The sequence below is a fragment of the Sparus aurata genome, chromosome 11, assembly GCF_900880675.1.
Source record: "Sparus aurata chromosome 11, fSpaAur1.1, whole genome shotgun sequence".
Taxonomy (NCBI): domain Eukaryota; kingdom Metazoa; phylum Chordata; class Actinopteri; order Spariformes; family Sparidae; genus Sparus; species Sparus aurata.
Genome location: NC_044197.1, coordinates 27021106 through 27275820, shown reverse-complemented (window position 1 = coordinate 27275820; position 254715 = coordinate 27021106). Strand labels below are relative to the sequence as shown.

Genomic DNA, 254715 nt, shown 5'->3' with positions numbered 1-254715 from the left:
CATAATGTTCGGCTTGAATGTGTCACAATAAGAAAGACAGTGTTGCTCTCAGATAAAAAATGGATTTATCATCTGTGCTGTGGCCATGTTAAGGCAACTAAGCCTGAGCTTATCGAGCACATTTGTAGATTTGGTTCAACTTTAAATCTAACACAAAAGAAGCACACAAATCAAATAGCAGCTTTTAAAGACTCCTGGTCAATAGCACCTACGGATTGAATGGGTGTGAAAAGTCAACTTGGCAGTCAAGGTAATTACAAAAAAATTTAGTAACTGCAATGTTCAGTCTATCTTTCATTTAGAGCAACACATATTCAAAGCAGACTTCATCTTTGCACGGCTGACGGGAAAAATAAAACCAGCATACAAAGTAAAAGAACCCAAGGCTTCTTCCATCCCTCTCAGGTTCAAGACTGGCAACACCTTCAAATGGCATGCGCGCGCACACACACACACACACACACACACCATTTATTGAACACTGGTATGCTCACTCTAAAACACTACCAACACACAGCCCAACTGCCTGAATACGTGTTGGCTGAGTACATTTCTTCAGAACCACAGATAAGTTAAAACTGAAGGTTTCTTTATGCTGTAACTTTGGTATTTCTCTCGTCACAACACTTTGCTTATGCTCTGAGGCACAAAAACACACTTGGTTATGGTTAGAAAAAAAATCATGGTTCAGTTTAAATTACCTGTTTTGTTTGCCACGGTCACAGATGGAGATGGTCGGACTTCCCGTTAGAAATACTTGTTATACTTTGTTTGCCACAAAAGTAGCCAGAAATATCGCCAGGTGTCCCTTAAAATATCCAGCGGTGTGACTTGAACTTGCGGTTGAACGTTTGTCAGCCTTGTCAGCTGTAATTTGGAGGATAAAATAAAAAACATGCAGCTGTGGTGTAGTTGTTTTTTTTTAAAGCCTAACTTTAGCTTTTTAATTCAGGAGTTTCTGCATTTACTCTTCAAATCATAAAAGTTACAAAACATGTAAGTGTCATCAAACTTCTGTTTGCCTTTTTTCTGCAAGAATCCAGAATCCCATTAATAAATCCTTGCAGGTTTGTGGCGGATATAATCATGATGACGCCAACTCTCTCTCTCTTCAGCTGGCTTGTAGGAAGTTCAGCTTCAGACAGTTAATAAATGAGACAGAGTAGCTCTACTGGCCGGTGGGAGAGCAAGATGTGAGCGCTCTAATATGCTGAACCAATGCAATCAGGGGAATACCTTTGTTCCAAGTTGCATTGGCGCAAGGTGAAGCCTAAACTCAGAAATCAGAAAGTAGTTTGTAGGCTTTATGGCAGTTTCAAAAGTATGCAATCAGCTCTCATGGGGGCTCATTATGTGCATGTGATGGTGCATCTGTGCGTCTATTTTTGAGTTTGTTATTACATGTCCTGCAGGTGTCTCTATGGACATTTAGTAGGACGCTTTCTGATGTAGATTGCCCAGTTTCGGCCCTGTCAGTGTGCTGCTGAAAATAATGCTTGTTCTGGCTCTGCCTGGACGGAGGGCCTATTAGGACTGATCGCCTGCAACATCAGCATGTTGGAAGCAGATGGCGGGTGGCGCCTGCAGTCGTATCGCTCTCCCACACCAGGCTCTCTGGGTAGATTCGACATAAGCTTAATTAATGATTTGATAACTGCAGAGGCGTTAAAAAGGAGCATGGAGACAGGCGTGAATTCCAAATGTAAGAGCTAAACTGGCTCGTAATGCGATGTGAAGGGATTTCTTACCACATGCTTTACCAAATGCTCCCCCTTTTCTCCCTCTGTCTCTCACAGTTACTCAGATCGGCCCAGCGTGAGCTCTACAGCATGCTGAGAGCAAGTGAGAAGTTGCCGATCTAAAAACTAAACAAAGCACATGTTTATTGAAGGCTGTGCTTACCGTGGTCCGTCACACAGGGGGGAGCCATCAACTGTCCTTAAACGTGGATGCAGGTAACCATCTGTTAGATATGCAACTCGAGTTGGATTAGTGAATCGAGGCTCGTAGATCTCAGTAGGAGTTTGTTAGTCCAGAACGCCACAGATGGATTATTGAACAGACTGATCAGAACACAGGTCCAAAGGGTCACCTGTGCTGCAAAACGTCTCCTAAACAGCTTTTTTAGCAGGCAGTGGCGTGCGCAGACTTTTTGAAGGGCAGGGGCGGAAAGAAGGGTACTTTAGCGTGCGTTTTGGCTCCCAAGAGGATACTTTAGCATGCGTTTTGGCTCCCAAGAGGGCACTTTAGCGCGTGTTTTGGCTCCCAAGAGGGCACTTTACCGCGTGTTTTGGCTCCCAAGAGGGCACTTTACCGCGTGTTTTGGCTCCCAAGAGGGCACTTTACCGCGTGTTTTGGCTCCCAAGAGGACACTTTACCGCGTGTTTTGGCTCCCAAGAGGGCACTTTATCATGTTTTAACCAGCCAAGGGGGCAGTTTAGTGTGTTTTGCCAACCAAGAGGGCACTTTGGCAAGCTTTTTTGGCTCTCAGGAGGGCACTTTAGTGCACGTTTTTCAACAATTGGGCCACGCCCCCCTCTTGTGCACATCACTGTCAGCAGGTATCAGTGGGGATAGAGTGATGTAAAGTAGTCCCGTGCACCAGTTAGAGTTGAACATTTCAATCATAATGTGAAGACAGGTGTGGGGTTGTTCTCCCATGGTGTAAACACTCGATTACACACAGTCTTGATAAAGCAGGTTAACCTACACCTACCAACCTTGAGATGTCAAAAATTGATTCTGGTGACATTTAAAGAATGAAAAAAATATAAATAGCAAGTATAATACAACAGCATTCTTATGTCAAATAAAGCGTGACCTTAAGTAAATCTTTAGCACTGCCTTTTACAGTCTGTATCTGTGTTCTCCAAATCCCTGTTTGTCAGCTTCTCAGTAGGGATTGACGCGGTGCAGAAAACAAAGATTTTCATGGCAGATTTTACAGCCTCTTTTTTATTAAAACCGTACGTATGAAACAGGAATTCTTCCCTCTAGGGCGGCTGAAAATTGTCGAAACAGTATTTTTCCTCTCCACTTCTCCATCAGTCTCTTACTCAATGAGATGGATAAAGTGCAGCAGTACGGTAGACCACATGCTCTACAGTGCCAGAAACATTACTAAAAAGGGAAAAAGTGTAGAAAAAAACAACTCATAAATCAGTCATACAGGATCAGAAATACAGGAGAATTTTCACCCTGAGAGGAAACCAGGGGAAAACAGCAGGTTTGGAGTGTGGATTAACCTTGACTAAACTGTCAAGTGTTAGTATTACAAGTAAGGATATCTTATCTCCCAATTTGATTTATTATTTTGCTTATTTAGCCATTAATACTTGATGTTATGTACAACCAAGAGGAGGCGGCAGGAAAGCAGGAAAGGATGGCATCGGAATGATCTACACCTGAGCCAGTCGAGTGGGGAACATCACCGGGGTTACAGCAGCGTTAGCCCTGGGGTGACAGGACTCAAACCCTAACCCAGCAAGAGGACTGGACCGGGGCAGAGTTGACACTACCATTACTCACTATTGCCTCTTGAGGTACAAAGTGTTTTTTTACGAGACAGGGTGGGCCAGGGCAATGTGTGCAGATATAGGTATCTAAGATATCTCTGCAACACAATATAAAGACATCTTTGACTTATTGCTGTCACAGCCACAACAAAACAACACTTGGCTCAAACTTTTGACCAGCAACATACAAAGAGGACGCCGTAACAAACCACGCCTCCATTCTTAAAAGAAATGAAACACAAACTGAGCAACGAAAGGTGCTCAGAGCTGATGAGAGAAGGAGATAATAACAATTATCACAATAATTGTCACATTATGTTGATAATGTTGGTTTACTTTTTAACTTTTGATCTGCTAGATCGGGATTTAAATTTATTTAGATCTGTGTCACATTGGGCTCACTCACAGATACCAGCCACTTATAAAAGGGCTGTTTTATTTCATCAAGATCTGTGCATCATTACATGAGAAAAGAAGGAAATCAAAAATAAAGCCCTATCTCGTATTGTTAAAGAAAGCAAGGAAAAAATCCATCCCTTTTACCAGATCTGCACAGAAGGTCAGCCGGGTCCACTCTGGGCTGAGACACATCCTCCATCCAAGTTTTGCGGAAATCTGTTGAGTAGTGTTTTTTGTAATCCTGCTGACAAACCAACCAACAAACAAACACAACCAGCAGTGTAACAAAATCAGGAGATTTACAAGATGACAGTTGTGATAAACCACCAACATTATTCAAACAGTAGGTGGAGTGCTGCATTGCAGGACAAAACACTTCAACAAACAACAAGTTCTCAGCGTCAGGGTAAGCCACCACTTGGGAAAACCATAATGATGGTGATGAGGATGATTCACTTCCATACAACTTTTTACTACTACTGCTGCCAAAAAAAGTGCTTGTCTACTCACCTTTCTGCACTACAGAGGAAGAAAAGGTTCTGTTTCCGCCGGTCAGGCTGGAAAGGAGACAGACTTGTGCACTTGTTGTTTCTATAGTAACAGAGCAGGTTCGATGTCAGGGGACAGCATGTGTGATCTCTGCAGCTCTCACGCTGAATACATAAACCCTGAGACACACCGCACATTGATTCTGTGCTCTCCCATGAGAACAAAAGCAGGGGCCACCTGTCTGCAAAATAAAAAAAATCCCCTCAGGCCAGATATGAGTCTGGCTGGTCGACAGGTAAAAACCACACACCGACAGTTAGCAGTAAAATGCATCGTGCATTCAGAAGCGTAATCATGCTAATACCACAAGTACCTGTCTGGATGCTGGAGGCTTTGGCCTGAATCCGTTCCTCCACTCAGTCGTTCCTCTGTGCTGCTCAGGTTGCAGATTACGTGAGAGCCATCTGTTGTCAAGCATTACGCACCATCATCTCCTCAGTTTGACACGCTCCTCATCCCTTATTATTAAAATAGATGCAAAACAAATAAAGTCACAGATTGTGTTCAGAACGTTCACACTTTTGCTAAAAGTATGCAGACACATACATTTTCAGTTATGTGAAGTAACTAAGTACAGTATTTTTACTCAAGAACTGTACTTAACTGTAAAATATGAACATCCTTGCAAGTGAGTATAAACTTTTGTGTTAATTTATACTACATGAGTTATTCTTATACATCTATATGACAGATATAATTAGTGATTACTTAACAGATCAACAGATCTTTTAAAGATTTTACATTAAAAGAAATGATGAGCATATAAAATGTTGTTGAGATCTCAACAGTCTCTCAAAGAGTGAGTCGTTACATATAATATAAGATGTTAGGTTGCACCAACAATAGATTTCCACTTCCACTTTTCAGATGGTTTAATTCAACTAACTCACATCTAGGTTGAGACCAAAAGTGAGTGTCCGCATAATATTGGCCACAGTGCCACCTTGTCACCTTGTTCACATGGAGTGCTCCGATTGACTGGGGGACGATTGCAGATCACATGAGAGCAGAATGTTAATTTTCTCCCCCCAGAAGAAATGTCAGCCAGACTCTGTGGCTGTTAAGCAGATCAGCGGGGGCACACTTGAACCAGCGTAATTAAAAGATTTAATTTTAGATAAAGACAAGAGCAGTACTTGTAGCAACAAACAGTTACACATACAGTGGAGAGATTAAGTTTTATTTCTCTCCTCTACAGTAGTTGGTGCCAGATCATTACTGTGCGACTGAAACTTAAAGTATTGATTGAAGCGCTCCTCCCGTCAGGATTTAATTCTTCAACAAAAAGGACAGGGCGAAGTGGCTGTCTGGGGAATTTGAAGTCCAGCTGGAATTTCAAAGCTTGTTTTGGTCTTGTTCTGTTTCACAGCCAGCTGGACACCTTGTCTACAATAAGACAGTTCAAATGGAGTTTAGCCAAGGACATCTATGTGCTCTGACATTTCTATTCTCAGTAGTCGACTCTCCCGGTGACAAAAGAAAAAACTAAAAAACAGAGAAAAACACCTCTTGTGTGTTGTTGTGATTGAATGACTTTGGGTTTGTTTGTTGCCGTCAAACTCTGAAACAATGTGCTGGTGAATCTGGGGACTTTGATTCTGAGGACTTAAGAAGTTTTTTCAGCCACATTCAACAACAGCAGATTAAGACTCCCAGGAGAGCTGAGCATCCACTGCTGTCAGATGTCCTGTTTGTCTGCCTTTCTACTGAAAGGCTACAAATAGCGCATATTGTTCAGCCAGTGTAAAACACAGTGGCTTCATTAGCACCTATCAGTTCTTACACATTAGGTGTTTAATAGGCAATTATTTTAAGGCTCTGAATGGACCTTTATATCCACCGAACTCCCCTCCAATTTCAGCCAGTTTCTCTGGAAATGGTCACTCTGTTTTGGGTCGCCGACAACCTTTCTGCCCACCTTAAAAGTAATTATGAATTCATTGTTGTGAGCAGCCAAAAGTCACAATGTCATAAATCATTTCTGTCCTCCACGTTAAGCCTGGTCAAACAGAATGGAAACTATTTAGCGGAGAGGATTTGCAGTATTAAAAAGGATTGGGTGAACAATGAGCTGGCGAAGTGACGATACAGCTGATTTAGTTGGACTGCGTGGATGGCAGAGCGGCCTTTTGGTCAGAGAGACTGTCACATAAATGGTTTAACTCGTAGATTGCATGTCCATCAACACCTGTGTATCTCCGAGTAGCACGCTGACCCCCGACCACCTCATTTTAAATAGCTGAGGATATTAAATCAGCCTCAACTCGACAGGCAATCCCTGCGGCACGAGTCCTCAACATGACACAAACTTTTGATTTCAGTTTCAAAAGTTGTGAACACATTTCATCGGAAATTCAATGTGACCATACGTGTCTTCTCCGTCACTGTTTTGCCTTGGCGTCACTCCCAGTTCTGACATCCCAGTAACTGTCTGTGATGATCCTGGAGCTGTTCTTTAAATATCACTAAAATACTGTCATTCTGTCTTCCAGGCCTACTGTTGTACAGCCCGACACCCACTATGACATCCACAAAGTTCAGGGAGAGTCAGCTGAAAGTTCTCATCAACCACCTGTCAGTTGTCTAGACTCTCTAGACTCTGTCTTAGCTCCTGTTGCAACATGGGCCTATGATAAAATGTTTCTGTGATTGCCTCTCATTCAAGTCTTTGCTCTGTAAATACTGCTATAAATATCTTTGAAGAAGGAGTCAAATTGCCTTGCAAAAAAAAAAAAACCTAAGTAATGATATTAAAGGTCCCATATTAAACAGTTTTTCATCAATTTCACACAGCTGTCAGAGGTCCAACAACTCTGTATTCGATATGCATTGCCCCAAACCTATCCATGGTCCTGAATTTCAGCTGTATAAAAGTCACTCTACTGAGCTGTATTCAGTGCACTCTGTTTCTGTGCCTGCACCATTAAATGTTAATGAGCTCCATCTGTCAACGCCTACTTGAAGAGCCTTGCCTGCTACACGTCACTCTCAGGAAGATGATACCTCTTGCACTAGCGGTAGCATGCGCTAATTTTTACGGTGGATTTATCGCTATGGCTCGCAGAGTTGCTTTCATTCAACCATACCAGTTTCGGAATGGGACTCAGAAGGAGAGGCTCCTGAAGAAATACAGACTCTGCGTCTGCAGTCGGACGTTTCTGAATGGTAAGTGTGTCTGAATAATGGTAGTTTGTTCTGTGTGTTACTACCGTGTAGCTAATGGCTAACAGCTAACGAAAGCTGTGTTTGTCTCCAACACAGTCTCCAAACGCTTGGACACTGTTCGCATCATCTCTGTCTCCAGTCTGCATATGTTTCCAGACTTTTTACTGCGACAACCCAGCTCCATCGCAATATTATTAACATTAAACTCGCTTCAAACGCCATTGCATAGCGGACCGAAGCGGAGCTAACTAGTTCGCCAATTTCCAGCTGACTTCACCATAACGTTACTCGTAGGCAACTGTAAATAATATCAAAACGTGGCGAAGGAGGAGAGGAGGCCGCCCTATGAAAATGACTCTGAGCTGAATCTGAACAGCCTGTAGGAGCGCCTTGTTACCAGTGGGTGGGCTGCAGAGACCATGCAGGACTCGCTTGTTTTCCTCATCCTGGGAGTTGGCAGACTCAGCGACGACCAGCTTAGATATGTAGAGACCAGAGAAAACATGTTTTTCATAATATGGGACATTTCAGAATGTCTCTAAATGACAAAAGCCCTCACTTGTTATGACTCCTCTGTTGTGCAGCCTATTGGCCAGAATACAATGTTTTAATTGCACAGTTCTGCAAACTAGACAATACTTGGAAACCACTGTCCGCTTCCTTTTTCAGCTGACAAAATTTAATTGTAGTGACTGTTGGGACATTTTACAGCCATCTTTATGGCAGCAAAATATATTCTAAGCCAAAACACAAACTTTTCCTAATCACAACAGAGTAGTTCTGATTATGACTAGAGCTTCAGCACAGCACAGTGAAGAAGAAGTGAACTCGCGCGAGTCAGACAGAGCTAGCATCATGATATTTATTTGGCAATATCTGACTCCAATTCACCCTGCCAGTGAAATTTGGACGTGTGGGGTGAGTGTTGCCCACCTCAACACCAGCAACCTTATAATTTGAAGACGCATCATGCAAAAGAGCATGACGACTTCACCAAGGCAAAGATGGAAAAGGGCGAACCGCAGCAGCAAACTTTGGAAACTGCATTCCAACAACACAAGAAATTCCCCAAAGACAGCCGAAAAGCAACAAAGATAACCGATAAAGCTGCTGAGTTTGTTTTCCATTTTATTTTACTAAATTGTGGCTGCACTCAGTTTTAAAGAAATCATTTATTAAAAGTGAAACTCTCGCCAAAATGCAACCAAGGCTTTATTTGTGATTGAATATGAGTCAAACCTTCGGGTAAATGCATAATTATGACGAAAGAGGCACTTTTAAGATTTACCGTATTTTCGTTTTTGGGCACGTTAATTTTGAATGGGAGTGCTAGGGGCAGGATACGATGGCATCAAAATCGCCATTTTTAAAACACTAAGAAGCCTCGACACAACATGAAACTTTGCTCGTAGCATCACCAGGGTCTCTACTCATGAACACGAGCATTGAGAACATAGTGTACACAGAGTTTATGAAAAAGAAGGTTTTTGCACGCGGCCGTCATGGCAGGCAAAAAGTGTCGATCCATGAGTGCGACCATCAGGAAGGAGAGTAATGGTGGGACGCTCCTCAAGCTTAGTTCCATATGAATGCACGGATAATTCGTTGTTTTGTCGTTAGCGAAAAGCAACATTGACGTCCACGTTGAAAAGGGAGCCTCATATTACAAGCAATACTACAATCAGCAGCTGGAAAAGTCACGTGACATGTCGCGTGGATAGTTGTTGCCGGAAGCCAGTATGCTACCGGTGACCTGAGTAAATGTTATTTATTTCTTGATTTTTTTATTTGTTCTTTTTCAGTTATGACATATGTTGTACGGTAATCATTCTCTGCATGTGTTTGTCCATATTTAACAATCGCTTTAACCTGAACCAGGACAAACAACAAAGATTGCAATTGCATAGTAGTACAGCTGTTATAAATAATAAAAATCTTCTAACACACACTTGTATCAGATTGGTAGTCGGTATCGGCCTATACCCACAGGCCAGTTATTGGAATTTGTATTCGGAAGGCAAAGTTATTGTAACATCTATATTTCCTTCATTCAGTAGATTTCCATTGCATGACCACAATCTTTCTAAATAACCAAATCATGAGCACATATAATTTACACTCCTTTCAATGATTTTATACACCTTGTGAATGTGTTTCAATCTTAGATTCACAGTCAACTTGCAGTGACTTGAAAGTGCTTATGTGATCATTACTTGTATAATGCAGACATAACTGGACATTGATTTGACAGTTGCAGTGGATCATCACACAGCACTGATCAATTAAAAAAATAAACACATGATGTTCACTGTGATGGTTCACAGTCATTTATTATGTTAAATGTATGTTATCTGTAGAGTTTGGGCTAGAATGTAATAAAACAGTGATATAAGAACAAATTATTTTTTATTAATTCATTCCTCTGACTCAGTTTAAAGTATTTTGCAGCTGAGACAAAGAGACAGTACAGAGAAATACACACAGTATTGCTTCACTCAACCGAAGTTTCTGGTTGAGTGGCTCCTAAAAGAAACCAGTGGAGACTGGGGTCATTCTCAGTTTATCAGAGACAAACAGCAACTAAATCTTCAGTGTGCATTGGGAAAATGTTAAAATTAATTGACCGGCTTTCACTCATGTATAAACTGACCTGAACTTAACCTGACTCCAATAAAGACACAAACCATTCTAAGCCAAGGCAAACACTTAAATCCTTTAACTGTTCAATTTAATGATGACAACCAGCTTTTTACAGTATTTTTATGGATGGTTAATAGCCATGGAGGACCCATTTGGGAAAAAGGAGGAAAAAGTTTTTGGTTGGCAGCAAAGCAAAGCTCAAATTAGTGTAGGATATTAAGTGTTTGATTCTCAAAACCTCCAGACATCCCACTTATGTGTCCCGCCATTGTTGGAATAAAATACTGAAGAAACAACAGAAAGTGTTTAAATCTCCTGAATGATTTGTGGTTAAGAAGCCATTCTGATAGAGTTATAGACACTTCGAAATTACAGCCTTCTCCAGTTGTCCTTGGTTGATCCCCGAAGGCTCTTTTTCTTTCATCAACAAGCTCTCTTCCTTTTTACTAAAGTTGCCCTTGAATCAATAAAATCCAAATTGAGGATTGTGGGGAATAACAGAGAAGTTAATTTGATCACCCAACTCTCAGTTCTTCCCTGGGCAAACTAAAATGGCTCTTGATTAGGTTTTAGTTCCTGGTTATCAGATGCAGTTCTTGACTTACAATAGAGCAGATTTGTTGCCGAGCAGTCCCACATTACATCGTATCAAGCTGGTCACAGTACACATTTTTAATGTCTTGCAAAATGAAAGTAATTGAAATGATAAAAAATATGGCATCCCCTCATCTGAGCTATGTAACCTGTTGAGGAAGACCGGTCCCCCCAATCCCTGTGCCTGTTGGGAAGACTGTTGGCTGGAATTGTCCTTCCAAGGTAAAACAGTGGATTTCACAGGTGAAATAAACCAAACTTTGATGTTTGACCATCTTTCAAAATTCAGCCAATTAAGTGCTCTGAAGTTAACAGGGGAATTTCTTCCGCCAATCAGATGTCAGCTGGGACAGATGCCCCTTTGGCCCAACCCAGGAAGTCCATGCACAAAAGCTGAAGAAGTCTGAGTTATTTCTGTCATGTGTCGGTCCAGTGTTGTATGGTTTCAGTGTATCGATCCGACTAATTGTGGGAAAATGTCAGTGATTTCAATGGACTCTCTGGATTGCTCTCATTAACTCAGTAACACACCCATCTGCTGTCACTCACCAAGCCAGAATATCAGGCAAAATTGGCACCTTTGCCCTGAATGCAGCGAGAATTAAAATGAGCTGATCAAACATTTAGAGACCAGACCCTTTTTTTTCCATTGTAATTTGAAGCAGGAATTTGCTATTCACAGAGTGTTCGCCTCAACGTGGCTCAATCCCCGAGGCTGAGAATCACCTCTTCATTTAAAAAAAACAAAAAAAAAAACAAAACAAAACAGGAGGGGTGACAATATTCAGATCACATTCTTTAATTAGATGTACTAGATGGAGCATTTTAATCATCAGAAGATCCCTGTCAAATTGATGCTGATACCTGGCTATAATTACCATAAACAAATGAGACCGTTGTCAAGATAGTAGCTTCTTCCTCACACGGTTTGATCGCTGATGTTAGTGTGCTAAATTAAAAAAAAAAATAAAAAAATAAAAGTTTCAGATGTTACTTGGTGTAACAAACTTAAAAAAAGTTCACTGAAAATGATACAAATTCTGAAATATTTTTCTACAATGTAGTTTTTCTCCACATAATTCTGTGCTCATAGTTTGTGAAAAATATGTTTATAAATGCCAACAATTTTATGAAAATAATAAAAAATACATATTACTTACATGTAAAAATATTGAAAGTCTTAAAAGAATTAATAAGGGAAAAGGGGGACTTGACTGACATGACCCCACTTTCCTGTTTTCCAATTTAACTGCAACTTTTGGGAACAACTTAATGAAGCTCCAGCTTGCCACCGCCACCCTTGCCTCCACCTTTTTTTCCTAGTCTTTCCTAGAGTAGAGGGAACATCAGACCGGCACCATCAGTGCCAAGCATAACTGTATTTCATTTATTGCATCAAATGAAATTGGAACATTTATTGGAACAACTCTCTGTGATGAAAGGTGTTCCTGACTAAACTAGACTTAACCTACTTAGTGACTCACTACAGATGAAGACCAAGCGTCAAACCACTGTAACATCACATGTTGGTTTGAGGAATACAGTTTAAAGCTGCAAATGTCGTTTTGGCAGTCAACCACATGCTGGCACCATAATTCATAAAATGAACATCATACTGTATTGAAGAAGACTTGAAACTACTGATTGAGACCATCAACTCATTAGGAAACAATTTACAGAGGTCATAAATCAAGTGAGAAGTGGGGTTATTTTCTCATAAGCCTAAATAAAATTGGACCTCTTTTTAAGCAAGTGGAGCCGCCCTCTGCTGGCCATCAGAAAGAATGCAGGTTTAAAGGCACCTAACCCTAACCCTTTTTAGACCAACAAGCTCCATTCAGAATTTAAACAGGTTGGTTGGGACCGACTTTGTTTGTATTAGTTCTGTCTTCATTCTGCACTTGATCACCCGATTTGTTAGCTGGACATACAGTCTTTAAAAAAAAAAAGGCTTAAAGGGGCAAAAGAAACTTGTTTTTTATAACAACAAAAGCTCTATCTCATACTCTTACCTTTAAGCTTCTAACTAAAAGTAGCCCTGTTGACAGAAGGCGGAGGTGCGGTTATGTATGAAGGTAACCCGTGTTGACATGAACTAAAGGCCTGTCTCTTCTGTGCCCATCTCCTCAGTGTAATGAACCCTCTGGTGGACTTAACTGCATGTCAACGCGTTCAGCCCATCTGGCTACTGCTATTCCCTCTGGTTTCAGAGCAGCGAGGTGTGCCGGTAAGAGTCACATAAATCACACACACATGCACACACATTCATCTGACTACTCCTATTTTTTATCTATTGATGCTCTTCCTATTCTTCACTGTGCTGTATATTATAAAGCTGTTTAATGAAACATAAATGGATGTGGTGGAATTACAATAACATGCCTCTCTGACTTTGTCTCTGATGGCTGACGGCGAGTCCTGAAGGTTTAAGGGCCAAGCTGCTGCAGCTGAATGGACGGTAATAACTTATTACCAATATAACACAATATCTGTCAGAGATCTCCAAAAGCCTCTTTAGCACCAAAGATATTAAGATGTGAATCATTTATTTTCCCCCAGTATGAAAACCTAATTGAGACTCCTTTAGGACTTCCATTATTCATGTTCCTGCGAGCGGTGGTCAGACACCAGATAGGCTGGGAATCCAAAGATCGGTGTAATTACAGTATGAGGAATGGCCAACCGATGCATCAGACAGAAGTGATTTTCTCCCAAGGTCCTGCGTATTATTTTGCTCTTTCATTCTTCAGCCTCCCCGCCGCACCAGGTAGCTCGTAGATCACACAGCTACAGTATTACTCTGCTATTACCGAGCCTTACCTTCAATAGCTTTCATTTTCAGAATAACAATGGACTCGTGGCTGGAATCCACTTTCCAGAGTGAATGCTGTGTTTATGAGCAGGAAATGTGGAGTAGTAGATATTAGTCTGCTCTTATCAGTGGACAGTACAAAGAGGGGCACAGGGCTGAGGGCGAGAGCAGACATGAGGGAGGCAACATGTGACCCTTCCTGTCCTGACGATGATTATATTGATAATTAATTCAAGTAAAAGTCTGGAAATAAAATCAGAAACATGTCTTTAAATATGTTAAATGCAGGATAAGAATTGGCCACCTGTTGAATTTATGCTCCAAACTAATGGGGGGCAACATATCACCAGAGTCGCTGATAACTCTTCCTAACTGTAGCTGCTGTTAGCTGAATAGCTAATTTAGCCGTGCAGGTAGCACTACTTTTAATTGATTAATTAATTAGCAAAACAGGTGGAATGTAATGGGGAAGTGTTGATTTTCCACGATACAGGGCGACAAATGTGCAAGTTAATTTCAATGCTGAATTTTAATGGACTGAATCAGATTTATGCAGCAGCATGGCAGACACACAACAGCTGAGACCCTCGGGACTGAGAGCTTGGAGTACTGGGGGAGTTTTGTCGTTTACAATGCTGGCACAGGAAGTTTGAACACCTTGGAGGAGGAGGTTTTAGGAGGTTTTGAGGACCGAACAGGTAATGCTGGAGCATGGAATGGGTACAAAGACCAGAGCTGTGTGAACTGGCTCTGGAGAGGCCTGAAGCGTGAAAGAGGCGAGAGGAAGTGCACTAGTAAGTTGCGACCTATAGAGGCCTGAGCTATAGTATTTGATTGTCGCCTCTGAGGGGGACATCCAGTTGATAACTATTGTTAACTGTTATTTTTTCGATGTTTTAAACTGAAATTCTCAAGTAGTGCACCTTAGAAGTATTATAGATAAAGGCAATTAATTCAGGAAAATGTCTCCTGCAAGTGTTCGACTATTATATATCATAATCAATCAAGTATTTGTTGCCGTGCTTTTTCTGTTTTTTATTATTCTGAAAAAAGAGCAAAATGTCATTAGAATTATTTTGTCCAACCATCAGTCGAGTCCTCAAAAAGACTAACAATATTATTATTATTATATATTTTTTTAAAACAACATATCCTCAAATTTGTGAAGCTTTTATGTTTTCAATTTTTTGATAATTTACACGATTTTACTATTTAATGACACTTGGAACAATTATTGACCTTGTCTTTATTTCCATTCAGAGAATAACATTTTCTTGCGAACCGGGTAACGGACTGCAACGGACTTCACAACTTCCTATGTTGATTTAAGGATTTAGTCCCTCGTGAAGAATTTTTTGGTCTTTATGAGGTTTCTTTGACAACAGGAGAAAACCTAGCAAAAGTAGTAATGGATGGTTTCCAACGCCTAAACTTGCCCATCACCAAGCATATAATGGGGCCACAAATAAGGCTGGCAAATACAATGGAGCACATGCCACTGTAAGAAAAATACAATCTCTGGCTCCCTATGTTCATTGTGCTGCCCACTGTGTTAACCTAATTACATAGAAGTCCTGTACTGCCGCAATATTTATCCGGAATTCTCTGGATTGGGTCAATGAGTTGGGAGTGTTGTTTGGGCAGTCAGAGAAACTGAAGGACATATTTAAGGGAATTGCAAGGTCTAAGGCGGTTGAAGGTCCAAGTCACACTATAAGACCTCTGTGTCCAACAAGGTGGACGGTCCGCACCAGTGCCATCCGTGCTGTGCTAAACCAGTACGAGTGCATAATCAAGGGTTTGGCTGAGATGGCAGTGAGTGAGTCTGATGCGGCTAGTAAGGCACAGAGGCTGTATGAGACATTTCAGCAGGGAAATGTTGTCCTTGGTCTTGTGTGTGCTTTGGCGATCACAGGGGAGTTGGAAGTCTTGAATATGTCCCTCCAGAGCAGAACACAAACCCTAGATGGTATGCTTTCAGCTATTGCCTGTGTTAAGGAAAGTTTCAGCAAAAAGAGAAAGTTTTCAGGCACTTTACTCCAAAGCAACAAGGATGTGTGAGACACTCCATCTCACTCCTATTTCCTCTCCTCGTGTCCGTATCCCAGGCAGTGCTCCTGCACATGTACATGCGTCCCCTACTGACTACTACTGGACGGAATTCTACAGAGTTCTGGATGTTGTTGACATGCAGTTTAGAGAAAGATTTGAGCAGGAGGGAACGCAAATGTTGAGGCATCTGGAACAAGTTCTCTTAACTGGAGAGATACATGGAGTTGTCCAACAGTACCCAGAAATCAACCCAGACATCCTCAAAGTTCAGCTTGCATTGTTCAGTATGAACTACAGCTTCCAGTCTAGTACTGACATTGTTGCTGTTATTCAAGGGATGACCCCAGAGGTCTGTTGTCTCTTTGACCGAGTCAAAACAGTTTCCCAACTCCTCCTACTTATGCCTGTATCATCAGCAGAGTCAGAAAGGAGCTTCAGCAGCGTCCGGAGGCTGAAAACATGGCGATGGGTAAACAGAAAAAAGGCTGCTGAACAGTTTGTCTCCTGTAAGGAAGGCAGAAAGAGCACTTTTGGTTCTTTTAAATGAGAGGTAGTTGGTTATATGTTCATTGGTCAGTTTGTTTGTATCACATTCATCAACCATTGTATGTAATTGTAACCAACTGTAACCAATCTTTTGAGCATTCTGAGTTGGCAAAGTGTCATGACTGTAGATTCATGTCCTTTTGTTATGTTCAGATTTTGGTTTTGTGTCTTGTATTCTCCTGCATTTGATTTCCATGACTTTTGTCTTGTGTCTCATGCTTTGTTTTTCCATGTCTCATATGTATCATGTGTCCTTTAAGTTCCCCTGTGTATTTCCTTTGTTGAATTTCCATGCCCCTCTTATGTCTCTGGTCCTGATAGTGTCTTAGGTTTTTTCCTCTGTCTCCCTCTGTCTGTAGTTTTGTTTCCCTCCATGTTTCTTCTCTGTGCTCCTCCCCCGCTCATTACCACACCTGGCCTCCTCCCTCTCCTCACCTGTTACTTGTCTGATCGTTAGTGTCTATGTTTTAAGTCTCTGCTTTCCGTCTTGTCTTTGTCCGGTCATTGTATGTATTTGTCATCCCCTGTCTGTTCCTGCTAATGCGTCTGTTCCAGTCTGCTCCTGTCTGTTCCCAGTTCCCCTTGGTATGTGCTTTTGGATTTTTGCATTTTGATTTGAACTTTGGTTTTGATTTGTACTTTGCCCTTTTTCCTTTGCACTTTGTTTTGCTGTTTCTTTGTTACTTTGTTTCGTGGTCCTTGGAGATTCATGCTTCTTGTTTTTTTTTTTTTTTTTTTGTACTCCTGGTTTTTTGTGGATTTCGGCTTTTGTTTAATAAAACTTGCTTTTTTTTCTCTCAATCCTGCCTCTTGTTCCATCAGTAAGTGCGTTTGGGTCCTCCTCCTACCTATTTAGTTTTCCCCTTTAACCAAACCTGACACAAAGTTGATGAGTTTGTGTAAATTAATTCAAATAAAAACATGTAAGAAGATTCTCAATTTGTATGTGATCCCCTCCCTCCCAACATGAAAGTCAGTTCATGAGCATGTCATATGAATGTGATTTGACATGCAGAAATGTCAATATGATATGTACAAACTTTAACATATAAGTGCTTTGCGATTCTGGAGACTTGGACAACTAGATCCAGTGGACAAGGTAAGACTGTCATGGCAATGTTACAACCTCAGGCTAAATCAACCCTTTTGTCAAGTGAACAAACATCCAGTGCTGTGTTTTGTTTTGTTTTTGTTTTTTTTTTTTACCATACTGCAGACCATTAAAAGCTATCTGACAACCAAGACAGTTCCATCATTGCAAATGTTCTGTGTGTTCAAATTGATCAGAAACTGCAAAAAAGCACCTTTTTCTGAGACTTCTCTTTGCTCAGTGACTGTCCATTCATCATAATTACTGTACTCCTGCACAAAGGCACAGAGAGATGGAAATATTGTCAACGTCATCCAAAAAAATCTCCCGGGTTTCGGTGTCTTTCTGATGAACGAGCCTGTTTGATGATTCGCTTGCATATCAGTTTGGCTGCTGTGTGTTTACATGTGTGTTCCTCTTTCTGTCAATCTGCCTGACTGTCGTCGTGGTTTCCTGCCTGTCTTGCACTCTTTCTGTTGATCTTCATGTGTGCAGATCCACCCATGGGTTTCCCCAAAGAATAAGATTGCATGTCAAAGGAAATCAAGCTGACAGACGGCTCTGAAATCCTCCTACCGTCCCTCGTCTGCTCCTCCGTACTGCTGACCTTTCACATCAACAGTATCAGCATTTATTCTGTCGGAGCAGCGTTTTTTTACCCTGCATCCTGTTTGGTCTCGTGTCAGAAAGTAGAGACAAAGGCGTTGGAGACACTGGAGACAAAAGCACTTTGACTGCTGCAGCCCTCAAACAGGATTCGCGCCTGCTGTTGTTTGATTAAAGTGAGATGAGCCTCAACTTGAGGACACAGGATAAAGCTGACCTCGGGGAGGGGGGGTCTTCATTATAATACCCGTGCTTTGTCCTGCTAATCTGTGTCTGAAACAAGACAGCTTTCACAGAATGTCAAACTAAACTAGCCAGGATGTCCACAGACACTCGGCAGGTTGCCACATCGTCAGCATCACAGGTCCCGCCTGAGTGCTCTGAGCGACAGTTTCTTCTGCGTGAACTAACCTGATCCGAGTGTCTTATTTCATTCGTGTCCCGCAGCTTGAGCGCTCTAATAGGAGATGCCACACCTGTCCTACACCTGAAGTGGTCAGTCGTTTCTGCTTGAAGCAGATAACCATCATTCAGCAGTTCAAAACCTCAAAACTGATCTCCACGTGGGCATTTTCTCAGCCCCCTAAATGTGTCTGCACGAAAAATGAGAGCCATTAAAAATAGAATTTAGGTGCAAACGTTGAGAGGTGGATATGTTTTGTGCCACAAATCTTTCACACAAGGGTAGTCAAGTGGATTGACACGGGAGCTTGAAAAACAGACGAGAGAAAAGTCTCTGCGGAGAAGTTTTTAATCAGACACTTTAAAATCCTTCCACTGAAACGTTTAATAACTTCACTGTCCTGAACCGTCTCAACAACAGTCAGTTAATGAACCTTCTGGGTTTAGTGACTTAATATCCAGTACATTCAGCTGTCTGTGGTCATTTCATTCACACCTCAGGTGATATAAGAGAGTGAAAATACTATATTATCTCCAAAAGATGGTCAATGTCTAAAGCTCATGCTTCTGTTGCACTTTTTTCTTTCCTTTTGCTCCTTTTCTTATTTAATTAGAAATGTATTTCATTTGCACTTAAAACAACATTCAAACTCGTGTAAACGCACCCGATTTAGCTAGAAGTTTAATTGGCAGTCCGTTTGGCTGATGTTACTTTGTATTATTCCCAGACTCCAAAAAACACAGTAACGCTAGTTAAAACATGCCACATGTGGTAAAACGAATACACCATCCAGGTAAACATTTAATATATAACATTTCTCCATTTAAAGGTCTAAACATGACTTGACCTTTGTTGCATATTTTGATGAGTTGTGTACTTACACTATCCTGAATGTTTCAAATGATGTTCCAACCCTGAAAAATCCAAGTTTTTGTCAAAGTAGTCATCATTCATTTTAATTGCTCACCTGTCCCTGTAACTTGTGGGATAGAAAAGTGTGAGGAAGGAAGTCCGCGAATGTAATTAAACAAAACGTGTTGTAATAAAACTTAAACATTACTTTGTCCGTGAACATTTGTGTCTAATGCACAACAGATGGATTAATAGTGAGCGTTTCATTGTACGTTCACCACCAGTGGAACAAGTTTGGCCGCATTATCATTTGTGTTCATTAGTGTTACTCCACCATTGTTCATCCACCAGGTTACTTTACTGTACATTAGCTGTAAGCTAGCGAGCAACGGCAAGAACAGCCTGTCACTAAACTCGGAAATCATCAGAAATTCTCTTACCAGAACATAAACTCCTAACAGTCAGCGGATCACTGCTGCAGTCAGGTTAATGAAAGGGAGTGAAGACAAATCCTGAACTCTAAAAAGTAATCTCTGAGCCCTCACCCCATTGGGAAATGGCGTCGGATCGGAGAAGAATCCCCTGTGACACTGGGTGTTTATTCTTCCCAAAGGTCTGGCTCTGCACCTGCAAAATCTTTTGTTTTGTTTTGATGGAAATACCTCAGATGTCATAACATATTGTGCTTTCAAATGACATAGCAGGCATATTCAATAACAGTTGATACAGGTTACAGCATGACTACAGTCGTGTTAAGGGTGAATGAAAACAGCGTATCGACATTGTTTGTTCTTAACGAGTCATTTCTTAATATTTTATTGCAGTCATATGATGGGCAGTCTTTCACTGATTGTGGGACTGAATTCCACTATTGTGACACTCTGATGCATAACCTTTTAAACTAGACAGACACTTTTGTATTTGATGAAATGTTCCTGGCTAAGCTGTTTATTCTTATTTAGAATAAAGTTATGATGAAAGTGGCTTCTTGTCAAAAGCACTGATAAGGGAAGGAGTGATTACATCAGGATATATCCGCTTTTGCTGCCGACAGCAGTCATTATTCAACCATATGTCTCGTAAAGAGATTTCATTCTTCAACGAATGAATATTTCAGTTTTTCTTGATCAGCATGTCATTATATAGGCAAGAATAGGTTGCGTCCTGTCTGTTTGATCACTATGTTTCTGTGCCGTGCAATCAAAGCTAGAGAAATATTTTTTTTAAAGCAGCAAACATTTAATCACAAGTACGACCTCACATTCTGAGGCTGCACAGAATCTCTCTGGGGAAGGATAGGAGGTTTCCAATAGCATAATGTATGCTGTATCTGCATTCAGCCCATATACTTATACTATATTTCACTGTTGGTCAAGAGGAAAGTCAGGGGTGGTCTCAGAAGGATTAATTATAAACCCTGTAACACAACAATCTAATGGAAACCTGTCAATCTGTCAGCTCGTCTTTCGGATTCAGCTGCCGGCCTCTCCTCCTCGTTACAACACCACAAGATCACACAAAAGAGTTGAACTCACTGTCATGCTAAATCCATATTTTAGTCTTGTTCAGAGGCATTTACTGCATTATTGACCGTGGTCAGATATATTGATGCGTGTGAATGTGTGCCTGTGTCTGTAGGAGCCGCAGCTCAGGGAGAAGCCACAGTTGTATCTGTGATTCTGTGGACTGTAATGATATTCTGTACATCCGGAAAACACGTTCCGTCTGCCGTCCCACAGCCGTCCTCTGCAGCCTCGAGCGTTCTTGCAGCTACCACTTCATAACACTTTCTCATTGACATTCATTGGAAACGTTTGAGGTGGCAAACTTTTGCTCGATGGTTTCACAGCAACAAGCTAATGAATTCAACATCGGTTATGTAGGACGACTCAAACACTGTTATTTCGTCTGGAGAGTGTTTGGTGTGCTGTTTGGAGGAACCAGACATTAAGTCAGCTACAGGAATATTGATGTCAAAAAAACAGTGTCTGGTACATCTCCATTTACTCTGCGTGTCCTAAACGCGTCTGTCCAGCCAGCAACACTCGTCCTCCAAACTTCCTCTGCTTATATTACACTTCCATGCCAGGAAGCACCCCAAGGCATCCTAATTGCTCAGGGTGCCTTCATTGCCGTGCTTTTCCTGGCTTCTGGCAAAAATTTGATCAAATACAGCGTGTACGTACAAGGAAGTCAAAAGGTTGGTTCTTGGAAATGCAACATGAATTATGTGGAGCAGAAGAGGTGCAGAGAATGTGAGAGGCTGCAGGTTTGACGGCCAGTCACGGCTTTGCAATTTCCTGTCAGGATAGGTTCCCAGGGAATTTATCACAATTTATGCAACATTTTCTCAGCCCTGTAATTGTACAGGAGGGTTATGTGGGAAAATGTCTAGCAATTGTCATGCTCTCGTTTTAAAAGCAGGTCAAGGGTATTGCTGGACTACTTAAAAAATCATTTGTTAAGTTCAAGTTGTCAAATGTGAATCAGGTTTGATTCAGTTGCGAGAGTCCTTCGACTGAGTGTTAAACACATCAAAATATAGTTTAATGATAAAGACTACTATTGTTGTGGTTCTTCCTGATATGTTCCATTCTGTTGAGTAAATCTATTCATATCTTTTCTTTTACAATTACACAACTATGTGTTAGCGTGTATATACCTTTTTGTTTCATCGATCACTGGACCAACGGTATGAGCTCTGCTTCCTCCAGTATTAAAGATGTCTAGATGTCAGTTGTTCTTGAAGCCAGTCGAAGAAATATTTAACCATTTTTCTGTTTTAAACTCAGCTGTTTACAGGATGGACCCTGATGAGGTTATGTATATATTTGCAGCTATGTAGGATTAGCATCTGTGAAATGATGATGACGGGGTGCCCCCCCCCCAATAGATTTTTGTGATTTTAATATGCAAATGACACATTTCTGAGCGTGACTTAACAAAAATCAGCATACTTCATCAAAAATCAATGTCAAAACATCCTTGAGGCTTAAAGAGGATGACACATTTAATATTTAAAAAATTATTTTATTTACAACTCATGGAAACGCCTGGAACTCAAGGAAGTGTTGGGCGTCCTACCAGGACGCATGACACTGAAATAAAAAATAACAAAAGAACAAAAGACACACATGAACATTTTTTACTTTTTTTTGTCTCTTAGCCTGGACTAGTGTTTCGCAAGCTCTCTTGCATAGTTTGGCTGCATGCCGCTTTCTGGTCAGCACCTCCTCTTCTGCCTTCGCTCTTCTTGCTGCGGCAGCACTTGAGGATGGCTAGCAGTCAAACTCCCTCCTTCATTCCATCTCCTTTAGGGTTGCCTGCTTCCTCAGAGCTTTGTCCTTGGTTCTGGCCGACATGATGTTGTGGCACATCCTTTGGTCCACTGGCCAACGCCGTTGTTTAACAACTGGGCTACATCCAGCCTCTCTCGGTTCACGTGACATGAATGACTGCCTAACGCGCGAGCGCGCACGACAGCCTCCGTAATGAATATTCAGGGTAGCTCAGAATTCGAGTAGTAGCCGTTATCTCATAACTCAGGGCAGAGCATCCAGCTAACGTTAGGGGCTAATGATAAGCCTAGCTAACATTACTAACGTTAAGGTTACAACCTCCTATAACGGGAGCTGCTAGTTAAGCTAGCTAGCTGAAAGACTAACATTAGCTGGCTAGTAAGTTTTCCATCATGCTAATGGAAATTCCAGCATCAGGTCCGCTCGTCTTGCTAGCTAACATTAGCCATTTTGCTCGAAGCATAGGCTAACTTTATGCAAGGTCTATGTTCGTGCAGTACCTGGCGTTGACTCGGTCCTAAAAATAAAATATTATTGTAATTTATATCACATCATAAAAGCGGTAGCTAACGTTAATTGAATCAAGCAAACAAATAGCTGTTGTTTTTTCTCCAAAAAGCTTGACTTACCTCGAATTTAACACAAGATGGTTCCTTCAAATTGTTAAGAGTTTCCATCAGACTCGCGCGGTAGCCAGGCGTCTCATCCAAAGGCGAGCTCAGTTGGCGCTGTGGGTTTCAAGATTCTGAAGCAAGTGCTGAGATTCCGGTTGGCCCAGAGAAATGTCAATCATAAGAATAATCCAATAATGTTTCGCAGTTCTAGCCTGCAGGGTCTTTAAGGAGGAATCTCACAAATTTTCAATGCCGATGGACTCATTTTTGTACATCCATACACTTTGCATCCGTATTTACTTTAAATTAAAAGTTTGGGTCAAAAGTTGCCTATTGCCAGTTTAATATATGGTACTTCTGGAATAATTAATAATTATTATATAATTAAACTTACACATGACTTCTGTAATGTTTGCCAAATGTACAGATAAATGGTATAGTTTAAATATTTCTTAAGATGCTGTATTTTTGAGTATTCATTCATACAATTTTTATGAGATTCATATATACTGTTTACCATGGCTAACAGGAAACACATTGTTAACATTGTTCACATTAATGTGCAGAAGAATCACTTGACAAGCCACAGGTCATTATGAGCAGTATTAAAGGGAAAACTACTCACCCTCAGTAGAGGGTAGATGCATTCATTTTTAATTAGTGAGGAAGTAACATGCCCAGAATCCCTTGTTTTCTGTCACTATATCTGTAACATGCAGATGCAAGGTTTCAGATGCATAAGTTCTTTTTTGAGAAATGTTAGGAAAAACTTCAATATTTCTTATTATTGTAAGGTTTAACTACACAACACACATCAAGCATTGGGACTTTTCCGTAAGATAGTACAACTTACAACTTAATTAGTTGTTTTATCCTACTTCAGAATGCATATACTTACATTACAAGTGCAGTTTGTCCTAGTCTTTTGGGTAGAACAATTTATATGAATTTAAATTGTTTAATGTCAGGTGTCAGATTTAGACTCAAGGCTATTCGTCAGTTTTTGTCTGTGTTTGTGGAGAAAGGCTCCTCCGCTTGTAGCTGTGCCTTTTGTCTTCTAACAAAACCCCTATTTCTACCCTGTCATACTGAAACCAGTTTCAATATAACATGGTAAAGAAGGCTCCTGTCAGAGGAGAGACAGTGGCATTGTGTTAAAAGCAACATCTGCAGGCAAGATCTGGGAGATCCGACTGGAGCTGTGAGGACAGATTGAAAGAGAGGAACGGAGAAACTTGTATTTCCTTTCTTTTTCGGTCCCAGCTGCTCCAGGCAATGTAAGGACAAAGGAAACAAACAGGACCCTACAGGAGCAGGTCAATAAGGAGCAGACATTTAATTTATTTCTGTCTCTTCCACACAAGTGTGGTCAGAAAAGTTATCGGGATGACAGGAAGTAATAATTGGATGATAGTGAAGCTGATCACCTATTGACTGTTGAGTCTCTTAAAATAGTGTAATATGTGTGCTGTTTTCCTACAAATGTCAAAGATGGGAAGTCATTAAGACCATAACAGCTTTATATGGATCATATGGATCAATATTTGCATGTTATGTCAATAAACCTTGAGGTTGAAAGATGTGTTTACAGAGATACCAGGTACTGCATGTTATCGGCAACATTTTCTTTAATTGCAATAACAGGATTACATCTGCCGTAAGTGTCATTTTCTTATCAAAATAATGTTGAATAGCTCTACATTACAGCAGTGATCACTGTTATTGTGTCCTCCAAGGAGGTTATGTTTTCGTTTTACGGTTGGTTGATTGGTTTGTAGGCAGGATGACATTAAAAACTACTCAATGGGTTTCTACTAAACTTTGACTGAGGATGGGTCTTGGCCCAGGACAGACCCCACTAACTATCTATCTTTCATAGGCTCTGATGGCCAGATCGATGTATTCTAGTGATAATTCCTCAAAGCCTGTGCAGTCACACACACATACGGTTGGGTCACGGGAGTGCGACTGGCTAATGAGGTCAGCTCTTTCTCCCACAGGACCAAAAAAAATTATTTTTGAATGAAGACAGATGTGTCCCAGCGGAGGGAATTTAATGACCTTTTGTTTCTCCAGGGGTTTTTTCCCTTTTTTTCACATCACATCTTTGGCGCTCCTCCTCTACAGCAGAATAATGAATATCAGAGCTCATCCTGAGCCAGTATAAAGTTTTTTCTCCCTGTCCACGATCCCTCATTTCCCTCCCCGGGCTCTGTGCTGCTGAGGAGAACTGGAGGGAGCTTGACCTTTTTTTGAGGACTGGGAAAAATGGAGCTGTCTTGGAGTGTGAGCTGACCTTTTATCCCGAGATCTTCTGTTTGGATCTTAAGCCGCTGAGTTCCCCCCTTAAAATATTTTGGTGACTCATTCAGGAGCAGTCGAGAGCTGGGCTGTCTGTTGCTGCTGAGTGGGTGTGTGCAGTTGGGAGTGGCGAGGCAGCTCCCAGATGGACCGGGCAAACTTCTAATTACTCCCTAGGAGGAATTAAACCAAACTCCTGTGTGTGTAGGTGTGTGTGCTGGATTAAATGAGTGTCTGGGGAAAAGGTAGTTGTACATTCTCTTTCTCTCTGAAGACTGGAAGGTTTTCTGACTTTCCAAAACAGGCTGGATGGCACTGCACAAAGATGAAAATAATAGCAGAATTTCCAGGGAACCCAGCCTGTGTCACTGGCAGCATGTTAGGAATTTTGGTACTTTGTGCACCCAAAGATGGAGTGTTGAAACATTGCTCTTGTTAATTTTTCTCCCTTCTCTTTTAAACACAGTAACTGTGTAACTGTTCTCTGTACATCCAGAAGACGTCCTCAGATTAGCCAGAATGAAAGTTTTTGTTACGTCTTTTCTGGATGTTGGATAGACATTTTTATTTTTGGATGTTATATAGACGTCATTAAAATACGCTGTCAAGACATAATTATTGAACATCCAGAAGACGTCATTCAAGGAGCCAGAATGAACGTTATTAATACGTCAGTCCATCGCAGGGCCCTTACTGATGGCAGAGGCCGCCACACAAGGTGCCAACTGTACATCAGGAGCAATTCTGGGGTTCAGTATTTGCTCAAGGATACTTCGACATGTAGTTCAGTTCCGCTCCAGAAGAGCCGGGATACGAACCAGCGACCTTCTGCTCACTAGTCAACCAGCTCTACCCACTGAGCTACAGCTGCCCCAACTATGCAACATACTACCTGGATTTCCCATGACAGATGATTTTAGACACGACAAGCAGTGCTCATTTTTTTTTTTATCATAGCTAAAACAGACAATCAAGGACAACAGAATGGCAACCCCCACTCTTACGAACATATTCTCTCTCACACACACACACTACCTACTACTAATGTGTATGTGCGTGTGTTTGTGTGTGTCACTATTATATTCATTTACATTTAAAAGTTGCAAATGACATAAAACTAGAGCTTCTGATCACAATCACATGAAATACGTACATTTTTGTTATTCAGTCAGTCAGTTACAAAAGTAATCATGATAAAAAAGTTTTGGAATCTTGTATGATCATCATGATCATCATCAGCTTATCACATGCTGATGCAACGGCTGACAGGACAATTTCATCACCTAATTCTGGCTGTGATATGGACGTCCAGATCGTGGCCTAGCAGAATGTCTATTTGCAACTCAGTTTTGTTGTCTATAGACATCCAGAACCGGGTCAGACTGGACTATATCCGCAATGTCATTTATCAACTAATTCTGGCTGTGATATGGATGTCCAGATCATTGCCTGGACCGACCAACGTGATATCAACTTGTCTTGGACGTCCATAGATGTTGCTTGCTCAGTGGGATTTGACACTCCTGTAATAAAATGTCTAAAGATGACAAGATATTTGTTATATATATTGTTGAGTTCTTTATCAACATTATCCCAAATGTTTCCAACAATCAGTAAACTCTGGGTTTACAGGATCCACCAGTGTAAACTAGTTCCCAAAAGAAGTGTGGTACGTCATTCCAAATTATGTTATGCATGAATAACAGAAGACTACATTTAGCCACGATCATATTTTACCTGATACCTGCTGGGCTCTGTGCTGTACTGTCACAGTGCAGTCATTTGTCTTGACAAGCATCAACCTTACTGAAGTGTCCTTGAGCCAAACCCTGATTTGCTTCCAGTCCTCGTGCTGATGCTAATGTATATCTGACCCTGACCTTGGATGCTATAGATAATTAAAAGAACTCGTATGCATAATGTCGGTACTACTCAGGAAACAAAGCATAATGATGAGATGACTAAGTAACATCATGATTATACTGTTTTAGCCAGTGTTTCTGTAATTGAGGTTTTTTTTTTCTTTTTTTAGGGTAAATTAAATAAAGTCTTAACCAGCAATGAAAAGCCAGTAAAACGCCAAAGAAGTCAAACAAATCCATGTCGAGAAGTCAAAGGAATTGTTGTCCGAATATGATAAAATATGAATTTCTAATCGTTCCGCGTCCGTGTGTTCAGATGACCGTTCTGAGACTCAACTGTTTTCATGCTTATCAGAGCCTCCCGGGGAAAGTGCTGATTAATTTGCCTGCCCACAGTGAGAGTTTATCTGCTTTTTTGGGGGTCATTTCTTATCTTGTATGATGGTGCTCTGAATCACAAGGACATACAGAGGAAAAGCGGACACTACAATAAGTCATGTCCAGTAACACTGACATCCTTGCCTTTTTTGAAGTTTGGATCAAACCCTCCAACACTTTTTATTTATGGCTCTTTTTCTGCTTCTCTGATGTTTTCAATCAGGATACGGACCATATGGACATATTAAAGACTTTTAATTTGATGACTATGTGGGTTTAAATCTACTTAGATCTCAGAGATTAAAAATGTAATCACGTTTTAGTTTTAGTTTGAAACTATCAGGAGAATATGAGATAAACTTCATATCTTAGCTCTGTTTAAGTGTCAGTCAATCAACCAACCAACTGTCCACCCTGAGGAGTCTTTAGACCAATTTGTAAATGTAAATGTACTTTATTTATACAGCCCTTTACAACAATCCTTTCGGTGTACCAAAGTGCTTTACAGCAGGTAATAAGTAAAAAGAATAAATAAAAACAATAAAAACAATAAAAACAGTGAAAGCAATAAAATACAGCAAAATCAAATGAGATAAAAATAAGATAAAATAGGATAAAAAAATGTCATCACACTACTGGGTATTAAAAGCCATCCTAAATAAATAGGTTTTTAGCCTAGATTCGAAGAGGCCCAGGTCAGAAATAATACGCATCTCGGCGGGGAGCTTATTCCAGAGCCTGGGAGCAGCAACAGAAAATGCTCGGTCACCCCAGTGTTTATATTTTGACCTGCGCACTTCCAGCAATGGTTGGTTAGTTGACCTCAGAGCTCTACCAGGATTACGGACAGTTAAAAGCTCAGATAAATACGATGGGGCGAGGCAGTTAAGAGCTTTAAAAACAAACATTAAAAGTTTAAAATCAATTCTATAAAGGACAGGAAGCCAATGAAGGGAGTTAAGAACAGGAGTTATGTGCACACGTCTGTTAGTGTTGGTTAAAAGACGGGCAGCAGCATTTTGCACAAGTTGAAGGCGACTAAGAGAAGACTGGGAGACGCCAACATAAAGTGCATTGCAGTAGTCTAGCCTTGAACTTATTAGAGCATGGATGGCTTTCTTGGGGTCGTGACGGCTTAAAAACATTTTAACTTTGGCCAGAAGACGTAACTGGAAGAAACCGGTCCTGACAACAGTCCCGATTTGTTTGTCAAACCTCAGTTGACTGTCAAAGGTCACTCCCAGATTTCTGATGGTTGAGCTGAGCTTTGAAGACAAGGTGACAAAACCAGCTGTCACAGTATCCCCAAACACAATACATTCAGATTTATCATCATTTAAATGAAGAACATTTTGGGCCAACCTCTGCTTAACATCGGAAATACAATCAAACAAAGAACACTGTGCACTGTTACTATTTGGCTTCACTGGCAGATAGATTTGTAGGTCATCTGCATAACAGCGAAAAGAGAGGTTGTGCCTGGCTATAACTGACCCAAGTGGTAACATGTACAATGAAAAGAGGATAGGGCCAAGAATAGATCCTTGTGGGACTCCACAGGAGAGAGGAGCACTGGAAGAGGACAGGTCACCAACCATGACGGAGAAGGTTCTACTGGACAAGTAGGATGTAAACCACTTCAATGCAGTGCCGTGGATGCCAACATAATTATTTAGACGTGACAGGAGGACTGAATGGTCCACCGTGTCAAAGGCTGCTGTGAGATCAAGCAGCACTAAGACAACGGGGCACTTGGCATCCACAGACAGGGCAATATTGTTGTGAACCTTTAACAGTGCAGACTCGGTGCTGTGACGAGACCTAAACCCAGATTGGAATTTTTCAAGAACAGAGTTGTCTTCCAGAAAGGACTGTAATTGTATAAAAACAACTTTTTCTAAAACCTTAGAAAGGAAGGTCAGATTAGAAACAGGTCTAAAATTTGATAACACTGAGGGGTCAAGATTAGGCTTTTTAAGAAGGGGCCTGACCACAGCATGTTTAAAGGCAGCTGTGACAGTTCCTAATCTGAGGCAGGATTTAATAAAAACCAGGAGACTGGGCCCCACAGTATTAAAAACCATTTTCAGCACCTTAGCAGGGACGTTATCCAATGGGCAATTTGTAGGTTTCAGAGATTTCACTACTTCACCGCGAGAATTGAGGGAGACCAACTCAAACTGGTCAAACACAGCAGAATGAGCTGTGGCAGCAAGCAGATCCTTATTAATATTCGTAATGACACTCTTACTGGTGTCTTTTCTGACAGAATCCACTTTGTCAACAAAATGATGAAGAAAATTCTCACAAGTGGCTATTGAAACATCAGTCACGGCAGAAGTGCATGGGTTAACAACGGCATTAATTGTATCAAATAACACCTTGGGACAGTGACTGCTGCTAGAAATAATATTAGAGAGGTACTGAGATTTTGCTTCACGTACAGCTCTCTGATAATCAGTGAGGCAGTCCCTTAACATTTCCAGAGACACATGCAGTTTGTCTTTCTTCCATCTGCGTTCCGCCTGCCTGCAACAATGCCTGATGACACGGGTGGTGTCATTCAACCAGGGGTCCATTCTTGGTTTGGCAGATTTTTGCCTAAAAGGGGCAATGGTGTCCAGGATCCCAGAACAGGTGGAATAGAAGGAGGAGAAAAAATGATCAGGACAGAGAGGGGAAGCCAAGCCGTTCAAGGCAAGAAACTGTGAGTCATTGAAAGCAGCAGAAAATTCATCAGCCGTGGAGGGAGTGATGATACGCCGCTGACAGGATGGAGCAAGAGGTTTGCTGACTGATTGGGGCGCTATCAATTCAAAACAATAGGGAGATGATCTGAGATTGCAGTCTCAGAAATCTCTTTGAGGGAAACTGAGAGCCCGAATGAAGTAACAGGGTCCAATGTGTGCCCAAGATGGTTGCAAGTTTTAAACTAGGATGCATCAGACAGTTAATTCTAAAGCTGATTCAGAACATCAATACAAACATTGAGGAAGAAAATGCTCATAAATCCTCACCAAGTGGAAGTAAAAGCTGGTAAAAATTAAAAGGGGGCTTTTATATGGAATAATATTCTCTATAAATAATCTCTGTTGATAAATTACTAATGCAGTGCCCATTTAAAACATGCTGCTTGGTACAGATTATCAAGTAAGGGGTTTACAGAGTCCAGTCTACAGTCTCTTAAAATACTCACAGACTCATCAGGGCCGCGTCTTTATTATCAAACATGTCATCTACGATTTAAAATCTGGGTCATTACATTGGTTCAGGGCTTGAAGACCTCCGGCATGGTGCCGGAAATCCGGCATAGCAATATTTTGGTTACACCCCGCCTTTCTGAAACCCCGCTGTTCCGAACATAGACTTCAATTCATTGTAATGGCGGGGTTTCCCTTTTTTTCAAAGACCCCACTATAAAGGAAACGGAGGCTGAGCATTTATCCTTTTTTCCTTTGTGGGTTCAAACGGATCATGTGGCTGATAAACCGCAAAACAAGCCTACTTCATATTAATGACATAACGCTCATTATGCTTCAGCTGGACAAATGGCTATGTTGAATTGAAATTACTTTATCATGCTAAATGGATTTATCAATCCAAAATTGTATGAAAATTGCTCCAATGCGTTATACCGATCTTCGTGCATATTCAGACACAGCCTGATATGGGTTCTGAGCAAAGGAATGTCTGTTTTCTCCCCCGGTCTGTTGTCACAGCAGGAGCGGGGGCTACAGGCTCGCGCCTGGGTGAAGTGGGCTCAAGCCAGAGTTCAGCCGCGCTCGAGCCGAGCGGGGAGAGAAAAAATGTGAATTTCTTTTGCTCTGTGGGAGATCTCCCACAACAGAGTGGATGAGAAAGCAAAGGGGATAGATCTGCCCTGCAAACAACAGCAGAGTGCAGCCTACTTTGTCTGTCACCTGGGACAGCACCCTGGACAGCTGCCTGCGTAACTGGATGTGGGAATTTGATGCATTTGAAGCCGCGACATTTGGTCAGAAACGTCATATATAATAACACTGTTTCAAGTCGTAAACAGTTCTGTAAGTGGAAGAAATAAGAATCAATTAGGCTATCAGTGTTAGTCCTTCTTCATATAATGTTGTGTTACAGTCAAGATTGTGTGATATGACAGCTGTCACATCTACTGCACACACGCGCCTGTAGTTGACACACAGTTGACGCATCTTGACACACTAATGTCAAGAGTCGATTTCGCTGTTCACTGGATTTTAATTTTGTGTTGATGACGTAGCTTACACACCCACAACCCTAACCCTAACGTTTAAATGTGTTTGCTGCAAGCAAAAATATACTACATAATAAATGAAGATAGTGACATAGGCCTATTAGCAATAAATAACAATGAGTTGTGTGAGTGCAGCCGGTGAGCGGACGGCAGTGTTTGATGTAGGAAGTAATGTAAACTTGAAAATCCATTTTGGAACAGCGGAGTTTAATTTCGGAACAGTGGTGTTTTGGGGGGAAGGTCAGAACAGCGGTGTTTCGGAGTGGGGGTGTTTCGGAATGGTGGGGTTTCGCAATGGAGGTGTGTCGGAATGGAAGGCTGTCCCCCAATATTTTGGTGAAGTGTTTTTTTTTAGTTTTTTTTTTTTAATCATGTTGCCACAGCAACATGATTAAAAAAAAAAAAACTGTAACCAGTCGTTTAAAGTGATAGTTCCAACTACCAATGGTACTCAAGGTAACCAGGGGTTCTAGCCAATCAGAGCAGAGCAAGGCAGGCCTTAAGTTTTCAGGCACCTCGGACAACATAGCCAGGGCGATTGATGTAACATTAGCCCAGAGGCAGCCCTGCGCACACTTCATTCAGACAAACTAATGTGACTGCCACAGTTGTTTGATTTCATCAATGAGAACAATATTAATCTCCAAAAAAGAATTTAACCAGCCAGTGGTAAACCTCTAAAAGCGTGCGGATAAGTTACTTGGCTTGTTTTCTCCCCCGGGATGACGACGGAGGTTGGCCCGGGCGATCAGATCAGTAGACCGGCGCTGCTGCCGCTGTGACGGACGTTGCCCTGGTCCCCGGTTGCGGCTCCCACAGACTCTGCACTGGATTAAACTGTGACTTTCTCGCATGAAAAAATATTAAAACTGTGACGTGTTAACAGCGCTAAAGCCAGAATTAAAACAGCTTTTAGCAGCTTTACTGCTATCGCTGTCGATTGCCGCGAACTGGCGATAGCGATGCTAATTTCTGTTAGCCCGTCTATGAGGTTTTACATTATACATTAGCATTAAGCTAGCGGACTTTATGCTTAGTGATAGGTCCTGCCTGGAGTCATATTCAACATATCGGCTGCACCTGAAAAGGAATAAAGAGAGGGAAGAAGCACTAAAGAAGAGAAAGCTAACAGATGCAGCAAAGGTTCTGTCGTCTGTGAGGGCAAGCAAACTAGTGCACCAGGCCAGGAATACTACTAGACCACTTAAAGCTTCCTCTCAGTCCTCTGCTGGACTCAAAGCCTCCTCTCAGTCCTCTGTCTCTGCCGGGTTCCAAGTCTCCTCTCAGTCCTCTGTCTCTGCCGAACTATCAAATGCCTCCACCTAGAAAAGGAGTGGCTTTGACATGTTGCAGGACTTTGTTTTTGAACCAAAAAGAATGAGAAAATAGGACATAAGTGTAACTGTTTTTATGGAAAAAAGATTTTATTTTGTATTTAATTTAATTTATTTAATTTTGTATTGTATTTAATTTATTTAATTTTGTATTGTATTTTATTTATCTTTATTTATTTCATTTTGTAGGGGCTGGGCTGCCTAAACGGCCAGGACCCTAGTTTTCCTGCGCGTTATTTCTTGTGCATCAAGATGTTTGAACATTTTTTGAATTCTTGAATTTTGATCTCATGTTAGAAGGATAGTTCAACATTTTGGCAAATTCGCCCATTGCCATAATTTCTATACTATAGGGATTATGGCAATGGGCGAACTTGCCAAAATGTCAATGCAAGAATGTTAGTTTTTCAGATGCTCATATTTCATTATTAAAAACTTTGAAATTGTTATTCCAACTTCTTGATGTGATACGTGATTGATACACTCAAAGTGCACGGACCACAACAAACCAATGAGAGATGCATCCCAGAGCATCTGACAATTCTGCCAAGTAGTATTGTAACGGGACAGTCCGACATTCCGACACACCTCCATTGAGAAACCCCACCATTCCAAAACACCCCCACTCCGAAACACCGCTGTTCCGACCCTACCCCCAAAACACAGCTGTTCCGAAATTAAACACCGCTGTTCCGAAATTGATTTTCAAGTTTACATTACTTCCTACATCAAACACTGCCGTCCGCTCACTGGCCGCACTCACACAACTCATTGTTATTTATTGCTAATAGGCCTATGTCACTATCTTCATTTATTATGTAGTATATTTTTGCTTGCAGCAAACACATTTAAACGTTAGGGTTAGGGTTGTGGGTGTGTAAGCTACGTCATCATCGCAAAAATAAAAATCCAGTCAACAGCGAAATCGACTCTTGACATTAGTGTGTCAAGATGCGTCAACTGTGTGTCAACTACAGGCGCGTGTGTACTGTAGGTGTGACAGCTGTCATATCACACAATCTCGACTGTAACACAACATTATATGAAGAAGGACTAACACTATTAGCCTAATTGATTCTTATTTCTTCCACTTACAGAACTGTTTATGACTCGAAACAATGTTATTATATATGACGTTTCTAACCAAATGTCGCGGCTTCAATTGCATCAAATTCCCACATCCAGTTACGCAGGCAGCTGTCCAGGGTGCTGAACCAGGTGACAAACAAAGTAGGCTGCACTCTGCGTTCTGATGTTTGCTGGGCAGATCTATCCCCTTTGCTTTCTCATCCACTCTGTTGTGGGAGATCTCCCGCAGAGCAAAAGAAATTCACATTTTTTCTCTCCCCGCTCGGCTCGAGCGCGGCTGAACTCTGGCCTGAGCCCACTTCACCCAGGCGCGAGCCTGCAGCCCCCGCTCCTGCTGACAACAGACCGTGGGAGAAAACAGACATTCCTTTGCTCAGAACCCATATCAGGCTGTGCCTGAATTTGGAGCAATTTTCATACAATTTTGGATATTTAGCATGATAAAGTAATTTCAATTCAACATAGCCATTTGTCCAACTAAAGCATAATGAGCGTGATGTCATTAATATGAAGTAGGCTTGTTTTGTGGTTAATCAGCCACATGATCCGTTTGAACCCACAAAGGAAAAAAGGATAAATGCGCAGCCTCCGTTTCCTTTCTGATTGTGTCCGTTCGGAGTGGGGGGGTTTCGGAATGGAGGGGTTTCCCCAAAAGACTTTTCAACATTTAAGGCACAAAATTTTATGAAAAAATAAATGTAACAATGCATGTGTATTTTGTGAAAAGAACAACAGCATCTAAGTTAATTTACTCTCCTTTACTAGGAGATGGGGCACTGGCACCACAATAAATCAGCATATAAACATTTTCAAATATTCAGTGTCAGTACACTGGCCAGGGCAGCTGACCTGTTTCACTCTAGTCTATGCAAGTACTTCTACTGGTTCCACTGCATTGCGTATCTACTCTGTTGCAGCTCCAGCAATCTGGACGTTTCCGCAGCAGATACGCGAGGCTTCTGTTACCCCCAACTCCACTGGATATGTCTCTGCTGCGTGGCGTCTCCACCACGCCGGCGGAGCAGATACGTTTCACTTTGGTCAATGTGTCAATCCCCACCAGGTCCGCTGCGCTGCGTATCTGCTCCATCCCAGCTCCGGCAGTCCGGAGCCCTCCGGCACAGATACGCAGGACTTCTATTTCTGGTGGATGCCGGAGCACGATGCAGCAATTCAGCTGAATTTAGCATGGAGCAGACAGGAAGTCAGTTTTAAAAATAAAACACTCCGTGTTGACACCTATAACTGTGGTCGTGAGTGATCATGTGATTATCGCAGGAACTCCTCGGCCTCGTGATGCCAGCTGTCTACCGTACCGCGCCGGAATCAAACCGCAACCGGTGGGGATTGCTGGACGGCGAAGCAAAACCAGATCGGAGCCACAACGCAGCGGACCCCTATCCAGTGGAAATTGGGGGTTACTGCCGGATGCTGGAGCACAGTGCAATCACTTCAGACAAATTCAGCAGAAGGCAGACAAGAAGTCAGACAACATCAGAACATCATGGGAACTCCTCTGCCTCCCCACTCCTGCTGTCCAGCAGTGGTGTGCTGTGCTGCACTCAAAATGTAGCTTTTGGGTGTGACGGACGAGAGACGTAGTATCACCAGGATCTCTACACATGAACACGAGCATTGAGAACATTGTTTGTGTACACAGAGTTTACTAAAAAGAGAGTTTTTGGACAACTCACGTTAGCACATTTTTCTTCCGCTCGCCACCATCCTGCCAGTGAGAAGTGTAATCTACGAATTTGACGTAATATGGAGGAGAGTTAAGGTGAACCGCTCCTAAAGCTTAGTTTCATATAAATGCACGGATATTTCATTGTTTTGTCGTTAGCAAAAAACAGTATTGACCTTGAAGTTGAAAAAGGGAGCCTCATAAGAAACAATACTAAAATAAAAGGCCGGAGAAGTCACGTGAGATATCGCGTGGATATAGTTGTTGCTGGAAGACAGTAGCTGTCCACCATAACTCTCCTCCATGTTACATTGCATTCTGTGATCTATACTTCTTGGCTGCCATGACTAATGGAACAAGCATCTGCTAAGGTGAGTTGTTCAAAAACGTTATTTTTAGCAAACTCTGTGTACACAAACAATGTTCTCAATGCTCGTGTTCATGTGTACAGACCCTGGTGATACTACATGCAAAGTTTGATGTTGTTTCGAGCCTTCTTAGTGTTTTAAAACTAGCGATTACGCTGCTATCGCTAATTTGCCCCAAGCACTCCAATTGAAAATGAGTTTGACCAGAAAACAAAAATATGGTAAATCTTAAAAGTGCCTCTTTCATCGTAATTATGCTTTTACATGAAAGTTTGACTAATATACATTCACAAAAAAAGCCTAGGTTGCATTTTGGCGAGAGTATCACTTCAAGACTGTTTTTAGTGTGCGAGGTTATAGAATAGTCTGATCGTAACGCTAGTTTAGAAGTAAGCGCTGTGTTTACGGTACGTACGTGTTATGATAATAGTAGACTTCACATTATCCAAAAAGGCTAAAGTTATGATATATCATTTCAAGGGGTGAATGATTAAGTCTATGAGACAGAAGAGTTTGCTAGATCCTTAGATTAACGTGGGAAACGATGTTGAAAGGGTAACGTAATGACTGAGATAACGTTAACCTTAGCCCCATACGTTATGATGACTGCTGTTGTGAGCTTTTGTAATTAAACACATTCGTATTGTACTACGACATTTATTTGTGTAAGGTTAATTATTTTCAGTATAGACAAGATGTAAACCGTTTTTAGGTAGGGTAATGTAAGCTAGCCATTTTTTTGTTTGTTTGGTCTGTTAATGTTGTCATCGTTTCAGAGATTTTCTACGATAAGTGGTGGTCATCTTAAGCTATGTTTTGTGACATTGACCTGAGGTGAAAACCATTAACGCCTGAAGTGATTTTGGGTGCTTTTAAAATAATCGAGTGACATCAGCACGATGACCCTGCGTGACCTATGAATGAACTTTCTGACAATAAGAAATTGTGAAATGAATGACTGTTACCAATCAACACATTTGTCATTTGACAGGGTAGGCTATACTGTTCATTTGGTACACATATATTGCTGAAATACTGAGAAATAAAGCCTTGCTTGTGGTGATCAGTAGTTGATGAGGTATTTCCATCTGTTACGGTTCATTTTTGTTGTTTTCCATATCTTGTCCCTAATATCTGCACAAATGAAAAAGACTGGGAAATCAGATGCCGACTGGGCAGGTGTGATGTCCCTGTATTTTTCAGAGGATTGCAGATTGTCATCTGAAAGGTCAAACTACTGTCCCCAAACAAGACATATATGGGAAAAGGATCCCCTGCATGTGCGGATACCACCAGTTAAGCGATGCCATTGAATCATAAACCTGTGATGTGATGCATAATGGAAAATGTAATGGAAAATGGTTTCTCCTCAGTTCTATTGTTTGTTTGTTTTTCCGGTTTAACAGTGTGAATATGTAATTAATTGGGTGCAGAGTATTGTTATGCTTAGGGGAAATCTACTTTAAATGTAAACCCCAGTTTTGTTTTTCCCAGTCAGCAGAGAAGGCAGGGACAGCAGCATCCAGTGCAGGTCGGCTGAGTGCTCCACAGGCCAGTGCAGCAGCTGAAACAAATTATTGTTAACAGGTCAGTGCAGGCGCAGTAGCTACAGGTTCTCAGGCCAGTGCAGCAGCTGTGAAAGTTGTTAAAGTTCCAGGACCACAGACAGGTGTAGGTCAGAAAGCTCCGGCTCTGTGCAAGATGAGTGAGGGGAAGTCTGTCACATGCTCGCTGTGTAGTCGGGAGGTGATGTGTGAGGACTATTCGCAGCAACTGTCAGACTATATCAAGTCCAGGAGCAGTGTGAGCAGCGTGCTGCAAAGGCCAAGGGGGCTGTTGGATTGTTACAGCACCTAGCGGAATTTCATCTTTTGAGCTGTCCAACAGACCTCCCAGGTGTTGCTGCTCCTACCACTCCTATAGCCCAAGAGATGACACCGGTGACACAGAAACACAGTGGCCCACCCGATGTTCCTGCCCCTGTTCCTGCTCCTCCCACAGCCCATGAGACGTCTCCGGCACCACCATGACACACACTCACTCTGCAGCCTCCTGAGGTAAACTGGGTGAGTTTTCTACCGAAGCAGTTCACCAGAGTCATCCAGCCAGCTGACCTGGAGTGGATCACCCACATTTTATATGACAGTACTGGACAACTGAAACAAAACCTGTCTCAGAACTGATTTCATCCCCTGAGCCCCACCATATCCATCTCACCCCCTGATCCACATAATCATTTCCGGCACCGGATGTTCCTTTGGGCTCCAATGTGGATGTGGGGCATCCCTCTGAAATGCACCCAGTGCAATAGGAAGATGCACCATTCTGGCATTTACACTAAAGTCGGTGAGGTAATTGACATTGATTCAAAGTATTACCTGGTGGGTGGAGACTATCCAAGGTGCAGCAAATGCATGATTCCCGTCTGCCCTTGGTGCATTGACATTTTAAAACAGCTTGATCCCTCCCACCTTTACAAATTCCCAGCTGTCCTCACAACCCATTTGGCACTGGACAGGAGGTGTGTTGCGATGTTGCATCCAAGAACATCAGGGAACAGCTCCAGCTATTTACAGCAAGCCTTGCAGGAGTTACATAGTGAGGAGTGGGCGAGGCTGACCATGGACTGCCTCACTGATTGTTATGGGACGCTCACACCAAAAGCGACTTGAGTGACCGCGGCGACCAGCTGCCATTCATTTTCAATGTACGCTGGCGTCGAGGAGCGACCGGCGGCGTGAGCGACGCGATTTCAGCGACGCAATGCGAGTGACGAAAGTTGACAGATGCTGCTTTATGTAAATGAGCAGCGGTGCTACAGCAGCGACAGCCAATTGGGGGCTGATCTGGATTCTGAAGGCGGAAAAGGGCAGAAAAAGGCGGAATATCAAATCAAAGAGAGGAAAACAATGAATGAGAAACTTATAATTGCGGTCTCCGGTTTCCCGGAACTATATGACACAAGCCTGTTTGTCTATAGAGACAACAGAAAAAAAATGAGGCTTGGAGGAAGGTTGCAGACGTTGTGGGACTGTCTGGTGAGTTGTAGGTTACTGTAGGAAGGCTAAATGTAAATAAATGCAGACCACAGGTGACATGCTGTGTCTATATGCAGAAAGAGAGATAGGGATGTTGTGTATGTTTACAGTTGATGATTGGTTGCTTCAGTCGCTGCCACACAGGCACTGGTGTAGTCCAGGGTATACGGCGTATACCCACTTATTTTTCAGTCAGCATTGCGTATACCCACTTCAAAATCACCCCTGATGCGCATCATTCACTAGTATCTGCGAGCCAAATTGCCGATTTTTTCCTAGGACAGTGAAGCTATGACCCCCGCTACTCTGCATCTAATTGGCTAGTAGGCCTACTCGCTGCCTTTACTGATTGGTTAACTTCAGAGCCATAGGTATCTATCACTATGGTTATCGTTTGGCATGACAACCGATGAGCCAATCGGAGGCAAAGAAGGGCGGGTCATGCCGAGGTAAATATTGCTAGCCGGCAAATTTACTTATAGGAGTTTCATTAACTGATTTGCCTTTAGGATTTATAATGAACGGGTAAGATGAAGCGAGCTATTCAAACGAAAATGTCATAACTGCAAACGTCCTCGTGAATCAACATCAGCCAGCAGCTCAGCTACTGTTAGCGATGCCACACCGGCAGAGTTAAGGCCAACGTCAACACCCGCTCTGCCCCCCACCCCCGTCGGAGAGGATGCTGTCAGTGACGGAGATGCTGCCTCTTCGCCCACAGCCAAAGAAACCGGTACAACTTCGGATGAAGACCTCGACTACGGTAGGTGGGCGTGGGCCCTTTCTTTTTTATTGCTGAACCTTGTAAATGATGTTAATAACATGTCAGGGCTTGATAGTCATGGACATAGCTATAGATATATCATGTTTAATTTAAGGTTCTCTGGAGGTGACATATATGTGTTTTTTTTTTAACTTGCGTGCGCGACTTGCTGTCACGCACGCGCGACTTACTGTATCTCGCACGAGCGAAATACAGTAAGTCGCGAGTGCGCGATACATAGATGAACGCATCGATGTAGCTAATGATTTATGTATTACATAAAGAGACTTGCGTTCAAAAGTATTAATAGGCTACTCTATCACAAGAGTAAACACAACTACAAGCCAAGTATACTCAAACTTTCTATATAAGGCAAGAATACTTAATTGTACTTTTCTTAAGTACAAGTATAGGCCAAATATACTTCTGTATACTTATATAAGCTAAGCCAAGTATACTTAAGTATAATTTTGTTAAGTATATCTCTGATTAGTACATAAAAAGTACACTGAAAGCATACTTTCTTATTTTTAGTTTGAAAGAAATATACTAATGGCACACAAAAACTTCTTTTTCTTAAGGGCATGACCGCTCTTTTAGTCCCATTTCATATAGATGCGTTCATCTATATGTATCTCATGTGTGCGAGTTTAAAAAAAAACACATACATGTCACCTCCAGGGCTCTGTAGTAATTGACTGTTTAGGGGGAAAAAAATTATAAATAAAATGAAACAGATAATGACAACTTTACACTTTTGAATGGGTTGTGGTCATTGTTTCCCGTAATTCAATCACTTCTGTCATTTTATAACCTGTAATTCAATCACTTTCGTTGTTTTTCTATAGACATTGATAATGACTGGCCAGACCTGTGGACTGCCAAACAAAAAGAAGATTTCAAATCCAAGAACCCCTGGTTGGGATCCAAAAACAAAAAAATGGGTAAGTTTAGGTAGATTGCTAGTTTTGGTAACTTCTGAAACAGCGGATACAGAGAAATATTGTGTGTGTGTGTATGTCTGTGTGTATGTGTGTGTGTGTGTGTCCTTGGATGTATGTTGAAGACATGGACCATGCACACATACAGCTGTGGATACAGTAGTTGCATTGTTTGTTTATGCTTCACAGGATGTCTGATCTGTAGCAGTGTGAGCTCCATTGGGATCAAGAAGGAGCAAGGTGTATCACTCTCAAGAGAATGGATGAACTTTGAAATTCAAGTGTCTGGCCAGGGAAGTAGAACAAATAGTTTGTCAGCCTTGAGGAATAAGGTCCAAGGCCCACAGTCAAGCTGTGAAGGTGGCAGAGCAACAGAACAAAGCTGCCATTGAGAATGCAATGGAGGCTATGACTGATTCCTACATGAAGGAAACTGAAGCTGTGTTTCGAACAGCCTACCATCTGGCCAAAAAGAACCGACCCTTTTCTGATCATGAGAGCCTCATTGAGCTGCAGGAACTGAATGGTGTAAACATGGGCTCAATACTTCATTCACGTTACAGTGCAACACAAATAATACAACATGCCAGTTGCCAGTGAGATGCAGAGCAAAATCGTCAGTAGCATTATAGCATCATCCAGTAAGTTAGCTGTCCTAATTGACGAGGCATCTTCTTCAAGTCACAGACCTGTCATGACAGTTTCTATCAAAGCATCGATTCAAGAAGAAAGCCCTGAGTTCATATTCCTTGAACTTGTTGAACTGGAAAATCAGAGAGCAGATGGCATAGAACAGGCGTTACTCACCTGTTTAACTAATGCTGGCTTTACAGAAGAGTGGCTTCATGAAAACTGGGTAGCATTTGTATCTGATGGAGCCAGTGTCATGCTAGGAAAAAAGTCAGGAGTAGCAACCAGGCTGACCTCGAGATTCCCAAAGCTTTTTTTATGGCACTGTATGAACCATAGACTTGAACTCGCTATGTCGGATGCAGTTGATGAGGTAAACTCTGTCAGTCACTTCAAAACTTTTATCCAGAAGCTATAATCTCTGTATAGTACGTCTAACAAAAATGAAAGTGAACTAATAAATGCAGCAACTGAAGTAGGCTCACAACTTCTTCGCATTGGCAGAATCTTGGATGTACGCTGGGTGGCCAGTAGCTTTCGGACTGTTCGTGCTGTTTGGACATCCCTGGAAGCTCTTGTGCAGCACTTTAAAAATGCTTGCTGTGATGAGACAAGGTCCACCAAAGAGAGGAAAATGTACAGAGGTTTACTAGACCGTGTTCAAAGTCCAGAATTTATTTGTGACCTTGGGCTCATGTGTGACACTGTCCATGAACTAAGTCTCCTGACACACGAGCTTCAGTCTTGTTCGATAACTCTGCTCAGAGCAGAGCATCTGCTAAAACGCTCAATCAGAGTGATCCAGTCATTCAAAGAGAGTCCAGGTGAGAAATATAGTGAGGCTTTAGAAGCAAAAAAGACTGGGGAGTATCGGTCTACAGCACTGAAAACAATTTCAAAGCTGAAGTCTATCAATCCAGGCCTTTTGAGGATGAAACCATCAAGGACCTCAGCATCCTTGATCAGAGTAAATGGCCATCAAAGCCCAGCATCCGCCATGGCGAAGAACACATTAAGCAGCTGTGCAAGTGATTTAACTTGTGCACAGACCAAGCACTGAATGGGATGCGGGACCTACTGGAAGAGCCCAGTAGTGAGCCCAAGAACCTAAAACCACTCATGAACTGTATGAAAAAATTCCCTGTCAGTGCAGCCGAGTGTGAGAGGAACTTTAGCCTTATGAGCAATATAAGCTCAGACAAGAGGGCTGTCCTACTGATCTCAAACATATCAAACTTGATGATGATTAATATCAACGGCCCGCCTACTTCCAAGTTTGATCCTAGAAAGTATACAAGGACCTGGTTGAAGAGCCATCGTGCTGCCTCTTCTGTGCGTTCTAGACAGTGCAGTGTCAAAACTTCTGCAGAAAGCAAGTCTGTCTGGAATATCCTGTAGAATGGTTAGGTTAGAAACCTAGTAGTGGCTTGAGAGAGTAAATCGCTGTTGATGTGATGTAAATGCATATATTTTTTTATTGTTAACTAAATATTGTTGTTTTGTTGCATATTGTTTTGTTGTATAATTTGAATGATGATGTTCGCCCATCATATGATATTTATATATACAGTATACTTTAGTTATGCTAAAATAGTGTTTATTTCAATTTTACGACAGTGCACTTTTGAGTTTATCTGATTGGTTTTGATGTGTGGAAGAGAATGATTTGCGTTTTTTTTTAATATGTGATGAAATATGAACATGGATGCATTGTCAAATTCAGATCTTAAGTATTTTATTTAAATAAATGTTCAAAATATAACTGAAACACCATGTTTGCCTCATCTATATTTTACATTAATACAAGGCTGCCTGTGTGACCAGTAATACCTACAAACTGCTCCTGATCAAGTCATGTTAATTTTATAACATGACACACTCTGGCCCATGCTATCTGTTACAAATCAGATGTTCAATTAGACAGTAATCGGCAATGAATTTGGGCAAGTGCTGAATTCTGTGCTGACCACTGGTGAGGGGGCTGGCCTTGATGACCTTTGTCAAGGCATCGTCAGGTGTGTTGCCTTCAATTTGTGTTGTGTCTTATGAATTACATTTGATAAAACAATAGTTTTGGCAGGAGATCAATCCAGTTGGAACTGGAAACAAACAAAGATGCATTTATTTACTGTCTGTTGCTTATTGTTATAGGGGTGGCTTCAGTTCTCATTTGGTTTCGGCCATGGACGTCAACGGTGAGACTGGATATTTTCCATTTTATGAGGTGGTTCAACAATGGCCTTTGGTTAAGGCGTTGGACTTGAAATCCAATGGGAACTTCCCGCACAGGTTTGAACCCTGCTCGCAGCGTTTCAGGCTTCTGAATGCCGATTAGCTTCATTGTGTATTGAAATTGAACATGTTGCATGCCCAAATTGCACCAAATTTGGCCTGGGGTCTTCATCTACACACCTGCCAAGAATGAAGTAAATCAGATAAGGGATTCTCAAGATATGCCAAGGACATCCAGTCAGACACACAGATGGATTCTTTGCTTTACAGTTAAATATATAAGCGTGTATAAATACCTTTCTAAGCGTCAGTATTTAAAGAGTTGGGAATCTTTTGTCTACCCCTTTCTGGCAGTGAGAGTAATTGCACAAACACTGTCAGTGTGCTGCGTCAAGGATCAGGTAGTCCTCACTCACATGCAGCAAATAAAAAAAAAAGGGAATGGAAAGCACAGTCACCTCACTGTAGCTCACAGAAACGCTGGAGTGTATTTGAATAAGCTCCAAGGCAGATGGCTGACACCAGCTTCACCTGATGTAGCACAATGATAACCCTTTAAGGGAAGGCCTTCAACTTCAGTTACTGTCTATAAATCCACAGATAAACTTCACAAATGGTCCACACCATTGCCTTGAAGCATTTATTCCGAAACATTAAGCGAGAAAGCGTTCATCACTATAAATTACTTCCGTTACTGCTGCTCCTTTTCCAAGGGACTCTGCTCAGAGCACATCAAGCACAATAGTAAACAATGCTCACGCCTATCCACAATGCACCTCTCCTCTCATAAAGTGTACACCATAACATCCTGAAATACGTTTATATAAACTCAAGCAGTGGAGAACATAAATTCTGGGGCCTGAGATGTATCATTGCGTGAAAAGTCAGGAGTATGCACTGCTATGCAAACCCAGGCGGAAAATAATAAATAGGATGGTGTTAAATAGTTATGATAGACAACTTTATAGTCAGTCGCCCTGTATCCACTTTATCCTGGCCGTTTACATATATCTTAGACATTTGAATTTGATTCATCTCCTGCTTAACCATTGTATTCATATTCAGGTATAAATGCACATAGAAAATCATTACTGCACAAGCAGAAATCAAAGCAAAAGCAACTTTTTTCTACTCAGCTGCACTGACTTATTTTTTTGATAGTTGTCTCTATCTTGCAGCATGAAACCAACCTGCAGAGACAACTTGCAGGTTTACAATGCACCAGAATTACCTGTGGTTCAGATCTCAGGTGATTTGAATACCCCACGGGATTATACCTGGGTGCAACTGAAACGTAACAGCTGCCCATGCTGAGTAGTTGTTGAGCCTTTTAAATTGCAAATCCAAGCGGACTTTAATGATTTCCATTGCAGCCTCGAGGAAGGGCACAAAAACAAAAGCTAATGAAAAAACAAGGAATTCCTTCAAAAGAGAAATATACAGATTACAAAGAAAATGGAGTCGTGCTATAAGATTGCGGCCAGAGTCGGTGTGAATTCAGCGTCTGATTTACTAAGGCAGCAGCTCATTAGCTCATGTTAAGAGGCAATAAACATGTTCATGCTAAATGAGAATGATGTGAAATTGAAGCCGGAGCTTAAGATGCACAGAATACAAGCCACAGACGGTGGAGGGAGGATGAGAGAGACTGAGCAGGTGGAGGTGGAGATGGTGTTATATGGATGTAAATGCTGAGCTAAATGCAGCCAAATATGCACATGCATTATTTAAAGAAAAGTTTAGGTGCAGCCTGTAAGGTTTTTACAGTTTGATGAACACAAACCTCAATACCCATCCACTATCCATTTGTGGTGTGGTAATCAGATATTGTGTTCATTAAAAATGGTCTAACTGCTTAATTTTAGCTTGTACTAGTCACAGTTAAGTCATATACAGGGTTATAGTTAATTTAGGTTTCTTTTCCATTACAATCTTCCTTATGGCTCTTGTAAATCCAATCTGCACTGATACCGTAGTGCTGGGGTTGTTCCAACAAAAATATATTGTTGGTCCAACTGTTAAGGCAGCTAAGTATGATCCATATTGACAGTTATTTTTTCGATGGTGATCTAGAGTGGCCGTGGGCATTATAACGGTGGTATAAAGGAGGAGGTCAGGAGAAGTCGATATAGCCTCGGCAGAGGTCAGGGACAGATGGGTGTGCCAAACAAGCACCCTGGAGAACACTGTTTGTGTCCAGTGTGAGTTACATCACGTACATAACTTAACTTTAGTAGAGCAAAGAACCAAGAAACGTCATCAGCAACAAAAGAATCCAATGAAGGTGTGGTTCACCTGTCGCTGGTATGCTCCTGCAGTCATGTTGTTTTAGGACCAGTGATTAACAGTACATCATTTTGGAAGTGGCTAGCAAGCAACGTAATCAGTCGTTTAGGTATGAGGATATGTTATATGGGACCGTCATTGCAACTGTGCCAAAAAGTGACAAAGTCTGGGTTCAGGCCAGGTTGTTCTGGCTGAATGGGTTGAGCTGTCGCTCCCTCTCTCTGAACCTTCATTACGAATGTAGCTTGAGGACACAAGATCACTCACTAGAATCGGTCATCAGCCACTGACCTTAAATCAACACATGATGAGTCAAGTTGCTGATCAGCCAAAAGAAAATTGGCAGCAATACACAGAGAAAGAGGAGGAGGGCAGCAGGTATTTGAAAATTTGAAGAGTTACTCAGCGTATTTAGATAAAGCTGGCTGAATGTGAGGAGAGCTCATGAATATTGCATGGGATCCTATGACTCCATTAAGTGTGATATATGCAACTTTGAGCCAGTCAGCATGAAATGAAGCAGTTTAATGCGGCTTTAAAAGACTATTTATCATGTTCACATCAAGGAGGCTTTCTATTAGGAAGGGCTGTTTAGTGAATAGACAACCACAAGTGGGCCTTTGTACACCGAGATGAGCCAGTTAAGAGCATAACATTTGTAGGATCACTAAAGACACTTTGCAGAGGGTAATCATTTTGTTTTTGGATTGACATGATGATTATTTCATGGTGGAAATGTGGATCAAATCTTACTCCAAGGTAAAAGTAGATATACCTGTATAGGCTGCACCTAGTGGCTTGAATATGACCTGTTTTCTGTGACAGAAATCTTGTTGTCTTCCTGTATCAGCAGGTCCCATCCACAAGCTTATATTTGTATGTACTATGTATCAGTAAGTGCATGAGCGTGTGCCAGTGCTATGGAGTGACCTGCTGGGAATTGGTTTCACGCGTGTTCGATCAAGCCATAGATGAATGAATAGGTCCAACTGTGGAGTAAGCCACACATAGGTTGTCTTACCATGCATGACTCATTTTGCAAAGTCCAAATGTTTTTCTCTCCTTGTACAGGCCTGCTAGATATCAGATAAAAACATTTAAATCCAGACTTGGTGCTGAATCCCCTTTATGTTTGGCGTAGCTGTAGCTCAGGAGGCAGAGCAGGTAACCCAGCAACAGGAAGATCCCTGGTTCCGATCCCTGGTTCCGATCCCTGGTTCCGATCCCTGGTTCCTATCCCTGGTTCCCCAGGCTGCACCTTGCATGTCGCAGCATTCTTGAGCAAGATACCGAACCTCTGCTCTCGATGAGCAGGTCGGCCTCTGCTGTCAGTGAATGAATGTGACTGTGAGTGGGAATGGGGGAATGCGGTCAGTGGAAAATGCCATCCATCCATTTACCACGTTGTCCATGTGTTTCGGTCCTCCTTGTTGAGATGGTGGCTGAGCCCTGCTGACCACAGTGATTCTTAGCATGATCCAGGGTCGCAGTTCAAGGCAGATTCAAGTCGGCTAATAGAGTGGTGTAGTAACCTGAAAATCGGTTAGCAGTTTTGCACTTCCATTCGTCTCAAAGACTATGAGTTTACTTAAGTTCCCAAATTAATGTCTGTCATTACCACAGGCTTAAGATATTTACATGTTTTGTTCTAAGACATATAATAAATAAATAGATAAATAGTTGTGCCACAAGTGAATTATAATGCACGTATGTCTCTTAGAAACAATGGCTGCTAACAAGTGGCAAAATTAGACTACAGAAGTTGCCTTTGACGTTAAACATCATAATGCTGAACAAGTCTCATGTACTCACTAGTCCCTCTTTACAGACAGACTTTAGTTGCAAACTATTCTAGCTCTAACTTTACAGCTTTTAGGTTCAATTAGATTTCAGTTTTAGATTTTAGATTTCAATTTAAAGAAAACATGTATAGTAATTGTGTAGTAAGATACTTGGTATGGAGCCAGAACGGTGACTTTAAAATTTGGCATCCAAAAAAAAAAATTGGCATTGAAAACAAAACTAGTACTGAAAAAGGAAACATTGTCATTGAAACATTTGTATTGAAAACAGTTGTATTGGCTTTGAAACAAGTATTGGCACTGAAAAAAGAAACTAATTAAAATAATTCAAATCCGAAATCTTATTTTATTTTATTAGGATTTTTTTGTATTTTTCAATGACAATCTTCAGATTTTTTCTTCATGTCACTTTTTTTTCAGTGACAGATTTTTTTACAATGTCAGTTTTTTTTCAGTGTCACTGATTTTCAGTTTCAACTTTCTGTCACTGTTTTGGCGTCGAGAGGGAGGGGCCTGAGGGGAGTGGCAAGTAGAGCGTGGTTTGCATATCATTTGAGAAGGTAATGGCAGCAGCCTGCGGGAATGCGGGGCTGGACGGTCCAGCCACAATACACCATTTTAGTGCCCGTGTGCCGGCCGTCTCTGGACAGCACAGAGTCCAACTACCTTGCAGACTTTTCTTCAAGCTCTCTCCTGATGTGTCCAAGTCTCTGTGTATCTGGTTCTGTCCTGGAGCTCCCGAGCTTCGGTCACTATATGCGTATGGAGTGTGGTAGTAGTACAGGGGCGCCGAGCACGGAGCAATAGCCACAGTTAGCACAACAGTACAACAGCAGGCTGTTCTCGCTTGTTGTGTTGTTCCGAGCCGGGGCTGCAGCGCCGACAGCAGCGCTCTGGTCTGCTCTCCGAGCTCTGTGCCACCATACCGCTACCGGAGACCAGAGCTCCCAAGCTCCGATATCTATATGCGTATGGAGTGTGGTAGTAGTACGGAACTAAAGACCATTAGCCCCAGTTGTGTTGTTCCGAGCCGGGGCAGCAGCGCCGACTGCAGCGCTCTGGTCTCCTCCCCAAGCTCTGTGCCACCATACTGCTACCGGAGACCGGAGCTCCCCAATAAACTCAGTTCATGTGAATAATATCACTATTCCTACAATGACTCCTTTGAGTCGAAGCGAATAAACTCAACAAGTCAGTATGCGGGGAAAGTCAGCTGCGATTGTGCTACTGTGGTTCATAGTAAAGTACAACAGACGGCTGCAATCAAGTAACAGACACATATTTTCATAACTGACTGACTTTCTCCAAGCACTTTCTTTTATTGTCCGGTCTCTGTATGTGTGTACAGCGGTACGGTGGCACAGAGCTCGGGGAGCAGACCGGAGCGCTGCTGTCGGCGAGGCAGCCCCGGCTCGGAGCGACACAGCTGGGGCTAATGCTCGTTAGCTCCGTACTACTACCACACTCCATATGCATATAGAGACTCCGGTCTCTGGTAGCGGTATGGTGACCAGAGCGCTGCTGTCGGCGCTGCAGCCCCGGCTCGGAACAACAGGCTGTTCTACTGTTGTGCTTACTGTGGCTATTTCTCCGTGCTCGGCGCATTCTTGCTGAACAAAATTATCATAAACTTGTGTTTGTAACTGAGCTTATTTTAATAATCCAAAATCCAATTCAAAGGTTCCAGTGCAACGCTAACTTCCAGGTTAGCCTTCAAAAGTATGCCATCCATACACCTCTATATAGAGCCACTAGCTGGCTTACTGAGATAAGTAGCTAAGCTACAACTACAGCCAAAGAGAGCTACCGCAAAGTGTGTATTTAGCAGCAGTCATGGGTTACACTGGTGATATGCCTCTCCCTATATTTTTGGAGTGACCTACAAAGTCTGGCCATATCTAACAAATTACACCTTTAAACTTTAATCTAAGGTGAGCACAGGAGGTATAAACAGCCTCCCAGTTTCAAACCTAGCATATACATCATCCTGCACAGTAAAGGTCAAAAATCAAAGTGAAGTAACAGAAAGCAAAATGCGTTTTTTTTAGTAAAGGGGGTCTTTGATGTTGATGAAATGAGTCAAATATTCATTTTAAGCATGCGTTGGCTGCAGTTATTACTAATAATAAACCATGGCTCTTTATATAATTTACATCAAGCATTTAAATGCATACCCTGAGCCATTCGGAAACAGCTGATGTTTAGCTCATCCACACAGTAGCTCAGTCAGTGTTCCATCAGAGCAAAACAAAACAAAAACAACTGAACTGTACAAACTGAGTAATTAAAGTTAATTTCACGCATCTGCAGTTTGTGATCCAGCAGACACCGAGGCATTAATCATAATTAGTTGAGATGCTCAGATGCCCTCCAGACCTATCAATCAGCAGGCCACCTCTGGCCCCGCTTCCGAGCTTCCGAGTGTTGTCTGCACTACTGAGCAGGTCGAAAGCTGTCAGCAGCCGTTCATTCATGAGTCTAATGCCACCGGCGGGCAGAAAAGGGCAGCAAAGGACTGTCACCAACCTTTTCCACCCAGGCTACCACCTGTTTGAAAAACCTTCCTCCGGGAGACAGAACCCCGTCCTGAAAGATCAAGACCACCTGCCTTCTCAGAACAATCTTGCCAAGAGCTGCCACCTAACTGACACCCAGCCCTCCAAGGATTCACCCAGTAACCCACATGATCCTGCCAGTTGGCCTTGTTATAGTCACAGCTTATTATGCGCCACAAATCATCATCACTTTTGTAAACGGCCTCGCATTACTTACTGTAGTGCCTACCATTCACCTCCAGGTGATATGGTCACTGAATGTTAGAGGTCCCTGGTGTAAGGTTTAGCCAAATTATAATTGTGCTTTAAAAAAAAAAGAAGGAATTGTTGTTTTCTCTTCATTTTCTTCAAGTCACATTTCTCCAAATAATACTATTTCCCAGATAAAAATCGAACTTTCCAGTTCTTCGAGGCTTTCTGTCATCCTTAAAACTAAAAAAAAAAAAAGAAAAGATGTTTGTTTCCTTGGTCCACACTTTAAATATAACTAAACAAATAACTCATTTCAAGTCAGCTACCATGAAGTCCATTTAACAAGACATTAATCAGTGCTTAGAATAATTCAATAATGTGCTAGAATTTTAACTAGGGGTCAGGTTGCTGATAAAATCAACAAATGTACAAAAATACGAGTCTTTGAGTGTACTTAAATTCCTGAAATAAGGTTTGCATTTACCACAGGCTTAAGATTTTTACACGTTTTGTTCTATGACATATCCTCATTTGAACTAAATTGTCTCCTGTTTGTTGTACTGTTGTTCTTATGTGCGGTGTCCTTGAGTGCTTTGAAAGGCGCCTTTAAATAAAATGCATTATTATTATTATTATTATTATTATTATTATTATTATTATATAATGATTGTATTGAATGAATTGTCTCAAGTAAAGTTCCTTAACATTTTACTTAAGTACATGATTAATTCCATCACTGGTTGATGGAAATTTTGACACTAAGATTTAAAGTTTTGCTATAAATGAATATCGGGTTCAAATATTTGATTTCCAATAAATCAAGTATTGGTACTTTTTCATGTAAGTCACTAACTGCCAGTCATACAAACGTTCACATTACAACCCTAAACCACATTACAAATTCTGTCAGTCTCAGTATTTCCCCTTCTACGCGCATCATAGTTGTATGTGCTTGCGGCTTAGACCATTTAGCAAGAAAAACATATGCACAACTCTATCTGACTCATCTCACCTGCTGCTCTTGCACATTCTCACTCTGCACTTAAAGAGAAAAGAAAACCAAAGAACTCGCTTGAGGCGCTCACGTTACTCGTTCATGTATCCGAGATGGATGTCTGTTAGCCCGCAAGCTGACAGCCAGGGTTTTAGTGGCATGTAAGCTATACTTTTCCCATGTCAACATTGCCAACACAGTCCGATTTACTTTGAATTCATCCACACTTGACACGTTGCGCACATAGAGAATAAACACTGTGCACTGCAACGCAGAGCCCCGGTGCCGGAAATATTGGTGTGCTATAAACAGAATAATCTAGTATTTAAATAGAGCATTATTTCGGACAAAATACATGTTCCTGTTTTGTTGTCCTGAATTAAATTGATTGAATTTCTTAAAACTGCATCCTCCTCCACCCACAGCCGGCCTCTGTAATAATCAATTTCCTTTGAATTAATGGATTAGAATGTAAAATAGCTTGCGTCCATTTTTTGTGTCTATTCTGACAATTAATAAATTAAGACTTTTTATAATCTAGTCTTTTTTTCCCCATTGCAACTGAATTTCAAAGAAATCACAGAGGAATACTGTGCTGTGCTGCACACCAGGAATACTGTTTTCATCTTGCTTCACCTGTGGACTTAAACACATTTCACAATACAAGAGCTAAGTTATATCTTAGTGGGGGGAACTGCTTGTGGATTTGATGGTAGATACCTGCTGTGGCCCATCCTGGTGTTTTATTCCATGCCCCAGAGAGTTTCTTGCTGTCATTAAAGCAGCCTTTGAAGGCAAAATGGAGTTTCTGCTGTTTGCCATGTGTCACATGCCGAGGGCTGCAGTGCCTTAAGTTTCAATTTCAACCCTTGGTTCATGTGTCTGTCACATATCAATCTGTCAACAGACACATTTGTGTTGTATGTGACACTGCAGACATGATATGGATCAAAGTCTCTAAAATTTTAATAAAATTGATCTTTAAAATCTCAGCATGCAGTGACAGTTTGTAAACTTAAGTTGAAATTGTAATACTTGACACTATATAGTAATATTTAATGTAATATGTACACAAATATCCCAATCTATTTGCGGTCTACCATTCTAATGAAGCTTTGCTGTGTCGTAGGCTATAGATTAGCTTTTTTCTTTGTAAGTCTGTGAGGGATAAGCTTTTAATTTAGACAGTACAGAATGAGACAGGTGAAGAGATTTGATTAACAATCAGTTATAATTGATTATTTCTTGTGAAGTACAGTCAGCTGTTGCTGTTGCTCTGCGCACTGTGCTGAACAACATGTGCAACGGCTGCCTGCAGAGTTCCTCGAGGCTGTGGTTGGCTGCTGAGTTTCACGCTCCAGTGAACATCAATCAATGTTTTTAGTGAACTTTTTTTAATCAGCAACTTATATGATCAGCCAGCAGCACCACCACTTTCCCAGAGACCGCTCCACATACTCATGCTGGGTGCTAATGTTTGTCAGGGGCAGGTTGATTGCCAGTGGACCAAGCCACTTTGAGGAAAAGGAGGGGGGCTAAAAACTTAAATTTAAAAACTAGAAAACATATTGTTTAAAATCTTTAATTAAGTGTTTTCAATGCATATTACTATACGTTTAGTATATATAATAAAATGAAAGCTGTAATTTATACATACTCTATGTTTTTACTTATGTAGGTTACTGAGGAGGACACATTTTGTTTTTTTCAGAAAAAGGGGGGTCCAGATCCCCTGTCCCTGTAACAGCTGTACAGTTGAATCTCAAAAATAGGGCAACTCACACCAAAACCACAAATGGATAAGTAGCACTACAGGTAAGAGGACAAATAAATAGTTTTGATTTGGGGGTTAACTGTCACTTTAAATGAAGCACAACATGTTGCCCATAACGTCTTTCATTAGCCAGAAAAATGCAGAGCTAAATGTTCACACATACCACATGTTCAGCCTGTGTGTCAGCTGAAAAGGGTGTTGCACAGACAGATTGATCTATCGCAGTGATTGGTTAAATAAGCATCTACAGACCCAGCATCCTATCTAAATGATCCATGCTGCATGGTCCAAGGCGCAAGTGCATTTAGCGTGTGTCCAGCTGCCTTTAGCAAGTTATAATCTGGCCAAAAATTAAGGTGCAAGGCGCTAATGGGTTGTACTTTAAATTAGTCATTGGTGTGTTTTGGGAGTTACGAAAATCAGACCTATCAGAGTGTCATCTCTGATTTCCTTTAAGAGCCAGGTGCAAAACAAGCTGGTGCATCGTTATACATAAAGTATCCATTGTCCTGATAAATACGAGCTCCATCTGAGCTGTCTAAATGTATTTATGTCTGGAGCTGAAAGATTAATCCTGTTCCCTATGGAGAGTTACCTCTGTCCTGTGGAGTTTATAACTACAGCTTTCATTTTTGTTGCTTTATCATGTCACACAATTTTTTACAGTGACATTAATGCGTGCATGGAAGCATTTAAAATAACTGAAAGCAGCACCTCTAATCACAACATCAGTTATGCACGTTGTGAACCCGCCTATGTGAACTGATTTTAGACCAGGCTATTGTTGGTCAATGGCCAAATCACTTCCTGTCGCCTAAAGATAGCATTCCACCTCCAGTGTGCCTAACCACACCTCATTTTAAGACCAACCTACCCAGAGGTGCACAGATGGAAGTACAAATGAAGTACATTCGTTATTCGCACAAAGTGGACAGTGGGCGGGAAAATGACAACTGCATCGATCTGAAACTAGCAATGTCACCTCTGCTCCGATGTGTGCTTCTTGCACCAGGTGTATGATGGATCCTTGGATCCTTGATCTCAGCGGTCCACACTGGTTCGTCAGGCCTTCACTGAATCTGTACTTTACTTGAAATTGTAATATTTTCTTCAGTTCACCTACAACTGAAAAAAAAGAACCAAATCATTCACAAACAGAAGGGCCGACTCGTCTCTCAGGCAGACATTATTACACTCTGTGGAGGAAATAATCCTGAAATCTTCAGCAGGGAAGACGGATGTACTGTGTGTGAAGGCGAGGAGATGAGCTGGGTGTGAAGGTATCTATGGATTCCAGGAATACTGTCTCAGCCCAGTCATTATTCTTAAAGGCAGGTGGTAGAAAAGCCATATCAACACCCGTGACAGGACTGTATATCTTTTGAGAATGCATGTATATGTATACCCTATGTTCGTATGACTCTTTGTGTGTGCATTTTTTACCTGTCTGTCTACGTGCCTGTATCCCTGTGCTTTTGTGTTGGTATGTTTGCCATCAATCATGTCAGTGTGCCACCTCTCCAGGTATTTCATTTACACACGTGGCTCATTGTTTGACAGCACAGTCCACAATAAATCTATTCCGACTGGCTTTTGTATTTTCATCTGTCTCTTTGAGTAATTCACAGGATGCAGCCATACTCTCCTGTTTGTTGACAAGCGACCCAGACGCCAGCTGTGCGCCATAGATTTCAAATGTAGCGTTTAAAAAAACTCTGGAAACATGTCTGCTGTTTGCACATACAGCAGCCTTCTTTAAGTATGTTTACCAAAGTTAAAAACATTCAAATTCTTTCTCTCAAAGGCTTCAGCACCCACACGAAACACTCGGGGAAAAAAAGAAGGTTGACATCATTAGCAGATTTAAACGTTTCCTTGTCGGTCGCTTGCACCTGTCACTAGAAACTTACCTGCATTAACTGGATAATTCTGAAAATGTTTGCCCTAGTATAAGAAAATACAGGCTGCCTGGTTTACATGGTGAGTAACTTTTTAACTTTTTAACTTTTCATACTTTCTAGGAATTTTATGACCAAGAGATTGTCCAGAAATATGGTCCACAAATTCCAAAATGGTGCAAATGGTTTCATGAAAAATTGCATTTTGAAATATATGTTTGATTATACTTGCAACAGTGACCCATGAAGGGACCCTGACAGCTCATTTGAAGTCTTGTTCCACAGCAAACAAACCTACAGTTCTTGGACTGAATCCAGCATCAGCTCTCAGTCGCAGCTCATCTTGAGCTCATGCACTCTTGCACACTTCCAGTCCTCGGCCTGAGGCTTCTCCTCAGCTTTTTCTTTACTCACTCAAACCTCTACACTCTCACAGGTTTCTCCCCAAGTCCCAGTTTCATCCTGAGCGCTGGCTCTCACCTCTGGCCCTACACTCAAGCCACTCTGTAGGGACTCATCCCTACAGTCCTCACTGCTAGCACACTGTTTTTATTTGCTTCTCTCTGTAGCCACAAAACAATCTTTTCCACTGACCGTCGTCAACACAGGTCAAGCAGAGAGAAGATTATAAAAGAAGGGCGTTTTATTTGTCCTTCGGACTGTGGAAGCTGAGTGTTTCTTTTTTGTTCTTTATCGTTTTACAAAAGCTGGGGTAATTTCCAATTTAAGTCTGTACCCAGTGTACTTTTTTCTCCTTTTGTTCCTGAAGATTCTGCAGTTGCAATAGCTGCAAACAGTGTTTTCTGTCTCTTAAAAACAGATGAAACAGATCCCAAGAAGTAGAAATACACTTCCAAATTCACTTCCCTTGGTGAGAGACCTTCACCGTTTGCGTTGTACAGGTTAGATGTCGACTTTTGATAATAATTTAACATTTTAAATTTACATATTCAGTTTATTTTAATGTGAGCTATGAATTTAAGACTAACTTAGGCATTTTAACTTAGCATCTTTGTATCTTACCCTGGGAAGAAGTCCGTTCAAATCTAAATATAAAATGGTTGATTACAGAAAAACAATTAATCCAGCAGCCTATCCTTAAAGCAAAACTCGCGCCAAAATGCACCAGGGTCTCTACACATAAACAAGAGCATTGAGAACATTGTTTGTGTACATAGAGTTTACTAAAAAAGAGCGTTTTTCTAACAACTCACCCTCAACTCACATCATCATGGCAGCCGAGAAATATCGATTTCAGAATGCAACGTAAGCTGGAGGAGAGTTAAGGTGGAACGCTACTGTCTTCCAGCAACAACTATCCACGCGATATCTCAAGTGACTTTTCCGGCTTTTGATTTTAGTAGTGTTTCTTATATGAGGCTCCTTTTTCGACTTAAAGGTCAATATTATTTTTCGCTCATGACAAAACAATGAATTACCCGTGCATTTATATGAAACTATGCTTTAGGAGCGTTCCACCTTAACTCACCTCCATGCTACGTTGCATTCGGAGATCGAAACTTCTCGGCTGCCAGGACGGCAGCGAGCGGAGGAAACATCTGCTAACGTGAGTTGTCCAATAAACTTAGTTTTTAGTAAACTCGGTGTACACAAATAATGTTCTCAATGCTCGTGTTCATGTGTAATGAACACTTAGTGTAGAGACTAAGGGTGTCCGAAATTAAGTCACAATCTCGAACTTCAAATTAAAAAATGGAATCGATGATGCTGCCACACCCCCGTGTCACGTCCGGTCGGCTTGCCAAGTGGAATAAAACACACACGTGTTGAAGTGCTGCGAGTCAACCTCCTCTAACTAAGCTACTAGCTAAGCCAGTAGCTATTAGCAACAACCAGCCAAGCGTCAGCATGGTGTTACACCATTCCTGTTCGGCTCCTGGACTGTGTTCGGGAAGCACAGTGGAGATGATTTCCCCCAGGGCCGTAGTTTGTGTTTACCTTCGGTTTGAGCCCCTTTCACATGTTATGTTGGTCGGGAAATAATACCAGGGAGCTTTGCTGTATCTAGCCGTCGCTTTTATTCACAACCAAACTGCAGCCTATATTGTACACTATATTGCTGTCGCTACTCCTGCTACTCCTTTTGCTTCTCCTTCCTTTCCCATTCATTCACTGTCTGCACATACGCATGCACCTTCACTCTCGCTTGCCCATTCGCACCTTACGCACACACACCTCACGTACCGCCCTATTCCTGCCACTCTTAGAACAATGGCAACTGCAGATGCAGGAGACCCATTGACAGAACTTGAACCTCCTCCTCTTTCACTGAAGTCGCCGGAGTGGAAGTATTTTGGATTTCCAAAGAGTTGTGTTGACAACGTCGACAAAAAAAGTTTGCAAGCTCAGCAGAAACTAGATGGCAGGTTATTTTGTTTAAGTTTCCAATTGACTTAAGATATAAGTTATTGTTACATTATGTTGCTGATGAATGTTTTAAATTTGACAATGTAGTGTGGTACATTGCGAACAAAGGTCAGATATTATATTGCATAAAAGTCTGGTCTAAAAATGGCATAGCAACCTGTGCTTTAAAAAAAATAAATGTAAAAACTGAGAATCGAATCGAACTGTGACCTCGAAAATGTAATCGAATCAAGGATTTGGAGAATCATGACACCCCTAGTAGAGACCCTGGTGATACTATGAGCAAAGTTTCATGGTGTGTCGAGTCTTCCTAGTGTTTTAGAAATAGAGATTTTGATGCTGGCGTAAGAGTGCTCGTAGCACTCCCATCGAAAATGAGCTTGCCCGAAAACAAAACTACAGTAAATCTAAAAAGTGCCTTTTTCATCGTAATTATGCTTTTACTGGGAGGTTTGACTCATATACATTCACAAAAGCCTAGTTTAAAACACCCATCGCTCTGAAAATCCACACTAATCCAGCATTTGTCATCTTTCTGGCCCTGCTGCAAACAATACCCTTGCCCTAACCAGACATAACAGCTTTTGGATAAATGTCGTCCAATGGAAAATTCTTCGACTATTGGGCTGTTGAAACAATGAGCAGTCCCCATTGCAGCAAAAGTTTAAATGCAACCAATATGCAGTAAGTTATCAGCTAAAATAATGAATCCCCATTTGACCTCATGTTTCAAACCGTAAAGTTTGTTACCTTGCTCAGAAGTTGGACATGCTTGGTCAGTGGTAAGGCTGTTATACTGTGCATTATTAAACAAAGTCCTTCAAAACTGTTGTGTAATTACACATCCGGATTAATAATAATAATAATGATGATAATAAATGTATTTATAAACCCCTAAACAGAGTCCACAAAGTGCTTGACAGATACAGCAGGACACTCACGAAGAGGATATAATGGGATAAATGCTTTACCAGGTTGAAAAATAAAGCATATTTATTTATGTTTGTTGTTGGGTGGCAACTGCTAGCAGCTGTAGAGGAGGAAGTGAGGGGAAGTAGTATGAAGTACCAAGTTTTTTCTTGCCTAAACCTAACCAAAAGCCCCATTCACACTGGCTTTTGGGTGCGGCTTTAGTACGCCAATTCCCCGCCTCCATCTCAGTGTGAATCTCTCGGAGGCGGGGAGGGGTGAAATTTCACTCCGGTGCTGATCCGCCTGTGAAAGTAGTATCAGGGCCGTATTATTGGAGAACTGAACCAGTGTGAACGGATAAGCCGGCTTTGCATATCGGGGGCGTGTTGATCCGACCGTCATTAACTACACAGGTCCTTCACTCAAATTAATACAGAGAAGTGTCCCACAAAGCAACGTGACAGGACCAAACAAAAGTAACGTAGTGACTGTAACTGTCTTTGGCAACTTATATGAGGTAAAAAAAATACTGCAGATACGTGGAGAAGCATCTCTCCTCCCGCCCGTCCTACCGACTCTTCGTCACATTTCTGCCCGAAAAACAGCGTCTGTCACCGGCAAAAAACTTTCAATCACCGAGTGTTTGTGATGAAAATAAATCACTGCGACGGACCGAGACTTCAGTGAACTTTCCCCCAGAAAACAGCCTCCGTCCCGCGAGTGAGGGATTCTGATTGACAGGGGGGACACCAGGGTAACACCTTGAACGTCATCATCATGACGTGTACCGTCACGCCTCTTTAGGAGCCGCAGCGCCGGCTTTCTGTGTGAATTTACGGCAGTTCGTCTTTAGGCAGAGATGCTTCGCTCTGTGTGAATCACCATCGGCGGAGAATTGACGGTTGCGGCTATTATGCGTCTTCTCCTGTGTGAACGGGGCTAAAGAGTGACCGACCGTATGACAAAAAGTTGTGTCCTGCTAGGTAGTAGTTATTCAGTTGTTTAGGTAGTAGGAGGTGTTGATGAAATAAGATACACCTCATGGAAAGACAGCTGGGGACGGAAGATACCATAAAATGTTGAGCAACATGAAGATATATGAATTAAAAAGGCAGAACAGTGACACATTACTGCACATATCATACCAATTGCACAGACACTATGTAATTAAAAGATGTGGAGCTCAGACTGCGGAGTGCAATGGTTTGAAAACACCACTTTCCCGCTTTTGAGGCGAATCGTGTATAATGCTACACCATCTGCTGAATGGTTCCTGGCTAGTGGCATTCACATCTGTGATTAGACAGATAATTAAATCAAAACGCTGCAGTCTGCCATGTGTGTCTGTGCCAGCAGAGAAGAAGGGAAATTGTGAAATGAGGTTGAAATTAAAACTGATCTCTGTAATCTGTTCTCATGTAAGAAGTGCGGTTGGTTCCACATATGAAACAGGGATTTTACATGTCAGCGTTTCTCTGGGGAAATGACGCCTGTCAAGGCTGCTACTAGATCTGCATTTAAGGCTGACCGCTTTACCGGTTAAACATTTGGGATTTCAGTTTAAAAGAAAGCTGGACCCTGAAGGAGACTCAGGAGAGTGCAAGTGATATCTCTGTGTTAAGGCAGCGTTGCAGTGGCACACAAAGGCTTCAAACAGAGGCAAAGGAGAATTAATGCTAAAATGGAACATTCCTCTTACAAGAACATTTTTAATCCGTGTATACCAAAAAAGAGAAATAACGGTTCATTTTTTGTACTTTCGATTTATTGCTTGGATCAAAAATAGGAAATGAAATAATAGGCCACGGAAAGATTTTGATTTTGATATTTAATTTGTCCGATTTGCGTGAACTGGAAGTTATTGTCTTTCTTCGTGTGTTGCACTTGGAAGTTTAACTTTAGCCTTCAAAACCATACTGAGGATCAATCATGGAGAGTTTCATCTTGTTCAGAGGAACGACACGGGTGTGTAACGCCCACCAATGTAATAATGCCCGCAAACGTAATAAAACCACAAACGTAACACAAATCTGCCCCATTTAATGTAATAAACCCACAAATGTAATACATTTTCCACAAAGTAATAGCCACTGCCAAACGTAACGGGCGATTTCCCACAAATGTAATAACTATTACGTTTGCAGGGATTTATTATGTTTGGGGACGTGAAAATCTTTATTGTAATAACTTCCCACAAATGTAATAATACAATGAATAATGGACGTTGTAGTAGTTTTGTGGCATATAAATATCTAGTTTAAACAGATTTAGTTCTTTGCATAAGCAAAATGCTTCTTGTTAATGAGGATCATCTCTCTCGCTCACCGCCGTCCGCAGTGCAGCGCATCACTGCATTAATGTGTTCTCATCAAAATGAGTCGGAAGCAGCAGCAGCCCGTTCTTACACGAAGAAAATGAATTTTGGCCTGTTTTGGGTTGTTATGCGTTTCAGAATTAATACAATCTCAGCTTTAATAAATAGACCCAAGTCAACATTCAAATGACAAGCTGTAGTTTAGAAATTAGTTTGGTAACGTTGGCGTTTCCCCCAAACAACTGTTAATTGACAGACTGAATAGAGTTTATTGACAGAGGAGACATGTTGTGTTTAACAGGGGGAGACACCTTGAAAAAAATAATTTCAGTGAGGAAAACATCGCCTGACATTTAGATGTAAATTACCATTGGCAATAACAATCTGAAGAAATCTGGTTTTATTGCTAATTTGTAAACACAACACTTACCAGTCTATATGCAAGAATCGAAAGGTTTATTAATTCAATTCAATTCAAATTCGCTTTATTGGCATGAATGCCACAACAACAATATTTCTAAAGCCCAAGAACCACGAAAAGAGTACCCAGCACAGTACCGCTACTTGTGTGCTGTGTGAGGGATGGAAATTAGCACCCGCCACCCGCCAAATGCGGCTGAATTTGTGTGCTGGTGGGTGAACTGAGTCTGTTTACCAGCCACTGTGGTGGGTTCGTTCAGATCTGATCCAATTAATCTTAATGATCAATAGTTAAAGCTTAACAGTGCGCTTTCCACAACCCTAGAGTTGGATCCGGTCAAATTATATGTTCCTGATTGGACCAAAGTGTCAGTTGGACTTCAGTAGGGCCGGAACTCAAACACTACTAGAACGGCCGTAAGCGGTCATTTGGACCGCTAGATAATACTAACCCTATATTCTCTCATGTACATACCCAAATTGAGTGGTGAATGCATTCATCGTGTCATGATATTTTTTAAATAAACGAAATAACACCAAAATGTACATTTTCACAAAATTAATTAGGCCTATACATTTATCAATATTCATGTCATCACACATAGTAAACTGTAATTATTTCATATAGCCTATTTACACAAGATTTTAATAGAGAAAAATCAGAACATGAAAATTAACAATTAAAAGTAACTTAACATTTAATAATATATGATTAAAGAATAATAATAATAATCGATAGAGCTGGAAACGAGCTGATCTAAAACAAAAAAATTATCCGTTGTGATCACTGGTCACAGTCTGCAGATTACCTCCGCTCTCCTCACAGTTACCACACACGGGCTTGTTTCAATTTCAAGTGTCCGACGTTTGGTTCTGTTTGCAGCTCTTTCGGACCGGCACTGCCTCCCTGTCCGTGTCTGCTGCTGCGGTGGTTGTTTCCGCTGCTGCCCACCTTGTGCCGACTGCCACGGCCGCTTTCCCCTCCATGTATCCAGGTTTTGAAGGCTAACGTTAAACTTCCAAGTGCAACACACGAAGAAGACAATAACTTCCGGTTCACACAAATCGGACAAATTAAATATCAAAATAAAAATCTTTCTGTGGCCCGTTATTTCATTTCCTATTTTGTGATCTGAGCAATAAATCGAAAGTACAAAAAATGAACCATTATTTGTTTTCTGGTATCAGATTCATAAACGAATAAGGAAATAACAAACCGTTTTTTCATTTTTTGATTTTGGTATCTCAATTGAATATGAAAAGAACAAATGATACACGGATTAATTTTTGTACCCACCCCTTAAAGCTACCGATCTAGTTCATTTGTTGCCAGTTGTTATTCACAATTATTCATGTTAACAAGCATTTCCTTGAATTGGGCAGATTTTTGGGAAAATAAGCAGACCAACATAACAAATTGATCAAGTGGCCGAATTAAGGAACCAAACAAATGAAAAAATTAACATGAACTAGTTTATTTGAATCTACGTGACCTGAACACTGAGTCAGTTCTTGTGAAGTGCAAACGTTTACAACATTTTGACACGAGTTAAAATGGTAAGAAATGTCATGTCATGTAGCTTTGTAAGGAGAAAACTGAAAAGAAAAGAAAAATGGTAAATGTGACAAGTTTTACGTCTTTAAAGGTGTTATTTGTAGAACATGACCAGAATTTGAAGGTTTATGTATTTAAGAAAAAAATACATTAACTAAACTTACACACAAGGCAGCCAAAGAAAACAAAACTCCAAATGAGGACAAAGACGAAAACACTCTACACTGGCCAGGACTGCTTGGTCTATGGAAGAGAGCTGCTTCTCCTTCAACCTCCCTTAAATATGAGGCAGGGCCTACACACCTGATCAGAAATACCTGAGAGGACAGAGTGCAGAGCAGAGTAGGAGAGAAAACACAGAAGGGGGGAGCGCTTAACATGGAGTTTGTATGAAATGTGTTTCACCATGAGTTAAAGGAGAACTTCGGTCAATATAAACATGCAGCTTCATTGCTCAAGCTACCCTTGACTTGCCAGTACCGAAGACGCGAACACCTTTGGTCCAACCATTACAGAGCTCCGTGAACGGAGATTTTGCGTTTACAGCTAACAGCATGGGGTCAGAACTTTACACTGTGTTTTAAGCGTCTTAACATGCTCCACATCTCACACCAAAAGTTATGCAACATCAGCAGACACCTTACAACACAGCACTGTAGCGTGTATGACTCAAAATGAATAAAAAAGTAGTTAAAACAGTGTGTTTGTGCAAGGAGCTACATATCGGTTTGTTGACATCCGTGTGTTCTGGTAGCTAGACCAAACTAGTCAATCCGTCGAGCGTCCATGTTACAACCTGTCGTGAGCAATGAGCCTTACAATAGCCTGTTAAGCCTGTTGAGCGCACGCTCGACGGATTGACTAGTTTGGTCTAGCTACCGGAACACACGGATGTCAACAAACCGATATGTAGCTCCTTGCACAAACACACTGTTTTAACTACTTTTTTATTCATTTTGAGTCATACACGCTACAGTGCTGTGTTGTAAGGTGTCTGCTGATGTTGCATAACTTTTGGTGTGAGATGTGGAGCATGTTAAGACGCTTAAAACACAGTGTAAAGTTCTGACCCCATGCTGTTAGCTGTAAATGCTAAATCTCCGTTCAGAGAGCTCTGTAATGGTTGGACCAAATGTGTTCGCGTCTTCGGTACTGGCGAGTCAAGGGTAGCTTGAGCAATGAAGCTGCATGTTTAAATCGACCGAAGTTCTCCTTTAATGAGGCATTTAAACCCCTCTCAGAGACACCTGAATTCAGCATATGGTTGTGTTTTTTGTTTAGCAATTTCTTGACCTTTTGTGAGTTTGTTCTATTTATTTCATATTTTGTTTGTTTCACATATCTCCCAGCTGAAACTACAGGGGCTGTCAGACCATCCCTCTTGTCGGTATAAAGTGGTATTATACACAGGACAGGCCTGGGAGCTAGCTGGTTAGCACGCTAATCTCAGCAACACAGTGCATAGATGTCTGTTGTGGCAATGTAGCATTACTTACCAACTGCAATAGCTTATCCCTCTGTTTATACAAGTTGTTCTTGCATTATAAACACAGTGTCATCCCATCCCACATCTCATCTGGAGACCTCTTCGATTCCCCTGTGTCCCATTCTTGTTCTTCTGTCCTCCCCTTGTTTATATTCTCGTTTTTACCACCCACTCCTTGTTGACACAAAGCCACCGTGTCGGGATTTGCGCAGATCTTTAATACAGCATCCAATCTACCACAATTCATATTGTGTTCGCTGCAAGCTTGTGATGGGTTTTCAAAACCATGTGCAAATCCCAATTTTAAAAAAATAGGCTTTTGTTTTTCACACATTCCTCCCACTCTTTCCCAACAGAATACGAAAAAAATCATTTTAATTACAAGACAATACATTCGTGTTCTGTCCTAATTATGTAAAAGCATATCAATTATTCTAGTTCCCTGAAGGTTGCATAGTCATATATTCACTGTGCAATGGACCAAATAAGAGCTTCTCCATGTGAATTGTACATTGCGGTCGCTGGTTACATTTGCAGAGCTGTCAGAAGATCAAACACAAAATGCTTTCAACATTTACTTCAAGCCCCCCTGAAGAAAATCTCAGCTGGAAATAACAAAACACTGATTTATATGCACCTATTTAACAGACAAATAGGCATACTTTGAACTAAGCTCGCAGTAATGTCAACAAGGATATGTTACCAATTAATTTTACATTACATTTTACATACAGTTCATTTAGAACTCATTTTTGTGTGGTTGAAAATGTTTTTGAGACATTTGTTTAAACAGTTTGTAGGCTTTAGGTTTCTGGGGCATGTGTTTTACCTGTGGCAGTGGTTGACTGCAATTTGATGCCTCATTCCACATTACTTTGTCCACATGTGTGAGCCTACCGCCTTCCGTTGTTTTCCTGTCGGAGCCTCTGTGATCACCAATATGTGTGTAAAACTTCGCCCTCAGTAAACAATAAATGCTGCTCACATGAATGTACATCAGATGTCAGGCCGACAGCGGGCAGATATTTGTGCATACATTTCTTTATCCATCACAAATTGCTGCTTGGAGTTATTGACCATTTGCTAAACTCTGTTCTTATCAGTTATTTTCAGTCATATCTTAGCAAACACAAAGCAGGCGTGGCAGCCTGTCTAGCTTTCGCTATTACTGTGGTGGTGTCTGCCTACAATATCCAAGTGTTTGAATGCAAGATCTTGGAACGATTTTCTACTTTTTACTTCACTTTTGATGCAACATTACTTTTGATAAGGATCTTCAGCAAAGCAAGACGTAACCGCACAGATCTCAGCTCATCCGACTGTTTTGCAGCAGATTTCAGACCGTATGCACTCACTACAGGAAGTAAAAACAAGCTAGCTAACTCACTGTTGAGTGTAATACATCCCTTTTTAAAAATGTTTTGAGAACCTCAACAGCATATTTAGCTATATCTTATGGCATGCTAGCTGTATGCCGTGTAGCTAGGAATGTGTGCAAAGTGGTTCATACAACTTTTTTGCAAAATGGCCACACACCTGACAAGGCATTCTTCTCACTTATGTGTTGCAAGGACGTTACAGAATCAGAATCAGCTTTATTGGCCAAGTATGTGAACACATACAAGGAATCTGACTCTGTTTTTTTTCTTCGCTCACAATGTACAGACGTAAACATGAACATAAACTTAAACATAACATAACAAACATTCAACTAGAAGAACAAAAGAATGGTATAAATAATTAAAGTAAATAAGTAAGTAAAGTGTCAAGAGGTCCGGTCTATTATAAATATATATTTAAGTATATGTACAATATGTTACTTTCAGTGTGGATTTATTTATAATGCAATTTAGTCTGTATGTGAAAGTCTGTGGGTGGATGGAGTCAGGGGGTCGGGGGGGTCACTGGCACTGTGTGATTGATCTAGTGTTCATCACTGTGACAGCCTGGGGGAAGAAACTGTTCTTGTGTCTGGTTGTTTTGCCGTACAGTGTTCTGTAGCGCCTGCCGGAGGGGAGAAGTTCAAACAGATTATGTCCAGGGTGAGATGGGTCTGCAGAGATGTTTCCTGCCCGTTTCCTGACTCTGGATGTGTAAAGGTCCTGGATGGTGGGCAGTTTAGCACCAATGATTTTTTTCTGCAGTCCTGATTGTCCGCTTCAGTCTGTTTCTGTCCTGTTTGGTGGCCAGACGATGATGGGGGTGCAGAGAACAGACTGGACTATTGCCGTGTAGAACTGGAACAGCAGCGCCTATGACAGGTTGAACTTCCTGAGCTGATGCAGGAAGTACATACTCTGCTCGGCCTTTTTGATAATGGATTCTATCTTTGGGGCCCACTTTAGGTTCTGGGAGATGGAAGTTCCCAGGAACCTGAAGATTTCCACAGCAGACATGGAGTTATTGAAAATGGTGACAGGGGGCAGTGAAGGGGGGCTACTCCTGAGGTCCACTGTCATCTCCACAGTTTTGAGCGTGTTCAGCTCCAAATTGTTCTGACCACACCAGAGGGCCAGCTGTTCCACCTCCCGTCTGTAAGCAGACTCGTCACCGTCTTGGATGAGGCCGATGACCGTTGTGTTGTCTGCAAACTTCAGGAGTTTGACAGGTGGGACTCTCGAGGTGCAGTCGTTGGTGTATAGGGAGAAGAGCAGTGGGGAGAGCACACATCCCTGGGGGGCGCCCGTGCTAATTGACCGGGTGCTGGATGTGATTTTCCCCAGCCTCACCTGCTGCCTCCTGTCTGTCAGGAAGTTTGTGATCCACTGACAGGTGGAGGCTGGGACAGTGAGCTGGGTGAGTTTGGAGTGGAGGATGTCCCAGCATATGTCGAGGTGTTGCAGGATGTAGTGCAGTCCCATGTTGATTGCATCATCCACTGACCTGTTTGCCCAATATGCAAACTGCAGGGGGTCCAGCAGGGGGCCTGTGATGTCCTTCAGGTGGCTCAACACCGGTCTCTCAAAGGACTTCATGACCACAGATGTCAGGGCCGAGGGCCTGTAGTCATTTAGTCCTGAGATCGCTGGTTTCTTGGGGACTGGGATTATTGTGGAGCTTTTGAAGCAGGACAGGACTTCACACAACTCCAGTGATCTGTTGAAGATCTGGGTGAAGATGGGGGCCAGCTGGTCAGCACAGACCTTCAGATAGGAGGGTGACACGCTGTCTGGGCCTGGAGCTTTCCGGGCCTCTGTTGCCTGAAGAGCTGACACACAACCTCTTCACAGATCCTGAGTGATGGTGGGGGGTCAGTAGGGAGGGGTGAGCGTGGTGCAGGGTGTGATGAGGGTTGTTTGATGCTGGAGTGGGTGATGGGTTGGCTTCTCAAACCTGCAGTAGAAGACATTCAGGTCATCAGCCAGTTCACATTTCACTGCAACGTGGGGGCATGGTCTCCTGTAGTGTTTGATCTCCTGTAGACCTCTACACTGACATTAGCTGAGAAATTGTTTTTCAGCTTCTCAATGTAACACCTCTTTGCCACTTTGATCTCCTTTGTCAGCGTGTTCCTGGTCATGTTGTACAGGACTCTGTCCCCACTTCTGTGGGCCTCCTCTGTGGCCTGATGAAGCATCCAGAGTTTTGCAGTGAACCAAGGTTTATTGTTGTTGTATGTGCAGAAGGTTTTGGTCGGCACACACAGCCTCAAAAACACTGTGCAGTCAAAGCAGGCCTGTAACTCCAGCTTTGACTCTGTGGTCCATCTCTTAACAGTCTTCACTACAGGCTTAGCAGATTTTAATTTCTGCCTGTAATTTGGGAGAAGATGAACCATGCAGTGATCAGAGAGCCCTAAAGCTGCACGGGGGACAGAGTGATATGAATCCTTTAAACTAGTGTAGCAGTGGTCCAGAGTGTTTTATTCTCTGGTGGAACATTTAACATGCTGTCTATATCTTGGCAGTTCACGGCTGAGGTTTGTTCTGTTAAAGTCCCCAAGAACAATGAGCACATTGAAATCTGGACACAGTGTTGGAGACGGAGCACCGTTCAGTCCTTTGAAAGCTGGTCAGTGTTGAATCGAGCTGAAATGGCTCGACTTTCCCAGCTGTAAAGTCACCTGGATCTTATGTGTAGTGCGGCCCATAGAGCGGGCGCACTAGAGACTGAAACAAGCCATTTCATGGGGGTTCTGATGCTCAAGATATCATCCACCTTTTAACAGATGCTTCTTTCAAAATCTAAGTTTATGGGAAAAAAAGTATTCTTGGGCCCCAGTGCATCACATGACGATGTAACTACATGGTTTTTCCACTACGAGAGGTGGGTTGTCGGTCTTGTCTGTCTCGGTAATGCTCCATGCAAATGTAAAAGCACATCCCTTTAATTCAAAAAAGCCAAATCCAGTTTATGAAAAATTGTTTAAATCTGAGAGATCCTGATTTTATTTAAGAATCAAATTACAATCACTCATTGACACTAGATTTATCGTTTTATCAAGGTCCATGCTTTATTACCAGAAACATTTACAACATTACCTCACAATCTTAAAAAAAGTGAGAAAAAAAAAACCCCGGTTCCATCCCTGTATACAGATCTGCACCACCAGCTACTGGGGTCTATTCTGGGCCAACATCCATCCTTCAACCAATCAGTTATGTAGTTCATGTGTTATCCTGCTGAAAGACCAACCAACCACCAAATGGACACGGGAGAAAGACATAACCTCAGCAGAGGAAATTAGCATCTTTCCCCTGGTTTCAGAAATATTCCATCCCATTCAACACTACAGGGGGGAAAGCTGTTATTACGGACACGGAACAAAGCCGTGTGGGGGCGTCATAGGAAGCATGGAGAGGTGAAGTCATTTCTCTTCAGGAGGAGTGCCATGAGACCTTATTTCCGAAAATATGTATAAATATGTGAATGCTGAGAGATATCATTTTTCGATCCTATTTGAACTGTGGTGGGGCACAAGTTGGGGCACCTATAGCCCTGTATAGACTATGTTCATTTGAGAAGGCTCATTGTGCCGTTAACTGGAAAAGTTTAAGCAAGTTATCTAGCTTCTGCTTGGAAAGTCAGTTTCTATTCCTCAGTGACTACAGTGTGTGCATGTGAGCGATACATGAAATGAAAGTCCCCAGAAATGAGTCTCCAGAGATTTATCTACATATTTCCCTGACATCATTCCCCTCTGCCAACCTTTAATGATTTAACTCCAGACTCAGCGGGGAGATGGAGGACGAGGAATTGGAATCCCCAAAATGGAAGGAATCTGCATAATGAAGTTGAAGTGAGCGCTCTGAGGCAGAACGCCACCTATGACCCTTCCCTCCCTCGTGGGCTACAAGAGGAAAGGGAGCAGGGATGAGAAGGCCAGTGAGTGGCAGTCAAGGTGAGTGAAAGAAACTTCCTCCTTGTTCCTTTTCCTCCTTGAGGGCCTCCCTGATGTCATTCCTTCTTTCCCAAGTGGCTGCAATGATAAAAGGTAGTAGCATCTGAAATGGCATAGAAATCAGATATTAGTGATTGCATTACACATTAGTTTGGTGAAGAAGTGACTTTAAGCAAAGAATCATACTCGTGACAAGGACTGGAGCAGCTTGTCGGACTGAAATATGTCATCTGTTCACCCCCTCGACTCAAACAAATTCAAAAGAAATAAAAGGTAAAATGATTATTTTTATGTTTAAGGCTTGGGCTTTTATCTAATCTACATCAGGAGAATCATGGGAAATGTTCCTAAGTTAAGGTACCTATTATCAGCTGACATCTCTTCATTTCATTTTAATAGTAACACATTGCAGAGTACTTCCCTGTAGGGTGACAGATAAGGCTGCACTATAAGTGAAGAGTTATTTTGTTGGAAAATAATAATAGTGTTAATAAGCAATTTGGCTGCAATGCATGGACTTATCTCCCCTCAGCTCGCTGGATCAGACAAAGTCCAAAGTTGAGAGCCACAGTGTAAAGATGATTTTGTTTTTTCGCAGACAGATCTCATAGAAGTATTTTACACATGTATTTTAATTCTGTGGACGAATTCAAAGATTGATTCCTGCATTTTCTCATTCGTTTACATCTGGTTTCACACTGGAAAAGAACAAGTATCCTTAGTCAAAGTCCTTGTTTTAACCCAATTGTCCATCCTCGAACGTATTCCTTTTTGGACCGACTTTTTGGTCTTCATGCTACTTACTCCTTTGCAGCTGTAATAATCACTCGAGCCACAAGAGGTCATCGTCAAAAAATAAACGTAAATATGGGTTGTAATGAGCTACATTTTGAAGCTGTCGGGGAGACTGGGGTAAGATGAGCCATTTTTCATATTTATGATCACTACATCAAGGCAATCATTGTTTTGTCACTAACTAATATATCTGCATGTATTTCAGGATGTTTTGCATCCATTCAAACAAACAGAATGAGTGTAAACATAACTGTTTCGATAATATAGCATGTCCAAAAAAAGTGGTCTTGTGGCACGACTTACCCCGTGTATGGGGTAAGTTGAGCATAGGAGCGGGGTAAGTTGAGCCAGCCTTCCTCCTAAATATTTGGTCACATGATCAATGTTTTTTATTGTTGCCCAGCATCGAGGGGTGGCTCAACTTACCCTTTGGCTCAACTTACCCCTGTCTCCCCATCACCGTTTTTCTGAGGTGGACATGCTCATTTAAAGAACGTTTGAGACGTTAGCTGTATGTCTCCACAAGACTGTCTGAATATGAAAGTTCATTGAATAAACTTGACTTTTAAAAGTCAATCTCATAGGTTACACATTGAGTACTGATCTCCCAGCCTCTTACAGTATACACCCCCGGGAAGCTTTTGGCATGCTCTGGGCCTGGCAGTTGGCCTTTGATAAGTGTGCTGGTCGAATAGGGAAATAATTATCACATTAACTTTCAGCACCCTGACTGGGGGCATTTAAGCGACACTCAGAGGGAGTGCAGTTTGTGTCTGAGCCAGAGAAACAGAAACAGAGAGAAGGAATGATGATGTCTTTAATAACAAGGTTGAACAAATGATTCTTTCCATGACGTGATATTTACTACGCTGTTACATTACAAACAACGATGAGGGTTCATGTCAGCAGGAAGTCAACAGTCTTGCGGAAGGGTGCACACACAGAGACCAGTCTTCTGCTCTGCAAAACCAAGGAGCTGATTGTTTATTTCAGAAAGAAGGGGGCAAAAACATATACCCCAATCCACATCAGGGGAGCTCATCAATGATACTGACTTTAAAAGTTTATTTAACAAAGTTTTATCTCATCTAGAAACATATCATTGTGCAGCTCTCTGACACAGTCTCAAGAAAAGAAACTTGATATCTACAATAGTCGGTGAGAAATAAGAATAAATATGATGGGAATAAAATCCAATTTGTTAATGTGCACTTTTCCCTGTAAGAGCCGACAGCTTCTGGGTATAAATCTAATTTGTTGGTTGATATACTCAGGGTGGCATTGTCAGTGTTGCATATCACAGGGATACTTTCCCCCACACAAGCTAATATTTGCATCTAATTTGGTGGCTTTATCAAAATATGTAAATAAGCAGATTTAATTCCTCTTCTGGGAGGCTTTTTCTTGAGGTCTTTGAACGTTTTTTCCCCCTAATGATGGTTTAATGAAACGCTATCTTCTTCTCCGATAAGCATATCACATGTTATTTTCATATCTTGTTCAATGTGTTGTTTGATCATGTTGGTGATTTTAAAGCCCTCTGAGACTGTATTTGTGACTATAAGACTAAATTGGGTACAAGACGTATATTTTCTTCTTGTGTGAAGGGGGCATACAGTAACTGCTGTTTACATGAGTGTGGATCAGATGACCTGGTAGCAGGCAGATTTTGTAGCATATATTTATATATCTCGCCCTTCCCCTTCTCTTATCAGTGATCTGTTTAGTCATAACTTAACATCGCTAACTAGGCATGGTAGCCTGTCAAGCTTTCTATTTCTCTCCACTAAGGTAGTGTGCAGGGGGCTGTATATGAATCTAGGGAATAATTGGAAGATGGCAAGTTGTCATTACTGTGGTGGTGTCTCCCTACAGTATCCACATGTTTGAATGCAAGCTGTCCTTTCTTTTGACAAAGATGTCGTGGAAATCAGGAAGAACCCATGGGTTTATGAAGACTCAGTGGGAAGCCCAACGTGGGTGGATCTGGCAGTGTCTGACTCTGCCGACAGCCTGGTTGCTGGACAAGCTCACCAAGCTTGAAGCGACCAAGCTAGCTATGGCTAACAAGCTTGCTGCGTTCACACAAAGGGATGCTAATTTCGAATCAACGTTATTCACATAAGTTTGATCAGGGAATCAGCTAAACAAGTTTGATGATACTTTTGGGAAGGATAAAATATTACATTCAAGAAAGTTTTCTTCCAGTCTGATGTTTAATCCACTTTCATGACTTAAACTCATGGCCACAGGACATTCAAGAAACTCCAAAACCTTGTTTATCCATTCCTATCAAGTCGTCCCTAGTGCAATAAATGCCCCGAGGGACAATGAACTGGGTCAACTCAAGTTGAAACCCTGGAGACTGCCGCTCCAAACAACAAATCTAAACTGCAGCAAGGCCACAAACCACAGAGGGGGATGTTGGAGGCGGAGGTAACAAGCTCCATCATTTTGTATGTGCATTCAACTGAACCGTGGCTGAACAAGAAGCCCGGAGCAAAAACAACTTTCCTTTCAAGTTCAAGGTGGATGCCAGGAGATCTCCCATGGCATTCCGAGCATCTTTTCAGGCAGAGTGAGGCTCAACAGCTGATTATTTCTTTGTGAGTAAGGAGCAGCACAAACAAGAATTAATCTGGATTTGAAGTGGAACAAGGCTGAATGATTGGGTATTTAGTTAGTGCACGGAAGAATCACTCATGGGTGAAGCGCATCAATGCTCTATGCCCTCAATAAGCACAACAATGACATGTGAATGAAAAGTGATTACTAGTTTTATGAGTTTTCTTATCAGCAGGTTACACCGACCTTTCTAATTTTAAGGTAATTGTATGGATTTTGTTCACTGAATAAATCTGAAGTTGATATGTTGCATCTCACACATAAATTACCCTGCCCCTTTTGACGCTGGGGATATGTGTGATTTAACCTTGTGTTTACTGCCCGACAAGTGTTCAGATCACACTCACAGAAACGCTGAGGCCGTATTTTCCTCTCAAGTGTCAGAGAAAAGGAGTCATAAAAAAGGGGTCCTTTCTTGATTTGCTGAAAAGTGTCACTGTCTCCGAGAGTTCAAAGCCTTGGAAACTATTAATCCATCACAGGCTTGTCTCCCTGGCCCTTCTTCTCTGACCTTGGGCCATAAACAGCATTACTGATGTATTACAGGAGCAGAGACTGAATAATTACACGGTGGAGCTGAGGGAATCTGACGTCCAGCACAAAAGGCTGGATGTTGCCAGCAAGATGGGAATAAATACTGTATGTCATTATAATATAGATACGCCAACAAGTCTGATTCCCTGTGGGGTAAAACCAAAGTGTGGGTGGTGATTATGCTGAGTCTGGGGCGAAAGCCAAACTATATGGTTAAGGATGTATAGGATCCAACACTCCCTGAGTTGGTTGTATAAGATTAATTTGTTGAAAATGGAATTATATTCATTTTGTCTGTGAGATAAATATACAATTTCATATAATTTAACACAGCTACTGCGTGTTGCAACATATTGCTTTCACAAAAAAGAAAATGTCGAAATTTCTTGTTATAACAACAAACTTGTTTGTAATCGTAAATGTTTCTTGTGTTATTGAGACACTGATGTAAAATAACGTTTTGATGTAGAATGATAAAATGACGGCATAACAAGACAAATTTCTCGTAATAACAAGGAAATATGTCATGAAAAATAGACCTTTTCATGTCAAAAGATTTGTATCTTGTTATACAAGAACTGTCATGGTGGCAGTCACCTGGTACTGTAGCCGTAAATATTTATTTCCATTTTAACCGTTTATGGACATATTTGTCCAACATCTATCTTTTTGTTTTACAAAATATCTCTGTATACACGAGAATGCTAAAACGATCGCAAGCGCTGAAACAGGCAAGCCAGATTAATAGGTGGTGATAAAGTCTACAACATCCTGAACATACAGGGTACATTTTTGCCCTTTGGGTGATAATGACTTAAAAACATAAACAGCAGTAGCTATTATTTTCAGGTATTACAGATTACTGATATTTTCTTACCTTTTCTTGAAAGAAAAGGGGCTTTCATTTGTGTGGACAGTAGACAAGGCCGAGCACACACCGATACACAAAAATAAAGGAGTTTGTATTCAGAGGTTGGCCATTTATACAACATTTGTTCATAATAAGTCTTATACTTGATTGATTCTTTACAGTTTTCATTAGGAGCACAACATCTGTGTGTATGTGTGTGTGTGTGTGTGTGTGTTGGTGTGTCTGCTAGAGGGCTAGGAAACATTCAGTTGCAGCATTTCTGCATACATATTGATGTGACCTTCGTCCCCGCATACAGCGGGAAGGAGCGGGAGCAGCATCTATTGTTGCCATGGTTCAATCTGTTCTGATGATGAAATTAAACTGTACTCTTCAGCCCCACCTGGGCCAGCCGGCTTCTACAGCTGTGCCTCCATGTCTGAACAAATGAGCCAAACAAACTCGTCCCGACTTATATATTTATTTAGGGTTATCTCCGCCTTCTCCTCTGACATCTGCTCCAGTGATGCTGCAGCTTTAAAAAAGATCAGGGATAAACAAATGTTTAGAATTTTTCATTGTAATAATGGCACATGGAATATGGAGCTCAGAATTGTGCTTCTTAAAATCAGCAAAGCAGACCTGATATAAGTTTCATGGTCATAGTACTGAGGAATTTATTATGTTTTTTTTCAAAATAGCTGATGCTGTATATATTGGTATGAACAGGTACAGTATAATGCAAACAGAAAAACATGTTCGATTCTGCTGTGATAATTTCATAAAGACATTCGAAAATCCATACATTTATGGCCAATTTGCCTGGCTGCAAAGTGCCTCTCCCAACACCTCATGACATGATTTTTGCCTTGGTTGTGGTAAACTGCTGTACTTGCATGCTTTATACATATAAACACTTGGTTCAGTTCAATGTATCTAGAGTATATCTGAACAGCTGACCCCTTTCTTTAAATAATGCATAAAATTAAAGGGCCTGTAACTGATTTCAACACTAACAATGTATCAAAAGACAATGTGAAAGAGGGTCACTCAGAGTCAACAGCTCCCCAATGTTCAAGGTGATTTAGTAGACATTTTACAACACAGGGTTGCATAACAAAATGCAATTTTGCAACTGCTTCCTTCTGCACATCTATACATAAACACATATACACCCAGGAACTACTTCTGCAGTCTGCATCTGGGTGAATGTTAACAGCAGTAGCAAGATGATGGTGGTAATATGGTCAGCGTTTTCAACATCAGGTAAATGCTGTATAAGAATATTAAGTGTGGTTGAGCACCAAGCATCAATGACGTAAACAGAGTCCACCTCTCGCTGTCGCCATTGCCAGGACAAGAGCTTTATAGCAAGTTATAGCCCCATTGTTCATTAATAAGATAATATTTTGAATTACTGTGTCAGTTGTCAGACAGTAACATTTTCAGTGGTTCCAAAAAAAGCTTTCAAGACCCTCTGTACACCACCTGCTCATAGATAGAAAGTACCTGGTGAAACAGGAGCATTAACAGTTTATAAGACAGATATTTTGGTCAGGAGTGGGTGGGTGGTTAGAAACATGACACTAAATGAATGATAGCAGTGCTAAATGATTACTGATTTTATAAATATGGAACTGTTTGCCAAAAAATTCAACATATGAAATGTCAGTGCCATGTCCTTAACGTATACAACTATAAAATGTAGGTTTAAGATCAAATTCAACATCCAGCCTGAAATTTCGGCTTTAACAGAAACTTTCTAGAAATCCTCCATCCTTTGTTGTGCATTGATTGTTCACATTAAACTGTACTTAGAGCCATGGACGCCTTGAGGAGCAATAGACTGTGCCAACTCGGGTTAAAGCCCTCAGGACTGGAGCTGAAAAAACACAACAAATCTCACCACAGTAAGAACATTAGCTACAGTCGGAGATGGTGGAGGCAAAAGGAGACAAGCAGGAGAGCAGTGCTCTGTTAAAGCTGACTTTTACCTCAATCTTTTTTAAAAGTTCAATAAGTGCTCTATATCCAGTTTTTTTTTTTTTTTTATTGGGTTGTGATTAAAATGATCTTGAAATGAAATGATCTTCAACAGTAACAACAACACTGATTTTGACTCTACCATAATGTGTCACCACGCTAGAGAATTTTCAAGTTATAGACAAATAGTGGCTTTGAACACGGCTGTAGAGTAACCTTGACATGCTTATCTGCCTTTTTGGTTGATTCTAATGAAAATCACCAGTTGTGATAATAATAAATGAAAGTTTCATAGAGCAACATACATTTAAAGTTGCAATGCAGACGGACATTTCTGAAAAAATCCCATGACTTTTCTCAATGCTTCCCTATTCATGTCCTCTGGTAACTTCAGAAAGACATGACAGTCATGACAGAGGAACATGTGTGCAAAAGGGAACTAATCCTTTAGTATGTTTGTGTTCTTCGTATCTGGTGTTAGAAGCTGTGGGACACACATACTGACAGATGTGTCACTTTAATTGCAGTTAACCACAGTTAAGCACAGTTCCTTCAGTTAAAGCAATTACAACAAGAAAGCTGCTTGTCATTTCCCTCAGTTTGAATGTCAGAATAGCCGATGTTGCTAATGGGGTGATGGCCACTCTAAATCCATGTCTCAAGCATTGCACTGAAGCAATTATATAATCAGGGCTGCTGGCAAAGGTAATAGAAAAATTAGATGGAAGAGAAAATAATTGATGCTAATCTACAGAGGAAGAGATTTTTGAGGGAATGAAAACAGAGTTCCTGCTTGACCAGGAAATGATTTCCTATTGGTGTGGCAGCAGCAAAGAGGAGGCAGGTTTATCTGGTGGGATCCATGCCATGGACTAAATGAGAGATTTTAGGGGAGAGGAGATAGTCATATTAACTCTGACAGCATGGCAACAGTATCTCTTATACACGCGATAACAGTAACGGGCAGCGAACATAAGCATACTGTCGTTCTGCTTACACCACAGCCAGTGTCTGCAATTTACTGTACGACACAATGCCACGAGTGCAATTTATACAAATCTGTCAGCAGAGTGTTATATTTTGAATTTCCAATTTATGTTTCCTTAAAGAACAGTTCACTCAAAACTGAAAAATGCAGTCATCATCCACCCCCCCCTCCATGAAGTTTCATAGTCTACAACACATTTCTGAAGCTTCACAGCCAAAGAGCATCACAGCATTCTCCAAAAAACGACTGATGAAGATTGATATTTGTTTTAAATTGTAAAAACAAAACAAAACAAAACAAAAAACTCCCCTGCCTTTCCATCTGCATGAAGATAAGTAGACAATGACTACATTTATATTTTCTGGTTAATCGTTTCCTTTAAAAAACATGAGTGAGAGATCATAATTATCACAGTACTACGGACATGAAAAAGACAATAAAGTCTGTACAGTAGCAGCAACTTTTTATTCTGTAAAAGTATCAGCAAGTTTTCATGAAAATCAATTCATTCACACTGTCACCTCTGTCTGTCCTCACCACTTCTCCCACTGATACAAGTGTTGCAGAGGACTACAAAGTTGTTGTTCACCCGAAACCCATCCTCGGTTGCTAAAGTGTTGTGACAAACAGCTTTGTGATATAACGTGAGCATCCTTCCGCCTTGTCTTGAAACTGTTGCTAAGGTTACCCACCCTGGCCTCCTTTGTGTATGTATCATAACAGCAAACAACCAAGCAGCTTTTTACATATGTATTGCAGGTTAGAACTGCAACACACCCAGTCACCATCATCTGTTAAGACACTTGGAGGTTGAAGAGGTGAGACCGAGGTCCTGCTGACATCCTGAAAGATGAACTGGAGCACAGAGCGGTCTGAGGGATGAACTCCGACTGTTTGCATGCAGAATATCAATAAAACATGAGGTGTTCAGAGACTTTGTGTCCGCCACATCGCTCTTATTTATGGAGCTTCTTCTGCATAATGCCGCTGAAGATGTAATCAGTGGAGCAGCGCAGCCCGGTGATCTATGTCGGCAGTCTTATCTGACCACTGCGGGGGTGAGCAGGAACGAGATGTAGCAGTGTTTCTAATTAATAGTCTACCTCGTGCAGATGTTACGGTGTCAAAAACCAACCGCTGCCTCTAACCTCTGAGCCCTCTTCTTCACGCTTATCTGCCATGGCGATAAGACACACAGTTGAGAAATGTTTGAGAGATATTAATTTATCATGAAACGTTGGAGCCTCAAGGTGGCTGGGTGGTGATAATCGATACAGATCAGTTGCAGTGGCGGAAGAGCTATTCAGATGCCTTACTAGTAAAAGTAGTATACGACACAGTGAAATCGTGCAGTCAAAACCGCTGCAAAGCAAAAGTAAACAAGTATAAAGGGACCGTTCACTTCAAAATGTTAACAATAAGATGGCATTCGACTTGTGGTGCTCAAAGCTATGAAATAAATACATTTAAAAAATTCAACTTTCAGCAAGTTTAGTGGAGTAACTATTTTCTGTCCATATCAGGGTGCAGGGGGGACGTGTGAATCTACTCATGGACTAGAGGCTAGCCAAATGTTGCTGTAACTTTAGCTCATGTTGCAGCTGAGGTGTCTGGAGGACAACACATTCTGACCTACTTAGGTTAGAGTCAATCATGGCTGATCTACTTAAGTTGGATTCAATCATGACTCATTGATTTTCATTGTGTGAATGAAGGTCCAGAAGTTGGCTTCTAACTGTGAGGGGCCAAAGGTAACAGACGGTAAAGTGCTTAGCTAAGTTTGACCTGCATGCCAAATAATGAGAGATGCCCAAACACAGGTCAAACTCCTTTTTGTCTGTTAAGTAATTTGGCAAGGGAAGGGATGGCATTAATGTTTACATCCCGCACTGTCAGAGCGCGAGCATCCGTGAGAAGAAGCATTCCTCCTTTTGAGGGTGTGGTTTGGTAGAAAGAAAAGATCTGAAACACGAATCTGCATCTGGAAATAGCACAAAACCAGCAGGTATCACAATATTATAGGTCAGAATAAGCCCGTGCTGCTATATGCTACAATATATACAAAAAGCAGATCTTTTTAAAAAGTTAATTTTGCTTGAGAAGCAGGTGACGGGTTTGAAAAATTGTAAAACTAAGAAAGGTGGCCATTAACTAAAGCTGTTAAAAAATTCTATATTTTGCTTCTGTGATATAACATAATAAAATGTTGGGGTTGCATTAAATGGAAATACTTAGTATATTATAAGTAATAAATATGGACACATTTTAGGTGGAAACATCGAAAACATTTATTGAAATTATTTACACAAATAACAGTTTTGATCTTATGATCTATGTAGTGTGCTGCAAAAAAGGTCTACTGAAGTTAGCATGCTAACCAGCTAGCAACAGCACAGTCACACATCCCTGTGCCAGCGGGGTAAACACCAACTCTCCTGTGGTGCCCTGAGCTCCTATTCTGGACCACTAGATGCACGGCTAATCAAGCTTACTAGCTAATGTTAGCTAACGTAAACTCAAGTTACCAATAGTTAAAGGTGACTCTGGTGATATGCTGCCTCTTGTTTTAAATGTGAATTTGAAAGGTTGCCAAATCTTACATATTCAACCTTAGCAACTTCATAGGAGTGAGCAAATATTGACATACCCACAATAAAGGTAAGGAATATGAATAGTCTTTGGCAATTGGATCCGATCGTGATGTCATCATGTTTAAATAGGGTAATGAAGCCATGCGTGGTGTAGGATACCCCTCGATGGAGTCTAAACAATGGGAATGTTGGAGGTGATTGGATACAGAGAATGGCTGAGGTCTAGATGGATGTGAAGAAGGAGGTGACCTACTGACAGCAGGAGACAGGATTTAAAGTTTGTAAGCAACAACATAATTGGCTTGGGAAGATGGTGGCATAACCTGGGTGGTAAATCTGAATGGTTCTTCATGTGGGGGCATCATGGATGATGTTTTGCATTTTATTGCTCAGGGCATTTAAACACCACGTTGACTGCTGTTTCGGGCATTTGACAAGGAAGATCAGAGTAATCGGATCATGTCAGCCGTGAAATGTATGTCACAAAAATGCATTTTGCCATCACCGCTTTCAGCTTCATGTTACATCAACTCGGCAACATGTGCACTGGCGGTTCTCCGGCTTGAGGGGGCGTTCATGTGAATTTCCCAGTTTGATATACGTTTCTCTGATCAGTCGGACAGCGCATCGCATAGTCAGCTGATTATGATGAAAGATGAGAGACGAGGGTGACAGAGGGACAGTAGGGACGGGATTCCTGATTGAATGTATGCTAAGATTCATTAAATGTACTTAGTTAGTAACACTGTACAACTGATCAGGAGGAAGATTAAATCCTCTCGTGGAAGCATGAAGAGAGGAATCCCCCGTTCAGTCCTGAGGAAGTGAGGAAATCTCTCCCCTCATCTCCAGAGTACCCGCCAGAAGCTCCTCAATAATGTATGTGTCTAAACCAGCCAAACCAACACTGTACTGACTGAGCAATCAAAAACTCACTTTGGAAACATATGAATAATGGCAACGACGGCCCCCCTGAAACTCATGCTGCTGTAAGGTTAAAAAAAAGTCTAGTCTGCGGTGGTGCTTTCAAACATGACACCGTGTTTCGCCACCATAAAAGCCACATTGCCATGCCGGGTACATTTCCCGGAATGATTATGATGGATACAAACTGACAACAGAGGTCCGCGATGTCGTTTGTAATCAGGTGGGTGGCGATGCTGTTTCTGCTCGCGGCGCCGCAGTCTCATCAGATCACTAATCAGGGAGAAGGCCGATGGTAATTATCCAGCCCACCTCCAGGATGCAGCGGGAGGCAGCAGCGGGGAGTCATCGCGCTCTCGCCGTCCGCCTCCTCTCTTACCGCTGATTGCTGCTGTTTCATCTGCGTGGAGAAGCATTAATCAAGTCTCTTCATTCAGGTGAGGGGCCCATTTATTCATAACACTTGACATCAACGTTGAGTGAGCGGCGAGTTAAATTCAATTATCATTCCAGTGAGCCGTGGAATGCTTTAGCCCACACGCCGCGTTACAGACGAGCAAAAATCCTAACGGTGTTTAGGTAATTTTGAATCATGTAAGCATGTAGTGGTACTGATACAGAATGATTATTCAAAAAACGACAGCGCATCTGAAAATAGCCCGGATGATCTGTGACGGGCATGTAGATTGAAAAACTGTGTTCAGTGAAGCCGAACCCTCAGGACTGTCCTGTTGGAGCGTTCGAATGGGGGAAAAAAGGAACTCGGAACATTAAAGTGGCCGCATCGCAGGAACAAAAGTGAGAAATGAAATGCATGGAATACACAGAGGTCCACTTTTCAGACTTCAAAGAACTAATCTAAAAGCCTCTCTCCATGTCAAGCAGACAGGGTTTAATTTGTAGATGGATTATCAGATGAAAAGTCCCACGGAAGAGTCAGACAGCATCAGGCTCCCTCCGTTATTAACATTCAACCCACTCTGTTATTCCAGTGCTACTCTGGGTTCGTCATGTAGGAAACAATACAACAGTTATACATTAACAAAACCTTAGCAGTTTCTTATTTATAATTTGTGTTCATAATTTTACTTTGAAACAGTTCTCCATCCACTTTTCTTCAACAATTCATAAAAAACTGGGGAAAACAAATAAACGAAAGGATTTTTGTCTCCCCTCTGTTCGCTGCCCATGCAGGGAGCTGCTGATGAGCAGCTTGAATGACTCCCACTGGGTAAATAAAATACCTGGAGATCATCAGATGACAGCTTTCTGCGATCTGATGAGGTCCAGAGGGAGAGCGGCTCCTGTGCATACTAACCACGGGAGAGACGAGAGAATGAATAAACAGCGAGGAGGCCACAGGGAGAATGAGGAGGAGGAGGAGGAGGAGGAGGAGGAGGAGGTGGGCGGTGCGAGTCTCAGCTCCGTTTCACAGGTTGTTTACGTCCCGAGACTTTTAAGTTGTGTCTGTCACACAAAGGTAAATGTGTTAGGGGACTACCCTATACCTCATGTGCCACCAATGTTTCCCTGCATCTTTCTTTTCCACCTCAATATAGAAAGGTGAAGCCGCAACCGTTCCTGTGGACCACCATGGAACCTTTTTACAGAAAAAAATATGCATGTATTAAACAGCGAGAGACATATACTTTTGATCCTGACTGATTTTGTTATGTGTAGCAAAAATAGCGAGGACCCAAATGCAGGACACACAGGAGGCAGGCAGGGTAAAGAACAAAAAAGAGCTTTTCTTTTTTTTAATTAAAGCTGTAAATCAAATCCCAGTAGATTCAAAATACAAAGACCAAGCACAAAAAAGCCTAAGGCAAGAAAAACAGAAGGAGCAGGCAGGGGCAAATGAAAAAGAAAAGAAAAAAGAAGAGAGAACCACAAAAATACAAAAACTAAATACGGACCAAAAAAAAAAAAAAGCCCCGGGAGCACAGGTGGGAACGCGAGAGACACAGGAGACACAGGGCTGATGTTGGGGAAAATAGAACAGACAGACTGACAAAGAGTAAGAGAAAAACACACACTTAATTAACGGTGAGCAGGAGAAAAGGTGGGACGAGGACAAAGAGAGGAAGTAAAAAGCTAAACATGATACATTAGGAGAGGACTATAAAATAAAACAGGAAATAACTAAACCTAATGCTCAGACCATGACAGATTGGCACCATGAATTACACATGTGATGTTTGTCAGTTTTGCTACCTGGTGGTTTGATTGTATTTGTTTAGTTCCTTCACTTAAATTAAGTTTAGTTCTATGCCAAAGATTGAATAGTACTGAAGCAGGTTCGCCTCTGCCTAGAAGTTACTTTAGTTCATAAGTTCTGGTGCTAAACTTTTATTAGTGATTTGATTCATTTTTTATAGTTTTCCATTTCCACGGCTGAGATAGCATACATATTCATGACTTTGAAGGGGATGCTAAGTGCAGGACAAGTTTAATCAGCTTTATTTGTTTCGGTTCTTTTGAAACTCTGTTGTCAAACTCTTCTTCAGTGTCGGTGACGTTTCCGTGTCAAGTCTTTAACCGCAAACTTTTAGGACAGAATTGATGTCACAGAAAAATACTCACACTCCCTCTACTTGTTGCTTCAGTTTTAGTCATTTAGTCGCCGTCTTTATCTCCACTTTGCAGACAGAGGAATATTAATACCCATCCATAATGTCATGTAGTGCATAAAGAGAACCCTCCCCTGAAAAGTTTAGGAGGAACAATCTGCGATGTAAATTTATGTAAATTTAATTTGCTCTGGAGAGGGAAAGTGTTGCTGTGTTTCAGCTTCATTTAGCAGGAAACAAAAGACCCCAGCTGCCTCCGAACGCTGTTTTTCCGCTGCGTTTTCTGCTACAGTAATGATTCTCTCCCTACAACAGGATTTGAATTTGCACATAATCCATGAAAGTTTGTTTTAAGGCCATCGGTAACGATGATGGGTAAAGCCAACATGAAGGCAGGTCGAGCTGCACGGCAACTTATTTTGAGTTGTGTATTGGCAGCAATATACTGTAGGTACACAAACATGATTAATTGGGTTAATCTCACTGGTAATGACATTTTTCATTAATATTAAAATGGGACCCCATCATTCATATTGAGTCTCTACAGCAGACTGATGCAGATAAGGAAAATCCACATCAATTCAATCTGATTAAAGATTGAGTCCTTTTCGGCAAGTATAGAAATATTTTTCTGAGCAAGAAAATGTGAAGAAAATTGTTGATATCTTTATTTCTCGCCAGCTTTTAAATGTTTTCCTCTCCTAGCATTTCCGTGTTGTATTACTGTAACTGTCGCTGTCACAAAGACAGTATTAACAACACGGCTGTTCCCTGACTACTGTCCAAAAACCAGAAACAACCATATCAATCCCAGTCTGACCTAGAAATTCTAATCTCTGTGCTATAAAAAGGCATTGTAAAACACTCGGTTGTATTAGTAAGTGTGCAGGTTTTGAAAGTGAGGTCACAAACGTGTGATGTAAACGTGAAATGGCAGGTTTTATATAAATGTCGATAGGCTACGTAGGCCTGTGACACGTGAAACTCAGTGTAACTTCAGTCAGGAAGACCACCTTTACATTCACCTCTCTCGACCAGATTTTGCCACAAACACTATCATCCAGTCATGTCTCTGCTGTCAAACTCCCATTCTCCTCCAGTTCTTCACATCCTCTGGCCAGGTTTGACTCACCAGAATCAACTCTGCTGTCATCAGATCTCCACGATTGTTCCCCCTCATCATCATCACTGCCATCACCACCATCACCAGTGTCGAGGTTCCGTCAGGTTGTTCCGATTCTACATACAGCGTCATTACCTCCCCAAATATTTCTACCAAGACTTTTGCAATGTCTCTCGAGTCTCTCCTGAAATATAAATGTGAAGGTATCAGTGGTTTGCAGAAACATGAAGTGCCAACATTTTATTCTGGTGAGTGTGCCGTTGTTTCTCCAAACTGGGAGTGTGCTGAAAGCCACCTACTGAGTGTCATACGCTGATAATGGAAAGTCCTCATACACCTCCACTTACAAAAAAAAAACAAATCAGACCTATACTTTTTAAGATCAGGTGTAAATGGGCTCAGTCATGCGAAACTGTGTTTACGCTTGAAGGCATTTTTTAAGCGTCGTTCTGCAGGCTTCACAGGTCCACTGACAGCTGAGAGTCAGCACTGCCACAAATGTTTTAATTTATTAGTGCTAATAGGACACCCTAGATAAACGTCTTCAAGGTTAAGACAGCTTTGTCTGTGCACCTCTGTCTATGGCCTGCGAGGCAGGTACACACAACAGAGTAGTATGTTTTGATTGCCCTCTCGATGGAAGTGGTCATGTACGTGGACATCTTCAGAGCTCGGCAGTTATGTCGCTGGTGATCTCTCTCTACATTCCCTCTCAATCAGACGGTCTCCTTGGGGTTTCATAGTTTGGCTTTCTGGAGCTATCTTCATTATTCATGCACAACAGGCAGTCCTGGCTCCCATTAACGACCTAGGAAATATAAAACGCATCGCTTTATTTGCACCACAGGAATTTTTTCAGACAAAGAGCGGCCACAGAGCAGTTTAGAGGAGGAAGTGTGAATGCTTTCATGAAGCGCGTATCATTACTCTGTAGGGGTATTTGCTGCTAAATCATATCAAAGGAGACATTTGTTCACATGAAAACGTTGCACATTATTACTTTGACTGTAAAAACATCTGGGGAAGAGGGCTGTGTGAGAGAAACAGAGAACAAAAACCTTCTCCTTCTGTTCTAAAATCCCAGCCATGATCCAAAGGATTCCGGAAACAGTCGCGTATAAATATCCAATATTAATATTTGCATGGCAGGTTGCATCAGTCACGTCTCACTGTTAGCTTCTCTACAATTCTTTCCATTATCTGATCTGTCTCTTTCTTCTCGTCTACCTGTCAGGCTAACACAGGTAAGTGCTTTAGCAAAAACACACAGTGTCTACAGAGCAAATTAAGTGACAGTCCTGAAAGGGTTTTGATGTCGGCAGCTCACTTCAGCTGGCACAGGCAAGAAGTAAAAGATTGTTAAAAAAAGTGTCCTACCGTTAAGCTTTTATTTTCATCACAATATTTGAAAAAAGCACGGCGAGTAACATGAAAAGCTCCTCGACTAACTCAAAGACAAAGTGTGGAGGTTCAGGTTTTTCGAGTGACTTTAATTTTGTATTTGTATGAACAGCGGGTGTAGAAATGATGTTCAGTTGTAACAGGTGGGTTTCAGTCGATGCAGTGACTGTTCCATGGCTGAGCTCTTATGCGCAGGTGTGAAAGACACATTTCAGTCCTCCGGTCAGCTGCATCCCTCTGCACACGTTTTGACACGTGCTGTATGGCTCTTACATCTCACACATCACAGACGGTTCATCATCCACGTAGAAAAAGTGCTTTTTTTTTTTTTTTTTTAATAAATTAACACCGAACGTCCAAAAGTCTCAACTGGAACAAAGTTGTGTTTCCATCATCACATTAATGCTGCAAGTCTCCTTTGGCAACACTTTATATTAGGCTACTCATGTTAACCATTTTCTAGTCGTTAATTAGCATGGATATTAGCAACATATTGGTTTTATATTAGTCATTATAAAGCGCGTCTGATTCTGACCATATTCTTCGACTTCCAACTGTGAGTTTTCCCTCAATAATGTTCAAATTACAGCTCATTGATAGTAAGTAAGGAAGATGTTGTGCGTGAATTGGAAAGAACAGTGATTATCCTTAAAGCTGCCGGTGAGATCCACCAGGCCTGACCAATGTATACACAGACGACATCACAGAAGTACGGCGGCGCACATAATGAATAATCATATTTTATCTTTCATAGCTTTTTACTTGATCTAGTGTCAGTTGATACATGCCTGATAGATGTAGTTGCAATTCAGTGGTAGGAGCCTACTTTTTTTAATGTTTTTTTTTATTTATTTATTTTTACATGCGCTGATCTGTAGGTCTCGGCGAAATTCAACATTTTATATCACCATATTGACCATGATGTTATCATTGTTAGGTTCGGGTGTCAGTTTTTCTTACAACATGTAATTATAGTATTTCATTTCGTTTTATTTTATTTTATGTTGATTGGTAGTGTGAACAGTATACATATATAAAGGACAGGTTGACATGCTGTCCACTTCTTTACTTCTCACTTAGCATACAACACATTTAAATAACAACCTAATATGAAATAGGATTTTTTTTTTCATTAGATATATAGTAACATGTATTAGTGTTATACATTAAGTGCAGCTAGTCTGTCACTGGTTCCCTTGGAAATAACGCTGTAAAAAATTGAATTATAGTCAGGGAAGTTCCTCAGAATCACACAGCTGTTAGATGTGTCGCTTATGACAGCACTTAATGTGGTATTTGATGATATCTAATATCTGCCCAAGCCTGTTAATCTTTAAAATCAGCTGGTATAGTTACTTGTGAAGTTCAGAGACCTGACAAACTAACATCGATTTGCTGTTGGTTTCCATGTTTTCCTGAGGAGATGTGCAGGGAGGCATTTCTGATCAGATATTGACATACCGACTTCTCACTTGCAATGTATTGCAGCATTCTATGACACTTCATAAATATGTACAATTCTGAAGTGACAAAACACAAAACTAGTGTGTTAAAAGTATGTTTGAACAAGAAGAACCCATTTGGTTTTAAAACTGTCAAACTACTAGGAGCAACACTTCACTTTAGAAAGGATGACGCAATCTGAGTTAGTCTTGTGTTCTGTTTCGTGAGAGTGTTCCTCAGGAAATTGTCTATTTTTTACCACCTGATAAAGCCCACACTGAGCGAAGCATATTAACAGTGTCAGGCCCTGATCACACAGAGACTCATTGGCACTGAAAAAAACAAGACTTGCCACACAGGAGAGAAGTGATTTGCTGAACACACCGTACCGGAGAAAAACAAGGATCCAGCTGGAGACTTGTTTCAACATCTTCCTTATTTACTATCAATAAACAGCAGTTGGGAGATTGTTGAGTGAAAATGCTTGATTGGCCATGTAGTTGTTGAACACTGTCATGCAGAATAAGGCATCAATAAATGATTTACAATGACTAACAAAGAGCCAACACGCCACTGAAATGCATGCTAATAAGCAACTGTTGATAAGCGTACCCCAATATAAAGTGCTCCCTTTCCTTTTAATAAATGATTTTAAACATTTCAACATGGCAGAGAAATATTGATACAAGCACACAAATTACCATTTACATTTGTAAATATTTACATCCGCAAAACGACAGCAGAAAGGAAATAAATAAGATTGTTCTGTTTTTTCGCTTCACATCTTGTTGAGTCACTCGTAGCAGTGGCTAGCAGGGCTGTGTGTGTCTCTTGGTAAATCCTCCAGCTCTGTCCTGTCAGGTCAGCGGGAGGTCAGTGCTCCTGCTAAATGAAATACTCCTTTTGGTTTTGACTGGGAGCGCTCTCACAGTCCACCTGGCTGCTGAAGGGGAACTCGTGGCCATCTTCGGGCTGAGCCGCTTTCACTTCCTGGGTTCGATACGTCTCTTTCCTGCTGCAGATGAATCTGGCCATTATCGCCAGTGCAGACACGGTTACGAAGATCACAACGGCGATCAACCCTGAAAACACAGAACACAACACAGCTGCTGTACATGGGGTGTACGCTCTAACAACTGAGCTACTGGGGCACCTGATGAAGACCAAGATTGAAGATGAATGTCTGTCCATTATTGGAGCATCCAGTGACAGCATTCATAACTGAGTGAGTATTGTTTAATCACTCTTTAACTTTCTGGCATTTCATCTCAATCTAAAATAGCACACAGGAGTCTGACTTCTAATACATGTTTTCTACTTTGTGATTTCCATTCTCCAGAGTTGGACTGTATTCTGTTCTTCACAGTTTTATTGGAGGTATAAACAAATTCAAATTTATACAGTATAATCAAAGCTTCTAGTTTCATTTGTCATTCGTAAAGCAAAGGAAATCTGCGAGACAAAACAGTGCCTGACAGAGTTGAATGCTGCATTAATGTGGTTTTTAAAATAGAAACGCAAATCTAAAATGCTTTTGTCACTCATGTTTTCATGTGCTTCTTGAGTTAAGAGTGACCCAAAATCTTATCTTAAAACTGCGAACCCTTTACTGCCTCTTCTTTTCCTCTTCAGCCTCCAAGATCAAAATTCTTTCCTCACTTGAGTCAAGCTCCAAAACTGAGAATTTTTTCTTTCTCATCTAAGTCATCTCTTTTCCCTGTACAGTTTCAGACTGCTTCTTGGCTGCATTTTTCCAAGTACAAAGTTCTGAGTCGACTGTTTGTTCTTATTCACGGAGGGATGGACAGCATTACCTCCAATTAGAGCTGAGTCACTCCTGATGGCGTTGACTAAAGGTTGACCTGGATCCGCCGAGCTGGGCTGGTCTGTAGAGAAAAATACAGAGGAAAAAAAAAAAATCAGAAACGGTGTCCAGAATTCAAAGGGGAAAAGGTCAACAGTCAAAGATACAGAGAAGAAAGATTGTGGGACAATATGTAATGTTAGTCTTTTGTGACCCCTGTCTCATCATGTTTTGCAACCGAGGTTTATAGCTTGCAGAGGTAAAAGTTTGCAATAAAATCTTTGAATTAGTTTTAAAAGTGGCAGGCAATCAGGAAGATAGGCAAGGTTGAAAGTGATGTAAATAAAAGCCTAGCAGCCATAATTTGAACAAGCTGAAGGCAAGAGATGGCTTTATGACTAGCAGTGTTGGGGGTAAAGCATTACAAAAATAACGCATCACAGTAACATGTATTTATTTATATGTATTTATTTCTTTTAGCGGTGAGGGAGTAATACAGTTAGGTATGTTTATTATATGTTTTGGAAAAATATGACCCAAGGAAGGGAACAAACGGAGAACACGAAGGGGCCCAGAATTGACCCTTGGGGGACTCCACAGGGAAAGGGGCCATGGCAAATAAGGTGCTGGTACCTAATTCATAATAAGAATATTTACAAAAATCAATGGAAGTTAATGAAGTAAAACACTGAATATATTTTCTTCATAATGTCGAGTTGATTATGTCAACATGGGCCAAAAATAATTAAATTATAGTCTAAAAATTATCCACACTTTTTTGGAATTGGGGTTGTCGAAAAAATTAAAAAAAAACATCAAAAAGATAAAAAAGGAAGAAGGCTGAGGAGAAGGTAGAGTCCGTGAAAGAACCATCAGTCAGTGCAGAAAGTACTCGTTGAAAGCTTCAGCTCAGCCTCAAAGGACTTCACTGCGGTTGTCTGACTACTCTCATCTATTGTAGTATCATCACTCTGTCTGCTTACCGAGGAGGATGGTTAATGAGCCCATAAAGAAGTTTAATGAACAGCCCTAAGAATAATATTAAAGACACACCAGATGGATTCCCACATTGGGAATGGGTGGGGCTGTTAACTAATGACATATACCCTGAACATAGTATAGTATAGTGTAGGAAGTAAGGGCTGAGTCTGTTCCTTGTACCTGATAAGGAGTGTGTGGTTTCTGCTGCGTAGGGATCGGCTGGGGAGGACGAACCACAGCTCGACTGGACCAATGGGCCGGTGACAATAACAGGGCTGTCAGGGTGCAGCAGAGCGGCTTTCAGAGGACTGATGGAGTTGAAGCGAACACCTGACAGACAGCCGGTGAACCCAAGAGAGGCCAGCCCGGCCAGCTCGGCCTCCAACTCATCAGACTCTGAGCACACACAGAGAAAAACACAGAGACAAGAAAGACTGAGCGACAAAGAGACCCATTTGTTATCAGCAAGTTCCAATTGCACACTTAAAATACAGTAATGATAAATATTTATCTTGATGAGACCACAGTCTCGATGATAAGTGGTATCTATCTATGTCTAAATCATTTTAATATCCATTTTGACTTTACAGCAGAGGATTAACCTGCTGGAAATGAGTTTTCTGAACTCATTTGTCAAATTAAACACTGATAGATGACATAGAAAAAAAAAACTAAACAAAAAAACACCCATTCTTTTCAAAGGAAAGATTGTGAATGCTAAGTCTGATATTTTGAAACTATTTTTCGCACAATATTCATGCATGCAAACTACAATAATGTTAAGGTAATGGAAGGTTAAGCAACTGAAATACTTGGTGAAGGTTAAAGGTCCTATAGTGTATGTCTTTTTTGATTAAAGTCAACGCTGTCATCAGCATTGGTGAGGAAAGCTGGTGTTTTGGATTAAGAGCAGCAGTCTTTGAGACCATCATGGCCCGCAGCGTCTTTCAATCATCCTGACCAGCAGTACCATCTCAGGGGAGGAGAGAGTCGGGAGAAGAGCCATGCTAATTTAGCTTGGTTTTAAGGTTCCTCCTGGCTAATGTGCAGGTGCAGCAAAAGGAGATGGACACATGGGACTCCAACAACATGAAATCAGAGACTATTTTTGCCCACATTTTTGTCAGAGACCTGTCTCCACCAAAACATCTCGGATCAAGATTTTGCTCTAGAGATCATGTTCTGAGCCAAAAGGACTAGAGTTGAATGGGGAGAGGTGGAATCTGTTCATAACATCGAAGCTTGGTGCTCACACTCAGTCGAAGTGGATGGGCTATTTCCCTGATGTCAAACTTCTGATAGGAAAATGCCGACCACATTATCATCACCCTCTTGTTGGTGCTGCTGTTACGTGTTTATGTATATTCGTACATAAATAACTGTATGTTCTTAAGTTTGTGTAGTATGACTGAATTTTTCAAATTTCCATGTCATTATTCAGCTCTTTGTTGTATAGTGATGAATGAATTACCCTAGCATCAAGTATCAAAGTTGCAAAACCCTCAATCTACAGAAAAATTCACGGCCCATGTTCAGAAACTGTGAATTCAAACATGCCATCAGGACTCTCGTAAGATTGTGATGTCACAACTATACAGTCGCTGCCTCAGACATGCCCCCCAGCATGGTTGGCTGCAAAAACATCGGCAGAGCTACTGTGGAAACACACTGCCTGCTCAGTCCTGCGAGAGTACACCTATCACAGCAGGCTGGGCTTTTCTGGATGGGAGCCTTAAAGAGACAGGCAGTTAAACAGGGTGTTCAGACATAGGGTTAACATAGGAGATGCAGCAGTGAACAGTATGAGAGATATAATGTGTTTTTTGACCATTAAAACGTAAACATGTTCAGGACACAGAACAAGTATGAACCCAAAACTGAGCATAATATGGTTATGGCAAAATATTCACTACCCGGCAAAAAAAAACTGACACACCCTAATATTAGTTGGACTGCCTTTAGCTCTGATTACAGAACACATTCACCGTGGCTTCGTTTTGATAAGCTTATTTGATGTCACAACATTTATTTCCATCCATTGCATACATTTTTCACCAAGATCTTGTATTGGTGATGGTAGAGTCGGGCAGCAGCGTAAAGTCTTCTCCAGCACATCCCAAAGATTCTTACTTGGGTTAAGGTCTGGACTCTGTGGTGGCCAATCCACGTGTGAAAACGATGTCTCATGCTCCCTCAACCACTCTTTGACAATTTGAGCCTGATGAATCTTTGAATATGCCTGAGCCATCAGGGAAGAAAAAAACTGATGGAAAAACCTGGTCATTCACTATATTCAGGTAGTCAGCTGACCTCAATTTTTGGGCTCATAACGTTGCTGAACCTAGAGCTGACCAACTAAAGCAACCCCAGATCATAACAGGGTAAATCTGGACTCATCAGACCACATGACCTTTTTCCATTTCTCAAAAGTCCAATTGTTATGCCTTTTTTTCTTGATTACCCTCACTCAAGTGGTTACTTAAGGCTACACAGCTGTTTAATCCCAATCCCTCGAGTTCTCTTCACATAGCGCGTGTGGAAATGCTCTTAGTTTCACTATTAAACGTAGCCGTAAGTTCTACTGTTGGTTTTTACTATTTCATTTCACCAACTGTTTAAGTGATCTATGATCACGATCATTCAAGATTTTTCCCAACCACATTTCTTCCTCCAAGATGATAATTCACCACTATCCTTCCAGGTTTTAATAATAAACTGGACAGTTCTGAACCCAATTTTAGTAGTTTCAGGGATGTCCTTAGTTCTTTTCTTTGCTTGATGCAGACCAATAATTTGACCATTCCGAAACAGAGTAACATTTTTCTAACATGGTTGTTTAATAAGTGAGAAGTGAGAAGTTGCTCACTGCATCAGTTAAATAACTTGTTGCCAGCTGAAACATATTCATCACTGCAGTAATTATCCAATGGAAAGCTCTTTCCTATTTGCTTAGTTAAATTGAGTTGGTGACTTTTTCTTTTGGCCAGGCACCATTTATATAAAAAATATAAATAATGAAATAAACACAACATGAGATAGATAATTTAAAGACAAATTACTTCCCACTGCTCAAGGGATCATGTTCAATTTCAGACTTAATCAAAGCCCCATCAAACACACAGCTGATAAACAGCCCTCTACAGCCAGGCCACGCCACAGTGTCCCCATTCACATGGTGAAGAGTTGTCTCTCTCTGGTAATAAACTTAGATGACTGCCAATGATGTGCTGTGTAATCAAATTCCACAGCAGGAATAATTGTAGTTTACACTGACATTTATAGCTGCTTGAAGATTTTATTTAGTGCCTGCTGTCACGGACAGTGATGTTACGAGTACATAAGCCACAAGTGAGACGAAGTTTGGTTATGACAGGTGAGAGGCGATCCAGCGGGTGCCAGGAGTTTTAACTGTAAATACATTTTGAAAGCATATAACCCACTGTTTATAATGCGGTGCCACAAAGATGGAAAAGGCACATTTTTTTGGCTCATGGTCTTCATCTTGAACCAAAGCCTTCATTTAAGGCATTTGAAAACTACCCGATGCTACTCATGGTCCCCAGATGATGAATATTAAACCTTAATATCCTTAAACCTTTTTTCTCTCACAAAATGTATAAAAACCGCAATTGGACACAATAATCATAATAATATAAAAGGCAGACTACCATGAAATTTGCTCAGCATATTGATGCTCCAGAGGGAATTAATCCTTTTGATTTTAATGACCCAACTGCTTCCCCTCCAGCAGTGAGTCTCTAAAATTAGAAAAGTAGCTGTTATGTAGTTTGTTCCACCCGGTACTTTCATATTGTAGTATGTAATTAACATCTCAGTCTCGGGTGGTGTGGCTTTAGACTCGTTCCTTACCAGCTGTTTATTAAAAGTGCTACACATTGTGTTTTAAAGCAGGTTTTGGTCTGAATGTCCACTAAGAAAGAGAAGGTGCCTATCTCTTTACTCAAAGACTGTGAAACCTGTGCATGTACTGTGGCGTGACAAGCAACACGTGAGGAGAACATAACTTGTTTCACTTTAATGCCTGATGCTTTATATGAGATATTCCTGTTTGTATCCACTGAGCAGCCTGCAAGATGGGGGTGAATTATAGAGATGGGTGAAAAAGTTAATGACAAAACTAATTTAAGTAACAAATTGTCTCGCACTGCATTAGTGTTTATTTTTTTTCTCCACCGTTTAAAAAGAGACAGTTTATCGCAACCTTTCATCATCTTCTTTCTAATAAATTAAAGCGTGTGCAGGCAGGGGAGTTTGTCTCTTAATGAGAAAACAAATTAATAGACATGTTTTGATGGCAGGAGATGACACAACAGATCATTGGTTCCATGTTAGTTTCATGTTTGTAGTTTTGTTACAGCGACTTTACAAAAGTAACGTTAACGTCATAATGCAATCAGTTTTAAACACATGTCACAATCATGTTGAAGACAAATTTTATAAAAAAAAAAAAAAAAATCAAATGATCAAATTTTCAACTTTCTAAGGCCCACAGAAACACAACGATTGTGACGAAGGAATACCCAAGAATATAACATTCGGAACCAAACAATTGAAATCAAGCACATAAGGCCCACGAATGTGGAGTCCCAATAAAGGATGATGTAAAATTTATGTTCTTATTTCTTATACGGATGAATCACCAGCATTAGTGCTGAATATAGTCCGTGCCTTCTTCACTAAGAAGGATTTGGATGATTGTGGGAGCCGTCAGACCCCACGCTGACAGCACTGGCCTTGTATCCATGAACTGAAGATTACTGTCCACCTCCGCCCAGCTGCTGCTTTTTACCTCCACCTCTCTGCGTATCACTGTCTCACCCTGCCTCTCACTTCATCATTACTCTCCCTCTCTCTCTCTCTGTGAGCCTCTCGGTCTCTCCATTCTTTCCTGCTCCATTAGTTAGGCTGATGGATGACAGCACTGGCAGGGAGTGACAGTATATCAACTGTCTTGCGGCCTCTCTGATACTGATATGACTGCCGGAGTCCTCTGGCTCAGCTGAGGGAAGGCTGGGTCACGTACTAACATGGCCTGGGTCAACACACAGAAAAAAAGTTTGCACTAAAAACAGCATCAATTTCGACTCTTCCTTATTTGTTACATGTGATGTGTAGAACCTAGACAGCTATTTAGTTTTTCGTGGTCATAACTCAGGGGATTTTAAGGAAATATTCCAGTAATTATATAGGAAGAAATAATATGGAACATTAAATCACTGCTGCGGGGCAAAAAAATTGCTTCAATAGATTTTAAAGATTACTGATTCTTGGTTTCTATCAGTGGGAGAAAAAAACCCTCTTATTTCAGTCCAACTTCCCTTAACAAGACAATTTTAAAGATGTGCAAGAGAGGTTCAGTAGTCTGCTTCTGTTCAGTAACACACATCGAGCAAAGCCACGTCCGTTATACACTGCGAACTAAAGCTCCTCATGCTTTGGCGACACTACACGACTTTAGGAGTCAGCAGATCGCTGCACTGCTGTGTGCTGTTACACTACACAACTTTCTGTCTTGTATTGGGAGTTCTGCCATTGTTGCACTTTCCACACCACCTGACATGACAAGATCACAAAGCGAGACACTGCATGAGAATGACGCCACCCGAGCAGTTCCAGTTGTGTCTTCGCTGATTTGCAGCACTGAAAATGATGCCTGCTCAAATCATGGGTCAGCAAGGACGACGTGGTTACATATGCAGAAAAGCTTTTGCTTGTGTATTCTGTCAAAATAATAATAATAAAAATAAATATAATAATAGGGTAAAGGAAGGAGTTTAGGGCACCTCAGCCACTTCACACAGAGCTGGATCCTGTCCAGTGCTCTCAGTGTGGGGCACTTTTCTGATTTCTGAAAACTTAAGGAGCAAAGTAGCAAAGGTAGACTGAAGCGCATGGATCCAGCCTGAACAACAATTCAGCCGTGTGCATCGTCATCAGAGACTCACATCCACTTCAGTAACCTCCCCTAGTTAGGACCCTAATCCAGCAGACGGGAGAAAGGGGGAGGGAGCAATCAATTAATAGTGGAAGGAATTCACAGTTAGACGGGTTCACTTGTACTGATAAAATGCACACATTTACTGATGTTATTTACCATAATCTGCATTGTTTGACTCTGATGAAGACGCACGTGGCATCGAAACCTGGTCGTTTAATAAAAGTTTGTGGTCTGAATCCCTGAGCTCCAGCCCACCTTGTTCCTCGAAGTTTTTCTCTGTCAGGAGATACAGGTTAATATTGTGCCTGCTCCATACACATAGATGCATGATAAAATTGGTTTCAGAGATACTGCAGATGACAGCAAAGGAGAAAGCAGAGGGGGGTCTGCTTTCATTAATGGCTCCCCAATCCGTCTGCGACTCTACCAGATATTTAGCCAGAAGACATCAGAGACACATCTGCTGGCTGTCCCCGAGCTCCTGCGCAACACACGCTGATCTGCCTCTGATCTGGGCCTTTTATGTCGGCGATCTTCAAAAGCGAGTGGAAGCTCACGGCTACAACTTAGCTTAAAGTTTGCATGAAGTCAAAATTGCTTTTTAAGTATTTTTCAACTATGTCTTGCTCCATATCTCACCTATACGCCAGTGTCAGCTCAGTACCATTCTAAAGTTATCATTAATGGTAGAGTTTGAAACTTCCCGGAAAATCATTAAAAATGTTGATGACTCATTCTGCATTCGGGGGCAGTAATAATTATTCATCTAATGCACACTTTCATTATTCTATGACACTGCCATGGATGTATCGGCAAAAAGAAGAACCAGAGGAGTGTGTTGCGAGGGACTGTGCAAAAATACAAGTTTATTCAGTAATTTGGGTGATACCGGGTCATGATTTATGGGGAAAATATTTTCTGTTTTTCCCTTTGGTGCCCTCGGGCTGATCCGCCTAGAGAGGATCTGAACAGATAGCTTTCCTTGTTGCTAAAGTGACTGCTAACAAACTGATAACCAACAGCCTCTCAATGACATCTCCAGACCGGGGCCATATGTGGCCTCTGAGAACGATGATGGAAAAAAAACACCTTGGTACTGTATTCCCTTCATCAGACTAGCCTCCGTTGTCTCAAAGGCGTGGAGTAGGACGTAACATACATTGCGTGCTATTGGCTGTTTTTACAGGATGTATGTCTGCTACAAACTCTTTACTATTTAGGAGGAGCCTGATGAGGACAGATCAGTCCTGTAGAGGACGACAGGAGTGATGTGAAAGTAAAATGTTCTGTCAGGCAGAGAGAGGGTAAACTGTACCGTCTGACTTCCTGGTTTGGTTTGACCCTCCCTTCTCAGCGGCTGAGGCTTATTGGTTGTTATGCTGAATCGCAGGGTGCTGACTCCAATCTTCTCAGTCATTTGTTCTTTTCAATCTCTCCTCATTACCATACAAAGTGAGGGACCTTTTCTAAAGTTATTACCATTACAGCTGTCTGAAGCCTGGCCTCAGCCAGACAGACATAAAGACTGTATTACTCACCGCTTCGATAACACAGATAAAAGTTCACCAACACGTACTGTATTTTACCTCCCCATATGGCTCTAAAATGCATCAAAATACCTCACAACAATGGCTTAAGTGGGTGTCTCCACCTCTAGTAATTTCTCGGGCTGTTCGTATTTCACATCTCCACAGTAGAGTGCTGTGTTTGTGACCATTTGAATATGGATGTCAACTTGTTTTTTAAAAAGCACCACAGCTGTTTCTCAGACTGCAGATTTCCCTCTGGACCAGCCGACCCGATGAATAGAAAACAGCAGAAAGCCTCCGCACAGCGATTTGTCGTGTGCGGCCAAACATCTCAGTGCTGTTATTCAAATGAGTCTGTCTAAGTGCTGGAGTCTGCACTAAAAGAGTCCCACTTACCCTGCACTCTGCCCAGGATGAGCGATTTGATGTTGTTGAATTCAACATCAGATGTCAAGTTGAAGTCCTCCCTGGCATCCTGGTCGATCTGAAAGATAATGTATGTCACAACTGTGAAGGTAAAAGCGAAGCAGGTAGAAAGCAAAGACACAGACAAACAGTGGAGGAGAGGTAATTCTATTGTGAAAGGAGAACTTTGGAACTTCTTTGTTGCGCTCGTCTTTAGTTTTTCTTAGCAGACTCCATTTCCATACTACCATTACGCTCTGCCGGAGGTGCGAAGATGAGGCACTTGAGAACTAGCATAGAGGGTGAAAGTCTGTCACAAAGAAGTACCCCATCCAGCAGCATTAAACAACTTCAGCAAACTGTCCACAGGCTTGTAGAGGCAAATGAAAGAGATTCACGTCAAGTTGCAGTCCACTCCTATATGGCAAATAAAGAAGTGATCAATACATGTTGATTAAAACAAATTTCTGCTCTCGGAAGAAACTTTGACTGTCTGCAGAGGAGCCTGCAATTAAACAAAAAAAGCTAGCCGGAGGCTCGACTTCTAGAGGTCTGACCTGCAGGTTCAAATGGGACACCAATAAACCTGCAGTGGTTCAAAGTTGCTGAGTAAGGAAGTTTAAGTGGAGCAGGTTGCGATACCTCAGAGTCAGACACAACAGAGAGGCTGTAATGAAGTGTTTGCATAGAGCAAGATTTGGGCTTGAGTAAATCACTAATCAATATCTGCTAATGATCAAAGTGAAGCTAAAGTGGAACCACAGAACACAGAGATGTAAAAAAAAAAAAAGTAGCTGAAGAACAGAGAGGAGATGTGGCACTCGTGATTTTTTTTTTTCACAAGGTTTTCCAAACGTTTTTCTTGTGGTGAGAGCTGCCTCCGGACACTCTGCTGCCCGAGGCAAGATAATTCTCCGGCACCCTGAGGGGCTTTATCTTTTCATTACAATTTATTACAATTAACGATCTATTACATTATAATTTGAAGACGATTTGCTCTCTGATGCTCACTGTCACGCCACTGATTAAAAGTGATGGCTGCTGTGTCCTGTGGCTCTGAGGGCGGCTCGCTCAACCGCCGCGGTCAGTGTTTGAATAAAGCTAAGAAGGACGTTTCTGACAGCCATCATTCAGGGATGACTGATATCTATAGTAAGATTAATCCAAGTGCCCGGATTGGTCGGCTTATCTCCATTTCATCGTGTAGATTGCTGTTTGCCATTTCATCTTTTGTTGCAGGTGACTCAAGGTTAAGACGCACCGGTGCTCAAAGTTTCCTGACCATGAGCATCGTTCCAGCTTGCATCACATTATAATGTGAAAACAAGTAACAAAAGACAGCTGGGTATTCACGTCCCTGTGTACATGATTCCTTTGCAGTCTGAGCATTAGCGGGGGAATCACAAAGTAGTGGCAGCCAACAGTTTGGATTAATCATACGACGACGCGCGTTAGCTACAATCTGCCTGCAGATCCTCCTCATTATCGGCTGTTTAGCGCAGTGTGAGCAGAGGCTTTGTTCAACAATGTAATGCACAATTTGGATGTCAGTATGACGGACCTTTTACAGGGGAGTCTGGCGAGTTAATGACAAAAGACTTCTTCCTAATCTTTGGTTCACAGCGTCTATGTCGAAACACGTCCCTCTTGTCGTAGTCACCTGAGCGCCACAGCGTGTTTCATACGTGGCGTGTTTACCTGAACGTAGACAGTGTCTGCCAGTCTCCTGATGGTCACCGCGTGCAGGCGTCCATCAGCCAAGTTTGTGACTCTGCTCCACAGCACCTCCACATCTCTGCTGCTGTGCAACTTGTACCTCAGCTCCAGCTCGTCTTCGTAGACACAAAACAACAGAAGAGTCTTACTGAATGTAAGCACACGCAGAATCAAAGAGTTCATTCCAGAGCCTATAGAGTTTCTCCTTGTTCCAAAGGTCCAATTTGACGGACAGTACAGACAGATGTAACTGAATGAAAAAAACACTCATACATAGACAAATACAGATTTAACAAAGTAGAACTATATAAGCACTAATTAATTATAAAAATACAAGATAATCGCATTTTGTCTCTGATTGGTACGAGCCTGGGCTCAACAATGAAGACTGCCCGATAAAATATTCTGGAGAGTATGGAACTGCATGTCTCAAAGGCCAGTTTCAGTCTGTTATCAGGAAAAATTACAATCCATATGGCTAATGAGAACTCATTTCACATCTGACAGGTTAAGGCAAATATTCACTAATATTCCAGGTACCTGTCTGAAGTGCAGAGCGTAAAGCGGTACTTCAATTCATTGTTTATGGGAGTTGAACAAATTATAGCAATTCTGGAAGACTGTGGTTGAGTGTAGAAGCCTTAATGTTCCTTCACGAGCCAAACTTTGTGCAATTTCAATATATTCTGATGACTTTGCTGGAACTCTGCAGCAGTCACTGCTTAATGATTTTGGACTTTCACAAGCCAGAGGGATAACTGCACTATTACAGGAGAGCGTGGACATACCTTCGATTGGACTGTGGATAAATGAACTGGCAACATGTTCAGCTTTGGAGAGACTGATGAGGAAAAGACTGGAGCTTTGCTTATTCATGGGGCACATATAAGGAATTTTTTGAAAACCGATAATTTAGAATAATTTAATTTGAAGCTGTACGCCATATAGAAAATGTAGACTGCTGTACTTTTGGTAATTTATTTATTTATCATCACTTATATCATTAGTATTATTATTATTATTACTAATATTATTAACAACATTCTGCCAGGTCTGTTTGTGTTTAATGTGTTCAATTCAAGAGAAAAATGATTGCCCAATGCAAGTAAATTGCCACATCAGTTCACAGTGTTGTTTTCTGGAGATGGTGATAGTAGTGTTAGCTGAGGAGAGTATGTTGAACTTTCCAAACATGTCAAAGGTTTAAGACCCGAGACAAATCGGAACTAGACTTTGATCAATAATCGAGCACTTAAGCCAATTTACTCAAAAATTGGCCACAGTTGTTCGAAGACATATATTTACTCCTTCAAAAGAGGAACATTTGATCCACATATCTGAGGCTCCACAATGAATTAAGGAGCTGCCAACCATTCAGCGCTGCTAGGATTAGTGGTTTTATCTCTATGAACAACAATCTCAAACAATATCAGTGATGGGAAATTAATTCCCCAATTTTTTAACAGCGGTATTCTTCACGAATTCCTCGTCGCTCAGATAATTGGAATGCTCTGCGATGTCTGCAGACTTTATAGATGAGCGGTAATGATCGGAAATAATCTTCTCTTAATAATCCAAACACATACTTAGTGCCCTTTCCAATTTTTTTCTAATTATGACTCCACTATGCTGGCTCTTTTTTCAAACACAGACTAATAGGGAGCAGTTGCCCTATCGTAAGAGTGGATCTTAATAATGAAAACAGTCTCGCAGGGGGCACGGGGTTGTCTCAGGCGAGTCAAGTTTCTTTGTGTGCAGCAGCTGAGGCTCCTGCTAACTGCAGCGGCGAAAGAGAGAAACGTGAGAAAAAACCTTCTAAAGGCATCCAAGAGAAACCTCTCTCTGGGATCACAGGAGACACTACAGCGAGAGTGCCGATACCTGATGACGGCGTGATCAACTATTATAAACCTGCTGTCCCTCGCTTTCTCCCAGTCATTCAAAGTGCTGACAGTTGTGAAAAAAAGTTTCACCCAGCGTTTAAAATGACACCTCCAAATAGTTTCAGCAAAGGTTTCTCCTCTCTAGTTTTTGCTAATCGTGATAATGCGTCCAAAACTACAAAGAAATCTCCAAAAGATGAACTCTACCACTCTTTATAATTAAAATACAGCTACATTCACAAAATTACAGTCGCTGGATAATGACAAATCCTATTACGCTGTGCAGGAATGCTGGAATTGCTCCCTGCCAGCTGGAGCTGCGTGGAGCTCCGCGGCGAGGCGAGTGATGAAAATTTGAACACAATAAATAATCACAATGGCGAGGACGAGGGAAGAAAGAACCCCCGCTGGAAACAGAATTATCATTTAATAGTAACCATGCCCATGTTTTCTTTGGACCTGAGACTGTGCATAACAATTAGCTTCGCGGGAGAGGAGAGGAGAGGAGAGGAGAGGAGAGGAGAGGAGAGGAGAGGAGTCCTCACCATGCTGGTTGATGAGCAGAGCCAGGTACTCCCTGTAGAAAGAGCTGATGTAGAGCAGCAGAGCAGGACTCTGACTGGTCCTGAAGCCCAGGGAGATGTTCTCTCCTCTCAGAGTCGTATCAGAGTAGATGGAGGAGGGCAAGGCGCTGCTGTTCCTGCTCAGTTCATAGGGCTCCTTGAGGGTGTAGGTGATGGACGTGGTCGACATAAAGCTGGCTGAAACCTCTGAAAGCGAGAAGATACAGCACTGGGACGTGTCAGTGATGGATTTCCCACCGTTTCCACCATGTATTCTGTCCTTTAAAGACAGATTTTTTTTTCACCGTGTTCCAAGAAGCTACAAGCCTTATAATACAGCGAGGATTTATACTTATCCTCATGAATACATGATATGAAAAGTATTTCCAAATTTTTATACTTAATAAATTCCACTGCGCTAAGATAATATCGAAGCTCGGAGGTGTCTGGAGAATAAAGCTGACTGAAGCCTCCAAAAGTTCGAGAGCTGCAGTTTTGGAGGAAAGTGCACAATGTCAAAATTACTTTCCTTGTTTGTTTTAAATGTTGAATGTTCTGAAAATATAATGAGTTTTTACAGTTGAAATAACATCACAAGATATTATTGGCATTTCCTTAACATGAGCTCCTTATGCAGCAAGCATACAGCACTATCTAATCTGTGGCCAAGGTACTTTTAGTCCATGTTAAAAATCCAAACCACTTTTTGTTGAATGATATCTTAAATATATAAATTAACTGTTTTACAGTCAAAGTGGTTTGTGATTTGAAGATGAAGTTTGACTTTTTAAAAACACATGTGCTTTCTTGATGGTAAGCTTGATAGTGATCTTGTATCTGTTTAATATGAAGCTTTTGTTATGATTGACGCTCGGACAAAATCTGCACCGAAGTGTTGTGTGCCATCTGTTTCTTGGTGGGGCACAATGATTTCCAGTTTAAGTTGTCAGGCAACCTCAAGGTGAGACAGAAACTGTGACAGGCAAGAAATACATAATAATAATGTTAAAACACAAATTGACTTTCTTAGCCTTTGGTCTTCGTATGGATTGAAAAAGAAAATAATAAGTGAGCTTTAGAGATGCTAGTAGGTGGATCTTGTTAACTTTGGACAGAGCCAGACAAGCTTTCCCCCCTCTTTCCAGTCACTGTTATATGCTAAGGTGGTATGTAATATCACAATATTTTTAGAGTGTATGGCGGTACACAAGGATACAAGGTCCTAGGACCGGGAGTCAAAATCAAATGTTAATATATTTTTTACCAAATACCTCAATATCCACATTATGACAGTTTTGTAGAGATAACTATTGGTTCATTGACAATGAGGTTTTTGATACATAATCATCAGTAAAATGAACATAATGACTAAGTGGGTAGGTAGGGCTTTAAGGTAGGTATTTGAAAAAATAGCACAGTGTGATACATAAAAAAAAATGACATCACTTTACTGTAATGCAGCCTTTAAAACCTAAAAGATAACACTTACACCCTATCAGGATATAACGATATTCAAAATCTCAAACTATATATAGTCTCATATCATAATAATGATACTTATCATATATATTGCCAACTTCAGCCAATCAGATCAACAGTAGGAGAGCGCTACGTCAGTGGAGCCAGTTGGTAAATAAAGTCTTATCTAAGTCAGTCAATAGACAAACAAAAACACCATTTGCATTGAGAATAGTCTTCGTTATTGTTCTTTGCTCTTCTTTCACTGAAATATAGTCCAAAGCTTTGGTCCAGTATAACGGATGCTACAGCAGCATCTAAAATAACATATTGAGGAGCCGCCATTGTCAATTTCAAACAAACAGTCTCTTCTCTCATTACTCCGTCACATCAGAATCGCGCCTTGTAACTGCCAGTGGTTTCTATTTGGAAACGAAGGTGTGTTCAGCCGCCAGCACATAGCTCATCACATGATCCAGCTGCCTCTCGAGGTGACTTCTGTCTCACTCACAAGAAAGTGAAATAATCAAATTTCCCAGAATGTTGAACTTTTCTTTTAACAACACAGCACAGCATGTGTATTTGTGCAGCCGTGACTCAGTCAAACACTATGGTGACTTTCGACACCTCCCAACAAGCCCTTGATGCATCACATGGCGCACGATGGCGTGGAGGGCTAGAAGAGTCTTTCAAGATAATCTCAGTGCTTGACTTTCTGCACAGAATGGGATCATTATGACTCTCTCAGAACGAGTGTCAGGAGGCCAAAGGGTGCAGACAGTGAACGAGACAGACAGTCAGGGTCAGTCTAACATCAGCTGGACGGTCCACTTACACAAGCTGTCTGCTCTCTACCTCCTCATTAAAGCAGCAGGGCATGACGGGCCATTATAATGTTTCTGTTTAAGGCTTCAACCCAAACCTGTCGACTTACTAACAAATCAAAACCCGTTGCTGTATTTCAAGTCCTGTTGTTGTAGTTTTTATTCCGGTTGTTTGTGTGAATATTAGACACTTCTGGATATTTGTAATATGAGTTGGTAATTGACTGTTCGTGACACCCCTAGGCAATTCAGGCCCTGCTGTAACAGGGCGCGGGCCACACTTAGCAGCTCTGTTACATTCGGGGAAATGTACATTCCAGTCTCCCCGACCAACCCAGCTAATGTTACAGGAAATACTTTTAATATTCAGGAAACAGAGTAATTCACCCCACTGACGTGAATCCCTGGCATAATGAATATTTTTTTCCCTGCCCCTGAGAATTCCATGCAGAATTCCCCCGTCCTGTGTTTGTCAGCCTCTTGATGGTGACTGACATCTGTGTGACCCCCGTGATGGACATAGAAAACTGATGCGGCAGATTTCTCAAACAGTACGCCACTTTCTTTAAGAAACGCCTGTAAGAAATGGAAAATTAACACGGAAATGATTTCTCTTCCAACGATGTCTTAAATTTGCACAATTTCTTCCTTTTCCCCATTTCTTCTGTCTGTATCTCATTCACTGAGGATGATGAGGCTCAGCAGTGCAGTTGACTACAACCTGTGCACTGCCAGAAACAAGTGGTGAAGACTAAAATGGAAAAAGGTGTGAAGTTTTGACATAAACCGGGAGACACTTTGTAGAACTGTGACCACGGGAGGAAACTGGGAGATGGCAATTGAAAACAGCAGTTGGTTGGAAAGTGTGCGCTTAATGAACTGTGTGTAACCTTTATTCCCTCAAACCAACAAAAGGCGGCGAGTCAGATGAAATGACTCAAAGTACGGAATAACACAAAGAGACATTTCCTGTACCAGGACTTTCGCATACCATCGCAGTGGATGGTGGCGTTCCTGACGTAGGTGAGCTATTCCCCCGCGAGTCTGACTAATGCACCACTGCTGCCGTCTGCCATATCTGAGTGGCAAAACAAATCTCTTCCTTTGTTTGGAGAGCCTCTGAATGGGCCGCAGCTGGCAAAATAAATGCAATAAAAAGCAGGAGAACTCCCTGCTGCTCAAATCAAACAGTCATGAGCCTAATATTACCGTGAACCGATACCAGATGACAGAAATATGATGAAATCACTGTTTAGTTGGAAAGGAAAAGCAGGCGTGGGTGCGATACAACATGAGTTAAGTGTTGAGCAACAAGAAAAAAGCACCATGAGTTACTTCTAAAATGTTTAATGGTATTACTGTCGTCTTGTAATTAAAATATTGGAATACTATACAGGCCTTATAATTAAAGATATTTAAAGGTTTAATAAATGACGTTTGGAACATTCATACTGAAGAACTGCTAATTGCCATGTAAAGTTAACCAGAACAAATATAATATCAGCTTCTCTGACGGCCTGATGAGAAGCGAGCAATTTGCGCTCAGACGCTTTCCTCTTTTCTTTTTTTTTTTCAGCTTTACTGAGTGAATGATGCACGCCCTCATGTCGGCCTGAGATGCCAGTGCTTTGGTTAAATATGTAGTCGCGGTGAACGTCACATGTTTTACCTTTAAAAATACAGTTTCAGCATAAATATTACCATTAAAACCTTCAAAAGCTGTTAAGACCCCTCTTAGTAATTATTTACCCCGCAAATGAAGTCTGGAGCAGTTTTATGGCGTCTGCCTTCCTCAGACATAAACCCATGATAAACTCCACGCTAAATTATTCAGAGGGAAATTAAATTGTCAAGGCAATGGTAGGGATGAAAAACTAAGATAATCAACTGAGCCAATTTGAATTTGGAAGATAGACTCCGTTTTATTTTCAAGCTGATATCGCACCATGTTTTTCTCTGATTTCATCGACCAGTGTGTGTATATCTGTCTGTCAGATATAATTGGAGCTGTCCGGAGGCTTAAAATGTTGAGTCAACTTATAGCTTTACAGATTTTAAAAATAATGTTTTTTTTAGCTATAAAGTTCATGTTATCAGTAGCTTGGAAAGCCTTCATGATTTGTAAAAGTGGAAACATTCACATATCCGTCCTTAATTGGGATTGAAATGTTTTCATTGCTACTTTGGGACACAGAAAATGAATAATATAAAAGCTCTAGTCTTCGGATCTGTGTATTCACAGGCAGGAAGTCCCTAGTGTGTTTGTGAATGTACCTTCATGACAAAAGGATCCCGTGTAGGCTGACTGGCCACAGTCACATGAGAAACCACTGGCTCTCTCCACGCAGCGGCCCTGGTTCTGGCAGAGTGACCCGTAGCTGCTGCAGTGGCCCGGGCACCCAGGACGGACGCCCGGGGTGATCTTCGCCCTCTCCTCCAGGTCCAGAGTGACGCCGTTCAGCTGAAGAGAACGAATGCAGCCCAGGAAGCCTTTCTGTCTCGACGCAGTGCCTCCTGCCAACGAAAGAAATGAATATTGTGCCCATGATACATTGGTTCTAGCCCATCAAACCCTGTAATGTTGCATGTCTGTTGTCTGAATGTCCAATCAAGATGACCAGTTACAGTTACAAAATTGACACTGTGCACTGCAGAAGTCTGGAATGTTGCCTTGGCGTCCTTGCTGAGACATTTACACCGTGTGCACTCAGCAGCTTTATACAGGTCCAAAAATGATCACACTGGATTCTCCTGAGACCCGTGCTTCACCCACTCATCCACCAAAACTTTATTTGTATGCAGTTTTGTCACTACATGTACCACATCATCTGAAGTCAAACCTCTCCCACACATGATCAAAGTCAGCTTCGATAAAGACTGTAGGATATAAGAATTTTGATAGAAAACAAACAAACAAAAACAACTGAAATGATCAAGAATATGTGAAGAAATAACGGTTGCAACATTGTGCCATCTCTGTATGCTGTTACAGAGATACCTGTTAAAGGGATAGTTTGGGTTTTTTGAAGCGGGGTCATATAAAGTACATATCTATAGTCTGTCTGTTCCCTACCGTAATCACCGATCAGCGCAGCCTCAGTTTGGAGAAGCAGAGAGCCGCTCCAGCCCAGACACTCAGCTTTGTACTGCAGTGAACGGGGTCCAGATGCAAAGCGAATTTTAAGCACCTGAAACAAGGCCCACCTAAAAAAAATCTATATCAGTTCAAGTGTACGTTGTACAGAGGAAATTCTCAGCGCTTTACATCGCCGTCAGACCGCCCTTTCTTTTGGCACTACATTTTCTCAACCGTAGAACCTCCGTATCCCTACCGCTGAAACTCTGACCCAAACAGGTGATCTGCGAGCGGCGAAATACACTGCGAGGCCCAGTTGCGCTAATGTGTCTCCTCTCTACATCACGACATGAACGAACAGCGGTAATCGCCAGACAAAGCAGCCAGTGTCAATAAAACGTCGTTTAATTCACAAAAAAACAACCAAAGACATTTTTTTTTTTTCATTCAAAATAATCCGATCAGTATTTCCTGGTTTGCATGAGAGGGTTGGAGATGGACAGAGCGTCACCACCTGCACGTCTGAGAGGGACCATTTTTAGCCAGTAACACAATCAGTGCTAAAAGCCTGCCCAGTCCTCTTCTGTTCAAGAGTCCTTGTTATGCTCCTCTTATCGTCTTCTTCCTTTTAGATAATAGATTCAGTAATCACTTCTATAAAAGCTTGCACAAGGCTTTCGTGATGAGGCTGAGTGAATAATAATTTGAAAAGAAAAGAAGTTTGAGCTCAACTGTAAATCAGTCACCTATTGAACAGAGTGCCGGGCCAACCTCGATGATCGGCTACACAAATGTGAGAGACACAGAGGTCGAATCACTGGATTATAGTGTAACTTTTGATTGAGTGAAAAAGTCTCGTGAGCCAGCCCGAAGCAATTTTACCTGCCCAATAAAATAGGGAGCAGCCCAATTTGGCAGGAAATCGACCATTCTGGCAACAATAGTCACCCTCCCCCTCTCGTTCTGTCTCTGAATGACTGTAAATCAATGATATTTTTTGTCTTCTCTGCAGTAAATGATGATTGACAACCACATGTTTCCACTGCAGCGCAACACGACCATGTCGGCCCTGCAGGGCGACGAGACACTGACACCGCTCATATCGCTGTGCTGGCTGTTGATTGGCTAACTGCATGGCTGATGAGCCATCTGGTGTCTGAAACTCATCCCTTCCACTAACAGGCGAGTGGCAAAGCATCTCTTCCTCCTTTCACCTGACAATTATCATTGTAATATACTGCAGCGACCTCACACTGTTCACAGAGTTTACACTTGGCAGAATTACATTTCTCCCGGAGTTCCAAGCTGGCGACGTCTTATTTCATATGCACGTTTGGCAGTTATTATTTTTCTCACAGACTGGAATTGGCAGGGTGTTACTCTCACAGTTTGAGTCTGGAAAGGCTTCAAATGTTCAGCCAGAGCAGCTTTTCATACCGCTGTATCACAAACCTGTGTGAGGTCTCCGCCTGCCGCACGAGTTATAGAACAAAGACATCACATTACGAGCACAAAAGAAAATTAATTAAAAACTCTCTAAACAACTCAATTGGGAAGAGTTTGATTACACCGAATGAAGCTCAGGCACAGTAAACTTCTGCTAAATGCTGATTTAACCAGCAGAAGCTAAAATGCATCTACAAAAAAAAGAAGAAAAAAAACTGCTTGTGACTGCAGAAAAAAAATCAAATACTAAATGTAATTTGGCTTAAAGAGCAATGACAGAGTCCTGAGGGACCGAACCCTCTGACCCAGGCAGAGAAAGAATGGGAACTGCCAGAGAAAGAAGTCCTGCGGGAGTCAAAAGAAAAACGCTGTGAGAATGTCAGACACTTTGCCAGCCTCAGAGGCTCACGTCATGGTGTTCCAATAAAAAAAGAGTGCTTCTTTAAAATAATATTAGGGATGGAAAGAGTAATACAACATTAAATACAACAACATCTTCAGGCCACACATTCAAGTGCACGTTAACATGCACACTAGCAAAACAACATCTGGTCACAGTCCTGTCGTCCAATCCAACCATGTATTCCTACAGATGGACGTTTGCAGCCATTGTGCACAAGTGATTACCAATGATAAATATGCAACCACCTTCCTTAGTGTGGAGTTACTAGAAGCAACCAGAGAAGAGGACAACATTCAGATATTTTAAACAAAAATGACAGAAATAAAAAGAAAGAAGGCTGTGAACACAGAGGCGGTGCGGGTATTATTAAGACAGAGAACTAGCTGGGGATGTGTCGACTAAGCTTGATTGGTTGCTTAATTCAAACCCAGTTCAGACTATTTTTCAAATAACTAAATACAAAGAGGAACGGGCTCGCAGACGCATTTTAAAGGAACCATACATGAGCTGTACTGTGCGCTTGCAGTTTGGTTAGATTTAGGAAAACATAGTGGTTTGTCTCTTACTTTTGTAAGTTCAGTAACAAACATACGAACGTTACGCACACACAGTATGTTGCAATGATAATATGTCACAAGATGTAACTTAATCACATTAGTAAGTTAAAACAACTCTGAAACTAAGAGCTCACACTCCCACGCAGGTTTTAAAAGCCTGCACCTCCACTCCAGTTGGTTAGAACTGAAGAAGCCTCTTGGATGAGATGTGACACGCCTTCAAGAAACTGAAACAACTCCAGTTGTCTACGATACAGCACACAGAATTACTAATGAAGTGGCAGGATTACTACTTAAAACAACTCACTCTTGACTTTGCTTTCACCCCCCCCCCCCCAAAAAAAGAGCTTACACATGAGTCGTAATAAGATACTTTCACACTCGACCTGAACGTTTGTTTTTCTGATGAGGACAAGCTGGCGTTGACAACAGAATAAAACATCACCGTGGCCGCAAACACACAGACCTGTGGCGATGGTAACAAAGATTCACCACAAGCATTTTAACCACTCCCAGCATGCATCTGTCGGTTGGGACACACGGTGGGTGTGTTTGATTTGTGTTACTTTGTGAACTATGCAACTAGTAGGTCATAAGCAAAGAATACTGAAAGTAAAATGACTTATTTCCAGTTTAGCAGCTACACTGAATACCAGCTACACAGAACTGATCCCAGAGGATGCAAAAAAAAAGAGTGAACAGATACCTAGATACTATATCGAACCACGCAGTAAGTCATAAACATACTCATCTTCTCACATCAGCCAACAGTCACCACACAAAAACGTACACTACGAGTACTACTTTAACCACAGCTTGTACACAGATGTGTGTTACAGTGTGTTTACAAAATTAATTCCTTCCTATGGCAATAAAGGCTGAACCAGAATAACTTTGTGTCATATATATTCACCCGGGGCAATATTAATTCAAAGTTTATTAACTATGGAATATCCTGTCTTATTAAGTTACACACTGCAATTTTATGTTACAAATGGGAGGCACTATTCATAGCGATATAGATATCTCTGCGGTACTGTGAATGATGATTTCACAGAAGGGAGCCTAATAACTTTATGGATTAACAATAACACTTTCTGGAGCACATGGCCCTTCACTTTCCAAAACAAGCGAGCGGAGACACACAAATGCACATTGCTCTGCTGTAAATCAAGTCTTTGTCAAACACAAACAGCCTCTCCCTCGGCACTCCATTTCATAATCCCATCATATTTCCATTCAAACATATGAATCCCTCCGCACCGCCGGTAAACACCACCCAGGACTGTGCCGCCCAAGTAAGGCGAGCAGGCTGACTCATGGTCACTTCTTTCGGGCTGTTCCGAGGGGATTATTATCTTAACGCAGTCAGCCAATCAAAACCCAGCGCTGCGTCTCTGCATCTCCCCGATCTCATCATTATTTGTGGGCTGATTTTCCCTTCAAAATGTTTGTTTACAAATGCACGAATGTCCAAAATATTTGCAGAGGGATAAATCACCGCGGTACAAGATGGGATTTCATCCCCTCAAACTCAGTGCGACAGATGAGAGCGGGAGGTTAAACAGAACAACGAAAAGTCTGTGGAAGAGATGGAGTCAAGATAGGAGAGTTTAATATGATAAAGTCGAGAGGAACAAAGAATATTACATTTAACAGGTAAAAGTGAAGTATATAAAAGGCCTCAGTTCCTTAAAAAGACCCCAGATCTATACTTTTAATATACTATACTATATGCTATGAACTCAGCTTGAATTCATTGTTCACAATATACTAAAATGTTTAAGATATTTATGTTTAGTTGGTAAACTGGGAAAAATGTTGTTGCGTTCAGCCTATCAGTCAAGTTTTTTTTTTATGTTTATTTAATGGGTATAACTGGTGATATTCACATCTGTACATTTCAGCAAATCTAATGAGAAAAACAAACGTTTCAATCCCACTCCCACCAGATATTGTCTGAGTAGCCAAAGCCTGATGAAGCTTATTCCTTTGTGCCATCGAGCTCCATTGTTGTCCATGAACACAGCAGTGAGTCACACATGTCTCTAGACTATCGGGGACACTGCAGATTGAGTCGGTCTCTCATACACCCTCCCGTTGTTGTTAATAATCTATGAAGTATTAAATGTGTATTGGTCCGTGGGTAGAAATACAGTCCAGCTGTCTGAGGAATATAATTTTAAAAAAAGACAACTATCATTATGCGTTTTTTTCCTGTATGTCTTCAGTAAAAATAAATGAACCTGGAGCAGAGAGCCGGTGATAAGAGAGTCAAAGTGCTTGTTAGAATTACAGGTAGACATAGTTTGGCCAAAAATGCAAAACAGCTCTGTCCGTACTGAGAATCAGATGGGCCTGTTTCGTTAAACTTCAATCCCAAGAGACGTGCAATTTACCAATCACAAGTCAATACGGCTCTTTAAAAACCTAGACATAGATTTAAAGACTTTCATTTGATATTCTGCCCATTAGCTTCCACAAAGTGGTTGCTAGTCTTCCTGGGTTCATTATAAGCATAACATCAAAATTGCTCAGTATCAGTCAGTGAAATAACTCACACAAAAAACATAAAACATAAAACAAAGTTGTAAAGCTATGCACAGACTATAGTCCATATCAGAAACCATATTGTTTTAAAGACAAAAAAAAACAAACTGGTACCAACTTTGACGCTTTCAGGCAACTTGTTCCACGCAGAACAATCGCTGAACAGAACAGTTCTTATCAGGTAATCTGTTCGAGGACACGATACCAGCAGCCGGCCATTCCTCACCTGTCGTGTCCTTTACACAAAACGAAAGTCAGAGTAGGCAAGTTTGTCTTAGTAGAAGTTTGGTGCAGTGCCGTCAGTCCTCTATTATCCCATTCTATTTTTCTTCAATATTCAAATTTGACTCTTACAGCTTATTATCTATAGTTACTATGTACCTATACACTGTGCTGCATACACAGGCTCATGCATTGCCACACCAACACATTTTAAACAGATAGCTAAGTAATAATCAAGTCACAGACACTAGTTAGCTCCATGATGAGGAGGAGGGAGGCGTCAATGTCTGATATTATGATATGAGAGGTTAATGTCTGCACATTTAATGTAAGATTCTGATTCAGAATGACTTGTTTGTCAGACTAAAGCTTCTTGTTTGACTCATAACAGAGCCAGAAAAGCCCATTTTTGGAAGCAGTTGTTGTCTTTAGTTTAGTTTAGTTGCCTTTAGTTGTACATTTGATGTTGGCTGTTAAAAGTTAACCCTCTGTTAACATAGTGTTGCATAGCATTGAGCTAATGTCCTTTTTTTTTGTCTTGCTGCACAAGCGCTTAATCCCAGCGCTTCTTGACGGGCTGCAAACCTTTTTTTTAAAAATAAAAATGTGTTCAAACCATTTAAATTCAACTCCTGATTTTATTTGGTTTGCAAAATGACTTGGTTTCAGTGTATCCCGTCCAATAAGCCAGGTTACATAAATACATACAAACCCCACATCATCATCATACGTACACATACTCGAGAACACATGGTTATTTATTATTCATTATTCAGTGTTCAGGAAATCATCGACTCAGCGTCTCCTTTTTCCGCCATAGCCCTACAGATTTTTTTTTCTCGATATCAGCAGCACTTGTTAATGCTACTCAACACTTTGTAAGCACCTCTGGCCGGTTGGGTTATAAAGGACTCTGAGGAACAGGTTTGCTTTTATGAGACATATGCAGCTGCCTGGCTTCCTCCATCAGCTGCCCGCCTGGGACCGCTGTGGTGCAGAGCAAAACTTTTATCCCTGCAATGCAAAATGTTTGTCTAATGGGATCTGCATGGCAAAGTGGGAAGATATTGCACAATTTGTAAAAGGAAGAAAGTCCGTTGAGGTTTAATTTATCTGAACTGTCTACTTCACGATGAGCAGTTGAGACAGGGATAATATAATGTGCAGGTTCCGGTTTTTTCTCTTTCTCTCTTTTTCTCAGGAGGTGTTTGTGGAAACATTTGCATCCTTGTTTGCATGTGTTGTAGATAAGAAAGGATAAGACCTGACAGCACTTATCACTGGCACTCAACTGCTAATGAGGTGAACGTTCAAACGCCATAACTCCCTCACCTGCACGCCTAATCCTAATCCTAATCCTCACCATAACCTAAAACTCCTCCTGACTCCTTTTAACTTCACACCCATATCCTAACACGACTAGGCCTTCTAAATTCTCTCACACTGAATTTTCCTCACGTGTCATTTTGAAGCCACTTTGGGAACACACACACACACAATCATACACCCAAAGTCGCACGCTTGCTTCTCACCTATGAATAACTGGCTGTTGAGCTGCAGGTGAATGTGTCCGTCGGCAGGAGCCTCCTGCGTGGCGGCGGGGAACTTGTCGACGCGCAGCGACGCCTCCTTCACGTTCCGCTCGGCGCGTACGCTGTGCCACCGGTTGTCGTTCAGCGGGACGTGCGTCTCCACTTGCACCTCAAGCGGCCCGTTTCCCACGTCGAAAGAGAAGACGACCTCTGAGGAGGCTGGAGAGGAGAGCGGTGGTCAGAGAAGTCAGGTCAGATGAGGCAGGAGAAGAAGAAACACAGGAAACAGAGGAGCATTGTGACGACTGGGTGACTGTCTCATCAGCAGAGTGAGTTTGACTTGTTGATGATGAACTGTAACCAGCTGATTAACAAACCCTCCCTGACAGTTTGAGATAATTGTGTCCTCTGATGAGTTAGACACTGCAAATCTCTCACGCAGCTTCCAAAGACTCCATCTCGGCACGGAGCGAAACATATAAAAGAATCCATCACAGCAGTGTGTGTAATCACTCTGAAAGCGGCTCAGTTACTTTTATGAATGATATAAATGTGAATTGTGTGAAATCCATCCAACCAATGAGGAACAGTCTACAGCAGATGTATGAAGACCTTGTCAGCTGTTCCTAGATAGTCAGCTGTTGATAAAGGAGGAGGAGGAGTGCCAAACTTAACAAAAACGGCCAAAATATAAAGTAAAATTATATTTGAAGTCAATATTGAAAAGATGACAGACTTGGATAAAGATGAGGGTCTTCTCCTGCCACATTGTTCAGGGGGAAAAGCAATTTTCTCAGTTTGGCTCCAGACTGTGCCATCTTTCATTGAACCCATTAGCCAGCCATGCTCTTCCATCATCATATGTTGGCAGAAGTCTGAAGTGACTTCCTCCCACCCGTGCATCTGTGGGCAGGATGGACTGACAGATGGACGCAGATCTGAGATGATTCAGGGGCCAGCCCAAGGCAGGAGAGAGACGCAGCAGCTACAAACTCACATCTGTTTGTCTCTTTGTGTGTGTGTGTGTGTAATCTGGCTGTAATTTGCTTAATTATCCCATTTAGATCGATGGATTTTGATGGGGAAAATATGGCATTTTACTTTTGGGCATATCTGAATTACACTTTGGTAACTTTGGTCATCACTGAACTTTTCACCAAGTTCTTATTTTGTACAACGCTTTGGTTTACGGGGAAGATACTTGAAAAACTGGTGACGTTCCATACAGGCAGACTTTAGCATGCTATCATGTTAAACTGGTGGCATTAACAACATTAACATGTTAGCATTGTCGGGGGGGGGGGGGGGGGGGGTAAGGTAAATCATGTGAGCGTTGGGAACATGTTAGCATGCTGACACTGTGCTTCAGCGCAGCCACAGAGAGCCGATAAAACAGCTGCACACTCATACCTGTGATTCTGAATCTCTGCTACGTGCAGTTATAGTTAACTTGAAAGACGTGTTACTTTTAGCAGCGAGCAACACATAAGACTTCCTTCTTATAGATACAAGTTGAAAGTATGTGCTCGCCCCGCGGGACTGAACCTCCAAACATAATCTAGGCCAGCTCCCATAGTCATTAATCTTCGCAGCATTTACACAGCTCTATTAGGTTAAAAACTTAACCTATAATAAAGAGAGGTTAGCTGAAGGCCACATGGAGTCCGTTCATCCATCATTACACTGCCAGCATGCCTACGCGCCCCATCCGGGGGTGAAGTTAGCAGAGCGCTGACATCTGTGCGCGAACACAACGTCGTCCCTCATGGAGGAGGCTGTCAGCGCAGGGAGAGCTGTGGGATTGTTTAACCATTTGATAGAAAGACCCAGAGGCATAACTTAATTTAGGAACTGCTCTGTGGCCCGGCTACCGTCATGTTAACAGCAGTAATAATGATGCACAGTCATCTCAACCCCAGCTGTCATAATAACAGCAGTAATAGTGCTGCAGCGAGATAAGAGAGGCCCCGCTGTAACATTGTCGGGGCTCCCCGAGGAGGATGTGTACCATTTGTACGGTGTGTTGTGTGTGTGTGTGTGTGTGTGTGTTGTGTGTGATACAGAGAAAGCAAATAAGGCAGACAGATTGTGCTTTCCTTCCCTCTGTTCCACAGTACTGTAACACCTCTGTAACACTTCACGACTTCCTCTTTCACATACAGCAAACACGTGAATGTAAAACCATCACTTTCTGTGCACCAGCTTTTTTTTTTTTTGTTAACTAGGAAAGTCCATCAACTGACTAGAATTATGAACTGGAAACATTAAAGAACCTTCTTGTAATTTAAGGCGAGAACAGAGACACTTTCCCCCTTCAGCAGCCTTCTACTTTGCAACTCTGCAAGTGAAGTAACGTACGTAAAACAGGTTTTTTCCTGAAGAATAACTTCAACGTATGCAATTTTTGGTTGTTGCCGTCCTTTTCCCGGCGGGGACGATCTCCCACTGCCAGCTGTTTAGAACGAAACCAGAGAGACATTTATATCATTACGGCGGAACATTTTTTGAGCCCTCACTTACAGCTGAGTTCGATCCGGATGAAGTCTTTGATGCCCAGATTTTCCAGGAAGACCCCGGAGGAGGACGGTGTTTTAAAAAGGAAGGAGATGTCTGCGTTCAGCTCTCCGTGGAAGGTGGGAAAGTGAAGGTAAGACGTCTCCTTGTCAAAAAACGCAGCGTTCCAGAAGTTTTCTGAGACACAAAAAAATAAGTCTTCACTTCTTAGATGCCTCATATCCCTCCATGTGAAAATGTTTTTCTCATAAAAAAAGGGGATTTAAATCTTTTTCATCTTACTCTGGAATGACGCCTATTCAGTGAAATCTCATTATGATGGCTGTATAATGAAAATCGTGTAGTAAACAAATGATGCAAAATGTTCTACTAATTAGCTGAGAACAATGGCATAACTCCTGCTATGCTATCTCGTTTATGTTGATGCATCTCTGAAGCGGTTTATTTATTTATTTCATCTGCTCATTAAGCTGAAGGCTCCAATTAGAGGCAATTAAAACAAGGTAAAATACATCACTGAGGTCAGTTATATATCTTTTCATTACAAGTTCTTATTGAAGAGCATACAGGGAGTCATATATTAACTGATGTTCTGCTAATTAGCTACAGCGTAATTAGCTGCAGCTTATTTTTAAATGAACAAATTAAATGGCAGGGAGCATGATGGAAACAGGGATTAGTGTATAGTTAAATAAGAGCCTGTGCTTTGAATAATATAATAACATCAAAACACTGTTAAAAAAAACATCCTCGATAAGTCTGAAACCAGCAACTGAAATGGACTTACTGTCACCATGACAACGGAGGGGTCCCACCCTGTAGGCAGCCTCGGACCCCGGCCGCTGGATGTCGCCCAGCACCAGAGACCGGACTGGGAGGGTCTCCTTATGGGTGAGCAGGCCTGAGTCATTAGTCCTGTAGAGGAGGAGGAGAGTGGGGAAGAAGACAAGGAAAAGCGATACGGAGAAGGAGGTGAAGGGGAGGGAAAAAGGGAAAGAGAACGAGGATGACAAGAAGGGGGAGTTTGTGAAGAAGAGACACAAGAGAAAGGAGAAGGATAGGTAGAAAGAAGGAGAAGAAGACATAGAACATGGGCAAGAAACAGGAGGCCATGGAGAAGTGAAACACAATGGAGGAGGAGGAACAAGGAAGTGAAGCAGGAGGAACACAAAAAGGAAGAGGGAAAATTACGAGGAAGAGGAGGGAGGAGGAGAAAAAGGAAGAAATACAGAACAGGCAAAAGAAGAAGAGAGAGAAGGAGAATCAGAGGAGGAAAAATAATGAGAAGAAGAGAAGGTTTGAAGGGAGGAGGTAGAGAAGGAGTGGATAGGAAGAATAGAGAGGAGAGGACGTATAGAAGAAACACAGGGATTAGTGAAAGAAGGAGAAAGGGAGGAGGTGGATTAGAATATACAAGAACAGGATGGAGAGGCAGGGGAAGGAAACACAGAAGAAGACATCAACATTAGAAAGTTGAATGCACAGAGGAGCATTGTGCCCACCTGAACTCAAACTAAACCGCGTTAGAGAACGCGGGGCACACTTGATCTCTGCGGTTAGCAGGTAGACGTCCGAATGGAGACGACATTTCAGCTGATACAACACGTCTCGGCCGCTGCTGCATGGGGCCGTTTGCCAACTGAACGCAGGCTGAGTGATTCATCTGCACAATCACCAGACCGCATGGTGTTTCAAATTCCAACAGTCAGCTCTGTTGCTGTGAAATTTTGAAAAAAAAAAAAAAAACTAAATCCAGGACTGTAGGCACACACTGCGCCGGTGAATCTGATGAGATATTGGCGGCAGGGGGAGGTCTATAAAAATAGAGTAGGAGTCTTGCAGATTTAGGCAGGGAGATAATAGAAAAAAGGACCTTTGGCTATGCAGACAGTAGGATTGGTTACAGTATCGGCAAATGCAGAATTAGCTGCAGGATTGGGGAAGGTGACCTAAATACAGAATTGCTTACAGCTCGGATAAAAGGATTTAAGTAGAACACAAGGAGGGATGTCTAAATATCTGGAGATTTGTCCCCAACGTCTCATAGCTCTTCTCTGTCCAGTGTGGAGGCATGTGATGGTAAACACTGAATCCTGTTAATGGCTTAATTAGAGCAGTAGATGGATTTGACTGAGCCATTTAACTGAAAAGACTTGGATGTAATAGATGTCTTTTCAAAATACATCTTACACACTCAGCGTTTTATTTCTGGCCATTACATGAAAATATTTCTTTTAACAGCGGGTCCGACCAAATCATTACTTCTGTAAAGACATTAAAGCTGAGTCATAACAGCATTTTTAATCATTTACTATGGTGCAAACACAGCTTCAGCAGTTTGATCTAACCCATTAAAGAGTAATGACTGTAGAAAGTATGTTAAGGAAAAGCCCACAGCATTTCTTTTCTTTTAGAGGTGAAACCACTTGACACGTGGCTGCTCACCACTAAACCAAGATGCTTGATTTGACATACGTATGTGTGATGCCTTATAGACAAATCAGTTTTTTAAAATGAAATGCCAAAAGTCACACAAACCTCATACTTTGATGAATGTGAAACACAACTGTTGTACTTTAAGAGCTGTTAAGGAAACTATGAAATCCCCCTGTGGACAAAAGAAAGCTATAACAAGGATGGCATACATGCAGGGCTGTACTGTATGGATGATGCAAACGTTGGTTGTAACATTCCGATGTTAAGCAGGTATAATATTTACTGTTCTGAATTCCAGTCTTTCAATTCTCACCATGTTACCCATCTTGATTTATCATGTTAGCATGTTAGCATGCTAACAGTTTGCTAACAAGACAGCAGAGTCTGATGTCGGTAGTTTTTTCAGGCATACACCAGAGCATCAGACAGCTGATGATTTGGTGAGAGAATCACCATAGTAATTACAATTCATCCTGAGGGACACAAATGTCATCACCAAAGTTAATGGAAAACCATCCTGTAAATTTTCCCTAGTAGCATACAATGTCATATCACTTGTGCCGCAAAAGGAAAATACAGGGTATCGCCAAAGTCTTTGTCCTTAGGGGACAAACAATGTCTCCACCAGATTTCAGATTTGTGCAGACCTTTTTAAATGTTCTTAACAAAATTTCATGCTAATATAGGGTGACCATATTCTGAATCCCCAGAAAGAGGACACTACTATGTGGGGCGGAGGAACATTTTGAGGGTTTTTCGGGTCAGGTCGAGTGTTTTTTATGCGCTTCTAACTCAGTTAAATGCAAATTCTGAATTCCCAAAAAGACACTTAACCAGGCCTCTTGGATATACTGAAAAATATATTTATATTAGTAAAACATCGTTCGCTCAAACTTCTCATCTAATAGTAAAGTACAGTACCACTGGTCGTAGTCGGCGTCACAGTTGCAGTAGTGGTTTGAATCCAGACAGTTGTCCTGCAGACCACAGGCACACTGCCGGCTGTCCGGCAGAGCCCCGCCCCAGTACGTCTGGACCTGACCTGGAGCAGGACCTCCAAGCCACCAGCTGAACGGAGCACCCTCTGAAATACAAACACACACACACACACACATGATGAAATGCATGGTATCTGATTTCTGCCGTTGGGGGTCTCTCTTTTAAAACACTGACAACAAAAGATGGAGTTTGATGACATGGTGAAGTAGCATGAGATTGTAGGAGTTGTTGTCTTCAATCTTAAAGCGAAACTCTCGCCAAAAAGCAACCGAGGCTTTATTTGGGATTGAATATGAGTCAAACCTTCGTGTAAAAGGATAATTAAGACGAAAGAGGCACTTTTAAGGTTTACCATAGTTTCGGTTTTGGGCACTTTCATTTTGAACGGGAGAGCCAGGGGCATGGCAGACAAAAAGTGTCGATCCCTGAGTGCGACCTGACAGGCAGGAGAGTAATGGTGACCCTCCTCAAGCGTGCCTGTCAGGTCGCACTCTGGGATCGACACTTTTTGGCTGCCATGACGGCGACGCGCAGGAGATGCAGCAGCTAACGTGAGTAGTTCAAAAACCTTCTTTTTCATAAACTCTGTGCACACAAACAATGTTCTCAATGCTCGTGTTCATGAGTAGAGACCCTGGTGATGCTACGAGCAAAGTTTCATGTTGTATCAAGCCTTCTTAGTTTTCTAAAAATAGCGATTTTGATGCTAGCTTATGATGCCCCTGGCTCTCCCGTTCAAAATGAACGCGCCCAAAACCGAAACTACGGTAAATCTTAAAAGTGCCTCTTTCGTCATAATTATGCTTTTACACGAAGGTTTGACTCATATTCAATCCCAAATAAAGCCTCGGTTGCTTATTGGCGAGAGTTTCGCTTTAAACAACCACCATGGAGTGGTAGAGGAATGAGTCTTAAAACCCAGACATAAGTTGGCATGAGTTGGTATTTTCTCTGTGACATTAAAAAAACCTCAATGTGTCTTTAAAAAGCAGTTGCTCACAGGGCGCTAAATGAGACTACAGAGGTTGTCAGGGGTATTAAAAAACATCACACCGAACATGGAGACTCATCTATTCAATATTCCTTCTTTACACAGAGACTGTAGTTGCAAACTATTCAAATTCTAACTTAAAAACTTGTTCATTGATCAATTTACAGTAAAGTCTTTAGCTTTTTACTTCTGGCAATTGCATTGATGCATCACATATCATAAATGCAATGTCTGTGACGATTATCATACATTTTTCAATAATCCAAAATCCAATTGAAAAATCCCATAGCCCTTCTAGTCTAGGTAACAGGGCAATGCTAACCTCCAGGTTAGCCTACAAAGATATCATCCCTGCCGCACTCTTGCTGATGATTATCTAACTGACATGAGGCAGAAGTGTTCACAGAGGGAGTAATTGCATTCACATTACATCTAGTCATGTGACCAACTTCCTTCCTCACTATCTGACATGTTGTCTGTGTGTTTCCCCACAGGTTGTAGCAAAAGACGAATGAAAACACACTGTTACCTTCAACTAGAAAATGAGAGATTTTTGAACGTTGTTGGAAGCATTTGTGACAATGTAGGTACACAACTCAACAAAACATATGGCAAAGGTCTCGTCGTTTTTAGATACTTCAGTGTAACATATTGCGTATTGAACTACTAATCCTTTCTCGCTTCGCTTAAACTGCAAAACAGAGATAAGACAATAAATGCCGCGGTCACTGACAGTTAAATGGAAAGTGTTCCTGATGGAGACTCATCACTCACACATGCATCATCACAGTACATTTTTTTCTTGACGTGTCTGCTTCAGTCAGCACTCGATTTGCATTATGAAATGTGACATATTAAGCAGATCTTCCTGTTATTTTTCCTTCCTCCCCTCTTTATGTTGGTCTTCCATCTGTCTGAAAACCCCCACCATCTCTTCAGGACTTGGACCAACGCTCCTCTGCCGCTGCTCCTCGTTGAACTCTCACAGCCTATATACCATGTATGACTGCTGTTTTCCCTGCTGCAATTGGACATATAATGGGGCTGCTACTCTATCAGACATCTCTCTCTCACAAGCATTACAACAAATAGGTCTTGTAGTGCACGCAGTCGAAACAGGATGAGCTGCTTCCTTCAGTCCAATCCGAAACTCAGGCATTCTATTTTTCTTTATACGACTCAAGGTAGGAAGACGTTGGATTCTTCTGGCGAAAAGAAGAGCATGAATACTGACTTAAGATTTCAGTCTGTAAGTGCCAACTTTGAACCTGTCCATTGTAAAGACAATTTCTTGTGCATTTAAGTCATTTTTGAAGAAAGGAAAACAAACAAAACAAAAAAGAACCCAGAAACTGATGATTTATTTGAGAAATCAAGGTGTGGTGATAAACTTTCAGCTGCGGCAGTGGAGAGAAGAGGTTAAAAATGCAGAACAGAAATGTAATGGATGTTTTAATTAGCTACTAAACTGACTAAATCAGCAATTCACACCACTCCTCTCTTGCTCCAGATATAGATCCCCCAGTTGCAGAAAAAAGCCTGTTTTTGCAAAGAACTTTTCTGCTGTCATTTAAGAAAACTGCACACACACACACACACACACACACACACACACACACACACACACACACACACACACAGAACTCAGCAATACAAATAAAACTTATTAGTGTGTAGTGCATTCATGTGCCGTTGGAATATTCTGAAAAATCAGTTCCTGACTGTGAAGATTCACATGAATACACATCAAATTGATATGATAAGACGCGACATCTTCTTTTTAGTCTCCCTGTTGTTTAAACATTAAGTCTTAAAGGCTCATGAACGGAAGTGTGAAGAATGACTTTCCAAACTCGAGTAATGACAACATCTGATGCGCGCCTGAATGCACGAATAGACACAACAGAGAATATATCAAGTGAGATGACCTGGTGTGTTGAGGAGGCGGGACTTCCTGCAGTGGTAGGACAGTTCCTGCTCACAGTGCTCTGATTGGCTGACGATGGCTGCCAACTGCTCCTCTCCGGCGGCGTAGTCAAAGTGTGCTGAATGTTGGCTCCTCTCAGGGGACGAATGCACCGGGGTCAGTTCTGTGTTGTTGTGCTGAATCACCATCCACGTCCTGTCCTCTGTTGCAGAGAGGAAGAGGCGAGAGAGAAACAAAGACGAAGACAGAAATCAATTAGAATGTTGATGAGATTTAGTGGGCAGATACTGAAAGTGGGACGTGTCTGTGTGTAGATGTTTATCTGTGCGTGCTACCTGTCATGTCACAGTAGATGAGCTGCGGTTGGATTGGTCCACTGCCGTCCACATCTATGTAATAATGTCCTGATGTGTTGCCTTTGTGTTTGTACGCCTCGCATGACTGCTCATATGTCGCTGTGAAAGACAATGAAAAAAAAAAAAAAATTTTAAAAGTATGTCAATTGGCAGCACTGACGTACATCTTAAACAGGAGGGTAGGTTGAAAATATAATACCAAAAAATGTAAAAAGGATATAAAGAACTAGTTCTGAATTTAGAATAAATAACCACTTCCCTTTCCCTGCTCCACTTCAGCAATTCAGATTCATATCATCATGTCATTATTGGCTGAAATTTCAAGGATGCTGTTAAATAGCGCATAATAAAAATGTCCTCCATGGTCATTTATCTACCTGATAAATACCGAGCAATTCCAATCCAAGATGTATTAGAATCTTTTTTTAATGTATTTTTTGGGGTGCCGGAGGAAAGCACATCCCCAACCATATTACCATTGTACTGTATTCTAAATAAATGTAGAAAAAAGGGAGCATTTAATGGGATCACTAATTTAAAAAAAGGCTTAGATCCAATTAAAAACTGTTACGTAACAATAAATTTGGCAAACGTGGAACTGAAATAGGTGAAAACAAATTATTTAAAGCCCTCCAGTTATGTAATGTTTGATCTCACACACACATCCAGTGACGTACACTCTCTTCACTACAACTGCAGGAAACTAAGTCGCAGGAGTCTGTCTATGAACAGTGGAAGAGAGTTCCCCACTTTGTAAACACATGATTTGTTCTTTTTGTCACGCAAGTCAAAGACTTTTCCCCAGACAGTCCTGTGATACAGCTCAAGACAGGTTTTCACCCCAAATAATACTCAAACACAGAGGTGAGCTGGGTGTGGGGGTACGGGAGGTGGCCCTGATCGTGCCAGGAGCTGACACAACCGGAGTGTAGAAGGACTCAATCAATGCTTGGCGGCGTAATCAAAGCCAGAATGTCTTCATTTTTTTTAATTTGACCCAGCTGAAATACTGCAGGCAGCTTCGGGGTTGAAATCCATCTGCCTGAGGAGTTACTCTCCATTTCTGACATGCTTTCTGCCTTCATCTCCTCTACTGTACACCTTCCCTCTTGCTGCTATCCTCACTCTCTCTTTACATTTCTCTCTGTATGACTCTTTTTCACCTTTTTTCATCCTCCTAAACCTTCATGTTGAATTACACAGGGGAGCGAGTGGAGTGATATTGCTCTTTGTTCGAGCCAAGTGAGAGGTATTTCATTCAAGTTCAAATGTTCTGACCTATAAAGTGGTATTTTAAACTCATTAGTACAAAAATGGCTCGTACATCATAGTGTAATAGCTCTTCAAACTAAATATAACAAACTGAGAGTAATTTGATTCAGCCCACACTCTCAGAAACTCTCATAAAAATGTTCAAATTAGACATTGGGCTATATTTTAAGGACTGGTGGATGGGCTGCTGTGAAATTTTCTACAGATATTTCTGGTCTTTTGAAGATAAATCCTTTGGACTTTGGTGATCACAAAACGTTGTATTTTGTGATAATTAGCAAATGCTAGCATGCTAAAATGAGATGAGTTCAACATGCAAACATTATTCCTGATAAATCTTGGCACGTTTGCTTTGTCGCTGTGAGCATATCCCTCAGCATGGTTCACTTTAGTAATAAGCTGAATGCTAGTCTTTGCATAAGTTCAGCCTCAAAGAGCCGCTACAGTGAACTCTGAAACTGGAATAATGCTTATTAAGACAGGTCACATGGAAATGTCTGACTACATATGCCATGAAGTTGTGTTGGTTCGCCAAAGTTTGCAAACAGGCATTTAGCAAACCTTAACTATCCATTGCAGATTGTTCTCTTTGTATTGTGTCTTTGTGTTCGTGTTTCTTAGATTACCTTCACTGTGGCCATACTCAGCCCTTTCTAATCAGGAAAACAACCTCATAGGTTGACTGTGCAAGCATATTTACTTTCTTGTTAGGCAGCGACCTCTAGTAATATAGTAATTATTATGACAGCAAAGGAGGAAGAAAGGTAGAGTAGTATAAGGAGCGACAAAGGGAGGATGTTGGGAATGGATGGTCGGGGGAAACAACTCGAGAACCCAAGTGAAATTGATCATGTCCCCTTTGAAACTAAAAGTCAACTGTGAGTTATTCTAACTTACTAACATAGTAAAGTGACGTCACGTAGCTATATATAACTGAAGTCATGTATGTAGTGTAGGTATGTTCATAACTAAAGTTACTGTATAACAGTTATTTTAGCTCAAACCCAATGGTTTGCTAAATTTAACCAAACTATGACAAAGTGTGATGAAGTTCTGTTTTGCTGTATGCAACCTTTTGCTTTTGAACAATGAGATGCTGTATGTAGTTTTGGGAGCAGTTGTCAATCGACCTATTGAATTGTTTAGGTACGAGGATGTGTTGGAAAAAAGAAAACAATCCCCACATTTGGGCACCTGGAACCAGCGGATGTTTGCATGAGAAAAATAACTCCAAAAAACAAACCAATTCTCAAAGTTCTTCTGCATATTTAGTGTATTTGCATTTAATAACTTCACATACATACACTATCTTTTTGACTGTATCTATGTGTGTGTCATTTCTGTCATTCCCTGTAAAACGGTTCCTTATAGCACTCTTTAGGGTTTATACATAGAACAACTCATTCTAAGAGTGTTCTCTATTTATTCTTATGGTAAAATCTTCTAATGAGATACCTGGAAACCTTTTAACTCTGCAAATCAAAATACTAAGCAGGTAGAAAAAAGTTCACATCACTCCCTGAGACATTGTCATTGATGTGGGCTGTTTGAAGTGCAGTGTGGGTAAAAAAAATTGTAGCTTTCATCTACCGCAGGATGCAATCTCTTTGTTCTTTGTTCTTCAGCTTTCTTTTAGACAATTTATTTCTGCATTATGTTTTACCAGACAGATTATATCTATCAAGATGCAGCACATCAAATTAGGTGCAAACTCTCCTCAGGACCACGGGTAATGCATGTTTTTAAGGAAACAGCCATCAAGTACATTTTCTACTGAAGGCATGTTTGACTTAATTTGCACTTGAAGCACCTGATGCATTTTGGAGGAAAAATGTGTGTGTGATCATTGTTTTGTGCTCGTGTCTTATAAAACGTTGCATTTCCAAACCTACCAATGAAAGTCACACCATTTATTTACTTCAAATCAGTTTCTTCTTTAAGTTTTTCTCTAAGAATTGTTTTTTTAGGAACATGAAATATCACTTCCAACTTTTGTTAATATCTCAAATTCTTGAAGCAGTTCTTTGTCTGTCACAGAGTGATAGAGTTGACTGACAGATGTTTGATTCTAGCATCAACCCCCACCTCAGCATGTCCAATGGGACTTGAATGGAGAATGGCCTGTCACATCCTTTTACAGAAGCTACAGTTGGACACACACACACACACGTCACAAAAATATATGCACAACTTTAAAATGCACAAATAGAATGATAAGAACAGAGATAGCGGGCCATCTGCAGGTTTCAGAAATCCACAAAAGAGACTCTTTAAGTCTTTAAAATTAAATGGAATTCTAATTCACTTCGCATAATGAAGTACCACCAATCTGTTTAGTCTATTCCCGATTGAACACAGCTAATTAAAGTTCTGAAACAATGGATTAGGAAAAAAGAAACACAGGGAAATTAAGTGTTTGGGGACATGAGGTCTCACTGTTATTAAAGCAGATGCAATGAGAAAATGTGTGGAATACTGTATAAATCCTGTTCTCTGTTAACCGCAGGATTCGTTTACTATTTTTTAGCCATTCTCCAACATTTCATATTCAGCTGAATGTCAAGTGTTGCACTGAGAGAGCATATGGTGAAAGGTGATGACTCTAGTTCTGTGCAAATTGTTGTATTTTGCTCTTCCATTTTGTATAAATAGTAAACAAAAGTTTAATTAAGCAGTGTGTGACGAATTTAAAACCACTATATGTAGAATTTTAAATTCTAGATTCCTGTTTTGGTTTTACAGCACACAATTCAGTTTCTGGCATGAAAAGCCTGATGAAGCGACTGTAAACTACTGCTCAGCACCAAACAGCAGACAGGCAAAGCTAGCTCTTATTGGTAAACATGTAGATAATCATTTAGCAACTAATGGAGATATTGTACTTTCCACATCTATTGAGTGAATGAGGGTTCACTATTTGCTGCTCAGATCCGGGTGGAGGTGCTGTGTGGATCCTCAAATTTGTTGGAGATACTACATTTTAAGCTACAATAACAAGCTATATATTCCCAATCTTTATATATATATATATATGTATATATATATATATATATATATATATATATATATATATATATATATACTCCCAAAATCCAAAAACTAGTACTTTTAACTCCAAACTACTACTTTTTAACTGTTTGTCCTAAGCTGAAGTACTTCAGTGCATTTCTTTACTGTAAACATGTTAGATCAGTTCTTCATAGAATAGGCAAGCAGCATACTGGATGATGCAAACACTGTAATAAACTGTCAAACTTTAGCTGATAGATCGCGACAGCAGAAGATGAAGAAAAAAAAGGGAATTTATTTTAGCTCTTCATAGTGGAAAACACAATTTTATATTGGAAAGACATAATTGAAAATATGCAATCTGAAAAGAGATTTTGTTTTTCTGCCAATTTACTACTACACAGAGTCCAGTAAGTGGACTTAGGCCTCATCCCGAGTAGCCAGCAAGCGACTGTAACTAGCGCTGACACGCCGCTATGCAGAGAAAGATGGCTAGGGTGACCGCATAGTGACTGAGTTAGATACTCCCTTCAAGCGTGGTGGAGACCAAAAACAGAGCGAAAAACACTTGACTTGTAATGAATCCAAGTTTTTACATCAGTTAATCAGTTAATAGTTGAGTGTTTGCAATCACATTCAACAACTTTAAAAGGCCAGGTTCACGAGTGCGTACTTACATATTTGTGTTATTTGAATGATAAAAGATTGATTTGAGTAAATCTTGTCCTTAATGACGACATAAAATAAGGCCATTAAGTTTACTAATCACATTTCTTCCCTTCAGTAACATCTATTTTTATCATCATATTTTAGCCTTCGGGGATTTTGAAGACCTGCAGATGCCCTGTTGCTGGTTGCTTACAGCTGTGGCAGGTGGCTCCTCTGTAGCCGCTGTTGGAGCAGTTACAGTGGAAGGTGCTCCAAGACTGAGTGCATCTTCCTCCATGTTCGCAGTGACTAGGAGAGCACCTGAGAGACAGAGAGAGAGAGAGAGAGAGAGAGAGAGAAACCACAGTGTCTGTCAAAAGTTTTCTCTGAAAAGTTTTCTCGAGGATGTTGATATGAAAAGGAACAACAGGCCTTCAGCACACCTGATTGTTCTGGTGAGCAGGTGTGTAGGAGGGACCTGAATGAAAGCAGTCTTAAAACACAAAAAAAGTTTCAGTCTTTTAAAAGCAGATTTCGCAAGTCTCCTCTTTTTATGTCAAGTGCAGCACAGGTGTACGTTGTGAGGAGTAGCTGCTGGTTTTGAATCATCCCTAGTCCTGTTAACTACCGTTGCGTCAGCCAGAGACAAAACTTTTGAACTCCCACCCAACCCCCTCGCTCAAAGAACAAAGTCACAATTTATAATTTATTTTCCTGGGTTTTTTTTGGCTGTAAGAAAAACACCATCTTTTTTCAAGATATGGAACCATATTTTTTTCCTTAATCTCCCATCTGCCATGTTGCTCCTAATATATGCACACGGGACACATTTTTCTGAACAGCTTCTGATTGAACTCTTTTCTTTTTTTACACACACATACACACATACACACAAACACGTAAAGGGGAATCCATGAGATATTTTTCTTCATTAGTCATTTATGCCTCTTTTAAATCGCTCAGACATCAACTTTGCATCTGCTGCATTGTTTATCCCTTCATCTTGTCGTTGGGGTATTTTTTGTTTAACTTTTAATATTAAGTTTTGAGTTCCGACTCTGCTGGTTTTGAATTGTGGACCAAACACTTGACCCCAATCTGTTAACGGTTTTAAAATCCCAACACAATGTGCAACAGCAACAGCGAAGCCATCCATCCAGCTGGTGTTGTAGATGAAGGCCATAAAGTTTCCCACAGGTTGAGAGTGTGTTTGTGGCGGTGGAGTGGTGCTATTAGAGACGAAGGGAGGTCATTTTTTGGAGCCAGAAACATCAGAAACAGTTTAATTTACTGTATATTTAGCTGGCACCACAATGTAATTAGATCGACTGTGGCTGAGTACTAATAAGCTCATTTGTATTTTCAGTCGAGTGGGCAAAATGTCCAACACACAGGAGCACTGCAATAACAGTGATTCTGACATCTACAGTAACAACTAATGAGCACGTTATATTTTTCCCCAATCTATACAATTGCACATTAATGCACAATAACAGCAGAGCCTGACTGTGAAATGAATACAATAATATAACTGGGTGAGCCAAACAAATACAGTGAATTCTATGTGAGTAGGAAACACTGTTCCATTCAATAGTCTACACTCTATAGAGTCTAATTACTTTATTTCAACAAGATCACATCAAGGCAATTGTATAAGTATTTTGGTGCATAACAATAAATATAGAAAAATAAATCAGAATCGTTGATATGACATTTTGAAAATACAATAAAAAAGACAATATTGAATATAACAATAAGTAAATGTGTTTTAAATGAAATGAAATATGTTTGAAGTTATTTGACATTGCTTTTTCTCGAAGACAGACCAAGAACATTTTGTGATGACATAGAACAGACATTTAAAAGTGAACTTTCACTCATAACTCAATATTGACCATAACTGAGTTCACTGTGCTGCTGTCTACTCATGTGGAAATCCATCTTTGACTTCAGATGCAAAACAAATGTAATAAAAACGTAAAACAAAACAAAAGGACACGATAACATATTGCGCACAAACAGAAATACATTCAAGATCTTTTTTCTCTGCCCTAAATAAGTGGTTGAACAGTTGGGATGAAAGTGCTAAAGTGACAACGAATACATAACTAAGATAAGTAATTTGACATTACCCATCAACCGAGCACCGAGGTCACTAAAAGACAACACCCACCACAGCCACAGTCTGTTCAACCTGCGCCTGCTTTCAAAAGTTACAGAAGTACCCGCTGCCGTACCAGCAGACTACAGAGCAGCTTCATTCCTCAGGCTGTTAGACTCCTCAACTCATCCTCAACACTGCACTTTGATTTCCTTGTGTAGCATAAAGGGTATTCATCTTACATTTCCCTGTCCAAAACTGTGTTGTTGAACGATAATACAATAAACCTTGATTAAAGATTGCTGTAGCTGCCCTCTATCTTTATGTGAAACTCAAGGGTGTATTTGTTGATTCAAGGTGTGAAAAACATTCTCCATGAAAAACTTTCTTAGATGGTGTCAGCACCCGCAATCACGCACATACATGTGTGTACTTCTACGCTTGTGAGCACCTCGACTGAATGCATTCCCTTGCCTTTAGCCCATCGTAAGTACATTTGTATCCCCAACCTTAACCCCACGCTTAACCAAAATCGTCTCAAAACTCACAGCGGTTCTCACAAACATAGAGGCACAAGGGAGCATTTACATACCCAGGCAAAAATCCCCCTCGAGCAGAGTGAGGTGTCCAGAAGGATGAAAGAAGGGGAGACTTAGGAATTAGGAAGCATGGAGTGGTGCAGGATGGAAGGAGAGAGAAGCAGTGAATGTAGGAAGGAAGAGGTCAGACGGAGGGCTGGGGGTGACGGAGGAGAGGATGGATGAAGAGAGCAGCAGCGGGCTGGAGGCAGTGACTGGATATCAACTGTATGTGGACAGTGAACCTGAGGAAATGAGGTCAGGAGACTGAGAGACTGTAAAAGAGGCTGTGTTTGCACAATAAAGGAAAAAGGAAAGAAAAAAGGATGCTGGTTGAAATCACTGCAGTCACTAGCAATGGACATTCGTGTTCTTCATGCCATAAGATCGCATCTAGTTATTTTCCATTCCTTCCTGTACATTCCTCAGTTTTTTTATGGGTACCACTGCTGTCCAGTCTCTGTCCGTGACTTTTTCTCATGGTTGTTACTGTGGCTATTTTCAAAGCTGACACTGCGGACAGCAGCCAGAGATTGTTATGTCAAAGAAATAGTTGTGTGTGTTTTGGGAGAGAGTTCTCTCATGACTCTACACTCAGAATGAAGCTCCGCCAGTTGGCTTAACTCAGCGCAGAGAGAGGAATAGCAAGCCTGGCTCCATACATATATACCATACATACGTACCAAAGTGTATGAACACCAAGTCGTGATTTTAAGGGGTTCGGCTGAAGTGACTGTGCTCAACCAATGAATGGTCCGGTAACGTGGTGTTTTTAAACTTTATTTGTAGACGAGTCCATGTGATGGGATCGCACCAGCCTTGCACCATATGTTTGCGTTTCCACACATGACCAATCAGTAGCCATTACTTCATTATTACATGAGCACTCAGGAGTCATTACTACATGAATACATAACCAGGAACTCATGAGCGGGACTATGGCCATCTGTGAATTCCAGCTTAATTTTTCAATCAACCACACACCTGTGAACTCTCCTGACTGTATCTTTCACAGTTGTGTCACTATCATGCTGACAAAAAATGTGGCCACAGATGAACACCTGGCAAAGCACTCAAAACTGCTGCTGCTGGGGCAGGTTGCCACTTTTGCCATGATGACACACACGCAGAAACAGACTCACAAAGTGACAACAGTCTGGTAACAAGACAAATCATGTTAACAGTACCACTTCTACACCAGGATTAGCGTGTATATATAATAATCTGCAATTAACTCTGCTCGCATATAGCCAGTGGATGACTTTGTCTTTCTGATTTGTTCCTCGTGTGTATTGTTAGCCTTCACAACCGCACCAGAAAAACAGGGAACAGCAAAAAGCAGCCGATCATACACCTCATCGGAATATATATCCAGACTTGAGCTGGGCCAGAGGCGATGAATATCCGTGACTATTGCAGGGTTAATTGACCCACGAGTCAATCCCGATAATATACGTTGACATTGCACACAAAAGCCAGATGTGAGCAGGTTTAATAGTGTGTTTGGGCCAGTGTGATGGGTGAATGAGTGAGGTTAAGATGCAGTGGTGGTGCTTCAGACAGTGAGAGGCTAGCTGTTACCCCATGTGTCTATTCTTGTTATACTGGAGTGTAGTGGCTGCTGTAGCTTCATATTTATGGTACAGACATGAGAGTGGTATTCTGTCATCTCTGAACACGGGATCATTCTTTGGACCTTGTCCAACTGAACAGTCCAAAAGATCCATCCTGATTAAAACAGGAAAAACTATTAAAAACATGATTATTTTTAATCTCCTCAGTATTAACTGTCATCTGGAGACTAATCATCACCATTATAATTAAACTATTAAACCCAATTTTCCCTGTAAATTAGGTGAAGAACCAAGCCCATAAAAAGAGCACAAATTACGATGAAGCGTCTTCTTCTCCCATACAGGCTCCAGGAGAAAAATACTTTATCTTCATTGTGCGAGCAGACAAGAGGAGCAGGTGGAAAAATGCCTCTATATGCACCCGTTTTGTCCCGACTGCCACCGCACTCGACAAAAGTTGGGAAAAGTCAACTTTTCTTGGCAAGCACCATCTGCAGCCACAGTAGGCGACTCTTTCCAGCAGCGCTGGAGTTGGAGTTTTCTGTCATTGTCTCAACACCCAGTTCACTGTGGGCAGCGTGTGCTGCCTCAAACAGGAACACAGAGGGAGAAAATAACACAGATCCAGAAACACAATCGGGTCAAACGGTAAACTGCACTGTACCACTAAATCTGTTATTAATCTTCTCGTGGGCCAAAAGTTTTGAGTTTTGCACACAACGCTTCATCTCCTGAGGGCTCCCAGCTTCATCAACCATTTGCAGTGCAAGGTGACAGTGTACTGCACCACAACTCAGACCACAGGACAACTGGACCAAGTGAGCGAGGGGACTTTGCAGCTTATCTAAAAGTTTCTCATGCGGTGTGACAGTCCTTTAACGAGGCTTGGATCACAGGGCTTGCATCCAGTCTTCATGATTTCTATTACAGCCTCTGGCTAAACAAACACGACAAAGCACCGCCCCCAATCTGCACACTATTACTGAGCAGGTAGACTGGGATGTCCGACAGAGACTTCAAAAAAGCTGCAGTCTGTCGAATGGCATGAGAAAGAGGGAGAGAGAGAGAGAGAGAGAGAGAGAGGAACGGTAGGTAATCCTTTCAGTCTGCTCTGCACCTGGCCCCGGATAAGGGGCCACATCACACACTCACACACACACACGCATAGGAGAAAGTTTGGGGAAGAAACATGAGTGTGAAAGTAGATATGTGTGTCTGAGTCACAGTGAGCAGCAGACGTGTTATATAGTCTCACATATACAGACTGTCAGGCACAACAAGAGGAGAGGACCTCTCGGTGACCTGTGTTTCTTTTTATTTGTGGGTATGTGTGTGTGTTTTGACAAGCTGTATTATTAAGCTGCCACAATCAGGACAGAAGCAAACAGGTCAGAATTACTGCTCTCTGACAGCTTAATTTATTTCTCTTCAAAAACATACACTCACACAGTGAGAACAGATGTCGGCGAGAGGGAGATGTAAGTTCAGAGACTTCACAGCGAGGCGTTAACTGGCTTTTCGGGAGCACTGGGAGACTTTCAGGTAGCATGGAGTTTCAAGTAATTGTTGAAAATGCTAAATTAAAAACATGTAAATCTGAGAGAAAACTGTGTGGCTGGAAAATCGACGGCACAGGTGAGAGAGAATGAGAGAAAGCACTTAAGGAATGTCCCCAAAACATTGACGTTAGTTTTTTATTTACATAGAACATTTCCATATGAATCCATTACATAAGTTACATCATGTTGTTTGATTTATGTGTATAAATTAAATAAATTAGTTAAACAAGTTGATGCAATCTTCCAAATCTTATACATTAAAGTGATGCACTTTGATTAAATTATACATTTTACGTAGAATTCATGTCATTGAATTACATGGACATATTTCCATGTAAATGAAAGACAGGAAGTTGATGTTTCGAGGAATTTTTTTTCTTTCAGAGCTGAGAGGGAGCGCTTTTAAAGGAGGAAAGCAATTAGCAGCACTTTCCTCTCCAACTTTTCAACACCATGTGCCCTGCTCGTGAAGTTTCAAAAATCAAAGATTTCAAAAATCGTAGGAGGACTGTCCTCAATACGGCATATTACAACTGTCTCTCTGAGATGATTCTATCTTAATTCTATGTTTTAAACCTAATTCAGCCCTGACCATTCCACAATATAAAACAGTATGTTATAATATGCAAACTGTTTGTCAGCAAGCTATATTTTGAGAGTGTAACTGGACGGTGCATTTAGTGTACTTTTGCTAACTTAACCACGGAGCCTTTGCATGGAAAACTGACATCAGAGCAGTAGGTAAAACATCATAGTGACAGACCAAGCTGCCATATTGACGAGTTTCCATTTCTGCCAATAGATCCCCCTAAAGACTAAACACTGGGAAACTTTGTGGGAGTTTTTAATATTGTCAGCAGAGGAGGCGTTAAATGTTTTGAGAACAATGATGTCCCCTAACATCCCTGATAATATAGCTGTTTCCTGTTGAGATATTTGTTAAGTGTTGTCCCTTCGTGACAAAACTCAGTAACAGCCACCTCCTATGCACCTGATAATCACCTTAAGTCAAATATATACATGTTTGCCTCTCAGTGGTAATTAATCCACTTAACCCACACAGAAAGTCTCTCCTAAGGAGATGTAGCCACCTTGTTAAGTAACTAAAAATAGGAGTTTTGGATTACTAGATGGCTGTTGGTGCTTCTTTTCAATCCCTGATTTCTCCTGTACCTCAGGGGGGGGATTTTTCTTCCCGTGCTATAAACAAGTGATTTAGCCGCCCCACAGAGAAGGCTCAGATTTGTAAACTTACATAAGGTGGAGTGTGGATTATAAGAATTTATCCTCCTTCTGAATTTTTCTTGTAAAAAGTTAGTCAGCAAACCGTCAGATTATATTTTGACATCCCTTTAATCATGATGTAAGGTGGTGAAGATTCATTTTTCTTTCACCTCAGCATTTTACTTCTGCCTGTCTGGATTTCCGTGCCATGCCTAAAACCTCACGACACAGTCATCAAGACTATGCACACTGCACACGTCTATATAAATATGCCTGAACATGCAGCGGGGTCTGAGCGGAGAGTCCAGACTGCGGCGCTCTCCATGGTCCTGATCCTGCAGTTAGTCAGCAGCAAAGGGAGCTGTCCAAAGTATCAGACAGCCAATCAGTGCCCTCCGTCTGTCTGTTTGGCAGATTGATTATACCCTGGGTGAGTTGTGGTCTGATTGCTATTGAGTATGGCTATGACTTATTTGTCTATGTGTATCTTCACCCAAGCCCATTTGTTACTATTGAAAATGGATATTTTTATCAGCACTTTCATGAACACAAAAAAGTGAAAGTATAAAGTGCATCTTTTGGAGACTATATTCAGCTGTAGATTAAACATGCTATGCAGTATTGAATACTGACTTAATGTTAGGGCTGCATGATAACAAGAAAAAACTGTCATATGCCATCCCCCCCCCCACCGCGATATGAATAACTACAAACATTATCACCATATGACTTATATACATATATACATATAACTGTATTTTGCCGTCAAGTGTGTGCATTCCTATAATTAGCAGTTCCTCGCCATGGTGTTGGTTGAAGATTTAAAAAGTCGTTTTACCTTTACCTTTAACTCAAAGGCCATATCAATGACATTTTTACATAGACAAATCATTTATAAAAAAAAATAAAAATACATCTACAGAGCTTGTAGAAAGGTCCTCAATAAGAGTATCTCTTTTCCTTGAAAACATTATCATGATTGTGAAATCACATTTTTTAAATGTCCAAAACGTTTGTTTTGTTTATGTCTGTTTATGTCCAGTTGGTTCCAGCTTCTAACAAGGTTTGTGAGTCAACAGTGTATGGTCGATGGATTCACATGGTATCTGTGTTTAATCAGCGCCAAGAGTCTTGGTAGTTTCCAGGTTGTGGAGAAAAATGTGTGTATGAGCGCAGCATACTGCACTGTCCTCATGTCAGCTAGAGAACAGAGTGACATTCCCAATGTTTGGTTAATGAGCCTTGTTGAGTCAACAAAAGTAGCTTGAGAACATCTACAGCCCCTGCTTCTATCCGTACTTGGGTACTCAACTCGACTTCAAAGTAAACAGCAACCCATGAAACAGATTTTCCATCTGTGTGTCTCACTGAGAAGGAAAACAGAGAAACTGTGTCTGCATAATGTATGATAATATGATTTTTAAACAATTTCAAACTATGATTTTTATTTTCTGTGGTCCAAACCAGGAGTAATTAAATCAAAAACTGAGTATGCATTCCTATCACTGTTTTCATAAATCCAATTATGACTCACTTTGAACCAAAACAACACTCAAAGCAGAGGAAATAGAAGTAGACAAAAATAGAAGTGGTGACACAAAACTTGTACATCAGAGTGTGTGGCGTCACATTGACACTCCTGTGGGATGTGGGGGTTTGACAGTAGTGAAGAAAGCAGTTTAGATGGCATTTCGGGACACTAACCTGTCAATGATGCCGCACATGTCGATCTGTAAGTGGCTGTAGTTTCCCAGCAGCCTTTGTTGCACCTTGATCAGGTCAACAGGTTGGTTATCCAGAGTCAACAGACGCATACAGCCCTGAAACACCCTGAAGGGGTTCCTGCACTCCTGACTGCCCTCCTGAACAGGACAACCTGAAGACAGAAACACACGACTCTTAATCAATGATCTCGACGAATCGTTGTTCAGCCAGTTAAAGTAAAGTTTTAGGGGGAGGAAAAAGTCTTCTCTGATTCCAGCAAATGTGAATGTTTTCTAGAGCCTACCTTTTGGTTGTGGACAGAACTAATAATCCATAAATCAAGATATTGACAGATTAACCAGCAATGAAAATCTACGTAGTTGTATGTTGTTTTTGTTTCTTTTCTTTAAGATTAAAAAGGTTCCCATGTATTTAGGTTGTTATTATTTTAGGTTAGATAATGTTAAACACGGTTTGGTTTGAATCTCCAGAAATGTTTGCAGACTGCAAAACTTCAGCCCACATTGAATCTGCGTGGGGGTGAGTATAATGATTCCATTTTCTTTTTAGGGTAAACATAAAAGTACTTGTAAAGTAATTTACAGCAACAGCTGGCAAGTCATAATTTTCAACTCAGGTGGGCCTCTGAATAATTTTGGTCCATTAATGGTCTTTTAATCAATATATAGTATATTATTGTTGTATAGAGTCATGGTCAAATGTTTACATCCACTTGTAAAGAAAATATATATCATGGCAGTCTTCAGTTTTCAGATTTCTACAGCTCAAGTTCCTCAAATCTGAATTTATTATAGGTCTTATGAAAACGTGACCAAAGCTTTTGGGTCAAGAAAATATATTTTTGTGCATGTAAAAGTTCTGCAAAGTGAAAAAGCCACGTGTGCGTCACTATGTAACAGGTGTTTTATATATATATATATATATATATTTTTTTTTTTTTTTTTTTTTTTTAAATATATTTATATATTAATTATAACATATATACACTCCAATCAGTCAGCAGACACACAGTTGCTGTTTGTGATTTTAGATCACACTACCTTGCTCGGCATTACCCGCCCTACTCTGCCTCTGACTGGCTACATCCTGCCCGTTAAGTAATGCGCATGCTCAACTCTTACCAAAGATTGAACAGAGGCAAGATGTCTCACTCTGTTGCTAAATCGGGGCGTTCAAGATACAGTGTGAAAAGGGATGCTGTAGTAGTGCGCCATACGAGAAAAAAAATAATTAAAAATTATGTAAAGTATGTAAACCTATTCTACCAGAACCCCAAATAAAAGCATGAACCTGGAAATTAGCATTATATGACCTCTTTAAGTATTTATTTTTCTGACGACTTTTTACTTTACCTCCCACATTTGACCACAAATTTCTGTATGTTCTACTCATTATATTTTCAAAACAGAATTGGTACTATAGTTTTAATGCATTTGGGGTGGATTGATTATTCTTATTTTGCATCATTCCATAATGGCTCGGACAAATTCTACTGCTTCTTTGAATTATATCAATATGATTGATATGAGGTCAAAGCTAGCTTTGCATAGAAATGGCTGGCAGAAATGTCTTTCAGAGGGAAACTACTGACTTGATACTTTGAGTACATTTCAGACAACAAAGAAGTTGAATCAGTACTTCTACCTTTAGTAGAAGTCTTTTTTACAAAAGAAAGCACTTCTACTATTTATGTTACTCACAGAATGTGTGGACTATTGCCAGACATGCTATCCCCATTCATTTAGACAGGGACCTGATCAAATAACTGCCCAGGGGGCATTACCTGGATGGCTGCTGAGACTTGCATGTTCAAATTCAATTTAGGCAAGAGGCTTATTATCCCACGATTACTGCAGAATCTACAAATTCTTTTGCTATTTTTAAGTTAGGGGCGCTTCTGTCTCTACTCCATCACTCCTCAATGTAATGATGGCATAGGCAGACCTGAGGTGGCTGTCATTCAAACCACTCTTTGCCAAAGCATGTAAATGAGCTCCGTGTCTCATCCATCTGTGATATGTGCTAGAGGTTGATCCTGGATGGTGGCATTTTGTGGCCAAACACAGCGTTTCTGCTCCAGGCTCCGCATTGCTCTAATTACAGTCAACCCATCAGGCGCACAGTTCGACACCTCCCAGCAGAGGTGGGAGGAAAGATGAGTCACTGTTTAATGTCGCCTCAAATTTTGGGAGCTCAAAAGAAAAATTTTGTTGTAGCTGTTTTCCTTTTGACAGCCACAATGACACATGGAGGACGTTTTTGAAATCTGGTGTTATTGCACTGAGTCATAGGACTGGGGCTGTTACAGTATGATTTCAATCTAAATCAGAACCAGTGTAAGTCTCTGATTCTACAGTCTTACAGGTGAACTATCATGCGACTTGTATCTATCTACACACTTTATTTGTGTGTGAGTGTACAAGTGTGTGCGTAGACTGGTGGGAGTGAGAACATAACAGAATCACTGCAGAGACGGGAGAGGAGGAAATTAAAAAGGAAGGTGATTGCTGAGAGAGGAATACATCAAGGACAGAAGAGCAGGAAGCAAACAGGAAACTGGTAAAGAGGCAGGACGAAGTAGAGGAGAAATATCACAAGAAGAAAGGAGACGTCAAAGAAAGTGAGAGGGAAGAGGACGAGGAGGAGGGAGCGGGGAGGGAGAGACGAAGCAGCTTTATGACTTCATCCCTCTCTGGGTGGCACTAAACCTCCAAAGGAGATCTGGAGATGATAATTATTACCGGAGTACCTCCATGAATTTTAACCAGTCCTGAACGTCCATGTCAGCAGTTTTCAACTTTCACAGCAAAACACTTCCAATTGCAATTTAACATATTTGACAAGAGAAGGCTTTTCGTCGAAGACGCACGCCGAAACACACAAGAAACTGACAGGGACCATACACATGATGCATGCACTCTGACGCGTCTTCTTACCGCCGAAGAAGAGCTGACTGTCTGCGGTCAGAGGAAGTGGGATGCTGACGTGAGCGGTGGCTCCTTCGTCTTTGTCCACCGTGATGCTCAGTTGATCCTCTCGCGAGTTCAGCTCCACAGAATGCCACTGACCATCGTTCAGACCTGAGCCTGTATTCACACAGACACGAATTCATGCAAAACTGACCAAACCATCTTAGTCTGTGAACATTTAAACCTTTCCTGTGACCTATGATTGATTTTATGCTCTTTGTTGTTTGAGTTAGGCTGTAAATCATGATCATGAGTTTGTTATTTAGTTCATTAACCTCAATGGTGCTTTAGCCTTGCTGAGATAAGATAATGGATGAGTCTGAGTTCTGCGTGCTGTATCGTAGGTAACTGGAGTTCATTTTTTTTTGTAGACGGTTTCACCTCTCATCCAAGAGGCTTCTTCAGTTCTAACTAACCGGAGGGGAGTGATAGGCTTTTAAACTCTGTGTGGGAGTGTCCTTACAGAGTCGTTAAGGACACATGCGAGCGCTGAGATTCAGAGTCATTAGGGCCACTTGTGGGTTGTTGACCCAGCAGGCGTTAATGTGGGCTCCTAGGGCTAGGTGAGCCCGGTTGTGAATCACTGTCAAGCTGTCTGGGGAGCGAACTCAGTACAGCATTGTAAGTGGGTGATAAGTAATGTCTTTGCCTCCTCCTTCTGTCCTGGCGGCACTGAACAGCATAAACGACATTACTCCGTTTAAGCTCGGGTGTTTGGTCCTTTGAATGGACATCATAAAGTTTCCGCCTCAGCGCGTTGGTAGGTTTGAAGTAAACCGGGATATGATGTTACTTTCTCAGATGTTCCTGCTACATAAGGAATGAAGATGTTGTTACTTTTTCTCATCGCATCCTCTCTATATGTTCTGGATCTTTTAGTGGTTTTGACAGAGGTCCAGTTTGGGTAGCTACAGGTTTTAAGTGCTCCCCTGATGTACTTCTGTTTCTTCTCCTTCCCCTCTGTCTTGGTGGACACGGTCACAGCCCGATGGTTTAAGATTCTGATGCCCCACAGCTTGAGCTCCGGTGGGTGATGAGAGTCGAACAGCAAGTACTGATCTGTGTGTGTAGGTTTTCTGTACACCTCAATGTTGAGGCTTCTGTCCTCTTCAATGTGTACTGGTGTTATTTCTCTCACCTACCAGAGATTCTACCAGTAGCAACGAAAAACGAAGGTTATAGAATATCTACAAAAACTGGAAAAGGACAAAAACATTGACAGGCATTATATTACAGATTGTAGCACGGGGAAGCTGTCAACAGATCTGTCACAACCAACCACAAGGAAAACAAAACGCTACAGATGGAATCATGATCTCCATTGTGATGTGGAATAATTAACGATGTTAATTAGGATCCACATCAAATTGCACTCACTCATAGATACCGGCCACCTGTATATGGGAAAGTTTTTATATCAAGACCCATGCATTGTTCTCTGAGAAATAAACAAAAATGTCCAAAACGAAACAATTGCGCAATATTAAAGAAAGTGAGAAAAAAATTCCTGAATCCATTCTTTTATCAGGATCCGCACCAAAAGTGGCTGTGGTTTTGCACCAAGACCCATCCTGCATCCAAGTTTCATAGAAATCTGTTAAGCTGTTTTTGTGTAATGCTGCTGACTAACCAACAAACCTGACATGTGGTTCAAAGCCCAAGAGACTTAGCATGTGGGCCTTGCATGGAGATTACACTTTGAACTTACAGATTTAAGCTCTGGCTTTATTGGTCACGTCACGTATCTGCAGAAGAATATATATTTGTTTTTTTTGGTGGCTACACCTGCAGCACACAAAAAAGTCAAGTTTTGTGAGTCACAAGTCACTTTCATTTTTGGGATTGTGTCGTCTGGGTTGGTTTATAATTACAGACCACGGCAAGCTAGATATAGTTACTAAGCAACCATCAGTTGAAAGTTAAATGTGGCAGGGTGATAAAGATCCCAAAGTAGAAGCCAGCTAGAGTCATTTCCTGTTTACTGGCACCTTGTGCATACTTAAAAAATATCAATTGAAGTTTTGTGTATTTTTACACTTGTAAAGTGGGTCTCCTTGACAAATATACACCACTTACGCACTACTCTTGTACCTGGTGTAGCCAGTTTCATTGGTTATAGCGAAAAACATTGTGCTGGGAACTGGGGAGGCCGTACCATATGATTTACATCATACCATTCACTGCCATATGGGAAGCGGCAGTGTCATCCTGGAAGATACCACTCCAATCCCAAACCACGTCAGCAAGAAGCCCTCCACAGCGTAACAGAGCCACCGTATCACGTCTTTTCCTTTTGATTTAGTGTTCGTCTACATCTGAATGTAAATAAGAGCTCAGCACAGCCACTTCTCCATTTGGCCTTGAGCCTTGGTTAAATCTGAGCTATGAGAACATGTTATTCCACCTCTGTTTTACAACAGAACGAAAACAAATGAAAAACTGATGATGTTATGACAGGCCCGACCTGCGCTGAGGTCCAGCTGAGCCCTGCCACCTCCGCTGATCTGTAGGCGGAGTCTGGCCTCGCTCAGGTACAGCCACACCATGACCTCCTGCTGCGGGAGGTCAAAGGTCAAGAGAAGCCCGGCCTTGTTCCACGTCCGGAACTGCAGCGCCACGGAGACGACCCCGGATGACCACGTCGTCAACCCTGGCAACTGGAGGAAGCTGTGGGCGTCGGTGAACGTCGCAGAGACTGAAACTGGCTCAGCACATGAAAAGGTCACATTGCCCTGGGAGAGAGAGGCGGGAGGGGAGAGAGAGAAATGATTACGAAAGAGATAATAAAACATGAATATTCATTAGTTGCGGAGGCTGACTCGGTTTGACTCGATGTCACAGAGGTCTCATCAGCAGCTCTCTGAAAAAGGACACCTGTATTAACATATTGATATCAGCTGAGCAGCTAAAATCATCGGAAAACCTGAAGCATCAGGGTCAAACGGCAGTTGCACCCACATTTGTTATTAGTTTCACATCTCCTAAATAGAAAGCTGTCAGACGAGAACAATTGCTTTCAGAAGCGTAGCAGTTCAATCCAAAGTACAGACGCATTAGCAAGATCGAAATGTCCGTAAAACATCACAAAAACCAAAATAACCTATGGGGGGGTAAAGATATTCAGCACAACGGATATTTGATGTAGTTAGTGTATTTTTTAATGTATTCAGGGAACTCTCTTAAACTGCATAATGTGAGCTACAAATTGTGAATTGATTCCCATTATCATGCAAACATAAAAATCATATTAAATAAGTTTTGCCGTAACGACTAATGTGCATCAGAAAGTACCAGTTTCTCCCTCATTTTCATTCGTCTTCGGACCCTGATTCGTTTTTCTCCTTCTCTAACTTTCTACTTCCCTCCTTTAGAATTTTTTTGCTCTGGGCTCTCTTACTCCGGAGTGTGCGCGTGATGACACTGGTGATGATAATGAAGGAGATTATGATGATGCTAATGGCAATAATGAGGGTGATGGCGGGTATGAAAAATAAAGAGGATGATGATACAGATGATGAAAATAATGTTAATGACAATAATAATCACGACAGTGACCGTTAGCATAATAGCGACGCTGATGAGGGGAGAGGAGAAAATAGTGGGAGGAAGAGGACGAAGAGTCTCAAGTGAACAAAACAGTCGACTCGCTCTAAAGTTTCTCAGAATGGCGGCGTTTGATTGCAATGCCGATAAAGGGTGTTTACAACTGAGAAACTACAGGACAAAAGAGTCAATTGCTCGTGTGATCAACAGATTTATAAAGCAACACTTTTTAGGACTTAACAAGGATCATAAGGAAGTAAGTAACTTTGTGTCTTTGTTAACTGCTATCACCACATACACACACACCAGGCATCTGAGTAGATATATTTTTCCACTTTAAAAATTAACATTTATATTTTTACCCTAGGGTATATAGGCTCAAGCTGAGTCAAGCTGAAATGATTAAATGAATCAATTAGTTGATTGACAGAAACATAATTGACAACTATTTTGCTAATTGTTTAAATCAGATTAATCAAGAAAATAGTCATCAGAATAATCCATTACAATCATCAATTTCAGTCCATGGTTACAATTTTTGCCCCACTTTAATCAACAGTAAGCTGATTGCTTAGTAACAATAATCTAATGTTCTCAACCTTTTGCAAGCTGGGCCCCCCCAATGCTGGTTCATTGCAGTCCTGTCCTCCTCGGACAGACGCTGACGCTCAGTTTGATTTTTTCGCCAATCTCTCACTCTCTTGGGGTCGACAGAGAAACTTTTAGCAGCTGTTTCTCCCGAGTTTTCCTCTGCGTATTTTACGACAGAAAGTTTGAATTTCAAGTCGTACTTTTTATTTTTTTTGCTGCACCGGAGCCATGGCGATCATCAGTGTGATAGGCCTACTGACTGACAGAAAGCAAGCACAACGCGTGAAAAAGGCGAAGAAGAAGTCATTGGTCACGTCTTCTTCCTTGATTTAAAAAAAAATAAATGAATTAGACTCGGCATTTATTTAGGAGCGGCAGCGCAGTAATTGTAATTCATGTAATTCACACAGAAAGCTGCGCTGCCACTCCTAAAGAGACGTGACGGTAGACATCATGATGATTACGTCGGGGTGTTTTCCAGGTGTTTCCCCTGTGGTTATTTATCAAAATATACAACTGCACCCGGCGTTTAAAGGGGACCCTGCGGTTAATTGAAACCCGACTAAGGCTATTTGGTAATATATGGTACATTTACACCCCGCTCTGTACGCCGGAGCCGCGCCGGCCATGCGCATCCGCGATTCATTTGCAGCCTGGACGCGGAGTGGTGTGTGTCTCCTCTCTGCTCTGACTGGACCGCTTCACGAGGCTACTGAGAGACTGACCGCCTGTGAGAGCTTTTGGACGCGGAAGGGACTCACAGCAGCACCCGCTGCTCGTTGAGCACAGTAACTGCAGAGTGATACGTGCTTTCAAGTCAGAGTCTCCAAACACCAAAAAAGTCTCTAATAACACCAGTAAAAGTCACTAGATTTGTCGGTAGTCGTTACTGACAAAAAAAAGTCGCCAGAAGGATGATTTGTTTGTGTGTTATAATAGTCCAACCACTTGCATTTCGACATGGGGGGAATTTTCGTGATTTTTTTTTTTTCCTTTTTCCGATTCCCCCCCCCCCCCTCCCATCCTGTAGCATACTCGCGTCCCCCGGGAGAGTGTCCGCGCCGCCCCAGGGGGGCGGGCCCCACCGGTTGAGAACCACTGATCTAATGGTACACCGCAATACACCACTCAAAATGAGTTATGATATGGGTGCATATATGCATGTGCATGGATATGCAATAAGAGCCTACTGAAATGCGTCGCATGATATTTGGGGACTAAAAAAAGTTATCACAAAACGCAAAGTAAGAATTCTGATATGTCGTAGAATAAACAATCATGTGAAACACAAAAATATCCCAATATATGTAAAATATATAAGATCTGACAATGAGCAGCTATATTTCTGGATGGAGTTCAGTTAGTTTTGATATTTAAAGTATATTTCTCTATATACTATACTACTGTACTGCATGGTATTATTGATGAGGAATCCCTCTAACAAAGCTCGGCTGTTACGATGATAAACACCCCTAAATTCCTATAAGCTGTTTACTATGAAAGTCCCCTGTCATGTAGTCATGTCATCATTCAATCAGGAAACGTTGGGTTTTCACCAGCAGTAACTTAACACGAGTCCTGAAAACAGCTGAAAGTGAATATGAGTCACCACCTACGAGGCCAGGCTGAGACATCAGATACTTTCACTTTTAATGTTTTGATATCCCTCTGCAACCAGCGTGGACTGTGAAGTCGTTTGGAAGCGCAGAGATGCTGCAACGCAGCAACTCACCACAGCAGACACCTGATGGTTGTTCTTTTTAGCCAGGTAGAGCAGGTTGAGGTCGTTGTAGAGCAGGTTCTCCAGGCAGCCATGGAAGTTCCTGTTGGAAAGGATGGGCTTCTGCAGTCCGTGGCTCTGGACAGCTCCCAGACTCAGCTGCACAAAAATATAACACATGTGATATATGTAAAAAAAAAAAATATCAATCAAGAAAGAGTCAAGAACTATCATCACCTCTAGGCTTCAATGGTAAAAAAATTGCTGGAAAAAGTTTCTATTTTTTCATTCACAGAGATACAGCTTTCAACGGTGCATAAAGAACATCAAACATCATCGTAAATTGTTGATTAACATCTCACTAGAATATGCAATATGCCTTCATACACAACTTTTGTCTCAATAATCAAATGGTTAGATCACAACTAAAGCAGTAGACATTTTGTTTCAAAGGGAACTAACAGGAATTGAAATTGATTAGAGCTACCATACAATATTCCATAAAGAGTGAGACTACAAAGAGATTTTGGTAGGAGTACGTCTTTAAAATGTGCATGTTTTTGTGTGTGCTGAAAGGTTTCTCTCGCCTGGTGAATGTCCCAGTGGCTGAGCTCAGCCGGTACGTGAGCCTGCTGAGTGTTTTTGTCCACGGTGAGGTTGAGATGAGTGCTGAGCCGTTCCAGCTTCACATGGTGCCAGTGCTGGTCATCCAGCAGACTTCCCAGAGACACAAGAAGCTGCCCGCCGGAGGATGAACTCACACCTGCAACGGGGTTGAGAAAATGAAAAACAATCGATTTTGTTGCGGTGATGGTGCGTTTGATGGCTGCGCAGTGACTCCAGGTAATGCAGAAATCCTCTTATGTGCACTTCCCGCTGAGAAACTTTGATTCTCTTTCCGAGTTACCTCAAAAACACTACAAGGTCAGCATCCCCCTCCTCCTCCTCCATAATGCATCCTTAACAAGGACAAACCTGCCTGAGGAAATCATTAGAAAGCACTTTTTCGCTTATTTCGTTGAGGTGTTGAACATGGAGGAGGGTTCATGTTGGATTGATCAAAACAAAAAGCGAGCGGAAACGCTGCGGCTTCAGTGGAATATTTCCATCTTTGTTCCTGACAGAGAGCGTGTCACTGAGGTCACCCTCTCTCATTAGAGCGCAGGTATCCATATGCTGTAAAGGGAGGAGGACCCACCGCCATAAGTGATGATGCTGCAAAATGACAGCAGGACATAATTAATGACAGACCCAACACCAGCAGGTCCAAACTGGAGAATCCATGTCTGCATTTCCAAACGTGTTGTGAGAGAGAAGAGTTTCTGCTGACAGAGAGAGAGAGAGAGAGAGAGAGAGAGAGAGAGATAGATAGATAGATAGATAGATAGATAGATAGATAGATAGATAGATAGTTTTTTTTTTCAATTTGGGCATTCCTCAAACGACGCACTCCTTTAATGATTGGGACATTTAATGAAATGGCGTATTTGTTTACGGCTTGAATAAGTGGAAATAGAAAGCGAGCGATCAATAAATGAAATGCAAGGTCAAACATTTATAGAAACACTTAACTTTCATTCATGAACCCCCCTCTCTCTTTCTTACTCTATGTCAGTCTTAATCCTCCTCATTCCTGCGCTCGTCGCCTGCATGCCTGAGAGCAATAACTGCTTGATTTATCCACACTGAGTAGGCTAATATTGAATGTTCTTGTCTTTAATCTGAGGAGTCTGCGCTCAACAGCGGTTTCCACTTTGCAGGAGTCTACTGTTCCAGACAGCTCCCTGGGGCAATATCACCTTATCATATTCTGTCTGCCGCTCCATTATGGCTCTTTGCTCGGGCTCTAAATCTGTTTATGAAGGACGACAATGACAGGTCTTATCAGGAGACAGACGGTTATAATTGTTTCAGCATTTCAGCGTCACGTGTTGTTACTTTTTGAAATGCAGCCTGGCTGTGAAAATAATGTACTTTCACTAAACCAATTCTCAGTTTTAGTCACAGCAGGGAATTGAGTTTATTACCATAACACAAACTGGGGGGGGGGGGGTAAAACAGGGGAAACAGCAGAGTGATATATTCATGTCACTGCTGTGTCAGGTGTCTCTCTATCTCTTCAGTTCAATTCACTGCGGCTTTATTTGCATAATGTTTGGATCAAAAAACATGTCGCCAAAGCATGTTCATAAACAGAGTGAAGAAATACATAAAAAACAGACAATGCACTGACTGAAACAGCTAGTTATACATAACACAGAACACTGTGTATAACATTTACAAACTGTTCAAAATAAGCAATGCAATATAATAAGCAGGTGTATATCAGGCTAAAACAATTGACTGACTGACGGATAAACCAACTATTTTGTAGAATAAGTGTTTCAGTAATTTCCAAGCAAAAATGCCATGGATTGTCTGGTTCCAGCTTCCCAAATGGGATAAATCAATTCATATGCAGATCAATTAGTGAGCTCCATTCATTTTCTTCCCTTGGCTTACAACTGAATATCTTTGGTTTTGAACAGTTGGTTGGATGAAAACAATTGATCTAAAGCAGCCACCTTGGGTTAGAGGAAATTGTGATTTATTATATATATGTATTCATTTGTTTTTACATTTTAAAGGACCGATTAGTTGAATCATCCAACAAAAAAACCCCAAAAAAAACCCGATTAAAGAGCAAGCCAAATTTTCAAAGTATCCAAAAGAAAAATTCCCACTACCTCCGTCCAGAACCACTGCTCCAAAATACATGGATCAGCCCCATAGCTCCCACTGGCCAGCTGGGAGATGAGTGGTAGCGGCAGCTTGCCACTTTCCACAAGATCTCTTAGCTTTTTAGTCTGATAGATACATCAATTAACTCAAATGTCAATTGTCACAATGTTACAAACACAAAAAAAAACCCCACCACAAACAAACCTCAGTCCAAAAAGGCTACTCACTTCGAAAGTAACTGCATTGCTGACGCGTTTGCCTCCTGCTAACTGGGTTAGCCTGGCTCAGGAGCTGCGAGCTTTGTGTTTTGGTTAGCCTCTGAATGAGACTCTCACTGCAGCTGCTGCTAACTCGCTCTGTGGCACAGAGCTGTGAGCTTTGAACTACTAAGTAAGCTAGCTGCTGAACAATAGATTCAGGGTCTGTGTACTATGAGCTCAGCACATTATTGCCATCGCAAAACATATCCCATTACCCCACAGAGTGACCAGTCATTTCCATTACCCATATTGAATATGTAGCTTATATCATCCTGATTTTGAGATAGAGGCTCTATTGTTGCCGCACACAATAGAGTGAATGAGCAGCAAAGAAACTAAAAATGTGTTACAGTAAGAGTCCCATAGGAGACTCGTACAAGGCTGTTTACAGCAGAAACTCCTGGGGATTCACTGTAAATCACTGTAGAAAAAGTGGAATGGATTAAGCAAACGCAACAGTAATCACCACAATTCATTGTCCTCTGTTTTCTTTCTGGCACACTTTGTCCAGAGAGATTCATCTCTTTTCAACCGCTATATGCAGGCGCCTCCGGGGAAGATCAGGTTGTAGCTGCTGCCGCTCTGTGTGATTAGTGAAAACATTTGTGATCCCGCTGATGTTTTGTCACTGCAAAATCTGAAATATTCAGTGTTTTATCGCACAGAGGAACACAGCCAGCGCACAACCACAGACTACTGTTGAGGATGCAGCGAAAAACATCAGGTTTTCACTTAACATGCAGCTCGCCCTGCACGCCTCTCTGACGCCGTCCTAATTTAGTCAGCAATACTTAACACCACTCGTCCAGAGAGCGCTGGAGCAGGACACACAAGCCCTCCGTGTATTTACTGCTGTGTATTACAGCTTCCCGGTGACAGTTCAGAATTGAACTGAATTATGAAGCAGCGGGCTACATTGTAGCCAACTGACATTTTGATAAATGTTAAGCAGAGAGGAAATTAGATGGTTTTGGATCGTGGACATAAATCTTAATGAGGCAGCCAAATTATTCCGACTGCTTGGACGGCCACGGGGACGTAGAGATGGTGTCTGACTGTTATATTTATTTGTTTGTGTGCCACTCTTTGGTCCATCTGTGTGTCTGCATGACCGTCTATTTTCATCATTACTTTATGCTAATGGGTGTTATAGACATCTGCACCAGCTGAGCTCTTTATGTTTGTGTGTTTTTAAGTGACACATATCCCCAAAGTGTTAACCATCATTAGCCATTTTAGCTCTTCTGTTGTTTTCCTCATGATGCGACATGTATCACTGCTAAAGAGGCCCGGGGACCAACGGGACCAGGTTGCCAAATGGGAAGATAAGCATGAGGAGCCTCAGAGAATTGCTCCAGTCTGGAGCTATGGAGATAATGCATCTAAATCTTGAGGTTTCATCTTTGCTCCGCTCGTTTGAGCCTCTCTTCTCCTCTCCTTTTTTCTTCTCTTCTCATCTTTTCTCTTCTAGTCTCTTCTTCTCTTCTCTTCTCCTCTCCAGCCAACAGCTGACTGTGGAGGAGCATGCCGTGGCTCAGGGTGGATGCTCCAAGCTATTGATCTAAATTACACTGTCTGCCGAGCGCAAACTCCTGGGAGAGTGTGATGGAGGGAGGGAGGGAGGGTGCGCGAAAGAGAGAGACAAAGAGCATGCAATTGAAAAAAAGGCAAATAATCGCCTCTGGATAAAAATCGAGCTGGGGCAGAATTGGGGCGACATGTGAGGGAGTCGGTGATAAATAACAATGGAGGGAGAGGGGGCAGTCAGGCAGCCAGGGAGGGGAACAAGTCCGAGACAGAAACAGGAACATGCAGTGACAGCGCTCTGTATTGCCTGTATCACTGGATTATCAGAGCTCCATCTAATCTCTGCTTCGATACAAAACTGGGCAGTGTTTATTTTCGTTCCCGGCTACCAGGGCTCTTTGAGCAGTTTGTTGAATATCGACTCGGCTCTAGCAGGGAGATGTGACAGGCGTCACTCAGGGAGCTGGTGTCAGATAGATGGCTTCTACTGATAAGACCTCTCTACCGCTGACAGAAAGACAATATCACCAGGGAATTAATACTTTGCTAACCCTTCCGAACTAGGAGGAATTGAACAATATTCTGTTTTTATTGTCGGAAGGCAGAAAGTGAGTGACACACAAAGGTAAAGACAAATGCTGGGGATGGAAGGAAGCAGGGAGCGAGGTAATATCTCACAAAACTCTTTTCTATTCACAAATACCTGCAGATTCTAGTGCTGTCCCGAATACCATTGTTGGGGTTTCAAAGCTTGAGTGAGGATTACCGGAGAAATATTCAGAGCTTCAAAAAAAGCTGTCAAACTCGTGGTCGTTATTTACCCAGACATCACCAACTGTCCCTGCTTCCAAAGTCTCAGAACACAACTTGACAAGCGAGCAAGTGTTGAGCTCATCACAGCCAGAAATGCTCCCTCGCTGCTTTGTATGTGCATTGATTTTGGTTTTGACACAACCCAATTGCCAGATAAATGCTGGCCATGAGTTTCTGCAAACCACAGATGTGTGGTAATCTTTACATTTTTTTTTTCTATTCTATGTTCTGGTTATGTTTAGGCAGAAAAAAAACTACTTGGTAAGGGTCAGTAAAAGATTGTGTTTTAGTTTAACAAACATGGCTGGAAATGTTCCCATGGTCTCCTTAAAGATATCCAATGGTGTCACATTTACACCTATGTTTCAAGCTGTGATCACTGGCTATGCAGCCTACTTGGCTGTAACGCCACCATTGACCCCTCAACCTCCCAAAATATAATGTGAATGTTACATGACACGTTTTGAAAAACAAGTCACTATGGTATGTAGCCCATGAACTTGCACAAATGAGGATGAATCTGTAGCTCCACCATGGACGAGCTTGCCCTCTCTCTATCAGTCTCCTTCCTGCAAAAACTGATTTAGAAGTCGATAAGTACGGCTACGGTGAGAGTTTTGAACTCCACATCTACCAAACCCAACACACCCTTACACTACCTTTGAATCTTTTGTCCTCTATCAGGAATCTCCTAAAGTCCATTTTTAAGTGGAAGACTAACTACAGCACCTACACATTTTAAGTCAGACTATCCTGTAATGATAGTTCTGTGTTCAAAATCACAGCTAATTTAGAGAAAAGACTCCTTTCCTACTTACATATTCCAGGGATGTAATCATTATGGAAAACCTTTATGAAAGGAGGGAAAGGAATGACTGTTGAGCAGACAGCCAGACGCTGATGAGAGGTCTGCCATATGGTGATAATAACACGGCCTGGCAGTCGGACAACACCTCAGGTTTAACCTCATTTACACCAGCATAAACACACACACACACACATTCCCTCCCACAGTCTCTGAGGTGCTCCATTCTGTGCAGGTAGAGGCCATGGATCACGTTATGCTGTGCTAGCCCACTGAGCTCCACAGAGTTCACTCTTAACACATGTCATCGCTAGCATCTATCAGCTTAAAAGAGAGAGATAATGAGAGAGGACGCCAAGCAGAGAGAGAAACTGAGTGAGGGAGAGACTGTTAGAGGGAGAGTGAGGAAATAAATCAAGAAAAAACAGAGAAGAAGAAACATGTTTTCCCAAACTAATGATGCTACCAGCCCAGTCGCCAGGGCTGGTTAACGGTTTCTCAAACCACTGATCTGCGTACTATTGTGCGTGTCATACGTACCATATTGACATTTCCACAATGCCTGTCATGTCATGTTTGAATTAGATATTTATTACCTGACATTCAGGTTACAGGCAGCGAGGCTGCCAAACAGGCGACCGTGGTTCGAGTCTGCACTGCGGCTAATGTCCAGCGTTGCACCACTGGATATTTTCAGCTGTGTTTGTGGCAACCAAAATTGGATATGTTTTAAGGTAGGTCAGGCCATCTCCGGCCGGGTTTGTGGTGTCAAAACCAGGTATTTTGAAGTAGACTTCAGGACATTTCCAGCTATGTTTGTTGCAACCAAAACAGGCATTTTAAACCAAACCATGTTCTTTTTTCTAACCGTAACTGTTTTTGTGCCTAAACCTAATCAGAGCATAAACACAACTGTGTGACAAGGGAAAGGTAGAAAACTGAACCAAACGTGAAGTTGCAACATAAAGAAACGCAAAACTCGAACTTAACTGTGGTTTTACTGAAATACACTTAGCTTACATTTATTCTGGCGACTGGGTTGTGACAGCAGTCTGAGAAGGCGTTTCAACAAGTGTGAAGCCATCATTTGTTTTTGACATGGGACCACTGCATGTTAACATTAATAACTATGACACCACAGGATGTTTTTTAGAAGACCTGTGGGCATCTCCCGCTGTGGCCGTGGCAACCAAAGCAGGTATTTTTAGAATGCACTTAAAATATGATCTTTTCCTAAACCTAACCTAAGTGTTTTTGTGCCTAAACCTTAACAGACCATGAGCACAGTGTTGTCAAAACATAAAACTGAACCTAAAGAAACATAAAGTTGCAACATAAAGAAATGTAAAGAAGATTTTGTTTTGCAGAAGCGACAGTGCTAACATTTATTCTGCTGATTATGATGCTCCACAGTCTGTCACAGTCTGTTCCTTGTATTGACCTGCAATAACTGCACACCTACAATGGTGAACTACAGCAATTCCCCTGAGTTTCTTTAAAATGACTTTAGTTTTGCGTGAGCTATTGCTTGAGACATATGGATAAGCAAATAAACACTGTATTGACTTAATCAGGATAAGCAGAAAGAAGCAGAATTCCCCCGAGTGTCCTCGAAATTGGATCAGTGGTGTCTCAGAAATCACATCTGACAAACAACCAGCAGATGGATGGAGACTGACTTGAAGCTCACTACATTTTTTTGCGGGTACCAAAATGTGCTGGATATTAAATTTCTCATATAGAGACGGGTTGGTGGACACTCTGGAGCTTGAGAGTGCACAATTACAGTTTGGTTTAGGAGTTTGGCTGACATTTACTCAGAGCAATGAACAACGAACAAACAGATAGATACAGCTGCACAGTTTGCTAGAAAAAGTCGAGAAATAAGTTAAAAATACTTGATTAAATTAAAATACCCAAGGATTCAGCCTCCTTATATAGCAGCCTTTCAGTGCTTTACCCTACAGACGGCAACTTCTGCTGTTTCTCGTCCTACCAAAAAACGGTATTCCCTCTGAGATCCAGGTGAATATAACTTATTACTATACTGCATGTTAAGAATAAAACAGCACATTTATAATATATAACATTATATGAATGAATCCATTTATTATTCATGGTTATAATATATAGCGCACACATGCCTGCAGCAGTTGCACTACTGGATTTCTTTTGCACAAACAGCTTGTCTTGTATATTATGGAGAACTAAAAGTGCCATAATTAAATAAATGAATACACTATTAATTAATTAAATTAAATGTGTCATTAATTCATTAAAATATCAATTCATTTTATGTAAAAAAAACAAAAAACATATTTCACTATTTAATTAATTATTTCATGGTCCTGTGTTGCAGTGTTTCATGAATTTATTTTATCTGTCAAACTCGCCCATCAAAGCTAGTGGGTGGGGCTAACGCACATTTAGTGCAATCCATTGCTTTGGTCTGAAGTCTCTCTCACCAGGCTGCCAGCTTCCTGTGCTTCCTGCTCCAGCCACCACCTCCATGCTACCAGACGGGGACTCTGCCTAGAGGGTTTAACTCCCTTTCTATATGCACCATTGTGAAATCAATAAATCACCCCTGACACTTTTCCCAGCTTCAGTGTCCACATTTGGGACCTCACCCTACCAAACCAAGCATAACAAAATATACCGTATCCTTATATACACACACACACACACACACACACACACACACACACACAGAGAATATAACCGCTCAGTGGGTAAGGCTGGTTTAAATCAGCAGTTCTCTAATTAATAAATTAAATACATATCAAAAGCTTTATACTATATATAGACAGTATCTAAAGATGGATATATCTTGATATATTTGTGTGTGTGTGTCGGTGAGTGTGTGTCTGTGTGTGTGTATACCACTGGATAGCTCAGTGGGTAAGACCGCTGTGCTTCAACACATTTATAACATCAGAGGACTGATTACATTTGCTATTCACAGGCAGGTGACTTGAGATTGAAGATCATGACCAAGCTGGAAACATTGGTGCCCTGTAGTGCCTACTACCACAGCTAAGTGATAAAGTGGCCTATGAAGTATGAAGAGCTGGAAGCTAAAGCACAGTTCAGGCACTCCATGAAAGCCTGGCAGCACAAATGAACCAGCTGCTAATGGATGGGACCCATCCAGAATGGTTAACTAAACAGGATCAGGACAGGATATGCCCTGTCCCTACTGCTGCGCTGCATAGGCCTGAACCCCCCCCCCCCCCCATGAAATAACAAAACAATAAAAAAGATGGCCCCAAGTAATGAACTGCTTAATGAGTAGGAGGAGAAGATGGGAAAGCAAAGGGAAACATCATGGCAGGACAATCCCCTGCATGGTTTGTACCATCAACAGTTTGCAGAAGTGGTTGATATTGAGAAAATCATGCCAGTGGCTGGGAAAAGCTGGACTTAAAGACAGCGCAGAGGTTTTTAAAATGGATTTGTAGCTTTTAATATCATGTCTTTAATTATGAGAAAATTATTATTATTCTCCCTTCATTCATTGTACCTTGTTGGTGGTAGAGCAGCAGCTTTCCCTTCTCCAACACCAGAGTGAGGCTGTGATCTCTCTGTCCTTCTGCATGGAGCAGTGTCCCAGAATTCTTCAGGGTTTTAAACTTCAGAGAGATGACCTCCATCTCTGACCAGCTGGGCCTCACACTCAGTCTGTAAATCAGGCTGCTGCTGCCATCAAAGTTGGCCACGTCAGAAGCTACAGAGCAGGAGGAAGGGCTTCATTAGACAAACAATAACACATAGATCAATTTAAATGACATACCGTCTAACAGTTTAATGGGGAATTACATTTAACACATATAAACATGCAGTTCCCCCATTTTTCCACATGAAGTAGCTTTATGATTGCAAGACTTTTATTCTACACAAATCTATTCTATGTTAGCTTGTTCCAGCTTTTCATTGAAGCGATGTCAAATATTCAGACCCAAGAACCAATGAAATTTAAATATTGTAGTTTCATTGTACATCATTTTATTCCTATTTACCCCAAATTATTCCTGACAGTTTTGGTGCCCAGAATGTCAAAAAAAAAGTTTGTGTGTTTGAAAAATCATACAGTGTGGTACGTTGTTGTCTATTCCTCAAACCTCACAGCTCAGTTTAAAAAGGGATGTCATGTTAACCATACAGTATATAAAGTGGCCTCTGTGGACCAGTGCAAACTATCAACCACTCATACTCAGTTTACTGTGTTTCTATATGCAGAACTTCTTCAGGTTCATTTCTATTCTGTTGTTCAGTTTTACTTCATGAAAGAGATTTACTAAACTGATTGAAGGATTCTTTGATATTTCTTTACAGTCTCAAGTTTTTGTTCTGAAGCATCCAATAAGTCCAGTAAGACTCGTAATTGTTTTAGAAAGTGGCTTAAAAGAATAAATATATAATTTAGTGTACAGATTACTTGTGCTTCTGAAGTCGTTGTACAATTCAATTGATCAAAATCAAACTGTTCCAACAAAAACTGTTTTTATTTTCACAAAAAAAGCTGCTGATAATTCTGGCCAAACATTCTTGCAAGCTGTGACAAAGCTGTTAGGAATGAGTAGAAGAACTTGATCAGTGTTCTGCCTAAACCAACCCAGTATATAATACATTACAGGCTGCTAATCCTCAATGCTTGTTTATGTATAAGTCAAATGAATGTCTCAAAATCATTGTTGCTAGTTAAATTGTACTGTGTAGTATATTTGATCTATGCCAACGAATGCCTGTTTTAAAATAATTAATGTGTCTCACATTTATACATTTATTGCAATAATGAAAGCTGTGATGTAAATGAGCCTGAACTAGGGGTGCAGCAAGTAAACAATACCACCATTAACCGCCATTTAATATGTCACTGTGTTGTAAACGCGAAGGGGAACCAACATAGAGTGTTTCTCAAAAAAGGGACTCTATGGTACATTATTTTTCCATGAACAACAGTTGTACAGTGAGAAAATTAAACAAATATAGACAATTTCTGCTGCAACCAGAACAAACAAACCTGGTGTGTCAGCTTAAAATGCCTTGCAGCACCAAGTTCAGGTAAATTAAATCAGTGAATTTTTTTTTTTTACCAAAAAACATCTTGAGTCATCGGCAAGGAAGCATTTGGATACACAATTAATGACCAGGGGGTCGTTCAGAAAGATGGATATCCAAACAGCAAAACTTGCATAGAAAATGTTATAACCCTGCCAAAAGTCCAGCACCTTCAGTTTGTTATTGTGTTGTACTATATGGTTACTATAATTTGTCTGTTTCCTAAGCCAGTTACTGTTAAAAACAGAAGCATGAAATGAAATGTTGCTGGGGCAAGAAATCATATATAATCATGTGATTTCTAAACAGCCATACTGTTGTGAAATGTTCTTTTTGATTTATTTTCATTTACCATTTATTCAGTCTGGGAAGAATGCGTTACAATCATGAAACAGTAAAACCAGGCATTTTCTTTCTCTGAATTTAATCTTACCGTCAAAGCTGTAATCACTGCATCCCTAACCTGAACAACAAAAGCTGAAAATCCAATTACATTTATCTTTTTCAGAATTGGCAGCAGTTACAACTGACACAGTCAAAAACACAGAGGGCGGACTTACTATATTGACATCCATATATCTCCAGTCTGAGTCCAATCCTCCCAGTGGGGTTCCAGTCCAGAGGAATCAGGCGGAGGTAGCGGGCTATCACCGGCTGTTTAAGTTTGTATTGGACCACCGTGTCTGCATTACTGTTTCCTGGAAAAGCCTGAAGCAACAGGACGACATACAGTGTTTTAGTTATCCTAATTTCAACATCCAACCATCCATGTTTTACTGCAGCAGTCAACATCTGACGGAGTAAATCACTCCTGGAGCGCCTTAGACAGGAACAGAAGGTCTGTTTATTTGTACTTTGATACCCACAAATACGCTGTTTTCTCAGGGAACACACTCTCTTTGATGTCTCCTGGCTATCTCAGAGGCTAAAAGCTACTTTCTTCTGCCCTCATCTTCTATTGAGTCTCATGTTTGCAACGAAATGATGTTTTAACGAAGGAGACGCGCCTGTTTTTGCTGGAATTTACATTTGGAGTGCAGGGGAACAAAACTCTCCCCAACCTCACTGGTCTTTCTCCATTTTCAAGAGGTCATTGATCCTACCTGCAGATAACGTCCCTCCCTCTCTGTGTCTGGTGATCAATAACTCGGGGACCTATTCTGTCTCCGTACCAAGCCCCTTTAAAAAGACTAATGGCCTCCACTTTCCCAATCAGCTGCCTGTGAGAATCTGGTGGGATTCTCTAGTTGACACACAAATGGCACACACAGAGCAGCATTAACATCGACGAGGGGGAGAAAAAAAATAAAAAAACAAGCTGCAGCTGTGGTTTGTGCGTGCATGTGTTTGACTGCATGTGCCTCTGCTTGTGTCTGTCTTCCCTACTTGAGAGTGTGTGTCATGTCCTGATGTGGCTGTGTGAGGGAAATTGGCTTCCCTGCCGCCGCATAATTGTGATCTCAGTGGCGTCTTCGGTGCTTTGAAGAAGCTGAGCCGGCTGGCCAGCGAAGCGTTAAGCTCAACAAACGGCTCTGTTTCCTGCTGAGGAGGCTGAGGAGAGTGGCATCTCATTTACGTCCCCGAGCATGTTTTGAAATATGAGTAGCCTCTGACAAGACCTCAGTCAAGGAGAGAGGGGAGGATAGAGAATGAGATGAGGAGGAGGAAGAGGAGGAGGGTGGGCATGAGTGAAAATCAAGAACAGTGCTGGGAGAAGTACTGGAGTCCCTTACTTACGTAAAAGTATCACAAAAGTGCAAAAATACATTATTTAAGGCAGGTATTAAGGCATAAACATGCTTTAATGAGTCATACATGGCTGTTGCAAGAACGAAAAGATGATTTATAGTGCCTGATGTAGAACGTTACTCTAAATACGTATCATTACAGATTGCTCTGTATGATTTTTTGACATATAACTAGTCCTGCAGCTTTTCCGGCAAATTACCAAAGTGGCGGAATCACCAGGACAAGTGTGGCATGACCTTTTGTAGCGACTCGCCAACACTTTTCGCAGGAATTGCAGAAAAATGTGAACGATGTTCCTGTAAGAAACAATGGGAAGTTATCTTGAACTGAGCTCAAACCCTCCCCTCTTTGGGGCCTCGTTGCCTCGCCATGCCTTAACATAGAACAGTGATTCAAAGTTGAAATGAGTCACCCAGGTTGGGACTTTAGTGGCCCTAAATGCACATTTTGCTACCTTGAACAGTTCATGAGCAATCTGTTCACGAGCAAACCCGTGGTATAATTTTTTGCAACAGCAGCTATACAGCCAGCCTTTTCTGTCCTTTTCAGATTCTATAATGGGTGTGTACCAGATTTAGTCATAGTCCCAGTCTTGAAATTAAATAGCTTGTTAGTTTGAGTCATGACATATTAATCTTTTAATAAAAATGTACAATTTGAATCCCTCAGCGTTGTGCCAATTTCCCCCCATGGTCTCAAATATCTAGACTTTTCAAGGAAGTTAGAAATTCTAGTATCGTGTACAGTAATCGAGTAAATGTACTAATTTACTTTCCAGTGCTGGAGGGCAAATTGAGAGAGACACGGCCTCTAAAGCTGAGAAGCCATTGAGGAGCTGTGACTTCTACAGCTGTTTCTGCAGTCAAATCTCCTCCTTAACTGACACACTAAGCTGGCCTGACTAATATATGGAGCTTCATAAACACTCCGAGAGCTGATCTGGGTTTATCACCTTTCGTGCTGAGTGTCAAATCAACAAGTTCTTAAGCCGCAAGAAGTCAGAGCCTGTTCTGTCCTTTTAGTGATGACTCCCGGGCTTCAGAGATTTTGCATCCTTCAGTGTGAGAAAAGCGCATCCTGTCAAACGGGAATCAAAGGCTGTTCTCCTACAGCTGCTGCTCTAACAAGAAGGGTGCGCCGACTTCTATAGAGGAAAGGGGGGGGGGGGGGATGCTTGACTGTCTCTGAATCTGCATGGCTTCCAGTCATTCTGACACTGTCTTGGTGGTGATCAGTCATTTTGCAGTCTAGTATTCTTTCTCTTTACAACAACACGGAATGGGCCCTAGCTTGAACGGTGCTCTTAAACTGCTGGGAAAGAATGACTTTGAGAGTGAAAATGAAAGACTGCGGGACATGTTCAGACATGAAGCGACAGGGGGAACAAAGACAGTGGCTTCATACATGAGCGCGAGCTGCTGCACAGAATGTGTAATTCACCACATGCATGTCAAAGTCAAATCCCTCTCACATTTGCATTTTCAGGCACTGAGTCGACACTCTTATCAAGACTGGCTCGCAACAACAGGGCTGGCAAGCGTTCCATCGGCGACTTGTTTGGAGACTTTTGATGGACACGCTCGCTGCGGCAGGAATCAAAGCCGCGGCTTCTTGCGCGCCCGGCAGTCTTTTTAACAACAGCACCAGCCTCCTGTCAGTGGAGGTTTAACTGTGTGACAGCAGCTCTGTGCAGTCGACAGAGCCGTGCCCAGGTTCCTTTCATTGTTCCATCCATTATTAATAAAGAGTGAAAGGCTCCTGGTGAGAAGCCTCGACGCTGCAGGCAGTACCAGTCCCCACAGAAATGTAAATTACACCTATGACAGTGAGGCCAAATGTATTTTAACTTCAGTGAACCTGATTTCTGAGCCGCGCCCCCTCCCTGACTGTCTTCATAGCTGATAAAGTGCATCATGTTGGTATAAATGAGCATTTTTTCTTTTTTTTTTAACTCAAACAACTGATGTTGTCAGTGTACACTGAATGATTACAGGATAGTTTCAGTTTTTGGATAACTTTTCCCCAAGCAGCGATTGGTTTTAATTAGCTTCGGCAGAAAGCCAAAATTGCTTTGAGACTTGAAACTGTTTGAGATGGTATCAGCAGATATTTCCTGGTCTTTCTTGTTGGTTTTTGTTGTTTTTGCTTTAATGACTTTTTTGTCACACTTACTTCGTCTTCATCGTCACAAAAACATGTTTCTATCTTTTGTATTAAAGAAGCAAAATGTGTTCAAAAATGTTTTGAACTACTGCAAGTTGATCTTTCGCGGTAAAGTAAGCGATGTGACGTCTTGAAAGGATACGCTTCAAAATGATAATTACCGACTTGCAGTTGTGCACCTCCACCAAGCAGTCAAACTGCAGTTTATAATCATGTTTGTTCAGACTCACATCGTATTTGTGGTGGAAAACTTTGAAGGGATTTATCCTGAGTTTTGGCGCTGAATAATGAAAAGAGGAGAGAAGTTTTGCAAAACATTATGATGTCACAGTGAAGCTGAACTTTGACCTTTTGGATATAAAACATCCTAGTTAAAATGTGGATTACTGAGCTGTGGGCGATAACAGGTTTTGTTACGTCACAGTGACCTTGATCTTCGGCTACCAGAGTCTGATCAGTTTATCCTTGAGATCAAAGTGGACGTCTGTGCCAGATTTCAAGAAAATTCTTAAAATTCAAGTCAGTTTTGGCGGGGTACTTTTCAAGTCTGTAATTCATGATGATGTAAGCGTGATATTCTATGAAGAGCAGCATGAGGAGCGTTACTGTCACTTAGGTTTCCTGTGCTTTTAGGCGAGGGCACTTGAGGCTCATACACCAAACGGTCGTAACATAACGACCACTGACAGGTGGAGTGAATAACACTCATTATCTCTTCATCATGGCACCTGTTAGTGGGTGGGATATATTAGGGAGCAAGTGAACATGTTGTCCTCACGTTTGATGTGTTAGAAGCGGGAAAAAAATGGGCGAGCGTAAGGATTTGAGTGAGTTATAAAAAGACTGTTCGCTCAATCACATTTTGAAGTCCCCTCCAGTCAAAAATGTGTTTTTCCTCGTATGTGTCTCCAGACTTTAAGAGGCACGATATGTGAAGTCACAAATAGATTGAGAAGTGAATCCTGGTCTCATATTCAGCATTCTCAAGCGAGGGAGACGGAGGCGGCGCTATTTTAAGGAATTCAATATGGTTTTGTCGTGCCGAACTTGAGCCTGACAGAGTTGTAACCAAGCCTGAACTCGACAGGTAATCTGTTGTACGTCCAAACCCCGTTCAAGACTGACTGAATGAATGCAAGCTGAAGCACTGGGTTTGCGTTACCCGGTCCCACTAATGTTCGCCACCTGGAAAGTCACAAATAGCCTCTGTGTTGTGAACAAACCCCAGCACTTAACAGGACATACGGTCCATCATTTATTATTAAATGTTATTTCAACTTATGACACTTGTCACTCAGCGCTCAAATTTAAGCATGACTTCCTTCTATCCCAAATATCAACCAAGTGCAGTAATGCTCTCATGTACTCCCCGGATGGTTCCTTCCGAGTTCGGACGTTGTTCCATCACGTCGGACTGTGGGAGCGACAGGGACGATGTTTTGCATTTTCTCGCTCAGAGCGCTTCAAGAAAACATTAACCACTGTTTTAAGCATTCATGTGACAAGGGAGCGCAAAGGACAGGGGATCATTTCAGACATAAATATTTCACAAATGCGCATATTACTGATACAAGTTTTCAAGACGTGAGTTTTGTTTGCAGTTAGAACCTACATGATGTCTGACAAAACTGTTACAGACCTGGGATTTCTATTTGGCACAGCAGTGTTGCACCCTGTGTGGGGCACCAAACCGCACAAAATGCCAATTTCTACATAATGTGGCTTTAACTTGCCTCCAAGACGTTGCAAATATAGTTGTACATTTCATGTTTTTTTTTCTAGTTACCCCTAAGCTGTCTTCCTGCCGGTGTTGCCTCCAGTTGTGTCCCGTGTCGCTGAACATCAACAGGTAACCCGTCAGCCAATCGGAGCTGCCGTAGCGTCCCTGCGTGGCGACGGCAGTGATTTGGGTCCGCCTCCCCAGATCCACCTCCAGCCACTGGTATCTGTCTGAGACGAGGGGAGACCAACCACCAGCTCCTGCACAGGGGGACAGACAGTGTGTTTTAATGACCTTTCACTTCAGATTACGATACGTGTGTGTGTGTGTGTGTGTGTGTGTGTGTGTGTGTGTGTGTGTTTATATCTGTGTCTGTGATGGACGAGAGGAGTCAGATCGGAGAGCGAGGGTTCAGAGACAAACTGTTGAAATGAAATGTGACTCATTACGTTTTAATCTGTGTGAAATGAAACTTTAAAACTATAAATTCATGGTCGGGAGTCGACGCTCCGTGCTACGACGGCGGCCAATAATAAATCTCCCAGTTTGGATATGAATGCAAACTGCTTGTTTATAAGTTTGATTTATGTCCAGCGATTAGTCGTGAGAAGTTTGCCGGTGACAGGAATGCCAAAGAGGCAAGGATGGGAGGGGAGGGGAGGGGAGGGGGAGAACCCTGCAGTATAAACATAGTTCACATTACCTCCTCCTTTGATATGAGTCCACTTATATTCTCCCAGATTTAAAACCCTGCAATATATCAACCATTTCCTCTGGTTCCACGATGATAAATAAAATCCTCATAATCTCAGACATTAAGTGGGATATATTTGAGTCACAAACACTTGAAGGGAATGAATTAGACTGTGAAGCAGCGGCTTGATATTTAAAGCAATTTGATGACTCTACACTGCTAAGTGTCAGGATGTGTCCTGCCGTTTAATGCATCCGCTCCGGTTTTTTATGAGGCTGCAAGGTGACGAGGCACAGAGGGTGAGTGGAATGTGCTAGGAAATCCTTTAATAGTTTTTTTTTTTCGTTCACATTTCCATGCTGGTACGACCTTAATCACCGAGCCGCGGCGTTTGTCCTTTTTTTTTTTTCCGACAGTGATTTGGAGCTGACACCCCTCCTATGTTTTTCAGGGTAACATGCTCCAGTTCTGTCCTGGCGACAGCTGTTGCAGCAGCTGGAGAGGACGTTCAGGGATGTATGAGATTAACACGCACTGTGTTCACCGCACAACCCCAGTAGGATGTCTGTCACTGCGATGGAAAACTCTTACGGACACAAACAAGGTGAACATAATTGACGCCACCTTATGTGTATCAAATAGTTGGTGTGCGTCTCCGCCTTATAAGATGCGCTGATACGGGGTCTCTATGAGCAGGGTCTCTCTGCATTGGCCCTCTCTGAACATCACACTTACGATTAACAATCAGACAATTGTTTACCACTGACAACAAACTTAAAAAGTTGGATTAACCTAACAGTGTGCACTGTGCAGCATCTGTCAGTAAACAGTGAACAGTGTGCAGTATGGTTAAATTCAGTACATGAACTTGAACGCTGTCCTTCAGAGCTTACGAACAGCCCTTTTTGTCCAGCTTTCCATCCGTCTTGTAAAATCCAAATCTCTTTGAGACTTTTGATTTTAGATTTGACACGTGTTCTGTTAACCTTGTCGCTGTAGTTGGACATGCTGATTTTGTTTCCTTGGCAGCATTACGCTCATGTTTCGTTGCCACATCTCGCGAGAGTGTTGCGCTGACACTTGAACTTTTACAAGAGTTTGAAGACGCTGTGACGAAGCAGCATCACAGCAGCTTCATAACGTCTTTAACTTTAAAATTGATTTTCTGATTCATACCGGTGAGTTGTTGCACCCCTTGTATTAATATCATCATATCATTTGACTTGTTATTTCCAATGTGTGATTTTCAGTATAGAATGCATGAATGGTATGAATAAACACCGTTAACTCTGATTTCCTTGGAGGCCAAGAAGAAAACAAGAGCTGTTTTTCAAGTAAAAATGTCAAATATTTTCTGCTTTTAGTTTCCTATATGTGAGGATTTGCAGTTTTTTGTCATTTATGATAGTAAATGAAGAGTATTTGGGTCGAACAGAATGTGAAGACCTCACTTTGGTCCCCTGGGAATTGTGATGAGCATTTTTCACAATTCGTTTTTGACATTTTATAGACTGAACTCCTAATTGATTAATAGTGAAAATAATTGGCAGATTAATCAATGATGAAAATAATTGCTAGTTGCAGCCCTAAAAGGAAACTTAAGTTAAGTCATACCAAAATATACTACCTCATCAATCTTCAGTGGAACACAGGTTCTTCAAAGTGACTCTCCTGAAATCAGTTGCTGAAAAATGTATTGAACAACTTCATTGTCACTCTTACATTTAAACACAAACCCAAGTTCCTGCTCTACATTATCTTGATTGTGTCCGGTTAATGTCCTAATCTCAAATGTCTGATTTAATCTTCTGGCACAGTCGTCCTTCTGAGACGTGAAATAAATGAGCATGGTATTTAAAACTGATGGCGCAGCAAAAATCCAAGCAAGCAACAGAATGGCTAGATTTGAAAAAAAGAAAGGTCTCAGTTCTTAATTAACCTCACTGAGAAGTCCGGCAACAAACAGGAAGTAAGCAAGAGAGTTTCAGGACTTTAGTCAACTTAATCCTGAGACGTACCAGACACCTGTGGGATGATTTTACTGAGGGATGCTGAACCTGCTGCGGGGAGTCGGAGGGTAGGAGGAGGTGAGACGAGGGACGGCCGCATTGTTGAAGTCACGCAAGAAAAGAAGAGACAGCAGAAGAAGAAAAGTGCGACAGAGGCAGTCATGACATCCTCTCCTGGGGAAACTGTTATATTGTTTGGGTAGTTATCATTATGATAGCCTGACAGTGCAGGGAGGGTTCCGGTAACATTTTGCACCGCGAGCAAAATGAAACCACAAAACAAAACAAAGAGTACAGTCCATTATCCAAACAACGTCACTGCATATGTTAACTTTCCTTAACCGTATGGTTTAACTCTTCTGTGATTTACTTCAGCCTGTTTCGTAGCTGGTCCCTTAGCAAAAAGTAGCATACTTGAAGTTCATTTTATTAAGTATGCTTGAGTATAAGTATAGCAAGTATACTATGGACCATATACTTATAGCATGCTAGAAAGTATACTAATTTAATACTTCTTTGGACTAAATTGGAACGTTTTAAGTTTATAAAAGTATACTTTAAGTATACTTTATAAGGTCATTTTAAGTTTACAGAAGTACACTTTCAAGTATACAACAAGCATACTCATCTATATAATACTTGTGTACTAAGTATATACTTTTAGGCCACATTTTAGTTTATTAACATGTAAGTTTATAACAGGGGTAATACCTCAAAGCAAATGTGTGTAGTGAACAACATCTTTATTCTGCTAAAGTAAATGTAGCACGACTCAATGACTCAACCTTTTTCTGTACTTACATTAAGATGTTGTAAGTATTAGCACTTTTAATGTGGCAAGTTCTAATAAAAGACTCACCATTTATAACCATACAAACTCACAATTTAACAGACGGGAAGTTTCTCCCAGAAAACACCCCTTCACTCACGGTGCCAACATTTTTATCATCTTTGTTAATTCGACACAATTTAACCACAGAACAAGGATGTGAATTAACCCACAACCGTCTTACATATCATCTTATTCACAAACACATTCATGAACCATAATTACACCAACAACAACAGAATACCCAAGAGTCTTTGCGCCACAGTCCATTGTATACTAAAGTACAAGTATAAGCTTTAGTATTAAAGTATAAGTCTAAGTATTAATATACTTAGTCTTAGACTTTTCTTTATACTTTTCAGTATAAGCTTAGTATACTTCACTATACTTTTCTTAAGTATATAAAATGTAGTATATAAAAAGTACACTTCAAGTGTACTGCCTCAGTTTTAGTATAAAATAAGTTTAGTTGTAGTACACTTGAATAAACTACTTTTTGCTAAGGGGTAGCTAACATTTCACAGTGTGGACCACCTTTACTGCGGCTGAAAAGCAAGAAGATTCTGTGGTAACGCTTCAGAAACGCAGAATCCTGTGGCAACAGAAACAACAGACAGTTTTCAGTGGCATCTTAAAACTTTCTTGCTGGTAACACTGGTTTAAGTGGGAGCATTTTTGACGCTATAAGCTAAGACATCATCTCTAACATATCATGACATGGCTGACATATTTTGACTGTAAAACCACTTTATCGCCATAACACCTGAAAGTCGGGGGACAAGCGGAGTCATTATCCACACTCCCGGCGCCAGTGAACCATTGGCAAAATTCACCAGCCTCAATTTCATATGCTGCTGGCATCGCATACTCAAAGAAGTGTGGATGTGTGTCTGTGTGTGTGTGTGTGTGTGTGTGTGTGTGTGTGTGTGTAAATGAGTGAGAGAGAAATAGCAAGAGTGAGAGAGAGAATCAAAGGCTATGGCAGAACCTGATTATGAAGAAACACTGGATGTGATGGAAAAGGCTGCGACAAGATAACAACACTTTGAATACTGAGAGGGGTGTGTGTGTGTGTGTGTGTGTGTGTGTGCGCGCGCGCATGCTTGTGCGTGTGCGTGCGTGTACATGTCTCATAAAAAGTGCTGACTCAGGGCAAAGCAAATCCATGGTGCCCAAAAAGCAGATGGAGGGATTTCTCCACTATAGAGAACACACACACACACACAATCACGCATGATAAAACAGCCAGTCTGAAGAGCACTTGTGACTGCGTTGCCAAGGTGATGCTGACAGGAGGCCAAGTACAAATCAATACCACACACTTCAGACGCAGCCTGACGTGGACGCATTCCCCTCAACTCATCACATCTTTTACAAGGCGCCTTTAAACTACTGTTGGAGTAATAGAACCCACCATGACGCCCATCAGGACTTTTCCCTGTGATGTGCTGTTGGACAGATGTTACCCATGGAGCATTGCTGCTGTTATTAAGGTCAGTTTGAACAGAGTGAAATGTCTCAACGACTGCAGACCTTTCTCTGCTCAGTCCCGTTGTGACTTTCAGTAAAAAAAAACATTTAAAAAAAAGGTCCCGGTGAGCAAGTATCCATCATTTCTCAAGTAAAAATGCCAAATATACTCCGGTTTCTGCTTCTCACTTGTGAGGTTTGTGGTTTTACTTTGTCATATATCACAGGGGATTAAATATCTTTAGGTTTTTGGACTGTTGCAAGCAAATTGGAAGCAAATTGAAAACATAATTAAATTAAATGATGAAAAAAATTGTTGTTGTTGAAGCGAGAGAACATCCCTTATTAATGTTTTTAATGACATTATGCTGGGAAAATGGTTGACTGAACTAAGATTCTCACGGTTCAATCATCACCAAATGACCATGAGCCGTGTCATGAAGCTAACATGCTAGGATGAATGCTAACATCTAAACTAGGTATTTAGCTCAGTGGATCATAGCTCAAAAATGATTTGAAGATGTTATTAAAAGTAGCAGTTTAACAACTGTGAGGCAAAAAAACATGATGATATCCCAGTCTATGCATACGAAGCATGATGTATACTTACTGCAAATAATGCGGTCTAATTAATGAATTCAGCTTTGGACAACTCACGTTAGCAGTAGCATCTCCAGCGCGCCGCTGTCATGGCAGACAAAAATTGTCGATCCCCGAGTGTGACTAGACAGGAAGGCTTGAGGAGCGGTCAACCATTACCCTCCTGCCTGTTGGGTCGCACTCGGGGATCAACACTTTTTGCCTGCCATGACGGCGGTGTGCCGGAGACGCAGCAGCAGCTAACGTGAGTTGTCCAAAAACCTTCTTTCTAGTAAACTCTGGCATCCAAAGCTGTTGGATATTTGTGTCCTGAAATGTTAAGTAGCTGGAGCTGAAGGGGAACTTCACACGAACAACAACTCTATAGCTTACAGCTAAAGTGCAGTAAAATCATCTGTGTGTTTGGGGCTGATACACACTTAATAAGTGGAATAAACACAAATTATGTCCCGGTCAAACTTGCTTCAGTGGTTGTGAATATACTATGAAACAACAGCTATTGCTGTTAAAATCTGTCAGACATGACTCAGGCACAAATGTTCTCAGACAAGGTAAGGTTTTAAAGTTTTATTCATGTTGAAGTCAGTGTGGTTTGCTAACTTCCCTGTCCCAGAAGCAGCGACATGAGACCAAATGAACTCTCCCTGCAATAAAAATCCACAGATTTCTCTTGGAAACATTTAGGCTGTATACACAGTACACCGATATACAGTACACAACTCAACAAAATAAATAACAAAGGTCTTGTCATTTTTTCAGACATTTGAATGCAGAATTTTTATATATAATACCTTTAAAAACGTATTGGTAGAATTATTAGAATTACAACGCGCTCATAAGCTTTTACAATGTAAATCAACTGTCTGCAGGAAGGAAATCATTTTCGTCCAGCTGCATCGTTCTGATAACTTGTCTCTTTGAAAGTTATCAAGACATTTTCATGTCACTTTCATACCAACGTGATTCCTTTGTGTGGATTATTCAAATTACGAAATGTTCTCATGCACACTAATACATTTTCCGGATCCAACACATTTCCATATTTTGTTTCCATCAAAATCATATTTATATTTATAGACGCATGTGGGATCTTTTGGGTTGACTTGGCTGTGTATGAGGTCATCTTTTTTCCTCTCGCTTCTGTTTTTTTCCCCTCCACCAGCTGTTTCGGTGCCGTGCTGCCGGCTCGTTAGGGCAGCAGCCAAAGGCCAGAGCTAATAAGTACCTCGGTAACAGGCATTCACACTGACAGCACAACAGGAGAGAGCTGACACGCTGACCTTTACTCATTACTGCCGGACTGGAGAGAAAAGAAGTGAAGAGCGCAGACAAAGGAACGAAAGCGGGTAAAAGAGTGATGGAAAGAGAGAGAGAGAGAGAGAGAGAGAGAGAAAGAGAGGGACAGATAAACTGACATCTATACAGCACGGCGGAGGAGGATTTGGAAAGAGAGGGCGAGGAGGGAAACAAAGTCAGAGAGACGGGTAGATACCTCAGCTCATTAGGAACTGGAGGGGGAAACAGAAAGAGCTCAAACAGAAGAGAGCAGAATGTCGGTGCGGGAAACATCTTTCCCCTAAATCCACCATGTTAGTCACACATCGCTTGTTTGATCACCAAAACAATAGTTTCTGTCGTGCATGCCTGTCAGCTCTGATCCAGCACATCTCCTTGTTTTTCTCTACCTGACTCTCTGTAATGATGGAGCCCTCTCTTCACTCGGGAATGGTAATTGAGGTTAAAAACAGGTCAGGAGCATTGCTTCACTGCTCCGCTGGACATTCAAATCGGCACATTAGCGCTGTGAATAGCCAATCGGGAGGCCGTGGCTTTTGGGGTCAACCGCATCAAAAGACCAACCGACAAAACACCTTCAGTCAGGGGCGGCGCTGGTCGGAGGTTGGAGAAGTGGGGCTGAAGGCTCATTTAACCACAGGAGAAGTGTGTGTGAATGATGCTCCTCCACACGCTCGGAATAAACCTACAAATTTAAGTGCCCTCAAACAAGACACTCGACTCCGAACCATGAAGAGCTGTTTCACTGTTAAACATTACGTATCAGTAGTACAAGGAGGCGTTGGATCACTTTAGCTCCACGAAAACACTTTATAATGTCCTGTGAGAACAGTTGTCCCTGTCCCCCCCAAAAAAACTAATTTGCAAGGCAACACAGCCCTCAATACTCAGAGGAACAGGCACCGGATTTTTCCATGTGGGCTCTTTTCTGTTTTCATTTTCTTTAAGTGGAAAAAGACAACTTTTCAACTTCCCCCATTTGGTATTTCCCTGTGGTATTAACGTTCACCGCTGGCAGCCTGGCTACCATCGTAAGCAAAAAGCAACTGTGGCAATCCCAATTTGCCCTAGAAACACTGATCTCAGTGCTATGAAAGCACCTGGTTGTTCCCATAACAAGGTAGGTTTTGTTACTTTCAGATCTAGCAGAAAGAATGCCGGTTTTGCATTGTCTCAGGTCCCGGCGGTAAAGGTGAACACATATGAATGTAGGGGAACAACTTCGATCCAACACTGGAACGCTCTCCATTGAGTGAGTTTGCCTGTCTCTTGTCACGACCTAGGTCTGGCTATGAGAGGCAGGGATTTTAAAGAGGGTGCACCAGGTTCAGGTGCTTCCCATGGCAACCATGCACCGCCTCCAAGGCAGGCCACCTACTTTATTACGGAAAGAAAGAACAAGATGAGTGGAGCATCACATTCATGTTTTACCTCTGTTTTTAACACTCCGCCTATTCGTCGGTATTCTATTTTTTTTTTCAGAGATTGTTACTCCTTTTGTTCCACCGTAACCTGGGGATAGCGAGCGGGGAAAACAACCTCTCTTCTCGTTTTGGTTGCACAATGGCAGACGCACTTCCTTTGTGCACAGACTGAATAGCATACTGAAAGCGATCTTTATAGGGAACTAGTCTAGCACAGCCAGACCTGCCTCCACAGCACTTTTCTTTGATCGTTCAATTTGTGTGAGATGCTGCTTAAGATTCTTATACAAGATTTACAATATTTACCTGAAGTGATCTCCTTGAAAAAACAATTTAATTTATGCATTGAATGGATTTGTGATCAAGTCTACTGAAAAGTTGGAGGTAGTCTCACAACTTGACAGCATCTTGACATCACGTCAGTGAGGCAGCATGGCACTATCAAAAGGCATCATCAAGAAATGTCACTGTAGGTTTAAAACTGCATTTACATTTCATTTTGTCCAAGCAAGAGACAATGAACCTGGTCCAAACCTTTCAGCCACAACAGATCAATACAGAGTAATTACTGTGGGACACTGTGGTAGATATTATAGGAAACCATCTGGAAAGCCTGTGCTGCTCGCAATAGTTAAAACGAAAGATATTGCAGGTGACAGGCACCGGGAGAGGTGGGGTGTAATGTGACATAAAAATTACAGTATCCATGATTTATCTCAGCCACCTGGAGATGGAGGTGCTAGAGCACCCTCAGCACCTCTTTAAAAGGGCTCCAGCTGAGAGTAGTGTGGAATCTCGCCAGGACCAGCTGAGCCATATGTGCATGATGCATCGATGAACAGTGGTCGGTAAAACTTTCCTTAATACAATTACTTTCACACATTGCTGCAGATTCACCAACTGTTTTTCCCTCTCCCTTTGTTTTTACTTGAAAACTAATTTTGGTCTTCCCCCAACCTTAACCAAGGGATGCGAGTGCCTAAATTGAACCATAAAAAGTACATTAATCATGCTTTATTTTCTCGAAGCAGACATTGTTTTGCAAATACACTTGGTACTAACATTTTTTTTATGTAGCAGATATTATTAAAAATTCATTTCCTAATTATGTTGATAAAAGTGTCATTCCAGTTGCATTACAGCTCTCTAAAAGTGTATTTGCTGTTGCAAATTAGTATAGAAATGTAATTTTAAGAGACAGCGTTGTTAGAGTCGAATAGGAAACAGACTTATTTGTAAGAAATTAATCTAAAGTGATGTTTGGCTTGTGTAACAGCTTTGTAATATTGAAATTTGCTCACAAACACCATGAGTTTTTAGTGACAATACAGCAATACACACAGTCTGCCTTCACATATATAGACATTTTCTCATTCAAATGTTAAATGTTGTCCAAACGTAACCATAAACCTTTTTCTTTACATAATTAAATGGTCCTAAACTGACAGTAAAGTCTGATTGATTTTAAATACTTAATAAATAATCTTTAATACCCCATGCTTGGACACTTTCAGTCTGTTTCCTGTTTTGAATTATAGGCCTGATTTCACAGGGAAATGTCTCTAACCACATGCTTTGGAGTGTGACCTTCTAGTTCTCGGAGGATGCTTGTGCGCTGGTCGATGGGAGCTGAAATCAATACAAGTTTGATTAGTGCGAGTTTGCTCAACAGAAACACATTTTTTTAAAGAAAAGTAGCTAAATTACAGTATTGAGTGTTTTATTATTAAAATGTATTCGACCACAGGTTGATAAAGCAAACTGTTTTCTTCTACTAAAGAGTCCGTCTGGTGCTTATCTGCTGAGTGTCTGTGGAGGATTTTGGTGTCTGTGTTCTCATTTACTTCAGTTTTCCAACAAGTCCCCTTAAAAATCAGTGCATTGCTCCAAACAAGTAAATATGTGCCATTGCTGCGAATCATACATGGATTTATTTGGGCTAGTATGAAAGCTTCAAAGGGAATGTTATTTTGGATGCTTCCTCCTGGCACAGTGTTAGGATACAGGCCAAGGACATGTGGTGTCAGGGCTGGATTATGACTTTTTTATGGCAGCAGGGGTGGAGATGGAACAGAAACTCATAGATAACAAGTTCAGCTCCCACAGCAGCCACTTCATGGCCATCAGAAACCACAAGTGTTTCACAAGAGGGCCTGGTTTTTCCCTGGAAGCATCTTAGTGCCTAACATCGTTCAAAAATAAGACTCTGCTACCTTGTACCCAAATGGGAAATGCCACTGGAATCAGTTTGAATGTGGAGCAGATTTCAGTTGAGAACCTTGGATTAACCTTCAACCCTTTTATTTATAGCACATGTATACATGTATGGGACTAATACTTAAAAGTCAAATAATGGGGCGCCGTTTAGCTCGGTTGGTAGAGCGTGCGCCCCATGTGCCGAGGCTCTGCAGCGGACCTGGGTTCGACTCCTGGCCTGGGTCCCTTTGCTGCGTGTCACTCCCCCTCTCTCTCTCCTTGTTTCCTGTCATATGTTCAGCTGACCTATCAATAAAGCCAATAAAAAGGCCAAAAAAAAATATATAAAAAAAAAAAAAAAAAGTCAAATAATGGCATTTCTGACTGGCTTAACCTTTCCCGAAATGGTGACGGGGGCTGAAACATGAAGTGACTGTGTAAGAATCCATGGAGTAAAAACAGCCTCAGGTTCAAGACATCACGCTCAGAGAGTTTAGTATGCTATAAACTAAGAAATGACCAGACATATTATGCATTTGTTTTCATTGTTTGTTCTTTAGTGGGGGTCAAAGGTCTTTAATTTCTCAGCTTAATGCTTTGAGCAAGCTCCGGGCGTCTCTGTTTTCAACACAGTGCTGTAAACTGGACCAAGAGCTCAAGCAGCTTCAGCATAAGGTACTGTAAGAGTTTACTAGATGACGAGTTAGGCACCAGTCCAGTGTTCGAGCTCCAGCCAGTTTGATTGTGTGCCAACCAAACTGGGATAACCCATTTGCTCAGCTCCACAGGTAGTGCAGTGCTGTTATCTTGTTGTGCTGTACTACAGTTAAGAGTTGTGCACACAGTGCCACCAGTACTGCTCAGACTATGTCTGATAGGAGAGATCTCTTCTGTGTAACGAGTCGCTGCAGGATGTGCTGTAGCTCATTAGTGTTACACACTGTTTTTGTAGTTTGAAGTGCGAAGCTTTGTTTTGACTCGCCGCTCCCGTTCGCCCTGTTTAAGTTACCCCATTACGCTGTTGATACAAACTCAATACTTTCTGTATCTGTTTCAAACGAAAAGCCCTCTACTGTTTCAGTGGACAGGAACCCCTCTTCATTTTCTTTTTTACATTTTATTGTGAAGCATTTGCACATGCACATTGTGGAAAGCTCAGTGATTTGCAAGACTCACATACGTAACCCTAACCCTAACCCACTCACCTTTATTGTTTTGATGTTCAACTTTAGAATAAGAAAAGTTGAACTGTTGTGTTGTGAGATATAAAAACACGACGTGTCACCATCGACATGGTGGACTGCAGTGCTGCTGTAGTGCTTTTACAGTTACACGTTTTATAGTTTGGTATACTAGAGTGACTTCCTGTTTATATAGCCTAAAACGTTTGATTGGATCTCATTGTAAGTGTCATAGCAATGACAAGAAAAAAACTCACAATAAGATGTCATGACCTGACATGACATGTAGTCCAAAGTATGATATTTATCCCCATATTTAAAAGAAAAGATGACCTGAACAATGTCCTTTAATAATACAGTAAATGTGATGTATACAGCCTTTATAATTTGTGTACAGTTTGTTTTTACTTTTTACTTAAGGTACTCCTGCTTTTCTCTATAAATAAAAGCCAACCTACAACCTACACATGTGTAAAAATTAGCCATGAATTATCTTAGCCAACCAATCAGAGGAGGAGTAGGGCGGGTCTTATGATAACGAGTCTGTAGTCTTGAGCAGTGTGATTGGGCCCTCTGCAGTTAAAACAGAACAATTTAGATGACAAGGAGAGATAGAAAAATGCATTCATACTGATATCTCTTATACATCCATGAGCTTTACAAGAAAAAACAACCACATGTTAGGTTGGTAGTTGGCATTTTAGCACAATTTACCCACAAACCTAGTGATGGATTAATGAACAGCTGAAACAAACCAATCCTGTTCTCTATAACCACAGCCTGCTCTGTGCTCAGGGTGGACCACAGAGAGAGCCTTAGGGCTATCAGCCAGCTCCTGTAACACCACGCCTACAGCTAGACAAGTCCCTCCTGGTGTTAGACAGAGCCCTCTCCACAAGGAGAATTAACTTCAGCCGTCGTCTCGCTTAATAAGACAGTAAAAGACCACAGCATCCAGCACATTATTTCTATCCATTCTGTTTTAATTCCAATCTCCACCATGTAAGTGTCGACTGGGAAATAAGGGCTGACACACAGCTCGTCAGGGCAATGGCTTCACTGGAGGGAGCAGATGTGCGCACCAAATAAAAGTAATGTTTGGTTAGCACTGATGCACTGTTGTTCTACACCGTACTGGGTGACGGAAAGGTGAGGACACTGAAAGGGACATGAAGACAAAGATGGGAAAAGGATACAAGCCATTAGCAGAGGGAAAATCTCCCAAAGTCAGTGGGTCCCAAAGTAATACACAAACAGCATGCAGAGTGAACAGAGTGACAGACAGCATTACCAGGTCGAGATTTGTAAATGTGTCTGTGTGGGCTTAGGGGAATCTGAAAGGGCTTTAAGGTGATTTGAGTTGGAGAGTCATATAGTTGCAGTGGACTTCGGGCGGAGCTTAAGGTGTTTTTCTGACAACCTGGAAGATAATATGCAGCTATATATAAAAGTGACTCAGCACCGGAGCAAACAAACAGCCATATTAACAATCTCAGAGATGGGAGGCATCAGCTGAAAACAGAAAACAAGTCCTAAAAGGAGCTGATTTCAACACAGCAGACCACTGGAACATGTGTGTGAGAGCTAATATCCACTATAAAGACCTTGAAAGTAACAGAGCGATGAAAGCAGTTTTAGGGGTCAGCTGCAGCAGAGTAAAAATGGGACCGGCCCCTGGAGATGCTGCCTTTGGGGAATTTAAACAAAACGTGGGAGGAAGGATTGCTGAGTTTATAAAAGAGAACAAATCAATGAAGTTTGCAGGCAAGGCGTTAACAGGGATTTTTATGAGATGTATGTGGGACGAAGCTGATGTTGATGTCATACAGAAGCAACAGGTCGTTACGGCTAAGCGACGAATGTGTCTTCCAAAGGAAATGTATGACCTTTGTGGTAATTGATTCATGGCTGTCCAAAAAACAATGTGAAAACGAAAAGCAACAGTACGAACTGTGCCTTATTACTGTACGTCGACTTTTCAGGCAGTGACATGGAAAAATGCACCGATCTGGAAAACAAAGAAAACGGCCGGTTGCGGCATAGATAGGTGATCAGCAAGGCAGAGAAAAGATCAGCTGATATTGCACTGAGAGCTCCTTCTAAATTTAAACTCAACAAAGCACTGTGAGAGACCGCCGCCAGGCATTGTCAAGCTTTTTCACTACGGTGTGCAGATTTTTGTGAGACTCCTGCCCGATGATTGTTTTTTGATCCAGTTTGTGTTCAGACATATAAAGAACTTCGTCCTGGTCATGAAAGTGCACCGCCCATTCAAAAAATGTTGCTCAGCGCAGATTCGGGACTTTAAACTGCAAGAGTTGATGAGGCGGCTACAGCGTTCAAGAAAAAAAAGAAAGCTCCAGACTGCGCAGGCATGATCCTACCTCGAGACTTCCAATGTACTCTAACAGTCTACTACAGATGAACGTCTGGTTTGCCGTGAGAGCAGTGTTGGGCGAGTTAGGGCAACCCGTTCAAATGTTTGCACAGTGTGATCATCAGAGCCACCCGGATCGGATCAGACATGTTTGATATTTACAAATTTAAAATCAGGGTGATTACATCGTTACTTTTGAAACCTGACACCAACAACCAATGCGAGGCATCCTGGAGCAACCGACGGTGCTGCCAGGCAACAGTCAACATTCTACCGCTAGCTTACATACAAATATATAATCGCTCTCATTTCTCACTAAAGAATGAACTTGCTCCTGACTCATCCAGACTTGTTTAACTTTCTGCAACATGTGACTACAGCAAATTGTTGCCCCATGTTAATCTCCATTCTGTTTATGTCTGCTTCCCCATTAGATCCCCATTAGCCCACAGCGCCAAAGCCACGCCCCCGCTGCTGCACAGAGCAGTTTTCGCTGTTAATTCAAAATGTATCATTATTGAATGTGCTGCATGTCCAAATTGCAACACATTCGACACTGGACTTCTTCAGCTCCTCCGCAACAAAGTGGGAAGTAAATCTGACGAATGGTTCTCGAGATATGCAGAAAACATACAGACATACAGAGATTCCCTGCTTCATAGTTGGATGCCTCAATATGAGCTACACAATCTCACTGTTCTCACAATCTGACTGCTTTTTAAGAGGCTGCCATCGATTTAAAACTCAGACTGTTGTCTGTAGGCTGAGTGATTAATGAAAAACCACCATAAGAAAAAGGTAAGGTGAGGAATCAGACATTTACTCTTAAAATTATACTAGGAGAGAGAAACCACCTCAGACCAAGAGAATTTCAGCAGAGCAGCTGCGTAATTAAACCAGATATGGTGTTAAAGAGCAGCATTAAATGGGTACCTGGAGAGGCAGAGGTGGCACATAAACTTTACACAAAGATCAATACCTCATCTATGGTTCCCTTCACATAGTTAATCTCAACCTACAGCCCTCTGCTCATGTTTAAAATCCCCCTTTTCAAATCTAAATTAGTACTTCCAGAAAATGATTACCGGGGATTGATGAAGTGTTCCCGAGCCTATTTCCGCGTAATTACAGTGGTTCTAATGTGCAATTATCAGTATGGCCCACTGAAAAACAGAGACCGTTTAGATGTTAAATACTATCATTAACATTTGCCTATAAATGTTAAATGTTGTCATTAACATTTGGCGATAAGATGGAATGAAGTTATCTCTGTGTTTTCTTGGCGGCCCACAGAAAGGCCGAATTAATATTACAATTACAGCAGAGCACGCTCGCCAAAGAGGACAGCAGGAGAGTGGCAGGGCGGGACACGGCCTGACTATACAGGAAGAAATGGTGAAAAGAAAGAGCGAAGGTTATGATAGAAGGATAGAGCAAGGGGGGCGGGGGGGAGGAGGAGGAGGAGCACGTGAGCAGCAAAATGGGGGAACATCCAACAACTCATGCCTTTTTAAAAAGAGGCATTCACATCCAGTCAAATGACTTTATAAAGGTCTTTTTTATGTCTGTTGGTAGTATGAAACACAGCACTGTATTGGGGTTGGGATATATAATGGTATTTACATTGTAAAGCTTTCCCTTCTTGACTCTGCTTTGTGTTCAGGGCAGGCTACTTGGCAAATCATGGCTGGATTCTTTGCAACACAGCTGCTTCTTAAAGCAACGCGATTTTGGCAGAAGGATCGCTTACCACGTCCTTTGAGAAGCGACAGTTGGTGCCAGTAAGGCACCTCAAGCTGGTTGCTGCCACAGTAGAAGAAAACGGCCAGAAAAGTATAATTGTAAATACAGAGCAGGAGGCATCTTACGGAAGCCCTCAACGGCCATGAGTCAAACATGTTATCACCTCTGTTTTTATATGATAAAGTATCACTTGTTTTCTCAAGATCATCTGAGTCAGTCAACTCAGTTATTTATGTCTATATGACGGAATGAAAATGTTGCTTTCCAAAGATATTTTTATCGCTATCTCATGAAAAAGAGATAAAGAGGACAATAAAGAGTTAATATGAGAAAACAAAACATTGGTCCCTCTTATTACCTGAAGCCTGACTTTAAAGAGATCAGCAGTGCCATGCCGGCGTGCATACATGGCATCGTGACGAAGTGAAGTGCAGCAAGTCAGTTATCTTGAGATCTTGATAAAATGATTTATTAATCATCCCCCCGAAAAACAACAGCGTTATCTCATAATAATGATTTAAACAACCTTGTGATCTCAAGAAAACACATCACATTTAACTCATTAGCACGGGAAAATGGAGGAAATAATATGTTTGACCCGTGGTCGTTAAGGGGCTTCTGTAGTTCACTTTAAATTATTGTTCTAATTTGGATCCTTACAGCCTCCACTTTGAAAGAATGCTGGTTTGAGTGTTTTATATTAACTCAAGTGTTTCATGTAAGACATAGTTTTTTTGGGGGAAGATTGAAGTTTTCCAAATAAAAAAGGAAATAATCAAATGTGACGAGGCACAATAACATTAAGGAGGATGGGTGTTAGCAGCTGGGCAGGACATTTTGAATCAGATGTGATGTTTTCCAGCCATTTGTGGGGTAAGACAATGCATAATCTTTTCCTGTAAGAGAGTGGCTCTCATGCCTAAACCTAAACAGAACATGAGCACAAAATAAAGTACCCTAAAGAAACATGAAGCTGCAACATATAAAAGTTTCAACATATCCATAGTTCACAGAATCATAGCACCCACCTCTCCACTCTGTTTCACAGCCACTACAGATCTCTGGAGAGGCTCTGCATGCTGAAATCTGCACATTACCATGCAGCCAATTAGGATTTGCTTAATGTTCCCTGTTGGGGTTGCCCCCTCAACACTTACTTTTCTTCAGCTCCATAACAGCAACAACAGAGTCAAAGATGAATATGTTGACTGACTCAGTCGGATCATTGATAATCAGGCTCATGGCCGCCACTTGGCACGGGGTTTGCTGCCAGTGGGAAGCATGCCAAGCCTGTGTGTGCATACTGGTGAGCTTTATGAAAACAGCGGCACTATGAATATTTCAAGCGCTATCTCCAGTTGGAGGTTAATTTGCTTATTCAAGGAACAAAAAGCGCAATGGAAGGGTCGTTCGAATTGAGATGTCAAGTCGGAAATTTGTGCTGGAGCGTCATACCCTGGGCTCCGCTGGATCACTGCTCTCCTCTGTTTTACTATCTCCTTACATCTGAACTTCTGTAAAATTTGATGCCTCTTCTTTCTGATCTTTTCTGTTTGACTGCAAGTTATCTTGCGTGGCCTGCCCTCTTCCAGGTCAACACGGTGGAGAGGAGGACTTGTGGTCTTGTGGTTTGATTTAAATCTTATCAGCTTATATTAGCTTGGTGTGTCACTGGTGATAAAAAGTTGCTAAACCCGAGATAGTTTTACTCGTCCCCAGCGGAGTTGTTTACATCAACAGTGTGTTTTCACTTTTTCTCATTTGTTGCAGAAGAGCTTGTGCCTCTTTGGCTTCTTAACCAGCGCTGTCTGTTAGAAAACCACCGCTGAGCTCTGTGTCAAGGCCCTTATTTCTGGCCTCGCTGCAAATCGATTACATGCTAATCGTCCACTCTGCACATGGGAATAATCAGACTCAGTGCCAGAGCACGGTGTTGCCTCCTCGCGTTAAAGTTGGCCCAGTTCAGAGTCCAAACACTCGGAGCGGAGGCAGCACCGTGATGAGATTAAACCACTGTGTGTGTGAACAGTCCAGTCGCTGCCAGCCCCCATATGGGCCGACCAGCCAAGATGGGACTAACTGGCTGCAGCGGGGGCCAAGGAGGCATGTGGGAGTTTTGTAACCTCGACATCCCAGCTGCCTACTTGGCCTGTGAAAGAGATTTATTTTTAATCTGTTAGAACTATTTTCTGACAGATAGAACGTTTCAGCTGGCTGTGGCGTTCAGGTTTGCTGTTCTCTGTCCCTGTTTGCGAGACAGTAACGGAGGGATGGCATCTCCTGGTGAACATCAGGTAAACAAGAGTCAGTGATGCAAAATCCATACATTAGGCATATTAATTAAACATAACATTAAACATAATAACGCTATCATTGTAGCTCTTCGAGACAACAGACATATTGGACTGCATCAACACGTTTTCACTCCCAGCTCATCAAACTGTTCAGCAGCCTTAAGCTTCAAACCACGACGCTCCACCTTCTCCCCTAGCATCGCTTCTGGACGTGAAGGGCTTTGCAGTAATATGTCATCAGCAAGATTTGATTGTACTTTCAAAATAAAGGTTCTGCTATCAAATTCACAACAATACGTACAATACAGCGTTCAGTCATACTTAGATAAAGTGAGCTGAATGCTTTGAATTTTATTAACATAACGTCAAAAGGTTGGGGTAAGGTTAGGTTTACACAAAAAACTACTTAGGCCCTGTCCACACCAGACCAGGTTATTTTGCAACTGAGGTTTTGTTAAATAAAATTCCGCGTCCACACGAGTGGTGTAATAAAAATAACCGAGAATAACTCCGTAGACACGCAACCGTAAAATCCACCAACAAGTGATGCAATATACGTGTAATACATATGCCACAGCGATAAGTGGGGATGTACGGTAAAACGGGAAGGCTGTTTTAACCAATCAAAATAGTTTAAAACCGGAAAGGGGAAGTGTGGCAAATAACAAAACACAAACAACAATGGCGACTCGCAAGGGTGCATCGTTTGTTTGCTAGCAAGAGAAGCAGTCTCCTTCGTTGCTCGTCCAGGCGCCGTCGTTGTTGCATTAGGTTGAGCAGCTGGACATGACAGCCGAACACAGCTGACAGCAAGCCAATAAACAACTTTGTCACGTCCATATTAGCCAAGTTATCAAGCGAAGCTAGTTAACCTCTAACCACCTTCTAACTGTCGTTACTCTGTGTTTACATTGCTGCGCATGCAATATTTACAGAGGCACGTGCTCAGCTCTGACGTAAGCAGTGGAAATTTTCGCGGTTGTCATATCCACACGCAACCGCTGAAACCAGAATCGGCCGAAAACCTCACCCTGGACTCCGGTTTCAAACGACCACGGTTTCAGTGTTCCAAAAGCACGGTTGCATGTGGACAGAACAGTAAAACCGGGAACATAACTTCACGGCTGCAAAATTAACCGGGCTGGTGTGGACAGCTCTTTAGTAAGCGTTAGGCAAAGTATAGTACTTGGTTAGGGTGAGTTAAATGAAGTACTTGGTCAGGTTAGGAAAAGGTCATTTTTTTGTGAATGTATATGAGTCAAACCTTAGTGTAAAAGCATAATTAAGACAAAAGAGGCACTTTTAAGATTTACTGTATCTGCTAAAGCTTGGTTCCGTATAAATGCCTGGACAATTCCTTGTTTTGTCGTTAGCAAAAAATAATATTGACCTTGAAGTTGAAAAAGGAGCCTCATATAAGAAACAGTGCTAAAATCAAAAGCCGGGAAAGTCACGTGAGATATCGCGTTGCGTTGTTTCCAGAAAACAGTGGCGGTCCAAACAAAACCAACAGGTTGCAGGCTTCTTAACTTAACATCAGTGAGTCTGCTGTTGAGTCCACTCTCTGATGTGGTGAGAGGGAGAGCATCCTGCAGATATGACTCCACCGACAAGGTCTTGTCTTGCTTTCATGTGTGCCAAGGATGAGAGAGTCAGATCACAGATATCGTATATATCTACATATATCTGCCACAAGCATCCAAGATCCGTCCGTGAAGCCGCTCGCCAAGTAGTTTTCCGTCTAATTTTCTTAAGTGTAGATGGCTGGCTCAGGTTCAGTCGTCTCCGACTGTGGTGAAGACTGCGATGTGTCAGCGTTTCTTTGAACTCTGTTTACCGACACAGATACTTCAACTGCTGGCTCCGATGGTGGCTATTGGTGCTGAAACACTCATGGGATCACAGAACACTGCGATTTTGGTATTTCTTGCTTCTGTTTTGAAGAGTTTTGGAAACTAAACGCAAATGTCACCAATTTTCAAATTTGTCGAAATGCTATCAAAAATGCACAATCAAGGCACAATCCTTTGTCACCCTGTCCTCGTCCTCACTGCGCCCCACTTTGGGAACCGCTGCTTTGGGCTTCTGGAACTGGTCCAGCTGTATGATTGGCTTTTGTGTTTTTCGGCGGCGTCTCCAGACCCAAGAGATGAGGGCATCAATTCCTTTCTCATTTTAATGTCCCGCGACGTGATGAAATGTGTTTATAGGAAAAGCTGCACAGCTGTAATGATAAAACAGAAGCGCAACATTCTGCCGGTTTGTCTTCAATTTGACTCCGAGTTAGTCCAATTATTCTTACAGTGGGAGTGAAAGAGAAAGAAAATCCCACACTCCCTGATGATTCTCTGCTCTGGCACCACAGTCAGCCACTGATCTCTGTAAATGAAGAAATCTGCAAACCGTTCCCTCCCAAAAGCTCCAAAAACAAGCCATGATAGCCCCTCACAAAACCCCACATCAGCAGCCAGAGAGCTCCCTCTTGAATTTTTATTTTGGGGTGTGAATCACGACTCAGATTTATACCCCTCGTAGAGCGGAGGTGGCCCTGTGGAGAGTTTTTGATGTACTAGTCTAATATAATTCCGTTGCATTACTATATATGATACAGATGGTTGGCAGTAGCTACTGCTATCTGTCTGTCTGTCTGTCCGTCCGTCTGTCTGTCTGTCCGTCTGTCCGTCCCTCTCTCTACTCCTGGCCACCACAGAGGCATCTCTCAGACTGTGTGAATCCAGCTGAGGTTTGCCTTTGATGTTTGCTGCTCTGTGTCCTGTAGAGAGGCAAAGACTCTCTCCTGCACTGAGGGGAAGATGAAGCATTGCAGCCCCACAGAACTGAACAGGACAGAACACATCTCAGTAAAAAAGAAATTGGGGGATTCGGTCGAGGGACGTTTGTTTTTTTTTCCTCAGCCCGTTCCCTACATTTCACTGGCCTGAAGGTGCTTCTTGACAGCTGATGCCAAAAACAGGCCGAGCGCATAAAGTTTAAAGCGGCACAAGGCAGGACTTTATATGGACAGCCGGCGCCCCGGACCCCCTCACTGTTTTATGCTTCGAGAAAACAGTTGTGAGAAGCTGGAAAAGGTCACAGCTCTAACTGAAAAGGTCAGACTAGAGTTTCAACTATGTAACTTGAGCAAGCAATAACTTCTTTCATTTAGTCATTTTCAGCCAAATACTTCCAGAAAACTGTGGAGTCAGAGGAGCGAAACTCAAAGTCCATTTGGCACATCGCCACTTGCGTCTCGACCGCAATCCGGAGAACCGTGAAGATTAGGCAAGATTACACCAATGATGGATAAAAAAAAAACACATCCCAACATTTGACATGCAATTTTCACACACGAGGAAACATCCCAGTCCTCCTGATGTTCTTTTGCTGTTTACTGTTGCATAACTCTAATGGGTAAGTTGGATTTAATGAATGAATACAGAGGAGATGAAACTGAAGAATGTCTTTCCCTACGGAAGACGGTTTATTGATTTATTTTATAATGATTTGTCTCTTTTAAACTAGACTATCAACAAATAAAGCTTTCTTTCGCTCACTCTCTGATATGCTCTTTTTGCTAGTTGGGAAACAACAAAGCCATTGTTTTGTAAGAAGTGTCCCTACCTTGTCTTAAACTTAGAACAAATGGCACCACGTACCTCCTTATGTTGTCAGTGAAACCAGAGACAAGTTGAAGTTGCCAGGTAAGTGACCTTGACCATCAGAAAGCACAACCTATGAAAGTACTTTTTTTTTTTTTAACCCCAAATTCTCACACAGGAAACAGATTTAGTTCCCTTGTTCCTCAGGTCCTCAAAAGGTTCATGGCCCCCTGGGAAAGTTCCGCTATTAGGAACTCCTGTCTTGACAATCAACATCCAGCAAGGACATTGACAGAGAAAATTAAGACTGAGTTTTACGAAGCAAGTTAGATGAGCACTTTATCCAGGGGGAGAAACCAACTCAAGCCAATATCAGAAGCGTGAGCTTGTTTGCAATGCAAATTGCAATATGGCACACCATGTGGGCAAACAAGTCACAGGGAAGACACAGTATGCAGCCATGGAGTTTCATATTAACACAGCTTTCATACAGCTGATTCGATCACAAAGTGGTTGCCTGGAAAAAGCTTGAAGGAGTGTCATTCGAGTCAGCCCGGTCGACAGTGTAAAATTGACTTTTGTGTTTTTTCTGCAAATCGCAGATGTGTTTGGTATGCGTCATACGTCTCTTCTTCAATGTGTGGTGACGTGGGGTTAGTGGTGACAAAACATGACATATTTGTGTTATTTTTTTGGCCCTTCATGGCTTTACATGACAGGACAGCTTGAGAGGGGATGAGAGAGAGAGGGGCGATGACATGCAGCAGGGGACCACAGTTCAGATTGGAAACATGGCAGTAGCGAGGACACAGCCGCTGAACGTGGAGCACATTTCTCCACCGACTGAGCTTTTATGAAACATGAGGATAATTTCCCGCTGGGTTAGTGGTGATAGAAGCAGGTCTACCAAAACACAATCTCTTCCTGCCCCTGATCAGACCATCAAGCGCGGCATTATCACAACATGAAACTGCAAATCGAACCTAAAGAAACATAAAGTCACAAAATGAAGAAATGTTAAGGTTTCAACAAATCCATGGTCCGTAGAAATCTACGCTGTCAACATTTATTCTGGCAGTTAGATCCTAGAAGTAAACTGCACAGTACAAATTAAAATCTGAAATCGGGACTGCAACATAACGGTGTGTCCCATTCCCTTTGAATAAAGATGCTGTCATGCTTCACTAGTGAAATATCTGCTGGGTGTTTGCAGTTCAAGGGAGCGTTTTTCTGTTTGGCTGTTCACTTTTTGGAAGAATGAATTCGGCTGACCACACACACGCAGCGAGTAAGGAAACTTGGATTCATCGGGACTGAATCACTGGCACCTGTTTTAGCTAATAACACATTCATGCTGTGGTAGATTAAAGCTGAGCAATGAGTTCTGGGCAATAAAGTCACTCAAACTTTGAAAACTTAAAGCGCTTGGGTTTGCCGAGGTGTAACGCTCTTCACTGGAGCTTTAAATACGAAACACTGAATTGAAACCCTGCACCGAGCAAAGTACGACTGCATGTACCATCGCCCCGATCAGCTCAGTCGTCATTCACGACGGTGTTTCAGGTATAGATCTGCATTGAAGTGTGCCGCCAGTGCACGTGGTGAAATGTTTAGGCTTCACAATGGATGGAGTGATTCCTCACCTTCTCTCCTGTTGACTTTGGCAAAGACCGGCCCATGGCTGCTGGTTAGCTGGGAGGAGCTTCTGAATGATGACGGCGGCAGATTGTTCACCAGTGGGCTGTCACATACCTCTGTTGACCAATCACAAAGCAGAAAAGGCAGGTTTAGAATGACGGATCATTTCACTGACGGTACAGACAAATACTGCGCAGTGGGTTATCTCGCTAAAGCTTCGGTGGAAAAAGAGACTGCAGTGAAGTGAAGACGTATTCTTTCTAATTGAAAGGGTAAACTCTCTTCAGTAGCCATCGCAGATGATTATAGGCTGGGTCACACAGCAGAGACAAGAATGAGACAGCTTGGTTTCGATGGGAAAGGAAAAGTCGGTGGAGACCTTTTCATGCCTCATGGACTCTGATTTTTATAAATGTCAAGGATAAGAACTGGAGTTCTAAGTTAAGTACAAATGACTCTGAATTAGTGACCTATGAACAACATCGCATGAAAAGCGCTTATGACATTATGGACACGGTTGAGGGATCGTTTACATTTGTTTATGACGCAGTAGAGTAACGCGCTTTTCGAGTTCAGTTATCACATTACAGTCACTGTCATATGTACACAGCAGCCATTTTCCCCCTGCTGTCACTCTCAAGGTGGGAAGCTTGAATAGTGGGATAATGTTAGCAAAACGTAGCAAATCTGGCATATGGTTAGCAATTCACCGCTAACTGACTGATTAAATGGCAATTACGTGACAATGCAGCCTGTTGCCGAAAAATGCAAAGGTAATGCAACAAGTAGTGTAACTATTACTTTCTACAGGGAGCAAATAAGTAAACAAATCTGCCAAACATAAAGAATCAAAGTGAAGAATAAAAGTGTGTTAAATGCTAAATATTATCGAACACTTAAGAATGTCCAGCATTCTTCTGTGTTAAAGTCGTTACAGGAATGAATGTGAAATAAATCCACATAAACCTTGAAAAACACTCAACCGACAACAAAGTGTTTATTTGCTACTAATCTGAAAATGGCAGACTATTGTTATTAAATCACATTAATGTTCAATACATTTTGAGGTGATTATCGTGGTAATGGGGGACAATTCAAATATGTCACCTGGTAATCACAACCTACTTTTTGCAGACCTCTTTCTCTTCTCTTTTAAATCCATTTATCATAAAGCGAAACCTGAAAACTACACAGGGAATGCTCATTTGCTGCTATACTTTAGTGCTGCAGTGGCCACTTTTCAATAATCATAAAACCTCACAAATACAGACTTTTTGTACAATATACATTGTACAAAACGACTGTTCTGAAAAAGCTGAGAAAGGCAGTTATGAAAAAGGAGCTGTGACTAATTATGTCATTAATCCACGGGGTAACCCATGAATACCTGGTTATAAGTTAATTATCCAACGTTCGCTTGTTTTCATGATTGCCGCTTAAATCCGGTCGAAAATGTATTTTTTAATGGACGTTGTTTTCCAGCACGGAGCGGAGAGCCAGTTCAAATTATTCACAATTCACTCAGATATGCCCGGTCCCGTTTCCCTACTCTGACAACAAGGCTTCAACTGAGATTACTTTGTCAACGTTATTGGACTTCATTTCAAGCACAGAGGGGTTTTCATTACCTGAGACTATAAACCACGGCCTGTTGACAGTTTTGAATAGCCTGTCATATCCACCTAAGTGTGCCTGGTCTAACTCCTCCTCTCTCTTCAGGCACTTCAGAGTCTGTGCATTTCCATTCCAGCTCAGGTCTTTAACAGCATCTTCAGACGAATTTGGAATCTGAAGGAAGCTCGTGGCTGCGTAATAACACAGAATAACCTTACTTTCCCCTTCTCCTCTGCTCACCCATGATGCGTTTGTCAATTGGTACTTAGGCTACATGCATCCTACATGTGACACTGGGGCCCCTCCCAGTGCACAATTTCCAAAACTCTGGATATTTTCCATATAATATGAATATATGTAGTGTAAACTGCTTCTTTGGCATATAGGTTTTAACTGGAGATGGCTGAAGATACATAAGCACCATTACATTGTTATATTTTATTACTCTAAACTCTAAAAAACACACAATGTATAGCTGCTTGTCCATCCTCACACCATTCATAATGCTGCTGTTTGTTCATCTAGATCCAGCAGGCCTGAGGCTGGCGGCGGCGCACGGCGGGCTGCGGATAATAGCGGAGCACTGACTGCAGGATATAGTTGAATTAGTGCAGAGAGGTGAAATGAGCAGTGTAAAACCTCAGTGGATAATGTGTCTCGAGAGCGCGGCCTTGGCCAAGAAAAAGCTGGATAAGAGAAGCAGAGGTGTTTGAACAGGCGTGTTGGTTTTTACTCGGAGGAGTGGTGACATTTAAAAGGTGACAGTGAGAGAGAGCGGAAGGACAAATACAGAGAGCTTATAGGAATATGAAGGTAAAAGGCTGTTTAACTGCCAGCCACTGACCGGGGCTTTGTCAGCCACGTATCCCAGGCACCTTAAAAACAGAGCTACAGCGAATGCATAGTTAGGAATTCATGGTGCATCATCAGGTTTTTTTAGTCAGATCCAATCAGGATCAAAAAAAAAAATTGTGGTTACGAAAGGCAAGATAAGACGGGCGTTAGGCCAAAGTTGAGGCTTCAAACATGAGTCCACAGACCAGTGCGTGAGGTCACCCAACTGAACCCCGTGACATACTGATAAGCTGCATTTACGTCGTTACAAATGTCAAAATGAGGTTCAAACAGGTTTTCCGAAAACACCAGCGTCACGTCATGTTTCCACAAAAGACTAAAGGGCAGATGACAGGACACGACAAGTCCATCCTTCTGCAGTACACTGTATCATCCATTTTACCATTTTAGTGAAATAACTGAGTGCCCAGAGGGATAACAACAGATCCAGGGAGGCTGAATACTGATGAGTGCCATCCATCATGTCAACAAACTAAAGGTAGAAGAGTTCAGAGCTGGATGTGTGTCCCAGACAGTCAGTCGACTTGTTGATCAGCTTGATCTCCCTCCCTTCTGTCTCTTTTTCTCTTTCACAGCCATCGCCAAGTGGTAAACAACTTGTTTTTTTGTTTTTTTGATGTCAGTTAGTTTGTGTCTTGACAAATTTCTCACCCTCTCCCAAAGCAGTTGGGGTGCGCAAAGGTTTAGCTGCTTTATACAGTGTTTGAGTGTGAAAACTGTGCTGTAGAACTAAAAGGTCGCTGAGAGCTCAAACCGCCGCCAACACTGACAATCTGCTATTTACGTAAACTGTCGCTCACAGACATTTCCAATATGCTGTCTTCGCATGTGGTGATTTCTCTGGTGTTACTGTGGCAATCCTGGCACCTGATATTAAAAGAACAGTGCCAAGTGCAGCAATGTCACTGCTGGACTTAACTTCAATTTCAGGTGTCGTATGCCGTCACAGGAAAATACATCAAAACGTGGGACTGCCATATGCAAATCAGCCATAACAACGTAAAGTTAGATGGTAACAAATCAGAAAGGCAAGTGATTTATGAACAATTCTGAAATTTTGAGCTGGATGGAGGTTGATCTCCAGCCCACCCAGACGAGACCTCTCGATTTCTGGATTAAACATTCCAAAGCTAAGGACAGCTGACAGTGCCCCCATAACCCTACAGCAGGAGGGTAAACATCATAAACTGTGCATGGCCAGCACCTTAAAGGCCAAAAAGAGTCACTCATAAACCTTGGTTTGTTCATTATTGAACTTGTCCATCACACAACGAGCCATGCCACCAGCTACTAAAAGATTCTCACTGAAAATTCTCATGAAACACTGATGAGGACAGAGAGTTCTCATAACTGTCGTTTTGAATTCTGCCATGTTGCCTGGATGCTTCTCCTTATTGCTCTATACCAACAAGAATCCAGACACCCTACCCCTGGGCTAAGGGGCAGGGCTGAGTGTTAAGGCCAAGGAGTATATTTGGATTGAGACTTACGCTCAGGGTTTTTTAGATGGTGAAAAAACACACACATTCAAATAAGGATGGATTCTGTCTGGTCCCACTTAAGAAAGTCAGATGAAGGACATGGCCAGAAAGTAGTAGAGGGTCGACACTTAAAAACGTCAACAGTCACAATTTTTACAACTCTCGGCTCTCGACGGTGAGAAGACATCTCTGCCTCGCAATGTCAAGTGGTTTGATAAGAAATGAGCAGATCACAGAGTTGGGACAGAAGACTGAGATATCTGTGCGACATGTCACACTCACGACCTAACACTGTCAGTGTGTACTGTATGTGAGGTCTCTTCGCCTCTGTGTGTCTCATTGAGCACTTCTTACCAGAAATATCAAGAAAAAATCTTCTTTCTTTCTTTTTTTCTTTCTTTCTCTGTGTGTGCTATAAAAAATGGTAAAAGGTAATATAATTATTTATTTTTTCCGGCACTGTTAGTATCTTATTGACTTTTCTGCTCTCACACAAATAAACTCTGTAATACTGGCGAAAAACACGTCTTACACACTTTTCTGCTCACAACATGATAAAACCTTGTGGTACAGGCTGTCAAGGACCTTCACTCAGACGCCACAACCTCAAAAGAAGACTGAAGCCAGCTCAGTGAGGCGGAGAGGACCTTGGAGCCAGTAACGGATACACAGAAATAAGTTCATCTGAAAACATATAATACCTTCAAAATACTGCAGAATGTCAAAATGAAATACTTTAACAGAAAGGGAATTTAAATTGCGTCTTGTCTTCCAGGCAACTGGACTTGTGTCAGTTTCTTGAGGTTGTTCCACCCCTCACCCAAAAGCCTTCTTTAGTTATTTCCTATAACACTCTTCAGGCTGTTACTTGATTAAAATAAACACAGTTAAAGATGTGTAAAGAGGTGAATCCAAGCGGGAACTATCTCAGAGTGCAGTGAAGGAGGAGAATATTTTGAGCAGCCTGTTGAAACCGAACTTGAAGACACTGAATATAGCATGAGTGCCAGGCAGCACTGCTAAAAGGACCTGCTGACAAAAGCAGCAGAGTAAGCTGAATACAGTAGGATTATGCTACTATATTTTAACATCATGATAATACATACACACTTGGAGAGTGGAACTTTCTGAGGTGAAACAATTTTTGAAACGTTTGATGCACACTGATCTAGACGGTCCAGGTGAGGGGATCAAAGTTTGTACAGTTCATCCTCTGGGGAGCATGAGTACCTGTACTAAATCTCACAGGAATCAATTCAACATTTTTTTGTATAAATACAGAAAAAAAACACCTGATAAAAGTCACCAACGTTCATCTACTGAGAACCTTTAACTTATATACAAAATGTCCTGATCTACCCCTGATCCACTCGTGGGCTGCGGTGTGAGGCGTGCCTCAAAGCATTGTGTTGAGCCATCTATAATCACCACCATTTTCTGGCTGTGTAAGTCAAACTATAGTTTGTTCGTGACACACCAGGAAGGTCCGTAATTCTGCTGACGCTCGACATCTGAGACCACCCTAGTTAGAAAATCCCATAACACTCCTGTAGACAAACTGTTCCGTGCAACTTAATTATCTCGCTCTTCTCTGTGAAATGGTATGAAAACAACGCTTTAATTTCTTTCATCCCGACTACATTAATATGTTGCTCCGCGGGAGGCGGAGCCAATCAGCAGAATTAAATAAATCAAAGAAAACAGCGCGGCAACAGAGCAGCAATTAAAACATTTATCTGGAGTCTGTGAGGTTCCCCCGTCCCATTAGCATATGAGTGTTGCGGCAAGCATGAAAAACATACATGCAAACACAATAGTAATGAGAGGGAAGATTCAAAACTATTCACAATGAACTATGTCTGTCTTATGTAGATTTGTGAGGATTTCTACTAACTCTAACTAAAAGGAAGGCAACAGAGGTAAGAAGCCAGAAGGGAAAAAAAACAACTTAAACTAAATACAAACCAGAAAACACAGGGAACACAGGTAGCAAACAGGTAATATACAGGGAGAACACAGAATAGAAGTGACAACGCAGATTAAATGACAAAGAGAGAGGGTAACACAGCCTTAATTACAGAAGGGAGGAACGACTAACAAGGGACAGGTGAAACTAATCATAAAAAAACATAAACGCAGAGTGTAAATAGGAACAACACACATGAGGCTACAACTTACAAAATAAAACAGGAAACGAGTAGACCGAAAACCCAAACCATGACAGACTCATATGTTTGTCGTTTTGATGACCCATAAATTCATCTACTGCATACTCTGTGTCTTTATAACACAATCACATCACTGCCACCGGACAAGAGACATATTTGTGCTTTTAAATCACCTTTTCACTGAGTTGTCTGAAGTCCATCTTTGTCTTCACGGTGTCTCTATTAACTCACCAAAAGTTAGACTCTCTTATTTATTATTAAACACAGGCAATATTATTCACTCTACGATATTATTCACTCTATATTCAAAGTTAAACTCTAAAGAACTGTGTTTCCTACATGACCCTGATTCATTTTTTGTTGTATTTGCTGATTTGTGAGGAAGGACAGAGTTTCCTTGGCTGAGATCCTGCCACTGAAATAACACTTAGCTCTCCAGGGCCTCTTCTACAACTCTCAAATCTTTAATAATTCTCCTCAGTGATGATTAATTTTTTTTTTTGTAAAAAATTTAGGGGGTCTGACCCCCCTAATTAAGACTTGGACGCCCCCAAAGGAGGTAAAAACAACAGGTTGGAGGGGGTTGAAACATGTATCCTCCTTACCTGTAATCTCAATTACAATACATTTCCCATATTCATGCCTTGAAGAAACTTTTTATACGATTTCAGGCACCCCTAAAAGGGACGGTGCCATTTCCTAACCTTACCTTAGGTGAATGTCTCATCCGCTCACTATATCTCATTCCAATCAGTTTCTGGCCCGCGTTCAAGCACATCACACAAAACGCTGTAGGATGATGTAAACACTCAGCATTTCAATATGAAATGTAATTTAAAATGTTAGCTTACACTGGTGATAGCAAACGTGGCAATGAGACAATGGAGGATTAGTTTAGTCAGTATAGACAGTGGTGGAAGAAGTACTCAGATCCTTTACTGAGTAGTATCAATACTACAAGGTAAAAATATTTAATTACAAGTAAAAGTCCTGCATTTAAAATCCTTCTTACGTAAAGATATAGAAGTAGTAGTATTGAGTTAGTAGTATGACGTTTATAGTAAGGGTACTCATTTTGCAGAAAATCATGCTGCAACTGATATATTAAATACATTTGACAGAGAACACATTTAATACTGAGGAGTCAATGCATACAACATTTGTATTGTGAATTGTGTGTTGAACATCCCCCTGAGTTCAGTTAAATCCATAATTATGAAATGGAAGGAATATGGCACATGTGTAAATCTGTCTAAAGCAGGCCATCCTCATAAACTGAATGACTGTGCACAAAGGGGACTAGTGTGGGAGGCAACCAGGACACCTACAATGATTATTCTGAAGTAGTTAAAAGCTTCAGTAGCTGAGATGGGAGAGAATCTGTATCCAACAACTGTTGCCCGGGCTCTTCTCCAGTCAAAGCTTTGTGGGAGAGAGGCAAAGAGGAAGCCACTGTTGAAGAACGCTCAATAAACTTAGCTAGAGTTCACCCAAAGGCATGTTGGAGACTCTAAGACCAACTTCAAGTTTCTTTGGTCTGATGAGACCAAAATGGAGCTAGACACTTACGTTTGGCGGACACCAAACACTGCCCATCACCACAAACACACCATCCCCACTGTGAAGCACTGGTGGTGGCAGCATCATGCTGTGGGGATGCTTCTCTGCAGCAGGCCCTGGAACGCTTGAAAAGGTAGAGCGTACAATAAATGCAGCAAAATATAGGGAAACCCTGAGGGAGACCTGATTCGGTCTGCAAGAGAACTATGACGTGGGAAAAGATTTATTTTCTAGCAAGACAATGACCCGAAAGTATACAGCAAAAGCTACACAAAATTGTTTAAAGAGGAGAAGGTGAAAGTTCTGGAGTGGCCGAGTCAAGGCCCAGACCTCAAACCAACAGAGAATTTGTGGCTGGACTTGAAAAGGGCTGTTCAAGGCCGATCCTCGTGCAATCTGCCAGAGCTTGAGCAGTTTTGCAAAGAAGAATGGAGTAAAATGGCAGTGTCCAGATGTGCTCGCCTGACTGAGACCTCTCCACACACACTCAGTGCTGTGATTGAGGCCAAAGGTGCATCGACTGAATACTGAATTGAAGGTGTTGAAAACACTTAATACAATCACTTATTTTAAATTATATATGTTTAATTAATTGACATTGCTTTGAAGAAATCAAATACCAAGCCAAATACTGAGCAGGAAAGTATGAGTGATGGTGAGTTTTACATATATTTGCTGTATTAAGGAGGCAGAGGGAGATCAGACCCCCCCCCCCCCAACTGTCATTGCATAATTGCACTCTGATTATGATAACTACAATAACCGGACAACACTTGACAGGTTTAAAACCTTGATTGAATTAATGGTGTCCGGTTCGGCTTGAGCCTCCTGCTCGCTGTCATTACAAAAGGCTCTTCTCATAAAGAGAGGGAGGTGAGAATAGCATCAGTACATGATTAAGCGTTATAATTATTATCCATTTGAAGAGGCAATTTAAGGCCCCGCTCCCACTGTGCCACTCCACTCCTCAAGCCAGCAAAGAGAAAAGGCTTTCATTAGATCAGAAAGGAGGAAGGTTAAAGCAGCAGGTTAAGCAGTAACTGTATTTATATGTACTCAGATGACAATTTGATGTTTAATTGACTGAGACCTACTCAGACATGCACTTCCGTAAATAGGACATGAGTAGCACGAGGCTTGTAATGCATCACTACACATACATGCATGATCATGAAACTTTGAAAGAAAGTTAGCAAGTACCGTAAAACTTTGGTGTTCTTCCGGCAGTTTCGCCTGTTATGTCTATCATTTATAGGCTTTACTTTCCTTATGGGAGATTGAACAATTTGGAAGTCTTCACATAGCAGCTTGTAGTTTCTTCTTCACTTTTCTTTGCAGGTTCATTGCTTCAATTCATAGCCAGTAACCGCCAAGTGAAAATACGTGGAATGGTGTGAAACTGCTGACAGAAATAGTGTCATGTGAGTCCTCCCGTGCATGCACAATAAAACTTGGAGAGTACAATGTTATTATATTATTGCTGTTGTTTTTGTGTCAGCTAAGACATGCATATCTCTATATTTTTTCTGCAACGTATTAAACAGCCTCTAAAGTGACCTCTTCATGTCACTTTGGTCAATAAGATGCTGATTAATTCCTAAAAAGCATGGTGTCTGTCCCTTAACATGAGGGCTACAGCATTTGTTTGCTTTGTCGCTCACTCCCCTGCCGGTGCTCAGCCTGCCAGCTGACATCAATCAACACGACATGCCTCCACGGCCAGTTTAAAGCTGCGTATCTAATATTCCCAGAAGACCCTTTTTTGCCTTTAAACATTATAGAAAATGTGGATATTATTTTTCACTTCAAAAAGGGATGTGTAAATGTGATTTCAATTGCGTGATGTTGTGAAAAATCGAATCAAAAAATGTATTTCCATTTATTTGATGTGACGTTTGAGGTACTGCGGTTGATGCGTTGTTAACAGAACTTGTACATAACAGGGCTTGTTGTTCAAAAAACACATTCTCTGCAAGTGAGCCAGTTGTCAGAAGTCTTACTTTCTCAATATACACTGGTAAATAAACTACACTTCAGAGTTATTTACCATCCTCGTGTTTGTTGTCTCAGTGAGATAAAAAAGGAAAAGAACAAACAAATAAAAAGAAATGTGAGAGTGTTCTTCTGCACGAGTAGACAGTTTGATGAACTGTTGATCAAAGTCTACTACAGGCACATAACATCCATTAAATGTGAATATTACAAAATTTTCTGCAATGTACTTTTGTACACTTTGTTTTGTAAATAGTTTACTCTGCTGAGTCATCAATATGTGGTTGCCAACCTCATTATTGTTATATTAGACCCAACATTTCCTTCCTGACAGGCCATTTAACTTTAAAAACACCTAAAAGACACGGCCATTCTGCTGATACATTTTTATATGAATTTAGCTCTGCTCACTGACTGCGATAATTGTCATAAAGAAAATGACAATGTCTTCAAATAAAACACTTCACAACCGCAGGGTTGAATTCAAAGATAAAGGTAATCGGGTTGGGAAACCGTGTTACAGTAATGTCAACACGTTGGCAAGAACGTAAGATTGCGCTACAGAAGAACAGGATTTTATTGCTGAAACTTGCGTCGCTGTTCACCACAGAGCTGCAGCCGTGTGAAGGTGAGAACAGAGGGGGTCAGTCTGACATCACACAGACACACACACACACAAGAAAAGTAAAAAAAGAAAACCCACTGATGGGTGAAATGAGAGAAGGAGTTGGGAGTGTCACCGCATGGCTTGAAGACGAAGGGCAGCTACAATGAATGTCCACACAGTGCACTGAACCGAACTCCTCCACTTCTTCTCAGTTTATTTTGTACACTCCTCAGTTCATCTCCTACCAACTCCTGCTCCAGTTTCTCTTATTCGCTTTTTCTTCTAGCCCAACGCACTAAGGCGTCTTCTTGAATTATCTATCTTAATTGTCTGGCGTGGTCTAAGCCTTGCAACGTTACCACCTGTGTGATTTTGGTCATCTCATGCATTAAACTCAGGCTATCCTCCCCCAAAACACTGCTGTATGGGTCAGCATTGCAAGCAGCTTATTACGATCTATATGTAGGTTTTGAGGCAGTGACCTCTAGTGGTCAAACAAATCATGACGTGAGCAAAGGAGGAAGTCAGGTAGTGTCAGGTTTATAAAGCGACAAATTTCGCATACAAATAGGGTTGGGATGAACAGATGGGTCAAACACAAGACTTTCACCGAGGAGACCACTGTTTGTGTCCCATGTAAAAAACAAAAGTCAACGTTGACTTATTCACATATGAAACATAATTTCACACACAGTAGTTGGTGCCTAAACCAAACAAAACTACAACCATTTCATAAAGTTTACCACGCAAAGACAATCGTCCAGTATGCCTGTCACTAGCAAGTCCTGACTCTATCAAAAATGTGTTCTGGAACTTTTCATCAAAGCATGTGATATTCATCAGCAGGTTGAGTTAGAAGTCCTTAAAGTGCTCAAGAAAAGTGAAATCTGAACCTCTACAATTACATGAAACGTCACCTGCTGCTCACCAACTGAATGGAGCTTGTGTTGCAAGTGAGTTCTGAAGTTTTCATCATGTTTGATAAAAGTTGTGAAGTTACGTGTGCAGGGTCTGTCTGCAGCGTCGGAAACTAAATGCAGTTGCTCAGGTACTCAAGTATGGTTTTGAGGAACTCGCTGTCCACCTCCACTGCATATAACGTGAAAATGTGACTTAATCGTTAGTTAATCAGAGATAATGACCCAACAACATTTTTGGCATGAAATATAAAGCACTAGCAGATCACAATGTAATGGATTGCTTTTATTTCAGGTAACCCTTCTTTCGATTTAAGTTCCTGTTGGTAAGATAGTAACACTGACGCTCGCCAAATACTGACACTTTGTGATTGTTGGTCAGGTCGGCCACCATCCAAAAGCATCAGTATCTGACAAGTTGGGAATGAAACTCAAAAATAAACGATCATACCAACAGGAGCTTAAAGTATTAGGGTAATAATTCGACGGAGACATTTGTTCCTCACCATCTTTGCTGTTTGGAAAAGAAAATAAGGCGGTAGAGTTAGAATGAATATCAGCTGTCACTAATATTTTTTTGTAAGTTAAAGTACATACAGATTGACATAAAGAGGGGATAAATTCATATTTGCTAATGGCTGATGCCCACAGTTTCTACTCTCCTCCTGCCTCACAGACTGACAGTGAGTAGTGACCCCAGAAGAATGTGCTGATTCTTGGACCGATAACAAGTCATCTGATATAATGACGGGGCCATTTGATGAATGGGTCTGTTTTTAGGGAGGCAGACATCCACCGGGGAGCCGGCCTTGGGCAAACACAAAATCCCACAGGTCACAAAGGCAGATGGATGGACTGCAGTTCTCTGTCACTTTTATCGCTTAACTACTTGTCCCTGGATTAATAAATCTAGATTCATGACTGGCAGCCCCAGGCCCACACCACCAGCACTGCTGCTGTAACCTTGACTTAATCAGAACCTCTTCATGGCTCCACTTTTACTAAACAGATTTTCATAACTGACACTAAAGCAGAAAACTAAGGGCGATTTATCCTCCACTGCTTCGCTCTTTCCTTACAGTGGATCTCGAAGACACCACAGTCTCATGGAGCACAAAGGACGGAAGGGTTTGCAGAGAAAATATCTCACACATTCACACCAAATTGATTTTATTCAGAGGTTTATGTTCTCTCGGTGCAAACCACCAGCTCATTGAAAAGTAATAAATTCTGATGAGACAGGGCTGTTCGCATATGAAGCGGGGAGCTAGGACCAAATTTAAATCAACTCTTCTCCCGGCATATTTCTTTCCAACTTATTCTCTGTCTGGCTCTGGACTAGGGGAGATGAATTTCTGGGAGTCTGAGAAAATAACAGCAACCCCCCCCTTCAGCCTCAGCCACTTAAATAATCAAACAAATCTACCCAACCCACAGTCTTAGCCATGTGGGACATGAAACGCTCCTGAAGTCACCCTACTGCTTCCACCTGGGCAATAATCAAGATTTTGACAAAATTGTGTTTTCTGTAATGGTAAATAAAAAAGAAAAAGGAGGAGCGTATGTGGATATGAGACAATTTTCACCAGTTGAACGGAGGGAGAAAGTGTTTACCGGACAGGGGTGTCTGCCGGTATATTGCAAGACTGGTGTCCTAACTCTCTGCTGGGGCTAAGCATCATGGAATATTTTTTCAAATGTATTTCTAAGATGTTCTCTTGAAAAAAGCTCCTTCCTCCAGGAATAAGTTACGTTGTGTAAGGCTAAGCTTCGGCTATTTTGTTTGAAATAAATGCTACGACTCAAGACCCGAACCAAGTTCCCATGCCGTGCACACTGCTGTCTGAATAAAGTGAAGCCATCCTCACTTAAAGGCACAGTTGAACCAAAAATGCAAATGCAGTCATTACTTACTCAACCGTGTGCCAGTGGAACACAGAGAAGGTTTCATTGTCCACAAAATATTTCCGTAGTATTCTCCTAAACAACTGAAGTAGATGGGGACTTCAAGTCTCCCAGCAATCCAAAACTGATTTGAACAGACCTAGATTCTTTAAATCCACTTAAAGCTCAAATCACTGTAGCTGCTGCGCTAAAAGCATAAGCGCACACCTCTTGTTCCACCGTGCGTCAATCAGTTAAATAACATATTTTCAAATCAATTCAGTTTCGTGTACCCCTAGCTGTTGCACAGTTTTTCAGACAGTCTCTCCTGAAAGGTAATCATAGTGTTGCATGGAAAAGGATTCAAATTGTTGTAAGTCATTTAAAAAGACAGCTTGAGAGAGAAGTTAAAATATTTTTTGCTCTCTTACTTCCAAACACCTGAAGAAGCGAACGCTGACTGAATGCTTTCTGAAAGTTACAGGAATTGTCAGACAACATCTGGTCCCAGAGCTGTTTGAGTGTCCACTCGTAACTGAGTGATACTGGCAGCTTAAGTATGAGTGTGTGTGTGTGTGTGTGTGTGTGTGTGTGTGTGTGTGTGTGTGTGTGTGTGTGTGAGAGAGAGAGAGGGAGATGCAGTGAATGAGCAGACAAAGACAGAGTGCGGCTGAGGATGATGGATGTGACAATGACAGAAACCTCCTGTCCTCCTTGTACAAAACAAAATGAATGATACGACACTGAGCTGAAACCTTTTCTTTCCTTAGGAAGCATAAGCTGGACAGAAGACGAGTCATTAAGAGGATGATGGAGGCCCTGACTGATATACAGTATGCTGCAGAGCTAAACATGTGAAGCACAGTGGAGTGATACAGTTAAAAAAAAGACTTATTTTCTGAATTGTCTGCTGGGCTTCATGCTCAGAGGAGACTGTTGTGTCTGAGCCAACACAGACAATGTGAGTCAGTTTCATTCCATACTATCAGTACCTCCCTTTGTTTCACAGCCATTGTTTTCCAAAATAATCAATACAGTTGAGAAAACACAATGTCTACATCAAGCTTCCATCATCCTTCAACCATCCATCCATCTTAATTAAACCAGCTGATTAAAAATGTGCGTGTGAGAACTTTCTGATCCACCAGGCACCTAGTTGTAGTCATTTTGCTTTTCTCTTTGATCATTTAATGTCCCTTTGTGGTTCTGTTGCATCTCTTTTTAGTCATTTTGCATCTTTGTGTAGTTGTTTTGTGTCTCTTTGTAGTTGGTTAGTGTCTCTTTGTAGTCATTGTGCTCCTCTTTGTGGTTGTTTAATGTGTATTTGTGCTTGTGTTGCAGTTTTTGTAGTTGCTTTGTATCTGAAGTTGTTTAGTGTCTCTTTGTAGTCATCTGACATCTCTTTGTGGTTCTGTTACATCTCTTTTTAGTCATTTTGCATCTTCGTGTAGTTGTTTTGTGTCTCTTTGTAGTTGGTTAGTGTCTCTTTGTAGTCATTTTGCTCCTATTTGTGGTTGTTTAATGTGTATTTCTGCTTGTCTTGCAGTTTTGGTAGTTGCTTTGTATCTGAAGTTGTTTAGTGTCTCTTTGTAGTCATCTGACATCTCTTTGTGGTTGTGTTGCGTCTTTTTGTAGTCGTTTTGTATCTGTTTGTAGTTGTGCAGTGTTTCTTCATAGTCATTTTGCATTTCTTTGTCATCATTGAATGTCTCTTTGTGGTTGCGCTGCATCTATTTTTGGTAGTTTTGCATCTTTATGTAATCATTTTGGGTCTGTTTACAATTAAATGTCTCTTTTAAGTCATATTGCCTCTCTTTGTGGTTGTTTAACATGTCTTTGTGGTTGTGTTGCATCTCTTTGTAGTAATTTTTTATCTGTTTGTGGTTGTGTTGCATCTCATTGTACATATTTTGTATCTCTTTGTGGTTGTTTTGTGTGTCTTTGTGATCATGTTGCATCTTTTTCTAGTTCTGTGTCTCTTTGTAGACATGGTGTGTCTGTTTACAGTCACAGTTGTCTCTTTGTAGTGTCTCTTTTAAGTCACTTTGCTTTTCTTTGTGGTTGTTTAACGTGTGTAGTAGTTGTGTTGCATCTCATTGTAGTCGTGTTGTATGTGTTTGTAGTTGTTTAGTGTCTCTTTAAAGTCATTTTGCATCTCTTTGTGGTTGTTTAATGTGTCTTTGTGATCGTCTTGCATCTTTTTGTAGTTTTGTGTCTCTTAGTAGACATGTGTCCGTTTACAGTTGTTAAGTGTCTCTTTTAAGTCATCCTACTTTTCTTTGTGGTTGTTAAATGTGTCTTTGTAGTTGTGTTGCATCTCTTTGTAGTCATTTTGTATGTATTTGCAGTACTTTAGTGTCTCTTTAAACACATTTTGCATCTCTTTGTGGTTGTGTTGCATCTCTTTGTAGTCATTTTGTATCTCTATGTAGTTGTTTTGTGTCTCTTTGTAGTGATGCTGCATCTTTTTGTAGTTGTTTTGTTTCTGTAGTTGTTCTCTGCTTCCCAATTAAACCAGCTGATTAAAAATTGCGTATGGCCTGATCCATCAGCCTTGTTAGTGCTTTCTGGGTCGATGCGCATGCAGGGGTGTGATGTATAAGGCTGCCCTCACTTACAGCGTCATACTGAGGGAGTAAAGTCTAATTACAGCGGGGAAGAAGGGTCGTCAGATTTTACTGAGCCACTTCTTTAACAGTTCAGGGACTGGAACTATTCATTTATACCTCCAGAGAGCAAAACAACAGCTCACACTCGACAACAGCATGAAATCAATCAGTCTATCTATCCATCCATCCATCCATCACACTTGTTGGGTTTTCTCTCACTCTTTCACATCAGCTTTCTCACAAAACTTTTAAACAAGCAACTCTTTCAGTTCACTTGACTTTACCTGACAACCAACCTTTTATGATCCTTTCTGACTATAAAACAGGACCTGATACAGCAGCAGCATCCTCCCGTGCAGCTGTCTCACATCTCCACGGACAGGCTGCCGTCTTCCTCCCCCTCTATCGCCTCCCCTCATGAGACAACACCACTCTAAAATAAGAACGCAACTTGTGGTATTCGCTCTCTTTAAAGTTGACAGCTGTAAATCCCCCGGAGGGTGTTCGCTCCCTTTCAACAACGAGCCCCCACAGTTGCTTGATCAGACCCAGCCAACTGTTTAATTCACTAAATTCACGGCATAAACAGCATGAGCTACAGTACACAGCTCCTCAAATCTGGAGAAACAGGTCGCAGAAGCACATCAAAACTGGCTTCCAGCTGCTGCCTCATGCCTTTATATCACAAGAAAGTCAGAATTCTTGACTTTGTGAGGAACGCGCTCGGTTAGGAAGGAACATATTCTTTGCACAGATGTCCTGAAATTGCAGCTTCTTTTCACTGATTGACATCAATGTAAAGTGAATATCTTCGGTCGGACAAAACAGGACATTCACAGGTGTGATACTGAGCTTTGTGAAATTCAAACCAGCTGTTTTTCTTTCTTGTTTCTGGTATTTTATAGGTTACACGATTAATCAATGGATGAGAAAATAGTTGTTTGAATAATCAATAGAAAATAATCCCTGGAATCTGAATCTCTCAGTTATTATTGTGTTTAAGTGTATTTCAGTTGCGTTTGACGGTTTTCTTTTATCATGTCTGACCAATTTACATCCTGTCCAGAGACATTATATCAGTACAAAAAAGAGACACACACTTTTCTTTTCATTGTCTTTGGAAATGAGCTGATTTATCATCAGACATTTAAAAGTCTCATCAGCAGCCATATGTGTCAAACACAGTCAAACCCCCCCAGCAGCCTCAGCACATTCCCTTACAGCCAGTGATGTCGTTTAGCGCGACAGTAAACCATGAGGGTCCCTCTCAACCAAGCAGCGCTCTATCAGCCCGCTCTCCTCGCCAGAAAGCGCACAGAGCCGCTCACCTTCTCCACCTGTCCCACAGGAGCCGAGCAGCAGCGACGCGACCAGCGCAGTAATCCCAGCGAGTCTTTTACTCCCCAGAGGCATGTTGAAGCGACGGGATGCTGCAGATTACAATCCTGCCTGTCGGAGGGGAGACAGTCCGTCTGTCTGTCCGTCCTTCCTCCTCCTCTTCTCCTCTCTCCACTCCGGCTCGACGCTCTCCTCCAGCTCCGCTCCGGTGCGCTGCGCTGCGCTGCGGTAGCCCTGCTGCCACAGAGTGGAGGGGCTGTCCGGTACCCGGCGGGGAGGATGCTCTCGCACCGCTCGCTCTCTGTCAAGTGATGGAGGGGAACGAGGAGGGAGGGCTTTTACGAGACTGTAGTGGGTCCGAGCAGAGCGCACCGCCTCCCCTCACCGCGGTCCTGAAGACTCTCAGAGTTCCTGCGGGGGGTCCCAGGACTGGACTCACAGGGAGCGTGTGGCTGACCGCTGCTCCACGTTTAACTCTTAATAGAGCCGTATAGTTCTCCGTCTGAAAGAAATACGTTTCTCTATCTGTGCGTGGCACCATGGACAGATTACGATGGGCCCCTGGGAGCAGACATATAGCCTCGAAGCAAGACTGAAAAAGAAGCAGTTTGTGTGGTCTCTTACAAGTCATTTTACTCTCGTTTGATCTCTTGCAGTTCATCTCAGTTTTATAGTTGTTGTTTTTTTTGGTTTTTTTTTGCCTTTTAATGAATGTTTTGTGTCTCTGTAAATGCTTTGTATCTCTTTGCAGTCATTTTATGTCTCTTTGTGGTTGTTGTACCACTTGTTGTCATCTTTTTGTTTCTCTTCTGCTCAGTTTGTGTCTCTTTATAGCTGTTTTATTTTTATTTGTGGATGTTCTGTGTCTCTCTATGGTCTTTTAGTTTCTATTTGCGGATGTTCTGTGTCTCATGGTCCTTTAGTTTCTATTTGTGGATGTTTTATGTCTCTCTGTGGTCCTTTAGTTTCTATTTGTGGATGTTTTATGTCTCTCTTTGGTCCTTAAGTTTCTATTTGTGGATGTTTTGTGTCCCTCTCAGATACATTTTGCTGCTGACCCTTGGTCTGACAGGTCTCTTTTGTAAATCCATTCACAGATCAACTCAACACAACTTACTTTCACTGAGTTTTTCAAACGAACATCATTCTGAGACTCTGAACGAGACTGTTCTAAACAGAGGAGGAGATCATTTGCTGAAGACCCACTTAAAGATCACATTCAGTATTTGTGTCTTCTATATGGTCTCTCAACGAAGAAAATGTTGAATAATTTTGTCAGAATTTAGTTAAATGTAATGTCCCAGACCCAAATGTGTTTCCTCTGACTACTCGACACACTTTGCTGAAAAGTTTGTTTGCTGTGTATGCTGCGATTCACAAAAATCCTGCTCGTATTTGCATGTGTTACACACGTTAAACCTCCTCAGCAGCCTCGTTGGGTCAATCTCTGCACATACACCATTCTGCACTGTGAAGGTCAAACATCCAAGTGAAGAGACAGGAGGCAACACACATTTTTAACCAGCTGGGAACTTCATGTTAATTGCTGCTTCACTGCTTGAGGATGGTACAAAGTGGTGCTACGAGTTCCTTGGAGTGCACAGCATTAAAAGAGGAGTGTCAGCCTGAGGAAACAGGATGCTCTGCAGTCTGGCAGTGCGGCAGCGGATACTTCTGTATCATTTGTCAGACCGTAACACTGACAGGTTACAAAATTCCTGTAATATTTCTAAAGCCTCACCTATCAATCTGATAAATACGTCATGCAAAGTTACTGTATATGGTGTCAACTGACTCAGATTCATTTTTGGTGGAGATAATTCTTTATGTTTTGTGATGTTAATAATGCGTTCTTTTATACAAAATTGACAAAAATTATCCTCATCTGTACTGAGAAACAAACTGAATATACTCATCTCGATCACGTGTCAGTGGTGCAGGGCCATGTTCACTTTTAAAAGCAGTTTTTCCCCTAAAATCCTCAGCTTTCCTGTGGAAGTGCACTTTTCGCTAAAAGTCCTCCAATCTTCTGCCTTTATCAAAAATTCAGATAAAAGACGGACAAGGAAGCTGATTGAAGGACGCTGAGAGTGAAGGCTGGATTTCGCCCAGACACTTTACAGCTGAGACACACCTCTGCCAAAAAAGGGCACCTTTTGATAACTGATGAATCTGTCACCTCTGAACACTCAGTCCACACCACAGAGTCTGAATATTTATTAAGAGCTCGGATTAATGAATATTCTAGTCTGACACACCTCATCAGTCATTCTGATGTCAATTAGGATGTGTTGCAGAAAGTGCCTAAACACTTTTATAATTATGTAGGTAGGTGTGACATATATCCAGTGAGAGCACCTGAATTTTAAAATAAGACGTTCATCAATCAATCGAATTTACATTTTTCTCCCAGGGTCACACACAGCTTGTACAAAGACACTGTAAACGTCAGAGGAACACCAACAAATGTCAGTCATCCACAAATACCCCCGGCAACACAAAGCCAAATTTACCCCTGACCTTAAAACCAGGAAGAATCAGCAGTGGGGCTTCTGTTGTTCCTGTGAAGGTCATCAGCAGGAGCGGCAGCCACGGCAGCGGCCTGCGAGTGTTCACCCACACAACCTTTGATCCAGGCTCTCAATGGCATGCTGTTTCGTATCAAGGTCATGTGTTGCCGGCTGCCAGCACCATCGCCCTTTGACGAGGGTCCTCTTAGAGGAGGTCTCAATTCAAAAAATAGATTGATTGTCCACTTCAGGGGACAAAATCATGGTGAATGTATGTATAGGCTTCTTTCCCACGTACCAATGCAGTGTCCGAAAACATGCTGTTTGGCACAGATTATCTGGTAATGTGAGGGGTTTACAGCTTCAGTCTTAAAGGAGGGCAATATGTAGAAAGTTTAGCGTAGTAACTAAAACTATCAACAAATTGTGAAAAAGAGTGACCTCAGGTTCAAAATTGCTAACTGCATGGCTGACTTTGTAAACCAGCTAAGGATAGCTACCGTTAGGCGCAGTTAGCAGTTATTCCGGTGGTTTGCTGCTCCCAATTTGTTCTAAGTATGAATATGACAGGTAGCCAATTCTTACATATTGCACCCTTAAGCCTCCTGAACTGCTCACAGACTCATCAGGGCCCCAGTCTTATCAAACATGTTTTATATTTACAATTCAAAATAATGATGATCACATTGGTACCCTCCGAGCTGGACCTCGACAACTGATGAGAGGGGCATCCCGGAGCAGCTGAGTGTGCTATCGCCGCTAAACCTGTGTTGGCTATGTTTCCCTACTCACCCGGACTCGTTTGACATTCAGTTTTTGTTTTTATCTTAATGCAACACGTTACTACAGCAAGTTGTGGCACCACGCTAACCTCATTTTGAATACGTCTGCTACCCCATGAGATCATGAGAAGGATCAAGTGTGAGCTCGGCTTTGGTCTAAAGATACATGAAGCCATGCATACACAGTCTCCTTTAATTTAATCAAGCCTAATCCAATATCAAACTCCATAGCCCTGTATCACTCAAAACATTAAACCAGCCATATCTGCTTCACCATGTCATCAGCTGCCTGAATACGTCTGAGTTTCTTCATCACGATACATGCATAATTCCCTAAGAAATTAAGAAAAATGTTACAAAACACCCTGTCTCGCAATGTTAGAGAAAGTGGGAAAAAATGATGTGATCCGTCCCTTTATCTGGATCCGCACTAAAAGTTAATGAGGTCTATTCTGGGGCAAAACCCACCCTCAATCCAAGTTTCATGGAAATGAGTTCAACAGTTTTGCCTAGTCCTGCTGACAAAACCAACCGACTAACTACAAATCAAATGGACACAGGCGAAAGTATAACCTCCTTGACGGAGGTTATCAGTGTCAACATACATGATAAAGAATATTAAGTTCAAGACAGACTTCAAAAATCAAAATTCATATGATCAGTTCATATGATTGTTTTCTGGTGGGCACAGAGTATTAAACACAAGAGCACCAGGCTTATAGTGAGCAATAGGAACCATTCTGAATGATCAAATGCCTTTTAAATGGTGTACATGTCGCAGAAATATGGTGGAGTTTACATTACGAAGCATTAGGGAATCCATCACAGTCTCACCTCGCCTAGAAAATCTGCATAATGTGGAGAAAGTACAGAGATTTACATACGCGCGTTCGAACAGGTGCAAAGAGGCTTATTTTTGGCATGAATCCACTCTGCGTGGCACTATTTTCCTGCTCTACTGTACCCCACAAATGAACACTAACAAGACCTCAGCGGTGAGCCAGAATGAGCAGCACAGAGCCCGCTTCATTTCCCCACTGATACAGTGTACTGCCAGCGCTGATGAAGCTGCTGCATGATCATATTCAACAAAGCGTGCACAGTAAGGAATGATAGCTGGCAGCAGAAATGAGAGGAGGCACATGGTGGTGTACAGTGAAGGAGGGACGGTGACAAACATCTGGTGTGTTTCCAACTGCCTGTTTTTGGGCACATTCAGAACAGCTGTATGGAAATGTAACAAAAAACAACAAAAAAACAAAAAAACACAAAACTTTAATTAGCGCAACTACATTTGCATACTCGGCTGAGGCTGAAAGGTTGGTGCATTGTTAAAGAAAAATGTGACAAAGTGCGGTGAATGAATAATGATGTACATGGATAGGTGAAAGAAAATCCTCCCTAGAAATATTTTATGTCATTTACTGTATTCTGGTGTCTTTTAACAGCCAGTTTGATACTTTAATCTGGCTGCTTGCATGAGAAAAACTATGGGTACATTTTTTTTATTCTATCCAGAGGAAGAGTTCAGGACCAGATCACATATTTGAAGACATTAAAAAGAAAGCAACTCGCCTACAGAAACTGATTCAATGACTTATTCAGAGCCATCTTTAATAACCACTCATTGTTTATTCAAACCGGCAAAAGACACATTGTTTGCTTCATTGTGTCATTCTGAAGTAAGTACTGATTGCACAGTGTAATGGCTATAAAAGAATGACTCCACTGTCACATGTAGCAAAAAATGCATCCAAAATGCAAGACACTCAGACGGCAGGAAGGGCAAAGAACAAACAGTGGGCTTGATAAAAATTAAGCCGTAAAGCATGACAAAGCTGGTAACAAAAGGCAACAAAAGCACAAGAGGCAGGCAGGGGCAACAAGGAGGAAGAGAAAAACACAGGCTTGAATGAACAGGGATTAATTATCAAATGAAACAGAAAAGTGAGCAGAAAGAAAAAGGTGGGAAAAGGACAAAGGGAGGAGGTGAAAAGATAAACATGATACACGGAGTGAACTACAAACTAAAACGGGAAATAACTGTTCGGTCTGCCACTTGTTCGGTTGTATTTTTCCTGGAAAAGTAAAGCACAAAGGAAAGCTCATCTGCCTTTGTACAACCTAAACAGGAAAATGCATTGTTTTCCCTTTATCCCCAGGTACCAGTGAGACAATTAGAAGAACTGTGGAAACTCTATACTGCGAAAGAAAATGAAACCCACCAATGGAGGAGACAAAGAAGGTGAAGATGAAGAGTGACAGACACTGAGACAAAAAACAACACTGAACAAATATTAGGGGCAACATATCACGACAAAAAGCATCAATATAACAACTATCTGCAACCTTTCATTAAAAGCAGGATCCTTGAATTCATGAGTGCGTTTGAGGGCTGTGTGTGAGCGAACCCATCATGTGAGCTGCATAATGTCATAACAGCTTCGTGGCACAGATACTTTGTAACAGAACAGAAGTGATAATTGCCCAATATTTTTGACAGGAAGTGGGGACATTTCCAGCTGCGTAGTTTTTTAATCAAAAAAAAAGGCATGTTTTTCCTGATCCTCATTAATTGTTCTTTGTGCCTAAACCTAACCAGAGCATAGGCACAGCGTCCCAGCCTCATATAACAGCTGCTACACCCCTGCGTACATGAAACATGTGACTTACACATCCAGCGAAGAGACAAAACAAGTGGCAGACGGAAAGATCAGGTCTGTGCGGAGCGACAAACAGACTGAAACATTTATCAAAGTAATGACAAGAAGTCACCAATGACATATACTTATCACATTTTCCCCTTACGATTGAGGTTTGAGTAGTGTTCCTTAACAACACCTGACTGGAGAATTAACGCCACCAACTGTTCTGGATGAGCTCAGGTTCCAAAACAACGCCGACGTGCATTGTCTCTGGCAGCTGCCCTGGAAATGTTTTCATAATTTGTGCTACATTTGGATGGAAATCTGGCTAATGACACGAGAAGAAGCACTGCGGTGAGAGACAGCGGGTAGCCTCAACCCAGAGGGAGGACCGAGTGCTGCAGGAGTGACGGGGGTTTATACACACACACACACACACGCACTCACACACACACACACGCATACACACCACAACAATCCCTTAAGTGCTCCACCAACTGACAGCACATAAAGGGATCAGTGGACTATGTTATAGTAATATCTGCTGTCTAATAATAACAGACAAAGGCAGAAGATGAGCACACACATAAAGCAAAAATTAAAACAATGTTTGAGTAAGCTAAATGAGAGGAAGTCTGTAATTATATATTTCTTTACTTTTTATTTGATTTGATTATTTGTATAACTTTGGCCTTATTCAGTTGGTTACAGTACAGATGCGGGTAAGAAATTACGTAGGAATAAGAGGGTTAGAGTTAACCAGTTAGTCCAACTGACGGTGAGATGACAAAGCAACACTGTGTATGAAAGTGTTCCGGTCTATCTTCAGACTTCACAATTATGGCTGAACACGAGGAAAGAAAAAAACAAAGTTTGCAGCATATATCCACATTAAAAGTCAGTCGCTTTTCTACCCAGAATTGATTGATGTCAGCGGGACGTCACAGTGATTTGGCCTATACTGAGGGGGGGTTTCATCATCGTACTCACTTACCAACCTATTACTAGAGTTTATTTTCTGCAATAGGGTAACAATAGTGAAAAAAATATGAGTGCAGAAGTGAAAAGAACAGAAAATCCAAGTAACTAGGACGGCACTCAGTATAGCTCGTACAACCGCAAAGTCCTAAAAGTCCCCTAAATTAGTACGTTTTTGTGTAATCCTGCTGACAAAATAACCAAGAAACAAACAAACGGACGAGGGTGAAAACAATAACAACTTCATATATTGACAGAATATCGACAAAGAATACAGAACAGACAGCTCACCAACGAAACGAGGCAAATGAATTCCAAAGCCAAACTACGATTTATTAATTTTTATTTCTGTGCCTACCTGCTGATAGCCAACACTCACTTAATAACCCAGCTATTAGAGCTGCTGTCTGGCCTCACCTTTCAAGTACATTAGAGAAGAAAGTAACAATCAGAACCATAGAGCAATCCTGCCTTCGCACTACGTGGCCCTTTGATAACACCACTACAGGAGGGTTGGGTTGTTCATTCACATACTTTGCCTCTCATGGGAGATCTTGCATGCTACCTTTTCAAACTGTTGCAGACTATACGTCATCTTAAGAGGCCTAATTATTGTAGGTGATGCTTTTGAATGAAACGCTGCATATCTGAATCACCCTCCGATGAATCAAATAAATAAAAGATAAACGCTAAACCGACAGAAATTGAAAGCCGAGTAGTCATTAATGTTGTTTCCCACTCGTGCTCTGTGTCTTTATCCCTCTTCTCTGACCGTCTTTGTCCCCTCAAGGACTTTTTTCTTCCTCTTCCTACAAAACACTTGTAGTAAAAATGCATCTGAAAATTCAAAGAGCATCTCCCGCTCTCAACAGGAAATTGCGCCGTCTATGGGAACATAATTCCGCCATCAGCGCTTTCTCCCTCCATGAAAAGCAAAATTGAAAATTGGATTGATGCTGTTTGTCCTCCCGATCATTTGTTGCCATATCTGAAAAGATCTGATGAAATTGCCTCACAATCGCGCAGAATGTGAAACCATTCTGCAGAGGAGGTGTGACAAAAGTAATTTCTCACACATTGTGAAAATGCATCGGCTCCTCTCAGCCGGCTGACTCGTCTGCTCTTAGAGGCGTCTTTTAAGTATAACCATGAAAATGGCCCTCATTCAGCTTTGAATCCAAACATGTTTTATCATTGTTGTACTTATTGTTACTTCGAGCTGTTTCATAATGAATATGCCCTGCATGAATTCAATTTCATGCGCTTTTAAAAGGAAACTCAAAAGGAAACTGCACAAAGACCAGAGTTAAAAGGAATAAATACGGTATAGTTTCAAGAAAAGTTATTCAATGATTTGCAAAAAACAAAGAAAAAAAGCAATTAAGTGCCTGGTTCTCTCCCCTGTAGGCCCAGTGCTGCAGCCTGATGTGAAGGTGCATAGACAGTGAGTAGGGGCTGGGGTCATATCAGATTTGTCTGTGTACATTAACACATTTGATCAGGTCTCTGTGCAGCAGATCTGAGCGTTAGTCGTGCTAACAACATGAGGCAGAGCTGCTCTGGAGGGAGAGTCAAACCTCAGTGAGCAAAGGCAGAGAAGTGAAGGCTTCCTGGCTTAGTAATAATAAGCCCCAGTGAAAAATGCAGAAAGGAAGAGAGGTGCTGTTGCTACTAAAAGAACAACTTTCTCTTATGTACTATGAAAGTGCAAAATCTCAAGTGGATTACATCTCACGTAATTTAGAGGGTTGAATCAAGACGCTGCTCGTTTGTCGACTTTCACGATACAAACTTTTTCTGCTCTGGCTAAGAGGTCAGAGGTCAGGTGGGCCAGATGGAATTGAGAAGAATTCAAGAGAGTTCCGAGCAAAGTGAAATGTGCTCTACAGTTAAGCAAATAAAGAAGAAAAATAAACACATGATAAAATCATAAAACAGTAGAAGGATCATAAAGTGAAGAGCCAAAAAAAAAAAGATAAAGTTTTTTTTTAATGAGATTTAAGTGAAATGGGTTTCTTTATCCAATGATAACGTCATTCCAATGTAATGACTTTTTTATTGGCCATACATATATGGTTTGTGTCATGACGTGAAATGAGACTGTCCCTGTCTCTCTTTGTCAACTATGCAAACCTGCAGATGATTTATTTAAGTTGTTGTGGATTTCTTTGTGCAGGACTCGGGGCAGGATTTCCGTGCCAGCTCTAGTTGCAGATGTGATTTTATTCACTTTCTCGATTGCCTCGCCTAAGTGCCTCTGTCCTCTCCGCTAACGGTAGACGGAGAGCAACAGTAGTTAAGATTAGTTTAGAAAGGAGTCCACTCAACCAGCTTCTAGCTCGACACAGAAGCCCCTTTTTTTAGCGGTTAACGGTTGCACACAGACCCAGTGCAACATTGGGCTCAGAGCTTTTCTCCAGTATTCACTCTCGTTTGCTCACTTTGGGTCTCCACCAGCTCCTGAGGGAAATATCTGGCCTCCCACTGACTGAGGTCTCCATTATGTTCAACTACTTGCTTACTTTGACAGTGGGGCCTTTTTTTCTTCTTCTTTTCCTCTTATTAAGCTCTGTTGCAGCCGAACACAACACCAATAAGATAAAATGGTAGTATCAGTGCGGCTTCATTTATAATTATGTATTCTTTTACAGAGCTCAAATACAGTCTTTTCCACTCCAGATTTACATGGGGGAGAGTTAAGTGTTTGTGTCAAATAGAATCTACTGCTGGCATTTATTCCTTTCTCACCTGCTGTTAGCCCTAGTTAGCATATAGTGCAAATGAGCCTCAATGGAGTCGGTGAAAAGTAACTGCATCATTTATCCAGACATCCGCTTCGCTTTGAAACTGAAATCCTTCTGCACATTAATACGTAAACAGATGCATATGGGCTCCCGCATACCCTCACACACACAAACACACCGAGACGTCTTCCATCATTACAATGCTTCTTTCTCTCCGTTGCTTGTCAAGCTTTAATCCTGTCAGAGCTAGCACCAGATCTCAGATCAGTGAGTCCAGTTATGCCAGCTCCCCACTGGGCATCTCTTGGTTTGTTCACATTACTGTTGTTGGTTTTCCTCTCAGCGCCTCTTTTCCCGTTTCTTCAGCTCGCCTCGTAATATCTTTTCAATAGATGAGATGAGTACAGAGGTGCCTTTTCTGTTAATTACACAACAAGAAAGCAGCATTTAAATGGCTCTGGGGTGTATTTCAGCATGTTATTTGTATATTTGGAGTGACTCCCAATCAAAGCAGGCTTGTATCCCAGGGTGTACTTCTATCGCATAGACAGAATGATAGTGGACAGAGCTTCTGGATCCAGAAAGTGAAGCAAACGTGAAAGTGCCTGAATCCTGAATTCTTTGTAGTGTCCAGCAGAGGGCGACTCCACTAGTTGCTAAAAGAAGTCCAGTTGTATGTAAGCTTATGATAAAATTACCCTCTTTTTTAATTGATTTAGTCTTAACTTAATAGTTTCCTGGTCTTTGTCTGTAGTTTCAAGTTGTCTTCAGTGCAACCTGATTTTGAAATCATGGTCCCATTTAGAATGAGATAGACAATAAAGCAGTGTACGCGTTATGGGGAAAGCTACCTTGTGATTTACAATGGCTACCATGGCTTGTCCTCGGGTGCTCAGTCAGATCCAATCAGGATGGAGGCGTAGCTATGCGAATCCTCCCAAGCACCACCCTGTCAACAAATATGGTCATTGTTGGCTCCGAAAATAAAACAAGATGGCAAGGGCTATAATGCAAAATTCAAGGTTTCAAAACAGCCCAGAGACCAATGAGTGATGTCACAGTTGGCTTACACTTGTTTTACAGCCTCCAACTGCCAGTGCAGGGTAGCTAAAAGTAACGGACGACTGGTTGAAACAGCTAGCTAAAAGGTATCAATGAATGATTGAAATAGCTAGCTGAAGGTAATGAATAAATGGTGGAAACGTTTAGCTAAAAGTAGGCTAATGGTTAAAATAAACCTCACTTTCCAAAGGCAATGAATGAAAAGGTTTAACTTGGTAGCTCAAAGTACTGAATAAAACGTTTAAATTGGTGACTAAAAGTAATTAATAAATGGTTGAAATAATATGCTAACAGTAATTGATACATAATGACAGCTGGCTAGCTATAAGCAGAGGATTTAAAGTGCGCTGAATATTAGCTGAAATAGCCTAGTTAGCCAATAGTTGACAGAAAGGGTTGACATTTCTGGCTAAAAATAATGAATACATTTGTGCAACATTCAACTTCTGTCATTCCAAGTGGTTGTAGTCTACTAATGCAATCTTGACCAAATCAAAGTAAATATTGACAGTGCAATTGTAATAAAAAATAGAAAAGGACCATTCCAGACCCAATAATGCTAAAGTCCGTGTAAAGCAAAATCAGCCATTTTCTTCTAAACATTAAACAGGTCATAAATGTGTTTACTTAAAACATGTAAAAGCCATTCGACCATTTAGAATTTAATTTTGGAGCTAGGCTCACAAACAGTTTTTCAACATTTCTGTGTTCAGGATTTAATGGGCGGGTCAGAAATCATGCAAATCATGGCCGCGTTACGTAACGCGGTCATATGATTTGCATAAACCCGGCCCTGCTGCGGAAGTGGTATAAATACGTTCAGCGCGTCAGCTTCAGCGGTTCTCCCACTTGCTCTCCAGTCGTGGATAGCATTGCTTACAATAGTTTGCAGCTAGCTAACCAGCCAACCAGTCAGCTAACCAGTCATGTCTCCTCCACATCACTTGTGCATCTTTCCTACATGCCACAGTGTGCAGGGTGACGGCGCTGTTAGCTTATTTAAGTTTCATAAAGAGGACAACGTAAGGAAACGGTGGATCGATTTTGTCAAGAGGAGCTAACGTTACTGTGGGGAGTTAAACATCACCACCAACACCCGTCTCTGCAGTGTCCACTTTACCCCTGATAGTTTCAGCAACTATCACCAGGTAATGTCAGGATTTCTGCAGAGTCCGTTGATGCTGGTCACTGGGCATAATGTGTCCCACCAGCGGTATGTGGCGGTATTATATGGGCCGCATTATTGGTGAGCCGTCCCAGTGTGAACGGATAAGCCGGAGGCGCGGAGCGAGGGCGTGATGGTCTGACAGTCTGGTAACTACACAGGTCCTTCACTCAACTAAATACAGAGAAATGTCCCACAAAGCAACGTTACATGACCGAACAAAAGTAACGTAGTAACTGTAACTGTCTTTGGCAACTTATATGAGGAAAACAAATACCACAGCTGTATGTGGAGAAGAGTCTGTCCTCCTGTCCGTCCTCCGCCCGTCCTCCCGACTCTTTTTTCTCACATTTCTGCTCAGAAAACAGCGTCTGTCACCGGCAAAGACTTTAACTCACCGAGTGTTTGTGACGAAAATAAATCACCGCGACCGCCAGCCCTCCTGACCGAGAATTCAGGGAGCTTTCCCCCAGAAAACAGCCTCCGTCCCCGCGACTGACAGAGTCAGACAGCGTCCTGTTTACTGATGGTGATTATGTATAATTATGTAATTTAGCGCGAAAAACTTAACTCCATCACTTTCCAGGATGTTTGGTGGGTCAGGATCTCAATCACTACACATTATAACAGCATCCATATGATTATAAACTGCGGGTTTAGATAGACAAGGGGAACACCGACGTCATTAACATGACGTGTACCGTCACGCTGTAGGCTGCGTCCTTGTGCAGTACACAGAGTCCATCTGACAGCACAATGATAATCAGGTAATATTTTATGTGCACCAATATAGCTATGAAAAGGAATTAATGTAGACTGGGGTTTTATGTTTGTGTGTAATGTAAAACATGGACTGTGAGGAACGAGGCTGAGCACTATCAGTGTCTGACTTAGAGTCAGTTTCTGGCTCTGATGGCTCAAACAGGTCGGGCTGGGTCCGTCCAATGACGCTGTAAGCTTCCATTGTTACTGAAGGTTGCGTCCTTGTACAGTACACGGAGTAGGCTCCCCTCCCTGCGTGGGCGTGGTTCCAGCGCCTCTAACTGTCACCCCCCCCCCCCAGCATTTCACAGCAGAGAGAAGTGCTTGTTTTTCCATGTCTTTGAGACCTAATTTTATATACTTGGCAATAATTTTAATCTTTCAAATTTGGCTCAGTGGTCAATGACACATGTTTCTGTGGTGTGACAAACTCATAACAAAAATGTATTTCTGCTTTACACGGACTTTAAATACCAGCAATAAAAAGTCTATCTGACAGGCCTGTGGAGGTGTCTCCTTAAGACATAAATGTAACTGCTGTACATCATGAAAGTGAAAAAGTGGGGGTAGGGTTTGGGTCTTAGAATGCAGACACACCACACACTCTGCTGACGCATACAGTTCACATCAACTTCAATTATCGCTCTTATCTCCAGTGTGAGGGTGTGTATAGTCTTAGCTGGCTCATTTACATTTCACACAGGTTTTTACACTCAGTGAATTTTTTAAACATATTTTTGATAGAATTAGCGGGGAAAGGAATATTCACGGCGGAACATTTTTGCACAGCACATTTAACTCGGGGATTTTCTGCAGTCTGTGTCAGTTGCCTCACTGTCTGAATATTGATAGGAAATTGAGGTTATTTCACCCCAGTGTCCTTTATGGTCGAGTTCAGCCAATATGAGATGATGAAATTTCATATCGGAGCTTATAATGGTGACCGTGCCTATCACTGAATTGGACTTGCTCTGGGGCAAACAGTGAGAGCGCGTGGCGGAGCTGGACTGCTCCCAGGTGTAATTGTATGTAACTTTCTGCAGAAAAAAATAAATAAATGTCTGATAGAGCATGTGTGCTCAGCAAACCTTCCCTGTATAAAAAGTTATCTTAAATGATCCAATTGTACAAATTTTTTTCAACGGCTGCACATAATTTGGCCGGGTCAGGGGATGAGGGAGTAAACTGTGTTTAACAGGGCAGTGGCCTATCCCGCCACCACTCCTGATATGATGCTTTAATTAGCTTATAAATTAAATGAATCATTTTGCTCTGCAGCTGTTTCCGAGCCACTCTACAATCTCCTGTCCTCATTTTTTTTTTTTTTTTTTCTCCTCCACATGCTCTTATTACTTTGCATACCAAATGGAGCCGGCCAAGTGATCAACGTGTTCTTCCTCTGACTTCTTATTCAGAACATCTGCTGCTGGATTCTTGGGCTTTTGGCAGGACATTTGGCTGGAAAAATATTCAGTGTCTCCATTGCCGCGTGCTCGTGGATGAACCTCAGCAAACCTTAGTTGTATTATTCATTCAATTTCCAAACCCACTTTCTCCTGTTCAGGGTCACACGGAGCTGGTGGTGGTCTGGTGGGTGGCAGCGAGAGATTCACTTTTCACATACAGGTGTCCAGTTCGACACTCGATGCACAGTTTCGTCTCTATAGGCGATCAGTTATTATTTATTATCATTATATAATTGATGTCCGATAATCCAAGCGTGCGCTGGCACTGGGCCATTGTGAAAATATTCTGGGCTGTGAAGGTTTTGTCAGTAGGCTGCGAGAAGCTTCACGTCTCTGCCCGGTCACCCGTGTAATGAAAACAAACACAGCCTCAAGGTGTTACTTGTGAGACTAGATTTATAAAGCAAGGTCAGACAAGAGAAGAGAAAACAACACTCTCCAAAACTGATATCAGTATTCATGTTTCCTCTGGCTCATCCGCAAAACATTCTAATATCGCAGGTTTACAAGCAACACCTTTCTTAATTTGATTTGTTCATCTTCCACGAACACTATCCCTTTTCTGAATTTCTCCTCAGCTTTTATTTATTATGGATTTATTTATTATTTATTCGGGATTCATTATTTCAAAGTAAAGCCCACTGTTTTGGACCAGGTAACAAGCTACCTGAGGCTGACTGTAAGACATATTTTTTTTGGTTTATTTATGGCCTGCTGCCCAAACTCTGCATGTCTGACTAATATCATGGCAAACACCAGCCCCACTCACACTGATCTCTCAGTGTGGGAATCGTGCGCCGTCCATGTGAAAGGGTTAGGGTTAGGGACAGAAGGAGGGGGAAAACTACACAACACAAACCAGACCTTAACAAAACTTTGCCAACATGCAGTCATTTAAATAGTTGAAATGGTTACAGCAAATGAATCAAATTAATAACAGAAAGTAATTTTTTTTTTACCAAGGTTTCCTTCTGTCCCTTTGATTTGATACCTATTGAACTTGTTTTTCATCCGGACATTTGCTAGTTACTCGTTGTAATGGCTCGGATTGTTGCATATAGGTGATGTCATCCTGTTCTGTGTGTCTGGACAAAATATTAATCTGTTGTTTGCAGAAGCATACATTGCCAACATTAATTCCGCCAACTTGACAGATTATGTCCAAACAGCTGTTTGTGAAAAATCCCAAATAACGAGCAGTGACTACAGCTCTTTGATGGGCTCGGTGTGAAGTGAGTGGTGTTTTTAATTTGGACAGTTAAATCTGGATCTTTTACTCTCCTCCAGAGACAGTTAATGGTGCAGATATTAGGGATTCAGCTCTTCGGGGATTCCTGCAGACAGCAGTTTTCCCTCCATTTAGCTGGTATTAATTACATATTTAAGTGCTTGCCTTATACTACAGTAATTACTGTATGCAAGCTGTCTCTTCGGAATCAGAGAGGCATAACATCCATTTAACCACAGCAAGATGATATCCACACAGGTGCTTCATTGATCCAGGCTTCGAAGTCGCTGGTGAGTTTCTGGCGTTGACATTGTCTTTTTTTATCCATTAATTATCTGAGGGGGGAAATGTTTCACATTATACCTAAGAAAAAAAAAAAAAGCCTTTCATTTCACCTACTTAATTACAAGATTGTAATAAAAAAGAAATGAATCAGAGTCTACCCTGCATGTCGGTGGAAGACTCCCGCCTGAGTCAGAATGAACAGAAGAACAGTTCTACATTAATTGAATGTTGGTATCAAGGTGTTTCCAATCAGTGACAGTCTTCTGCTCTCATTTACAGGGAGATGTAATTAAAAGAAAAGTTGCTGGACAATGATTCATTTGTTTGCAGCACCACGTTAGCCTCACAAGCCATAACCTGATTGCAGAAGACACCCTTGAACAGACCAGCCAAGTACATCTAATTCATCTAAAATGTATGTTCGATGCTGTCATGGATTGTAAGCTTTAACTGATGATACGTTTGAGACCTAATTTACATGTTAGCCAAAGAAAATGACAGCTTGAGTTCACCCCAAACTAGTGGCTGGACTGAGGCTTACACACCACATTTCTGTGCTGTTGCGGTAACAACAACAGTAAGAAAACGTATGAAACTGGCCATTGATTTGCATTGTGGAGATACTGTATGTGAAATCGGCAAACTTGTTTATTTCTGTTGTCATAGCTACAATATTTAAAAATATATAAAGTAGGGCTGTCAGGATATCAGATTTTCCACTAGACGATTATGTTGGCCAAATAATTCACAATAATGATATAACTGTGGTATATAATTTTTATTTTCTCTCAGTCAAATTCATCTTAACTGTATTCATCTTTTATCTGTTTTCTGTCAGTTCAATAACACTAGCCCTTTTTACACAGCGACGCCGCATTATCTCCAGAGCGATGGTTCACCAATTCTCCGCCGATGGCAGAAATGTGACAAAGAGTTGGTAGGACAGGCGGGAGGACAGGCGCTTCTCCACGTTCGGCTGTGGTATTTTTTTCCTCATGTAAGTTACAGTTACTACGTTACTTTTGTTTGGTCGTGTAACCTTGCTTTGTGGGAAATTTCTCTTTGTTTCAGTTTTTCTCAATTGCTAAAACACAATTTCTGAAACCTTGCTCCATTTTCTGAAAACATTAAACACAAAACCTCAGCTTCAAGCACTATTTACAAAACCTCTGACTCCTCGTGCAAAATGAAACTTTCGCCTCAAAACAGACTTACCTGTGCTAAAAACCAAACACTGCTCTCAAATAAACAAAGCGATCAAAATGATGTACACTATCAAGCAGTCAGTAAACAATACGCCAAAATATAGAAAACACGTTGTTCAAAACGTATAGTTCTCAGGGAGAAGTACATTTTTAATCTCAAAACAAATTTCATATTTTTCCGTCATTGTCTTTTGATGAATGAAAAGATGTTCTATCATAGTAGCTCAATATTGTTCAGAAATTATACCCTGCTTTGCTCTTTGCAACTTTTTTTGGTTCCTCCTCCTTCTTGTAACCCCTATTTTTACAGGACTGTACCCTTCATCTCCCAAACTTGTCCTTTGTTTCTGTGATACTGTAATTCTTATTCTTTGTTGATATGAACCTGCAACCAGTCAAAATCTATTGAGCAGTCAGTACTGTAAACAAATGGAAAGCACAATGTTCAGGGCCAGACAGTTTGTTTATTGGACAGTATACAGCCTACAATGCACTGTACTACAGTGTTCTCTGAATGTCCTTACTATGGTGTCCACAGAAAAACAGCTCAAATTGGGTTGCACTCTAAGTCCTGCTTCCCTCATTGTCAGTCCATGGACAAGAACGTGGTCAATGACTGTTGCTCAAATTTCATCAGATATTTTTACTCTTTGTCTACCTATTCCTCTTCCTCTTTGTCCCCCTCTTCCTCTTTCTTGCCCTCCTCCTCTTTCTCCTCGTCGCCCACCTCACATACGCACTCGTCCTCGTCCTCTCACATTGTTACTTCCAATCCATTCTTAGACTTTCTCGGTCCCACCTTCAACGACCTGTTTGCTCTCTGAACTGGCTTATATTGGTTGCGTCACATGATTTGAAACAAGTGAAATCTATTTTGAGTGGCTGTGTTTAATCAATGACATGTGTTTTCTTTTTGTATTTGATAGTTGCCACTTGTGTTGACCAGTATGGATGACATGTGCATTAGAGTGCAGAATGTGTTTTGAGAATGAGAATGTGTTTAGAGTTCTGCTGAAAAGTCTAAGTGAGATCTGCAAATTGTGTTCTACCATGTGAAATGGTTTAAGGTATTGACAACAGACTGCACAATTAGCCAAATGAGTTCAGGCAACTGCGAACTTTGTTCAGCCAATGGGTTTTAAGTGTTTTAGCAATTGAGAAAAACTGTAAGTTGAGTCGGTTTTCAGACTGTACGATCGACATAGCATTATGCAATTTGCTAATTATTTTTGCTGGGTAATTGCTTCCTTCTGCTATCAGTCTTTATGCTAAGCTGAGCTGACTAGCATCTAGATAAAGCTTCATGTTTTCAAACATAAGAGTAACATCAATCTTCTTATTCAACTTAAATATATGAGTTTGCCTCAAATGTGCCTTTCTATTTCTTCAGGATCAATTTGAAATGTAAAGTTTGCTCTCAACCCTCGAAGCAATGTAAGAACTGGCGTCAGGTGGAAGTGTAAATTGTGAGAAAGGAGAGAAAAGACAGAGTTTCAGGTGGATAAACACACACACACACACACACACACACAAGCTGACAGAAGAGACAGATGTCCAGATAGACATTTCCAGGGAGGATAAATATAGGTCTCGCATCCTGAGCAGATGAAGGATGACAGGGTTTGATCTGGACCCACAGATGACATTCGCTCAGCAGGATTCTGCTCGTTTGCAAGCTGCAGCCCGGCCCTGGACATCACCGGCTGACCTGAGGGGACGATAAGGAGGGCCCCAGCCGGATGAGAGGTGGCTGCCGCTGGGCCACATCCCACCAACAGCTCCAGTCTTATCTAATCTTCTCCACGGAGGAGAAGATTGGGAAACAAATAAAATAAGAAGTGTTTCAGGGTGGAGATGATGAAGAGGCTCTGTTGTTGTTGTTGAGCCCAGTCTCTGGTGGAAGTGGTTTCTTTTCATTCGTCACCTCCCGTGACCACAAAGATTTGCCACCAGTGAGAATGCCAAGTGCCTGAAAGTTGGACAAAAAAGGGCATTTATTGTGGGATTCAGGTGGATGAAGTACATTTAAACGTTTTTAACCTCTGAACATTTTATCGGCATGAAATTGTTGCCTGTTCTGACACATTGGTGGCTTTGTCGGCAGTGTTTGAGAAAAGTTTGTTTTCACGTTTGCAACTTTGGCGAACTGCGCTGATCTGAGAACACTACTGTGTGAATGTTTTCCTCAGCTACAAGGAGAAAGGAGCGTGAGTGAAATCGAAGCTACCTTGACATACTGCACCATCCTCCCATTCCTCCAAAGGGTTTCAGTCGAGGTTTACTGTAAAATCTCATCTCTGCCGAAAGGAAATGATCTCTTGATTCTTAAGTGATGGGTGGTTCACTGGTGTTTACACGAACGAGAGGGAGAGAAGGCAAGAGGGAGCGGTCATAAAGCAAGCATTTACCTGCTTTTGGAATATTCCAAGCCACTGTACGCGTTGGATTTCCACCGCTGCAGCCACCAGTACCACCGGGAAAGAAGAAAGCAGATCCGAGGGAGGCGGCAAATGGATCGTACTAAATTGAAACAGACTGAAAAATTCTCCTGTAATTATAACTGTGTTCAATTAGCCGTAACATGATTGCTGAAGGGACCAGGTACTCTGTGCTTCCAGCAAAAGGAGCTCGAGCGTGGCGGTTGTTTCCGCACATAGATTACACTTAGAGCGCCGCGTTTAAAGACACCTAGGCAGCCGAGGCGAGTCGATTTGATTTCATACAGAATCGCGAATCGCAATCTGCCTCGGGAGGCCTTGCGATCCGTGAGGCACACAACGCCCTCAGTCAACCCTCGGTTCAGAGAAGGTAAAACTACCTCAGAAAAGGCAGGGAGGCGAAGGAATAAACCTCGTCAGTAAGAGCAACAGAGGAGTGATCCCTCTGCCAGGATGGACGGACGTGCAGCGGACATTGTGTGTGCAGGATAGATCAGTGAAGAATCATACACTGTACAGTACATTTAGGTTGCATTACATATGTTAAGAATATAAATACAGGAGGACATTCAGCATCTTCAGGAAAAGTCAAAAAGGCTCGACCTGAGCACCACAATCTCTACTCAACCAGGGAGACCTGGATGCTGGACAGGCCACAAAACCCTGGAGAGGCAGCAGACATGCACATGTTGACTAGGGAAAAAAAGGGAGAGAAGAGGCTTATAATCCTCAGGTGGAGTCGATCCAGATTCACAAATCAGAATGACCACCACCCACCGGGAGACAGAGAGCGTCCCGGGCGGCCAGTGGACCGACACAAAGGAATAAAAAGGAGAGGGAGGCCAGAACTTTATAGAGAGAGAGAGGTATAGGAACGTTTGCCAGCTTGTGGGAAACAGAAGCAGAAGCAACAGAAGGTTAGGTATCAGAGGAAAAACACTGGGGTAGAAAATTCAAGCCTGGCGCTTCACAGAGAACCTGTCACGAGGAAAACCTGGACGCACGCGCTTCAGAGGCGTGAGGGTATTCAAATTTTACTCCGGTACGTGTTTCACAGCGCTGACATTGATCGCTACTGAGTGGGCATGAGGAACACATGTATCGCGGGGCCGTGTGAGCACCGAGGACGAGGGGAAGCTCTCCAGAAAGCTGCGGGGTATTGAGAGTGTTGTGGAGCGTGATATTAGGGCCAGGGCTTCCCACCAAGAGGTCTACGAGCCGTAACGACCTGCGAGCATCACCAGTCCAGCAGCTGTGACAGACAGGCTCTCTGAGCCAGAGCAAGAGAGGGAACGATGAAGAGTCAGAGCTGCTGTCAAAACAGACAGCAGCTCTGAAACAAGCCGTTTTATTATGAATTATGTTCATATATATTTAAACCTATGGATTTATATTCTCTGGCTACACTCAGTGGCACTGAATGAGGAGAAATTGCGTCAGCCTTTCACACTGGAGGAGGTCGTTGTGCCTGCAGACTTGTTCCTATGGACATGACTGTTATTTGGTATATGGCCCCGTCAGTCACGCCGCATGAACACAGTTTCTAAAACGGACTCACGGGCTGGAAATGACTCCTCATGAATAGTAAAGTGGTTGTGATATGTACAGATTGACTGCACAAAATTAATATAATATTGAGTCTTCAATCTTCAACAGGCTCTATTGTCCTTAGCATTAGCGGCTCTGTCTTGCTCTTCGTGGGACTTGCAGAAGTTTACACCACAGCAATAACAGCTGGATTGGTTACTGGAGAAAATATAATCTAAGTCCTCGACACAGGCCTTTTCATGAAAAACGAAAAAAAAAACTGCAACATTAAAGGATTAAATCTCAGCGTTGTCTCGCTTGTCAAAGTATAAACTACGCTGGCATGAGTGCTATACCTCTTTCACACCGGACAGAACACCCGCTACCATCTGGCTTTAGTCTGTAATGTGAATGTTTCACTGCGCTGACAGACGACGCCGCCATAATCACAAGTGTTTGTCAGCTCCGCCTCTGATTGGCTGAGATGGAAACACAACACCAGGATGGACACGTTGATTTTTGCCCCTTTGCTGTGATGCACGGTGAAGTCAGGGATGCTGGCTGGCTAAAACTGTTCCATCCCTCTGTGTGCGGATGATAAGATAACAATTTGTCAGATTCCCTACCATTATAGAACCTGCCAGCTGGAGCACAGCGGTAAAAAAAAATTGAGCTTCCCACCGTGAGCGTGATGACAGAAGGAATAATGGCCGCTGTGCCAGTATAGTCAATCGCCTATTTTTAGTGGGTTTGCCCACGTTAAAAAAACCTACTTATGAACACTGAGCTTGGTGGAAGAATGGTTGAGTGTGAATGAGTTATGAGTCCAATCATCTACATTGATCAGCAAACCTCTTTCCTGAGACATTCTTGTAGTTTATCCACACCACGAAGTAGACCTCAAGGACAAAGAATCCTCTATTACAGGATTCACATTTTAAAATGAGTCAGACGGAGGCAGAGGTGTTCGGCCAGTGTCAGCATTTGCAGCCAACTCATGGAACAACCGTCAGCTCAATCGCACTGATAGCAACAGCTGATGAAGTCTAGGAGCTCGCCATTTCAGATGGTAGAACTGATGATTGTCAGCTGGAAATGACAAACATCAGTTTTGTTTTCCTCTGCCTGAAATCAGTGAGCTATTGCTCCAAAAATGACTATGACGTTATTTTTGGCCACAGAGCACGCGGACAGATTGGCCGAGACGTAGCAGCAGGCGCTAAGCAGGCGCTGCCGCTGTAGATCGGCTACCTATACCCCGACCTGTGAAAGGAAATACATTCTGTGCATTTCTGCCAATTAGTCATTCTTAATAATGTCATTTCCCTGTAACCCTCGGTAATAACACAACGGCTTGCTGTTCACTTCCTCCTCATGGATTCAATGCCCCCCCTCCCCCGGCTGTATTCCGGGAGTCAAATTAGGTTCTCTTCTCAGAACTGTAATTTATTTTCCTTCTCTGTGCTCTCTCCTCTCTTGCTCGCCCTCCCATACGTGCTGCGCTCTCCACACAGCGTGTACTTTCTGTCATCTTAGTCAATCATCTGCTGATGGACGGAGGGCTGACACACCACGCAAACCTCCTCAGAGACAGACAGAGGGGAAACATGCAACAGGACATGTGTCCATTCTGAGGTTGCGTGTTTCAAAGGTACCTGACAACCAAACAGAAGGTTGTTTCTCCTCTCCAGAGCTGGATGGTGTTTCTGACACCATAATTCTTTCTCTCTGCAACCTGAAGTTGATCATATAGTGTTGACGTGAAGTTTGTCCATACATTTTCTCTGACATAAAACGCGTGTCTTAATGTTCCCCACATCACCACCTGCAAGGTGTACGGGACGACAGATGAAACAGATGAAATGAAACCACGGGTGATGAAACACTGTACAACGGTGTGGAAGGACAGGCTTCGTGAGACACGGAGCTCCTACCTGTCAAATGCTTTCAGTGAGCCCTCTTCAGCCTTAATCACACAACACTGCTCGGTGGCTAGCGAAGCTCACATTTCGGCTGAATGTAAAGCACCTCATTTCCCACAAACACTTCCCCGATGGCCACGAAATGTCAAGCTACCGTTTGCTAATGTAGCTTCTTTACGGGCTCGCTGCAGCTCTTCAGTGTAGATGAGCTTCCAAACTAGCCATCGCTGACGAATGAATTACTCTGCTGTGATGAGATCCCCCTCAGTAACAGGAAATCTGCATGTTTAGTCATTGGACTGTTTGAAATGCCAGCAGCTGATATTCTCTTGGAGGAAATAAGACATGGAGGAGTTGAATGTTTCTCCCGACACTGTAGAACAGTGATGGAAGCATTTGTCCATGGCTGACCTCGGGCTGTATTGTGTGACAACCTCGGGTCGTTTTAGACGTTATCTGGCAGTCAAACTCATCCGTGTTACCTGAGGTGAAAGTCCATAATTTTACCTGTGAACAAAGATAACTTGTTGGTGTTACCAAGCTGGGTGGATTCCAGTTGGGTGGGCTTATATAACCACGGACAGTATATTAAACCTGGACACAGACTTAATATAAAAGCTGCTCAGTAGCCAACAAAGCTCAACTCCCTGGGATCTGTCTTGTTATGGGGCCGAGCCAGATAACTGCGGGTTTAGCACACGGCTAGCCTGTATGGGGATAAAATCGTTGTTCGATGTTCCCCGCTTTGTATGTGACCGGGGAACATAGGACCCTTTTTTCAGAAAAAGGGTCCTATGTTCCCTGCTGTTCACCCAAAGGGTTAGGGTTAGGGTTAACCCGATCGGGGAACATAGGACCCGGGGAACATAGGTACGCTCCCGGCTCTTCTAGGCTTTCCAATCCATTCCATCCATTTTATTGGACTGAATGGCTCAAATTCTGATAATGAAATAGGTAATGTTGCTCATTAAAAATTATCCCCCGTTTTACAGACTCTTCTTTAACAATGTAAGTTTATGGCAAAAAGTCTTTTTGGGCCGCATTGCATCACGTAACGATGTAACTACACGGTTTGGCCACTACAAAAACTGTCTTCAAAGCCTGGCGCTCTCTCTGGGGGCTCGTATATAACTAACTAGGCACTCTTCAGCTCCAACCCCACTCCACCTATTTGCCTATTTGTGGTTAGCTAGGGATAAGGTGGAGTCACATATTGCAAAGATAGCGACGGCTGATACCAATCGCTTTGCTCATACTACACTAACGCTTACAATACAATCTGGTGACAGCTAACTAAATGTTGTATACTATGGCCAAAAGTATTTAAAAAAAGCACTATGGCCAATAAGTAAAAGTCTTAAAGACACCCAAACCAAACACCCGTTGTAGGTGTCAAGATTCTTATATCAAAACCATGGCCATGATGCTTCTACCGCCTCCACTCGTCTGTGAAGGCTTTCCACGAGAGTTTGCAACTGGCTTCAGGGATTTGCTCTCATTCAGCCCCAGGAGCAGCAGTGCGGTCAGCCTCTGATGTCGGGCGAAAAGGCCTGGCTCATAGTTGGTGTTCCACTTTATCCTAAAAGTGCTGAATAGGGTTGAGGTCAAGGCTCTCCGCACACCGGTCAAGTTCTTCCAAAACAAACCCAGAGGATGTGGCCCGTTGCACAGGGACATCGTCGTGTTAAACATAAAATGATCTTCAGAAATTTGGAAGCAAATTATACCATGACCCAGAACTGAGTTAAAAAAAAAAAGCCCCAGAGCAAATTTACATGAGAGTCTGTGGATAGCAGTAGGAGGAGATTGAGCGACTTGACATGAGTGAGTGCATGCTGGTGTGTTAAGTCTGTTTATCCATGAAGCACTCTTTATCATGACCATGTTGAGGGATATCGCCTCGCTAAAGGCTGGCGTGGGGAGCTGTAATTCATTGAAATGGTGGATCATTATCTAACTGCATCATCTGTAAACAGCCAATGGCAGGCTGCCTTAGTAATGACTTTCTCAGTGAGACAAAGCGGGGGATTTTAGTATTTATTTCCATATTTCCAAAAAGCCCTCTCATTAGCATATATTGTCTCATTAATTCTGGCTCTGGCCCTGTCTAATTCTCACTTGACCCCACTTGAACTTGACTTTTTGAACCTGACTATGATAACGGCTAATGTTGTAAATCTGCGAGAGCCGCATAAAGTCGGGCACACTTGGGGCCTCAGGATGCTGCATATCTGTTGCAGCAGAAGCATGGAAATGGATCAATCTTGCGGCTCACACCGAATATACATAATTTGGATATTCATATAGCTTTTATGGATCATGGGCAGGTTCTTCATAGTGCTGAGGGCAGAATAAAACCTTTGAATCCTTTCAGGAGGTGACACCAAAGCTGATGATGGTGTCAACACTGTCCTTATTTGAATATGGATGTGGAAGGGAGACAGTGTAGCCTTTAATTCTGCCTGCTTTCACCTATAAACCTCCACATCCTGTATGCTCTGTAGAGGTTCCCAGCCTTTCTGTCGGCAGTACCCCCTCATCTCAGATGAGGTCAAGCATAACATGAAGGACCCCATCCATCCATTGTGAAAACCTGACATCATATGGAGTTTTTAAGATATTGTTTAGTATAACATAAAGCTGATATTTCTCCCACTTTTTTTTTTTTTTTTTTTTAATTACAATTGATTTGTTTAGGCAAATCTGAGTTTGGGTTAGTATCAACTTATTATTTCAACTGTTCATTTGTTATGTTTAGCTTATTGTTTACACGGTTAATCCATTACTGTTGGCTAGCTAATGCTAACGCCTACTTTCAGCTTGGCTCAACTATCCATTGCTTTTAGACAAACATTGCAACTGTCTATCCCTTACTTTTAACTAATGCTTGTAATGCTTTGTTTCTTTAGCTAGTTATTTCAAGTGGTCTGTTAGCCTACTTTTAGCCAAACATTCCAGCTGTTTCAATTTTCTATCCCTTACTTTGAATGTTTACCACTCTTTATTCAGTACTTTTAGCTTATAATTGTATCTGTCACTTAATAACTGTTAAGGCTATCTGTTGACTACACTGGTGCAACTATTCATTAGGTTACTTTTAGCTTATCATTTAGTCTGTTTATTCATTACTGTTAGCTATTTTTCTTTCACTTGTTTAACCATTACGGTTAGTTATTTCAAATGCTATCCATAACTTTAAGCTAATTTCTTCAGCAGCTTCCCAGTTACTTGTACTTAACCCTTTCTGCTATTATAAATTACTTTTATACATGTAAACAATTAAGGAGTTAGCCCACCTTACGCTTTTTTAACCATCCTGACTTCTCTGCTCGTTTGCTTTTTAATAATTAGCCTAGTTTTTGGTGACACCACACAGCTCAGGCTGCAGACCACTCAGACGTGCAGTGCTGTACTGGTAGTTTACTGGTTATGGTGACAAAGGTTACGGAAGATAACGATCAAACCAATGTGTTATCCTCTTTTACATTTACTTGAGGGTCTTACCACATTCAGCACTGCCAACTGCAGAGGTACCCCGTGGAAATCCTCCACTTTGGAATCATTTCTCTATTGGGAGAAATTATTAAATCCAACTGGGAGGGCTGGACGGTAGTGAAAAGATTGCAGTTGAGGCTCTTTTCTGCCCACATGTGTATAGTGTTGGTTCACTTTCACATCTCTCTGTCCCTAATTATTCCACTCCACCTCCTCTTCTGCCATCTTGTGTTCATTTTCAAAATCTCCTTGAGAGGATGTGATTAAGAAATAAAGTGTAATAGCTGACGGCGGGAATTAGTGGTGGGGATATAATGCATGTCTGAAGCTAAGCTGAAGCCAATTTCGGCTGCTTAGCATTCTGCTCTGCCCCTCAACTCCACTAATACAGCTCACCTTGAGATAAGAGAACGGCTGACTGCTTATGAACTGCCAAGATACCACGTTCTTTATTACGCGTGGAATGAGGATTGTCAAGGAACTGACCCTACCAACTGCTCGGCAAAATGATCGCCCGAAAAATTATAATTCTTTATAAAAGAACAGGGCATTACTTGGCTGCAAAGCAAAAGGAGACATCGTCCACACAATGAACTTAGAAAGCTCTCAAAAAGGTACCTTAATTCATGGCAGAACTGCTGTTCAAGTCTGCAAATTCACCATATTGTCACTTACAGCTGCTCACAGGAAAGTATTGCAGAAAAGAAGAAGCAGTGCTCATTAACATGAGAGTGCTGGTCTAGGGGTCTTGCTTCAGGTGTGAGAGGTCTGGGGTTCAAACACAGACAAGCCTTTTATTTCATGGCATTTGATGCTGAACAGTCGCAGTATTCTACGATGCACTAATGGCCACTTATAGACCAAATATGCAACAACCACCATGTCACCTTCGGTGGAGCGCAGTTCGAGTGTTCAGTATGGATCTGTAGGTCACAGATTAGAGATACACTATAATGGAACATGACCTCTTATGCACTCAACATTGATTCCTTGATTGGCATACTGGCTACCACACCGGCAATGACTTGGCTTAAACAAATAGCGCTACAGTATAATGCACCCGTTTGATCAGTGAGAGGAAACGGAACAATCCTTTAGGAAGAGACGGATCATTCTGTAATTCCTCTAACATCTGCTCGCTCAGTTTACAACAGCAGAAGCACACAGTTGGGGACTAGGTGAACATAGTGAAGCATTCATTAAGAAATAAAAGAGCCATCAGTTAGTCAAAACCAGAACAGACCAGATGCGGAGTGAACACCGACTGAAATTCATCAAGTGGCCACAAACACAGCTCCAGATGAATTGTAACATTGCAGAATCTACTCTGAGTGTAAACGAGAAGTCTTTTAATGCAGGTTTACTATATTACACGTTTTTTCCTCACTAAATATGTATTCAGAGTGTTATTCTACCCCTAAAGATTTTTCTTCCATACAGAAGCACGGACCCTTCGATTAACAGACCACATTATGATTCAGACGAAAATACCACAAAGTTGAAACAAATCTTTATTTAAAAAAAAGTATACACAATTTGGGACACAAAGTTTTACTCATGAAAATCAGCAAGATGACAACAGAAATGTTCCTCTCCATAAGTTCACGAGACCATTATCTTGATCTGACGTGGAGACTCAGTACGATCATTTTAATCTAGATGTTTGACACGTCGTCGGCCCAGTCGCTACATGCAGTCAGAGCCTTTCAAGCCTGCAGGGAACTCTGTTGTACATCAAAACGCTATGCAATAAATTCACTGAATATTACACTGTAATTTTGGACTGTGCGACCGTGTAGACTGATAGGGAGGTGTGGAAGAAGACAACCCTTTAAAAAGAAATAAATACCAGCTTGCTTGTCTCTGGTGTCCAGGGGGTCTAAGAAGACCTGCTGTAGAGTTTCATGGTAACACTGGGAGAAAAAATCTGCAGTAGCATGTTGCGGCGTTGTTGGAAAATGAAACTGATCCAGGACCGACGGCGGGGCTCTGTGTAGTCCAGGGAGACTGCTGTGGCGGGGTTCGGTCTAAAATGTATTGCGCGCTTCTGTGGGTCGGTGCTGCGAAGCCAGCTTACCGTAACCTCCTCTGGCAGGGTCGTAGTCCTGCCTGTACTCATCTCTCACCTAGACAGGAGATGAAAAACACAGCCAGAGGGCACATCTTTCATTATCTGACCGGAGAGGTCTAACCCTCAAGTTACAAACTGATAAAAAAGCAAACTTATTTATTAGCCCAATATTTCTGTTTCTTTATTTACACTCTCCCAGAAGGCTCACCGAGGACCACAGCAACAAAAATGATTATGTGCGTTGTATTTGTTAGCAGAATAATATGCGCTTTCATTCTTCTTCAAATGCCACGCTATAGTAATGCGGTCTCCTCAAAGGCCATGGTTAATCATGCATAATTAATTTGGAAGTTATATCACTTTCTAAATATCATGCCGATGTATTAAAATGTCATGATATGCAGTATTGATTTTTTTGAAAGGCGTTTCAGCACATGTCATTTCTTCAAATGCCATGGCATGCAGCGCTTTATATCGTTTTCCAAGAATGCTGTGCTGCAGAAAAGCTTGAAATGTGAGCGATTGGACAAAACTGGTGAGAGAATCTAAAAGTACTAAGACACAAGCAGCCAGCGGGATGTGTGAGGTCGGCAGTGACTGACGACTCAGTTACATGCTCCTTGACTCTGGTTCTTTGCCTGTATTTTTAGCGAACACTCCCAAACTGTATCTTTTGTTTGCGAGACATGTCCAGCTTGCTCCTAGTAAAAGCTCAAGTTAACTGATATCGAGTTTAAAAACGTACACAGATGCATTTTTTTGGATTGACGCTGCAATCAGTTTGAATTACAAATGTATTTTTTTCGGGCAAAAATAAGCAGTCACCATTTGGCTGCTGACTGCATTTGACAGAGAGGAACAATGCATTTAGCCCATGGAATACTAATACACTGATATCCAGCAAAATAACGAAAGTAATATATTCATAAATGTGTTTGTGAAATTGTCAGACTAATTAAAATTATATCCAGACCGATACAAGGATAAATCCAGTAAGGATTTATCGTCCAGTTTTATCAAATGAACACTAAACATTAAACAATCTCAATACTGCTCTTTGATTATTATTATATATTTTTTTTGAGAATTAGGACCTGTCAGTAACAGATCTGCATTAAGCCAAGTTCTGGTAATATATCAGAATAGGCGATCTTTGGTCTAGTTCTACTGAGGACAAGCTGGGAGCTCTGTTCAGACAATCTAGTTCATATTAGCTCATCAAGCTCATCCACCCCCATAGACGGGGTTTCTGTTCCAACTTGCTATGATCCAGTCTGAATCTTACATTTCTGGTCCCCAAAAAAAGGGTTCCCTAAGGACTGGCCAAGGGTTCAGCAAGATTTGTTCATTTGAATTTTGTAACCCTACATTTCTTTAAGATGAGATTTAGAACACAGATGTAGCCCCATACAGATAAGTGCTAGGTAAAGGTATGGTGGAGTCAGTGTGTTGCTTTAATATTTTTTGTTTCCAACTTTCTTGAGTGAACGACACGTGCGATTATTTTAGTCAGAGGTTCTGCTGCTCTAGTGAAATATCTCATCGCAGTAAATGCCAATTACTTTTCCTTCAACATAGCATCCATCATATTTTAAAGACAAATGGGGCAAAAAGTATATTGAATCAGGGTTCGTACACATTTTTCAAGGTCAAATTCAAGCACTTTTCAGGCACTTTTAAGGGTTATTTTTAAGATTTTCCAGCACCTTATTGCTGGGGTGAAATACGTATCTAAAGGAATATATATACTTATGATTTTTTTCTTTACTTTTTTATCACAGTTATGTACATTGTATCATGCTGTAAACATCTAAAATTATATTTTATAACAGCAAAAACTTCAGAAATTAATTATCCAGTCTGATCCCAATTTTGTGAAATACACAGAGTTATAATGTCAAGCACTTTCAAGCACTTAAACTAAAATCCAAGCACTTTTCAGACCTTGAAAACACAACATTGAAATTCAAGCACTTTCAAGGATTTCAAGCACCCGTACGAACCCTGTTGAATGCCTTTTTGCCATTACATTTTCTAATAAAGCATTAAGCATTAAAAACACATTCACATACGCAGCTGTTAAATAGCTCAGTGGTTTTAATTAATTCATATTGATGTTAATTCTTATATGTTAGGTATACCACATCTATGCTATGGCTTGTTTTTTTTGTTTTTTTTAAAGTGCCAGGCAAAAGGGTACCAGAGCTTAAAATTAACATTTTTTACGCATGAACACTTGGCAGCAGGATAATAACACGTCCTAACAAGAACTGAAAAAAAAAAAAGGTCAGAATCCTCACCTGTCCTCCAGATTTGCCGCGGCCGTACTGCCGCCCCTCCTTGAAGCCGGCGTCCCAGTCCGTCCTGATGATGCGGTCGTCCAGCCGCGTGCCATTAATGAAGCGCATGGCGTTTTCTGCCCCTAAACGTGTGTAGTATCTGGTACAGCCGGGGTTAAGGTCTGTCACAAGGTCCTAAACTCACGACATGGGCACTTCATGCTATAGTGATAAAAACGCAATACTTAGTAACCAGGCAGGCAGGGTGTTGACTTTGCCTGGCATCAAAGTGTACCCGCATCACGTGCTTTTAAGAACCTGTCGAATTTGGGTCTCATATTTAAAAAGGATACTCTACGAAGCAGAATCCGCAGGCTGTCTTCTTGACTTTATCCAGTCCGATGATGATGCGCTTGACATCTCCACTTTTAGAAAACAGCTCGTGGACCTGTTCAACAGTGACAAAAATAAAAAGACAAAAGTGAGGATTGTGTGATTGCTGGAGTCAAAGGGGACTTCTGGGACATTTAATAAGAATCACAGGCCATGAGAAGATGGAAAAACAAGCAAAAAAAAAAAAAAAAAAAGAAAATAAGAATATAATACGAATTATTTGGTCTCCAAAACGATGAAAATGATCCTACCTGCTCCTCGGTGGTGTAGAAGGAGAGATTGCCAACATACAAAGTGTGGCTCTGCTTCAGCAGCTTCTCCTGTTCATAACGGTTTCCCTGAAAACACACAACACAATGTAAACAAGCTTCACTTTCAGGAGGCAGGGACACTGACCAGGGACACTGACCAGAGACACTGGTGTCTCTACTGCTGAAGAGAACAAGAGATGAGCCGATTTTATGATGGTATATAATGGGAGAGCTTGTAAGAGCAGTAACGTTACAACGCTGGACAACAAACAATATCACAATATTGTAAATACGACTTTAACACTTTTCTTTATTCTCGAAAATATGTTACGTTACGTTACCATAATACACAACCAGAAACAAATCTCCAGCCAAAGTAATATATATGATACCGATATCGCTTTTCCTTAAGAAGGCACATCTTTAAAAGTTTAAAGTTTATTTAATCTAAGGTTGCAAACAAATCAATGATCCATACAAAGCATGAGCAGCCCGCTCTGCTGCTGTTCTGCCATCACTCACTGTGAGCTAACAATACAAACCGTTTCACTGAAATAAAAAACTTAGCATCCTTATATATTGCTCAAGAATACGTCAGCACGTACCTTAAAATGCTGGTCTCTGTACTGACTTATATCGATGTAAGAATCACTAGTCAAAGCGCTTAACTTTGCAGACATCGTGAAGAAGTCCCGTGTTGGCGGCCAGCAGCTAAACAACTGTTAGCATTGCGGAAAACAATGAAGCTAGTTCCGGATCATGCGTCCGGGCTTTGAAGAAGTCCGGGTGGAAACATTTCATATCAATTGTGTACATAAACTGAGTGGCGCCCCCTCATGGTGTGTTTTTTGATGTATTGATTTTGTTACTTTTTTTTTTTTTAATGCTTGTATTTATTGATGAAAACAAGACGTCAGCCGACATTATTTAGATTACAGTTCCCGAGCGAACACTGACAAAATCTCAGAGTAAGTGAAGACATAAACAAACGCTTGAAGGAAAAGAGGAAAAGGAAGCAGCATTTGACCTTAAAAATTAAGAAACTCACACATTTTTATTCTTTGTTCTTGTTTTCTTTGATATTTTTTTGTTTTCATTTGCTTTGTTTTTGAATGTCAAAATCGAGCCACTCAAAATCAATACACTGAATCAAATTGTGCAAGCCTGGTGTATGGAGGTTGCAGAAGTCACATGACCAGTGAAGCTGGAGGCCCTGTGAGATGTGGTGCCACTCTATTGGCTGCTGTGAAAAGGCCACTGATGCACTCATCTGATTTCCCCCTTTCTCCTGTACGCAATTCTTTTTCGTACATATGGTATTTTACTAAATCCTTTCAGATATTTTACAAATATGTCAGATATCTTACAGAAAAATAACATCTGTTTTACTGACATTATTTGGATAGTTTACACATATTTTTCAAAAATTGAAAAAAAAAATATTTGTTGCATATCTCAGTTTACTGATATTTAAAAAAACCAAGATAAAAATGGCGTACTTCACATACTATTTGCTTCCCATGCAAAACTGCACACAGAGAAACCTTTATGACTCAGTATTATAGGACATTTACTGGGTGTAATTACCAGAATATTTGTATTGTATGAATCAGACTTCTGATTACGAATCATATGAAAGATCAACAAAACATCCGAGTGGGGCAAAGGAAAACTGTAAAAACGTGTCCAAAAAACCCCCCCAAAAAACACTTCAGACTGCAGAGCTTCCAGTAAGGTTTTATTATAATTCAGATATTCAAAGTAACAAAATCATTCAACCTGATCCATCACCCGCCCACAACCGACTTAACAAACATACACGGTTTTTTTTTTGTGTGTGAAAAGAATGTAAAGATATTAATAACCCTGCTTAGAAATCACAGAAAAAAATTAAAAACAACAGTGACATGAAACGGCAGGGACGTGACGTTATACCGTCAGCCCGCCGCCAAATACTGGTCTTAGCTGCTCGCTTTCAATTCTCCTGATGTTTAATAAAGACATACAGTCAGTTCTTGTATTGTGTAATAACATTAGTTCACTAAACCAGAGCACAACAGCCAGCCAAGGGAGGACAGTGGGGTTGCCATCTCTACTCCCAGATTTAACATTTAGTCTTCGTCAGAGGTCAGATTTCTGCTCTTAATGCTGCAGCAGCTCCTGGAACCTGAAAAAATAAATGAAAATAACAGCACTAAACATAAAAGTCATCAAAAACAGCAAACATCAGAGTCTACGAATCATTTCTTTCCTTTGTCGATTAGTCCTTCAGAAAGATAACCTCAGATGAACCGTGAAGGCATGATAAAAGGATGTGTTGTGGCTTTCTTCTCTTTTGGGGTTCAGAGGTCAGAGAGTCGAGCTGTTTTTCTTCAACATGCAGATAGTTGCTATTAGATACTTCTTGATTTGACCCGTTAATGCTACTTCTGATACAGGCTTGGCATCTTTCGAAATCCAACACTGATACCAGTTTCAGAACAAACACCAAAACTGTCTTGATTTCGTTTCCTGTCGCTCGCAGCTGCTCAGCTCACTGTTGCTGCTCCTTCTCAGTTCAGCCATCAATCATACTGGCATATCCAAATCTGATCTGCTGAAAATGCTGTAAACATCATCGTCATGCATCTTTTTTTTTTTTTCTTTTTTTTGTAGACAAATTAAAGCCATCCCGTGCTCCACAGGTTCAATACTTTTTAATGCCAAGCAGCCACAGTGGACAGTGAGCATGGGGGCATATGTCAAATAGATATCAGACAGTGAAAATGGATAACAGACACGCATCAGTTCTCAAGATAGAAAAGGCAACAATAAAAACATTGTTAATCGATTAATTTATGGCTATCGGTTATTAAAGGCAGACCATAAATAGAATCAAACCTCAATCTTCAAGTTAAATCAGATTTTTCTACCTTATCTGTATGTGTCTGCTCTCAGTTTTAGCCGATACTGCACTGAACACTGAACATGGAGCGTGTTCTGAAATCAATCTGTTTCATCGAATCCCCTCGCAGCAAACCTTTACTCAGAGACCAGCTGGCACACATCTGTGATAACTTACGTTCTGAAAGTTGCCCTCTTCGCCGCCTCTTCTTCATCAAAGGTCGGATCTCCTCTCGATGCTCAGCAGCTCCACTTCGAAGATGAGCGTCGCTCCCCCGGGGATCTTCGGAGGGGCTCCCCGGTCTCCGTAGCCCAGCTCGGCGGGGATGACCAGCTTCCTCTTCTCGCCCTCGCACATGCCCAGCAGGCCCTGGTCCCAGCCTTTGATCACCTGGCCGGTGCCCAGGGTGAAGGTGAAGGGTCTGTCGCGGGGGATGCTGCTGTCGAACTCGGTGCCGTCCTCCAGCTTGCCCGTGTAGTGCATGTTCAACACGTCTCCCTTGCGGGACTTGATGGGGCAGTTGTCCACCCGCTTCTTGATGCCGATCTGCAGCTTCTTCTTCTCGGCTCCGCTCACTGCCGCCGGGCTCAGAGACAGCACGGTGACGGCGAACAACAGGAGCACCCGCATGACTGCAGCCGGGTCGGATATACAGCTGGTGGAGGGTCAGGTAGAGAGGAGCGAGCGCCGAGGCCACACAGCCAATTTAGGGGATGAATAAGGGAAATGAGACGGGAAATCTGTTCGCCAAAACGGATGTACGTACGGAGACGACCCCGGAAGTACTGGTCGCCGGCAGGTGTAACCAGCAAAAACGTCCGGAAACGCGCCTGTAACGTCTTTAGCTGAAGTTGGTCTCACATTGGACAGGATAGGCATCTACACTTTATTGTTACACAACTCAAACACATAAAACGAGAGCTCGCCATTATAGTTACAGTCTTTAGACGATTTAAACCCCATTTTCACATATTTGAAACTTTGGAAACCTCCAGTTCTATAAATACAGATATAGATACAATATTCAGATGGGTGTAATCTGGAAGAACAAAACTATTGAATTACCAACCAATAATATTATCATTGTAACAAAATACTATATACATTACATATCGATTTGCCACATTAACAATGTGTAGTAATTTAAAAGCTTGAGTACATTTTTTATCTCAGTTGTGACTGATACAGCTCTCAAATAAAAGTAGTGGAGCATAGAGTACTAGGAAGTACAACATTTCCCCTGGAGATGTAGTAGAATGGAAGTATAAAGAAGCATACAATGGAAGCCCCTCAATATTGAACTTAAGTACGGTACTTAAGAAACTGTACTTTGTTTTTTCCACCACTACAATCCACCTCTAGAATACATTTAGTCCTACTTTAAAAAACACTGTAGACCTCTTATGTGAGCCTCCAGAAATGGTTTAAACACCCCTATATACGTTTTGCAAAAGCCTTCAGTCTATGGTTGAACATTTAAAGATATCACATATGTAATGATTCTTCATCAGGACTAAGACACACCATATAAATTAATACAAAATAAATATATACAAAAGGAGACACACAGTAGGCCTGTTAACCCTTAAAGTTCCTCTTAAAGGGTAACTCCAAAAGGTACTAATGCATGTTTAAAAGAAAGTAGTATAAAGCCTTTTGTAGTTCCAGAGAAAGCTGCGTGTATTCTGAAAGAATTGTCTCCAGTGATGTCACTCAATATTTCAGTTGCATTGTGGGTAAAGTAGGCATCATGCTTTTCAAAAGGCAGAAGAATGTGTGGAATGAAAACGTAATATCTGGTTCTTTGGTGTCTATCGATCATTTGTTTTTAAACTGTAATAATGAGTCCAACAGTGTAATAGGAGTGCAGTGCCAGAGCAGTTTACTGCTTTTCAAAAACCTGGTGTCTATATTATTACCCACAATGCAACTCAGTCACTGAGTGACATCACTGAAGGCAATATATCCGACTACATGCAGCTTCCTTCGGATCCACAACAGGCTTTATGTGGCTTTTTTTTTTTACATATTAAGTAGTTCTCGTCAAGACCTGTTAACACACCTTGTTGTTTAAAATTGCTGGAGTTTACCTTTAACTGTCGAATCTGAAGCCAACTTCAGTCTCCCTATGCAGTCTGTTATGTCAACCACTGTCTGAAACTTAGCGGTCACCGGGCTCAGCTGAAGTAAGTCAACTTTTCTGTAGTATTATGGAAATGTACAGCAGAACCCCAACATATATGACTGTAGAAGCTAATGTCACCTGATGTATTCGTCCAGCTAACTGTCGGTGAACGTCCGTGTGTTACAGGACCGAAACACAGGAGTTTGACGGGACTGCTAGCTGGCTAAGCTAACGCGTCAGTGGGATCAAAATGCTGGCTCGGTTGTTATACAACCTCCTCAACAACCTCCATGTGGTCGAGAAGTTGGCGGACTCTCGTCCGATCCGCAGGGCGGCCCAGATCACGGCCTACGCCATCACTAAGGCTCAGATAGCCGGCCGGGACGCCTCGGCGCGGGTCATGCGGTCCCAGACGCTGCGGCAGGTCCGGCAGGAGGCCGGCAAGGTGCCCGATGACCTGGGAGAGATGGGCGGCCGCCTCCGGAGGGTCAAAGACACATTTGTGAACGAGGTGAAAGAAGGATGGAAGGACGGCTCCAGACAGATCAAGAAGTAAAGAGGAGAGAGTGGCTGAAGGGTGTGAAGAGACTGGGCTGACAACATGTCATGTTTGTTTAACCTCAGCTGACTGCCTGAGCACACAGAGGTGATGTGTGGACCATCTACCTGAACAATGCATGTCAAGACTGTGGTGCTGAACACAACCATCACTGATCAGCTGCTGGTTCTTCATAATGTCAATAGGTTCACACTGACCTGCAGTCTGCGGCCAGTTCATTTTAGATTAACTGTTATAAATTCACTGCAACTCTGTGAAAGTACTGACATACATGTTCTTTCCATTAATCCTGTGGTAAACAAGGAACTATTTTAGAAAATGATGTTGAATTTCTGGGCTGGTGTGAAAGGTTACGTCCAACAGTGGTGTCACGAAATTCCTTTTCTCAGGAGGACAGACTCAACTGCTTGTTATTGATAGCCTGTTCATCTGAATCCATGTTCCAATAATGCTGATAAGGATTGTCTTTTTATCCATGTCGCTCAGACGACGTGCACTCATGACACCAACTCCTGCCAAAGAGCTCTTGTGGATCAGTACATGAAGCTGTCTTGGTAGATAATTTTATTGGTCTCAAATGTAAATACATAGAGAGACGTGGGTGTATAGGTAATGAAATTACCATTTTGTTTTGACTGTATAAATAAAGATGATAATTTATAACCACTTTGACTGCTAGATAGCGTCGGTTCATATTGTTTGTCTTTGATATGTTAACTGTCAGGGCAAAAAGCTAGTTTATATATACGTATGAAGGTGAATTTCCATGTTTTTATTGTTAAACTGCAACATAGACTTTTGCGTGCCCGAGTGAACGCAACCACTCAGGTGTCGACTTGGGCTGATCAATCTAATTTCTTATCAGATTTTTCTAACTGATACTGTGATTGCGTTTCAATTTGCGATGTTTTTTTTTTGTTTTTGGAAAGTCAATCTTCGGTTCAGTATTCACTGTGTGGTAGATTTAAAACGTGACGGAGCATCACCACATTGATAACACTATCATAATATTAACATATGTATACTCTAATCAAAAGACCAGAACTTAAACATGTGAATTGTTGCCAACACAGAGCAATCAAACACAATGGTCTTGCATGGTACCGATGATTTTTCAGTTTTTTCATGTGTAGTTGGGTGTACACGCAGTCGCCCTGCGCCAAGTCTGATTGGCGAGCGTGACTGTCACGCCTGGAAGACTGCATGAGTGTGTAAAACCATTAACACATGTTTAAACGTGGGTCAGACGCGCATACCACAGCAAAACTGCTAACTGCAACCTCTGCAATTTGCTAATCGTGTCGTTGTAAATCGCAATTTCAATTTAAAATCGATTAATCATTCTTCAGCCCTAGTGTTGACTAACGTCAGGGAACGACTGTAAGGAGCATTGTCAGATTTACAGTCAGGGGGAGTGAAGTTCACAGTTCACAGCCTTCCAGTTGTAACTCATAGTCCATATGCTCTCATAACAAGGAATATATGAAACACTGAAGAGGATTTAAAAAGAGGTCAGGGGATAAGAGGACATTTTTATTGCTCCTCGTGACAATTAGTTACTGCGGTGCAATGATTAATATTTAAGGAGCGTGTCAGAAAATGTGGTAAATATTTGACGATTGATAATCGATGTAATTTTTCAAGCAAGCGTTTGATGGTTTCTGCTTTTCAAATGTGAGAATTTGCTGCTTTTTTGTCTTCATGCCTTAGAAAAATTGAATATCTTGGTTGTGGACTGATGATAGTTGGTGTCAGTTAAGTTCAAAGTTACTCTATCGTCCCCACGTGGGAGAAACTCATCCTGGATTAAGGGAACTGGTGCATAAAACCAGACATGGCAGTTAAAAACACCTTCATAAGAGGACATGTTCAAAGACTGTCTGAAATGGAAACAACACGTTCATCACAGAGTCACTTTGGGCTTTAGAAAATTCAAATTTAGCCTTTTCATCTGTTTTCTGATGTTGTATGGATTATTCAAGAAAATACCGGGAAGATTTATCAATTCTAAAAATAATCTCCGTTGCAGCTCTTATTTCACTCTGTCAAAATAAAATAAGAACACATTTTACTGCTAATTAGTAATCTTGTAATTTGGTATTAAAGGGGGAAAAAAAAAAAAAAGTGTCTCAGTTATAGAAGGGTGTGAATGGAGATCTAATCTACCAAAATGAGGCAAACATTATATGGAATTTTTTAAACCCATTTGAACTGAGGAGAGAAAAAGTTGCAGAAAACCAACTCGGACACAAAAACTCTTGCAGTACATAACTTTATTTAATTAGAGCAAAGCACAGAAAACAGCTCGGGTCGGCAGTTTTATGTAGCAATACTTGTGCAGGCGCACTGGCCTGGCAACTAAATATTAGTTACATGTTACTCCATTTCACATATGGAAATAAATCTCTATCAGGAGGAAGAGAAGGCATTCGTTTCTGACGGCATGAGTCAGTACATATACACTGATATGGCACCTGAACTTCATATAAAAAATAAATCTCTCAACATAGGAAAATACACATCCAAATCAACAGCGTCAAACAGGGAACAGCGTCGAGCAGCAGGGTGTACAGTAGATACGAGGAGAACAGATGAGCTCGGGCGAGAAAGAGACGCGTCTGGAGTGAGTTGTTCGTGCAAGAGGACGTCGTCCCGAAGAAACTATTCTTTTCTTTTCACTGTGTTCTGTTCCCTTTTACACTCTCGCTTTCAAATCAAAATGGAGTCAGTTTTATTACCGTAAGACAAAAAAAAACAACTGCCTTTTTTCACATTAAATGCTGGAATCACACTTACAAACTAAAGCCTGTTAACCTTATCCAACTGACTTAAACCATCCAGTCACACATTCACTCTCCAGCACAAACCACAGGATGTTTCCTTTATGTTCTCCCCAAATCTGAAGAATCCGGACCCAGTCGGTCAGAGTTACTCACTCCGTATACATGTACGTCGAAAATCATACATTACAATGCTAAATGTGAGAAAAGTGGTTGCCGATGTGAGGTTTGCTGTTTGATATAACGCAATGCGCAGCCGCAAGCAGGCTCAGTTGAATATTAGGTTAAACCAGATTAAAATGAACGTATTTATCTTCCTGATTGTTCTGGATTTGAGGAGCAAACATGAAGCAGACAGCCTCTGGACAAACACTCAGTCACTCTTCATCACACCGTCCTCGGCACAGCTCTGTGTGGAGGCGACACTAGTGCATATTCACTGATATGGCATTAGCTTATCATAGAAACACAGCCCAAAGTAAGGGAAGGCTGTGTTTGTTAGCAGTACTCACAGAGCCAGTGGCAGCAGAGCAGAACAGCAATCTGACTTCTATATTCACAGGGAGCCCTTTAAAAATGGCGGAGCTGATCTTGGGTCAGTTATAGTCTTTTTTTTTTTTTTTAAAAACAGAAGTTAAAAGATCCGGGGGTCACGTGAGGATAAAAATCAGATTGTCTGCTCTTCGTAAAAACTAGCTCTGGAGAGACAGAGACACGCTTACCACTAAAGCAATGTAACAGGTGGCAGCATACACACTGATATGGCAGCTCACCTTCAGTAAACACAGTGGCAGCAGCAGCTTCTGTCAGCACGTCTGATTCACACTGGCTGAGAGTCCAAACTCTCTTCTCCGCCACAAATAACAAGAGACATTGTGCTTGGTTTGCTTCAACGTGCCATCCTCTCACGGATGGAAATGGCACACAATCAGGTAGAAAGGGTGCAATTCACAAGAATAAAAACACAGATTCAAGGACGGAAGGAGCGGATTCACGTGTGAAAAATCGGAAGAGAGACGAAGAAAAAGGGACAAAGGAGCCAGATGAGGAGAGAGGGGGAGGGAGAGGGGTGAGGGGTAGAGGAAATGGGAATGTCTCTACATCCAGGTGTTGGTCAGCATGAAGCTGAACACAGCCGCCAGCAGCAGCCACACGGGGGACGTCACTGTGAGAGGAAGAAACATTGGGAGATATTAACGAGGTTCAGAAGAACTCTGACAAAGCGGCTTTTTTACAGAGTGCAAATTGGTGGCAGCCTCTCTAAACTGTCTGATAGTGTCCTTATTTATGTAATCAATCCATCCATCACTCCTCTGTTCAATCATATAACTGAATGTTTTAAGATACACCTTAATGGGTTATACACAATATAAATAATTGTTTCCAGTATATGTTTTGCAAACATTAAAAAAACAGCAGTCACTAGGATTGCCATTGGATTGAAAGGAATTCATTTTGCAGTTTAGTGTTTTGTTTTGTTTTTTTTTACCTGCACTTGACGAGTTACACTCCATGTCGACCAGTGAGTCCATGTAGCCCTGTCCCAGCCACTCCTGGTAGGTCTTCTTTTCGCCGACACCCACGAGGCGAACGGTGGAATCTTTAAAGATGAGATCTTTGCCCCCGTAGCCCTGCGAGTCAAACATCCTGAAACCAGTACCTGTATCGCTGCCAAAATATGCCTGGAAGGAGACAGAAACAGAGAAAAACTGATCAACAAAACTGACCAACAAAATTGGTTACAGTGAGTGATACAGCATTTTATCCCCTGTATTTATTAAATTATTCATTGATCTCATTTAATATATCTTAATAAAGTAATCATGAGGTAACCAGGCTCCTTTTTGGAAAAAAAAAAGGAAAAACTCCCCGATGGTGCGTTTGAGGATACGTCAGCATCTGAGAACTGAGAGTCAGCTGCTCAAAATATTATTCTTTTCAAATTGTAATGAACCATTTCATCTATTTATGACTGGACTGCTGCTGTGTCTAGTGTGCATGTGTTATGATGAGGATGTTTTCAAGCTTAATTACTGATGTAACGACACAAAATCTTGTATAATCCTAAATGATTTAGAGACTCTTATAGTGAAAAGCACATTATCATTTAGGTTATTGATTGCCTGTTTTTTCATGCACTCGATAACATGCTGTTTTTGTGGGGGCACAAATATTCTGTTGTTAAAATGTACACTTTTCTTAGTCCAAGAGTTGCGCTAATGCCGCTTCTGAGGCTTTACAATAAATAATCTCAGCAAGTATGGTCAGTCAACATACAACACAGCACAGAGTTAGAGCCTTGACTCATGATCTCTTCATTTGTCTCTATACTTAAATCTAACAAAATGCACAAAACTACGTCACAAAGTCAACGTTTGCTCGTTTGTTTTCTGGACTTGGTTGTCCGACAACAATTTCTCATCACCGTGATGCTTTTCTGGCAGCCAAGAATTAATTCTCAGATTTCAGAGCATCCCTGAACGCATCATCAAATATTTTAAATCTCATACAGTCAATGCCTAAATCTGATAAAATAATCAGTGAATCTTTTCCTGTGAAGGATTACAGGCATATTAGTTCCTTTGTCAGGTCTCTTCACTTTCACACTCGTACCTGTGCCCGGTCCAGGAGCCCATAGACGGCGTGGATGTTGTAGTCGGACCGTACCATCACAGCGTGGGACGGGACCCTGGCCAGGTTACAGTGTCTGTACTGTGTGACCTCTGCTTTGGTGCCATGAGGACACAGCAGCTGGTAATCTGTGGACCGGAGATCCGCCGCCCACGATTCACCGTTACCTAAACATGTGCACAAATGTTTATTATTAGGTCGCTTACAAGACCCATAAAATGAGAATGATTAGCATCTTAGGGTTAATTGCCTTACCATCAGTGTTTGTGAAGACAGTGGTATGCTTGACGAAAGCCACATCTCCATTTCCCACCGCCAGACACCTGAATTGACAAGAGAGGTGGTCGAATCATCAGGGCAAAGGTCAGTGTTCAAGCCAGAAGACAATCACAAGCTTAAGATTCTGTTATGTGGTGGACAGCTGCGGATTACAATGCTCAGAACTCTGACGATTAAACCAGCATCTTAAATCAGTTTGCTTTTTCTTTTTTCTTTTTACGATTTTGGGGATCTGGGATGTTCCCCTTTACCTGAAGGCACCGTCGTATCCATCATACTGGTCTTGTCCCTTCTCACACTTGTTCTGTCCTGAGCTGTCTCCCACACACAGCCCACACAGGTTGGCGGGGAAACCGGGCTGGTTGGCGCCTGGCACACAGCTCTCCGTGAAGAACCCTCCCACCGCTAAGCATCATGGTAAACGGGAAAAAGCGGGATGGAAAATTCAGTTTTTTTAGACCAACTACAATTTGTAAATATGAGAAAAATATAAAATGTCATTCCATCATTTCCACATGGAATTAAGGAAGTGCGACTTTGCCCTTTTATAATACATTTATAATGTTACTATGTTGATAACTCTGACGGTGTACCCTGAAATGTGCTTGCAGACTACAAAACTTAAAAATGCAAAAATTTCTCTTGATCCAGTTTTTATGGTAAATGGGAGATTTTCTGCATCTATTTGTTTTAAATGAACAAATATGAACAAAAAAAAAAATCTGTGTGTTGGACAAAGAATTACATGTTCAGTCGACATTTTAAAATTGTGGCATTTTTCTCCACTTTCTTATCAATTGTCTGACTACTCACACCTCTGTTACACACTCACACACACACACACACACACACACACACACACACATCAACATCCCACTGACCTTCGGGTATTTCACAGCTCTTCGGGGTGATCAGGCCTCTCTCGATCAGCGTTGATACGGGAATGTTCCAGCCAGCCGTGCGACCGTATCCGGTGTGACAGGAGCGACGGCCACGCAGGTCATCGAGGGAACGGATGTCTTGGCTACTCTTCTTCACCACCGCGACTGCATAGTACATGGAGCCATCACTGTCATCTGCAGACAGAAAAAAAAACAACCACCTGTATCTGTCCTATTCAAAAGTCAAGAAACTGTATGCTTGTGTGTGTGAGTCTCTCTGCTTCTGTATTTTTACCTGTGTAGCTCTCGCCGGTGGCAGGGACCAGGCCGTACTCTTTGCCTGCCGTGTAGATGTAACCTCCGTCCAGAGTGACGGCATCAGCCTCGTTGTTCTAAACAAGAGTGACAAATAAGAGAGATGTCAGATCTGTGAGAACAAAAAAAAAAATGGTTCTGTATATATAGATATATATCTGTGTGACAGGTATTGGCTTATCACAGATATACTGATATTAATATATAACTACTATATAATATTTTAAATCAAAGTGAATGAGTGCTACTGTAGGGCACTGTTCTTCAGGAGAAAGTAAGAAACGTCTTTCACCTTGATTTTGTCCATGCAGTCAGTCACAGAGTCGCCGTAGACACACCTGACGGATGGGGTCAGACCTTTAGTTTGGAAAGCTGCACCCATGTCGCCGCACTTTGTCTGCTCGCTGCTGGTCAACACACACCAACGCAGGACGTCTGGGACAGTTATAGATGGAGTTAGAGATGGGTGGTAACGATTAACGGCACAAAAGGTAAGTTGGTGGCCCAGTTAGCCAGGGTTAGAAAACAGAACTGGATGGATGGATGGATGGATGGATGGATGGATAGATAGATAGATAGATAGATAGATAGATAGATAGATAGATAGATAGATAGATAGATAGACAATTTACCTTCAGCCTTACAGTCCATGGCTTTCATAGCATTGTAATAATGGCGACCCATCCAACTCTGGGGGTTGTCTGACTCCACCCCCTGGAACATGACGGATGAATCAGAGAAGAGCACAGTTCCTCCTCCATAATTCGCAGATGAAAACATGTTGAAGGTTGACTTTTCCTGCAAACAAAAATTTACACTCAATTAATTTTTACAAATAGAATCCCACGGTAATGTGGCTAAATGTATCTAACAGCTTCACTAATAATAACAGTAATTCTGTTTATTCATAGAGTGCTTTTCATCATTGTCAAACATGGGGCCATGTGGTGAGACAGCTTCAAAACAATTTAAAGATTTGGATCTAGATTATTAACATGACGAATAATATAACGTGGCACATGAGGATTATTTTGAGATACTATGTCAAACTATCTCCATGGCTAAATAAAAGCGTCCATTTGGATCACTTAGGTATGAGCTGTAGTTGTGTTTGTAAAAGCTGTTTGGACGTACCAGCCCCTCTGTCAGCATGGTGTACACCACAGAGGGAGTGACGTGATCGCCGACCACGATTCCACGAAATGGGACGCGAACCAGATGACAGGTTTTCCACTGAGAGACGGGAGCTCTGGTGCCGTCACGACACAGCAGCTCATAGTCCGCTGACAGCAGTGGTTTCGCCCACTCCGGGCCAATACCTGTTCAAAGATAAATGATTAGCTAACGTCCTTGCTGGAAAGCTAACTTGGCGGTTAGTGGCTAAATGGGTGGCTAGTTACTGACTGTCCACTAGCTAACTAACACTTTACCATCAGTGTTTTCCTTGACAGTGGTGTGTTTGATGAAGGCCACTTCTCCTGCATTCTCAGCCAGACACCTACGGAAACAAACAAAAAAAACCCAGACGTATAGAATTAAAGGTGCAAGCGAATGCTAACACAGTTGTCTCTGCTTATCATTGCCTTGAGTGTTTTTGCATGACTCTAGGTAAAGCATTGTTTGTCAAGTCCACCACTTTAGTTATGAATAACATTTCTGAACAACCATTATGGCTGTTATTACATTTTGACAGACATTAGTGGCGCCCAGACACTTCCTAAAAATGTTGGTTCGCTGACCTTTCCTCCGGTGACTCCAGTGTTAGCATGCTAATATGCAAAACTAAGATGATGTCATGGAAAATGATATTATTAGACTCTTGTATGGGAAATGATTAAACTCTTAAATCATTACTATGTTTTACATTGTCTTCATATGTTCTTACATCCTTGAATGTTATATTTGTACTATCTGCACAATGAGAGATTCCTGTTGTTTTTTGTGGAACACCAGAAGGTTGCTCACTGAAGAATCTCTTCTCTGGCCCTCTTGTTTTCTAGCCACAGATAACGGAACCTGGTACAGGCATGAGAAGGACACAGGGCATTCCTTTCTCCTTATCTCAGCTGTCTCTCATTGCCCTTCTTTCTGCAGACTGTATTCCACTCTGTATGACTGTTGAACCTTCTTTATAGAGAATACAATCCTCAAAGACAACTGGTATCTCTTACAGGTTTTTTCCAGATATCTCACAAATAAGGTAGATTTCCACAACAATGGTTAACATGGTTGACAACACACCTGCTAAACATTAGCACGTTGGCATTGTCACTGTAGTGATGTTGCCATGCCTTTGTTAGCATTTAGCTCAAGTGCTCAATTAATTCGCTTGTTTCAAAGAAATTGTGATCCATTTATATCTTTGTTGCAAAATATCTTCTACACTGTATCCAAAAACTTGCCTCCCTTACATCCCTGAAACGATTCATGAAAGTAAAACTGTGTATGATGTATAGTTTTTACATATATGAAGCAAATGATAATGTTGTTGCATAATTAATTAGCTATTACTTGGATAAATCATGAATTATTTATATATTATTATTATTATTATTATTATATGATATTATTAAATATTTAAGCAGAAGTCATAGTTAAAACCCTTACAAATATTAACGCATCTAGATGACATGAAATCCTCTCCACCTGTACTATACTGTATGTCCTGCAGACCCATATCCACTGTGTGTATGATTGTACAGTATGCAGAGTGTGCAGGTGTGTTACCTGAAAGCTCCTTCGTAGCTGTAGTATCTCTCTTGGATGCTCGCTGAACATTTGTTGTTTCCTTTATCGTCCCCTACGCACAGCTGACACAGAGACGGAGGGTCACTAGCCTCAGTTGCTCCGGGGATGCAGCTCGCATTGAAGAAATCTGCCACACCTGGTCACACGCCAACACACACATTATCTAAGGCTGTCTGTCAGTGCACTCCATGTATGTGTATGTATATAACCATGTTTGTTGCCTACCCTCAGAGAATTTGCAGCCCATCACAGACATGTAGCCCTGGTCTATGAAGTATCCTAAGGGCATGTTCCAGCCGGCTGTTCGGCCTTTCCCAGTGTGACAGGTTTTTCTTCCTGCCAGGTTGTTGACGTTGATGCCAGAATTGACTTTCTTCACGACAGCAACTGCATAGTAGGAGGCACCGGTACCTGAGGCAATCACAGCACAGGTGTCAACACGCATATGACGATAAGCTCTGTAGGTGCTTTGATGCCAGTGAACCGTATTACATTCTGGCTCTGTGCTCTTACTATTTAAGAGATTAAAGTGCAGACTAGTGCTCCTGTTTTAAAATATTACACATGCAGTACAAAGATTATGATAAGGTAGCATTAACTTCCTCCAGGTTATCCGTAATAAATGACAACATTAACTTATGGCATGAGAGGATATTCAGCAAGTATTAGAAACACTGTAGCATCACAGCAAGGTCATGGTCATTTTGTGTGAGAAGGAATATTCTGTTATTGTTACATTGTCTAAAAAAAACAAAACGTTCATGTCAGATGAAATGACATTTGTCACATCTACTGTAGGTTACTGTAAGGCTAAAGGTTTAAATGACATAGCTTCACACGATGGGAGGTTGACAGTTTAATATGACTTTTTAAGATAGGTCTTATGGCTATGATATCTGCTGTATGAGGCTAGAGCCAGCACACCGTTCGATTAGCTTAGCTTAAATAAGCACACAGACAGGGAACAGGGGGAAACAACTTGGCTGGCTTTGTACAAGAGATAGTTCAGCATCTGACTTTCCATAAAACCACAAATTTGTATACAGTTCAACTTGTGTTGCGTTGTGAAACTTTGTGTCGTAGAATGACAAATAAATGAACCCTGAACTTTGATTGGTTAGGTTTAGAGGTACATCAGGGCATATATTTTAACCTTTGGACAGAGCCAGTCTAGCTGATTGCCCCTGTTTCTAGTCTTTATGCTAAACTAAGCTAATCGCTGGCTAGCTCAAGGCTACCTTCATACTGAGAGCAGGATCAATCCTCTTATCTAACTCCCAGCAGGAAACCAAATTAGCAATTTGTAGCATTTTCTACAATGTCAAACTAACACTTTGTCATGTATTCATTCGTCTTTCTGGCTATATCACTCTGATAGTTGAGTCTCATTCCCAGGTCATTGAATAGCCTACCGATGCTCTGGATCAGAGTACGGGCTGAATACCGACCCATGACAGATTTACTCTCATTTCACAGCTTTACTAACGTTAAACTGACTTTATTGTTCTTGCGACCTGTCATCCTCAGCATTGTACTTTCATAGTGCTCCTTTACTGCTGCTGATTCTTGAGGAAATTTTCAATTGAATCTTACGATCTTCCTTGGATTCACTGGCGGCCATCTTGAGGGTAGCAGTCTTCCCCAGCTTGTAGATGTCAGTGCCGAACATAGACAAGGCATCTACTTCTTTCTTCTGCAGAGACACAGCGACCAGAAAAGTTAATGATGTATTAATTACAGGACATTATGACAATGCCTTTTGTCCTTTTGTTCCTACTGTTTAAAGACAACTTATTAGCATAAAGAACTGAGTTTCTGTGGGCTTGTGATGATTTTATAAATTTAACGCAAAGGAAAATGTTCTAGATACGAAACTACCACGTTTCCTCTCCAAATAACAATATGAGAGACCAGACAGGTCTAGACTTTAGTTGGATGAGGATTTATCTATCATCAATTGGATTAAACATGTTTTTGAGAGGAATAGTATCTTTTGAAGTGTAACCGACTTGGGGAAATTGCCCTTCCAGCTCAGCTTCTGGTTTCAAAACCGTCCAGTTGTCCTGTTCTTAAGGCCTCCTGATAACTGTATCACCTGTTAACAAGTGTATTGCCTTGTTATCTGATGCCTGATTGTCTGTTCTGCAACTCTAAGCTCTATTTTATTAGCTTAGCTGACCAGTCTGATGCTGTCATGACTGGCTCAAATTAATAGATGACTAAATTAATAGGACATTTGTATAAAGTTGTATAAAACAATCAGCAGATGTTCAAACGGTTTGAGTTGATAAGGTATGTTTAATCTTGTCATCAGACCTGTAGTTTCTGAACGCAGCCCTCGACAGTCGTTCCATAGACACAGCTGAGGGTTGGACGGATAGACACTGCGGCGAAAGCCTCAGACATGGCCTGACATTTCCTCTGCTCTTGGTCTGAGATGGTGCACCATCTGATGTTGCTCTGGCCAAACACTGACAGAGAGAGAGAGAGAGAGACACACACACACACACACACACACACATTACTCACCATTAAACCATCCCACCAAATGATTCATGAAAATGTTCCGGTAATCTCAAGGATACAGTGACCTTCATTGTTTTCTATCAGCTCAACTTTGCTTTCCGCCTCAGCAGTGTGTGTCCGAACCTGGGAGCCTCTGTAGAACCCATTGATGGGGAAATATGGACTAGAGTCACTGTTCTGATGACTTGACGTGACCTGTTATGACTCGTTATGACCTGAGCTTTTATAGTATTATTTGTTTTTGTTTGATCACACATTTATTGCACTGAATCTCAAAAATGATGATACGATTTAAATTAGCTTTCGTACTTTTTGAACAGGTCAGATAAATTGGCCACTAATATCATTATTAGACAGATACTAATACCTTGTCTTTTCTCTTTATAAAGACTGGATACATCTGCAGAGACCTGACTTGCCTCAGCTATAAGGGCTTGACTCTGAGGACTCGAAATTACTTGGGACTTGCTAGAGACTTGACCCAAACGGCTTGAGTCACATGTCTGCAAAAATGAAATAATTTCCAAAAATGCAATAACACCTGATAATGAAATAAAATTTTGCTTTTAACTCGATTTAAAACGTAAAGTAAACCCAATGATACTTCACCAATAATGTGACTTCTGACTGATATTATAAAATATATTTTTGATGATAATGTATTAAGCCAACATTTTCAGTCAAGAGTTCAACTTTTTTCAAGTCTGTTGGACGTGATCACGTAAGTGTTTGTTCCACCTGCACTGGTCATAAAGGTGGTCAAAGATCCACTCTGGTCTGATGGACGATTCTTGCACAAGGGCTGGCAGGTCTTTCATCGGTCACTGACTGGTAGTTTAGTCGAATGCATCTTTGCCTGATAACAACGTACCACCTCCATCTGTTCCAATTTTAAATTCTACATAAAGCGTGAAGCTGACATGCTTTCAGTCGGCTTACATGACACTACCAGTATTATAAGTAGTTCATACTTCTACACTACCTATGCACCAGTACTGCATCAACAGATTTGATGATCACACATTATTAATTAAAATGTTCTTATGATATCAAGGATTTTATGACTTTATTGCTCGAGCTCTCGTGTTATTAGGTTTTATTACAAGTCTGATCACATTAAGTTAATTATTACATTATTGGGTGCCAGAGTCTCCCAAAAGGGGTCACAAGATAAATAACAAGATGGAGAAAAAAAAGTGTTTGAATATGTTTTGTGATGTTTTAAATGTTCGCGAGCAAAAACGAAGTTTATGAACCAATGACTACAATACACTATACCAACACACAAAGCCATAGTGCATGAGCAAGAAGTTGAGGTCAGCTGGGAAACAACTGTGATAAACTAACATTTGTATTATAATCTTTCACATTATGCTTCATATGGTGTCTGTCTATTTATATGCTCATTCATCAGCAGAAATCTTCCATTTCTCTTATTATTCATTCTCATGTTTATTATTATGATTTACAAGATCACCGGTTTCACATAACCACGCAGGAAGACACAGCATAGGACATTAAATATCTATAAATTTAATGAAGATTGTGAAGTTTTTCTCTAACTTCACTGAATATTTTGTGTAATGAATCATTTCTTACCTGTATGTAGTATGAGCAGCAGAGCTCCGGCTGTCCTCCACATGGCCATGGCCTCTCTCTGTCTCTCTGTTCCTCTCGCTGAGATGAAATGGCCTTTCTTGCTCTCCTCTCCTTTATATCAGAACTCCTGAGTCAAAGTCCAATTTCTATCTTAAAGATGCGGCTTAAAGTCCTCAGGTGAAGGTCAGGCAGTATTCTTTTTAGTGATTTACAACCCAGTCGCCTGCGACAAGTCATTCAGGAATCACAAGACCCTCAGCAGGAGTATGTGAGGCTCAGCGTAGAGTTTATGAAGTGTGCCTCCCTGGTGTACCTGGTGTGACACGTCTCTGCTGCCCAGCCTGGCTGCAGGCCAAAGTCCAGACAGAGAGGTCTTTTCTTTCCAGTCAGGGAACCGCACCTCTGCTTTCCTCTCGCTCCTCTCCTCCACTCGTGTGGTGCTTTTCCACCGATGGGCAAGAGGAAAGGAGGGATTCATGCCAGCGCAGTGAGGCCGTTGGTCAGTGACTCACTGTAACAACGCAGACACACGGAGTCTGTTTACCTGCTTTGGTTGCTAATTTCGGCTTTATCTCTGACTTTTAGGAGTTTTG

The 254715-nt window shown here is 41.5% G+C and overlaps 5 protein-coding genes and 1 long non-coding RNA gene across 6 annotated transcripts; 2 read left to right on the top strand and 4 right to left on the bottom strand.

Annotated features, from left to right (window-relative positions):
- Window positions 1-86368: 86368 nt before the first annotated feature.
- On the bottom strand, window positions 86369-204159 carry LOC115592007 (contactin-associated protein-like 4). Its single transcript, XM_030434465.1, has 24 exons — window positions 203578-204159; window positions 186568-186678; window positions 163279-163472; window positions 158141-158288; window positions 156043-156246; window positions 146981-147156; window positions 146406-146552; window positions 143004-143271; window positions 140507-140656; window positions 137550-137721; window positions 129024-129130; window positions 123860-123979; window positions 123526-123726; window positions 120529-120691; window positions 117959-118086; window positions 117178-117348; window positions 114658-114876; window positions 107146-107385; window positions 102572-102796; window positions 100126-100259; window positions 98419-98506; window positions 90715-90930; window positions 89564-89635; window positions 86369-88831 (listed from the first exon to the last, which is right to left on the bottom strand). The coding sequence occupies exons 1-24, from the start codon at window positions 203660-203662 to the stop codon at window positions 88635-88637; spliced, it is 3936 nt and encodes a 1311-aa protein (XP_030290325.1). The 5' UTR covers window positions 203663-204159; the 3' UTR covers window positions 86369-88634.
- Window positions 204160-219883: 15724 nt separating this feature from the next.
- On the top strand, window positions 219884-222195 carry LOC115591823 (uncharacterized). Its single transcript, XR_003986020.1, has 4 exons — window positions 219884-219981; window positions 220081-220211; window positions 221810-221916; window positions 222059-222195. It is a non-coding gene; the product is annotated as an uncharacterized LOC115591823 (long non-coding RNA).
- Window positions 222196-231294: 9099 nt separating this feature from the next.
- Window positions 231295-235557, bottom strand: ncbp2 (nuclear cap binding protein subunit 2). The gene is made up of 5 exons (XM_030433747.1): window positions 235401-235557; window positions 234796-234882; window positions 234505-234599; window positions 234173-234311; window positions 231295-231927 (listed from the first exon to the last, which is right to left on the bottom strand). The coding sequence occupies exons 1-5, from the start codon at window positions 235473-235475 to the stop codon at window positions 231829-231831; spliced, it is 495 nt and encodes a 164-aa protein (XP_030289607.1). The 5' UTR covers window positions 235476-235557; the 3' UTR covers window positions 231295-231828.
- Window positions 235558-236516: 959 nt separating this feature from the next.
- Window positions 236517-238465, bottom strand: fkbp2 (FKBP prolyl isomerase 2). Its single transcript, XM_030433748.1, has 2 exons — window positions 237857-238465; window positions 236517-236962 (listed from the first exon to the last, which is right to left on the bottom strand). Exon 1 carries the CDS (start codon window positions 238307-238309, stop codon window positions 237893-237895), a length of 417 nt encoding a protein of 138 aa, XP_030289608.1. The 5' UTR covers window positions 238310-238465; the 3' UTR covers window positions 236517-236962; window positions 237857-237892.
- Window positions 238466-239649: 1184 nt separating this feature from the next.
- Window positions 239650-241035, top strand: ncbp2as2 (protein NCBP2AS2). Its single transcript, XM_030433749.1, has 2 exons — window positions 239650-239865; window positions 239991-241035. The coding sequence occupies exon 2, from the start codon at window positions 240055-240057 to the stop codon at window positions 240358-240360; it is 306 nt and encodes a 101-aa protein (XP_030289609.1). The 5' UTR covers window positions 239650-239865; window positions 239991-240054; the 3' UTR covers window positions 240361-241035.
- A 1583-nt stretch (window positions 241036-242618) lies between these two features.
- Window positions 242619-254373, bottom strand: meltf (melanotransferrin). The gene is made up of 16 exons (XM_030434371.1): window positions 254123-254373; window positions 252314-252468; window positions 251591-251690; window positions 250223-250408; window positions 249977-250133; window positions 248680-248747; window positions 248384-248568; window positions 247882-248047; window positions 247542-247684; window positions 247230-247326; window positions 246935-247129; window positions 246305-246458; window positions 246030-246097; window positions 245757-245941; window positions 244633-244825; window positions 242619-244308 (listed from the first exon to the last, which is right to left on the bottom strand). The coding sequence occupies exons 1-16, from the start codon at window positions 254169-254171 to the stop codon at window positions 244241-244243; spliced, it is 2169 nt and encodes a 722-aa protein (XP_030290231.1). The 5' UTR covers window positions 254172-254373; the 3' UTR covers window positions 242619-244240.
- Window positions 254374-254715: the final 342 nt, after the last annotated feature.

Excerpts from the sequence above, each read along its gene's own strand:
- meltf (XM_030434371.1), bottom strand. The coding sequence starts at position 254,171 with ATGGCCATGTGGAGGACAGCCGGAGCTCTGCTGCTCATACTACATACA. Across the intron at positions 248,048-248,383 it reads CCATGCTGACAGAGGGGCTG|GAAAAGTCAACCTTCAACAT; the intron begins GTACGTCCAAAC and ends TTTTGTTTGCAG. Across the intron at positions 244,826-245,756 it reads GGCTCCTGGACCGGGCACAG|GCATATTTTGGCAGCGATAC; the intron begins GTACGAGTGTGA and ends GTCTCCTTCCAG.
- ncbp2as2 (XM_030433749.1), top strand. The coding sequence starts at position 240,055 with ATGCTGGCTCGGTTGTTATACAACCTCCTCAACAACCTCCATGTGGTC.
- fkbp2 (XM_030433748.1), bottom strand. The coding sequence starts at position 238,309 with ATGCGGGTGCTCCTGTTGTTCGCCGTCACCGTGCTGTCTCTGAGCCCG.
- ncbp2 (XM_030433747.1), bottom strand. The coding sequence starts at position 235,475 with ATGTCTGCAAAGTTAAGCGCTTTGACTAGTGATTCTTACATCGATATA. Across the intron at positions 234,883-235,400 it reads ACAGAGACCAGCATTTTAAG|GGAAACCGTTATGAACAGGA; the intron begins GTACGTGCTGAC and ends GTGTGTTTTCAG. Across the intron at positions 231,928-234,172 it reads GCGGCAAATCTGGAGGACAG|GTGAGAGATGAGTACAGGCA; the intron begins GTGAGGATTCTG and ends TCTCCTGTCTAG.
- LOC115592007 (XM_030434465.1), bottom strand. The coding sequence starts at position 203,662 with ATGCCTCTGGGGAGTAAAAGACTCGCTGGGATTACTGCGCTGGTCGCG. Across the intron at positions 123,980-129,023 it reads AGGAGCCACCTGCCACAGCT|CGACATATGAGCAGTCATGC; the intron begins GTAAGCAACCAG and ends TGTCTTTCACAG. Across the intron at positions 102,797-107,145 it reads GGGATCCTTTTGTCATGAAG|AGGTTTCAGCCAGCTTTATG; the intron begins GTACATTCACAA and ends TCTCGCTTTCAG.